General features: G+C 35.3%; 2 pseudogenes; one reads left to right on the forward strand and one right to left on the reverse strand.

Annotated features, from left to right (window-relative positions):
• Positions 1-233,343: 233,343 nt before the first annotated feature.
• Positions 233,344-235,793, reverse strand: LOC117979989 (non-histone chromosomal protein HMG-14-like; annotated as a pseudogene).
• An 18,970-nt stretch (positions 235,794-254,763) lies between these two features.
• LOC100988195 (dynein regulatory complex subunit 2-like) lies at positions 254,764-255,521 on the forward strand (annotated as a pseudogene).
• Positions 255,522-288,358: the final 32,837 nt, after the last annotated feature.

Consider the following 288,358-nt stretch of genomic DNA (forward strand, 5'->3'; position numbering starts at 1 on the left):
TTTTCTGTTCCTTCATCCTGGAATGTTCTTCCCTCAGTCACCCAGAAGATGTTTTCCTGAACATCATTCAGGGCATTACTCAAATTTCACTTTATGGACAGTCTGTGTAAATGGCACCCCTCTCTCTGCAACCCCATACTGCATCATTCTCTATTTATGTACTCACTTTCTTTCTCGACAAAACACTTCTTGTCACCAGCCATAATCTAAATTATTTTATTTTCTTTGTTCACCTACTATAATGTAATTTCCATGAGAGAAGGAAACTTGGTTGACTTGCTGCTGAATCTCCAGAACCTGCAATGGTGTATGACATATAAAAGACACTCAATAACTATTATTGAGTGAATGAATGACAATAATAATAATAATAATGACAATCACTGTTAGCATTTATTAAGCATATACCATGTGTCACATATTGTCTTAATTATGCCTTTAATATATGTGATCTCAATCAATCATCGTAACCTGATGATCATATTATAACAATTGTTTATATATGCAACAGGGACTGGAAAAAAGCTTAATAAAGTTTTTTTATATTATTATACTTTAAGTTCTGGAGTACATGTGCAGAACGTGCAGGTTTGTTACATAGGTATACACATGCCATGGTGGTTTGCTGAACCATCAACCCGTCACCTACATTAGGTATTTCTCCTAATGCTATCCCTACCCTAGCCCCTTACCCCCGTGACAGGCTCCAGTGTGTGATGTTCCTCTACCTGTGTCCATGTGTTCTCATTGTTCAAACTCCCACTTATGAGTGAGAATATGCAGTGTTTGGTTTTCTGTTCTTGTGTTAGTTTGCTGAGAATGATGGTTTCCAGCTTCATCCATGTCCCTGTAAAGGACATAAACTCATCCTTTTTTATGGCTGCATAGTATTCCATGGTGTATATGTGCCACATTTTCTTTATCCAGTCTATCATTGATGGGCATTTGGGTTAGTTCCAAGTCTTTGCTATTGTGAACAGTGCTACAATAAACATTCATGTGCATGTGTCTTTATAGTAGAATGATTTATAATCCTTTGAGTGTATACCCACTAATGGGATTGCTGGGTCAAATGGTATTTCTAGTTCTAGATCCTTGAGGAATTGCCATATTGTCTTCCACAATAGTTTATCTAATTTACACTCCCACCAACAGCATAAAAGTGTTCCTATTTTTCCACAACCTTTCTAGCATCTGTTGTTTCCTGACTTTTTAATGATCGTCATTCTAACTGGCATGAGATGGTATCTCATTGTGGTTTTGATTTGCATTTCTCTAATGACCAGTGATGATGAGCTTTTTTTCATATTTGTTGGCTACATAAATGTCTTCTTTTGAGAAGTGTCTGTTCATATCCTTCAACTTTTTGAAGGAATTGTTGTTTACTTGTAAATTTGTTTAAGTTCTCTGTAGATTCTGGATATTAGCCCTTTGTCAGATGGATAGATTGCAAAATTTTTCCTCCATTCTGTAGGTTGCCTGTTCCCTCTGATGATAGTTTCTTTTGCTGTGCAGAAGCTCTTTAGTTTAATTAGATCCCATTTGTCAATTTTGGCTTTGGTTGCATTGCTTTTGGTGTTTTAGTCATGAAGTATTTGCCCATGCCTATGTCCTGAATGGTATTGCCTAGGTTTTCTTCTAGGGTTTTTATGGTTTTAGGTCTTATGTTTAAGTCTTTACTCCATCTTAAGTTAATTTTTGTATAAGGTGTAAGGAAGGGGTCCAGTTTCAGTTTTCTGCATAGGGCTAGCCAGTTTTCCCAACACCGTTTATTAAATAAGGAATCCTTTCCCCATTGCTTGCTTTTGTCAGGTTTGTCAAAGATCTGATGGTTGTAGATGAGTGGTTTTACATCTGAGGCCTCTATTCTGGTCCATTGGTCTATATATCTGTTTTGGTTCCAGTACCATGCTGTTTTGGTTACTGTATACTTGTAGCATAGTTTGAAGTCAGGTAATGTGATGCCTCCAGCTTTGTTCTTTTTGCTTAGAATTGTCTTGGCTATGCAGACTCTTTTTTGGTTCCGTATGAAATTTAAAGTAATGTTTTCTAAGTCTGTGAAGACAGTCAATGATAGCTTGATGGGGATAGGATTGAATCTATACATTACTTTGGTCAGTATGGCCATTTTCACGATATTTATTCTTCCTATGTATGAGCATGGAACATTTTTCCATTTATTTGTGTCCTCTTATATTTCCTCGAGGAGTGTTTTGCAGTTCTCCTTGAAGAGGTCCTTCACATCCCTTGTAAGTTGTATTCCTAGGTATTTTCTTCTCTGTGTAGCAATTGGGAATGGGCATTCACTCATGATTTCGTTTTCTGTTTGTCTGTTATTAGTGTATAGGAATGCTTGGATTTTTGCACATTGATTTTGTATCCTGAGACTTTGCTGAAGTTGCTTATCAGCTTAAGGAGATTTTGGGATGAGATGATAGAATCTTCTACATATACAATCATGTCATCTGCAAACAGAGACAATTTGACTTCCTCTCTTCTTGTCTGAATATGCTTTCTTTCTTTCTCTTGCCTGATTGCCCTAGCCAGAACTTCCAATACCGTGTTGAGGAGGAGTTTTGGGAGAGGGCCATCCTTATTTGTGTCGGTTTTCAAAGGGAATCCTTCCAGTTTTTGCCCATTCAGTATGATATTGGCTGGGGTTTGTCATAAATAGCTGTTACTATGTTGAGATATATTTCATCAATATCTAGTTTACTGAGAGTTTTCAGCATAAAGCGGGGTTGAATTTTGTTGGAGGCCTTTCCTGCATCTATTGAGATAATCGTGTGGTTTTTGTCATTGGTTCTGATTATGTGATGGATTACGTTTCTTGATTTGTGTATGTTGAAACAGTCTTGAATCTCAGGTGTGAACTTGACTTCATTGCGGCGGATAAGCTTTTTGATGTGCTGCTGGGTTCAGTTTGCCAGTATTTTATTGAAGATTTTCGCACTGGTGTTCATCAGGGATATTGGCCTGAAATTTTCTTTTTTTGTTGTGTCTCTGTCAGCTTTTAGTATCTGAATGATGCTGGCCTCATAAAATGAGTTATGGAGAATTCCCTCTTTTTCTATTGTTTGGAATTTTTTTTAATGTTTGTTGAATATTCATTTCTTTTTTTTTATTACACTTTAAGTTTTAGGGTACATGTGCACAATGTGCAGGTTTGTTACATATGCATACATGTGCCATGTTGGTGTGCTGCACCCATTAACTCGTCATTTAACATTAGGTATATCTCCTAATGCTATCTCTACCCCATCCCCCCACCCCACAACAGGCCCTGGTGTGTGATGTTCCCCTTCCTATGTCCATGTGCTCTCATTGTTCAATTCCCACCTATGAGTGAGAACATGTGGTGTTTGGTTTGAGAAGGAATGTTACCAGCTTCTCTTTGTACCTCTGGTAGAATTTGGCTGTGAATTTGTCCAGTCCTGGGCTTTTTGTGGTTTGTAGGCTATTAATTGCTGCCTCAATTTCAGAACTAGTTATTGGTCTGTTCAGGGATTTGACTTCTTCCTGGTTTAGTCTTGGGATGGTGTATGTGTCCAGGAATTTATCCATTTCTTCTAGATTTTATAGTTTATTTGTGTAGAGGTGTTTATATGTATTTCTGTATTTCTGATGTTAGTATGTATTTCTGTAGGATCAGTGGTGATATCCTGTTTTTTTTTTTTAATTGCATCTATTTGATGCTTCTGTCTTTTTTTCTTTATTAGTTTGGCTAGCACTCTATCTATTTTGTTGATCTTTTCAAAATCCAGCTCCTGGTTTCATTGATTCTTTTGAAGTGTTTTTCGTGTCTCTATCTCCTTCAGTTCTGCTCTGATGTTAGTTATTTCTTGTCTTCTGCTAGCTTTTGAATTTGTTTGCTCTCGCTTCTGTACTTTTCTTAATTGTGATGTTAGGAGGTCAATTTTAGATCTTTCCTACTTTCTCTTGTGGGCATTTAGTGCTATAAGTTTCCCTCTAAAAACTGCTTTAAATGTGTCCCAGAGATTCTGGTATGTTGTGTCTTTGTTCTCATTGGTTTCAAATAACGTCTTTATTTCTGCTTTCATTTCGTTATGTACCCAGTAGTCATTCAGGAGCAGGTTGTTCAGTTTCCATGTAGTTGGGCAGTTTTGAGTGAGTTTCTTAATCCTGAGCCCTAATTTGTTTGCACTGTGGTCTGAGAGACTGTTTGTTATGATTTTTGTTCTTTTGCATTTGCTGAGGAGAGTTTTACTTCCAATTATGTGGTCAATTTCAGAATAAGTGCAGTGTGGTGCTGAGAAGAATGTGTATTCTGTTGATTTGGGGTGGAGAATTCTGTAGATGTCTATTATGTCTTCTTGGTCCAGAGCTGAGTTCAAGTCCTGGATATTCTTGTTAATTTATTTTCTGTCTCATTGATCTGTCTAATATTGACAGTGGGTTATTAAACTCTTCCACTATTATTGTGTGGGAGTCTAATTCTCTTTGTAGGTCTCTAAGAACTTGCTTTATGAATCTGGGTGCCCCTGTATTGGGTGCATATATATTTAGCATAGTTAACTCTTCTTGTTGCATTGATCCCTTTACCATTATGTAATGCCCTTCTTTGTCTCTTTTGATCTTTGTTGGTTTAAAGTCTGTTTTATCAGAGACTAGAAATGCAACCCTATTGCTTTACGTTTGCTTGGTAAATATTCCTCCATCCCTCTATTTTGAGCCTATGTGTGTCTTTACACTTGAGATGGGTCTCCTGAATACAGCACACCGGTGGGTCTTGACTCTCTATCCAATTTGCCAGTCTGTGTCTTTTAACTGGGGCATTTAGCCCATTTACATTTAAGGTTAATATTGTTATGTTTGAATTTGATCCTGTTATTTTGATGCTAGCTGGCTATTTTGCCTCTTAGTTGATGCAGTTTTTTCATAGTGTCAATGGTCTTTAAAATTTGCTATGTTTATTGCAGTGGCTGGTGCCGATTATTTCTTTCCATGTTTAGTGCTTCCTTCATCAGGAGCTCTTGTAAGGCAGGCCTGGTGGTGACAAAATCTTTACAGACAAGCAAATGATGAGAGATTTTGTCACCAATAAAGTGTTTTTAAGTAAAGCCTAGAGAGAGTTAATTTTAAAATATGTGGATATAAACTTTGCAAGATTTAGTAAGTGAGAGAAATAAAAGTTAATGCTCAGGTTTTCCATTTAAGTAACATTTTTTGAAAATTCTTGCCATCAACTTCAAAAATACAAAAGCAGAAAATAAAGGGCAAAATGTATTCAACCTTTGCATATGTACGGCAAGCAGCATAAAAATTACATCACCAACCCTAACCACATATTTGCTCTCATTCTACAATGTTGAGCTTTATTTTATTTTAATTGTGCAAATAATAACTGAAGCAAAAAATAGTTAGAACCAGTTAAGTCAAGGAATTTTTATTATTAGGAATTGTTTATGCTTTAGAGACAAGGAAAATTGTTATTGTCTCAATTGGGTCATAAAAGGAAAAAAATTCAAGTCAAAATTAAGTCAAATTTTTTCAAGTATGTGTGCTTCTAACTTTGGGGACACATTTACTATTTTTTTTTTATTGTGAAGTCTCAGCAATCCCTTGTATCTAGTGAGGTAAATTAACGGTTTGTCTTCTATAGTTGATTATTTTTTCTTAAGACTAATGGGCATTTTTGTAATCTATGATTTTCTCTTTTTATTATTTACTTAAATTTAAGAGAAAATAAAATAATATAGGTTGGCACATTTCAAAACAGTATTGTTCTATAAAGAAGAGCCTTTGTGTGTTCTAAATTAGTTCAATATAAATCACTACATTCCTAACATGGGAAGCTTGGCATAGAGTATGTCAGTATATATGAGTTAAGATTATAACATTTTTAGTTAGAAAAGTTTAACATGGGTCATCTGATAACTAAAGAATATTGCCATTTTTTATTTGCTTTATAGCAACTTGTTCCTATTTCCAAATTCTCTGTCATTATTCTTAGACCCATGTACACGACCCAAGATGTCACACCAAATGCATATGTTGGCTTGACAAGAACATTTGCTGATAGCTGTATTTAGTAATGTGCTAGAGTTCTCCTCAGCTCCACGTTTAGTGACATCACATTGGTAGCTGGAAATCAGTGATGGTAGGAATATTTACACCAAAGAAATTAGCAAACAATATAAGCAGGTGTGTGTGTGTGTGTGTGTGTGTGTGTGTGTGTTTATTTTATCCTGAAGAACAGGTTGCTAAATATTACCATCACATGACTGGCTATATCCTACTATTGATCATTTAAAGACTATACCATTATATCAATACATCTTCAAAAGTAAAAATAAGATAGAGTGATATTAGCAAAAATAAAATCTTTCCAATGCCTCATAAAGTTGTGCCCCAAATTAATTGATGTGTTGAAATTAGTAGAAAGTTTGTGACACTTAGCTAAACTAAAATACACATAAATTAGTTTAAGGGGCCTGAATATATAATCTGTAAACCAGTGACTTTGTTTCTAGAAATTACTGATTTCAACAAAGACAGAAGTGATTTTCAATCACACTTTTCTATCTAAAGACCTCTAGTTACCATAGTGCTGTCATTTATGACTCAGTAGTGGAAGTAAGTTTCTGTTTATTTTCCAGAGTCTCTCTTTGTAACCACTTCCAGAAATTTCTGCATTAAAAAGTATCATCGATGAACAGAATCTGTCAATGATTCAAAAGGCAAATACAAAATTATATTTTAATTAAAAATTGAAATGTTAAATCGAATGTTACATAATAATTTTGTTCAGTATGCTAGTGTTTGAATTACCATGTTATATATTACATTAATATTTCACATATTATCACATTGATTCCTCATGCAAGATCAGTTTACATGTAAAAACTAGGGTTAGAGTGCTTGTGCTGTGCTGAGGGATTGATAGTAAAAAAGTGGTTGAATAATAATTGGAACCCACTCTGAAACCCCAGATCTCTTTCTCTTGTCTGGTTGTACAGTTTGCTCTAACATTCTCTACATTAAGTATCTTGTGGCAAAAATGGAAGAAAAAAATCATTTGAAAATCCCACAAAGTGCAAAATAGAGTCCAGATGCAGAAAAAAAATTTAGAAGATAAAACTTGAGAGGCTTTGTTTAGTGATGGAGTCAGACAGATCTTAATAAATATCCTATTCCATCAATCAGGTGAACAGTGTGAATATGGGGAAATTATTTGGTCTCTCTGAGCCTCAATGTTATCATCTGTAACACAGTTATGAGAATTAGATATGAAATTGCATATAAAACCTCTAGTGTAGACTCAGGTAATAGTGAGGGCTCAATAAAAGGTTAATATAACTGCTATTGCTGAAAGGTAAGTTAAAATAATAAGTGAAGAGAATATAAATATCAATATTGATTTATTTTCCAAAAGCAATTTTCAATTAAGCCAACAATAACAATTTTAGAAATGGGTTTGACTTCAAAAATATTCCACTAAGAGACATTTTGTTATATGTGTGTGTGTTTGTGTATATACATATATCTATAACTATATATATAACTATAACTATATATAACTATAACTATATATAACTATAACTATATATATAACTATAACTATATATAGTTTTTTGCTTAAATTAAAAACTAAGGCCCAAGAAGGGAAAAACCGAAAGATGAGAAAGAATGAGAGAATTGAGCAGTTTTGCATCACTTTTAAAAATTGTAATTTCCCTGGGAAATTGTGACTAAAATGAAAATGCCACGAAATCAAATCACTATCATTATTGTAAAATCTGCTAGTATATATGAACATTAAGTACACTGTTTAAAATCTGTGTAGTATATATGAATATTAAGGATATTGTTTAAAATATTAAAATATGTAAGGAAAGAGAGATTGAGTAGGCTTGGCCTTTGCAAAGTGTAGATCAAGAGTAAGTATTATTGCTTTATATTATCAAATGCAAAATAAATTTACAGGAGTGAACAGTAAAGTGTAAAACTGGCAAATTATAAAATTCAATGTTGGGTAAGATAGGAAGTGATTATTATAACTCAGTGTCTTCATCACCTGCCCTCAAAATTCATCTCAAAATTTAACATTCTGATAAGTACTTTTGCTGCTATCTCATAGCAGTTAATCATGCCTGTTGCATGTGGTAGTACCATCACTTTTCCACAGTCAACACTTCTTGGGTCATGTCAGGGTCTGCAAGCAACACAAGTATCATCTGTTGGTTCTTTTTTCACACTAAAGCAATGAATCAAGGGCAAAAGCAAAGCTACTGTTGATAATTGGCAGGATACATTCTGGACTCGTAAACCTGCTTTCTGAATTAAAACATCCATCAATGTCTCAACCACCTCGTCCATCTGTCTCCTTCCTTTAAAATAAAAATGAAAAAAAATGAGTACGTGAGAGGCAAGAACTTTTTCAATCTTTGATATTTAGAAATGTACTGATGAAATTCAAAGAAAGATTTTTTTCATTTCTTTTCTCGTATTTTCATTATCATTGAAATAGTTGTAAATGAATCAGTATTGTGATCCTGAAATTTTCACTCCATATAACTTTACTATTTAATAGTATGCATTTTATATAGAAGACATAATAAGGGAATCATAAAAATGCTCTTTTTCTATGTATGCAAATCACACAGCAAATGAACATAGTTTAATGTAATCCCTGAAAAAATACTGGATAAATTCATAACTGTGCTCTATCATAGTAAGTAATAACCACATACACAGACAGCCCCATGCACACACAAACACACACCAACATTCTCCATGAGAACAAAGAAAAAAATTCAAAAGTGTCTTAAGGCAGAAAATTTCTTTCCATAGAATGAATAGATTTGAGTAAAACTGTTGTTCAAATAAATTTATTATCATTTATATTACTGTGTTTACTGAGAAGGTAAAACAAATTTCAGTACTTTCACCTAATTTTAATACATCTTCCTTTTATTGAACTCTACCAAGCACAAAGTATCATCATAAATTTCGTAACCTGTGATCCTCACAACAACCCGGCAATAGGCCGGGTATGGATATTCTTCCTCCTCCACAGTTAATGAATTTGGGCTTTAGACAGTCACGTGGCCAGTAAGTAGCAGTGCTGAAATGATAATCCAACACTTCTGATTCCCACATCGCTGTTCATTTTGCTTTATCAAATTCAGCTAAGCTACAATGACCTTTAAAAATGTTTGTTTACTCAAAATATAATATTTAAAAGAATAAGAAAAATTAACATGCCAAGGCAACCCTGTAAGGCACTGAATGGTAGACCTGTATCCAAAAACGGACAGAATAAAAGTACGTCCCCAATTAAACTCAAAGACTAATAGTAAATAAACTATATTTTAAAAAATAATTACAACACAACATATTTAAGAAACTAGACCTACATGGGTCATATCTGATAGAGGCAGGAGAGAAGGAGTGATACAATCAGGACTTAGATCATGAAAAGCCTCAATACCAATTCAAAGATTTAATATTTTTTCTTATATATGATATAATACAAATGTGTGTATGCTGAATAGTAACATAAGACTTGCTTACATAATGTATAATCAATTAAAAATTATAAATACATAATGACTTCTAGAACATTTTTGGAGAAAATGATGGATGATGTTACCATTCCCTAAACAGGTATTATGATAAACTGAAAGTCTCATGGGAAGAGGTGGAGGAAAGGTGTTTCATGAAATCTAGTCACTCTGAGGACATAGAGACAATGAATCACAAATCTCTAATAAAAGATAAATCAGGAAGAGAAGTAATCACTGACAGACTGGTTTTAATAGAAGGAACTGAAAATTTAAAAATCAAGTAACCAGTTTCTAGATGTTTTTAGAAAAAATAAATAGAAAACAAAGGAAAGAAACTTAAATAATTTCAGCCAGAGACCTCAAGTGCTAAAGCTATTTTTAGTTTTAAGTTAACCATATTTTCATTTGGGTATGTAATTTTTTTGTTATGTTTTTTGTTATACTTTAAGTTCTGGAATACATGTGCGGAACCTGCAGGTTTGTTGTATAGGTATACATGTGCCATGGTGGTTTGCTGCACCCATCAACCCAACATCTACATTATGTATTTCTCCTAATGCTGTCCTTCCCCTACCCTCCCCACCCCTCGACAGGCCCCGGTGGGTAATGTTCTCATTGTTCAACTACCACTTATGAGTGAGAACATGTGGTGTTTGGTTTTCTGTTCCTGTGTTAGTTTTCTGAGAATGATAGTTTCAGCTTCATCCATGTCCCTGCAAAGGACATGAACTCATCCTTTTTTATGGCTGCATAGCATTCCATGGTATATATGTACCACATTTTCTTTATCCAGCCTATCATTGATGGGCATTTGGGTTGGTTCCAAGACTTTGCTATTGTGAACAGTGCCGCAATAAACATATGTGTGCATGTGTCTTTATAGTAGAATGATTTCTAATCCTTTAGGTATATACTCAGTAATGGGCTTGCTAAGTCAAATGGTATTTCTGGTTCTAGAGCCTTGAGGAATTGCCACACTGTCTTTCATAACGGTTGAAATAAATTTATACTCCCACCAACAGTGTAAAAGCCTTCCTATTTCTCCACATCTTCTCCAGCATCTGTTGTTTCCTGAATTTTTAATGATCACCACTCTAACTGGCATGAGATGGTATCCCATTGTGGTTTTGATTTGCATTTCTCTAATGACCAGTGATGATGAGCTTTTTTTCATATGTTTCTTGGCCACATAAATGTCTTCTTTTGAGAAATGTCTGTTCATATCCTTCACCTACTTTTTGATGTTTTTTTTTCTTGTAAATTTTTTTTAAGTTCCTTGTCGCTTCTGGATATTTGCCCTTTGTCAGATGGATAGATTGCAAAATTTTTCCTCCATTCTGTAGGTTGCCTGTTCACTCTGATGGTAGTTTCTTTTGCTGTGCACAAGCTCTTTAGTTTAATTAGATCCCATTTGTCAATTTTGGCTTTTGTTGCCATTGCTTTTGGCATTTTAGTGATGAAGTCTTTGCCCATGCCTATGTCCTGAATGGTATTGTCTAGGTTTTCTTCTAGGGTTTTTATAGTTTTAGGTCTTAGTTTAACTCTTTAATCCATCTTAAGTTAATTTTTGTATAAGGTGTAGGGAAGGGGTGCAATTTCAGTTTTCTACATATGGCTAGCCAGTTTTTCCAACACCATTTATTAAGTAGAAATTTTTCCCCATTTCTTGTTTTTGTCAGGTTTGTCAAAGATCAGATGGTTGTAGATGTGTGGTGTTATTTTTGAGGCCTCTATTCTGTTCCAAGAGTCTATATCTCTGTTTTGGTAGCAGTACTATACTGTTTTGGTTACTGTAGCCTTGCAGTATAGTTTGAAGTCAGGTAGCATGATGCCTCCAGCTTTGTTCTTTTTGCTTAGAATTGTCTTGGCTATGTGGACTTTTTTTTCGTTCCATATGAAATTTAAAGTAGTTTTTTCTAAGTCTATGAAGAAAGTCAATGTTAGCTTGATGGGAATAGGATTGAATCTATAAATTACTTTGGGTGGTACGGCCATTTTCATGATATTTATTCTTCCTATCGATGAGCATGGAATGTTTTTCCATTTGTTTGTGTCCTGTCTTATTTCTTTTAGCAGTGGTTTGTAGTTCTTCTTGAAGAGGTCCTTCATATCCCCTGTAAATTGTATTCTTAGGTATTTTATTCTCTTTGTAGCAACTGTGAATGGGAGTTAACTCATGATTTGGCTCTCTGCTTGTATATTATTGGTGTATAGGAATGCTTGTGATTTTTGCACATTGATTTTGTATCCTGAGACTTTAAAGAATTTGCGTATCAGCTTAAGGAGATTTTGGGCTGAGACGATGGGGTTTTCTACATAATACAATCATGTCATCTGCAAGCAGAGACAATTTAACTTCCTCTCTTCCTGTTTGAATACCATTTATTCTTTCTCTTGCCTGATTGCCCTGGCCAGAACTTCCAATACTATGTTGAATAGGAGTGGTGAGAGAGGGCATCTTGTCTTGTGCCAGTTTTCAAAGGGAATGCTTCCAGCTTTTGCCCATTCAGTATGATATTAGCTGTGGTTTGTCACAAATAGTTCTTACTATTTGGAGACACGTTCTATCGATACCTTGTTTCTTGAGAGTTTTTAGCCTGAAGGGGTGTTGAATTTTATTGAAAGTCTTTTCTGCATCTATTGAGATAATCATGTGGTTTTTGTCATTGGTTCTGTTTATGTGATGGATTACATTTATTGATTTTCTTATATTGGACCAGCCTTGTATCCCAGGTATGAAGCCAACCTGATCATGGTGGATAAGCTTTTTGATGTCCTGCTGGATTCAGTTTGCCAGTATTTTATTAAGGATTTTCTCAATGATGTTCATCAGGGATATTAGCCTGAATGTAACTTAAAATGTATTATTTAAAACATCAAATACAGTATAATGAAGAGAAATCAGTACTTCAGGGTCCTTTTTATGATGATATATTTGTCAAAAGTGATGTAACTTGACACTTAGAAAATATGAATTGATAGTCTACTGCTTCCTTTAATAAAATTATAATTAGTAAGGATTAATGGGTGACAAATGAGGGAAAATTGAACATTTTTTTCTTTACCATACAAAAGGATTTAAATTTGCAGCATTTGTTACTTAGAGAACAGTATGGCAAAGTAGTCATCTATCATTGTCACTGTCTAAGAAACCCTGTAAAAAATTGAAAACGTTTCAGCCATTGAATCCATCATGAAACCATTTAAGACAGATCAAATTTCCTTTTCGTTCCTACTACTCCAGAACCCTCAGTGATCCAATTTATGTTAAATGAATGTGTTTAACTATATGTATAAAAAATCCTTAAAACTGAAATTTTTCATTGCCTAGACAAATAATACACAAAATATTAGTCAGCATTTCATAGTTCAAAATGGAATTGTCTCAAAGATAGAAATATGATTTCATTCTTAGAGTTTCACTGGTTAAAATCAATTTTAATTCAAGTATATCACTACTTATCCATTGTTGTACAAAATAGCTATTTCCCAGGTTAAGTTAAAATACAAAGACAAAATAGAATCAAAGCATAATCATTTAAAACACAATATTACATAGTGCATAAAGAACAAGTTAAGAGAAGGAAAGTGGCTTTCTAGGTACATGCATTAAAAGGATCTACAGTCTTGTGTGTTATATAGATGACTGATTAATTGTACAAATTGGAAATACCTTGTTATTTCTATAAATATAGCCAATTGGAAAGGGGACATGATAATTGACTTCAAATCTATTGCCAAAATGACTAATGTGATCAACGGCATTAATAATGTTCCCTATCCAAGTTAAAAGAGACCTAAATATAGGGTTTTGTTTTGAAGTTATGTTATGTTTTAATTCATACAGATAAAGATAAAATAAAGAACAAGGCCTTTGTGTCTATACAGGATGACTTGAAAAAAAAATCCCACTAAATAGTTTCTCACTAAGGAATTTTAAAACTACTGAAAACAAACTACAAATTGTCCTGGCAAAATCTTAGCACCAAGAGTCAGAACAAGCTATATTAATTGGATTTGCATAACAAAAAGTTTGCATAATAAAAGGATTGCAAAAATTTTAAAAACACTCAACACACACTTGGATTTGTTGGAATGTTAACCATACCACTTACTAGTTTTGACTCATTGAACTATCTTTCATTTGTATAAAACTAATTTTCTCACCTGTTAAACAGGAATAATAATACCCACCTTCAAGTGTAGTTATTAGATTGGAAATACAAAAGTATTGTATCAAGCCACTTTCTTAATAAACTCTCAAAAGTGGACTGCAAATACAAAATATTTACATGAGAATCTTGCTCTATATAGTCAATATATTTTCTTCAAATAGTTTACATATATCAAGTTGTGTAATGCCATGTTATCCCTTTTGATTTATATGACCAACTCCATCACATCCTATAAGCTTTTGCTCAAACTTACCTTAGCAATGCCTACCTGAATTCTAAAATTTATTGACCCACACCTATCCTTAGTATTCATCATCCCGCTTAACTTGGTCTATTTTTTTTTTCATGGCACCTATCTCCTCTTAACATGCAATATATTTTACCTACTTATTATATTTCTTATTTCTATCTGTAATTTATTTCTAGACTCTAGGTCCCAAGTAATCAAATTTATTTTGTTGTTTTGTTTTATTCGCTGATATATTCCAAACAGTTTAAAAAGTGCTTGATATATCTATGCATTCAAAAATGTTTGCTCTCGAATGAATGTAATCTTTGCTTTTAAACTTAAGGATTTAAATAAGTGATCTGCTGCGAATATTACCCAGAATAGGTGTTAAAAAAGGATGAAAATTGACACTATTTAAACATTTACAAACAAGCAAACACCAGAACAATAAAATGTCCCACACACAAAAAAAGTACTAGTCTAATCTGGAATTGTTACTTATCCCCCAGTAGCATTAACAATAGCCACTTACACAACATCACTAAGTATTTCTAGGTGTTTCCCTTAACTCACGAATTGCTTTGTGAAACTTATTTGTCTCTCCATGTGTATATTTGTGGATACTGTTTAACATGTCAATCTCTTATCCATAAGGTTGTTCAGAATACTTTTTTGTTAAATAAAATATTAGAAATATTTTCATGACAAGAACTGCCTATTTGAGAGCAAAAGATATAAAGTCGGGGGGGGGGTTTAGATATTCAAACTCAGAAATTCATATTCATCAAATTTTCTAACTTATCTAAGAGATGTAAGGCTGGTATTCTCCTTGGATTCCATAGAATTTATTTTATTTCTTTTCAACATAGTGCTGTATTTCAGATATGTATGCCCTTAATTTTAAAAGATGTCTCACTAGGATGTGTCTTGCATTTACATAATGTATGGAAAGAGAAACATTTACCATTGTTGAAGACATGTATATTCAGGATTTTTTATGAAATATTGCTTTTAGTGCGACTACACCCCTCTTTATCCCTGACCCTTCCAAACTGGCTTAATATTTTTTTTGGCCTGGAGGTAATATTAGCCTCAGCTAAGCCATGGGCATACTTCTTAGAAAAACAAATGTTTCATAGAAATCTCAGAACAGGCAGATTCTGTCTCTTTGTTCTCGGAAATCTGACAGAATTCAAGTTCAAAGAAATGAGAATAAAAGGCACAGTTTGTTTTATTGAGAATAACTTAGGAGTTGATCTGTGTCTAGCTTATACATAACTATGAACAATGAAATCTGAAATAACCATACAGACATCTCACTTTCTTAAGTTCAGTTAAACATACCAAACAAGTTTATTTTACAAAAAAATAAAGTAAATGACTAGTATACACAAATCACCGCCACTGTTCCCAGAGAATAAAAAGTTGAATAAGGAAAAAACCTCATTCTTAAGAGTCTGTTATTTTTTATAAACCAAAGAAAAAATAGGTTTATAGGGGATAAAAAAGAGGGACTGTTTAATTCTGACTGTAGAGATAAGTAGAGGCATTATAGAGAAGGTTGCACTTCCTAAAGCACTGATTAGTCTTTGTGATTTTGGTGGATGAGGTAAAGGATTTTAGCTAAAATAAATCACATGGAAAAGGCATATTGGTGATATAAATGTTGGCATCCCCCTAAAATTTATATGTTGGAACCTAATACCTAATGTGATAATATTACAAAGTGCGACCTTTGGGAAGTGATTAAGTCCCACCTTCATGAATGAGATTAGTCCTCTTATAAAAGAGGCCGAGGATGCTCCCTTTCCTCTTCTGTCATATAAAGACACAACTAGAATGTGCCCTTTTAAATGCAGAGAGGAAGCCATCACCAGACATAGAATCTGTTGGTGACTTGATCTTACACTTCTCTCCTCCAGAATTATGAGCAAGAAATTTATGTTGTTTATAAATTATCCAGTCTAAGATATTTTGTTACAGCATTCTGAGCAGAATAAAATAGGATATAAACATGAACTTGCTCAGATTATTAGAGAATTGCATAGATACCCATTGTGAGTGTCATGAAGAGATCTATGGACAAGAAAAAGTTGGTGAAAGAAAATTGAGTGAATTGGTTGAAGCCATATATTTTTAGAAACTTAAATTAAAAATTTAAGAAATTAGATTTTATAGTATGTTTACTGTGAATATTTTGAAAGTATTTGGATAGTGTTCTTAATTACAAAAACAAGTTGGCCGGGTGTGGTGGCTCATGCCTGTAATCCCAGCACTTTGGGAGGCCGAGATAGGTGGATCACAAGGTCAGGAGATTGACACCATCCTGGCTAACACGGTGAAACCCCGTCTCTACTAAAACTACCAAAAATAAATAAATAAATAAATAAATAAATAGCCAAGCATGATGGCATGCACCTGTAGTCGCAGCTACTGGGAAGGCTGAGGCAGGAGAACGATGTGAACCCACGAGGCGGAACTTGCAGTGAGCCGAGATCGCGCCACTTCACTCCAGCCTGGGTGACAGAGCGAGACTCCATCTCAAAAAAAAAGTGTAATGATTAAGGACTTGAATATCAATAAAATTTTAAGTGAATGACATCATTACATTTGGGGTAATAATGGTAGCACTAATGTCACGTTTTTTCATCACTTATATTCTTACTTACAATTTAGTTATTAAATAATAGCCCTTGAATGAGATTCTTTTGGTATATAAACTTGTTACTGATGATGTCACTCTAAAGATACTGCATCACTCATTTCAGGAAACTACAGATATAATTTGGTCAAAAATTCATACAAGGCAATGATATCAACTCATTAACCCAGCGCTAAAATGCAGTAAAGTGCCAAAGTTAGGCTAGGTAAAGCATTATGAGATTAGATTGTAAAGGCGAGGTTTTTCAACTGGAAGCAGAGTGAGTCTCAGTAACAGATTATAAATCTCCAGTATTAAGTCAGAGAGTCTAACTACAATTTGTAAAAGCAAACAAAGGCTGGGTACAGTGGCTTATGCCTGTAATCCTAACACTTTGGGAGGCTGAGGTGGGCAGATCACCTGAGGTCAGGAGTTCGAGACCAGACTGGCCAACATGGTGAAACCCCGTCTCTACCAAAAACACAAAAATTAGCTGGGCATGGTGGCACATGCCTATAGTTCCAGCTACATGGGAGGCTGAGGCAGGAGAATTGCTTGAACCCAGGAGGCGGAGGTAGCAGTGAGCCAAGATCATGCCACTGCACTCCATCCTGGGCAACAGAGCAAGACTCCATCTCAAAAACCAACAACAGCAACAACAAAAAGCCATGTTTTGTGCATAGAATAAAAAATATGAAATCCTTAGGAATAAACCTAAGAAAACGTGATCTCTGTAAGTCAGGGTTCCCCAGCTCCCTGCCACAGTCCAGTACTGGTCTGTGGCCTATTAGGAACCCAGGCCACAGATGGGTAGGTCCGTGGCCTGTTAGGAACCAGGCCACACAGCAGGAGGTGAGCAGTGGGTGAAGGAGCAAAGTGTCATTTGTATTTACAGCTGCTCCCCACAGCTTGCGTTATTGCCTGAACTCTGCCTCCTGTCAGATCAGTGGCGGCATGAGATTCTCGTAGGAGCATGAACCCTATTGTGAACTGCACATGCAAAGAATCTAGGTTACTTGCCCTATATGAGGATCTAATGCCTGATGATCTGTCACTGTCCCTCATCTTCCCCAGATGGGATCATATAGTTGCAAGAAAATAAGCTCAAGTCTCCCACTGAGTCTACATTATGATGAATTGTATAATTATTTCATTATATATTGCAATGAAATAATAATAGAAATGAAGTGCAGAATAAATATAGTGTGCTTGAATTATCTCAAAAACCACCCCCTACTTCACCTGGTCTGTGGAAAAATTGTCTTCCATGAAACCAATCCCTGGTGCCAAAAAGGTAGGGCTTCCATTTTAAGGGAAACTGGAAAACTTTGTTCGGATAAATTAAAGAAACATTCTTCAGAACCTGAAAAAGATATAAATAATTGTGAAGAGAAAACAAAATTTATAATTAGGTCTCAATAGTGTAAAAGTACCAATTATCCTGAAATTTCTCTACAGATTCAATGTAATCCCAATTAAAATAACCACTTTTGTGGAATTAGGCAAGCTTATTCTAAAATTTAAGAGTAGGTAAACTTCTAAGAAGAAAACAAGTGGATGAACTAACTCTACTAGGTTCTAGACATACTACAAAGTTACACAGTAATGTAGACGATGTGATAGCTGAAATAATGGCCTCACTAATCATATCTCTATATTCTATGAAGATGTTGTTTTATATGGTAAAATAGATTGTCAAGATTTGATTAAGGTTAAAAACCTTAAAATAGGGAGATTATTCAGATTAGGTGGGACCAATTTAGTGGAAGAGGAAGGAAGAAAAGTTGCTGAGAGATGTTGGAAAAAGAAGCAGGAGAGATTCAAAGCCTAAGAAAGTCTCGACTTAACATTGCTGACGAAGATGGAGCAGAGCAATGCAGGGAGCCTCTGGAACTGAGAACAGCCCTCAGTGCTATAACAACAAGAAACAAATATACCAACAATGTAAACAAGGCAACTGATTCTCTTCTAGAGAACCCAGAAGGGAAGGCAGCCTGCCAACACGTTTATTTTAGCCCAGTGAGACTGGCATCAGACTTCTGATCTACAGAAATGTACGATAATAAATTTGTGGTGTTTTCAACCACTGAGTGTGTGGTTGTCTGTAATGTCAACAGTTAGAAACTGATACAAACACTGGGTGTTGGAGAAAACTAGATAGAATAGGAAACAAAACAGAAAGTTCAGAAATAGGTCTATATATAAGCATATATGAATGCTTCATATATGTAAGAGATAGTTTTGAAAATTGATGATATAATCATCTTTTCAGTATATGATACTAGGATAAATCAGTGGCCTTCAAAAATATTATTATTTAGATTTCTAAATATAAAAAGCAAAGTATAGTAAAGATCCTAGAAGATAAGATAGGAGAGTATCTTTATGATATATTTATAAAAAAACCACATTCGAATATGAAAAGTCCATCTTGGCTGAATTTAAAGAAAGCAAAAAATGTGAAAGGCAAGGTTCAGACTGAGCGAATATACTTGCAACATATATACATATATATAGTTATATGGATATATATACTTGCAATATATTTATGTAAATAAAGAGCTCCTATTAGTGTCCAAGAAGTCAGACTACTCAATAGAAAATTTGCTAAGAAATATTAATTTTAATAAAGAACAAATTAATTAACAAGTAGAAAGTAGTAGTCGGCCTCATTAGTAACCAGGAAAATGTCAATTAAACTAAAATCTCCTCTCCAAAATGACACACACATTAAAAAAAAGCAAATTAAACTAAAAGCTCCTCTCCAAACTGACACACATATAAAAAAGAGAAAGAAAGAAACAAAGGAAGAAGAAAAGAGAGAACGAAAGGAAGCCTGATAATACCAAGTGTTTTAGAAGATTTGGACCAAATATATCTGTTATTTAATGCTAATGAGAAAGTGATTAAAAATCACTTTGAGAAACAGTTTATCAAATCTAATAAATGTGCAACTACACAAGTACTATGAGTCTTTAATTCTACCCCCGGGTGTTAACCAGCAGAAACATGATGTTTAAACCAGAATTCATATACAAAAATGTGGACAGCAGCCTAGTTCATATGAGCCTCAAGCTAGAAACATTGAAAATATTCATAATATTAGAAAAGATAAATATAAGATGCATTTTACAGAGCAATGAAAATGAACAAATTACACCTACGTATAACTGCATCATAGCAGGCATAGGAAGCATCTTAAAAATCAAAATTTGAGTTAAAGAAATTTGCATCAAACAACATAGAGGTTAATTTCCACTGATAAACATTTTAAAACAAGAACAAATAATTAATATTGCTTAGATATACATATTTATTTGATATAACTATAAAGCAATGAGGTGATTACATTAAGAGTCAAGATGATGGTTACTCTAGGGGTAGAAAGGAGATTTTGATTTCGAAGGCAATCGATAACTGGGGAGAGCTTGCAAAATTCTCCTGTGTTTACATAGGTATTTGTTCTACAATGTAGCACTTATATCTCATGTATTTTTTTCTGTGTGTGTGTGTGTGTGTGTGTTAGACGTGTGTGTGTATATATATAATTTTGAAACAAATAAAGTTAAATTATGTTCATTCTCTACAGAAAGCCTGCAGTGCCTCCAACTTTCACTTGAGTTAAGCTAGAAATACCCACAGGCATGTGCAAGGATTTACCTTATGTGGCCAGAATTACCTTGCTGACTTTATTTTCCACATTCTACTCTTCATATAATGACCTTCTTGCTGTTTGTTGAACACATAATTCCATTTTTGGGCTTTCCACTTCATTTCTCTTCCCCAAACATTATTTCCAAAGTTATTCCTTTTCTCCTTAACTTTCTCCAAGTCTTTGAGGCAGCTTCACATTATCAATGAATACCCTATTTACAACTGTAAAGGGCCATTGCCCTGATCTCTATTGCTAAAGCTTCATACTTCACCTCCCTTGCCTTATATTTCTCCACATTTTACAACCATTTGTCCCACTACACATTTTAGTTACATATGTAGTAATTTGTTTGTTTGTTTTCATCATTTATGTAAAAATGGAAGCTATATGAGAAGAAGGAATTCCTATTAAATCAGCAACTGAATAATTGAGTTAATATTTATGATACATATCTTTCTCATGACTTCAGGAACATAAATTTGATGATCAGCAGGCATATATATTCGAGTGCTTACAACATGTGTGTGGTGATATTTTTTATAGAAATTTTTTACAAGAAATTATAATAGTTTCTGTTATTTATTAGAAAAGTCAATTTAATCATTAGGATCCTTAATGCAGACTTGCACTAAAAAACCAAACTTTTATTGTGAATAAGATGCTGATCTTTTTAGAAACATATTTACTATGGCATGATTGTGTTACTCTACCACAGCAATGCAGCATCTCAGGATCTACCAGAGTAAGGATGTCAATAGACTGCATTTCGTTCACAGAAGCCTACTCTTGAACACAGAGTGAATGCTATACTTGCAAAGAATAATTGTTAGTAATTTTGTAAAGAAGGAAACTTGGCATATTTCGCTAGCAGAAGGAAACTAACTTTGACAGCTTGACATATTTTAATTGACTGACTATTTCAGGTACCAAAGTGAGCAAAAGAAAATACATGAATAAGAGGAAATAGGTTGGGTGCAGTGGCTCACGCCTGTAATCCTAGCACTCTGGGAGGCTGAGGCAGGCGGATCACGAGGTCAGGAGATCGAGACCATCCTGGCTAACAATGAGAAACCCCGTCACTACTAAAAAATACAAAAAATTAGCTGGGCGTGGTGGCAGGTGCCTGTAGTCCCAGCTACTTGGGAGGCTGAGGCAGGAGAATGGCGTGAACCGGGAGGCGGAGCTTGCAGTGAGCCGAGATCGCGCCAGTGCACTCCAGCCTGGGCGACAGAGCGAGACTCCATGTCAAGGAAAAAAAAAAAAAAAGAAAGGAAATTGCGGATAAGGGGCAAAAATAATCAAACAAATATTGGAAAAAAATGAAATGATGCATAGGGATCTACAGAAGTATAAATTAAATTATGTAAGAGCACTGAGAGATATAAGAATGTTATAAAGTAGAATAATTAAAGAGGAATGGAATAATTAAGAGGAATGGAATAACTGTGAACCAAAAAATGTGAATATCAAAAATACTAATACATTTGTTCAAAAGTATATGAGTCTTAAGAAATAACTAGTTGAATCAGAAAATAAAGATTGGCCTAGCAGGAAAATAATCAGTTTCTCTCATTTTCCTCCTTTAGAGGTAATATTTAAAAACAACAACTATAGAAACAATTTAAAATCCCTTAATAGTAACATTATAGAGAAAAATCTAAAATCTAGGATTTTGGAAAAAGTGATCTAAAAGTCAAATGGGCAAAATTTATCAGCAGAGAGAAACAGTGAAAAAGTGCCCATTTTAAAGTGCTATCTAGGTTAATATCAGTGAGTTGGGTGAGGTCTAGTAGAAGATAAGGTAGCAAACTTGCTACTTAGAATGTGAATATAGAGATAGTTGTTAGTGGAAGTGTTGATATAAATGTAGAAAGGTCAAAATAAATTATACACACACACACATACACACAAATACACACACACACATATGCAGAGTTACCATATTTTTTACCTAATGAATTTTGGAATTTAAATGATGGCAAAATCCAAGAGGTAATGATCAAAAGAGTAGAATATTATAACAGTCTAAAATAGCAGAAAGCATTGCTCTCACTAAAGGTAAAAGGTCAATAAAAAGTAAATAAATGTTAAAAATGTTGTACAAAACCTACTATTAAGCCATGTTTACAAAATCACTTCTTGGGAGCCATTATACTCTTTATATATATGTACTATTAGTAATGCAATGGAACAGGGTACCTTAAGGGAAGTAATTTTTTTAAAAGCCCAAGTTAATTTTTTTTAACAATTGAAAATCATTAACTTTTAGTGCCGCTACAGGTTATAAAGGAGCAATGATAAATCAGTGTAAGCCAGAGATGAAAGAAAACATTTATTGATTTATCCTATGATTTACTTCCAAAGTTCCATTATACCTTTTAGCCCATTATTTTGAAAAACAGCTAATAATATAGTTTTTCCATGTTCACCTTACTACAAAATGTATTTTATAATAAATATTAATAAAATATCCTATTTTAAAATATGGTACATTGCTGTGCATTACTATTAAATGCAAACAAATCAATCATTTTTGTGTCTTACTTATGATTATATAAGGCAATGTAACAGGTGCTATGGAATATAAAACTTCTGCCTCTAGAAATTTGACCCAGTAGTATGGAAGAAACACAAACATGCATGTGTTTTTTAAAGTTATAATCATTGAGTGCTTATAAGTTTTATTAAACTTCTTGTGTACATTCTCTCATGCAAATACAAACATCCATAAAATGGTAAAGTTATAAGTGCATAAAAGTCATATCACAAAAAAGAACACTGAAAGTTCAGAAGAGGAAGATATTTTTATTGGCAGGAGTGTATTCCAAAAAGGTGTCTCAAGATAACTTGTTTTAAAGCTTAAAAAGAGGTAGGACTTGGACATACAGAGCAAAATATTCTACTTACATGCAATACTGCCAAGAAGTTCAGTTGGAATGTAGCAAACGTGGAGGATGGAAAATAGTAGAAGAAAAAATAAAGTCAGACTGTTTCAAGTTTAGCATACTAAATAAAAATAGGTAAGGTCAAGGAATTAAATTTTTCAGCTTTTGTCATCATTGTTTTTGTTGCTGTGATTTTGCAACCCATTACTTGATGTAGAAAGTCTTATCATTGATATTCTTATTACTGAAAATCAGGTGAAAATGTAGTCAATTTTTTGCATTCATTCTACATATATTTGATAAATGCATAATTATAAGCAAAGATAAACATGTTGATTATAACTGTTATTTACTGATATGGTTTGGCTCTGTGTCCCCACCCAAATCTCATTGTGTATTCCCATAATTCGCATGTGTTGTGGGAGGGACCTGGTGGAAGATAATTGAATCATGAGGTGTTATCTGATTCTACAGTTGCAAATAAAAGCCGATTGATTCTTTAAATTAAATTTGTGTTAATTTTGTCTTTTCACACAATGAAAACAAAAAATTTTACATCAAAATACAGACCCTCTACCTCTCGTAATAATTAAAAATAGGCATGTGAAGACCAAACAGTGCTCTCTCAGGCACATACGTATAGAACTCTGGCTTTCTTACATTTTTTGATGAAACATTGGGGTTAGTACTGTTTCCCCACCCCACCCCCCATTTGCTTTTAGGGTCTATGCTACATATATGTAAATAAAGAGTGAAGAAATACTAACAAAGCAAACAAGTAACAATCAAGAATATTTGCTTTACTGAAGAAATTTTAAGAATGTGAATAAATGTACCTATCTAAATTTGAGAATTGACCATAAAAGATTTCAGCAGATGAATTCTCATGTCGTTTCAAGGTACATAGGAATTGTCCTATGTAGCCTATTGTTTAGACACATTTTGATAAAAGAATTTAAATTGATAAAAGTTCCAGGTTTTAATCTTGTTTTTCCTGACATATGCACATTGTCTGATTTGGCTTTACCTGAAATGAACCTTTGAGTATTAATATTTTATATGAATGTATGTTAACTCCAAGTGGCAAGGGACCCCAGGAGAGTACTGAATAATAAATAACAACACTTCTTCTTTGTTAGTCTCTCATATCTATGCTTACTGAATATCATGCTGAGTATCCAAAGAAAGTGTGCATTTGTGTGAAAAAGAAGCAAGATACCATAGAGCCAACTTCAGAAGATCTCATGCTGTGTCATACAGACAATTAAATCACCACATTCCCTTGGTGAATTACCTGGAACACAGCAGTGCCTAAAAAAGGAATTTAAATTTATCTCGTTTTCACTGTTTTTTAGCACCATTTCGAGTAAGATTTTAAAGATTTGATTTTTAATGTTTGTTTGCTTACTCTGCTATTGTATTTCAGGTAAGTGAATTTTTCCAATAATGGCATATAACATATTTTACTAACCTGAATAAATCTTAAATGGAACCATTATGGAATAACTGCATTGATAAAACCCTGAACATAAAAGAGTTTTACTGGGCACATAAGAAATTAAGTAGCCCTGCAATATTAATCAACTGCTGCAACTCTACAGTATGATGATATATTATGACCAAGATCAATGACAAAGTGAAACACAACAATAATGCTGCAATAATATTCATGTATTACAGAACTGAAAAAAAGGAGGTTAAATATAGAAAACTTAACTCTAAATGCAGGAAAATAAATCCTATATCTACTATTATGACTACATCTTGAAGAATAATAAACATTTAGCATAAAAAGAGCATTTTTCAACCATAAAAGCAGTCAACTATTCTTTTAAATTAGGTAAATCTAATTAATTGTTATTTAAATAACACTATAAAATGTCATTCACAGAATTATTTCAATAATGATGTGATATATGTTGTGGATTCTGCTTTTTTTTTTTTTTTAGACGGAGTCTTGCTGTGTCACCCAGGCTGGACTGCAGTGGCACGATCTCAGCTCACTGCAAGCTCCGCCTCCTGGGTTCACGCCATTTTCCTGCCTCAGCCTTCCAAGTAGCTGGGACTACAGGCACCCACCACCACGCCCAGCTAATTTTTTGTATTTTTTAATAGAGATGGGGTTTCACCATGTTAGCCAGTATGGTCTCGATCTCCTGACCTCATGTTCCACCTGCCTTGGCCTCCCAAAGTGCTGGGATTACAGGTGTGAGCCACCGTGCCCAGCCTGGATTCTGCTTTTTAACTATTCACATTAACTCATCAATTCTTTTTAAAAATTCTATGAAATCATACAATTGAAAAAATAATTATTTAATTACTGGGAAAAACCAGAAATATTAGTATCATTTAATACTTTTTTGTTTTTAAGAGATTATTTTTATAACTAATACATCTATTTTTGTATATTTTAACATTTACTATGTATAGATTCTTCTATTCTATATTATAGGTAGTTTAATATATATTCTAATATTTGACTTTATACTAATATCCCAGCTGACATTACACTTAGAAAAAATACATTGAATATCAGCCAATTTTCACAAAGTTTGCTTAAAAAGTTCTAACTTTCTGAGAATAATTATATTAGTAAATTAAGTTGTTTATTATAATTCTTTACCTGAATTATTTGAGTTATATTAAAGTATAATAATTGTGAAAAATTGCATTTTCAAAAGAAGGTCACAATTTTGTCTCTTATGAAACAAGTTTTCTGTAGTGTGACCTTATCACTCACTCATTAAGAGACAGAATCTATTTCTCCAACACTTTTAACCTGGTAGGTCCTGTGACTGCACTGACCAATAAAATACAACAGAATTGATGCTGTGTCAGTTTCAGGGGTCGACATTAAGTAGCCTGGAAGCTTTTGCTACCTGATACATCAAAGCTGTTCAATTTTATGAAGTGCAATTACCCTAACACCACTATGCTGTAAAAAGTTCAAAGTTCAGGTTCATGGAAAGGATCGTAAAGGGTGAGCTGTCATGTGGAGAGACAAAAAGAGAGGAAGACAAAGACAAAAAGGCAGAGAGTGGCAGATGGAGACAGAGAAAGATAGAAAGCAAAATCATCAAGATGCCAGACATTTAAATTAAAAAATCATCTTATTTTGTTGCTCTTTTGTATTTTGTTAGTAAATTAAAAAATCATCTTATTTTGTTGCTCTTTTGTATTTTGTTAGTCCCTATTTTGTTTATTCATGGTCTGGTCTTTCTGGTCTTTATAATCCCTCTTTTCTAATTATTTGGGGTCTGGGTTGTTCTTGTTTTTCTAGTTTCTTGAAGTCTAACATTAAAATGTTTATTTGATCTTTTTAACTTTTTTATATAGGTGTTTATTGCTATAAACTTCATCCTTAGAACTGCTGTTGCTGTATCCCATAGGTTTGGGTATGTTGTGTTTTCATTTCCATTTTTCCAAAGAAACAAAATTAATAAAAAATTACTTCATTGACCCATTGGTTGCTCATGAACGTTTTGTTTAATTCCCATGTATTTGTGCAGTTTCCAAAGTTCCTCCTGCTATTGATTTATAGTTTTATTCTATTATAAATGGAAAATATACTTGATAAGATTTCAATTTAAAAAAGATTTGTTTTGTGGCTTAATATATGGTTTACCTTAGAGAATGTTCTATGTGCTGTTGAGAAGAATTTGTATTCTGCAGGCATTGGGTGGAATATTCTGTAAATGTCCATTAGGTCCATTGGGTCTAGAGTAGTTTGACTCCTGTGTTTCTTTATTGATTTTCTGTGTGAATGATCTGTCCATCGCTAAAAGCAGTGTTTTGAAGTCTCCTACCATCATTGTACTGCAGAGTATCTCTCCCTTTAGATCTGTTAATATTTAGTTATATATTGATGTGCTCTGGTATTGGTGCATATATATTCACAATTGTTATGCCTGTGTATTCACACCTTTATCATTATGTGATCACCTTCTTTCTCTATTTTTATTATTTTTGAATTACAGTCTATCTTATCTAAGTCGAGCTACTCCTGATCTTCTTTGTTTTATGTTGCATGGAATATCTTTTTCCATCTTTCCTTCCATCTTCTCATTTTTAGTTTATGTGTGTCTTTATTGGCAAAGTTAAGTTTCTTGTAGGCAGCACATAGTAGAGTCTTGTCTTTGTATCCATTCAGCAACTCTGTCTTTTAAGTGGAAAAGTTCATTTATGTCCAAGGTTATTTTTGATAGTTAAAGAATTACTATTGCCATTCTGTTACATGTTTTCTGTTTGTTGTATTAACTCTTCTCTTCCTTTCTTCCTCAAAATCAACAAACCTTTAGCTACGACAACTATGAAAAAAGAAAACTCAAATAAAGTCAGAAATTGAAAATGAGATATTGTGACTGATACCACAAAAATATAAAGTACCATAACAGATTACTACAATTACACACAATAAATTGGGAAACAGAAGAAATTGATAAATGTTTGACACATACAACTTACCAAGATGGAATCATGAAGAAACATAAAATTCAAACAGATCAATAATGGATAATGATATCAAAGTAGTAATAAAATGTCTCCTAACAAAGAAAATCTCAGGACATGATGGCTTCACTGCTGAATTTTACCAAAGATTTAAAGAACAAATAGAGACACTGCTGGAACTATTTCAAAAAATTGAAGAGGATGGAACACTTCCAACCTAATTCAATGAGATCAATGTTTCCCCCAATACTAGTCAAGGATATAACAAAAAAAGAAAACTGTAGGCTAATGTCCTGATGAACAGAGATGCAAATATCCTCAAGAAAATGTTAGCAAACCAACTTAAACAACACATTAAAGAAATCATCACCATGATCAAGTGGATTTCATCTCAGGAATGCTAGCATGGCTCAATAGACATAAATCTATAAGTGTGATAACTCACATTAATAAAATCAAGGACAAAACCATATGATTATTTTAACAAATGCTGAGAAAGGATTTGATAAAATTTAGCATCCCTTTATGATAAAAACTTTCAGCAAACTTGGTATAGAAAGGACATACCTAAACACAATAAAACCAACATATGAAAAACTCACATCTAACATCACACTAAATGTGGAAATTTTGAAAAAGCTTATCCTCTAAGATCTGGAACAAGACAAGGATGTCCACTTTCATGATTTTCATTCAACATAGTACTGGAAGTCCTAGCCAGCGTAATTAGGAAAGAGAAAGAAAAAAATGATATCCAAATTGAAAATGAGGAAACAAAATTGTCCCTGTTTGCATATGACTTTATCATATGTGCAGAAATCCCTAAAGATTCCACCAAAAACCTGTCAGAAATAATAAGTAAACTTAGTAAAGTTTCAGGTTATAAAATCAACATACAAAAATCAGTAATGAGTTCCTATGTTCCAACAGTAAACTACCTAAAAAGGAAATCAAGAAAATAATCCAATTTACAATAGCTACAAAAAAGCAAAATACCTTGAAATAAACTTAATCAAGGAGATTATAAATATCAGCTATGAAAACTGTTAAAAGAACATTGATACCAAAAATTAGAGAGGGCACAAATAAGATGGAAAGATATTCTTGTGTTCATGGATTAGGTCAATATTGTTACAATGTCCATGTTACCCAAACCTCACTTTCCAGTCCTCTCAAGCCAGTTTCACAAATTCAGACATAAATAAGTCAGATGAACTCTTTCTGAATCTCTAACTCATAATTATTTAGGAAAAATAAGATAATTTTAAATCCCTACGTTTCAGAGTGTTTTGTTATTAATTATCCATATGGTACATTTTAACTGGAAGAAAGATGTTCCATAATAAGCCAGTGAGAGGAACCTGGAAGGGACATAGGAAACTATTGGGGAGACTAGAAAGAAAGTCAGGAAATTGTATTCAGACTAGAGAAAGATGGCCATCTTCAGCATTATTGCAAAGTTTAGTGAAGCTGGTACCTGTGGTAACATGGAAAATAGAAAATTGTTTTTAGCAAATCGATAGACCTAGAGAAGGAGATATTCAGATAGGAAGTTGAAAATGTCAAGTGTTTTGTGAAGCTATTAAGAAATAAAAGAATTTACAGAGGTCCTGGAGGATGAAACTTTGTAGAGAAAGAAAAAGTCTAAGGAGCCCCAAGGCACTTGACACATTAGTAAAAGACTATATTGAAAGTAGATCTTCCAGCTTCAGTAGCCCCAAATGACAACACGTTCAGATACACATCACTCAATTACCACCCTGCAAATTCATCCTCTTTAAATTGTAAGCAAAAATAAATTATTTTAAGCCACTTAGTTCAAGTGTTTTTATGCAGCAACAAATAACCGGAACCAAATTACTGTTTTATCTATGTAACTATAATTTAAATAGATCATTAATTTTTTAATTGCAGAAAGTAAGTTAGAAAACTTGTTCTAAATGTACAATTTAAGGTTATGGAAATCTCTAAACCATAAATAGCATGTAGATTCAGTAACTGAATAACTGGATTTCAGGACAGTTTTATATTTTCCAAATATATATGTTACTTATATATAAGAATTCATATTTTGTAATGTTATCGTCTTTATTTGTGTTTTCTTATATTTAAAGCAAGCTGAGTAAAATATTAGTAAGACTAACAGGTGACACAACCATTGTAAGATTTAAAATCATGTGCACCTGTATGTATGTTTCTGTATGTTTTTTCTCAGTCCTTTGCATATAGTATTCTATTTCTGTGTGGCATCCATTTTTGTTGATAAGTTTGTTTTCAAACTATCTGTCATTCTTTTATAATCAATTTGTCTTTTCTTCCTCTAACAGCTCTAAATAATTTTTTTTTTTTTTTTTTGAGACTGAGTCTCACTCTGTCACCCAGGCTGGAGTGCAGTGGCGCTATCTCGGCTCACTGCAAACTCCACCTCCCGGGTTCATGCCATTCTCCTGCCTCAGCCTCCCGAGTAGCTGGGACTACAGGCGCCCATCACCACACCCAGCCAATTTTTTGTATTTTTAGTAGAGACGGGGTTTCACCGTGCCAGGATGGTCTCGATCTCCTGACCTCGTGATCCACCCACCTTAGCCTCCCAAAGTGCTGGGATTACAGGAGTGACCCACCGAGCCCTGCCAAGACTATCTATTTTTATGCTCAAGTTCAATGAAGAATGGGCAGTCATGTAGAAATGTGATTGGACAGAGGGTATGATCTAATTATAAGAGACTGATTGGAGAACCCAGCAAGCCCTATCTGTTCGGGTTCTTTTTGACCTCTCTATGAAGCATTTCTACCTCCCAGGTATAGGGCAAGACCCCTTTGCAGTGAAGGTCTTCAAGGGAGAAGAATAGTTTTTCTAGGATCCATGGTTTTCTTTGGCAGAGAGGAGTTCTAGTTTCTGTGACCTGTCTTGTAGAAGCGGAATTCTGGTTATTATTATTCACTTCAGGGAAGGAAGACAGGCAGGGAACAGGAGGATGAGAGAAAAGGCTTCTGAGCCTTTTAATTATTTTTAATTTCAAAATGCTCAACACACTAAGGCATCATATTTGGGGTTTTGTTTTCTGAATCCCAACATGATGTCTAGTTATTATGGTGCCTTAGAGAGTTTTATTTTTATACCATATTTTAATATCCAAGATCTGTAATTTGATTTTGATATCTATCAGTTCTATATGACTTTGTCTTTGTTTTATAATTCTGTTTCTAAGAATTCTTTCCCATTTCTCTTTTAGAATCTTAAACCTCTTGTAAAATCAGTTCAAACTTACTGTAGCATGTGCATTTCATTGACTTGCTCCTGTGTTTCAACTGTTGATTTTGCTGATCTCAGGTGAGAAATCTCTCTCTCTCTCTCCCCCTTTTTCCCCCGCTACTCCCCTTCCTTCTTTGTCCAGTAGTTTTGCTTTTTCCTCCAACTGGCTTCCAAGATCCCATCTGGAATCAGGAATTATATTGGCTCTCATACTGTAATGTTCCAGGGTATTCTAGATCTAGTCATTGAGGTAACATACAGTTCATCCCAGACAGGGTCTTAACTGTGCTCCTAAAAAAAAAAAAAAAGACAATAACTCCTAGAAATGGTTTAAGCTTTTATAGTCTCCTTTCTTCCAGAGATAGGGAGTCTTAATTCAGCCTTCATTTTTATGCAGAGTGGCTAGTTCTTGTCCTCTGTTCCAGTGATTTGCCATTCAATATGTCTACCCCACAGGAGATGAAATGTCATGATGTCTCTGGCTTATTTAGAATCCTTCAGATCAGCATACTCATGGTATCATGGTATAAGAAGTAACAACACAAATGAATAATTTTTAAAAAATTTAGTTTTGTCATGTTTGGAAAAAAAAGGGAAGTAAAGTATGAATTTATCATTTTGACCAGAAATTCCCTAAGAACTCACTAATGCCTACCTTCCCCCACCTTCCCATTTAAACCTCAAAGCCTTGACTTCAAATATCAGGCAACAATCATTGTTTCCAGATATCCATATGCCCTAAAGGATCCTTAGTCAGGGAATGTATACGGACAATAAAAAGGTTCATTGAAAAGGAAACAGTTTACACACACTTACTGAAAGACGTAAAGTTCCTGGTATAAAAAGCTATAAAATGAATAATAACAATAAAATGTGTTCTAAGAGCAACCTCCATTTCCTGTTTCATTACCAAAAAGAGGGAATAGTTTTTAACTAGTTGAACTGAGAGTCTGCTTTGGAATCTGACTAGTCTCAATTTTGTACATTTCTGATCCTCTTGTGCATCCCTGGTTGTCTTGTCATATGTCTTACATTGAGTCGTTCGTCATTCATCACAGATAGTCATTATTTTTCTTCTTAAGCTTTGAAATGGCTGTACGATACTGCTCCCTCTTCCTTTCTAGCCAGATTCCTGGAAGTCTATTTATATCTGTTGGAGACTGCGTTTCTGCTCTGCTCTGGATAGGTGAACTTTATAAAACAACTGTAGTGGAAAATGTCACTACAAACATGCACTTGAATCTAAAGAGTGATCTCCAATGGCAAAAAAAAAAAATCTATGTACCATGAATCTGCCTACCTAATGCTATCACATTTTCTCATGTTCACCTAGTAGTTTTCCCTGCGTTACTGTTAGCTACTCGATGATCAACATCACATAGGTCATCTAAGTAGGCACAGTGTCAAATGCTGACTTAGGGGTATACATTGAAAGGCATAATTCTTTTAAGGAGTTCGCAGGCTGTTTGGAAAGGAAAATGAGAAAAGCTTTCAATATTTTGTTGTTGCAGATTGGATCAAAAGAAGGAGATGTGAGCAACAGACAGATTGGATAGGAGAAAATTGTAATGGCAATATGAAATAACTAGGGCCTAAATGATAGTGATGGCTTGGGAATGGAAGGAGCAAACCAAGAAACAAAACAAAAAGGAGTTATCATACCATGGGACAGAACCTGTGAAAGAAAAGAACAAGGAGTTAAACACAACAATAATAAAAAGAGCAAGAACAATAACAACAGGTGAAATTTGCTAACTGCTGACTAAAATACTTCAAACACAAGAAACCAATACAATGTTAGTAACAGTGACAGAACCTGGAAAGAGATCCATTTTAATGAGAAAAATTATTATTGGGTCACAGAAATTCCAAGTTTCATGTGATTGTGGGCCATGATAAAGGAAAACATTGATCTGTTGAAGAGGTATACATTTCAGGCATCAAGGAAGTCAAAACTTAAAAAGTAGTACAGTAAGGAGTGAGCAAAGAGTCTTAATAAAATGAGAAATAAACTGAGTAGCTTATTACCTTAGAAGATTTAGTGATTTTTTAAATCAAATCTATATAAGTTCTGAAGACTTAGAGAGGAAAAGAAGATTTTACATTCTCTTTATCACTTGAGCAAAGAGGTAATGGAAGAATATTTTTTTTATTTTTTATTTTCTAGATTTTCCTTAATATAAATATTTATGCTTTAATTGAATTGCTTCATTGCTATATAGCATCTCCCTAAAGCACCACAACCCTATGGTAACAGTCACTATAGAAAACCAAAAATTCCTTTGCTTCTCTCTATAAACCATTTCTCATTTTCGTCTGTAATTTAATTCAAAAGAAAACTTATCATTTTAGAGATGCAGAAACATAAATTACATCTAAATCTACAATGGCCTCTGAAATTATCTCTTTAAAATGTCTTAAAGTATCATGCAATACATGGTGAATTAGTAAAATTGTAACAATTTTTCCAGATTTTTTTCCCAAGCAACTAAGATACAAAAAGAGAAGAATTACCAGTAAATGAAGATTGGAGTGATCATTTCCTGTTTGTTTTTATTGTGGTTTGATTTCAACGTAATGTTTTCTAATAAGCTAACATGTGCAGTATCTCTAAAAAAACGTCAAATGAACATATTAATATGGAGCTCACAGAGTCCCTTTTTGTGTCCCTTTTTACCTTGGTACAATAGGCTACTGTGCAGAGTGCTCCATGGAGAATTCTTTAACACTGGGTGGCGCTATATACTAACAAAAAAATCTTTATTTAGCATGAATATCTATATTTTTAGTTTCAGTTCATTTTTGCAGTCTTGATATCAACTATCATTGCATATTATTTTGTGAGTCCTTCTGATATTCCACTCACACAAATGTCTGGTGCAAACTGGCCTATTAGCAAAGAAATGTCAACCATGTTGCTCCAAGTAGGTAGCATGTTCGTGATAAAGCATTATGAAAAATAAACTGGAAGAAAATAAAATCATGTGATAGAGAAGCATTTGTCCCTCATGTCGATGACTGAGGATATTTGTTGGAGGGAAACATTAAGCGAATTACAAATTTGCATAGCCAGTGAATTCCAAAGTAGCATCACATTTTCTATTACCTAGTTATAAACAGTAATGCAATAAATCATTAAATGTGATATGGAAGTTATTTAATTTACTGACCTAGATCACTCATAAAGTCACTCACATAAATTGAGCTATTTTTTTTTTCAGGAAATTGGATACCAAGGCATTTATATCCTAAAGGAATACATATAAAGGTTTTTGGAAATTTTAACACAATATCGGTTATACAATTGAAGACAAAAAAAGTACATTGGAAGAATTTACTGATAAAATATTAGAATCTTTTATTAAAATAATAAAAGAAATATAAAATCTATTTTGGGGAAGAAGCTTTTTATTTTTCTCTTATAAGTGATATATATTAGTATACATTTTTAAAAAAATTATTGAATAAAGAACATATTAGCATATGAATTCTTCTTCCACCAGCACCCTCCCTTGCCACCAATTACACTCCAAACTCAGAGATAAAAGTTTATGTATACATTCAATCCTTTTTACCTCCATAAAATCCACTTTTGTATACATGCACAAATTCTATTGTATATTAACAAGATCATACTATGCATATTGATCAACACATTGCTCTTTCAATTAAAAACAGAACTTAAGTATTTTTCTATGTCCTCATAAAGGTTTGATTCTTTTCAACAGTAGCATGATATTCTATAGCATGAGTAAGCCATACATTTTTAACTGTTTTTCTCATTGAATTTTTAGAGTTTTGATTTTTAGGTTTTTTTCTCCTTTATTATAAACAATGGCACAGTAAACATCCTTGTACACACTTCTCTTTGTATGTGTATATTTCTGTTGGATGAATTTTAGAAGTAGAATTGCTGAGGCAAAAGGAATGTACAACTTCCTAAAAAGCTAGTCGAATTTCACATTTGCTCCAACAATGTAGTAGAGTGTCCTGTTGGAATTCTTCCCCAGTTCTTGGCAGCAATGAACAGTATCAATCTTTTTTTCTCTCATATTTGAAGGTTGGGGTGCTATGTCTTGGCTGTTTTCATTGTTGATTATATAGAGATTGTGGATTGTTTTATATTTTTATTGAAATTTATGGGCTTTCTTTTTAGAATTGCACATTCACATCATGTTTAAACATCTTGATACTGGGTTAATTCTATTTTTGCATATATAGCATTATAACAGACATTTGTATCATGTATACTTACTTTTTGTTAATAATAGAAAATGCAAATATTGTCCCCAGCCTGTCGTTTGTCTATTAGCATTGTTTACATCATTTTTGATGATCATAATGATTGTCATCTCTACCATTTTTTTCTTTATGAATTCTGACTTTGTGTCTTGCTTAAGAAAGCTTTTTTCACCCCAAATTGTTTAAGATATTTGCATTTTTTTTACTAGTACTTTTATAGTTCAGGTTATTATATTTTTCCCTTTAATTCTTCTAAAATTTAATTTTGTATATGGCTTGTGGGAGGGAATTAAACTTTTTCTCAAATAAATAGCTAGTTTTCCAGATATTTATTTAAAAGTTCATCCTTTTCCTGTGGAATTGAAATACTGCTTTAATCATAAACTCAAGAAATCTTTCTTGAGCTTTTGGACAAGTATGGTTGGCATTCTCTGGTTTTATTGTATACATTTTGTTTTATTTCCCTAAAACTTCTTGTAGTAATAATCAAATGATCATATCAATAGCATTCATAGGCTAATTATTTTTTAGAATTGCTTACATAGGGGTCTTATTTCTCAAATTACAATACAAATGAGTTAAGCTATGAAACATCAGTGTTCTTCTAATGCATACTATTCAGCCTTTAAGAAGAGGGAAATCATGTAACGAAAACATGGATGAACTCGGAGGACATTATACCAAGAGAAATAAGCCAGGCACAAAACAACAAATGCTGCATGGTCTCAGTTATATGTGAAATCCAAAATAATCACTCAGAAGCAGTGAACAGAATGATTAGCAGAGGCTGAGGAGTTGGGGGGAATGAGATGTTGGTCAAAGAGTACAGTGTTTCAGTTATACCAGAAAAATAAATGGTAAACATTTGTGTTAATGGATTTGTTAATTACCTTTATTCAATTATTCCATATTGAGTGTGTGTGTATATATATGTGTATATATATATATATCACAGCATCACTTTGTATCCCATAAACATATACAATTATAATTTGCCAATATCTAATAAATAATAGAGAAAAATGTGAAAATGACATTTTTCCTATTTGTAATCTTTTTGAAATAATTAACACAGTAACTCTCTTCAATATTCAAAAAAAAAAAAGATTACCTTTCTCAAGGGCTTTAAGAATGGTTAGTCTAAACCTCAAAATGTACAGTTGTATATTGACCTCAGTATGAAACCATTTATCTTGGCAAGGAAAAGATATAATGATTTTTGTAATTTCGCATTTATTGTATCTATACTCAGTAAGCACACTAAAAGTGCTTGTATACCTTGACATTTTTTAAAGGGTGAGACTAGACAAATGAAACATTTCTCCTAACAATGTAGAAGAAACTTTTTTTTTACTAAATAGTTTGCCGTCTGAGACATATTCAAAATGTATGATTTTTTGATGATTTCTCGACCCAGGGTCTCCTGTTCCATTTGGACTATCTTAAATTGCAGGAATAGTTCTCCACATTTACTTCTTCATGTACAATATTTCCATAAATAGAGTGTGAGATGTTACAAAGTGTTTTTACTAACAACACATCGGTTATCAAACATGGGATTTTTTCTCACAGCAACCAGTTCTCTAACTATTTGGACACCAACTGGGTGTACTACAATTCAATTCAATTCTGTCACTAACCACCTGGAGTTAGTACAATCCCCACAGGTTAGGGGCTAAGTCCCACAAGACTGCCCCCTACTTCAGACTCCAATCCCAAGTCTTGGGCCTCAAGACTGCCCCCTACTTCAGACTCCAATCCCAAGTCTTGGGCCTCCTGTAGTTCTGACTGGCTATGCATTAGGGGCTTCAACAACTCCTTCCTCAAGTTTTGGTCATTTGCTGGAACAATCCTCACAACTTAGGGAAGTTTTTTAGTTAGTATTACCAGTAAATTGTAAAGGATATAACTCAGGAACAGCCAAATGGAAGAAAGGCACAGGGCAAAATATTGGGGAGAGAATGTTTCACGCTCTCTCCAAGTGTTTCACCCTGACAGCGTCTTGCTCTGTTCACCAACCAGAAGCCCTCTGAATGTCATTGTTTAGGAGTTTTCATGAAGCCTTAATTATATACACATTATTGATTTAATCATTGTCCATTGGCAATTGATTTAATTTCCAGCTCCTTTCCCCTCCCCAGAGGTGGAGGAGTGGGGTTGAAAGTTCCAGCTCTCTAATCATGCCTTGATATTTCTGGCAACCAGTCCCCATCCTGAAGCTATCCAGGGGCCCTCAAGCATAACTTTATTAGAATAAACTCAGACATGGTTCTTAGGGACTTCTAAATAATAAAGATGATACTATCACTCAGGAAATTCCAAGAATCTTTAGAAGCTCTGTCTCAGGAACAAGGGACAAAGACCAAATATGTATTTCTTACTGTATCACACATGCTTACACAATAAATATTCATAGTGAAATTTTCTAATACTAGATTCAAGTTTCTAATATTAAAGTTTATGTGAGAAAAAATTAAATAACATAAAACTGATTTTTGCGATTTTTAGAAAGTATTATATATTTAAAAACATTAAATCTGATTCCTTACAAGCATGATCTCACTGTAGATCACAATAAAACAATGTAATAATCTTTATGGTAAAATGTATTGATTAAGCAATTAAATCTACCTAAGTGCTGTTTGAGTATTTTTCAAGTATGAAACACATTCATAAACAGAGTGGACTATAATCCTGTCACAATACATATTTTACTGATTCATAATTGAAAGTTTCCTTCAACTAAAATTCATTTTTTAAATAAGAGATGCCATGAAGCTCTATGTTTTAAACAATATAGATGGCAGTCGATAAGTCCTAAGAAATAAAAAAAAATCCAATGTGAAAGATTACTTTCATTGAACTAAATGTATTGTCTGAGATATACCTAATTGAAAATAGTAATTAATTACATCACGCTTATGCTTTTTATTCCTATAGCAGTTTTTATTGAATTAGGTATTGTGGGATCTATACACATAGCATTCAACTATAACAATACAAAATACTCAATATATTTGTTATATATTTATTATAATTATTTTCTACACTAGCATGTATTCAGTATTACTATTTAAACTCCAGAATATCTTTATTCCACATAGGTCTTTACAGAATCTGGACTTTCTTATATTTAATATTTAAGTCAATGTAAGTCCACTCACATTTGTATCAGTATCTCTTTTACTCACTGAGTCAGACTGTGTAGATTCTAAACAGGAACAACGTAAAATTTGATTATTTTAAATCCTGCACTAACACTTAACTTTACTAGTAATTATTCTTCCACGAGGAAGAAAAAAAGAAAGAATTGCTTACTAAAAATATTTGCATTAATTTTATAAATTGCTGTCAACATATGATAAAGAGACTTGAACGATTTTTTTGTGTGGACATATGATTAGATTTTAACAGGCCTTAATATTCATATATTTAAGGAAAACATATGACTTCAATGTGAACATGTCTATACTTGATTTTAATGAATAATTTCCACAACAGTTAATCGTTTTTGCTAACATGAAATTTGAGGATCCTTAAAGGAGAACCTTGAGGTTATCAAAGTAGGTTTAATATTTTTAAAGTATAACTTCATTTTTAAATATGCATCTTTTTACTCCAGTATATTTCAAAAAATGTGTTTTAATACACACACTTAAATGAATGATATGGATAGTATAGCCATATACAAATTTATACTGTTTCCAACAAAGACTTCTCTAGTAAGATTTAATATGTTACTGATACTTCATATGCCTTTATTGATGTTTAAACTAGTCCTGTTATTCTATCTAGCCTGATCCTTCACATTTCCCATCTCTAACCATCTTCTAAAGGCCAGAGATTGTCCTACCTGCCATATACTGTTGCCTTGGATACATGAGACTTCATATATTGAAGTAATTAAAGCCAATTTTTGTATCTAAGCAATCTCTGGGAGTTACAATACAAGAAACTTGCAAAAAGTGTCCTTAGAAAATTAAGGTAAATAGAGAAGTTCATACCAGAAACTAGAAAGGACCCTGTCTGCCAACCTCAAGTTTCTTCTCCTGTTGCTGAGTAGGATTTATCACCTGTTGCTGTAAGGAACTTCATGTCTGGCACTGCTCCAATTTATGGAAATTCTCACCTAGGCATACCATGCCAAGCAAACATCTTTCTTTATATCTGTACCATAGGATCTAATATTTTACTATAAATTAAGATGGTGAGAGCACGAATACATAAGTATGTCTGCCTTTACAATGTTTCCAGCTAAAATTTTTAACTCTTTAAAATAATGAGCTACTTATTGTATTTTGGTTTTATCCCATACGACAACAATCCAAAACTAAAGAAAAAAAAAGTAGATGAATTTTTACATTTGTTTTTAAAAATTATAAAAAGAATTATTCCATAACATTACAAAGATTAATAATTAATATATGTAAAGAGGTGAGAATACAACAGTGAATGGCACACAGTAAGTACTTTCCATGTGATTGCTATTTTTTTATTTTTATTTTTTATTTTATTTTAAGTTCCAGGTTACAAGTACAGAACACGTAGGTTGGTTACATAGGTATACATGTGCCATGGTGGTTTGCTGCACCTATCAACTTGCCATCTAGGTTTTAAGCCTGCATGCATTAGCTATAATTAAGACAAAATAAGTTGATTTCAGAGGTTAGCTGTCAATAGCGTGAAGGATATTAAAGCAGGTATCAATCAAGACAGGTATTTACTTGCCTAAAGAACACCGCACTTTGCGGGGACTGAGGGGGGCAAATCACTTGAAGCCAGGAATTCAAGACCAGCATAACATGGCAAAACCCTGTCTCTACTGAAAATACAAAAATTAGCCAGGCGTAGTGGCACATGCCTGTAATCCCAGCTACTCTGGACGCTGAGGCATGAGAATCACTTGAATCTGGGAGGCGCAGGTTGCAATGAGCCAAGATTGTGCCACTGCACTCCAGCCTGGGCGACAGAGTGAAACTCTGTCTCAAAAAAAAAAGAAAGAAAGAAAAAACAAACAAACAAAAAGCACCAATCTCATCTCTCTCTCTCTCTCTGGTATTTGTTTAAAGAACAAAATAGAGATTTAATTACCTTTGATTAATTTCGGTTGTGTTGTGTTCTCCTTTGAATACTAGGTTGAGTTTAATTTGGACAATGTTGTTTCCAGGTTTCATTTCAACTTATTTGCAACAACCAAAAATTCTTGATAAAGAGAAACAAATATCTAATATATTTAATCGGGGAATACAAGAAAATTTCGTAGAGGAGAAAGCAAAAGAAAAAAGGAGGTGGGGTAATGAAAAATATTTAATAGGAGTAAGTTAGAAAAGTCAGCCACAACTGACTGTTTTGTAAATTTCTCCAGTTTTGTTCTCTACAGTCTGAGTACCCGGGAAATTTTCTGTTGGTCTTAATCAGTCTCTTCAATGGAACTGCATACAAGGATATTCAACTGGACTTGTATTAAGGAAACTGCACATGGTTTAATAAGGCTAGAGTTTTGGATGAGTGGTAGGTGCGAGACCAATCATGAGAGACAGAATAACACAAATTAAAGAATATTTCTACCAGTAATGGGGAACCACTGTAAGATTTTAAGCAGATAGTAACATCCGATTGCATTTTAAAGAAGGTACTTTAAGCCCGGCGCAGTGGCTTATGCCTGTAATTCCAACACTTTGGGAGGCTGAGGCAGATGGATCACCTGAGGTCAGGAGTTCAAGACCGGCCTGGCCAACATGGTGAAACCCCGTCTCTACTAAAAATACAAAAAATTAGCTGGGTGTGGTGGTGTGCGCCTGTAATCCCAGCTACTCAGGAGGCTGAGGTAGGAGAATCGCTTGAACCTGGGAGGCGGAGGTTGCGGGAGCTGAGGTCATGCCATTGCACTCTAGACTGGGCAACAAGAGTGAAACTTCATCTCAAAAATAAATAAATAAAAAAGGTACTTTAAATCCATTCAATTGAGCATATTCATTTATTTAACAAATGTTCATTGTGTTGTTATATATGCTACATACTGCTCAAGATGCTTGAGACAGCAAGGTTAACAGGACAAAAACCAATCTTTTTCATGGAGCTGACAATCTATCAGGAAAATTTGACAAGAAACAAGTATATATATAAGTAATAACATTCCACATGGTCATAATATCATAAAATGTGTAGCCAAATTAAGTGGTACAGCCTGCTTAGTGGGAATAATCAGCACTAAATAGTGTGGTAAGATCTTTTGAAGAGAACTATCAGATTTGAGACTGGAATACAGAGAAGGAAGTCAACACTTGAAGGCCTGAAGCAAATGCAAAGAACTGGAGGCAAGAAAACAAGCTAGGCATGTTAGAAGAATAAAAAGTGAGCCAATGTGGTTACAGCAAATTGCATGAGAATTAGATTTGCACAAGAGGAAGTTAAAAGCTATTTACAATACAGCTTATGTACTGTGTGATAGCATAAGACATAGGGAAGTCTCCAGTTTTATTTTAAGAATGTGAATCTACTGATGTTTTAAAATGGAGCAATATGATTTTAATTTTGTGTTTAAAACATACTTTCAGCAACTGAATGGATTGTGAATGAGCCCATATAGAAACTGGGAAATTAATTAGGTAGATACTAGAAGCCTCCAGGTGAGAGATAGTGGTGGTTTTTCCTAAGTGGTAAAGGAGGGGATGATTTTCATCTCTACGTGTGGTTAAGCATATAGATAGAGGTGCAGGTACTCACTAATAGGATTGATGGTGTAGATGATGGAAAGAGAGAACTCAAAGATGATTCCAGAGCTTTGAAATAGGAAAGAGTATGAATGAAGGGTGTCATTAACTGAGGAACATAAGTAAATTTAGGTATCTATAATTAAGGCCACATCAGATATGTAATGTGTGTTTATGAAACATTCAAGAGTCACTTCAGGGCTAGGATGATGGAAGATGAGTCCAGGTTGTACTCAAGACTAAAATGAAAAAGGTGATAGCAATATCTTTCTCCATTTCCCAAGTTTCATTTCCCAAGATTAACTGTTCTCCAGTCTACTCTTTCATTGATCAATGCTCTTATGGTTTATAGTTTTCCTTTAATAGTAATACATTCCTCACTGTGAGAAATCAGATAAAAAAGGGACTTTATATAGTTATAACCATCAAAATAGCCATTCTTGTAAAAATATTGGCAACTTTATATGTTTCAACATAGTAATATGTAAAATTATTATTAAATATTAATAATAAATGTTATTGCTATCAGAAATATTTGTTTATTGAACAAATTTTTAATTTTCATGTACAATATGCTAAGGACTGCTCTAGGTGTGTTTAAAATAGAAGTGAAAAAGACAGTAATTATCCTGCACTTAAGGAGTATTCTGTAAATAATTCTATTAAGTTTAGATAAAAAAGCAGAACAAGTAAATAATATGCAAAAAATAATTCATTTAACAAAAATGTATTGATTTTCAACATTCTGAGCATTGTTTAGGTGCTCAGTTGTAAAAAATACATACTGTAACATAACAGACAAAAAATCTTCACCTTTATGAAAATTATATTTAGGCAAACAAGCAATACATCTGATGAAATCAGAGGTGAAGATTTATAATGCGGTGATGTAATAGACTCAAGGGTGCCAACACTGATTGCTTCGATGGCAAGTCACAGATTCCATTTGTAATCAAGAAGGGATTATACAAGGATGTGAATCCTCTGAGGTCATCTTAGTGTATTTCACAGTCCCTAAACATTCCCCCTAACTGGAGATGTTCTAAGACATACAAGGATGCTCAAAAATATTAATGTATTTTCAATACAGTCTTAATTTGTATACAATTTTTACAAATAGCATAGCGTGACATTAATAATATTTAATAAAACTGAATCTTATCTCTTTAAATGAAAGGTAACATTCACAGTGATAATAATATTTGGCTTTCAAGTAAAATATCTTAAATTTAAAATGATCAGATGTTATTTTAGAGAAAAATTTAATTTTTTTGTTTACCTAAAGGGAAATTACAGTATTAAAGGCATGAAATAACCTGAAAAATCAGTAGTGTCTCATTGTCATTCATTTCCTTTCAAAAGTAAAAGGAAACATTGCAATTAATATTTCCTTTACCAACTCTCTTTCCACTGATAAGCTTCAAATAGTCCTGAATGGTGACACATTAAGTCACTCCACTGAGGACAACTGGGATAAAACCATCAGTCAATTACATGATGCAAATTAACATAACCTAAGTCCCTTTCTCAAGAGGAACAGCATAGGGTGATGAAAAGTGAGCGGACTTTAAATTCAGATGGATGTGACAAGAATTACACTTGTTAGCTGAGAGAGCTTGGTGAAATTTTTGAGGCTTAAATTCCTCATCTGTAAAATGGAAACAACAATATCTCCTTAATAGAGTTATGGCCAGTCTGGAATGAGATAATATATGTAATTCATTGAACACAGTGTCTCACACATATAAATTCACCTCAATAATTTTCAGATTTTCTCAGGAATTAATAAAACTATCCTTGTACCCACTTAGTCTCCATCTTTCTATGTCCTCAACATCAGAAAATTGTCATGGTTAGTTAGTTAACCATTTAATCTTAGCTAATAAATCACAGACATATTATGCCTCATCACTTTTCAATTACTATAATGGCAACATTTTAAATGAATAGTCATTTGAAATAACATTAGAAAAATAATTTTGTTTGGGTACACTTATTTCTAGATTCCAAAATAAATGATTTTCCATAGTGGCTTTTAAAAACAGAAAATGCAAAATCTTAACTTGGCAGATATCTCATTTTATATGATCTTGCCCAGTTTCATTAGCAATATTTTTCATCATTCTTTCACACTCATAACAAATGTAATTTGATTTTTCTCATTGTACTATTGCTCTCTCTCTCTGTAGATGCTATTTTCTCTTTCTACTCCTCCCACTCCACTTCTCTTCAGCTGTTTGAAGCACACTCTTTTCTCTAAGTATAGTGCATATGTGAATTTATTTTCCCAGAAAAGCAATTACGTTGCTATCTTGCAGAACAGTGTCTACCAGGAGTTTCTTGAGATGGGAGTTATTTCTCTATCTCTATCCTCTCATATTTAGGATAAAGCCTGGACAATCAGCCCTAAATAAATAATTGATGAAATAAAATTAGAAGTGTTCAGAGTGAAATACATAGAACTCTTCTGACATGCTTTACTAGTGTGTAGGATTACAAAGAATTTTTTGAAATCTAAAATGGACTGAATGTTTGTGTCCTTCTTAAATCCAGTTGTTGAAGCCCCAACCCCCAGTGTGATTCTTTTTGGAGATAGGATCTGTGAGGAAGTTATAAACGTTAAGTGAGATCTTAAGAATGGGGCCCTAATTTCATAGGACTGATGTCCTTAAGAAGAAGAGACACTAGAGTTCTCTCCCTTTCTGTCATATGAATAGGCACCTTGATTTTAGATTTTCCACCCTCCAGAACTGTTAGAAAATAAATTTCTGTTGTGTAGGCCACTAAGTCTATGGTGTTTTATGATGGCACCCAGAGCTAAGGCAAACCCAATTAAACTTTATATAATATAGTGGATTTACACTCTATTTAATATTCTTCAAGAATTAACCCCACACTAAAATAACTCTGCTAGTTGAATGTGTATAATTAGTTAACCAAATCAAAATTAATATTAATAAATTGTGGAGGAAAACTGCATTTGGCATTTAAGACTTAGCTAAATGATGTGCAGATGCAAATGCAGAGTCTATTAAAAATCCCACTGGTTGCCAACGATTCTACTTAGAATTGAGCCACCTCCAGTTTTATACTTCCATTACAAAATTTGTTCTACTTAACGTATTTTAACCAAACAGAGTGTGTTTTTGAGAGCCAGATTATATCACTTAAGAAAGCTTTGAACCACAAAAACATAGCTATAGCTCCGCTAAGGAACCTACAGTGAGAACAGCATGTAAGAAGATATTTCTTTCGTGAAGCTACTCTGAGATTGAATCTTCCTAATATTTTATTGACATGTGAATTTGGACTTCAAAGTTTAAAATAAAAACCAAAAAGACGTTCAAGCATTTAGTAGGAATTCTTCCTGAAAAGGAGACCTCTACCTCTATAGTAAATTAACTATATTGTCCAATACTTCTTCCCAGGTAATTAATTTGCTATTATTTTAATCTCTTGTAGTTTATCTCCATACTGATCAAAATAAATGAGCCAAAAAAAGTTTTTGTCATCTAGCTGATTTATTAAAGGGAATGTCTTTTTTCATAATTTCTCAATTATGATCTGAGTCTTAAAGACACTTATAAAATATGCATATTGAAAGGAACCCTCATATTAATTTATGGTACACAGAAGGGAATTATACAGGCTAAATGTTCTTAAGTCACCCTCACATCCATCCTAAAAAGTTGGTGTTACCCCTGTTTTATAAAACAAATGAGTGGAACAAAGAACTGGTAAGTAACTTGTTTAAAGTGGTATTAGTAGAGAGTGGTAGAACCAAGATTTAAATTGCATTTCCTTTAGAAAGTCTGATATTTTTACAAAACTAAGGAGTAAATAATAATAGCAATAATGAAATGGTTTCCTCTCTTTCTCAAAAGTTTTTATAACAATGATAGAAAAATAAGTCTTTCACCTGATCAAAAATGTATATAAAAGATATTAAGTTATGTGTTCATAAATAAAATGCAAAGTCAAACAGAAAGAAAATACACTACTAAAGCCATGGAAAGGTTCACACATAAACCCATTGTGCCAACATTGTTTATTTTTCATCTTAAACAGCATGATATGTTATGTGCATTATATCAATATTTTCCCTTGAATTATACAGTGCCAGGATGTGTTATGTGTTTCTGTTTTGAGTATTACCTTAATCTCAATTTTAAAATGAAGAAACTGACTTTAAAATGGTTAAGTGACATGTTCAAGGTCACTTAGCCAAAAGATGTCAGTGCTAGGTCAAGAAACTTTTCTACTGCTGCCCCAGAAACCTTTTCCTAAAATCTTCAAGGCCAGAACAAATGCCACTTCTTCCTCCACAAAGCTGGGCTTAAAATTGCCCTCAAGCTATAAGTAATCCATACCTCTTACAATAAGAAATGCTAAAATTCATTAATCAAAGCACTTGTTTATTGGATTTGATACCAAGGCAAAAGACGTACATTAAATAAATATTTAATTTCCTCCTCAGGGCACAAAACCAATAATACCATCTATCTTCTATCCCTTGTATATACAGGCAGAGAAAGGTTGCTGAGAAATAAAGAGCTTGCAGGGCTCAATATTAGACTGTGTAGACTTACAAATTATTGGTGGTAACAATGTTAGTAAACATAGGCCACTTGTCACCTTTAATTTTAATCGCAGAATGAAAAAAATAACCTCTTACTTCCCACAGTACATGCTGAGTTATGAAACCAACAAAACTGAGATCAAATATTAAGTAAAAGGACTGACATAAGCAGAACAATGGATCTAAAGTGATATAAATTTACTAAAATTTAAACTTGGAATAAAATGCAAAGAGAAAGAATCACTGAAACTGTTTAATACTTTCAGGGTACAATCTCATTTTCAGTTACATCCCCTACTAGCATAGAGATGCTACATGAGTGTGTTTGTAATAGGTTAAAAAGGCATTTAAAGGAGGCATTAAAGTCTTACATGGTAAACACAGCTTTAAACACTTTAAAAGGCTGCCAGCTTGTTTTTCGTATAACATTTTCAAACGTAGAAATGGTATAAAACATCATACAATCTAATGATTACTTATATTACTTGTAAATTGGAAGTTTTTTACTCATTAGGCAGATGCTAAAATAATTAGTAATTAGGATACCAATAAAGTTGTGCTGCTTCCAATTCTTTTAGTAAATTCATATTTTGATTAATTGCCTTTTCCTTCTTTTTGATGCTGTTATTGCCCAGAAGAATGTCTCTTTTATCACTAGGTGTTACTAAGTAGCAGCAAGCTAAGGAGAATTTATTAATGTCCTCCTTTTACAGGTTAATATTTGTACATTTAAATAACTTACTTACTGCTGACAGTTCAACACATTGGATTAATCATACAAGATAAGAGCAAGGTTTTATTTTATCTTAGCCATTTCTAGTCATTATTCTTTGAGTTAAAAATATATGTAATTGGTAATGATACTTGTTGCTACCAAGACAACAATCCCAGAGTTCATTAAAATCTGCAATGTAAATTTTTATTTTAAAACTTCTATGAAATTCTAATTACGTTATTTTTCTCTGTATTTATCTACTTAATTATATTTTTTGTAATTATAATCATTATATCTTCCATTGTTCCCAAGGGAAGTTAACCATTAAAACACGAAAGATGAAAAAAATCCAGGGATCTCATTTTATTCTTCTATTTCTATAAAGTAGAATACTGTTATTTTAAATGGATTTTACACATTTGACATATAAAAGTAAGTGTATTTTAAGATACTGACTTACAGGCCGGGTGCTGTGGCTTATGCTTGTAATCCCAGCACTTTGGGATGTTGAACTGGCAGATCACGAGGTCAGGAGTTCGAGACCAGCCTGGCCAATATGGTGAAACCCCGTTTCTACTAAAAATACAAAACATTAGCCGAGCGTGGTGGTGGGCGCCTGTAGTCCCAGCTACTCGGGAGGCTGAGGCAGGAGAATGGCGTGAACTGGGGAGGCGGAGCTAGCAGTGAGCCGAGATGGCACTACTGCACTCCAGCCTGGGCCACAGAGTTAGTGAGACTCCGTCTCAAAACAAAACAAAACAAAAAAACAAACAAACAAATGAAAATACCGAGTTACTAATAGGCAGTCAGTTTCTACTAACATTTTTTCATCTCTGGAATTCATATTAAATAAGACCTCAGGTCCTGTATATGTAAAATGGTAAAATATAAAACGTTATACATTATATATATGCATTATACATTATACATAAAACATTATACATTATACATACAGAATGATGTAAAGTCAATGAAATTCTATCAAGAAAAAATACTTCATAGATAAACATTTCTAATATTTTCTATTCTCATTCTTAGTGAGTTAAAATCATTTTAACCAGAGATCAAATATTCTGTGTGAATTTTATGATGGAGATTTAATTAATCACTCCATATCTATTTCAAAATTTTAACATTTTATACTTCTGTTATTTTTAGGTCATTATTTCTTTGAAGTAAAATTTTATCTGAATACATTGGGCAGATAAAAATAATACGTAATAATTTTCTTTCATTTACAGTGATCAATAACTATTTTTGCTCTTTTAATGGTTGTCTATTTTATTTTGTATTGATGTACCAATGTATTTTACCAGATAATTGTTTGTACTTTTTAACATTACAAATTAGATGAGATTTTTCTGTCAGTTTTAATTCTATTAAGAATTTTCCCAATGCAGTTTTAACTTCTATCAGGATTATTTTGAATAGCTTATATTCTGCATGCAACGATTAATACCTTTTGTGCATTCTTGGGGAGGATCAAAGAGTATGCCTAGAGCAAAGGCTTAGAATCCAAACATAGTCAAATGAGACAGTCCAAAATACTGAGACATTGCTTTCTATAAAGTAAACTAGGAGTAGCTAAAGAGTTAGTTACCTTTATATTCAGATTTAACCCAACCCATTTGTCCAAATAGAAGATATAACTTGTCATATTTTATTTACCCTTATTACTCATATGCTTTGTAACCTTAAAGAACATCCCATTTATTTAAGGTAATCTGTTTGTGCATATAATCCATAGGTAATTCCAGGCAGACCCTTGACAAAACTATCAAAATGAGAAAATGAGAAGCTTAATTTTCAAATACTCGGCTTCTCTTTTCCATGTAAGTATTTCATAATTTATAATCCATCACAGTTTCAAAACTCTCATGTTATTTTCTTCCTCTGTCTCATTGATGACTTTGTGTGAAATTAAGTCTGCATGAATATAAGGATTATTAATTTAGTATGAATAGCATGCCAAACTCTGACAGGTTCAAATTATTTTTATTATTCTCACAAGAAAAACAGATGGCCAAGGAGACACATCTGATAATAGGCAAAACAGACATTTGAACTCAGGTCTCTTTGATTAATTTAACTTTATCTTTGAACAACTGAATGCTTCTGTTTTTTAAAGGAATTTCCGACATTGTCAGATGCTCAGTGTGAAGCCTAACAAGTCAAGATCTCTCCTCCTCCGTATCCACAAACATTTACACCTAACCAGTCTACACACACACACACACACACAGAGAGAGAGAAAGGAAGCATTCTTATTTTCAAAATATACAATATTGGATGATAATAGCTATTGATCTTCTTTTTATCTTAAAAAAGTCAGTTTCTGACTCCTTCATAAACAATAGCTGGAAGTCTGAAAGTCTGAAAAAAATCGGTGGATGAATGGTTAAGCAGCTAAACAATGCTTTCTCAGTTTCAGGCCAGAAAGGAAAATAATTCAAATTCAGAGACAAACATGGTGGAAGATCAGTCTTTAAATTGTGACTAACAGCAAAAGCATACCTACCGCCTAGGTCTTGGTGTTTTAATACTATTATTTACTAAAAGGGACTAGAACTCCTTGGAGAAATGCCTAAGTCTAAGACTGGGGCAGGGAAAGACCAAGATAATCCTGGAACATTTTTTTTCCCCCAAATTAAGGAAGTGCTTAAGAATGATGGAAAACATTCAAAATGATTCTGAAACTAGCTTAAAGGTGATTTTACTTGTCAAATCTGGAGGAAAGTTAGCTTCAGAATAGTTAAAAACAGTAAGTTTGTAGTGCTATGAATGAAATATGAAAATATGAATCAATACTAATAAAAATTAATTAATAGAAAAAAAGAAAATTTGAAAAAGAATTGGATGCTCTTAAAGATTCATGTACCTCACCATGAGGTGAAAAGTAACTTTACACACACCTATGCTATACAGGCACTTCTATCATTAGGTGTTGATGTGCCAAGCAAATAGATCTGCTGAGTGAAGTTCTGGATGTCCTCCTGACATTATGAAGTGGAAGCCAATTAGATAAGGCATTGTATCACATTCCTGTGAGTATTTTCTTGCCTTGCTTCCCCTTTTTAAATCACCCTCAATGTTCTGGCCTTATGTCTCCTTAGTAAAGCCTAAGCATTTTAATCATAGTCTAAGCACTGCTGTTTCAGGACACTATAAGACATTTGGTTTTACACTTAAAAATAAAACATACAGCCAAGCATGGTGGCTCACGCCTGTAATCCTAGCACTTTGGGAGGCCGAGGCGGGTGGATCACTTGAGGTCAGGGGTTCGAGACCAACCTGGGCAACATGGTGAAACACCATCTCTACTGAAAACACAAAAATTAGCTGGGCATGGTGGTGCATGCCTGTGGTCCCAGCTACTTGGGAGGCTGAGGCAGGAGAATCGCTTGAACCTGGGAGGCAGAGGTTGCAGTGAGTTGAGATCATGCCACTGCACTCCTGCTTGGATGACAGAGTGAGATGCTGTCTCAAAAAAATAAATAAATAAAAATAAATAAAACATAACAACTGCCATATCAACAAAGTCAAATAGAACAATCTATATAATTATCATGATAGATTAAGGAAAAACATTTAATAAAATTCAAAATTTAATTTATAATAAAGCTGTTAACAACCTAGTAACAGAGATAACTTCATTAGATTAATATGGAATATCTAGAAATGGGTATCCACATATAACAGCATAGTTGATGTTAAAAAAGAAAATTTCAAGTTGAAAGTATAATAAGGCCTATCAGCACCTGTAATCAATATTATATTCAATGTTCCATGAAAAGTAAGACAAAAATAAGAATTTCAAAGAAATAAATTAAACTGTCATCATTTGTAGCTGGGATGATTATTTATACTAAAAATTTATTATCTAAATTACATCAATAGGCAATTAAAAGGCAATAGAGTAAGGTCATTTTACTTAAGTTCAATATACAAAAAGCAACTGTGTTTCCACATACCAGCAAAAATATTTTAAAAATTAAAGTAAAATAATATTTGTAATTCATTCAATGTCACAAGAGTCTTGTGAACAAATCTAGTTGTTAGGAATTTCACACACATGCAATACAGAAAACTGTGAATATTTTCAAAAAGATTAAACTTCTTTAAAAATTTAAGAATATAATATGTCCATGGATGAAAAGATTCAGTTTTATTAAAAAAGTGATCTATAGATTCAATGCAAACACAATGTCTTTTTTTAAATGTGTGTGTACATGTGTGTTGAAATTTGTTTAGTTTTTTTTCCTAAATTTATATGTAAATGAAATGGATAAAAAATGCCAAGGCAATAATGATAAATCAAACTCGATAAAAGACTTAAAATGGTGTATATCAAGATATATTTTATTACTTTATTAATTGGGACTGAAGCTCTTGATGCAAGGAGAGTCAAAATGAACTAATGAAACACAACATTTAGTTTATGTCAAATATGGCATACCAGAGCAATGGGAGAAGTCTTTACAATAAATCATATCAATGGACTATATATCCATTAACTCCTAACTCCCACCATATACAAACAAAAAATTAGTTATATGTGAATTGTACATAAAAATGTGAGAGGTAAGGCATCATGCTTCTAGAAAAATAGCAATAGCAAAAGAAAATAATAGTAAATGGGTGTATATAAGATTAAATTTTTATTTTAAAATCTTTTGCTCATCAAAATATACAATTAAGGGAGTAAAAAAGCAAGTCACAGAATGATAGAAGATATTTACAATATATATAACCAACAAGGTATATAGAAAACTACAAAGCTTCAATGGAAAAGAGGGCAAAAGTTTTTTGGGGGTAGAGGAATATGAATTTTATTAGATATAATTAATATACAGTAAATCCACCTTGTATACTTTTATGTTGACAAATATAAAGTTTATTTTTAAACACCACAAAAAATGCTATTTATAAGAAAAAATACTATAATATACTGTACTATGTAAAAATTTGTAAAACTCTGATTATCAAAAGACATTATTAAAAAGTAAAAGGTCAAGTCACAGAATGGAAAAATAATTTGCAATGCTTATATCCAACAAAGTATTTGAATACTAAAAATATGAAGAAAATTTCCTAAGTCAAAAATATAAGCAAAAATAAAAGAAACGATATGAGCAGACACTTCAAAGCAAAAGATATTAAAGTGACAAACAAACTAAAGTATGCTCCAACTCATCAGAGAAATGCAGTTTAATATCAAACACTTGATCCTATCTTACATTCACCAATGCGAAAATAGACAAGTCTAGTTTTAGGAAGATTGTAAAGTGACTACAACTTTTATACGTTGCTGGTGGGAGAATAAGGTGGTACTAACACTTTGGGAAGCTGATGGTATACTAAAGCTAAAAATATATAAACTCTATATCCCAGTAACTCCACTGTGAGTATATATCTAAGAGAAGTACATACCAAAATATATACGTAAGAATGTGCATAACATCAATAATAACTACCAAAAGTCTTAAGACGACTCAAATATCCATTCACAGAAAAATGTATAAATAAACAAGGAAAGGTAGTATGTTCACACTATGCCCCATTATACAATATAATAACTGAACTATTCAATGACTTGTATGCAACTGAAAAATATGCTGTGAAAGAGGCCAATAACAAAAGAATATATATTTTTTTCATTTCACTGAAATAAAACACAAAACAGGGAAAATTAATCTACGGCAGTGTTTATCTTTGCAGACGAGACTACAGGGAGAATGAAGGATGGTTAAGGAATTGCTTCATGCAAGTTAAAGAGTGGTTCACTTCATGATAATTCATCAAGCTTTATACTTGTGATTTGTTTACATTTCTTTAAGTATGGGATGCAGAGATAAAATATTTATTAAATTGATTGGTATTCTAGTCTCCTACATCTTTTTAATATAAATAAAACCATGTTAACCTAAGTGCCATAAAGAAAATTTGGCATTCACAGAAGATGTACCAGGTTTATCCTACGGTTTTGAATACTCCCTGAAATACCATTTCTGTATTCCTGAAATTGCATGTACAAAAGTTTGAGAAAATGGTAATCAAGCTATCTTCAGCTAATCTGAACTTGTTAGATGATAATGTAGCAGCAAATAGTAAGAAAGTGCAATGGTCACCAAAGTGAGCGTCAGTCCAGCCTCTCTCCTGGGAACGGCCTGTCCTAACCGTAAGGTTGGTTCCTTGTGTCAATGTTTCTTCTGTATGATTCTATTCCCCTGAATGCATGCGACTGACTATAGGAAGAAATAACATCCAAATTGGGACATTTTTATTCTATCTCTTGGAAATTTAAGTTGGAAAACAGCAAGCCCACCATGAGCTAGTCTTTTAAGTGAAGATAATCTAAACCTGGAAGCCATTACTGGGCTAGTTTTCCCCCCACTTTGGACAAAGAAGCAAAAAATGCTGTTTGCAGAGAAAGAAAATTGAGAAAATATGCAGAAAGTAGAAAAATTGAAGTCCAGGGAGAAAGATTGGCTAACTTTCCAGTATAGAATTTCAGTTCCTTGTTAAGTATCAACCCAATTTCTCCCTTGCATTACACAATTAATTCCACTATTGTTGTATTTATTTTTGCTCCTTTTAATTTTTATGACAAGCTTACATGTATTATAATTTTATATAGGATAATGTATATTTTGTATTTGCATGTGTGTACACGACAGGTAGTGGAAAAGAGGGGTAACACAAGATTTTTTTTCTATATTTCCTTTTGTTTATTTCCTTTTTCCTTTATCATGTGACGTAAGATTTATTAGCTTCATATCAGCGTTTAAGTATAATTAACTTTATGTAATAGTATTTAGGATGGGGAAGGTGTGTTTCCAGTTTTATGAAGGATAGTTGTATTACATTAGGCATAATTATGACCTTACTATTGTCTTTATTTGAAGATTATGTATAATCTCAGGAGACGTGTTATGTGTTCAAGTTGACAAGGGGTGAACTTGAGATGGTTAATACTCAGTGTCAACTCGATTAGATTGAAGGATACGAAGTATTGATCCTTGATGTGTCTGTGAGGGTGTTGCCAAAAGAGATTAACATTTGAGTCAGTGGGCTAGGAAAGGCAGACCCTCCCATAGTCTGGGTGGGCACTGTCTAATCAGCTGCCATTGTGGCTAGAATATAAAGCAGGCAGAAAAATGTAAAGAGGCAAGACTGGCCTAGCCTTCCAGCCTACATCTCTCTCCCCTGCTGGATGCTTCCTACCCTCAAACATCGGAATCCAAGTTCTTCAGTTTGGGGACAAGGACTGGCTTTCCTTGCTCCTCAGGTTGCACATGGCCTATTGTGGGACCTTGTGATCATGTGTGAATACTTAATAAACTCATATATATATATATCTCGAGAGAGATATATATATATGGATATATATATATATATATATCGAGAGAGAGATATATATATGGATATATATATGTATATCCTATTACTTCAGTCCTTCTAGAGAACCCTGACTAATACATCTGGTTTTCAAAGGGAATGCTTCCTGCTTTTGCTCATTCAGTATGATATTGGCTGTGGGTTTGTCATAAATAGCTCTTATTATTTTGATATGTTCCATCAATACCTACTTTATTGAGGTTTTTTAACATGAAGAGATGTTGAATTTTATTGAAGGTGTTTTCTGCACCTATTGAGATAATCATGTGGTTTTTGTCATTGCTTCTGTTTATGTGATGAATTATGTTTATTGATTTGCATATGTTGGACCAGCCTTACATCTCGGTCAGGAAGTTGACTTGATCATGATGGGTAAGCTTTCTGACGTGCTGCTGGTTATTATTGGCAGTATTTTATTGAGGATTTTCACATAGATGTGCATCAGGGATACTGGCCTGAAGTTTTCTATTTTTGTTGTGTCTCTACTAGGTTTTGGTATCAGGATGATGCTGGCCTCATAATATGAGCTACAGAGAAGTCCCTTGTTTTCTTTTGTTTAGAATAGTTTCAGAAGGAATAGTACCAACTCCTCTTTGTACATCTCGTAGAATTGGGCTGTGAATCCATCTGGTTCCGGGCTTTTTTTTTTTTTTTTTTTTTTTTTTGGTTGGTAGATTACTTACTACTGTCCCAACTTTACAACTTGTTATTGGTCTTTTCAAGGATTTGGCTTCTCTCTGGTTTAATCTTGGGGGAATCTGTGTGTCAAATAATGTATCCATTTCTTCTAGATTTTCTAGTTTATTTGCGTAGAGGTGTTTATAGTATTCTCCGGTGGTAGTTTCTATGTCTGTGGGGTCAGTGAGGATATCCCCTTTATCATTTTTGATTGTGTCTATTTGATTCTTCTCTCTTTTCTTCTTTATTAGTCTAGCTAGCATTCTATCTATTTCAGTATTTTTTTCAAAAAATTAGCATGTGGATTCATTTATTTTCTGAAGGATATTTTTGCGTCTCTATCTCCTTCAGTTCTGCTCTGATCTTAGTTATTTCTTGTCTTCTGCTAGCTTTTGGATTTGTTTGCTCTTTCTTCTATAGTTCTTTTAGTTGCAATGTTAGGGTGTCAATTTGAGATCTTTGTAGCTTTCCGACGTGAGCATTTAGTGCTGTAAATTTCCTTGTAACACTGCTTTAGCTGCATCCCAGAGAGTCTGATACATTGTCTCTTTGTTCTCATTGGTTGCAAAAAACTTTTGATTTCTGCCTTAATTTCATTATTTACTTAGGAGTCATTCAGGAGCAGGTTGTTCAATTTCCACGTAGTGTGGCTTTGAGTGAGTTTCTTAATCTTGAGTTCTACTTTGATTACACTGTGGTCTGAGAGACTGTTATGATTTCAGTTCTTTTGCATGTGCTGAGGATTATTTTACTTCTAATTATGTGATTGTTCTTAGAGTAAGTGCCATGTGGCACTGAGAATACATATTCTGTTGTTTTGGGGTAGAGAGTTGTGTATATATCTATCAGGTCCACCTGATCCAGGGCTGAGTTCAAGTCTTGAATATCCTTGTTAATTTTCTGTCTTGATGATCTAATATTGATAGTGGGGTGTTAAAATCTCCCACTATTATTGTGTGGGTGTCAGTCTCTTTGCAGATCTCTAAGAACTTGTTTTATGAACCTGAGTGTTCCTGTATTGGGTGCATACGTATTTAGGATAGTTAGCTTTTCTTGTTGAATTGATCCCTTTGCCATTATGTAATGCCCTTCCTTATTGTTTTTGATCTTTGTTGGTTTAAAGTCTGTTTTGTCAGAAACTAGGATTGCATCCCCTGCTTTTTTTCTGCTTTTGATTTGCTTGATAAATTTTCTCCCATCCCTATATTTTGAGCCTCTGTGTGTCTTTGCATGTTAGATGTGTTTCTTGAACACAGCATACTGATGAGTCTTCACTCTTTATTCAATTTGCCAGTCTGTGTCTTTTAATTGGGACATTTAGCCAATTTACATTTAAGGTTAATATTATTATGTGTATTGATCCTGTCATCATGATTCTAGCTGGTTATTTTGTACATTAGTTGATGCAGTTTCTTCATAGTGTCATTAGTCTTCGTATTTCAGTACGTTTTTGCAGTGGCTGGTTCCGGATTTTTTTTTTTTTTTCCATATTTAGTGCTTCCTTCAGGAGCTCTTGCAAGGCAGGCCTGGCAGTGATGAAATCCTTCATCATTTGCTTGTCTGTAAAGGATTTTATTTCTCCTTTGCTTATCAAGCTTAGATTGGCCAGATATGAAATTCTGGGTTGAAAATTATTTTAAGAACGTTGAATATTGGCACCCCCTCTATCCTGGTTTGCAAGGTTTCTGCGGACAGGTCCACTGTTAGTCTGATGGGCTTCCCTTTATAGGTGAGCTGGCCTTTCTCTCTGGCTGCCCTCAACACTTTTTCCTTCATTTTGAGCTTGGAGAATCTGAAAATTATGTGTCTTTGGGTTGATCTTCTCCTGGAGTATCTTACTGGTGCTCTCTATATTTCCTGAATTTGAATGTTGGCCTGTGTTGCTAGGTTGGGGAAGTTCTCTTGGATGATATCCTGAAGTGTGTTTGCCAACTTGGTTCCATTCTCCCCATCTCCTTCAGGTACCCCAATCAGTTGCAGGTTCAGTCTTTTTACATAGTTCCATAGTTCTTGGAGGTTATGTTTGTTCCTTTTCATTCTTTTTTTCTCTAAACTTGTCTGCCTGCTTTATTTCAGAGAGATAGTCTTCAAGCTCTGATTCTCTTTCTTCCTCTTGATTGATTCAGCTGTTGATACTTTTTTTTTTTTTTTTTTTTTTTTTTTTTTTTTTTTTTTTTTTGAGATGGAGTCTCGCTCTGTCGCCCAGGCTGGAATGCAGTGGCGCGATCTCGGCTCACTGCAAGCTCCGCCTCCCGGGTTCACGCCATTCTCCTGCCTCAGCCTCCCGAGTAGCTGGGACTACAGGCGCCCGCTACCACGCCCGGCTAATTTTTTGTATTTTTAGTAGAGACGGGGTTTCACCGTGTTAGCCAGGATGGTCTCGATCTCCTGACCTCGTGATCCGCCCGCCTCGGCCTCCCAAAGTGCTGGGATTACAGGCGTGAGCCACCGCGCCCGGCCGATACTTGCATATGTATCAAGAAGTTCTTGTGCTGTGTTTTTCAGCTCCATCAGGTTATTTATGTTTCTCTCTAAACTGGTTATTCTAGTTAGCAGCTCCTATAACCTTTTATCATGGTTATTAGCTTTTTTGCATTGGGTTAGAACATACTCCTTTACCTCAGCGAAGTTTGTTATTACCCATCATCTGAAGCTGCTTCCTGTCAATTCGTCCATTTCATCATCTATTCAGTTATGTGCCCTTGCTGGAATGGTGTGATTATTTGAAGAAGAGGCACTCTGGCCCTTTGAGTTTTCAGTGTTTTTCCATTGATTCTTTCTCATCTTCATAAGTTTATCTAGTTTCAATCTTTGAGGGTGCTGACCGTTGGAGGAGGTTTTCGTGGGTACTTTATGGTTGGTCCTGTTGTTGTTGCTTTCTGTTTGTTTCTCTTTCAATAATCAGTCCCCTCTTCTATACGACTGCTGAAGTTTGCTGGGGGTTCACTTCAGGTCCTATTCATCTGGGGCACACCTGCACCTGGAGATGTCACCCAAGGAGGCTGGAGAACAACAAAGTTGGGTGCCTGCTCCTTCCTCTGGGGTCTCTGACCTCGAGGGCACCAACTCGATGCCAGTAGGAATGCTGCCGTATAGGGTGTCTGGCAATCCCTGTTGAGGGGGTCTCACCCAGTTGGGGTACATGGGAACCAGGACCCATTTAAGAAAGAGCTTTGGTTGTCTCTTGGTAGAGGGGGTGTGCTGCGCTGGGGGGAACTCCACGCGCCTGGGCTGCCTGGATTCCTCAGAGCTAACAGGGGGAAAGACTAAGCCTGCTGGTCTGTGGAGACTACGGCCAACCCTCCCTTAGAGGCTCAGGCCCCTGGAGATCAGAGCTCTGTCCCTAAGCCCCTGGCTGGAGTTCCTGTAGGGAGGCCCCACCCAGTGAGGAGGGATGGCTCAGGGTCTGGACTAAAGAGGCAGTCTGGCCACCATCTGCCACAGCCAATATGCTATGCTGTGGGGAATAGCTCTTCAGACCAAGCCATCCAGTCTCCCCAGCTACAGCAGGGGAAAATCTTGTCCCGGAGCAATAGTGATGGCTGCCACCCTTCCCCCTCCCGTAGTTCAGTGACTTAGGCAGTTAGCAGCCACAGTGATGCCGGCTGCCCCTCTCTTGGGATCTCAGAGCCCCTGCCCCACTGAGCTCAGAAGGCTTAGGCAGCAGGCACTCGCAGTGATGATGGCCGCCCCTCCCTCCAAGAACTTGGTGATCTTAAGGAGATTCCAGCTGAGTGGCTGTTGAGAATCTGCACGGCTCTGTGGTTGGGGACCAAGCCTCTGGTGGCATGGGCTCGTAAGTGGGATCTTCTGATCTGTGGGCTGCACAATTCTGCGGAAACAACACGGTTTCCCAGGTTGGGTAGCATGCTCACTCACTGCCTCCTTTGGCTGGGAGTAGGGACTCCCCTGCTCCATGTGGCTCTCAGGTGGGCCCAAGTACCACCCTGCTTTTCCTTGATCTCCAAGGGTCGCGCCAACTGCCTAGTCAATCCTGATGATAGAACCTGGATATCTCGGTTGCCGGTGCAGGATTCGCACTTTCTTCTCGTTCTTCTCCAAAGAAAAAGTGGGAGCCTCCGACCACCACTTCTTCTAGTCGTCAATTTTGGCCCCACCCCCCACAAATTTTTTTCTAGTGAAGATATTTATGATGGGTTAAGATGTACTTTTATATTAAGAATTTAGATTTTAAAAATTAGAATGTTTTGGTTAACTGATGATTTTTATAATTAACTAGAGAAACGCATTGAAATCAAAGAAAAAAAATGACAGAAATTTAGGCATAAAAATAGAATAAACCAGAGTTAAACCAATAACTATTTGTTCCTCATTAACCAATAACATTATCTGAATTGTAAATTTGCACTCCGACAGACCACTACATTGTGATAAAAGTTTGTACGAATATTGTGTTTATACAGAATGAACATCCCTGAACTGTCTTCACAAGCCATTCATTACTGTTGTATAAAAAGCACTCCTTAAGTGACTTATAATTTAGCTGCAATTTTCAGTTTACAAGTAATCTTAATGATTGTGTATAATGCTAACTATGGACATAACACAAAGTTTGGAGAATAATGTGCATGTCACAAGATCAAAATTATAATACAAAAAAATTATTCATTATATATTTGTGCATTTGACAATTCTTCAGAAATTAAAACAAAACAAAACATGCTTCAAAGGAAGGAATTAGGGAAGGGGTGTGTTTGTATGTGTGTATTTGTGTGCGTTTGCATAAGCAAACTTGCTTCAGATAATATATGAATTAAACATTATAAAAATAAACAAAAAAATGAAAAGCATTCTACGTTAAACAAAATTATTGGTTGAAGTACACTATCTGTTTACCCTAGTTTTTTGTAGAAAAAAGTGATCAACCAAATACAAGCTTTACATCAGAATGCCATTTTAACTCTTATGTTATAAGCATCTGGATTAATAACAAAAACAAAATTTTTCTGTTTTGCATCCCTTGTAGAATTTTTCCTAATACCCAGTGGTCATTAGTGGCTTAAATAGAAATCTTTCCTCTTTCTGCTTTCACATCCAGTAATAAAGTCAATGTTATTTTCATAGGAAATAATTGGGTGCACAGCGTTCAAGTCAGTATCATTCCAAAGTTCTGAATTTGAGGTTAAAAGACTTGGGGTTATATCCTTGTTCTTTGACTAGCTAGCTGTGTGACAAATGGGAACTTGCCATTTCTCTGAATGTCATTTTTCTAATTTAAAAACAACAATGGTACTTTTTTATTTGCAAATCTCTTATAAGAATTAACTAAAATATTAAAGATAATGTTCCTGCCAAAAAAAGTATGTTTTTAGATCATATTTTCTTCTTATTTGCATAGATGCTACTTGAGATTCTAGTCATATCGTCATCATTAATTCAATAGTTACCAAATATTTAATTGAATGTCTCCGATGATTTAGGTTTTGGAAATACAGTGCTGAACAAAATCTTATTTTCTTGAAATTTACATTATAGTGAAGAAGGTAATTAAACAAAAACAAAGATATAATTATTTGTAATAAATTTAGTAAAATAGTCATACAGGACAAGGTTATAGACAATGAGTAAGATAAGTTGGTCAGGTATGGAGTTACTGAGTAGATGATATTTTAAGGGAAAAATACAAAGGAGTTAGGCATGCAGAGACTTTAAATAAAAAGAAATAGAAGGAAAATGTTGCTCTATTGTAGTGAAAGGAAAGATTGTGGATATATTAAAAAGATAGGTACAAGCTGAGAGCCTTGTCATCCTTATTAAAGAGTATGATCATTTCATATGAAAATAGAAAGTTATGTGAAGATTTTTAAGTAGGGCAGTAGTATAATCTCATCTACAGTCAGATTACAAATCCTTGTACAATCCATATTTGGTGTGTTCATGTATTAGAAGAAGGTGAGTAGGAAATCCAGACCAGTTACGGTATTATTTACACAAACCACAAATGAAGCATGTCATCCAGTATTAGAAGCAGAGAATATTAGAATATGCCCCAAAGAAGAAATTTAAAAATAAACTAAAAAAATTCAACACTTATTTTCTTCTTGTCTGTACCAAGGAGCCTAATTTATTTATTTATTTATTTATTTAGAAAAAGCTACACCCTAAGAACTGAGATTATACAGTTTGTTACCAATCTCACATGCAGTATCTGTGTTACACATGTTACTGTAGCAATCCAAAGTTTTATCAGTTCTAAAACAATGCTCCAAATTTACAGATAATATAAATGCAATCAAATTGGTATACTTTGATTTTCCTGATACAAAGTGCTACATCATTCTCTTGTGTGAAGACAGATAATTGGTTTACTTTCTCTAAAGCTTATCCTGCTCCTCAATTCCAGAATTTCACCAACTTTGGGAACATTTTACTATGTACTAATCTTCTCATGTTGGGTTATACTAATATTACCTCAACTATATATCTCAATAAATTGAATACCTAGTCAAATTTCTCCTGTTAGTGGCTTTGATATAATTCAGGCAAGAGATAAAAGGAATTTGGGAAAAGGTAATAGCAAGAGAATGGAGGACAGTGTGTGTACATGTATGTGTATATAGAAACATGCATATAAACATGCTTATAAATATGTTTTATGCATATATAATATATTCAATAGATATATGGAAAGTACAAAGAATCAAACTTGATAAATCAAGAAACAGAAAGAGAAAAAACAGTGGTGATACGATTCAATGTCACAGAAGATTTTAGAAGAAGTTCTAAGAAAATAGCAGCTGCAGAAATGGAGTATGATAATACAAAGTACAGGAAGGGGGAATGAACATAATTTACTCTTGCAAAGAAGTTTGGCTATAAAGATGAAGTAAAAGGAAGATAAAATCAGGAAAAAAATTCAGTTGGAGTGGGATTTTGAAAAGAATGATGTTCTATTTTGCTGTTGTCATTGTTGGACATCAAAATATTTATGTACTTATGGGAAGAATTTGGTAGAACAAGAGGTATTGAAGATCTGGCAAGGGGTTTAAGGAGCTGAATTTGAATCACATCCATAATAATGCACACAGACTTACATAGAAAAGTGGTTGGTAATATTCAGTAAGATAAACATTTCTTTGAATATTGAAAGAAAAACATAGGAAAATGTGTGCAAAAGCAGTCACTTATTATAGATAATAGCAGACATTTGAAGGAATTTCAAAAGGATGATGTTGCAGCCATTGACATGCATAACTCATATCTTTCTTCGAGAGGGAAACTGCTGTGAGAAGTGTAGTTAGCTGATCATCTCCAGTCACTGCCAATTCAGAATTCACTGATGTTTACTCTGAAGTCACCTACTGCCTGGATTGCTTCCAGCCAAAGTCTGAGCACTGAAACAGTATCACAGCCTGTCATTTAGGCCCAATGCAGGCCTCTTCTAGTGAGCAATTTTTGTTCTGAAGGTCCCCATCCCCACAAGCTTGGCCAAGACTTTCTCAGAGCTGCATCGCAACCTGAGGTTCTTTCTACCCAATTTTCCCTCCAACCTGTCTTATATCACAAGCGTCAGATCTGCATTGCAGTCTGAAGATTTTCTCTATCTACTTCTGTTCACTCTGTCTTTATCATTTACAGGCATGTCCCCAACTAAACCTTTTGTGTTCTTAATTCCATCTTGGTATCTATTTCTCAGAGAGTTTGAACTCACAGTGATAGATTATCAACCTTTGATGTAGGATTGCATTTAATAATGGCCTAGAAAAATTTAAAAGGTAAACTGCAAAGAGGATTTTATGCTTAGTTATTAGCATATTAGTTATTAAACATATCAATAAACTATAAGCTACGATAAGCAAAATACACAGGAGTAAGGCAAATGAATTATTATAAGCTTTCAGTAAAAGATTCTAATATTATTAAACTTTATTCTTATAATAAAGAGAATATTACAGATTACATTGAATCTGCTTCTATTTGAACAAAATTGATTTGATCTTCAACTCAAATTATTAGCTATACAACATCACAAATGAAATAATGGAATGAAAGATATTTAAAAAAAGACAAAATGTGGTGGTTATATAAAATAATCATTGGAATGAGGAGTTGTATTTAATCTTAAAGAAATGAAACAGTGTACAGAAATTATTGATATATGCAATTATAATAAAAATTAAGTGTCTGTATATTGCAAAAATTCTAAACAAAACTTAAAGACAAAGAACAGTATTAATGGGTACAAAAATACAGCTCGATAGAAGGAACAAGATCTAGTATTCAACAGTGCAATAGGAAAATTACAGTTAATAATTTATTGTATATTTCAAAATAGCTAAAAGAGAAAACTTGTAATGTTTCTAACACAAAGAAAAGATAAATGTTTGAGGTGATAGATATTCCAATTACTCTAAGGTGATCATTACACATTGTATACATGTATCAAAATATCACATGTACCCCAAAATATATACCACTGTGATATATCAATCAACCAATCATCAATAAACAATATGTAAAAATTCAATAAGCTTTCATACAAGTGTTAATATTTTCAGTATAACCATTTTACTGAAATTTGTATTAAAGAGATGACATCAGCAAGATGGAGAATAAGGAAAATTCAGGCCTTTTTTCTTCACAAGCAAATGCAGTTAACAACGATATGCCAACAAGAATACCTCCGTGAAAACTCTAGAGACCAACTGAGAAGCTACTGCACCAAGGCCATTGTAAAACCAAGAAAGCATTCCAGCAAGAAAGTATAAAAATTAGATGCTTTTTTCACACAGTCTGTGCTCCTCTTTCTACATGACATAGCCTGCACACAAAACACATTATGATCAAACTAACTCAAAAACAAAAAGACAATCTTGAAAGCAGCAAGGGCACAGTGATTCATCACATACAATAAAGATTTCATAAGATTATCAGCAGATTTCTCAGCAGAAAACTTGCAGTCCAGGATACATTGGGATGATATATTCAAAGTGCTTAAAGGGACAAAAATGTAAACCAAGAATACTGTATCTGACAAAACTGGTTTTCAAAATTGAGGGAAAAATTAGAACTTTCTCAGATAAACAAATTTGAGGGAGTCCATTAACACTAGATCTGCTCTGAAATACATGATAAAGGTATTCTTTTAAGTTGAAAAAAGGATGCTAGATAGCAACATGAAACCTAATGAAAACTTATAGCTCTCAAGTAAAGATAAATTACAGACAAATATAATAATCTGAATTCTTATAATTTTGATTAATATAATTTAAACAACAAAATATTTTAAACTATAAATCCAAGTTGATAAATGTAATATACAAAAACATCATTTGGGACATTAGTAACATCATGTGGTGGGAATGGCTATGTAAAAGTGTAGAGATTTTGTATGCAATTAAAGTTAAGTTGTTATAAGTTTAAAATAGAATGCTATAAAGTTAAGCTATTTTATGCAATTGCAATGATAACCACAAAGAATATATCTACAGAAAGCTTATCACTACAAAACATCAACAACACATAAAGAAAGGCAATGCATTAGTCTGTCCTCATGCTGCTAATAAAGACATACCAGAGACTGGGTAATTTCTAAAGGAAAGAAATTTAATTGATCACAGTTCCATGAAGGGGGAGGCCTCACAATCATGGCAGAAGGTAAATGAGGAGCAAAGTCACATCTTACATGGTGGGAGGAAAGATAATGTGTGCAGGGGAATGCCCCTTTATAAAACCATCAGATCTCATGAGACTTATTTATTATCATAACATCATGGGAAAGACCCACCCCCATGATTTAGTTACCTCCCACTGGATCCCTCCCATTACACATGGGAATTATGGGAGGTACAATTCAAGATGAGGTTTGGATGGGGACACAGCCAAACCATATTAGGCAGTAAAAAGGAAAAGAAGAACAAACTATTACAAGACTAAGAGAAAACAATGAACAAAATGAAAATGGTAAGTTCACTATCAGTAATTAAACAATACAATCAAAAGGCATGGGTGGCTGAATAAATTTTTTTAAAAAGAAAACAGGATTTGAATTTATGTTAAGAGACATATATAAAGAGACTCACTTTAGATCTGAGGACATACCTAGGCTAAAAGTGAAAGGATAGGGTAAACCTGAGATTTCAGCACAAAATCTTTAGTATGAAGTGAGAGAAACAAGAGGGAGGCTGGTTCTCTTGCTCGTATCAATAGGCTATCCGTGTCCTTCATCTTGGTGTTGCAGTGTTATTTCTGTCAGTATTATAAATATGTGGTTGACCCATCCTGTCAAATGTACCAACATTTTCGAAAGAATTCATTCAGATCTCTTATGCTATCAGAAAAGTTCCTTCTTGTGTAATATCTCTTTACCTCAGTCCTACATTTTGATTCTCTGGAGTAGATTTTAGCTTGTCTTAAAAAGTCAAATTTGGAGTCATCAAGCCTGCTGAACCTGATGGGGCAGCTTTTGAACAGCTTTCCTGAAGCAAGAGATTCAGTTGAAAAGCCCTTTGATTGCTTCAGTCCGGGACATGGCCTTCAGATGGCTTATTCTCAGTAAAGCTTTATGTAGACTGTGACACTGTATATGTGTGACTCATACAACTTTGACGTGTTTCTGAAGTAGTTTAATCATATTTGTTATTAGCTTCTTTGTGGAAATGCAATTTTTATACTAAAAACATTGCTTACTTGCAATGCAGTACGTTATATATTTGTTGTTTATATTATTTGTATTAGTCTTAGCCTAATGAACCTAATTATTTTTCTTTCTGTATCCTTTGCTTCCTCAAACAGCATCTGCAGCAATTGGAATGAGAAATCCAGATATGTGTTTCAGGTAGTACGTTGCCTGAATCACAAATCACTTGATCACAGTATTGTATATAATCCCTGATCTTATTTGTTTCATTTTATTGTAAATTCCCATTTGCATCAAAACCTAATGATAGTGATTAATAAGTAAAAACAAATGGTGTATTGCTTTTCATCCAAGTGTTTTCACAGAAGCCATTTGCCTAGGAGGCAAAAAAAACTAATTTGTTGAAAAAAGTTTTCCTTTGTGTCCAAAAAAAAAAAAAAAAACAAAGAAAGAAAGTGAAAGGATAGAAAAAGATGTTCTAAAAAATGTTAACCAAAAGAGAGCAGGGACACCTATACTAGTAGCAGATAAAATTGGATCTAAGTTAAATTAAAATAAATAAAGACATTATATAATAATAAACCAGTCAATTTGCCAAGAAGATATAACAAATATAAATATGTATGCCCCAAACCTCAAAACTCCTAAATAAATAAAACAAACAGAATTAAAGGGAGAAATGGACAGCAGCACAATAATAGAAGGATACTTTAATACTCCACTTTAAATAATGGATAGAACAATCAGACAGAAGATCAATTAGTAAATAGAAGACTTGAACAATACTATAGATTAATTCGACCTAGCATCCATATCCAGAACCTTCCACCCACCAACAGCAGGTTACACATTTTTCTAAAGTATGCAGGGAACATTTTCTAGGATAGACCACATTTAGGCCACAAAAAAAAAAATCTTTACAAATGCAATAAGGTTGAAATCATACAGAATATCTAGTGTTATCAAAATAAAACGAAACTAGAAATTCATAGCAGAAGGACAACTGGAAAATCCATAAATATGTAGAAATAAAACAACACAGTCTTACATAGTCAATGGGTCAAAGAAGTCACAAGAGAAATTAGAAAATACCTTGATGCAAACAGAAAAATGAAAACACAACATATCAAAACTTGGAATGCAGTGAAAGCAGTGGTAAGATGAGGGTTTATAGCTATAAATATGCATATTAAAAATAGAAATATCTGGGCAGTCCCAGACTTAATATCAAAACATAACTTTATACTCAATAAATCAGAAAAAGAACAAACTAGACCCAAAGCCTACAGAAGGAAGGTAATAATAAAGATTTCTGCAGTGACAAATGAAGTAGAAAATAGGAAAGCAATAGAAAAGATCAAAGACATTAAGAGTTCTTTTTCGGAAAAGATTGACAAAATTGTCAAGCCCTTAGCTAGATTAACTAAAGCAGAAACAAAAGGGATATTACAATTAATGCCACAGATATAAAATGGATTGTAAGAGAATACTATGAACAATTATATGCCAATAAACTGGATAACCCATAAGAAATAAAAGCCTAGAAATATAAATCTTATTAAGACTGAATTCTGAGGAGAGAGAAAATCTGCACTAGTAAGGCATTTGAAGGAGTGCTCTAATTGTCCTCACACCTCCTCAAAAAAGTTCAGGAGAAGGTAGACTCACTGGAGGATTTTATCAAACATTTAAGAAAGAAGTAACACCAATCCTCCTGTAAGTCTTCAAAAACTTAAGGAGGATAGAATATTTGCAAGCTCTTTCTACGAGATGAGCCTTAGCCTGAAAGAAAGAATGAAAGAAAGGGAATTGTCAAATACCTAATGCTAATTAAAGGTCAATAACTCACAGTCTTGCATTTTTACCATCATTTAATCATGACCACAAACACTGTTGTTCTACAACATATCTATCTATATACTAAAACTTCATACTTCATAACATTTTCTTAAGCTCTTAACTTTGGCCTTGGAAATTTAGCTGAATTGCTGTTGAAACTTGTAGAATTTTAACTATAAACAACACTGAATTTCTTAATTTTTTTGTTGTTTTTTGAAGACTATTTACAGTGTTAATTTAATAAATGTACCATATCAAATTTAAAACAAATTTATATTTCTAACATTAAAACATTCTAAAACACTACTAGAACATGACAACCCCAACAGTTAAATAGGCAAATATGTATAAAAATTTTAATTCATAAATGGCAAATTACTACTCACTAGTTCAATCTCCTTAGCAATCAAAGAAATTTGAATTAACATAACAAATGATACATTTCAAATTAGAAATTAGCAGAACATTAAAAATTGGCATCATTCAAATCCAGTAAGATTGTGGTACAACAAAGTCTAATGAGAATGTAATTCAGTCATATTTTTGTGGTGGAAGTGTAATTTGGTAATAATTTCAGGGTAGGTTTCTACTCTTCTGCCCTATTGAAGAAGCAGAGGCTGGCCATCACAGACTTAATAGTGCTGAGGAAACAAGAAAATAATTGTACTCAGCTGGTTATATAAAGCATGAAAATGAAGGACAAAACTATATCCAGAAGCATAACATTTGGGCCAAAGGTGTTCATTATAACCCAGGTACAGAAAAGCAGGTAGAATATAAATCAAGAGTAAAACATAACAGTATTTGGAGCAATACAGCAGTTGGGTTATTTTGAGCAAGATAATTGCATGAAATATGAGGAAATCTATTTGAAAATATCAATCAAGGACATAGAAAAAGAAAGCGAATGTTCAGCTGATAAAGAAAAGTTGATGTGACACAGAAAATAAGCATTGGTAGCCAGATAGCTGTCAAGAGGATAGGCTACAGAATCAGACAGTCGAGCTATGAATCAAGTTCCAACATGTTATGGCCAATAATGCCATTTTATTCCTGTTAGGGGATATTGGTTGGCTTTCAAACTCACAGTTCTTACTTTTTTATATTCTAGAAATTTTATCCATTGACCTTATTCATCCAGGAAATGTTTTATTTTCTAAAGGATCCACATTTCACCATCTTTATTTATCTTGTCTCATTTCCTTTTAGCTATAATTTAAATTCCCACTTTAAAAATTGTGTCTTCTTGATAGGATTCAGATGACAATGGGGGGAAAATGTTTATGTTGGACAAAAGAAACAGTAGAGTTTTATATCCCTGGGAAAGGGTGCAGTGGGAATAGAAAGTTAAGGAAACTCATGAATAATATAAAAACTTTAGATTTGCTTGCATTATTTTTATTTTCCAAAAATAATTTTTTACATGTTAGTGGGAAGGTTTGGAGCATTATTTGTGGAAAAAATGCAATTCTCAACCATTTCATGTAGAAGGCATAAATTTTAAATCATCTATATTTTGCGTATGAATAATACTTTTTAACAAGATCAGAAGCTAGTCCTCACATTACTTGGGGCATGTATATGGGAACTTTTATGAAAAAGTATTGAATAAAACCTAGATGCGTTGCTTGGAATTGATTCTGATATTGAAAAGATTGTAATTACATGCCACGCTTCTATGCACAATTGTTTAATTTTTCAAACTTTAGTTAAGAATCCATATTAATGTTGAATTATTAGAGGAAGGGATACATCGCTTAAGGTAAGCGTCATCTCAAGCAGACTGGAAGATTTCCATGTCCTCTCTCTAACTTCTGTCTCTACAATCCCCAATCTACATCAGTTATTTGAAGAATACCAATTAGATAGCCAGAAATTATAGTTTCTGACAATGAAGTATCACTGAGTTGAGTTTAAGAAACATGTGGACAGAATTTTTTCCAAAATCTCACAGTTGCCTCTAGTCACCCTCAAGCAATTGCCACTCTGATAGAGTAGTATTAGATAATGATTGCTCCCTGAAACCGCATTTTGAAACATAACTACCAGATGTGTAAAATTTTCTTCTATTCAAACTTTTGTCTATGTTCAAACACAGGGTAAAATATAGGGGCTAAGAAAATAACATTTGGATTTCTCCCAACCTGGACTTAAACACCAGCTCTGTTACTTCCTCATTCAATGAGATTTGTCACGTTACTCAAACTTTTAAATCTGTGTTTTCATCTAAAAAATTTGGACAAAAGTTTCTACCTCATAGATAAATAAAAGGATTACCTTAACTAGAATACTGTGGGTAAGTTTCAGAGCAAATATTTAATGCGTAATAACTATTATTACAGTAGTAGTAGTAATATCTATTATTTTGAAAATTTACCTCCATTATATCTGAATGATGATTTATTGAAGTAGCAATAGCACATTCTAGACCCCACTTAATACCACCATTATTATGAAAGTGAAATGTAATAATTTGATTAGTGGAAGCAGAGAATTAAAGTTTTACTAAACCACTGAAACAGGTTCACTAGGAACCCATTATTTACTAGGCAAAAGTAAAGCTAACCTTAGTGAACACTGTCTAATTAACCAAGTACAACTACTTGCAGTGGTGACAATAGCTAAAATTTATGTTCAAGCCATTGAAAGAAATTTTATTTTCTCTACCCTATGGTTATGAGTTTCTAATTGAATACCAGTGAGAATAAAGGAAGAAAAATTGTTCACCAAGAATTGAATTGAGTCCAAAACTGTGTAAACACATCTAATATCAACTTTAGGTGACATCCAAGTCCAAGAAATGGCTTCCAGAATCCGTGGAGGCAGCCAAATCATAAAGATTGAGATCGAAACAGTTTTTTATACAAAAATTAGCCAGGCTTGCTAGCAGTTACCTGTAATCCCAGCACTCGGGAGACTGAGGCAGGAGAGTCGCTTGAACCTGGGAGGCAGAGGTGGCAGTAAGCAAAGACTGTGCCACTGCACTCCAGCCTGGGCAACAGAGCAAGACTCCATCTCAAAAAACAAACGGTTTTTTTATTGTACTTATTCCAATTTGCATAAAACCACAAGGTATGCTAGAGAATTGAAAAGTGGTCACTGTTGCTAAATGTTCTGTAAATAGTAACTAGATAAGTATATTAGCTTAATCAAAGGTATTCATTAAATCCACATGGAGATTAGCTGGTGGGGATGCTGTGTTGGGCATTGTGAATAAGGCAGCCTAAAATATAGAGTCTTACACTCCTTGAAACAAATAAACAAACTAAATTTGGCACTAAAGACAAATGAAATAGCATTAATCAAACATGGTAATAAGAAATGTATATGTATTTTGATGTAAGACAGAAAAAAATAAGAAAAAATCTTCATATTTCAAAATAATTTTATATCAAAGGCATCCCTTTCATTGTTCCTTTAAAGAAATAATTATCAATGCACTTACATCAAAAGAAGTTTGATTCAATCCCAATTTGAAATGTTTCATTAATTACATACACTGTGACATATTTAACAGATGTTATTTGAACTCATTTGCAAAAGCTGGAGGAAGTAGTTAGTGTAGGGTACACTCAGCAACCCGTGAATTTCAAAATTGTCATCTTCAGAATTATCAGAATAGAAAGACCTCTGTATGTTCTTACATAATGGATTTTCATATGAGTGGTTGCCTTTATTACACCATATTTTAACTAATATTTCACACTAACAGGATATTCTAGCACGTGTGTGCATGTGTATGTGTGTGTGTTATAGCAGGTGTGTGTGTCTGTGTTTGTAAAGAGGGATGAATCAATGTATCTGAGAACAGGAGATAATTGTTCAGAACATTTGGAAGTCCGTGTCCTGCTCTTAAACATGTCTTTGAGTCAAAACGCCAAACACTACGTATTATTTAAAAAGCAATGCCTAGAAGAACTAATCAAAAATCTTCATAAAATCATACATTCTTTAAGAATATTCTGATTATATACGGAGTATACCTACCTCACTTATTTTTGCACATATCAGTTCTCATGTTATGAGATGTCATTGAAAACATACAGAAAATGTGCAGCTGTTTTATAAATGAATACACTTCTTTTAAAATGTTTCTTTTATCCTCAGGTAAAGGAAAGATAGCATCAACCAATCAAAAGAAGAAGCAAGAGCAATTCAAGGAGAGACTTTCTTATTGCTAATTTCCAGAGGGAATTAACCAATTTTCTGTAATATGATAGAATCAGCATATTGAGGATTGGACCTATAGATAATGTCAAAGCAGAAGAGGTACTTTCAGCTTTGTGTGCCTGCTGAATCTTAAATATGAGCAACTGCTGAGCTTCTGTTTGCTCCATGATTTCCGGTCAGGTTTCATCAGATCGGAGCCTGCTGTTTAAGCTATATTTAGGACATGACCCTAGCAGCTGGCTCTACTGAATGAGCCACTTCAAGGTGGTTATTACTATGCATGTAATAACTGAAGAATTTGGAAGAGCTAAGAAAAGCACTTAGCCCTGTGTATTTTATTGAATATTTTGGTAGATTTGAAATCCAACTATGAAAGACACATATGAAAAATAAAAGTATGGTAATTTACACTAAATATAACTTTAATATTATCATCTGGATAAGAAAAATGCCATATGACCATGTCAGAGTAAAAAGAATCTATTTTGTAAATGCCCACAACTTAAAAGAAGTTTGAAAGGTTTTACTAAGTTTTATAAATTTAAAAGCATATTTCTGCAAATAATTGATTTTTGAATATCTGACAAAATAAAACAAAGTCAAAATACATTTACCCTTGTATTTACTGTCTATAAGAATGAAGATTACAGCTTATTCACCATGTAATAATAATAATTCGAATGTAATGACATTCCTGCAAAACATGCCATAATTTAGGATGTTTTATCCCTGTAAGACATACCAAGTCATAGTCACCAATAAATGTTTCTTGAATTTAATGTTGTCTTTTGACATTTGAGAATAGAAAATGAGAGCTTTGGAGAATGTCTAATGAGTTTTTAAAGCACTAAAAAATGCACATTATAATCTGAAAAATCCTGAATACTCAAGTAAACTCAGTCTTGTATTTTCTGTGAGAAAGACTAAAAATGAAAATACAGCCTAATGATAAATATTATATTTCCAATATTACAGATGAAGATCACGAACCAAAAATAGTGACTATATACTTGCTAGGTCTTGTAATATCTATGTGACTCCAGAAACAACAAGATGTGAGAAGGACAATATCATTTTTTCACACTAGTAAACAACTTGAATGTGATCAGTACAGTCCTGTGATGTGTGCATGCATGCACGCGCATGTGTGTATATATATACACCAAATACTTCTGTACTATATATATTAGTCACCCAATACTTCTGTAGCTAAATACCATTATCAAGTTTATCAAGCAATGTAAAAGTTCATAATAACATATACTGAAAATAATTTCTAAGTATTTCCACGTAAGGTGGGGAATAAGATGGTTTTAGGGTAACATTCAAGGGTTGCTTAAACACTAAAATATTCATAGAAGACCCCAGGAGACACTGTGTCATTAGAAACAAATGTGAAACTAATATGTTGGGCTGATGGAATGTGGAGGATTTAATAAGGAAATTTTATCAGCACTGAAACTGGGATAAGATACCACCATATTTTACAACATGACAGTTTTAAAAAGTAATATTTTTTTCACCATTTTAAATATGAAAAACAATAGAATTTAAAATATTTCTCCCTCACTCTTTCACTAAGATGTAAGTGGATATTCTTCTGGCCTCTTTCAGTCACCCTACCCTATCTGAATGATACACCAGAACTAAGTTATATCTGATCAAGAGTTGTTTGGAGTTGGTCTCTGAGAGTAGGCTCAATTTCTAGATTCACAGGTATCTCCATGACTTTATCCTTAATCTATCTTATTATACCAACAGTGTCACTTGGGTGGGGATATTATAATCTCCCTGTAAGGAATTACTATAGAACAAACATTTATCTTCCCAGGAAATCTGGGGATAATATTTAAGTATAAAGCTACTCTCTCATTTAGTTTTACTAAGAAAATTCAGAAATAAACATTCTGTATGGGAATATAAATATAAATAAGTGCTTTGAGTTAAGAATTCTCTCTTTTGACCTGTCTCTATTCAATACAGACAATGGATTCATGTTGTTTCCACTCAGTTCTTTCCCATTCATTCCAATTGCTTAATGCAATTGCAGGTCATTACATTGCAATTATTCAGTAAGAAAATACTTTGAAATAAATAAGAGTCTATAAAAACATTTTGGATTATTTCATTTATAGCCAAAAATAACTGCATATACAATTATTATTTTAAAAAACACAACAACACAATAAATAGAAAAACTATGCTTAGGTTTTTTTTCATGTACATTGCTAAAACCGAAATATGGAAAGTTAATATCATTTGTTCTTTCTTTATATCAGGTTAAATGTGAAGAATGTAGTTGTCAGACAGCAATGAATTTGAACTTATTTATTCTACTGCAGCTTTCAGCAATTATATGTTAACATGTCCACATTTATTAATATATTTTTATTTATGTTTATTTTACTAGAACTGCATCAGGACAGATAATGCTTTCGAAAGTCATAATTTTAAACAATTATTATAAAAGGAAGTATGACATTTATATTTAATAAATTAGTAAGTATATTTAAATAGTTCATACTCAAGATTCTGAAGATATTTAATATATCTAGCTTTTAACCTTTAAACATATTAGAATGACTGTAATTTACAATTGTACATAGCATGCAACTACATAGCATTTTCAAGCTCATGCTGATAATTAAAAAAGGAATATTCATGTAAATAAAAAGGCATTATAGACTGTTAAAGTGGTCAGTATTGTGATGAAAACAAGTATCAATTTCTGTTTCTTTTTCTTTACATATAAATTTTCTGCATGATCCCTGATATTTTGTAATTAAATATAAGATATGTTAAATCACTGCTGTTGAATATTTAATTTTCACATTATTTCAGTATCCGCAAAGAAATAACAGATTTTCAAAAAGTTGTTCACTTATGATAAAGTCAATCATGAGACTGTCCCACTTAGAATCAGTGCCTCATTTTCTTTCTCCTATCCCCCAAATTTATAGGATGGCCCTATTCGTTCTTCCTCTTCTAATCAAAGTAAAACTTATACTGAGGATGATGGCTTCCAGCTTTATCCATGTCCCTGAAAAGGACATGATCTCATTCCTTTTTATGGCTGCATAGTATTCTATTGCGTATATGTACCACATTTTCTTTATCCAGTCTATTACTGATGGGCGTTTGGGTTGGCTCCATGTCTTTGCTATTGTGAATAGTGCTGCAATAAACATAGGTGTGCATGTATCTTTATAATAGAATGATTTATATTCATTTGGTTATATAGTCACTTATGGGATTGCTGGGTCAAGTGACATTTCTGGTTCTAGATTCTTGAGGAATCACCACACTGTCTTCCACAATGGTTGAACTAATTTACATTCCCACCAGCAGTGTAAAAGCATTCCTATTTCTCCACATCCTTGTCAACATCTGTTGTTTCTTGACATTTTAATAATTGCCATTCTGACTGACATGAGATGGCATCTCATTATGGTTTTGATTTGCATTTCTCTAATGATGAGTTATGTTGAGCTTCTTTTCGTGTGTTTCTTGGCCATATAAATGTCTTCTTTTGAGAAATGTCTGTTCATGTCCTTTGCCCACCTTTTGCTGGGGTTGTTTGTTTCTTGTAAATTTTGTTAAGTTCCTTGTAAATTCTGGATATTAGACCTTTGTCGGATGGGTAAATGGCAAAAATTTTCTCCCATTCTGTAGGTTGCCTATTCACTCTGATGATAGTTTCTTTTGCTGTGCAGAAGCTCTTTAGTTTAACTAGATCCCATTTGTCAACTTTAGCTTTTGTCGTCATTGCTTTTGGTGATTTCATCATAAAATCTTTGCCCATGCCTATGTCCTGATGGTATCGCCTAGGTTTTCATCTAGGGATTTTATGGTTTGGTGTTTTACATTTACGTCTTTAACCCATATTCAGTTAATTTTTGTATATAGTGTAAGGAAGAGTTCCAGTTTCAGTTTTCTGCATATGGCTAGCCAGTTTTCCCAGCACCACTCGTTAAATAGGGGACCCTTTCCCCATTGCTTGTTTTTGTCAGGTTTGTGGAAGATCAGATGGTTGTAGATGTGTGGCCTTATTTCTGAGGTCTGTATTCTGTTCCATTGGTCTATATGTCTGTTTTGGTACCAGTACCATGTTGTACTGATTTCTGTAGCTTTGTATTATAGTTTGAAGTCAGGTAGCATGATGTTTCCAGCTTTGTTCTTTTTTGCTTAGGATTGGCTTGGCTATGTGGGCTGTTTTTTGGTTCCATATGAATTTTAAAGTATTTTTGTGTTCCAATTCTGTGCAGAATGTCAATGGTAGTTTGATGGGAATAGCATTGAATCTAGGAACAGAAAACCAAACACTTATAGTGGGAGTTGAACAATGAGAACACATGGGCACGGGGAGGGGAATAGCACACACCACGGCCTGTCGGGGGTTGGGAAGTGAGGGGAGGGAGAGCATCAGGACAAATAGCTAGTGTATGTGGGGCTTAAAACCTAGGTGATGGGTTGACAGGTGCAGCAAACCACCATTGCGCATGTATACCTATGTAACAAGCTTGCATGTTCTGTGCATGTATCCTAGAACTTACAGTAAAAAAATAAAATAAAAATGAAAACAAAATTCAGTAAGTTATTTCATTTCAAAGCCTTTAACACAATTACGGTGCACAGGAAACTAAATGTTAACTATTGTAGTTTTGATGCCAATTCTGATGGTAAATATAAGAATGCTATCAATCTATTGGTAGGATGGTAGTCATTGGCTTGGTAGTATCCCTTTATTAATATTGAGTTTGAGGTAGTTACTGTCCTGTTTTGTAGAGGTGATATCCTGTCACTTTGTCACCGTCTTAACAATTTGAATAGCAACTATTTCAAGTAATTGAATTTATCTGCTTAAGAAAATTGCTAAAACAATTCAAATCATATCTCTAAGAGGCAACAATAAACAGACATAAAAGAGAAAAAAAGAAAAGAAAAATTTTTCTAGGCTTTATTCCTTGCCCATCTATCATAATAAAATAATGAGCAAGTAAAATAAAACAAAGCACTAAATGAAAAAGGGCTATAGTGCCAAAAAGAGTAATCTGAGATCAAACCCCTCACTTTTTGGAATGGCATATATAAAACTCTATTGAAGTACCTTGGGCTGGTACTTAATATATGTTGAAACTACATTAGGTTAACTTATCTTTAACAAAGTATTTAAAATTCAGTCAGTAACCATGGTCAAGTGGGATTTATCCCTAGGATACAGAGATGTTTCAACATACACAAATTAATAAATATGATACACCACAAAAAAGAATGAAGAATAAAAATCGCATGATTATCTCACTGATGCAAAAAAAAGCAGCTGACAAATTCAACATCTTTTTATGATAAAATCTTCCACAAATTGGTTATAGAAGGAGTAAACTCTAAAATAATAATGTCCACAGCTTTATTATATGACAGGTCCACAACTAACATCATATTGAACAGTGAAAAACTGAAAACTTTTCCTGAGGTGAGGAGCACGAAAAGAATGCCCACTCTTGACACTTCTATTCAACATAGTATTAGAAGTCCTAGCCAGAGTAGTTAGAAAAAAAAAAAATGGCACCCAAGTTAAAAAGAAAGAAGTAAAATTGTCTCTTTTTGCAGATAATGTAATCTTACGTAGAAAATCTTAAAAACTCCACCAAAAAACTGTCAGAACTAAGAAATGAATTTAGTAAAATGTCAGGATACAAAATCAACCTATAAAAATTAGATGCATTTTTATACACTAACAAGAAACCATTTGAAAAAGAATTCAAGAAAACAATTCCTTTACAAAAGCATGAAAAAAATAAATTTAACCATGGAGGTGAAACATTTATATACTGAAAACTATAAAATATGGATGAAAGGGAACTGGGTGCGGTGGCTCACACCTGTAATCCCAGCACTTTGGGAGGCTGAGGTGGGCAGATCACCTGAGGTCAGGGGATCGAGACCAGCCTGGCCAACATGGTAAAATCCTGTCTCTACTAAAAATACAAAAATTAGCCAGGCGTGGTGGCACGTGCCTATAATCCCAGCTACTTGGGAGGCTGAGGCAAGAGAATCACTTGAAGCCGGGAGGCAGAGGTTGCAGTAAACCGAAATCATGCACTCCAGCCTGCGTGACAGATTGAGACTCTGTCTCAATAATAATAATAATAATAATAATAATAATGAATTTGTTGAATACACACATGAATGGAAAGATATCTCATGTTCATAGATTCAAGAAATTAGAATCATTAATATGTCTATACTATCCAAAGAGATCTAAAGATTCAATGCAATCTCTAGTAAAATTCCAATGGCCTCTTTTTACAGAAGCATAAAAATAAACCTAAAATTTGTATGGAACTAGAAAAGACCCTAAATAGCCAAAGCACTCTCAAGCATAAAGAATGGAGTTAGCAGTATCATACTATTTGGTTTCAAAATATACATCAAAATTACAGTAATAGAAACAGTATGATACTCCCATTAAAAACAGACATGTAGACCAAGGGAACAGAACAGAGATCCCAGAAATATAGCCACATATTTATGGACAACTGATCTTTGACAAGAATGCCAAAAGCAAACAATGAGGAAAGGGTTGCCTCTTCAATAAATGGTTTTGGGAAAATTGACTATCCATATGCAAAAAAATAAATATTGACCCTATTTACACCATATGTAAGAATCAACTAAAAATGATTAAAGACTTCAGTGTAAGACCTGAAAGTATAAAAGTAGTAGAAGAAAACATAGGGGCAAAGCTTTCTTACATTGGTGTGGAATATGATTTTTTTGGATATGACACCAAAGCAGAGACAACAATAACAATAAGAGACAGGTTTAATCCCATCAATTAAAAAGCTCTGCACAGCAAAAGAAATAACTGATAGATTGAAGAGACAACCTATGGAACAGAAGAAAATATTTGCAAGCCACGAATCTGATAAGTTGTTAATGTCCAATACAGGAACACAAGCAATTCAATAGCAAGAAACCATCCAATTTAAAAAGGGCAAAGGTCCTGAATAGATATTTTTCCAAAGAAGACATACAAATAGCTAACAGGTATATGAAAAAATGTTCAACAACACTAATCATCAAAGAAATGCAAGTCAAAACCACAATGAGATATTAACCTAACACCATTAACAATAGCTATTATCAAAAAAGATAAAAGATAACTGTTGGCAAAAATCAGAAAAAAGGGAACACTAATATACTATTGGTGAGAATGTAAATTGGTACAGCCATTATAAAAAAAAAGTATGTAATTTCCTCAAAAAATTAAAAATCGAACTATAATATGAGTCATCAATTCCATTTCTGAGTATATTCAGAGGAAATGAAATCAATATGTCAAATGATATGTATATTGCAGCATTATTCATAATAGCTAAGATATGAAAACAACCTAAGTATCTTTTGTCGGATGAAAGAATAAAGAAAATGTGACAAATAAAAATTTTAAAATTTTATATATATATATATATAAAGTAATGTTTTTAGCCTCTTTAAAAAAAGGAAATCTTGCCATTTGCAAGAACATGGATGAACCTGGAGGATGTTACGTTAAATGAAATAAGCCAGACTCAAAAAAAGAATGATCTCATCTAGAGGTGGAATGTAAAACAGTCAAACTCATACAGGCAGAGAGTAGAAGGGTTGTTGTCAGGGTCTGGAGAGTGAGGAAAATGGGTACACGTTGGTCCAAGGTTACAAAGTTTCAGTTAGGATAAATATGTTCTGGAGATCTAATTACAGCATGGTGGCCATAGTTAGTTATAAGGCATTGTACACTTGAAATTTGTACATTAAAACTTCAAATTTGAAATTTCAAGCAAATTTCATTTTTAAACATTCTCCCTACACATACACAAAGGTAATTATGTGAGTGATGGATATGCTAATTAGCTTGATGTGGTGATAATTTCACAATGTGTATGTATGGCAAAACATAACACTGTACACCTTAATTATATGCCATTTTTATTTGTTAGTTTATACCACAAAGCTGGAAAGAAAAGCCAATCAGCAAAATTTGGAGCAGAGCTTTTCTGTACATTTAATACAATTGAAGTTAAAAGGTATGGATATGATTGCTTAGTTCTTTTTAGTTCAGATTTTATGTACACTAGTTCCATAAATGAGTTAGTTATACTGTAACATAGATTTTGTAATACAAATTTTAAAAATTGAACATGTAAGTATAAAGCAGCATTTTAAATTTGAACTTTACTTCTTTAAAAAATCAGTATTCACAAATGAAACATTAGGTAAAAACTAGCTTGGAACTTTCACAGTAGTCAGAGATTCCAAAGAACTATATATTGTTTATCTCTTTAGTAAAAATCCTTTTATTTAGTTACTATATCAATTAAATATGATTAATTAAAACAGGGTATTGGAGTAACAAGGAGATGCCTAGTAAGAAATAAAGATAATTCTGAATAATAAAAGAATTGCAGGAATAATTAAAAATATAATAGTAGATACAATACATAATAGTTACAACTCCAATGCCTGAGACAGAGCATCCCAGGTAGACTCTCCTCCCTGCCTGCCCTCTACCTCCACCAAGGGCTGAAATTCAGACTTCCTTGGAGAGGGCATGGCCAAGACTAGCTGAATGGCAGAGAAGTTACTGTAGTGATGTGCCAGTGAAACTTGCTAGAAATCTTCCCTTGGGAACTTGCCTGAAATCTGCCCTCAGGTGAGCCAGAAAAAGCCACATCCAGGGATATGCCACTTTTCAGAATTTGCTGTGAATCAAATCATAAGTGTGCTAGGGAAAGCTACTGACTGCTGAGTGCTGCTGGTTGCCTTAAACTGCAGAGCCAGGTGCTACCAAAGCCCCAAGTTGAGAAGAACACAGCAGGACCAGTAAGAGAGAGCCTCCTGCTCCAGCATCTCTTCAGGGCACCCTACTGGCAAAGCTTAACATCATCTCAGCTGGCAAAGGAGGCTTGCGCGACTGGGAGGTAAATTGATCACCGTCGCAGTTATTTATCTTATCAATACGTATATCTCTTTTTACCCACTCACTTTTTCTAACTAGGTTTGTAAAACCAATTCTCCTAACAGTTTTGTTTTCCTTTCTTAAGAGAATGTAAAAAAGTATCAACTATAAGCTCTTATGCCTTTTTATAAATCTTTGTTCAGTTTCCCCATTATGGGTAATGGAAGAAAGTAGTTTTATCTTTATAATACTTTTCAATCATAAGCAAAGTTTAGTTTAACTATTATTGACAACTGCAAGACAGATGTAGGTCTCAAGGCTTTCTAAATTCTTCATTTTAGTAATAATCAATAATATATATTTTATAGCACTATAGGGATTGAAAAGTTTTCCTTTTCTTAACTTTTAAAACTAACAGTAAGATGGTAAAAGCTATAAACCCCATTATACAGGAGACAAATCTGAAGCAGCCAATCCAATCCATTACTGCACTCTTCTCACAGTAAGCTCTTGCCTTCCACCACCACCCTCACCCTGTTAGGAAACTGCTTAAAATGTACGTCACTTTTATTGTTCTCAGGTAATGAAATCTAAACTCCTTAATTTGGGAAATAAATCTTCACATTCTGAACACAACTGACATTTCTTTTTCATCCTTTATTTTCTTTGAATGTATCACACTCAGCATTCACTCTTACAACAGAAAGTTGTTCCTCAAAAAGCCACGTCTTTTTGACCAATATGTGACTTCATACAGCTTATTTAGTCTTGTGGTTAAAAAAGCCAAGGCTAATAAATGGATATATTATTTCCACCTGGTAGGAGTATGAAAACCAAATTACTTTATTGTTTTGAAATACAGTAAATTAATATGTGTAATATGTTCAGAACAGTGCTTGGCATATTATAAGTACCCAATAAATGTTAGCTCTTATTATTTGCTTAACTTCTGATTTCTCACCTCCAACATTTGTGAAGTAAGCTTTTAGATAGCTACTACAATTTCCAATTATCCTAACTCTAGAGTGAATAGAAATTTAAAAATAAATACTGGGCGGTAGAGGGAGGAAAATTGCCAAGTTACTTGCATAAGTCCCACTTCCAGTTCTTACAACCAGAAGTGTCTCCTAATCTTTGAGATCTCTGCCTTCTTTCCAGTCCTTCATCATTATATATAAATGTAAAAAGCAATGAATCTTATTAATTTTGATGTTACCTGAATCAATAATTGGGGTCAGATAACATAATATTAAAATTAGCCAAAATTAAGCTATAACATATCCCTGTACCTATTGAAATTAAAGGAACTGAGTGTAGGATGGTAGCCTACAGAGGAGAAACCAAAATATCAAAAGAAGGCTGGATGAATGCTGGAGGGCAAAACAAAGGGACATATATCCATAGAAAATTGTTTATTTTAAAGAATTCTGTAGTAAGAGAATACCTGATATACCTTGACAATTTAGGTACCTTGATCACCACTTTCAATTGTATTTATATTTTATTTTATTTTCTAATTGTATTATTTTACAGGAAATACAATAATGGCCCAAAGATTATCTATTTAGTACAAGATCAAATGCTGGAAAATATCAGAGCCAGGAGTAGAACCTAGTTATTTTAATTAGGTTTATTGCTCTCAAAAAGAGTTATTCTCTAGAAAGGTACTTCAGCTAACAAGCCAAGAAATGTAACCAAATTAGTAGCATCAGTAAAGAAAACTAATAATTTTAAAACCGCTGCATACTAACTGCAAAGAAGGAGTATCCAGCAAAGAAGGAGTATCCTCCTGAATGCTGCATCAACCCTTCAAATCTAACCAAAATTCAAAAAGCATCGTAGGAATGCATTTTTCTAACTTGTCTCTAAACTCATTTATTCGATATTGTATCTTGGCTTCATGTTTCTCATTAGCTAAGTTATTATTTTCATGTTGTGCAGATTTAGCATAGTTATTTGTGCTATGCTCTTCAGCACTTCCCAGGAATGCTGATGCTCTTTGCTTCCTGATAGCATTCTTTCTATTTTGACATTGATGATAATATTATATAAACAGTATGAAAACAAACAAGTAATCAAAAATGCAGTAGATGTTACAGATTTGCAAGTTCTCATACGGTTTTCCTACCAATAAAGCATTCTAAAATTCAGTAGACTTTATTAATTCACAAGTTCTCATATAGAATTTCTTCACCAAAAAGGTGTTCTAGAGTAGGTCTTAACACAGAGGCTAAGATGTTTGTCTCAGGATTCAGATTTGAGTTCAAATCCCAGCTGGAATTTAGAAGTGGTGTGACCTATGGCAAGTTAATAAACACCTTGTAACTCATATTACACATCTTTCAAACAGATATAATATTAATATCAAACCTATAGTGTTAATTTTAATGTTAAAAAATAAAAATATATAAAGTACTTACTACATTACCTTGCCCACAGGATTTACACAATTAATGTTGAGATTGTTGGTATGGTAGCTATTCATGGCCTGTAGGGTAAGTCAAGGAGCGCAGTGAGGCTAGTAGTGTCGCCAGTCAGAAAATTAAGTGACAGAATAAAACACAGGGACACCAGCCCTTATTAGTGAGAATGAAAAGGTCAGCATCAAATGAGCCAGATATCAAGGCCTGTAAGGTCAGAGGGAGCATTTATAATAAGGAATGTCTCAAATATGAATTAATTACAATAGCTAGCAAAATCTCCTTTCAGCAACTCATCTCCCCTAAACCTCAGCCTCTTCTAATATCTAAAATGACATTCACAGTTGACATTCACCGAGGGAAATTCTTTGGAAGGTACTATTAATATATTCAAAACAACCTTATGAGTTAAGTTTAATTATTATCTTTTCACAGATGAGGAAACAGAGGCCAGAGAGGTGACATAAATTGCCCAAGATCAACCAAAAAAAAAAAAAAAATAGATGTTGGAGCAGGGCCATGTAGTTTGGATCCAGAGATCACACTCTTAGCCATTTGCCAATTCTTTCAACTATGCCAGCATGAAAGGTACTTTGTAAGGTTTGTCTACAGATAAAGTATAATGCTGCACATAAAATAATAATCACTAAGCCTGTCACACAGATAAACTTGTAATAAATTTTAGCTATTGCCACAAATAAAACATTGGAGTAAAAAGTCCACTGGAATTGGATGGCTTTGTTATGCAAAGAGAACTTAAATGTATTTGTTTTACATAAATAAGAAAGTTGAGATAAATTCATTATTGAAAGAAAAAAATGTATACTTAGGTGAGTTAATACTTTAAAAAGCAACAATTTCAATGTTTTCATATTTATTATATTATATCATAATTAGTAGTATTATATTTATGTTTAGTATTATATCTTATATATAGCTATAAAATTATCTATCACATATAGCTTCCATTTTATTTTTATGTCGTTTGTTACAAGAATAAAGAAGTAATATATCCTTTAAATATTACATTGCTCAGACTTTTTGGAACTTTTTTTTTTATCAGACCTACATCATAGTTTATTAGCATGAACTTGTGCACTTATAAAAATTGTTTAGCCTTCTTGAGACTGGTTTCTAAATTCTGTAACATAGAAATCATAACTAGCCACTTTAGAATGGTCCTAGGCAACAAATTTGATGGCAGATTTGAAAAAAAAAAAATCTTACATGGCCGAGTGCTGTGGCTCCCTCCTATAATCCCAGTACTTTGGGAGGCCAAGGCAGCAGGGTTGCCTGAAGCCAGGAGTTCAAGACCAGGCTGGGCAACATAGCAAAACTCCGTCTCTACAACAAATACAAAAATTAGCCAGGCGTGGTGGCGCATGCCCGAGTACTTCCAGCTACTCAGCGGGGAGGCTGAAGTGGGAGGGTCACTTGCGCTCAGGAGTTTGGGGCTGCAGTGAGCTATAATTACTGCCAATATATTCCAGCCTGGACAACAGAGGAAGACTCTTTCTTAAAAACAAAAAACTTACAAACTATAACATTCTTTTTAAAAGTAGAGAAATTTATCTGTTTATATTTCTAGTACGATGGCTCCAAAAGATCCATTTCAGAAGCAGAATTCTAGTCCATATTTGAAGACCACTGGACCCATGAGCAAAAAAGATATCTTCAGTTTTTAAAGTGTATAATTCTAAGTTCCATCTTTAATACACAGAAAATTTACATGAAAAGCCCCGGTTAACAGAATCACCTCTTTCAAACATACTTTTCTTTAAAATGTAGCAAAAATAGAAAAAAAAACTACGTTTTTAAAAATGTGTTAGTAAACCTATGCTTGCATAAATTACATTTGGCCCTTCCTACCTGTGAGTTCTGCATTTATGGATTCACCAAACTGCAGATTAAAATGGTGGCTCACGCCTGTAATCCCAGCACTTTGGGAGGCCGAGGAGGGTGGATCACCTGAGGTCAGGAGTTCAAGACCAACCTCAACATGGTGAAACCCCGTCTCTACTAAAAATACAAAAATTAGCCAGGTGTTGTGGCATGTGCCTGTAGTCGCAGAAACTTGGGAGGCTGAGGCAGGAGAATCACTTAAACCCTGGAGGCGAAGGTTGCAGTGAGCCTCGCACCATTGCACTCCAGCCTGGGCGACACAGCAAGACTCTGTCTCAAAAAAATATGTATATATATATATATAAATTGTGTTTGTACTGAACATGTGCAGATTTTTTTCCTTGTCATTATTCACTAAACAATACAGTATAGCAACTATTGATATGGCATATTCTTTTTTTTTTTTTTTTTGAGACGAAGCTCTGTCGCCCAGGCTGGAGTGCAGTGGCATCATCTCGGCTCACTGCAACCTCAGCCTCCCAGGTTCAAGTGATTCTCCTGCCTCAGCCTCCCAAGTAGCTGGGATTACAGGCACACGCCACCACGCCCAGCTAATTTTTATATTTTTAGTAGAGACTGGGTTTCACCATGTTGGCCATGATGGTCTCGATTTCCTGACCTTGTGATCTGCCCACCTCGGACTCCCAAAGTGCTGGGATTACAGGTGTGAGCCACCACACCCAGCCTTACATATCATTTTCAATAAAGTAATCGAGAAATAATTTAAAGTATACAGGAGGATATGTATAGGTTATATGCAAATGCTATGCCATTTTATATTAGGGACTGTGCATCTGTGAATTTTGGTATCCTGTGGAGTACCTGGACCCAGGGATACCAAGAGACAACTCTACAATTAAAAGTTATTTATTATAAGGAGAGTTTTATATAAAAAAACTAAAATTTTACCTAAATGTCTATTATTTTGAAGTGTAAAATGTTTCATTAAAACACATTCCTATAAGAAGCTGTTTAACACATTTTCATTTTTTCAGAGTTTTCATTTGTCAAGTTCTCTGAATGTGAATCACTGTAGTCTTTCTCTGTTATATTTCTACATATTTCCAAGTCTTCATAACAAAATTTAAGATTCAATATGCATATTTATATATTTGTAGATATATGTATTAAAAGATGTTCTGTGAAGTATTGCTTTGCTACCATACATCATATAACTATATATATATATCAATTTAATGTTTTATAATGACAACTCTAGCTGTTTTCCATTTTTCTGTGCCTCTGTTTTTCCTGTTCCTTTAAAATACACACCATTGAAAAGAAGTGAAGCTATTAGAATACCCACTTTATATTAGCACTCATAGTACACAGTAAAGTTGAATAAAGAAATTGGCAAAGGATAAGAGTTTGACAGGGTTTTTTCTGTTCTTTGCTATTTTTCCTGGGCACATGCAGATGGCTGTTTAAGAATGGGCACAGTGTTCACCCTGAGGTTTGATGACAATGTAGACTTAGAAGGTAGAATAAAGAGAGTCATCAATGAGCATAGTAATGGCAGGAAATGGTTCCAAAGGGAGCTCTGCGTTGCATACAGAAATATCCTAAAAACCTAAAAGGAACTTGGGTAATCATTAATTACAAAATGTAGGTTTTCAATTTTGGCAAAGTGTGCATAGCTGAAAATAAAAATTAGAGCTGAATAATTTAGGTATCTAAAAACTTTTGGAAGCTAATATTTATAACTAGGATATCATTAATCCATTTATTTTCATTTATAACATCAACTAATATTTATAGCATGTTAGTGATGTGCCAGACACTATACCAGGAACTAGCGACAAAACATTGGGCAAGGTATCTTGGTTATGGTCTCACAGAACTTTCATCCAAGCAAAATAAACATACAGTTAAACACACAAATCTATTAATAATTAAGAATAATGTGTTCCATAAAGTATTTTCTCTAGGGAGCTGTGTGTGTACTGGAGAGACCATGAGCTTTGGAGTCACAGATAATTGCTTTTAGGATTCTCATTCAAACGCATGCTAGTTTAGGTATCTTTAAAAAGTTATTTAACCCCTAAAAACTGTTCCACTAACGGAACAATAACTATATCTATCTACTTTGTTGTGTTAGCTCAAGTTTTAAATCAGACAGTGAATATAAAGACATCATATCTGGCTCAATATGAGTAATTGGTATTTTATATCTGTTGTTCTACATTTTCAATAATAAAAGCAGAGATTAATGAGGTCCTGACATTTTACCTAAATTATTCTCAGAGAAATTCTGTGGGCCATTCCAAAGTCATTACTGTAGTTAAGGTGAATACTTTGAATCTGGGTAATGTTATTCCAAGGGTATATTGGAATTATATTCTCTTTATTCTCTTATAAGAAGGAATACTAGAAAACAGAATTGATCTTTAATATTAGGAGAGCCTATGTTTTGCCAGTTTGCTTAGTGGTTAAAATTTGTAATCCCCAAAGCAATGCTTTCAGCATTTTGGGGTTATTTGCTGATGTAGGGGAGAAAAAAGAGCATAATTTTTTCATTTATTACAAGGCTCGTGGATGACACTCCTATAATAAAAGATGAATTTACAAAATAAAAGCATACAAATGAATTTAACTAAAATTTTACATGTCATGAGGGCCTTTGGAAATGCAGATCCAAAGACAAGGACAACTGTGTATTTGTATGCTTAGGTATGATAAAGAATGGACAGTCGTGTAGAAGTATGACTGGACCAAAAGGGTGTATGACCTAATGGAAATAAAGAGGGTAAGGGAATTTAGCAAGATCTGTTTATTTTAAATTCTTCTTGACCTCTGGGTATAGGGCAAGGCCCCTCTTGAGTACGAGTCTTCTGACCTACTTCCAGGTGAGGTCATTCAGATAATTCTATCATGACCATGCTTCGGGAAAAAAATCAGGAAAATGTCAGATTGACCTTCTAACTTCTGTAGCATTCTCAATTACTAAGGTGCCATATTTTGCAGTAGCATGTTCTGAGGCCCAAACTCTGACATATGTAGAATGGAAAAAAAAATTGAACTGTCCAACTTGCACATTCCTGTCTGATGTCAAATTAGACAATCCTTTGCCTTCTTGTTTTGTTTTCATATAGAGATGACCAGAAGCCAGGGGTTGCAAATGGCAGTGTAATGCAAGGGTCTCCTGATCTGGGGCCGATGAGAGGGTTTGAACCCCAACTCTGGCACCTGTGAGTGTAGCAGACTCAGGCAAGTCACTTAACACATCTCAACTTTGCTTTTTCTTTCATATAATAAAGAAAATGTAATCTACCTGCTGAAGTGTTTTAAATATAATCTCTAAAGATATATGTGTATAGATATGAGAGATAGATTATTGATAGATAAATGATGATAAATGAGAGATGATTAATGATAGATAGATAGATATAGATAGATAGATGATGGATAAAAAGATACGTAAAAATATCTCCTAGGAACAACACCTTTAGTACTTGCTACCTCAGTGTTTGTTGAGATTTTACAAAATATAACTACCATGAATAATAGAATAGAGTGTAATTTTTGTTTTCCATACTTTATCTTAAATTTTGTGTTATTAAGACAACTATAAAATAATAAACTACTTCAGAACATAACTTAAATATTTTCATTAATTTCATTCTGAAACAGAAAAAGGTTTAAATGTTAGTGTTAGATGACAATGAGCTCCACCCAGGAGACAGAGAAGTTTATTTTTTATTATAAAGTGATTAAAAGACTTCCTATTTATGACATGGTAAAGGAATTCAGAACTGCATTTGTTACTTCTGTGGATAAATTTTTAAAATTATGACATCTTGGGAAAATTTAATTTTCCAATTTGTGAAACCAAAAATTATCAGGGTCTGTCACATTCCAATTACTTAAGTAAACAAAACCATAAATGAAATTACAATGTACATAAGACATCCTCAGTAGTCTGCTATATTTATTTTGTGGAAATAGAGACAATTCCTATAATCTCTCTGCTTAGACTGATTACAAATAACTGTAATTCTATAAATAGATATACCTATTGTAAATTTTAATCCCATTATTTGAAATTTAAATATTAAAATACATCCTATGCAGTTTCCATGAGCTAAATAAATATGCATTTTGTATCTGAAATACACTTGGACACAATACTCTTCCTTTATCCTCCATGAGACAAACACCTCAGAGGCAATATTTTCAACTTAAGCTATAAATTGCTCAAAATTGTGGTCTCAAACAATAAATTCTGAAAAATATGGCATGAAAACTTAAAAGTCTTCCTGTGTTAAGCATGAAGCTCTTTTATAAAGCTCCCAATGAGATCTGTCAGGCAATGCAAACTGCAGTTGAAATTATAATCTTCAAACATACCAGAAATATGCTAAGCAAAATCAGATGCTCAGAACTAATGTTCATATACATCACCATGTATTTTAATCCAAGCGCTTAGCTAAGAAACTGATAGAAGAAAATAAATTTCAGTGCTCAGAGTGACCTGCCAACCTGACCCAATCTTTCTTCCTCTTTCCCTTCTTTCTTGAACAACTAATTTTCAATGTTTATTAAAACATATGTTGTATATATAAATGTTCATTTTAAAGTAAAAGAAAATGTACCAATGTGAAAATGTATCCTATTATTTTTTAGATGCTTACCTAAAATAAATTGCCATTTTCTATAAAGAATAATTTGTGATAGTGTTGTGACCCTGATTTCATCAACTCACAATATTTTCAGATGTTCTGCCGGTAGGTGAGAAGAGCTAAAATAATCACACTGAAAGGGATAGGAATCACAGATACAATACAATTCTTATTCTGCAATAATATGATTCTTACAAAAAAGACATAAAGCTGAAGAGGCAGATATCTGAATAAAATTATATAATTCCTTTAGTGGTCATGTAACCTGAATACAACTTCTGGGGTTTCTGTTTTCTCATATGGATGCAAATTGTTCCGGGATCACAGATACTTTCTTTTTTGAATCCTACAACACAAATAGAACTCTACGGATATCAGTGCAGGAAATAGAACTTGACATTGTTTAAAATAACATGAGCTAGGTCTCTGGCTCTGTGGATTTGCCACAGAATTGAACAAAATGAAAGTGAGAAGAAAGCATCTTGATATTAAATAAGGCTGAGACATATTAAGGGGAAGTTCAGCATTAGCAATTCTAGCATCATTAATAATAGTAACTAAAAATCAGCTTATTTGATTACTGCTGCCAGGCTTTTTCTACCATGCGACTGTCCTTCCTTGAAATGGATTTGAAGCACAGTTCCAAATTTCATAAATATATTAGCATTTCATTATAGCAGAGTTCATTATTAAATGTATTGAAATACATGTTGGGTCAAATCATGTACCTTAAAACTCAACTTCCACCAAAAAATGTCCTATAAATAAGATGATAAGCCCATAGTTAACATTCAATTTATAGCCTCAGAAAAGCAGAATTGCAGTATTTTTATTTTTCAGAATTATAAACCACGAAAATATCAAAGAAGAAAAAAGTACTACATTTCCAGAAAAGCAGAGTATGTAAAGTGTGCTGTGGTAAGCAGAGTAATGCTTTCCTCCCATCCCACAAGGAAGTTCATGTCCAAATCTCCAGTCTCACAAGCTCACAATAGGCAAACATATGTTGCAACCACTATGCAACATGATAGAAGGAATTTCTCAGGTGTGATTAAATTGAATATCTTAAAACAGAAGGACATTCTGAATTATCCAGGCAGGCCCAGTGTAATCAACAGACTCCTTAAAAGATGGAAGTTAGAACTCTCCCAACCAGAAGATAGTCATATGAAAAGAGCTCAGCCCAAATTTGCTAGCTTGGAAATGGTGGAATGAGACCATGTGACAAAAATGCAGATGAACTCTAAAACCTGAAAAAGGAAAGATAGAAGATTCTCCCCTAGGGCATCCAGAAAGAACTACCCTGACAACATCTTGATTTTAGCCTAGTGAGATCTACTTTGGATTTTGACTCTCTAAAACTATAAAAGGTATCTGTGCATGCATGTGTGTTAAAGCAAGTTAGTTTTGGGGTACTGGAACTGTCCTGTATCTTGATTTTGTTTGTAATTATACGTTAGCATGTGTTTGTTAAATCCCATAAAACTAGAAACCAAAAGTACTAAATTTTATTATAGGTAAATTTAAAAGTTTTTCTAAACTCTATTTGCTTTAATGCTGAGGCAATGCTTCACATTTCTATGTAAAGTTTTCCTGATTTCTCTTTCTTGTTTCCTATGTATATTATTTTACTTTACCATAAACTTCAGAAAGTAAATTAGTGTATTATTTTCTCAGTAAAATACCTTTGAAATATTTGTACTGATTAGGTCTACCTCTTACATTAAACCCTTAATACTGTTTTGGAAGAATAAAATGAATTATACTTAACTATTTATTTCCTGTGTAAAACTTTGAGCGCATACTCTACTTCATACGTTTGAGCTTTGACAAGCATGAATGGAAAGATGATGCCTGATATGGTTTGGCAGTGCCCCCACCCAAATCTCATCTTGAATTGTAGCTCCCATTTCCCCTGTGAAAGCAGCTATACCCTCCAAAGCCACAGGGTGAAGCTGCCCAAGGCCCTGGGAGCCAACATCTTGCAACAGTGAAACCTGGATGTGAGATACAAAGTCAAAGGAGATCATTTTGGAGGTTTATGGTTTAATGACTGCCCTACAGTATTTCGGACTTGCATGGAGCCTGTAGTCTCTTTGTTGTGGCCATTTTCTCCCATTTGGAAAGGGTATATTTACCCAATGCCTATACCCCAATTGTATCTAGGAAGTAACTAACTTGCTTTTGATTTTGCAGGCTCATAGGAGGAAGGAACTTGCCTTGTCTCAGATGAAACTTTGGACTGTGGACTTTTGAATTAATGGTGAAATGAGTTAGGACTTTGGGGACTGTTGGAAAGACATGACTGGTTTTGAAATGTGAGAACATGCAATTTGTGAGGGGCCAATGGTTAAATGCTATGGATTGACTGTGTCCCCACCCAAATCTCATATTGAATTGTAGCTCCCATAATCCCCACGTGTCATGGGAGGTACCCAATGGGAGGTAATTGAATCATGGCGCGGGTTGGGGGGGATCCCATGCTGTTCTTATGATGATGAATAAATTTCAGTAGAACTGCCGATTTTGTAAAAGGGCAGTTCCCCTGCACATGCTATCTTACCTGCCACCACATGAGATGCAGCTTTGCTCCTCCCTTGCCTTCTGCCATGATTGTGAGGCCTCCCCAGCTATGTGGAACTGTGAGTCCATTAAACCTCTTTTTCTTTATAAATTACCCGGTCTCATGTATTTCTTCATAACAGTATGAAAATGGACTAATCACAATGTCAAATTCTAAAAAATCTCTAGTAGATATCTCGGATAGTTGCAACTCAGGAATAATGATAAACTATTCAATAATTCAACATTTGTGGAATTTATGCACATTAGAACCCAATCAAGAATAACTATATAGGCAAAGAAGCAGAAAAATAAGAGTCAGAAGATAAAGAAAAATAGTCAATTAAAACACCCAGAAGTGACAGAGATGATGAAATTAACAGGCAGGAAATCAACAAAGAAATTTTGGAATTAAATTGGACTTTAGACCAAATTAACCTAACAGACACTTATAGAACACACTACCCAACAGCCACAGAACATATACTCTTCTTATTTATGTGTGAAACATTCTCTAAAATTGCCCATATGCTTGGCAAAAAAGCAAGTCTCTGTAACTTAAAAAAATCAAAATTTTATGAAGCATATTTTTGGACAACAGTGAAATAAAAGTGGGACCAATACCATGAGGAACTCTCAAAATTATACAAATACATGGAAACTAAACAACCTACTCCTGAATATTTGTATCAATGATAAAATTAAGGCATAAATTAAAAATATTTTGAAATGAACAAAAATAGAGACACAGCATACCAAATTCTCTGGGACACGGCAAAAGCAATACAAAGAGGGAAGTTTATAGTGTTAAATGCCTCCATGAAAAAGAATAATCTTAAATGAACAACCTAATGTTGTACCTCAAGGAACTAGAAAAAAGCAAGAATGAACCAAACCCAAGTTCAGCAGAGGAAATTGCAGAGATTACAGCAGAACTAAATGTTACTGAATCAAAAAAAAATTATTTTAATCAATGAGTTCTTTGAAAAGATAAACAAAATTGATAGACTGCTAGCACGTGAACATGGAGGCAAAAATCCTCAGCTAATACTAGCAAACCAAATCCAACAGCACATCAAATAAACTAAACACAGGATCAGATGAGTTTTATACTCCAGAGAAGCAAGGAAGACTCAACATGCACAAAGCAATAAATGTGATTCACCACATAAACAGAAGTAAAAGCAAAAAAGATGTTATTATCTTAATAGATGCAGAAAAAGCATTCAATACAATTGAGCATTCTTTTTTAATAAAAACCCTCAAAAAACTAGACATCAAAGAAACATACCTTAAAATATAGTAACGAGTATGACAAACCCACAGCCAATGTCATACTGAACAGGGAAAAGTTGAAAACATTCTCCTAAGAATGGGGAAAAGACAAGGATCCCCACGTTTACCACTCCAATTCAACATAGTACTGGTAGTCCCAGTTAGAGCAATTAGACAACAGAAAGAAATAAAAGGCATTCAAATTTGAAAAAACAAAGTCAAATTATCTCTGGTCACTGATGACATAATCTTATACCTAGAAAACCCCTACAGATTTCTCCAAAAGACTCTCAGATTTGATACATGAATTTAGTAAAGTTCCAGGGTACAAAAACATTGTACCAATATCAATAACATTTCTATACAATAATTATAATCAAGCTGAGAACCAAATCAAGAAGGCAATTACACTTATAATAGTTACAAAAAAGATCTGGGAATACATTTAAACAAGGAGGCCAAAGATCTTTACAAGGAGAAATACAAAACACTGAGATAAATCGTAGATGACAAAAATAAATAGAAAAACATCCCAAGCTCATGGTTTGGAAGAATCAATATTATTAAAATGGCCATACTACTCAAAGTAGTCAGATGCAACATTATTTCTATCAAATCACCAATGTCATTTTTCGAGAATTGGTAAAAGAAAAAAAATTCTACAATTTATATGGACCCAAAAAAGAACCTGAATAGTCAAAACAACCCTAAACAAAATAACAAAGTCAAAGGCATCACATTATCCAACTACAAACTATACTCCCAGGCTATAGTAACCAAAATAGCATGGTACTGGTATGAAAATATACACATAGATAAATGGAACAAAATTGAGAACCCAGAAAGAAAGTCACATGCCTGCAACCAACTAATTTTGACAAATTCGATAAAAATACACACTGGGTAAATGACACCCTATTCAATAAATTGTGCTAGGAAAATTGGATATCCATATACAAAAATGAAACTGGATGCATATCTCTTACCATATAGAAAAATTAATTCAAGATCAAGTAAACACTTAAATGTAAGACCTGTAGCTATAAAAATCCTAGAAGAAAACCTAGGGAAAACTCTTCTTGACATTGGCCTAGGCAAAAAATTTACTAAATCCTTAAAAGCAAATGCAACGACAAAAAAAAAAATAGACAAATGAGACCTAACTAAACTAAAAGCTTTTTCACAACAAAAGAAATAATTACCAAAGTAAACAGACTACATATGTAGTCTGGAGAAAATATTTGAAAACTATGCTTTCAACCAAGAGCTAACATCCAGAATCTAGGAGGATCTCAAAATGACTCAACAAGAAAAAAAGAACAAATAACCTTATTAGAAAGTAGGCAAAGTACATGAACAGACATTTTTCAGAAGAAGACATAGAGGCAGCCAAAAAACAGAAAAAAAGCTCAATATCACTAATCATCAGAGATATGCAAATTAAACCACAATGAGATACTATCTTTCACCAGTCAGAATGGTTATTATTAAAAAGTCAAAGAAATAAAAACAGATGTTTGCAAGGATGTAGAGAAAAGGGAATACTTATAAACTGTTCGTGGGAATGTAAATGAGTACAACCTCCATGGAAAAGAGTATGAAAATTTCTCAAATAACTAAAAATATAATCATCATTCAACCCAGCAATCCCACCACTGGGCATCTACCTAAAGGAAAATAAATCATTGTATTGGCCAAGTGTGATGGCTGACACCTGTAATCTCAGCACTTTGGGAGGCCAAGGCAGGCAGGCAGGCAGACTCCTCACCTGAGGTCAGGAGTTTGAGACCAGCCTGGCCAACTTGGTGAAACCCCGTCTCTGTTAAAAATACAAAACTTAGCTGGGTGTCGTGGTGCATGCTTGTAATCCCAGCTATTCAGGAGGCTGGGGCAGGAGAATGGCTTGAACCCAGGAGGCAGAGGAAGCTGCAGTGAGCCAAGATTGCACCACTGCACTCCAGCCTGGGTGACAGAGTGACAATCCATCTCAAAAAAAAAGGAAATAATTATATCCAAAAGACACCTGTACTTATATGTTTAGTGTAGTACTATTCACAATAGTTGAGTCATGGAATCAACCTAAGTGTCCATCAACTGATGATTGGATTAAAAAAATGTGAGATATATATATATATGTATATATACACACATACCATGGAGTACTACTCAGCCATAGAAAAGAATGAAATCATGTCTTTTGCAACAGCATAGATGGAATTAAAGGCCATTATCCTAAGTTTAAAAACTCAGAAACAAAGAGTCAAATATTGCTTGTTTTCACATATAAATGGGAGCTAAACAATGCATACCCATGGTCATACAGAATGAAATAATAGACACTGGATATTCCATAATGTGGCAGAGTGAGAGGGGGTAAAGTTTGACAAATTACTTATTGGGTACAATGTTCACTAGTTGGGCAGTCAAAGGCAACAACAGTAATAATAGACGAATGAGACAGCATCAAACTTAAAAGCTTCTACACAGCAAAGAAAACAATCAACAGAACGAAGAGACAAATTACAAATTGTAGAAAATATTTGCAAGCCATATATCTAAATATGTCTAAATATAGAAGGAACTCAATAGCAAGAAAACAAGCCAATTGAAAAATGGGCAAATAACCTAAATAGACATTTCCTCAAAGAGGACATACAGATGGCCAACTGGAGTATGAAAAATGCTCACATCATTAATCATTAGATAAACACAAGTCAAAAGCAGAATGAGATATTACCTAACACTGTTAAGAATGGCCATTACAAAAAAAGATAAGAGGTACATTTTGGCAAGGACGTAGAGAAAAGGGAACGCTGCAGCACTGCTGATGTAAAGTAAATTGGTATAGCCACTATGAAAACAATATGAAGATTTCCCCAAAAATTAAAAACAGAACTATCAGATGATCAGTCAATCCTACTGCTATGCATATATACAAAGGAAATAAAATTAGTACGTCAAGGAGATACGTTTATTGCAGCATTTTATATATATCTATATATATATATATGCACACAAACACATACACACCCACCGCCCCGACACACAAATGCAATAGAATATTATTCAGCCTTATAAAAAGAGAATCCTGAAAAGAGAGAAAAAGAAAAAGAAAAAATAAGTAAATAAATAATAGAGAACTGAAAAAAAAGGAAATCCTGCCACATGGTGAATGTGGAGGACATCATGGTAAGTTAAAAGAACCAGACACAGAAAGACAAATGCCTCATGATCTCCTTTATATGTGGAATCTAAAAAAGTCAAACTCAGAGAAGTAGAAAGTAGAATGGTGGCTGCTGGGGCCTGAGGGGAAGGGAAAATGAGGAAATGTTGATCAAACAGTACAAAGTTTCAGTTAGACAGGATGAATATATTCTGGAGATCTACTGTGCGGCATGGTGATTATATTTGATAATGTATACTTGAAAATTGCTAAGAGGAAAGATCTTAAATGTTCTTACCACAAAAATAGTGATAAATGTGTGAAGAGATGAATACATTAATTAGCTTTATTTACTCATTTGATAATGTGTATACATCAAATAATTACATTGTAAATTAAAAATGTATAAAATTTTTGTTTGTTAAAAAAATCATCAATTGTATGCCTATAATTTAAGAAGAGAAGTATAAAATCAACAATCTAAGTTACTACCTTAGAAATTTAGAAAAAGAGCAAATTAAATCAAATGCAAGAAGAAAAAAGAAATATTAAGAATGAAAGTAGAAATCAATGAAATCAAAAATAGAGAATTAATAGAGAAAATCAATGAAATGAAAATATGTTTCTCTAAATTATCAGTTAAATCAATAAGCCTCTAGTCAGGCTAATTAAAGACAAAAGAGAGAAGACAGAAATTACTAATGTCAGTAATGAAAAAGGAAACGTTGCTACAGATTCTATGACCATTAAAAAGGTAACTAAGGAGTACTATGAACAACTCTATTCTAATAAATTTGACAACCTAGGTGAAATAAACCAATTGCTTAAGGCACAATTTGTCAAAACTTACACAAGAAGAAATAGACTACATTTGTAGACATAATTATATTCAAAATTTAACGAATAATTAATATATTTCCAAATTAGAGAGCAACAAGGCTTAAATGGGTTCAGTTGTAATTCTACCGAACAATTAAGGAAGAGATTACACCAATTCTTAGTAACTTTTTTTAGAAAATCAAACAGATAGCACATTTGCTAACTCATTTTACAGGGCCAGCATTACTTTAATATGAAAGACAGGCAATTGCATTAAATAAACCGCAGGTCAATTTAGATCATGAATATAGATGCAAAAATTTCAACAAAATATTACCAAATACAATCCAACAATATACAAGACAAATTATACACAGCAACTAAGGGGAATTTATCCCTGATATGCAAGGTTGGTTCGACATTCAAAAATATCAATATAATTTATTATAAGAACAGGCTAGAAAAAAATCACACAATTATATATATGCAGAAAAAGCATTTGACAAAATCCATCACCCATTTATAACATGTAACAATAGGGTCTATAAAAGGTAATTAAGGTTAAATGAGAGGCCACAAGGTGGGGCCCTAATCCAATAAGACCAGTGGCCTCTTAAGAAAGTGAAGAGATGAGATACGTCTCTCCTGTCCCTTTCTGCCTCTGTCTCTCTCTCTTCCTCTCTCTCTCTCTCTCTCCGTGTACATACAAAGGCCATGTGAGAGCACAGCAAGAAGGCATCCATCTACAAGCTAAGACGAGAGCCTTCACCAGGAACCAAATCAGCCAGCACCTTGTTCTTGGACTTCAAGTCCCCAGAACTATGAGAAAATAAATTTCTATTGTTTAAGCCACCCAGCCTATGGTATTTTGCAATGGGAAGCTGAGCAGGCTAAGGCAGTATTTATTTCCTAAGTCTTAATTTGCTGACTTATAGGCATGTATGTCTCACTCAGTTTCACGCTAGAAGATCAAGCAAGATCATAATTCTTAACAGTCTATGGAAAAGAGAATCATATTTTTTAACTCAAACTGAAATTCACAGTATGCTACAAGTTATTATCATAGCTACATTCAGTTTTCTGTTACCTTGAATGGGTTTTCTTCCTATTCTCTGGGTATAAGTTTCTTGTCCTTACTAAGCTAACGTTAAATCACCAAAAGGTGAGTTAGATTGATTGCCTTAAAATAAGGCTTATATATTAGCTCTTCATGTCTAGAATGATATGCTCATTTGTATTCTTCATATATAAAATAAATTTTAGAAGAATAGCAATGGTTTAAACATACAAAATAATTTCTATTCTTACATAAATTATTAATGATAAAAATAGAGTTCTTCATTTGGTATTGCTCAAGGACCCCAAATATTGATCAAGCAAAGTGCCTGAGGGAAATGTATGTATCAATAATATGAATACAGGGGCTTAATACAAAGTGGGAATGTATTCTAAATACACATCATCAATTTTCTAAACCATGTATTTTTTTAATATTTATGATATATCCAGTTCTAGGTCTGCATTAATACCCAACAAATCATCTCACTTCATATGTCATTTATTTTATATTTATTGATACATATTATTTTACATATTTATTGGGTACATATGAGTATTTATTGCATTCACAGAATGTATAATGATCAAGTCAGAGCATTTGGAATATCCATCACCTTGAGCATTTAGCATGTTTATGTATTGGGAATATTTCCTCTTTTAGCTTCTGTGAAATATTCAACACATTGTTCCTAACTATAGTCACCCTAGTTTTTCTTTTTATGAAATTGGTGATCTTCATTTTTGCTAATGTAGTAAAATTCATAAAGTTTGTATGAATCATTTAATCAATAAAGATATTACAGAGGAAAGATTTATACATACATATGAGAATGAAATAAAATGTATTTATATATGTGATTATATATGACACATATATATGTAACTTTTAACTAAAATCATCAGCATAAAATTATTTTTTATGGTGCAGTTCTCTAAGTCATTTTCTTTCCATTCAGAATATTCTATTGTGAGCATTCCAAGTGATGACACATACAAAATAACGGTAAGAAATTAACTTTCCAGAGTAAAACTTCTTTAGTCCTAATGATCATGCTTTCTATAGAAAATGAAAATGATATGTTAAGAAGAAAAGAAAATTGAGCAAGATGCTAGACAATTTAGCCTCTTAAGAGCAAATTACATATATAGATATATATACACACATATTTAAATTTTATATATATAATTCATATATATAAATCTATAATATGTATATTACATACTATTCTATATTAGTATACTTATATGTATATTAATATATAACTTAAATATATGTATACCTACATTTAATATGCATACACACACAGAGCACACAAACATTTTGTTCTTTTCTAATATTTAACATATTCAGGATCACTGTAAATATTATGTAGGATAGTGCACAGATTTTATCTATCTAGATCTCCTCTTCCAAATTTATGTAGCATTTTCACATAAGTCTTTATTAACAAAAATCATCTTTCATTAAAAAAATTGTTCATAATTAAAAATTAGTGAAATTATGGGGATAGAGATTCCATATTAGCAACATGGTTTCTAAAATTTAGATTTAGCTATAAAATATGCATATTCTATGATACTAAAAATATTCTGTGATAATTATTTTCATTATTCCAATATTTATTTCATAAAAAATATTAGTAGTTAAGTAATCATTATAATTATTTTATTTAAAAATAAGGACTGAACTGATTTAGCCAGGACAGGACTGTCTGATAGAAATACAGTGTGAGCCATATATTTAACTTTATATTTTCTAGACACATTTAAAAAAGCAAAATGAAAAAGGTAAAAACTTTTAATAAGATTGTTATTTAATCCACTGCATCAAAAGTATTCTCAAATATATACTCAATAAAAATGTTATTAATGAGATGTTTCACATTCTTTTTTCACACTAAGTTTTTAAAATCCAGTGTGTATTTTACACTTTGAACACATCTCAGGCCATATACAAATTGTATTGGAATTATTTCAACTGTATTTATATTTTACTTTTTCATTTCATTTTGTTTTTTTCAGTTTAACCTTTCTATATACATTCTTGTTATTGGTTACCCTACTAGGCAATGCGGAGCTAGAGGCTACCGAACTTAAGGCAGAATTTGTGTTATTTCTCAAATCTACTTCGTAGTTTGATACTAACGCATCTCTTGTTTAAAATGTGGTTGAGGTGCATGAGTTATTTTTTTAGGCCTGAGAAACCATTTCTAAGTCTGAAGGTGAAATATTTGCAGAAATAGTGTTGCTTAGCATCAGCAAATGAAATCTAACAACAATAGAAGTAAACTGGAATCATATTCTGAATCTCAGTGTGATAAAAGCTGTGAATCTGGAGGAAGATATCAGGAGGATCGAAAGCAAAGGTGCATCTTGAGGAATATGTCTGATACAGTATCAAGAAGGAAGGGAGATTAGTTGAACAAGATATTAAGAGATAGAAGGTTGAAATAAATCTGAACTATTGTGAGTAAAAAATAATTTCTGATACACAAACCAGGAAAATTGGAAAGGGAAAAGATAAGAATTTGTTAACTTCTCAGCACAAATCCCCAAACTAACAAAAACAACATAAATAAATGGAAGATAATTAAAAGAAATATGGTTGTAACTTTAATATATTTTTATTAACTTGAAAGTTTACTGCTATAATACTTAATACTTAGTTAACATTGTAACAATTGTAATGCAATAATATTGTGTTAATATCATAAAGAGACTAGCTTAAATATATTTTAATTGAACATTGAAATGTCTCATGAATCACTCATGATGTCCTATGCACTGGATATCAAGATAGCAAATTTTTAAAGAAAAATATTTTATTTCTAATAAAACCAACAGAAGTCAAATGTTTAAATTTTTAATATGCATTTTAAGACCTATCAAACAGTAAATCTCTTTTCCCTTTTTCATTGTTGTAAAATATACATAACATAAAATTTACCATCTTAACCATTTTTAAGTGTCCAGTTCAGTGGTATTAAATGCATTTACAATATTGTGCAGCCATCACCATCATCCATCTCCATAACTCTTTTTATGTTGAGAAAATAAATCTCTTGCATTTTAAACAATACCTCCCCGTTTTCACCTGCTCCCAGCCCCTTGTAACCATCACTCTACTTTCTGTCTCCAGGATTTTGATTACTCTACATGTATCATATAAGTGGAATAAAATAATATTTTTCTTTCTGTGACTGGCTTATTTCACTTAGCATAATGTCTTCAAGATTCATCAATATTGTGTTATCTAGCAGAACTTTCTTTATAAGGCTGAATAACATTCCATTGTAAGTATATACCCCAGTTTGTAAATCTATTCATCTGTTAGTGAACATTTGGGTTGGATCCACATTTTAGCTATTGTGAATAATGCTGCTATGAGCATGGGTACACAAATACTGCTTCAAGACCTTGTTTTCAGCTGGAGTACCTGGGAGTCAGTGATTGGGGAATGATTTCAGGGGGAAAAAAAGGGAGAGGCTGAAGCATGTTGAAAAATTATTTATTGTCTGTTGTTCCTCTGTATGAACTGGTTGCTGGTTTATGCAACGCCCAGTAATTAAAATGGCTAGAATGCTTTTCATATTTAACTAAACATGAAGGTGACTCAGAGGCCTAGAACTGGAGCCAACTTGAGGGGGATTCACTGATCCTACCCTGGCTGCCCCTTGGCTTGGCAGAGGTGAATCATATCTGGCTCAGGGAGAGGGGGTGCAACAGGGAGGTGGGAGGAATTCAAAAGTGTCAGGAGTTGTTCCCACTCCTCCCTCAGGTGCATCCAGGTGCATGCCTCTAGAATGAAGGTAAGCATAAGCCACACACCTTCTGGAAGTCTGCAATAATTAGTGGTCATGCCTAGGAATGATAAACAATGTTAAAGATATCCTCTATTAAATATCTGCCATGTGCCAGCTGCTAATTGTGTAGAATATATTTTTTAGTCCTTTCAGATTTAATCTACTTATGCATTTGTATTTATATATTATTATGTATTTGGATCTAAAGTGAGTCTTGTGTAAACAATATATAATTCGATAATTTCTTTGTATCTATTCTGCCACTCTCCTTTGATTAGAGAGTTTATTTACATTCAAAGTAATTACTGATAAGCAGTGATTTACTTTTGTCTTTTTGTTATTTGTTTTCCATGACTTATAGCTTGTTTGTCACATTTCTGTATTATTGCTTTCTTTTGTGTGTTTTTTTGTAAAGAAATATTTAAATTTGTTTCAAATTTCCTTCTGTATATTCTATAGCTATTTTCATTGTGGTTACCACAGAGATTACAATTAGCATTTTATAATTACGACAACCTAATTTGAATTTATACCAGTTGAATTTCAATACCATACAAAAGTTCTTCTCATTACAGCTTCATCCCTATCCCTTTGGGTTGTTTATATCATTAATGACATCTTCATGCATTGTGCACCCAAGAATATAAGCCAGTAATTCTTTTTAATGTATTAGTTTCTTAACGTTACAATAACACTAGCTTTTAGAATAATTTTTTCTAACATATCGGTGCCATAAATTATGTAGAAAGCAAAAAATTGGAACTATAATCTGTTCTTATAACAATACTAGCTTTTATAATTGTATAATTGCCCATGTATTTACATTTATTGAGATCTTTATTTCATTTGTATGATTTTAAGTTACTGCCTAGTGTCCTTTCATTTCAATCTGCTGAACTTTCTTAAGCATTTTTTTTTCAGCACAGATCTAGTGGTAATAGACTCCCTAGGCTTTTATCTGGAAATGTCTTAATTTCTCCCACACTTTTGAAGAATACTTTGCCAGATATAGAATCTTGTTTTACAGCCTTTTGTTTTTTTGTTTTAACATTTGAATATATTGGTCCACTCTCTTCAAAGTTTCTGATAAAAAAATCTGCTTATTATGTTATTCAAGATCCCTGTGTCAAGTTGCTTCTCTCTTGCTGCTTTGAAGATACTGCTTTTTGTATCTTTCTTACAAATGTTTGGTTATAATATTTCTCTGTGTGGGTTTCTGTTAATTCATCTTACCTACAGTTTATTGAGATTTTAGATGTTTATATTAATATCTTTCATCAAATTTTGGAAGTTTTCTACCATTATTTCTTCAAAGATGCTCTGTGCTCGTTTTCTCATTCTTCTCCTTCTGGAACTCCACAATGCATATTTTGTTCTACTTGATGGGATCCCACAGGTCTCTTAGGCTCTGCTTACTTTGCTTCAATATTTTTCTTTCTGTTCCTCAGACGTGATAATTTGCATTGTCATATCTTTTAGTTTGCCGATCCTTTATTCGGTCTGCTCAAATCAGCCTGTGAATCCTTCTTGTATATTTTTATATCAGTTATTTTTCTTTACATCTCCAGGATTTCTTTCTGGTTTCTTTTTAGATTTTCTCTCTCCTGAAATATTGATATTTCCATTTTGTTCATACAATGTTGTCCTGATTATTTTTCACATTTTTCTTTTGTAATTTGAGTTTCTGTAGGACAGTTGTTTTAAAGTCTTTGTCTAGTATCTCTATAATCACACCATTTGTGGGACAGTTTCTCTTTATTTTTTTTCCTTTGAATAGGTCATACTTTCCCTTTTTCTTTGTATGCCTTATGACTTTTTATTGGAAATTTGACATTTGAATTTAAAGATGTGATAATTCTGGAAATGAAATTCTCTCTGTTTCCTAGAGCTTGCTGTGGTTTTTGTCATTTTTATATTATTATTATTATTTTATTTATTTATTTATTTATTTTGCTATAAACTGTCTGTACCAAGAATGAACCTGAGATGTAAACTTCAGAAAAGACTTCCCAAGTCTTTTCTGAGCCTGCATCTTCCCCTAGGATTGTTGAGGAGTGGGGGATGGGTAACAGCTACTTTGCTAAAAGTTGAAATTGACTAAAATTTACAGCAACTTACCTTACAAGCCTTTCTCTGGAAGTTACAAGTCTTCATCAGTCTCTAGAGTTATGAAATAGTTATATTAGTCAGATTCTTCCAGTGCAATTGTTGACTAGATGGGGAAACAAATTTCCTGGAACTTTCTATTCCACCATATTCCCATCAACATAATTTGTCTTTTAAAATTTCTTATTAATCAACTATTTTCTTTATATTTCAAATTATTCAATTTCCTGAAAATACAAAAAAGTTAAAGATACATTTTGTGTAGAGACAATTAACACAGAGACTCATTAGAAGTAGACATACACTTGATTGAGCCAATTGTTTAGGAAAGAATGTTTCATTTCCTTTCAAAGATATTAAGGTAAAGAAAATGAAAGAAAAGATAGAATTAAAATGCAAAGCTTAGGTTACTCTTTATTGAAGCAAGTAACAGACTGTGTAGACACTAGAATAAGAATATTTTAGCCCACAGAGTAAGTAGATTTATCATTAGCCATCCATAGGAAAACACACTCTCCAACCTAATGAAACCATACTTGCAAAGGACAAAGCCTGTGATTTGGAATACTTTCAAAAGAAACAAAACAGATGCAGGGAAATTAGCTCTATATCTTTATAGCTCCAAGGATGCTCTTTAGGAGTTTACTGACTGCATCATTGATCTGTCAATATCAGTTAATATTATTATACATCAAACTATATGGGAAACCATGCAAATACATCAAACTACAGAATATAATTTTTCTTCTTTTGTGTTTTATAGACATTTGAATCTTTTTCATATTCTCTAATTTTTTCTTTATTTGATTACGCTTTTTTAAGTTTTTTATTTCATCCTGTCAGAGCTATTATGTAATAACTTTAAAACATGATTGTAAAAATATCTCATTGCTTAGATTTGCTTTTGTTCCCAAATTCAGTTTTTGTTTTTAAGAGACAAAGGCATCAGTTTGAAAGTCTCTCAGCTATGTCCTTGTGACATTATCTTTTGTCATTAGCACAGAAAAAGCAGAATGTATTCCTGTAAATTTTTTCTATGTGACTATGGACAAGCAAATTTTTTTTCCTAAGATAGTCCATTATAAGTGTCTCAGTGTTTGTTTCCCTCTTTTTTTGTGATAGATGTTGTGTGTATGCAAAGTGTGAAATAATGGTTATCAGTTTCTGTTACATTTATTGGAGGTTTCTCTTCTTCAGAAACTATTTATTGTAGGTTTATTAGTCAGATCCCTCAGATGTATTATAAATAATTATGCTACATGGTGGCATACCTAATAAAATAATACACATTGCTATGCATTACAGCACCTTTGTCCTTGTTTGTTTGTTTGTTTGTTTATTTTAATGTGCCATGCTCATGGAAGTTTGTAAAACACAGCAAAGGTAACAATGTTTTCTCATACAAAAACCTTTTTAAATCACATGGATACCAATAAACTCAGTAATATTCCATGTTAGTGAACTTCTACTGCTTAACAACAATGTACTGATGAAAGGCCCATCTCATAACTTTCTTTATGTATCTTAGCTCTGCTGCTTTACAATGGTTAGCATTCGTAGATCTCACTTTGATCTGTTGTGTTACAGATCACTGGAATCACCGATTGAGTGAGAGTAGAGAGAGAGGTCTTTTCTCTTGCTCAGGAAAAAAAAAAAACATGAAAAAATAATAATAAAATGTAAGCTAAACTAAACCCAAAGTGAATAGATTCATCATTGTAAGCAAATAAGTAATTTTTCCTTACCGTATTTAGTATCAATTTGTATTTAGTATTTTTTGCTAGAAAAACAAAATTTGATGTGACAGCTAACAAAATATCTCGTTTTGCAAAATCTCTGGATTTTTTTTCTTTTCTAATTTTATTTTAGGTTCAAGGGGTACATGTGCAAGTTTGTTGCAGAGGTAAATTGCATGTAGCTAAGGTTTGAGTGTATTAATAATCTTGTCATTCAGGTAGTGAGCATACTACCTGATAGGTAGTTTTTCTCTCCTCTGCCCCTTCCCAATCTTCTCCTTCAAATAGTCCTCAGTGTCTATTGCTCCCACCTTTATATCTCTGTGTACTCAATGTTTACCTCCTACTTATAAGTGAGAACATGCAGCATTTGATTTTCTGTTCCTGCATTAATTTGTTTAGGATAATGGCCTCCAGGCCTATACATGTTTTTGCAAAGGACACTATTTTGTTCCTTCTTGTGGCTGTTGGTATTCCATGGTGTATGCGTAGCATATTTCCTTTATCCAGTCCACCACTGATAAGCATCTAGGTTGAGTTACTGTCTTTGCTATTGTGAATAATGCTAATATAAACATAAGAGTATATGTGTCTTTTTGGTAGAATAATTTATTTTCCATTGGTTATATACCCAGTAATGGGATTGCTAGGTCAAGTGGTAGTTCCATTTTAAGTCCTTTCAGAAATTTCCAAATTACTTTCCACAGTGGCTGGACTAATTTACATTTCCACCAGTAGTGCATAAGCAATCCCTTTCCCTTTTCTCTGCAACCTCATCAGCATCTGTTATTTTTTATCTTTTCAATAATAATTATTCTGATTGCTATGAGATGATATCTCATTGTGGTTTTGATTTTCATTTTTCTAATGGTAAGTGACTATGGGTACTTTTCCATATTTTTTTGCTGCGTGTATATCTTCTTTTAAGAAGTGTCTGGTTATGTCCTTTGCCCATTTTTTGATGGGGTTGTTTTGGGTTTGCATATTGATTTGTTTAAGCTCCTTATAAATTCTGGATATTAGAAGTTGTCAGATGTATCGTTTACAAATATTTTCTCCCATTCTATGGAGTGTCTGTTTACTCGATAGTTTTTTTTTTTTTTCCTGTGCATGAGCTCTTTAGTTTATGTCCCATTTGTCAATTTTTGGTTTTCTTTCAATTGCTTCTGAGAACTTAGTCTTAAATTATTTGCAAGGCTCATATCCAGAATAGTAGTTCCTAGGTTTTCTCCTAGGATTTTTATAGATTTTGGTCTTACATTTGAGTCTTTAATTTATCTTGAGTTAATGTTTGCATATGCTAAAAGTAAGGGGTCCAGTTTCAATCTTCCACAAATGGCTATTTATCCAAGCATCATTTATCAAATAGGGAGTCCTTTTCCTATTGCTTACTATTGTCATTTTTTTTTTTTTTTTTTTTGAGATGTAGTCTGGCTCCATCGCCCAGGCTGGAGTGCAGTGGCGTGATATCGGCTCACTGCAAGCTCCGCCTCCCGGGTTCACGCCATTCTCCTGCCTCAGCCTCCCGAGTAGCTGGGGTTACAGGTCCCCGCCACCACGCCCGGCTAATTTTTTGTATTTTTAGTAGAGACGGGGTTTCACCATGTTAGCCAGGATGGTCTCAGCTTCCTGACCTCGTGATCCACCCGCCTCGGCCTCCCAAAGTGCTGGGATTACAGGTGTGAGCCACTGCGCCCGGCCTATTGTCATTTTTTTTAAAGATCAGATGGCTGTAGGTATGTGCCTTGATTTATGGGTTCTCTATCCTGTTTGTTTGGTCTACATGTCTATTTTTGTACCATTGCTATGCTGTTTTGATTACAGTAGCTAGTTTAATGTAGTATAGTTTAATGTCGGGTAATGTGATGCCTCTTTGTTCTTTTTGCTTAGGATTGCTTTGGCTATTAGCACTGTTTTTGTTTTCATACAAATTTTAAAACAGTTTTTTCGAATTCTGTGAAAAATGGCATTGGCAGTTTGATAGGAATAGCATCGAATCTGTAAATTGTTTTGGGCAGTATGATCGTTTTAACAATATTGATTCTTTCTATCCATAATTATGAATGTTTTATTTGTTTGTGTTTTCTTTGATTTCTTTGAGCAGTGATTTGTAGTTCTCATTGTAGAGATCTTTCTTCTCCCTGGTTAGCTGCATTGTTAGATAATTTATTCCTTTATGGCTTTTGTAAATGGGATTACATTTTTGATTTGGCTTTCAGTTTGGACAATACTGGTGTGTAGAAATGGTACTAATTTTTCTACATTGACCTTGTATCCTGAAACTTTACTGCAATTGTTTGTCAGTTCGAGGAGCCTTTTGGCAGAGTCTTTAGGGTTTTGTAGGTATAGAATTGTAGTATATGCAAGGAAAGATAATTTAATTTCCTCTTTTCCTGTATGAATGCATTTTATTTCTCTCTCCTGCCTGATTGCTCTGGCTAGGACTTCCATTACTATGTTTAAAAGGAATGCTGGGATTAGGCATCCTTCTCTTGTTCTAGTTCTCAAGGGGAATGCTTCCAGTTTTTGCTTGTTCGTATGATGTTTGCTGTGGGTTTGTCATAAATGGCTCTTATTATTTTGAGACATGATGCTTTGATGCCCAATTTGTTGAGGGTTTTTAACATGAAGGGATGTTGAATTATATTGAAAGGCTTTTCTGGGCCTATTGAGATGAACATATTGGTTTTGTTTTAAATTATGTTTATGTGGTAAATCACATTTATTGATTTGCATAGGATGAATCAACCTTGCATCCCAGGAAGAAAAGCCTTTTTGATTATGGTGAATTAAATTTTGATGTGCTTCTGGATTTGGTTTGCTAGATTTTTATTAAGGATGTAGGCATCTATTTCATCAGGGACATTGCTCGGAAGTTTTCTTTTTTTTCTTTTTTTAATCCATTGCATCTCTGCCAGGTTTTGGTGTCCAAATGATGCTGGCTTTGTAGAGTGAGTTAGGGAGAAAGTCTTCCTTCTCATTTTTTTTGGCAATAATTTTAGTAGGATTGGTACTAGCTCTTTTTTCTATGTCCAATAGAATTCAGCTCTGAATCTGTCTGATCCAGGGCTATTGTTGTTGGTGTTATTGGTAGGGTTTTTATTACTGATTCAAGAACTCATTCAATACTGTTATTAAAACAAATTTACTATTATTATGGCAAGAGAAAATAAATTAATATATTTGTTGAAAAACGTCTCAGAGCTTGAAGATTGCTCTTCAAATCAATGCAGGCAGAAAAAAATGAAGGAAAACAAATTTTAAAAAGTGAACAAAACCTCTGAGAAATATGGTATTGTGTAAAGAGACCAAACCTACAACTCATTGGCATTCCAGAAAGAGAAGGAGGGTGAGACAGGAACTTGGAAACATAGTTGAAGATATGATCCATGAAAACTTTCTCAATCTTGCTAGAGAGGTCTATCAGAAAAATTAAAGAAATTCTGAGAACCCCTGTTCAGGTTTTCAGTTTCTTCCTGGTTCAATCTTGAGAGGTTGTGTGCTTCCAGAAATTTCTTCATTTCTTCTAGGTTTTCTAGTTTGTGCATGCAGAGATGTTCATCATAGCTCTGAGGATTTTGTGTTTTGCTCTGGGGTCAGTTGAAATGTTACTTTTGTCATTTCTGATTGTGTCTATCTGAATCTTTCTTTATCTGCTAGTGGTCAATCAATCTTATTTATTCTGTCAAAAAAAACAATTTTGGGGTTTGTTGATCTTTTGTATAGATTTTCACATCTCACTTTCATTCATTCCTGCTGTGATGTGGTTAATTTTTTCTCCTGCTAGCCTTGGGGTTGGTTTGCTCCTTTTATTCAGTTCCTCTAGGTGTGATGTTAGGCTGTTAATGTGAGATTTTTCTAACTTCTTGCTGTAGACATTTAGTAGTATAAACTTTACCCTTAACACTGCTTTAACTGTGTCTCAAGATTCTGGTTTGTTGTGTTTTCTGTTTTATTTCTGCTTTAATTTTGTTTTTTATCAAAAAGTCATTTAGAAGGTTGTTTAATTTCTATGTGATTGTGTAGAACTGAGAAATCTTGGTATCAATTTATATTTTTATTGCACTGTGGTCCAAGTGTGTGGTTAGTATAATTTTGATGTTTTGGAATTTGTTGAACTTGCTTTATGGCTAAGCATGTGGTTAATATTAGAGCATATGCTGTGTGCAGATGAGAAGAATGCATGTTTTGCTGTTGTTGGGAGATGTATTCTATAGATGTCTGTTAGCTTCAATTGTTCAAGCATGGAGTTTAATTCCAGAATATATTTGTTAGTTTTCTGCCTCAATGATCTGTTTAACAGTGGCAGTGTCGTGTTGATGTCTCCCACTATTATGGAGACTCTTGTGTGGTAATCTCCCACTCTTCTGTGGTTATCTAATTCTCTTTGGAAGTCTCCAAGAATCTGTTTTATGAATCTGGGTGCTCCAATGTTTGCTTTGTATATATTTATGATAGTTAAATCTTCTCATTGAATTGAACCCTTTAACATTTTTAAATGCCTTTGTCTTTTTTTATCATTGTTGGTTTAAGTCTGTTTTATCTGATGTAAGAATAGCAAAGAAGTTCTGTTTTGCTTTCTGTTTGCATAATATATCATTCTCCATCTCTTTATTTTGAACCTATGGGTGTTGTTACATGTGAGATGGGTCACTTGATGACAGTGGACAGTTAGGTTTTGCTTCTTTATCCACCATGACACTTTATGCCTTTTAAGTGGAGTGTTTGGTCCATTATTATTCAAAGCTAATACTGATACGTGAAGATTTGATCCTGTCATCATGTTTTTAGTTGTTTCTTGTGCGGGTTGGTCCCACAGACCCTGACCCAATTACGGATGAATAAAGTTCACTGACACACAGATATTCTGCTTTGCCAGTTCAGCTGAGCATTCGGGCCACTTACAGACTGCCAGGAGAGTGCCATAAACAGTTGTGACCATGGCCCATCCAGCTAGTGAGACTCACATTTATTTAGTAAAGATTAATTGACAAAGGCTTGAGTCAACACCACTAGAGGGTAATTGATATTGTGGACTTCACGAGTAGAAAGTGATTAAACACCCACAGTAAATCAAAGGTTAGCCTTAGGACTCCATGAGTAAACAAGCTAGTTAGATAACTTCCCACATTCCTTTGTTTCTACTCTAATTTATTTAACTAAAGGGACAAGGCCGCCTTCAGCCAAGTTTATTACTGGAGCTTAGGCAAACCCCCCAGGCCTTCCAAGAGAGTTTGTGGCTATTATAACTAAAATTTTTCCATCAGCCTGACTGAACCCCCACAGTTTCTTATGTAGGCTTGATTGGGTAGTTGCTTTATAGTGTCAGTGGGCTATGTGCCTAAGTATGCTTTTGTGGTGGCAAGTATTGTTCTTTCCATGTCAGGATTCCCTTAGGACAGCTTGTAAGGCAGGTCTAGCAGTAACAAGTTCCCTTAGAATTTGTCTGTCTGAAAAGGATTTTATTTTTTCTTCCCTCATGAAACTCATTTTGGCAGGATATTATATTCTTTGTTGGATTTTTTTTAAGAATACATAAAATAGGACCCTAGCCCCTTTTTGATGGGAAGGTTTCTGCCAAAAGGTCTCCTCTTGCCTAAGGGAGTTCCCTTTGTCAGTGACCTGCCTCTTCTCTCTGTTGCATTGATCTTGAGAGTCTGCTGACTGTATTTCTTGGGGATGGTCATCTTGTACAGTATCTCACAGGGGTTCTCTGAATTTCCTTAACTTTTCCTATAGACCTCTCTAGCAAGATTAAGAAAGTTTTCATGGATCATATCTTCAAATATGTTTCCAAGTTCCTGTCTCACTCTCTTTCAGGAATGCCAATTAGTGTAGGTTTGGTCTCTTTACACAATACCATATTTCTCGGAGGTTTTGTTCACTTTTTAAAATTTGTTTTCCTTTATTTTTGTCTGCCTGCGTTGATTTGAGGAGCAATCTTCAAGCTCCGAGAGATTTTTCAATAAATATGTTATTTTATTTTCTCTTGCTCTAATAATAGTAAATTTATTTTATAACAGTATTTCATATACATATTTATTGCACAAAATAGTACATAACAAGCACTAAACTAGGTGCTGTAGATACATTATTTCTAATCTTTACTATAGACTTGTAAGGTTTCACCCCCACTTCAGATTTAAAAAAAAATTAAGCTAAAAGAGGTTGAGTGACTGGCTGGAAGGTTATGAATTGCCCAAAATGGCTGATGGGAAGATCACTAAAGACACTTTGGTTTAGAGTAATTAATCATCGAACAATGTGATAAAAGCACATAAAACAGTTAAAGAGTTATTTCCCCTAAAATAGAAATTGAACATAAAAAATTTCTTAAAATTTAAATTTCCTTAAAATATGTTTTATGAAATAGGAATATCTATAATTATGCCAAAATAAATTAATAATGAAAATTTATTTTTACAGTTCCCATTTAATAAAGAGAATAATTTCAAGGACTTAAGATTGCTTCAATTATTTTAGCTATAATTTTAAATATAAAGTAGAAATTTTCTTAGTGCTATATTGAAATTAGTTTCCTATTCCTTATTTGTATCCTCAACTTTTTATTTCAAACAGCCATTACCAGTAGATTCATAATTTTCTTATTAAAGGATATTTTTAAAAATCTACAAGTAAACATAAGAACTAGAAGTATTAACCAAAAATTCTACACATGAGAACTCACAAATGCAATTAACATGTCAGCATGATGCTTCAAAAATCAACTTTGCAGTGCTTTGTGAACTTGTTTCTGACTTGAGGTCCAACCATTCTCAACTTTCTATAACATAATTTGATTATGAGCCACAGTTAGAGTAACTTGGACATATGAACATTGTGGATACTAACTGGAGAGGAACAAATATGATTGTTGAATTAGAACATAAGTCATTACTACTTTTCTATATAAGACAATTTATTTTTCCTAAATATGAGTACAAAATTACTCAAATAATAACAAGATGTTTGATGACAGACTGAAGAAATACATGGAGATGAACACACTTTGATTATCTTACGGTTTCTATTATTCATCCTCCCTTTAATATATGCCTGTTTCTTCTACCCTTTGTATACAGCTTGGCTTGACATTGTCACTAGGTCTTGACCTCCTGATCAATGGATCGCTTATCTTGTGGTGAGTCATCTAGACATACTCTAGACCAAGCAGCCACCGTAGTGTGTATGGGAGTGGGGATGGGGGATTGTTAATGTCCAAGCTGGAGTGAGTAATTGTGCTGCCCAAAATTTTAAATGACTGTTTTATTTTACTTTCTAATTTCTACATTTTATTCCCTCATCTCAGTGAATGTTATTTTGTTTTTCAGAACAATGCTATGTTTTATTTATCACATTAAGCAGGTATTTTGAACTTGTATATTAGAAACAGAGGACAACAAACCAAGAAAAAAAGGCAAGAATCTTAAACTATTGAGAGAGATAAAGATGTTTTTATTTTACTCTCAGAAAATCTCCCTCACACTGGAAATTAATCTAATTATTCAGTTAGGTTCAAAATAAAAAAAATTACAATAAATTTTGTTATTTTTCCTTGATGACAGTTTAAGATATTTGATAAAACAAAACAAAATATTTGACATCCACAGAGTGTGTGGATGTAGTATGTAAACTACGAATTAATACTACTTTCTTTCTCTTAATAAAAGAAACCTTAAAAATCCAAAAGACTTTAAATTAATTAACATAAGTCATTCATTTTAGTTTTAAGACAACTTGGCCTAAATAATCATACCCATTCAATGTAAAGACTGTATGTCAAGGGAAAAAAAAAAACTTGGTTAGTCTACACAAATAATGTTCACCCATTTTTCAACAAACACTTATAAGGCTTGCTTTTTTAGTTATGAATGGTAGGTGATGATAGTCAAATACCTGGTAAAATATGTATTTCATTCCAGTCCGTGAAATTCCAGGTTTCTCCTTGTTTGATGACTAGACTTGACTGTTTCTCCCATCTTAGCCTCATCTACCATAATCAAAAGTGAGAAAGTCCAAGGGTAAAAAGGGTAGAATTTTTCTTCCTGTTTCCTTCACAAGTCTCTCTCAGGTTTTATTTATTTTTAGCTAAAAATCCGAGACATAAAATTCTAACCCCTTAATAAGAAGCATTTTATCTGCAGTTCCGAAAATTATTAAAAACACTGTAATGAAAAAAGAACAAGAGACCACCTTGGAGAATATTGTGAGAAGAAAGGGAAATAATAGTAATAAACATCTGGCCATGAAAGCTAAATGTCTAAAGAAAATCACATGTTTATTAATCAGATTTTTCATTATAAAGAGCTATTTTATCATTAATTTAGGGATGAATTAATATTGTTTACAATTATTTTTATCTTAAGTAGGTAATTATGTAGCCAGATTATTTGATAAAATTTATATAAGTGGTTCTTAGTTTCTTATTTTCATTTCCTCACTGACAAAATGAAATTGACATAACAGCCAAATATACTATCAGAGTCAAAAGTAAAATGAGAACAAAAGAGATTTTTATACAAAACATCTCTTCCACATTTAAATATTATTACTTTTATTCCCTTTATTTTTTCTTAAAATTGTTTTAGTCAAGAAAAATCTGACAATGAACATTTACTTTAGTAAGTTTATACATTCAGGCATATCATAATAAGTAGCATACTTAAAGACAAATGAGCTTCATCTAATATTAATACTACAATTAGTATATCATGCTTATATGAACTGAGACTAATAATGGTTAAGAGAATAGCTTGGGTTCACTTTGGATCCTCTGCTAGAAGTCTTATGCGGCCTGAACGCTGGTAAGATGCCACCTTTTGTTTTTAAATGCCTATTAATAAATCTCAATGTCTTCACATGCTTTGCTCAAAGTATCATTTGGTTAATCCCAGAGTTGACTGCATAGGGAGGTAATATGCACCCCTTCTAATCCAAGTATTCTATTAATATATTTGGGTATTCTTTTTTTTATCTTTTGTCTGCTTTACTAGCATTTTCTATTGGCTTTGATGAAGGAAGGGTTTCTTAAGCCCTTTTAGAGGAAAAGTCATTTTCAGGTTGAAGTGAAAGTTGAAATTGAATTACGCATTTTTGAAGCATAGATGACTGAGTCATGCAAGATGACACTAACAGTTGCAAGAAGGAGAGAGTCATAATATTCATGCTGAGGCATCTTAGAGTCAAAGGGTCAAAAGAGAAGTAAAACCAAAAATGAAGCCAAATTATGTATATATTTATCTCCAAAAATGTGACTTAACGTATTGAATGTGAGTATTCATATAATTGTCTTCTAAAATTCAGACTAATAGGCAAGAACTTCATGAAGATTCAACTGTAATGATTCTAAGAATCGATTTTGAAAACAGGAAAATATAAAAATATGGCAATTATTAAATAATTTAAAAATATCCTTATTTTTAAAATGTTACATACCTCTGTATTGTGTATATCTGATTTGGAACCAACACACAAGTGACTTACAAAGTTATGTCATTGTATTTTAGAAATTATCAATAATTCTCAAACTTCCTTGCTCTTTTTATTTGTGCACAAATAAACCAAGTTTCTTAGAAATAGATACTTCCTCTTATTCTATTCTCTCTCACATAATGTTGGTGAAGGTTATGAAGTAACTGGATGAAGTAACTGGATGACTTTGGACACAAGGCTCAATGCCTCACCCCGTTTCTTGTAATTCAGTGCTTTTTCAATGTGTTCACTCAAGTAATTACATACTTTCATCATTGTTATTATGCAATGATGAAAATATTTACTGGCCCATCTCTCCCATTAAGTGTGGAACTATAAGAAAACATAGGCTGCACATTTTAATTCTGTATGACCAATGCTCAATACAGTGCCTTTGACAAAATCTCCACTTAGTGCTACTGAGTAGATAAAATGTTACAACGTAACCTGACAGAATACTCTTGATAGTAGGAAAAGTATCTCAATCATATTGTAAGACTGATCTTATTCAGTTGCATTAAGTGTTACAGACAACAGAACTAAGCAATTTATTCCAAGTCCTGCATGTAGAGATAACGTTAAAGAGCCACACAGAAGAAAAATTTTCCGTGAATTTCTGGCTCGGTCTTTGGACATAAGTGAAGATTACAATTAAGACTGAATATCTAGTTTAATTTTTTTCACCTTATTAAAAAGACTTTCCAAACCTGTTTAGTTTTTTACTGAGCCTGCCTATTTTTCTTACATTAATAAAAAGCCAAGTTTTCCTTGTTTTGTTTTGTTGTTTTTCTCTATAGTTGTTGCTGTTATTTTATTTGTTGCTGCTGAGTCCATACTTGGAAGTTTCTTTGGTAAAGATACTATCTTCTCAGCAGGAAAATGGGGATACATAATTAAACTATTAGGAAACCATCTGGTATTTTTTATCGTATGCTTTAGAGAAGTTTCAGCTTCTCCACAATACAAGTTGATTTGTTATTTTCTATGATGGTGTTTATTTAAGGACAGTAACATAATAAGCTGCAGTGTGAAACAGCACATTAACAATTAGCACTGGGTTGGTTTTTCACACAGCCAATGATGCGATTTTAAGAGTTCCCCAAAGCATTTTAAAGCCTGAGAAAAAATTTGTGTCATTACAAAGCCACAGCTTAAAGCTTATGAGCATTTTTCCCTACTAAGAAAAGCTTTAAAGAACATACAGAGGAAAGAGTAGCACAAAAATAGGTGGATCTGTAATTACTAGGAGTATTCTAATGCTTCAGCCTACAAAATAAGATCATTTACCTATGAATATTTAACGATAAAATATGTTTTCTTTAATAGGTAGCCACTAATTGTCAGTTTTTCTAAGTTCATCACACCTGAGAATTTTTGACTCTAAAAACTTTATGAGGCATGCAAATTTAACTATTTCGTCAATTTGAACTTATTTTTACCTTTCAAGCAAAATCTGGTTTAAAACAGTATTTCTGTTTCAAATAAATGGTTTTTGCCTTACTAAAAGATTGGGTCCAAATTCAACTATTCTAGTAGAATATTTTTACTAGTATTGCCATATCTTCTCATTTGGACTATTGTAATACCCACCTGATCTCCTTCCTTAAATTCACTCTAAATATTCTAAATGAAGCATTTTTTATAAAATACAACTCTGATCATCTTAAAATATATTGTAGTATAGATTTTAAGATTGGGAGTTCAGACCTTGGTGTTTCCTCGTATTACCAAAGTGTTTAAAACATCTATGATTAAATTTCCCCCTTTGTGAATTGCAAATAATAATAATATAGACTACCCCATAGGACTGTTAAGGGGATTAAGAGTTAATTCATATAAGACACTTATATCAGGGGCTGGCAATTTTTAAGGATCCCCCAAAAATGTTAGTTATCAGTGTTAATACCCTGTTTTTAAAATATGCAATTGTTCCCCACTGTATACAGAAGTAAATCAGGAATCCCTGGGTGGAAGTGGCACAAATTGGCCTTAACCTACTTTTAAAATATATCTCAAGGTATAGACTATACCCTTTCTACTACAATACCTGACCATATTGAGATATATTTTAGTATATTGAGATATAATTCCATATACCTATATTGAGATATATTTTGAATAACATAAAATCAATTCTTTTAAAGTACACAATTTTGCTGTTTGTAGTCACAATTTTGTGTAACAATCACCATCATCTAAAAAGGTTCTTTTAGAACATGTTTTATCATTCTGTAAAGAATCTTCACATCTGTTAGCACTCACTCGATTCCAAATTCTCTACTTCCCCAGCCCCAGCTGCCACACACATACACACACACATACACACACACACACACAAGCACACACACACACAGGCACAAGTGAGTGCCTGTGGCACTCACTAATATACCTTCCAGATTTGCCTGTTCTGGACATTTCATGTAAATGACATCATGTAAGATGTTGCCTTCTTTGCCTGACATCTTTCCCTTGGCATAATGTTTTTAAGGTTCATTCATGTTGTAGCATGTTTGGGTAGTACATGATTTTTTATGGTCAACTAATATTTTATACATTCACCTAGTGAACATTTGCATTGTTTCCATGTTTAACTACTATGAATAATATTGCTATAAATTCTCATGCACGAGTTTTTGCATAGGTATTTGTATGCACATATTGTTTTGAGTATATGCCTAGGACTAGAATTTCTGGGTCATATGGTAATTTCATGTTTGAGATTTTGAAAAAATTCCCACTGTTTTCAAAAGTAGCTACATCATTTTACAATCCTGCTAGCAAAGTATGAAGCTTCAAGTTCCTCCACACCCTCACCAGCACTTGTTATTATCTGTCTTTTTTGTTTTAACCATCCCAGTGGGTACAAAGTGGCATTTTATTATATTTTTTAACTCACTCTGTACTGTAAAACCTCTGGCCATTAACTCCTACTCTTCTCTGTTGTAAAGTTCCCATCCCCTTTCTCCTACCTGATTTGTGGCAAAACTTCCATTCTTCCTTGAAGGTGTACAGTTGGCCCCTGAAAAACATGGGTTTGAACTACATTGGTCCAATTTTATGTGAATTTTCTTACACCTCTGCCACCCCTGAGATGACAAGAGCAACCCTTGCTCTTCGATCTCCTCCTCATCCAACTTGACATGGAGATAAAGATGAAAACCTTTATAATAATCCACTTCCACTTAAAGAATAGCAAATATATTTTCCCTTCTTTATGTTTTTTGAATAACATTTTCTTTTCTCTAGCTTACTGTATTGTAAATATATAGCATATAATGCATATAACATACAACATGTGTTAATTGACAGTCGAAGTTATAGGTAAGCCTTCCCGTGAACAGTAAGCTATTAGTAGTTAAGTTTTTAAGGAGTCAAGAGTTGGATGCAGATTTTTTACTGTGTTGGGGGTTTGGTGCCCCTAATCCCTGCATTGTTCAAGGGTCTACTGTAGTTAATAATTTTACTATTCTTTTTTTTTTTTTTTTTTTGAGATGGAGTCTTGCTCTGTCGCCCAGGCTGGAGTGCATTGGCACAATCTCGGCTCACTGCAAGCTCTGCCTCCCGGGTTCATGCCATTCTCCTTCCTCAGCCTCCGTAGTAGCTGGGACAATAGGTGCCAACCACCAGGCCTGGCTAATTTTTTTTTTGTATTTTTAGTAGAGACGGGGTTTCACCATGTTAGCCAGGATGGTCTCGATCTCCTGACCTCGTGATCCACCTGCCTCGGCCTCCCAAAGTGCTGGGATTACAGGTGTAAGCCACCACGCCCAGCCAATAATTTTAATATTCTAAGACACAATCTATCACTAAGAAAAGAAATCTCCATCTTCTACCTACTCCTATAGAACATTGATTAATTTTTATCACTGCACATGAAATGTGCTTTATGACAAAAGCAAGTATTTTATTTTTATCTATTCTTTAACAGACTCTGAAATTCCTAATAAAAATGATGATTGTATAACGTAGTGTTTTCAACATAGAAGATACTCACTCTTTGCCAAATTTACATTTGACCAGGCATTCATTTTGATAGATAAACTAACAACCCGGCCACGCATGGTGGCCCATGCCAGTAATCCTAGCCCTTTGGGAGGCCAAGGCCGGTGGATCACTTGAGGTCAGGAGTTTGAGACCAGTCCAGCTAACATGGTGAAACCCCATCTCTACTATTAGTAGATACAAAGATTAGCCTGGTGTGGTGGCACCTGCCTGTAGTCTCAACTACTCAGAGGGCTGAGGCAGGAGAATCGCTTGAACCCAGTAGGCAGAGACTACAGTGAGCCAAGATTTTATCACTATACTCCAGCCTGGGCAACAGACCAAGAGTCCCTCTTAAAAAAAAAAAAAAAAGAAGAAGAAGAAGAAAGAATAGAAAAGAAAAAGAAAATAACATCCTTTTCTCCAAGGCACCCCACGTGTTTTTCAATAAAATACTAAGAGTTTTACAATAAACCTGCTTCTTAGATTGCCTAAAGATAAGATGAATTCACATTTCATGATGTTTGTTAATAATTTGTTTATCTGTCAAATTCCGTCATTTTATTCCAATTTCCTTGAGGAAGGATATTGTCCAAATGTCTAGAAAAATTCCAGAGCTTTAGAAAGGGTGGAAACTTTTGTTTATCTATAAAATTACAATGAAATAATGATTATTATAGTTAACAATTTCTTTGTAGGCAAAGGACAATAATACAAAAGCTAAAATATTATTGATTTCCCTGGCTGTAATACTCTCCCAAATTCTGCTATGAGCCAAAATAATGTGTCTTTTAGAATCGTATTAGGCTACTTGTGAATACTCTGGAACCATTAATGGAGCTAGCATCCAAACATACTCATATAAAATACAGAGATGCAGGCTTTGATTCAAGTTTCTTGAGTAGAAAGAGAAATAATCAATGATTCATTTTTTGACATTGGTTACGGCTTTTACTTTGCACTATATATTATTGGGCTTGCAGATATATAACCATTAGAGCCCTGGTATTCATATAGGACATCCTTGTTGTTCTGCATCAAATATTCTTTAAGAAATGTACTTCAGAAAATTTTCTAATTGTTATTTTCTTCCCTTTCAACAATAATGGCTATTATTATATATTAATTCATTTTATACTCTGGACCAGATATTGTATCAACTCCATTATATAAATTGCCTGATTTAATATTCATAAAACCTTAAAGAGGCAGCACAATTTCTCTCATTTTATACATGTGCAACTGGGGCACAGATTAGAGAAGTTACTTGCCCAAGATTTCAGTTAGTTAGTGGGGTGGAGCAAGAGTTTGAACACACACTCTGTGGTTCTCTTGAAAGCCCTATGTCTCCCATGAATTAATTCCCAATGTCATGGATACAGCAAAGTGTCCAGAATAGAAAATGAAAGCAGTGACTTTTAGCATTTGGGATAGTTCAGGACTTCATCATTAAAGCAAAATTATTTCATTTTCTTCTACCCAGCTGTCCACTCATCTCCATAAACTCACATCTCTCATTTTATTTTGAATATATGATAATTAAATTAAGTTTTAGCTCTTTACAGCATTAACTGTAGCAATTGGTTACTCATGGATTATCTAAAAATCATAGCTAAGAATTACTTGAAATTTTACAAAGCTAATTATGATACATGACAGACAATAAATACAGAAACTTTGAAGAATATAAAGGACATCTACATCTGTATCAGACAGAGAAACAGAACTATGTACTAGGTGCTATAGTTCAATAAAGCAGATCACACTTTCACTAAATATAATGAGTACCACATTATTGTCATTTATCTTCAGTCCTCACTGTGATAAGCTCCCTTGACTTGTTATGACTCCATAAACTGCTAAATATATAACCATTCTTATAAACATCTATTACTAGAAAAGCTAGCGAGCTTGGCAAGGTTTAAAAAAAGGTGTTGGCATTTATGTATAAAAGTTTTCTTCAAAGAATGCTGCTTTAAAATGTATTATGGAGAGGAGGGTTGAATTCTTACTTTTATTCCCAGTATTTGTTTCTTGCTTCTTTGGAACAGTAATGGTGTCACCACCAACAAGAACCACAGAATCAATGGGGATGTGAGGAATGAGCAATATATTTTTTTTCTACACACTACTCCCTGTATCCATATTTTTTAGCAGAATCTTGAAAGAAATCACTGGCATTTAATATCTCATAAATTTGGTTTGAACCTACAGATGCCTACTATAAAAATGATAGCATAGTTTTTAGACTTTTTAAGGAAAACATGTACTGTAAATTGTCTAGAGTCTTAGCAAATGGATAAGTTTGGGTAAACCACACTACTTTGAAAAATAGAGCAATATAAACTTTGGCAAGAGTCAGTTAGCAATTTGTCTCTACATGTTTTCACAGTAATCATTCACCTACTGCGACTATATTTATTACTTCATCCCCTTCCATACTCCAACTACCACTTCCGTTTCCTTACCAAAAGAGTTTCTCCTGGTTTATTTAGATTGATTTTCTTGATTTAGGTTATTATCTAATATTAATGCCGCTTCTCTGAATATCAAACGAAAGAAATGCCTGACAAATATCAAAAAGTGGAGCAAACACTAACAGTTCAGAGTTCCAGATATTTTTGGAATGTAGAATTGATGCATCAACTCATGCATTCATTCACTCAACCAATCAATATTTATTGAGAGTCTACTATATGTCAGACATGTATTAGATACTGAAATTTCTCTCAGAAAAAGACATAATTCTGTGTAATTTACAAAATGTTGAAAATTGTGTGTTTCCACCCCCAGAGCCCACTTTGTTAGTTTGTTAGCTAGTTAGCCCCCTTTGTTGTCCAACAGTCGTTCTCAGTTTTTAGTGCAAGTCTTTCCTAAGACTCATGTTTTTATGATTTAGTGCAAACAGGTTATACAATCATAGAGAAGAACGATGTAGCAATAAATTTAACTTCTTAATTGTCTTAGCAATCAAATCACCAAGTTATTTTTTAAGTCATGATTACAGATAATTTTAGCACTTGCAATTATTTTTTAAACTAATTACTTAAAAATAATACAAAAACTTTATCGCATAAGACCTAGTTATTTTCAACTCTTGAAGATCATATTGGCTGCATTTGTGGCATCATGACAGATGGTATTTTCCTTTAAGGAGTTTTCTTTTGATATAAAAATGTGTGCTAAATGTGGATAACCTGCTTATTCTCCTTGAAATAACAGTTTTATAAGCTTTCTGTCGAAAGTTTAATTAGCTGTTCCGCACTTTGTCCCTTTTTCAAAATTGCAGTTATTTCCATTTTTATTTGGGTTAAGAAAAAGGTTGAGATGTATGTTTAAAACATTAGCTAGACACCAAAGAGTAGAACTGCCTTCTATGTTCTGCCAAGGAGAGTAAATTACTTGGAAGTATGTCAACACTGGAAAACTGTCAATAACTTTTTTGGCTGCTGTTGTTCAAAACATTTTATTTGTGTTTGATCGGTGTTTTAAAACAGACCAAAATATACTCAGAATTCATAGACTTGGGAAATTCTATGGTAAGCCAAAATCGTTTCATTTCTCATTGTGTTGTTTCTGTTCAAAACTATGAATCCATTTTTGAGCCCTGGCATTTGATATGAGGCATGTTCTATCTGAATCCCAGTCAGAGACCTTTAATAATTAAAGTGCCTGTGAAGCATCAATAATACTGAAAAAAAAAAAAAACATGCAGCAAAGATTTAGGAGGCTTTGATCCAACCATCACAGTATTCAGATTCCCTAGGTATCAGTTCTGAAAAGTAAAGAGTATAACAATTCCTGAAGTATATATTTCTAGGGGTAGTTGTTGACATAAAATAAAATCAAAGGCTAAATAAACTTTTACAAATTAGAAACATTCCATAAACATGGGTTCTTTTGTGTTATAGACACCTGGTACCAATAAAAATGTATCAAAGATTATACGATTTTATTAAAACCCATAAAAATGTATTAAGTGCTAGGAACAGGATAGAAATGTATACATATAGTGCACATTCAACTGTATAAAAATATGCTTAAAAATTACAGAAGGAAAAAGTAAAATGTTAACTATAATTCTCTCTGGGTGTGGTTACTATGGATAAATATTTTCTTTATAAATTTTATTCATTTTTTTCAAATTTTCAGTTTAGAACATATGTTAGTTTTATAAGAGAAATATAAATGTAAAACCTGAGAATTATCTTTTTTCAGTTATATTTCACTTATTTGAATAACAGTGAATATCAAATTTAAACTTTATCTTACATTACTGGTAGCTAACTGAAAAATCAAGATTGAATCATTCATACTAAAGCTTTCACGGTTCTTGCCCTGGATCTCTCTTTTAAGTATCTTATCTGCATCTTCCATCCACTAAGAAATGAAGAGGGTAATATTTTATATCTTGCATTGTTTTTAAAAAATAGCTTTTAAGATTGTTTCTTTTCCTTCCCTTTCCTATAATACACAAACATTTCCATTATATCTTCTATTTGATTTTCCATGTGATTAGCCTTTCTTGATCTGAATTTTTCTCGCAGAGGGTGTCATGTTTCTTTAGCTTTTTCTGTACCATTTTTTCTGAGTGCTAGCCAGGAAGACTAGTGATGTCTTACATGCTCCTGCAATCCAGAGATAAGACAGACTCACAGTGTTTTACTCCTTGCAGCTCAGGGACAATGATAAATTGGAAAGGAAAATATACATTGAAAACACAGGTTTGAATATGAGGCCCTCTTGAAAAGTAGGCATAACAAGTGTGAAGTTGTTTTAAATAGTTCTGTGATACTAGTAAGGTGAAAATTGAATCAGTCTTCCTTCCCATATTAGTTCCACCTTATAATGTCAAACACTAAATATGTTGTTGAAATTAAACTTGATACTGCATAATTTAGGTCTCCTCTTTTTAACCTTATGTGAAGAGTTCAAGAATTCAGAAGCAAAAATTGGGAAAGGGAATTTTTGATGGTAATAAAGATAATTTTTACCCTAATATATATCAGAAAAAATATTTTGAAACAATTTAATAAATCAAAATGTAGATCATGTATGCCTTTTATTAGTACTCTTTCTACCTCCCATGTAAGTTCCAAAAAGCAGTAGATTAATTATTTCAGTGGTACCTGTGTCATTCACACTAAGGTAAGTTGAACTCAAAAGATAAGTCCTTCGATAATCTCATTCAAAGGTTATAAAGTACAGTAAGAAATGAATAAATAAAGCACTTTGAAAACCATCTAAAGTATAATATATAATTATCTACCATTAGTTTAACATGTAAGAGTTTTACTTCCATTTTTTAAACAGCTGACTTCAAGCCAATTTCTCATTTTGTTTCACTTTTCTTTTCTTCCTCTGGCTTGCATTCAGAACTCCCATTGACTTCCAGAAGGATATTTACATCTGGCTCAGCCTTAATAGTAGAAAACAAGATATTGAGCAGGCCTTTACTGATACTGAGTACTAAGAGAACAATCCTGCACCTACATATTGGCTACTGAACAATTTATTTCTTATCATGAACGTTAAACAGTTCAAACAACACTATGTGTAACATTTTTATAAGGTGAATTCATAGAATATAAATAAGTTCACTTACTTTTTCATGGAACTTTTTCATTTTCTAAGATATTTCATAGGTATTACTTTGTGTAATCTTTACATTAGTCTGTGAAATTCATAGGATAGATCCAAGCTTCTCCACTGTACAGAGGAGAAAACATGGCACAGAATTATTCATTGTTTGATAATAACTCCTAGCTGTAGCCATTTTTCCATCAGCAATCTCTGTATTTCAGATTCCTGGAAGGTTGTGGCATTATTGAAGGGAGTTTTACAGATTAGTATAGTGTACCATTGCCTGTAGAATAGAAGTATTTCTTACACATATATGAAGTATAATTTTAAACGATGTTTACGTGCTGTGGAGTCCAAAGCAACTCAATCTTGGATGTTAATACACTATGTTGACTTCTGATGAACACCAGTCTGGAAAGGCCTCTAAGATTTCCAGTCTATCTGTTGTTTCTAATGTAAGAGCAAGTTACTTACGGTAAATCCTGCCTTTATATCAAACGACCTTGATATTATATTACTTTTGTTATCCTTCATATCCTTTCTGCATCACACTTCCCTGTGGTATAAAAGTCCTTGGTCTGGGGGGTAATGGTATAGGGATCCACCATCTCTTCTTGCCATTGTGTGAGACACAGACATGGCTTCTCCTTATAAGTTTCTACTAAATGTTTCTTTCTAAGAAACTGGATTTGTCAGCCTCTTTCTTCATCCTGTCAGCTTCCTTGGACTTTTGGGGATGGGTTTAGACTTGTTCACCTTAGGACAGAGGGCCATATAGAAATACTATATATGCCAGCAATATAGTATTTCTATAGCCATAACATTTTGTCGTTTTATAATGTCTCATTTCATGGATATGAAAGAACAATTGCTCTTACATATTAAGTCATCAAAGTTACTTTCTGATATTAAAGAGGAGTCTTAGGTGTAAAGAATTTGAAAAGCTTTGAACCAGCTCATTCTGATAGTAAAGTTACACTATGGGTTAGGACATTATCAAGCCAAAAAAAAATTTGCCTCTAAGAAACTGTATTAGCTCATTTTCATGCTGCAGATAAAGATGTGCCTGAGACTGGGAAGAAAAAGAGGTTTAATTTAGACTTACAGTTCCACGTGGCTGGGGAGGCCTCAGAATCATGGTGGGAGGCAAAAGTCACTTCTTACCTCATGGCTGCAAGAGAAAATGAGAAAGAAGCAAGACCAGAAAGTCCTGATGAACCCATCAGATCTCCTGAGACTTACTATCACGAGAATAACATGGGAAAGACCAGCCCCCGTGGTTCAATTACCTCCCCCTGGGACCCTCCCAGAACAGGTGGGAATTCTGGGAGATACAGTCCATGTCGAGATTTGAGTGGGGACACAGCCAAACCATATCATTCTTAAGGTTAAGAGTATGGGGCTCTTTATCCCTGGAGTATGTCTCAAATGAAAGTGATATGTTGTGTAGTGTATCTCTTATTGAAAAAATGGAAATCAATAAAAACGTATTTTAAGGTAGAGTTTCTCTTGACTTCTCTTGACTGCCTCAATAGTTAGAATATATCTGGCTATATATATATATGATTCTGATATGGTCTGACTGTGTCCTCATTCAAATCTCAACTTGAATTGTGTCTCCCAGAATTCCCACATGTTGTGGGAGGGACCCAGAGGGAGGTAATTGAATCATGGGGGCTGGTCTTTTCCATGCTATTCTTGTGTTAGTGAATAAGTCTCACAAGATCTGATGGGTTTATCGGGGGTTTCCGCTTTTGTTTCTTCTCATTTTCTCTTGTTGCTGTGATGTAAGGAGTGCCTTTCACCTCCCACCATGATTCTGAGGCCTCCCCAGCCATGTGGAACTGTAAGTCAAGCTAAAACTCTTTTTCTACCCAGTCTCCACTATGTATCAGTATCATGAAAATAAACTAATACAGTAAATTGGTACCAATAGAATGGGGTATTGCTGAAAAGATACCCGAAAATATGGAAGCAACTTTGGAACTGGGTAACAGGAAGAGATTGGAACAGTTTGGAGGGCTCAGACGAAGACAGAAAAATGTGGGAACATTTGGAACCTCCTAGAGACTTGTTGAATGGCTTTGCCCAAAATGCCAATAGCTATATGGACAAGAAAATCCAAGCTGAGGTAGTCTTAAATGGAGATGAAGCACTTGTTGGGAACTGGAGCAAGGGTGACTCTCATTATGTTTTAGCAAAGAGACTGGCAACATTTTGCACCTGCCCTAAAGAACTGTGAAACTTTGAACTTGAGAGATATGACTTAGGGTATCTGGTGGAAGAAAATTCTCAGTAGCAAGGCATTCAAAAGGTGACTTGGGTGCTGTTAAAACCATTCCATTTTAAAAGAGACACAGAGCATAAAAGTCCTGAAAATTTGCAGCCTGAGGATGCAGTAGAAAAGAAAAACTCTTTTTTTGTTGTTGGTTTTTTTTTGGTTTTTCAGAGGGAGTCTTGTTCTGTTGCCTAGACTGGAGTGCAGTGGTGCAATCTCGGCTCACTGCAACCTCCACCTCCTGGGTTCAAGTGCTTCTTCTGCCTCAGCCTCCCGAGTAGCTGGGAATACAGGTGCGCGCCACCATGTCCAGCTAATTTTTGTATTTTTAGTAGAGACAGGGTTTCACCATGTTGGCCAGGATGATCTCGATCTCTTGACTTCATGATCTATCTGCCTCGGCCTCCCAAAGTGATGGGATTACAGGCATGAGCCACTGTGCCCAACTGAAAAACCCATTTTTTTTGAGGATAGATTCAAGCTGGCTGCAGAAATTTTCATAAGTAGCAAGAAGCCTAATGTTAATCCCCAAGACCATGGGGAAAATGTCTCCAGACCATGGCAGAGAAATCCACATTAGCCCCTCCCATCACAGGCCTGGAGGCCCAAGAGGAAAAAGTGGTTTCATGGGCAAGGCCCAGGGTTTCCATGCTGTGTGCAGCCTAGGGGCTTGGTGCCCTGTGTCCCAGCCACTCTAGCTCTGGCTGAAAGGGGCCAACATAGAGCTTGGGCCATGGTTTCCAAGGGTGGAAGCCCCAAGCCTTGGCAACTTCCACGTGGTGTTGAGCCTGTGGGTGCACAGAAGTCAAGAATTGAGGTTTGGGAACCTCCATCTAGATTTCAGAAGATGTATAGAAACACCTGGATGCTCAGGCAAATGTTTGCTTTAGGGGCCGGGCCTTCATGGGGAACCTCTGCTAGGGCAGTTAGGAAGGGAAATGTGGGGTCACAGCCCCCACCCAGAGTCCCTACTGGGGCACTGCCTAGTGGAGCTGTGAGAAGAGGGTCACCAACCTCCAGACCCCAGAATAGTAGATCCACCAACAGCTTGCACCATGCACCTGGAAAAGCAGCAGACACTCAACACCAGCCCATGAAAGCACCCAGGAGGGAGGCTGTACCCTCCAAAGCCACAGGGGCAGAGCCGCTGAAACCATGGGATCCCACCTCTGGCATCAGCGTGACCTGGATGTGAGACACATAGTCAAAGGAGATCATTTTGGAGCTTTAAAATTTGTCTGCCCAGCTGGATTTCGGACTTGCATGGGCCCTGTAACCTCTTTGTTTTGTCCAACTTCTCCCATTTGGAACAGCTCTATTTATCCAATACCTGTACCCCCATTGTATCTACCAAGTAACTAGCTTGCTTTTGATTTTGCAGGCTCCCAGGAGGAAGGGGCTTGCTTTGTCTCAGATGAAATTTTGGACTGTAGACATTTGGGTTAATGGTGAAATGAGTTAAGGCTTTGGGGGACTGTTGGGAAGGCATGATTGGTTTTGAAATGTGAGGACACAGATTTGGAGGGGCCAGGGGTGGAATGATATGGTTTGGCTGTGTCCCCATTCAAATCTTAACATGAACTGTATCTCCCAGAATTCCCACCTGTTCTGGGAGGGTCCCAGGGGGAGGTAATTGAATCACCGGGGCTGGTCTTTCCCATGTTATTCTCGTGATAGTAAGTCTCAGGAGATCTGATGGGTTCATCAGGGATTTCTGCTCTTGCTTCTTTCTCATTTTCTCTTGCAGCCATGATGTAAGAAGTGACTTTTGCCTCCTGCCATGATTCTGAGGCCTCCCCAGCCACGTGGAACTGTAAGTCTAAATTAAACCTCTTTTTCTTCCCAGTCTCAGGCACGTCTTTACCCACAGCATGAAAACGAGCTAATACAGTTGCTTAGAGGCAAATTTTTTTGCCTCTTAACAAACTTAACCTTAGGAAATTAACCCAAACAGAAGTAACAGGCCTTACATTTCAGGGTAATATTGTAGAGATTGATCAATAAAGTTTTGAAAGGTGCCATTCTAGGAGACATTGTGCACTGTTTCAAAGTCAGACCATGAAAAGGAGACTTTCTCATTATAATAGCAGCATCTTCAATAGCTATGTCACTGTGATAATAACACAAATAAGAAGCCATTGCTATGTGTGAGGAAAGGAATCACACATGAAATAATACACATTTCAATTCTCTAATTTATTAACAAAACATTGGGTCCCATAAAGCTACTCTAATTTTCACATCTATTGCTAATAGTAAACACTATTGTCTTAGAATTATGGGGTGGAAAGATGACATATTAAATGGTGGCAGAGGACAGAATATGAATAAAAAAATTTTTTAAGAGTAAATAACAAATGTGGTATGAAAAGAAGGTTGCAATCAGAGTGCACAAATCACAAAAGAGAGACACTTATGAATGAAAGACAACAATAAAAAGGAAAGAAGATATTGATTATATTATTTACAGCTATATTGTCTTATATATACATATAGTTATATAATATATAGATATATATAACACATAGTCACATATAATATATACTTACATATAATATATTGTTATATATTCCATAGTTATATTTGTAGTTAATAGATGTGTATACATGTGTTTATATATAATATATAGTTATATATACATGTGTATACATATATGTATATAGGTAATATATAATTATACAAACACAGATATATACACATATTAATAGCTATATAATATGTAATATATACATATATGTTATATATACATATGTTATATATACATATGTTATATATACATATGTTATATATACATATGTTATTTATACATGTTATTTATACATGTATGTTATATATACATACATGTTATTTATACATATATGTATATAATGCATACATATGTATATGTATATTATATACATATGTTATGTACATGTATGTATATTACATATACGTGTATGTATATTACATATATGTGTATGTATATTACATGTACGTGTATGTATATTGCATGTGCACGTATGTATGTTACATGTACATGTATGTATATTACATGTGCGTGTATGTATATTGCATGTACGTGTATGTATATTACATATACATATATATAATTTAAAGACAGAGGAGACTAGGTAGAAAAAGAGGTATATGTATATGTGTATGTATATCAAAGGATATATTATATCCTTCAGAGGGAAATAACACCACTATGCTTTCAATTTCGATACAAGTGTGTCCTCTGGTCCTAGTAGCTTCTCAGCATTATCATGGTTCTGACTGTATCAATCCCAGGAAAAAGACAATGTAATACTTCAGTTCATATTCCATGCTGCTGACAAATATTTCTCAACAAGTATTGTTACAATATTACCAATTATTTTTCTCTTTTTCTTCAAGACTTGATAGAAATAATACAATAAGCTATCAGTGTTTTGATAAGAATCTTTATCAGATGCATGAGATTTAGATAAACTATGTTTTCACATTTAAAGTATGCCAAAAAAGCCCATCTTCTTCTGTCTGGATGACATTTAATGTCTTTTTTCCTAAGGTAAAAACTTAATTTCATAGAAATGTAATAGATCTTTTAACTCTGAAAGCTGCTGCCTAACTTTCAATCAGTGCTAAAAAGATAAAGGTGACTTTTACAGTGCTATATTAAAAACAGTATAATTATCATTACAACACATCTATAACAAGATATATTTAGGCACTACAGCTGTATAATGAGGTCATATGACTAATAATAATCATCACTATAGTTAATATATAATTTCAAACTACACTCATACATCAGATCACACTGTGGCATTTTTATTAAAAAGGAAGTACCAAAATAATTTAGAAATTATAAGGTGGATTTGAAGAAATAAAAGGGCATGAATTACTTTATTGTATAAATACATACAAAGAAATATATTGAATTTTGTGTGTATGTACATAGATATATGTATATGTGTCGTTATATACACACACACACACACACACACACCCACATACCCCTTACTGCTTCTATTCCTCTACAGAAGCCTGCTGAATATACTGGGTAAAAGGTATTCAAGAATTCCCTTTAGTATCTTTTAACTTTTCTTTAAATCTAAAATTTTTCTGAAAAAAAAATTAAAAAATAAACTTAAAAATGGGGTAATCATATACTCTTAAGTTTCACTTGACTTAACAATTCTGATCATTCCCAATTGACAGGGATTGGAAAAACAAGAACACTTATTTGCTGTAAGTGAATCTTTAAAATGACATTAATCACTTTAGAGTAATATAGCCATTATGAGTATATTTGGCTTCAAGTAACAAGATTCTACTAAAGAGGAATTTATAATTTATGGGTTTATTTAAGACCTATATGGTAAACAGTAAAATATGTCACATGGATCTCCAGCTACAGAGAACGTAATTTCCTCAACTGCTGTATTCGCCAAGTTTGTACTATAGATATGCTGCCCAGGAAAATAAATGAAAGACAGATTATTCCTGGATTATATGAGATGAGACTCCTCTGATGAATTAATTTGCTCAAAAATTTTACATCAGCCCTTCACAAAACACTTTTAGAACTGCATTGGACTCTACAACTCCCTTTCACCCTACTTTTTAATTTTTTTTCTCCATCCTAAAATACTAGACCTGCATTGCGATCTGCTATCTCTCCCTGCTCTCTCCCCATTTTCCCTCACAGATGCTTACTCTAAAATTTATCTTTTATGTTTTGGCAAATCCCATCCTGGGGCATCCTTCTCATTGGACTCAATAATGCAGCCTTATCGCAATAATCATTCAGTGGCAACAGGCATATCTAGCATCCAGACTGTGGTTTCTAAATGCCATATTTCATTAAAAGAACCAAAAGTTCAATGGAAAAAAAAAATGGCTGATTTCAGGTAAGCAGCATTGAAAATACAAAAAAAAAAAAAAAAAAACAAAACAAAACAAAATGAAGCATCTTGCCAGAAAGCAAGAACATATATCAAACACTAAAGAGAACATTTCAAAAAGAAGGAGTTATGAACTTGGAGAGGCTTTCATTTACCAATCTATGATCTGAGACAAGTTGATTACAAAAAAAAATGGCAATAATAGATTGTAATACATTGACTAATAAAATAGTAGCTTATGAGCCCATAGTGATAATCAAACACACAAACAAACATAAAACTGAGGTTAAAAGTTCTGTTTTTACTAAAGAATGTCCATTAGTAAATGAAGCAAAATCGATCGCATTAGAAAATGACTATTTTTAGCCATAAATAGAATAAAAGAATAATACAGGCTAGTCTTCTTAACGGATGCTAAAAATATTTGGTGAAAAATAATTGAGCAGGAAATCAATTTCTTGATTAACAGCACAAAGAGCTCTACAGGCCACACCCCAGTAAAACCAGTAGAAATTCATTTTTAAAAACCCAATGATTTAAAGCCTATGGGAATGGTCATAAAGGCACACAGCAAACAAACATCTAGTCAAGAAAATACACAAAAATATGTAGTAATAAAAGTGAGAGTGTGTGGTATTTGAAGGAAGACTGTTCCCTTCTTTCCCCATCCCATGTCACTGACATGGAAACTCCATTCTAGACAGGTACAAGCAAGAACACAGGGTTTCCTCTTCCTCAAGATTCCAGTGAGAGGATTATCTCCCAGAAGGAGCATGACCTCAACATTTCTCATTCTTCTCCCAACTACCTACTGATGAAGCTAAGTTCTCGGCAAATGCAGTTGAATGGTGAGGATTCCCTTCTCTGCCCAACCCCCACTCATAAATTAGGGGCTCTATTTTGGGTACAAAGCTGTTGAGAATATGAGAATCCCCATTTTCTTTGCCCAGACTCATAAAGCAGTGTTTCCATCCCAATGGAAATAAATCAAGAAGACCCCAGACTACTATCTCCCACTCTATACTGAGCGATCAGCTTCTAAAGCATGAATACCACTGAGAGAAATGCACCATTGTCCCCACCCCCGGGTCCAGAGCTCTGGCTCAGAGATTTTGCCTGAAAGAAAAATCGAACTGTAAAACATGTAGCTCCTAATATTTTCCCAAAGGAATTGATATTATTTGCACCAGAAGTTTAAGCTTTGTGCTGTTAAAAATATTATAGGCTGTCAAAGTGGGGAATTGTAAGGAAATTCATGGATTCTATGAAGATACAGAACAAACTGTATACTAAATAGTTTTGGGGAGAGTCAAGGAAGGAGACAACTGGGAGGAGCACTTCTGGGGTCAGAACAAATAATAAACTTTGACCTTAGGAACTATTCTCTCAAGAAGCCTAAATTTGACTAAAGAAATGTGTCAAGCAATTTATGCCCCAGGATATGACTGAAAGCAGAAAAGTATCCAGCAATTACTGGAGGCTAACAGGGAAATATATAAAGAGAACGTGGCCAAAACCCCCTATTATTCCACGGTGACTGGGTATACTCAAAGATGTGCCTGACTAAGGGGTAACATAAGAGGGTTAACACTTCAGAGAGTGGGGGAAAAATAAATAGACTTTTATTTAATGAATAAACATGAAAATAACAATAACAGGTTCTGGAGATTGAGAGCAATACTCATAGTTCTATAATATACAAAAAAAAAAAAGTGTGAAAGGTAAAGACACAGGAATGAATGTCCCAAGCTCTAGAATTTCTTTTTTAAAAAAGTAACAAAAATGTCTGTAGTGGGGACTAGATATTGGATTTATCACAAACTTCCAGTTAGTCATTATAAATATGTTCAAAGAAGTAAAGGGAATCATGATTAAAGAGGCAAAAGAATGATGACAGTGTCATATCAAACAGATAATAAAGAGAAAACAATTAAAAAGAGAATCAAATGAAAATTCTATACTTGAAAAGTATAATAACTGAAATAAAAATTTCACTTGAGGGGCTCAACAGTAGATTTGAACTGGTAGAAGAAGAAATTGGCCAAGTTGAAGATAGATTAATTAAGATTATGCAATCTGAGAACAAAGAGAAAAAAGAATAAAGAAAAATAAACAGAGACTCACTCAGAGAAATGTGAAATATCATTAAGTGCAAAATATATATGTAATAGAATACAAGAAGGAAAAGAGACAGCAAAAGTAACAAAAAATATATTAAAGAAATAGTCACTGAAAATTTGCTAAATTTATTGAAACAAACTAACCTAGACATCTGGGACTCTCAACAAATTCCAAGTATGGTAAATAAAAAGAAAACACAAACAGAAACATAATAGTAAAAATACTAAAAGTCAAAGGTAAGGAGAAAATCTCGAAAATAGCTATTAAAAAAATTCATCATTTGCAATGCAATTTCAGTAAGATTAACACCTTATTTCTTTTTTTTCTTTTTTTTAGTGCATTTTTTTAAAATTATACTTTAAGTTTTAGGGTACATGTGCACATTGTGCAGGTTAGTTACATATGTATACATGTGCCATGCTGGTGTGCTGCACCCACTAACTCGTCATCTAGCATTAGGTATATCTCCCGATGCTATCCCTCCCCCCTCCCCCCACCCCACAACAGTCCCCAGAGTGTGATGTTCCCCTTCCTGTGTCCATGTGATCTCATTGTTCAATTCCCACCTATGAGTGAGAATATGCGGTGTTTGGTTTTTTGTTCTTGTGATAGTTTACTGAGAATGATGATTTCCAATTTCATCCATGTCCCTACAAAGGACATGAACTCATCATTATTTATGGCTGCATAGTATTCCATGGTGTATATGTGCCACATTTGCTTAATCCAGTCTATCATTGTTGGACATTTGGGTTGGTTCCAACTCTTTGCTATTGTGAATAGTGCCGCAATAAACATACGTGTGCATGTGTCTTTATAGCAGCATGATTTATAGTCCTTTGGGTATATACCCAGTAATGGGATGGCTGGCTCAAATGGTATTTCCAGTTCTAGATCCCTGAGGAATCGCCACACTGACTTCCACAATGGTTGAACTAGTTTACAGTTCCACCAACAGTGTAAAAGTGTTCCTATTTCTCCACATCCTCTCCAGCACCTGTTGTTTCCTGACTTTTTAATGATCGCCATTCTAACTGGTGTGAGATGGTATCTCATTGTGGTTTTGATTTGCATTTCTCTGATGGCCAGTGATGATGAGCATTTTTTCATGTGTTTTTTGGCTGCATAAATGTCTTCTTTTGAGAAGTGTCTGTTCATGTCCTTTGCCCACTTTCTGATGGGGTTGTTTGTTTTTTTCTTGTAAATTTGTTTGAGTTCATTGAAGATTCTGGATATTAGCCCTTTGTCAGATGAGTAGGTTGCAAAAATTTTCTCCCATTTTGTAGGTTGCCTGTTCACTCTGATGGTAGTTTCTTTTGCTGCGCAGAAGCTCTTTAGTTTAATTAGATCCCATTTGTCAATTTTGGCTTTTGTTGCCATTGCTTTTGGTGTTTTAGACATGAATTCCTTGCCCATGCCTATGTCCTTAATGGTAATGCCTAGGTTTTCTTCTAGGGTTTTTATGGTTTTAGGTCTAACGTTTAAGTCTTTAATCCATCTTGAATTGATTTTTGTATAAGGTGTAGGGAAGGGATCCAGTTTCAGCTTTCTACATATGGCTAGCCAGTTTTCCCAGTACCATTTATTAAATAGGGAATCCTTTCCCCATTGCTTGTTTTTCTCAGGTTTGTCAAAGATCAGATAGTTGTAGATACGCGGCATTATTTCTGAGGGCTCTGTTCTGTTCCATTGATCTATATCTCTGTTTTGGTACCACTACCATGCTGTTTTGGTTACTGTAGCCTTGTAGTATAGTTTGAAGTCAGGTAGTGTGATGCCTCCAGCTTTGTTCTTTTGGCTTAGGATTGACTTGGTGAGGCGGGCTCTTTTTTGGTTCCATATGAACTTTAGTTTTTTCCAATTCTGTGAAGAAAGTCATTGGTAGCTTGATGGGGATGGCATTGAATCTGTAAATTACCTTGGGCAGTATTGCCATTTTCACGATATTGATTCTTCCTACCCATGAGCATGGAATGTTCTTCCATTTGTTTGTATCCTCTTTTATTTCCTTGAGCAGTGGTTTGTAGTTCTCCTTGAAAAGATCCTTCACATCCCTTGTAAGTTGGATTCCTACGTATTTTATTCTCTTTGAAGCAATTGTGAATGGGAGTTCACTCATGATTTGGCTCTCTGTTTGTCTGTTGTTGGTGTATAAGAATGCTTGTGATTTTTGTACATTGATTTTGTATCCTGAGACTTTGCTGAAGTTGCTTATCAGCTTAAGGAGATTTTGGGCTGAGACAATGGGCTTTTCTAGATATACAATCATGTCATCTGCAAACAGGGACAATTTGACTTCTTCTTTTCCTAATTGAAAACCCTTTATTTCCTTCTCCTGCCTAATTGCCCTGGCCAGAACTTCCAACACTATGTTGAATAGGAGTGGTGAGAGAGGGCATCCCTGTCTTGTGCCAGTTTTCAAAGGGAATGCTTCCAGTTTTTGCCCATTCAGTATGATATTGGCTGTGGGTTTGTCATAGATAGCTCTTATTATTTTGAAATACGTCCCATCAATACCTAATTTATTGAGAGTTTTTAGCATGAAGGGTTGTTGAATTTTGTCAAAGGCTTTTTCTGCATGTATTGAGATAATCATGTGGTTTTTGTCTTTGGCTCTGTTTATATGCTGGATTACATTTATTGATTTGAGTATATTGAACCAGACTTGCATCCCAGGGATGAAGCCCACTTGATCATGGTGGATAAGCTTTTTGATGTGCTGCTGGATTCGGTTTGCCAGTATTTTATTGAGGATTTTTGCATCAATGCTCATCAAGGATATTGGTCTAAAATTCTCTTTTTTTGTTGTGTCTCTGCCTGGCTTTGGTATCAGAATGATGCTGGCCTCATAAAATGAGTTAGGGAGGATTCCCTCTTTTTCTATTGATTGGAATAGTTTCAGAAGGAATGGTACCAGTTCCTCCTTGTACCTCTGGTAGAATTCGGCTGTGGATCCATCTGGTCCTGGACTCTTTTTGGTTGGTAAGCTATTGATTATTGCCACAATTTCAGCTCCTGTTATTGGTCTATTCAGAGATTCAACTTCTTCCTTGTTTAGTCTTGGGAGAGTGTATGTGTCCAGGAATTTATCAATTTCTTCTAGATTTTCTAGTTTATTTGCGTAGAGATGTTTGTAGTATTCTCTGATGGTAGTTTGTATTTCTGTGGGATTGGTGGTGATATCCCCTTCATCATTTTTTATTGCGTCTATTTTATTCTTCTCTCTTTTTTTCTTTATTAGTCTTGCTAGCAGTCTATCAATTTTGTTGATCCTTTCAAAAAACCAGCTCCTGGATTCATTAATTTTTTGAAGGGTTTTTTGTGTCTCTATTTCCTTCAGTTCTGCTCTGATTTTAGTTATTTCTTGCCTTCTGCTAGCTTTTGAATGTGTTTGCTCTTGCTTTTCTAGTTCTTTTAATTGTAATGTTAGGGTGTCAATTTTGGATCTTTCCTGCTTTCTCTTGTGGGCATTTAGTGCTATAAATTTCCCTCTACACACTGCTTTGAATGCGTCCCAGAGATTCTGGTATGTTGTGTCTTTGTTCTCATTGGTTTCAAAGAACATCTTTATTTCTGCTTCATTTCATTATGTACCCAGTAGTCATTCAGGAGCAGGTTGTTCAGTTTTCATGTAGTTGAGCGGCTTTGAGTGAGATTCTTAATCCTGAGTTCTAGTTTGATTGCACTGTGGTCTGAGAGATAGTTTGTTATAATTTCTGTTCTTTTACATTTGCTGAGGAGAGCTTTACTTCCCAGTTTGTGGTCAATTTTGGAACAGGTGTGGTGTGGTGCTGAAAAAAATGTATATTCTGTTGATTTGGGGTGGAGAGTTCTGTAGATGTCTATTAGGTCCGCTTGGTGCAGAGCTGAGTTCAATTCCTGGGTATCCTTGTTGACTTTCTGTCTCGTTGATCTGTCTAATGTTGACAGTGGGGTGTTAAAGTCTCCCATTATTAATGTGTGGGAGTCTAAGTCTCTTTGTAGGTCACCCAGGACTTGCTTTATGAATCTTGGTGCTCCTGTATTGGGTGCATATATATTTAGGATAGTTAGCTCTTCCTGCTGAATTGATCCCTTTACCATTATGTAATGGCCTTCTTTGTCTCTTTTGATCTTTGTTGGTTTAAAGTGTGTTTTATCAGAGACTAGGATTGCAACCCCTGCCTTTTTTTGTTTTCCATTGGCTTGGTAGATCTTCCTCCATCCTTTTATTTTGAGCTTATGTGTGTCTCTGCACGTGAGATGGGTTTCCTGAATACAGCACGCTGATGGGTCTTGACTCTTTATCCAATTTGCCAGTCTGTGTCTTTTAATTGGAGCATTTAGTCCATTTACATTTAAAGTTAATAGTGTTATGTGTGAATTTGATCCTGTCATTATGATGTTAGCTGGTTATTTTGCTCGTTAGTTGATGCAGTTTCTTCCTAGTCTCAATGGTCTTTACATTTTGGCATGATTTTGCAGTGGCTGGTACCGGTTGTTCCTTTCCATGTTTAGTGCTTCCTTCAGGAGCTCTTGTAAGGCAGGCCTGGTGGTGACAAAGTCTCTCAGCATTTGCTTGTCTGTAAAGTATTTTATTTCTCCTTCACTTATGAAGCTTAGTTTGGCTGGAGATGAAATTCTGGGTTGAAAATTCTTTTCTTTAAGAATGTTGAATATTGGCCCCCACTCTCTTCTGGCTTGTAGGGTTTCTGCTGAGAGATCCGCTGTTAGTCTGATGGGCTTCCCTTTGAGGGTAACCCGACCTTTCTCTCTGGCTGCCCTTAACATTTTTTCCTTCATTTCAACTTTGGTGAATCTGACAATTATGTGTCTTGGAGTTGCTCTTCTCGAGGAGTATCTTTGTGGCATTCTCTGTATTTCCTGAATCTGAACGTTGGCCTGCCTTGCTAGATCGGGGAAGTTCTCCTGGATAATATCCTGCAGAGTGTTTTCCAACTTGGTTCCATTCTCCCCATCACTTTCAGGTACACCAATCAGACGTAGATTTGGTCTTTTCACATAGTCCCATATTTCTTGGAGGCTTTGCTCATTTCTTTTTATTCTTTTTTCTCTAAACTTCCCTTCTCGCTTCATTTCATTCATTTCTTCTTCCATTGCTGATACCCTTTCTTCCAGTTGATCGCATTGGCTCCTGAGACTTCTGCATTCTTCACGTAGTTCTCGAGCCTTGGTTTTCAGCTCCATCAGCTCCTTTAAGCAATTCTCTGTATTGGTTTTTCTAGTTATACATTCTTCTAAATTTTTTTCAAAGTTTTCAACTTCTTTGCCTTTGGTTTGAATGTCCTCCCATAGCTCAGAGTAATTTGATCGTCTGAAGCCTTCTTCTCTCAGCTCCTCAAAGTCATTCTCCATCCAGCTTTGTTCCGTTGCTGGTGAGGAACTGCGTTCCTTTGGAGGAGGAGAGGCGCTCTGCTTTTTAGAGTTTCCAGTTTTTCTGTTCTGTTTTTTCCCCATCTTTGTGGTTTTATCTACTTTTGGTCTTTGATGATGGTGGTGTACAGATGGGTTTTTGGTGTGGATGTCCTTTCTGTTTGTTCGTTTTCCTTCTAACAGAGAGGACCCTCAGCTGCAGGTCTGTTGGAGTACCCTGCTGTGTGAGTTGTCAGTGTGCTCCTGCTGGGGGGTGCCTCCCAGTTAGGCTGCTCGGGGGTCAGGGGTCAGGGACCCATTTGAGGAGGCAGTCTGCCCATTCTCAGATCTCTAGCTGGGTGCTGGGAGAACCACTGCTCTCTTCAAAGCTGTCAGACAGGGACATTTAAGTCTGCAGAGGTTACTGCTGTCTTTTTGTTTGTCTGTGCCCTGCCCCCAGAGGTGGAGCCTACAGAGGCAGGCAGGCCTCCTTGAGCTGTGGTGGGCTCCACCCAGTTCGAGCTTCCAGGCTGCTTTGTTTACCTAATCAAGCCTGGGCAATGGCAGGCGCCCCTCCCCCAGGCTCGCTGCTGCCTTGCAGTTTGATCTCAGACTGCTGTGCTAGCAATCAGTGAGACTCCGTGAGCGTAGGACCCTCCTAGCCAGGCGCGGGATATAATCTCGTGGTGCGCCGTTTTTTAAGCCCGTCGGAAAAGCGCAGTATTGGCGTGGGAGTGACCCGATTTTCCAGGTGCCGTCCACCACCCCTTTCTTTGACTCAGAAAGGGAACTCCCTGACCCCTTGTGCTTCCCAAGTGAGGCAATGCCTCGCCTTGCTTCGGCTCGTGCACGGTGCGTGCACCCACTGACCTGCGCCCACTGTCTGGCACTCCCTAGTGAGATGAACCCGGTACCTCAGATGGAAATGCAGAAATCACCCGTCTTCTGCGTCGCTCACGCTGGGAGCTGTAGACCGGAGCTGTTCCTATTCGGCCATCTTGGCTCCTCCCCCCAACATCTTATTTCTTAACAGAAACAATGAAGGCGAGAAAGCCTTGGAGTGACACATTCAAAGGGAAGAAAAAAAGAAAGAAAGAAAGAGAGAAAAAAAGAGAGAGAGAAAAGAGAGAGAGAAGAAGAAAGAAAGAAAGAAAGAAAGAAAGAAAGAAAGAAAGAAAGAAAGAGAAAGAAAGAGAAAGGAAGAAAGAAGGAAGGAAAGAAAGAGAGAGAAAGGAAGGAAGGATGGAAGGAAGGAAGGAAAAGAAAGTCTCATATCCAACAAATTTGATTTTGAAAAGTGAAGGAAAAAGATACATGAGACTGCTTGTATTATTGTTTCAACTTCTCAGTTGAGGCTGCAGTGAGTCATGATTTCACCACTGCACTCCAGCCTGAACAACAGAGTGAGACCTGGTCTGAAGAAACAAAGATTCACTTAATGCAAAAGAAAACAGTAAAGAGAATTAGAAGAACAAAAAAAGACATTAAACACACAAAAACAAAAGTAAAATGTAAGACATAAATCGAACTATATCAATTATAGCATTAAATGTAGATGCTTAGACAATCCAAACAGAAGGCAGAGATTATCAGACTGGATTAAAACAAATAATTTAGCCACATTTTCTACAAAAGACACACTTTAAATTCAAAAATCCAAATAAGCTGAAAAGATGTGGAAAAGGCATGCCATTCAAACAGCAGCCACAAGAAAATATTGCCTATACTAATAGCAGACAAATGCACTTTAAAATTTAAAATTATATTAGAGGTATGTGTTAGACATCTTATAATGATAAAAGGTGCATTAGCCAGGAAGATAAAAACAATCATATACATGCCTAATAAGAGAGAAACAAAATATATGAAGCAAAACTTATACGTATTAAGATGATGGTTAATGCCTCACATTTGATAATGAACACAACAACTAGGCAAAAGAAAGACGACCAGCAAGAAAACGGAAGGCTAAAACAGCAATATAAGCCAACTAGCCCTAATAGATAACTATAACATGCTGCACCCAGTCACTACAAAATATAAAAAGATATATTTTCTCAAGTGCACATGGAGCATCCTTCCATATGAACCACATGCTAGGCTATGAAACAAATTTTATTAAATTTAAAAGGATGAAAATAATATGAAGTGTAGTCTTTAAAAACATTGAAGTAAAATTAGAAATCAATAACAGATAAGAAATATTTGGGAAACTCACAAATGTGTTTTTCATTAAATAACACTGCTAAATAACCAATGGGTGAAAAGAATGCAAAAGGGAAATCAGAAAACACTTTGAAGATGAATGAAAATGAGGATACAACCTGCAAAACCTTAACATTCAAAAATCAATTCGTGACCAGGTGCGGTGGCTTAACGCCTGTAATCCCAGCACTTTGGGAGGCCGAGGCAGGCAGATCACAAGGTCAGGAGATCAAGACCATCCTGGCTAACACAGTGAAACCCTGTCTCTACTAAAAATACAAAATAAATAAATAAATAAATAAATTAGCCAGGCGTGGTGGCAGGCACCTGTAGTCCCAGCTACTTGGGAGACTGAGGCAGGAGAATGGCGTGAATCCAGAAGGCGGAGTTTGCAGTGAGCCGAGATCGCGCCACTGCACTCCAGCCTGGGTGACAGTGCGAGACTCCATCTCAAAAAAAAAAAAAAAAAAAATCAATTAGTGTAACACATTATGTAAATAGAGCAGAAACAAAAATTACACGTTCATCTCAATGGAGGTGGAAAAGAAATTGAAATACATCTATTATTCTTTTGTGATAAAAACACTCAACAAACTAGAAATTGAAAGGAAATTTCTTAACCTGATAAAGTACATTTATAAAAAAAAAAGCCACAGTTAAGGCCATACTTCTTAATTGCGAAAGAGTGGCTGATTGCAACTAGGCAAGAAAAATTTTTTAAAGGCATCCAGATCGGTATAAAAAAATACAACTCTATTGGCAGATGGCACTGTCTTGTATATAGATATAGCCTAAGGAATTCACAAAACAATTATTAGAATAAATGAGATAAGCAAGGTTACAGGATATGAGAATCAATTATATTTCTTTACAGTTGCGAGGAATATCCCAAAAGTGGAATTAAGAAAACAATTCCATTTACAACAACATCAAAACCAATAAAATACTTAAAAATATTTGTTAAAATACAAAACTTATGCTCTGAAAATTACAAAACACCATTGTGAAAGGCCAAAGACGTCTAATGAACATGACAGCCTCATTCACAAATTAAATGACTTAATAGTCTTAAGATGGCAATACTCACAAAATTGATCTAAAATTCTTATAACAATTTCAAATGACTCATTTGTAGAAATTAATAAGTTGACTCTAAATTCATATGGAATTGTAAGAAACCCAGAATAGCCAAAGCCATTTTGAAAAAGAAGTAATTAGTTGGAGGATTCAGGCTTACCAATTTGAGAACACTACAAAACAACAGTGTTCAAGATGGTATAGTACTGGCATAAGGACAGATTTAAAAATCAGTAGAATAAGATTGACAGTCCAGATGCAGCTGCTATGGAAAACATACACTGGCAGTTTCTCAAAAAAGATAAACAAAGAATTAATTTATGACCCAGCAAATCTAATCCTATGTATATACCCAAGAGAAATGAAAACATATGTCCACACAGAAACTTGTATGTCAGTTTATAGCACCATTACTCATAAAAATAAAAAGTTAGAAACAACCCAAGTGTCCATCAACTGACAAGTGGATGAACAAAATGTGGCATATCCATATAATGAAATGGTGTTCAGCAATAAAAATAAATGAATTACTGTAATATGCTGCAACATAGGTGGATCTTGAAAATATCCTGCAAATGAAGGAAGCCATTCACAAAAGACCATAGGTTATATAATTTCATTCATATGAAATGTCCAGAATAGACAAATATCTAGGGAAAGTAGATTAGTGGTTGCTTCAAGTGGGAAAGGGAAGAGGGGTTGATAGCTAAAGGGTATGGGATTTCTTTTTGATGTGATGAAGATATTGTCTAATTGACTACATATCTGTGAATATACTAAAAATCATTTAATTGTACACTAAAGGATAAATTGTATAATATGTTAATTATATCTCAATAAATTTTTAAACTATTAAAAAAGAAGATATCTACATGGTAATAAAATAAAACATTGCAGATAATTTATTACAAAGTAAAAAATTGTTTCTGATATTTTACCCAATTGAACAAATACAGCATTTCTTTCAGTGAGGCAAACACATGTTTCTGATGTAATACAATGGGAAATACAAAGAGTGTATTTGTAAACAAATAGTGCACAAAATAGAAATCCAAATAGTGTACATATAGTGTTCTTGCCAAATATATTTAATATGAATCTAGCGAAAATAAGTAATGAGATAAATGCAGCTTTGTGACATTTTTAAAGATAACTTGACTATCTTCTAAATGATCAATGTCATAAAAAATATTTTTTAAAAGTATTAGGACTGTTCTAGATTTAGAGACTAAAGAAACATGACCTCTGATAAAATACTAGGAAAAAGACATTTGGAGACAAATTAGGGAAATGTAAACATGGTCAATGTATTAGATAATGCTACTCACCATCAATAAATTGCTTGGTATAGCAACAGTGTTGTGGTTTTATTTAAAAAAGTCCATATTCTTCAAATGTAAATGCTGACATGCTAGGTGTAATGTGTCATGATACCTGAAGTTTGCTTTTAAATAATTTATAATAAGGACAATTACATGCATGTATGTGTGTACATGCAAAAGCAAATTTTCAGAGTAAGCATGTATGAGCTAGATAGCAAACAAATTTTGCAAAATTGAAAAAATACGCATATCGGTTTTAGCTATAATATATTCAATTTATACATGTTTACATTTATAATACTTTTAACTTTGCTATAGATTTAAATTTTTTAATTAATAACTTCTGGGGGAAAGATTTATTCTTTCTTATACTGTAAGAAGTCCATCAGGTAGCTACTAATGAGATTAGTTCAACTGTTCAATGGTACCTCCAAGAGCTAGTCCTTTCCCCTCTTCCTATTATATCACATGTAGCATGTTGGCATTTTGTTCTTATGTTTGGTATCTAATAACACAAAGATGGCTCTGCAGAGTCAGGACTCACCAGTAACTTCTATTCTTCTCATTACCAATCCAAAAAATATATTGAAGAAGCTCCTATGGACTTCCTCTCACATCTTACTGGTTATAGCCATTTTGCATTATCTTGCTTAGCCATACTGCTAGAAAAAATAAACTTTTTTTCTCAGCCTCTATTATGAAAGCAAGTGAAAAAATACCACATTGACTATGGGTGTTTTCTTAACATATTGTGTCTGAGCTGAGGGTACTTGAATCTTTTTGTAAGAAGCAGTAAGCATGCTGCCTTATGCTTTGGAAAGAGACAATATCTCTGTCTTCCAAGAAATTTTTGATATAAAAATAACCTTAAAAAGATAGTCTAGCACAAAGGCAGTCAGTGCCTGTGCTCACAAGATGTGCAGAAGATTGAGAGACCCATAGAGGATTGGTTCCCAACAGTTCAAATTTGCATACATTATGTAATGGTTATACAAGTAGTCATAATAGTATAATATCATTCTCGGAATATTTATGAAAGTCTAAAATATTTCGAATTAAATTAATGTTTAAAGCATACCATTTTTTAAAGCAATACAGTTTCTGTATTTTCCTAATAGGTCAGTAGTGCCAAAACCTTGAGGAACTCCTCTATACAGTGCTAGAATTCCTATGGTGAATTAAACCTGAAGTCCATATAAATACACAGCCTTGAGCCACTGGTGCTTACCCGTTAGCTGGATCAGTTAAGGTGTTCTTGGTTGCAATAAAAAATATCTTGTAAAACTTGAGCACAATTTTTGGAAGAATTTTGGTATCTCCCACACTTGACAGGAGATTTTGAAGCAAACTCTTAGAAACCAGTGCCATATATATATAATCCTTTTATTGCCGCTAATATTTGCTAAAATAGAGGCATATCCATTGCTTCCAGTTATATAAAAGATGCAAAAATGTACATGAAGAATGCTTTATATATTGTTTGTGATCAGAACCCGCCAAGAATATATGCATATATGTGTGTAACACAAACATATGTTTTTGTATGTATGAGCATAATATATAAATTAACAGAAATGTTGTAGTTTTAAATTGTCACTTGACATTCATTCAAATTATATATTTGTTTCTATATATACTTATATATTTTTTCTATATAAGTATTCATATATATATTTTCTCTCTATATATGTATATATTTATAACTTTAAGACCTCTATATTTAAAGGCTGTACATGTAAATTTTACATATATTAAGGGCTACATATGTAAATTTTAAAATAATATGAAATCAACCTAAATGCCCATCAGTGGGGGATTGGATGAAGAAAATGTGGTATATATGTATATACCATACAATATTACACAGCCTTAAAAACTAACAAGATCATATCCTTTGTAGCAACATGGATGGAACTGAGGCCATTATCCTTAGCAAATTAATGCAGATACGAAAAACCTAATACAAACTGTTCTCATTTATAAGTGGGAGCTAAATATTTAGAACACATGGACACAAAAAAGGAAACAATAGAGACTGGGGCGTACTTAAGGGTGGAGGGTGGGAGGAAGGTGAAAACTGAAAAACTACCTGTAGGGTACCATGCTTATTATCTGCATGATGAAATAGTCTGTTCACCAAACCCCTGCAACACACAATTTTCCCATGTAATAAACCTGCACATGTACTCCCTGAACCTGAAATAAAAGTTGGAAAGAAAAAAAGTCTGATTTTGAAATTAGAAAAATTAGCACAACATCTCACTATTTTTGTATGAATACATTCATCACTCCTTTATTTAATAAACTTAGAGTAGGGCTCTGTTAAGGATGTGGTCATAAAGATACATAAGACATATTTTCTAGTCAATACTCTTTTATCTAGTTATAATAGAGTGAGATAAATGCTTAATAATAAAAGACAGTTAAAAATAAGGTGCTACTGAATAAATATGTGTGACTATTCCTATATAATAAATTTTGAGGACTCTCACATAAGTATTAAGTGATAAAACTTTAAAGTTTACAAGGTGCAGAGAGTGGATTGTAGGGTCCAGTCCCACAGGGTCGGTGTGTCTCTCCCCATGTGCGGAGACGAGAGAGTGTAGAAATAAAGACACAAGACAAAGAGATAAAAGAAAAGACAGCTGGGCCTGGGGGACCACTACCACCAAGTCGTGGAGACCAGTAGTGGTCCCAAATGCCAGGCTGCACTGATATTTATTGGATGCAAGACAAAGGGGCAGGTTAAGGAGAGTGAGCCACCTCCAATCATAGGTAAGGCCACGTGGGTCACGTGTCCACTGGACAGGGGGCCCTTCCCTGCCTGGCAGCCGAGGCAGAGAGAGAGGAGACAGAGAGAGAGACAACTTACACCATTATTTCTGCTTATTAGAGACTTTTAGTACTTTCACTAATTTGCTACTACTATCTAGAATCAGAGCCAGGTGTACAGGATGGAACATGAAAGCGGACTAGGAGCGTGACCACTGAAGCACAGCATCACAGGGAGACCGTTAGGCCTCCAGATAGCTGCGGGCAAGCCTGACTAATGTCAGGCCCTCCGCAAGAGGTGGAGGAGCAGAGTCTTCTCTAAACTCCCCCCGGGGAAAGGGAGACGCCCTTTCCCGGTCTGCTAAGTAGCGGGTGTTTTCCCTTGACACTTACGCTACCGCTAGACCACGGTCCGCCTGGCAACAGGTGTCTTCCCAGATGCTGGCTTTACCGCTAGACCAAGGAGCCCTCTGGTGGCCCTATCTGGGCATAACAGAAGGCTCGCACTCTTGTCTTCTGGTCACTCCTCACTATGTCCCCTCAGCTCCTATCTCTGTATGGCCTGGTTTTTCCTAGGTTATGATTATAGAGCGAAGATTATTATAATATTGAAATAAAGAGTAATTGCTACCAACTAATGATTAATGATATTCATATATAATCATATCTAAGATCTATATCTGGTATAACTATTCTTATTTTATATTCTATTATACTGGAACAGATCGTGTCCTCAGTCTCTTGCCTCGGCACCTGGGTGGCTTGCCGCCCACAGTGGATGTTATTTTTGAGATGGGGAAAATGTGCTCAATTAACAGTAAATATAAATTGTCCACTGATGCAGAATGCATTTTCATCATCTCTATCCTAAGCCCTAAAAATACACTCAATCTGTCACCAAATTGCATTGTTTTTATAACCTAAAGCTACGATGTAATATTTTCCAAAAGTGGGTATTTCAAAAGAATATTAATATCCCCGTAAAACTGTTATTTATTATCAGTTGCACTCATAAATCCTTGTATATAGGGTTTTAATGAATCATTGATAAAGAAAGATTGAAAACACTAAGAAAAACTTTTTCTATAGTAAGGCAGGATAGGAAATTTGTAACAACTCTCCTGCTGAGAACAACTAAAAACATGAACAAAAGGAAACCTATCTTTTTGAAAGTTTTAGGAAGCTTAAAATTGAAGTGAAAAATTACAGGGTCACAATCCAGAAGAATAAAATGCAGAGAGGAAAACCCAGCGTTTCTCATCATTCCAATATTACAAGTTCACTGCTCTATAATTACTTCAGCTCTGCTCTTGTGAATGGATTAATGCCATTGTCACTCAAGTGGGTTGGTTTTTGCAGGAGTTTCACCCCTTTTTCCTGTCTGTTTCATGCACTCACTTTTACCCTTCCACCGTGGAATGACCCTCACCAGATGCCAGCACTATGCTCTTTGGACTTCTAAGTCTCCAGAACCATGAGCCAAATAAACATTTTTTCTTTATAAGTTACTCCATCTGTGGTATTCATTTATTGCAGCACAAAATGAACTAAGACATCCCCAGAGTAGGGTGAGCTTTTATATCCTTAGAGGAAACCCTCTCTTAAGTAGCTGTCATATACTATTTTATTAGCAGAGAAAGTTGGTTGAAGTTTAAGCCCATTTGGATTATGCTATAACTACAAATACCTACCTATATCCCTCTCATGCCACCAATGTTCTCTACCTGAAAATTAAAATTTGAAAAATTTGAAAGTTCCCCCACCTCCTTCCTTTGTTTAACTCATACTCATATTATATTTAGCACAAAGATATTCAGTAAACAGACTCATTGGAGGCCCTATTTTATTTTATGCTTTCCTCTGAGCCACCAGGGCTATAGTTCTCTATATTAATTTATGAATTATTTAAAATACACCACAAAGAACATTTTTATGATGTTTATTATGTCAAAATCTATTAACTTTGTGACGTTTTACTTTTTTTCTCTTCTATTTTTCATTCATTTTGTTTGTATCTATGTTGCACCCTAATTAAGGTTCTTAGTAATTTCTTATGAAATGTTCATTATTAACTCAAACTACTTAGGCATCAAAAATTAAATACAGAGTCTAGGCTTACAAATTTGTTTTTTTCTTCTTTCCAAAACACACATCAACACAAATTGAGAGAGAGAGAGAGAGAGAGATGCACACACACACACACACACACACACACAGAGAGAGAGGGAGAGGAAGAGAGATTAGATAGAGAAATAAAGAACAAGACACTATATTTTTGTATGATTTTTGGCCTAGTTACTTTAGTAGCTCCAAGGCTAAGGAGCTGAAAAAAAGATACACTGCACAGAATTCAAGATAAAAAGTTCTGCAAATCTGTTCCATTCGGAAGAGGATTACCCATGATTTATATTCTTTTCGATTGCATAGTAATGAAGTGGTAATGACTATTCATTCTTACTTTAGAATTGCCTTTGTTTTTGTGAGTAGAACTTAAGAAAACATCACACCTATTTTCTTTGGGATATGGGCTATTCTGTTCTCCCTTTCTCTCTCTCTCCCTTTCATTGCTCTCTTATCCTCTCCCTAGCTTTCTACTGGATATTTTTAAATGAAAATCAACATCTTTCTATTTTTAAAGTTCCATGTATAAAAACCCACACTCCCAAGCAGAATATTCATCTTCATCTAAAGTCATTACGATGAGAGTAGAAAATAGCAGTCCTCCGCATTAAATATCTCAATTGAATAAATAAATGAAAAGTGAGTGAATAAAACATGAATTCTAATCCTCATCCTGCAATGATCCTAGCTACCTATGTGATCCTGGAAAAGTATCCTAGAATTTTCACACCTTAGTTAAACTTCCAAGAATAGAGATGATATCATTTTCCATTTCCTTTCCTTAAGATGTTTATAAAAATAAAATGAAATAGTGCAATGGAAATCTTTTGTCATTCATAGGTCATTTTCCCCCAAATTTAGAAGATATTTGCATTGAATTTAAGGGAAAAAAAGGTCTCTACAGAACCAAACTCTATTTGAGTTATTTCTTACTGACAACTGGTTTTGAGAAAAAAATATATATGCCATTTCTAAGCACCATGTATTTGACTCTCTTCTTTCCCTCAAAGTTTAACACTTCAATTATCAGTTCTAACAGACTATGTTGAGGGTAGGTATAGCAAGAAATGAAAAAAAATTAATGCAATTTAAGTTATTCTCGTTCAGTATTATATTAATTTAAATATGAACGTTATGAAATACCACTGGCTTTTGATTGGAGATCTAAACGAGCCTTCCAATGTGAAAGTAAAGTGGCAGCATAACATTATGTTATCCTTATGAATCCATTTTTCTAGAATATTATTTCTAAAATAGACCTACTTGGAAAATAATCCTCTAAATTACATTATCTGAGGAAGAAATTTAGTAAGTAGTACTATCATTGAACTTCCTTTACAAATTAGCTTCAGAAAATAGTATGAATGTTTACAATAAAACTAGAACTAAAAACTAAAGGTTAGATTCCTAATGGATCTTCATGAAAATCAGTAGGAATACTATAAATGTAAAAGTTATTTATGGCATCCATTATCAGGATAAATTCAAACAAGACAGTGTAGAAAACATAAAAATTATCCAAAAAAAACCCCAATGATCTACATGAAAAAATGCCAACTATCCACAGTCCCTTTGGCAACTTGGTAACTATTAAGAGGTGGAAGAGGAAGATAGGGCTTGGAAAGTTTTCATCCATGCATCCTGTAGCACTCTAATAATTATTGTCATCAACCGTCACTAAAACCCATTTAGTGGCTACATCACAAACATCAACTATATTCATCACTTTTGCTACTTTGCCACGAATTTCAGTCACTTCAGTTACCAATATCTAGCAGCATTGAGGGTCAAGAATACCCTTTTGATATATGGCATCCTTGTAATTTCAAAGAGCCTTTTCCCAAGCCAGCACCATTGCTGTCTACCTTGCACTCACTCTAAGTTCTTTGTAGTCCAGAATTGTTGGTTTATATTATCTGAGCAGCAACAGAGAGATACTATTGCCAAGCTGATGCAATATAGCCTCCTCATCAGGCTATGTCAAGGGAAGTGGTTATTAAAGGGTATATTAGTTTCCTAGGGTGGCTGTAACAAAGTACCACAAACTGAGTGGCTTAAAACGGCAGAAATTTATTGTCTTATAGTTCTGGAAGCTAAAAGTCCAAAATCAAAGTGTTATCAGTGCCATGGCTCTCTCTCCCTAGAGGAGAGAATCCTTTCTTGCCTCTTCTTAGCATCTGGTGGTTTTCAATAATCCTTTGGGCTCTTAGGCTTGCCCCTGCTCCATTTTAATCTCTCCCTCTGTCCTCACATGGCATTTTCCATTACTTACAGAGACACTAGACATATTGGATTAGACCCCACTCTAATGATGCCATCTTATTACAGCTGCAAATGTCCTATTTCTAAATAAAGTCATAGTCACAGGTACTTGGGATTAGGACTTGAACACATCTTGTTGGGGGGCACAATTCATCCCATAGCAAGGAGCTAAGAACGTTTTCCTCAGCCCTTGGTGCCATGTTTTGTTTTTCTTTTTTCTTTTTCTTCTTCTTTTTTTTTTGTTTTGTTTTTGGACCTTGAAAACCTCAGTTCTCATAAGACAGCCAAATAACTATACTCCTCAATTCTCTTTATTTATTTTGGGATAGAAGGGAGAAGTTCAGATTCTTTATCTCCATGCACTAAGAGTACATATCCACAGCCTTTGCTATGTAATTTTGCAGTATTATCCCTCTGTTGGTGACATATACTTTTCTGCACCAATGAGCTAAGGTTTGGCCATGTGATTTGCTTGGGACAATTAAGGTTAGTGGGTGCACTATAAGCATTAGACCAAACTGTACTTGCTTCATTTGGCTTGGCTCTTGGACTTCTTCCATAACCCATGAGGATAGCATGTCCTGGGTAACAATGGCAAAAAAAATAAATAAATAGAAATATGTCTTCATTCAGTCTTCAACTTGTAAACAAGCCCAGTGAATCTATAGATTGGAGCTGAATTAATCCTGCTGACCCAAAAAAATCTGAGCAAGAGAAATAAGTCCTTGTTTTTGTAAGCCATTGAATATTGAGACGGTTCATTCCATAGCACTATTATGGCAATAGGTGACCAACATGCTGTGCTGACTCAAGATCTATGCCCACTGCATCATTTCCTCTTCCCTGCAATTGCCCTGATTATTTTTGCATATTTTTTATATTGAAACTTATGTAAGGTTTAATTTATTAAGAAAACTAGTAATGTTAAAGAAATGTATCTGTTTTCTGTGTCATTTATTTCAGAAACCACACTTCTTAACTCATTTGATATTATTATGCCTGGCTTTTTATAAATTCTATTGAAATTAACTTCCCACATGATGCCAAATACAAGATTCTAAAGCCATGGACATGTGAGAAATAATTTTACAGATCTCTTATAAGTAAGTTGACCATATATAATCATGCACTCAGGGAAACCTTGAAGAAAGGGAATTTTGAAAGAGGATTTCTTGAAAAGGGATTCCTTGAAAGGGTTTCTTGAAGGATTTCTTGAAGGAGATTTCTTAATTATGCCAGGATCAGGCATAAATCACAAGTTCTGAAAACAATGGCTATGTGATCATTGTTCTTTCAGTAAAATAACATTAAAGCACATAAGTAAGGTTTGTTTTTCGGTCATTGTTCAATTTAGCTACTTAATGTCTCCCTTTATCCACGGGGGTACATTCCAACACTTCCTGTGGAAGCATGAAACTACAAATAGTACTGAATCTTATAGATACTATAGTTTTTCCTAATATTTACTGTGAAAGGAAAATTAGTCTCAGGACCCCAAAATTACTAAGCCAAAGAGAAGTCAAACTGGGAACTGCAGCAGCACACCTGCCTTCCATTTTATTCCTAAATAAGATAGCTACAAATCTCTCACAATTTGCCCACAAGGAAATTTCTTGTGAACAAAGGATAGACAGAACTCAAAGTCATCCCTCTGCTCATGTGAGACAAATACATATCTGACTGCTTCTTCTGCCCTATTGTCTCACTGAGCCAGACTAAGGCATAAGTGACTATTCCTCTACCCTCCTCTCACATGTAAATTGTGCATTCAGTGAAAGTCTAATCAGACACTGAAAAGAATGCAACATTTTATCTCTACTTACCTATGACCTGGAAGCCCCCTGTCCAGCTTCAAATTGTCCTGCCTTTCCAGATCGAACCAATATACATCTTACATATATTGATTAATGTGTCATGTCTCCCTAAAATGTATTAAACCAAGCTGTGCCCTGACCCCCTTGGGCACACGTCATCAGGAATTCCTGAGACTATGTCATAGGTGCATTCTTAACCTTAGCAAAATAATCTTTCTACATTGATTGAGATCTGTCTCAGATACTTTTGGGTTCACATTACATACCAATGATAAAGTTTAATATATAATAAGCACAGTAAGAGATTAACAACAACAACTAATAATAGTTTAAGTATAAAAATATGCCAGCATCACTACTGTTACACTTTGAGGCTATTACTAAATAAACTAATGGTTTTTGAACATAAGCACTCTAATACCACCATAGTTGATCTGATAGCGAGAGAAGTACTAAGTGCCTATCAGGCAGGGAGCATAGAAGATGTGAATACACTGTAAAAAGAAATGATTCATGACATGGTTGTTTGGTTCTGTATCACCATCCAAATCTCATCTCAAATTGTAATCCCTACATATCAGGCAAGGGAACTGGTTGGAGGTGATTGGATCACAGAGGCAAAAATTTTCATAAGTAACGAGGAGCAGAATGTTAATTGCCAAGACAATGGGAAAAATGTCTCCAGTGAACTTCAGAGATCTTCATGGCAGCCCCTCCTATCACAGGCCCAGAGGCCTAGGAGGGAAAAATGGTTTTGTGGGCCAGACCCAGGTCCCCACTGCTCTGTGCAGCCTCTGGGTGCCCTGCATCCCAGTCACTTCAGTTCCAGCTGTGGCTTAAAGGTGCCAAGATACAACTCAGGCCATGGCTGAGGGTGTAAGCATCAAGACTTGGTGACTTCCACATGGTGTTGGGCCTGCAGGTGCATAGAAGGCAAGAGTTGAGGTTTGGGAGACTCTGCCTAGATTTCAGAAGATGTATAAAAATGCCTGGATATCCAGGCAGAACTCTGCTGCAAGGGCAGAGCTCTTGTGAAAATGTCTACTAGAGTAGTGCAAAGGGAAAATGTAGCATTGGAGCCCCAGATTCCCCACTGGGGCATTCCTAGTGGAGCCATGAGAAGAGGGCCACCATCCTCCAGGCCCCAGAGTGGTAGTTCCACCAACAGATTGCACTGTGCATTTGGAAAAGCCACAGGTACTCAACGCTAGCCTGTGAAAGCAGCTACAGGTACTGTATCCTGAAAAGCCACAGGGGTGGAGCTGTGCAAGGCCTTGGGGGCCCACACCATGCATCAGCATCCCCTGGATGTGAGACCTGGAATCAAAGGAAATTATTTTGGAGTTTTAAGATTTGATGACTGTTCTGCCAGACTTCAGATTTGCATGGGGTTTGTGTCCCCTTTCTTTTGGCCAATTTCTCCCATTTGGAATAGGAGTATTTACATGTACCCCCATTGTATCTTGGAAGTAACTAACTTGCTTTTGATTTTACAGGCTCATAGAAGAAAGGACTTGCCTTGCCTCAGATGAGACTTTGAACTTAGACTTTTGAGTTAATGCTGGAATGAGTTAAGACTTTGAGGGACTGTTGGGAACGCATGGTTTATTTTGAACTGGGAGAAAGACATGAGATCTGGAAGGAGCTGGGGAAGAATGATATTGTTTGGCCCTGTGTCCCCACCCAAAGCTTATCATGAATTTTTATTTCACCATATCAGGGGAGGGACATTGTTAGAGGTGATTGGATCATGGGGGCCTTTTTCCCCATGATGTTCTCATGATAGTGAATTCTCATGGGATCTAATGGTTTTAAAGTGTGGCACTTCCCCACAGCTCTCTCTCTCTCCTGGAATAAACTCTCATATATATAAATATATATATATATATATGACATAGATATAGATATATAGGATATATATATATATTATTAGTTCTGTCCCTCTAAAAGAACCCTGACGAATACAACAGCTAAAATGCTTATATTACAGCAAAAACATTTCCATTTAACTGCACAGAAAATTCAAAATGTTTGTACTCAAGGATTAAGATTTATTAAAATCAATATATTTACTGCTTCATCAAAGACATCCTCAGTTGAAATTCTCATTTTTTTTTCCATTGCCAGGGCATGATTTTGAAGAAAGCAATGACTACTTACACAGTTTTGAGTCACTGCTTTGATTTTTGTTAAGTTCCCAGCAGTTTTACCGACCTGTGCTTTTCCATCCTCAATGTATTGTGAACACATTGAAAAAACAAATGATGTCTTAGCATTATTATTAAAGTAGTTTTATCTTTTCTTAATAGTTCTATTATTAAAATAGCTTTATCTTTATTTTTTTTTCTATGTCCAAAAAAATAATGCTAAAGAATCCCTAGGAATCCCAAACTACACAGTGAAAATTTGTGGACTAGAGCAGGAAAACAAAACAAAAAATCAATATCTCAAATCATCTTTTCATTCTGAAAATCCATATTGAAGGCTTTGAGAATAACTAGGATTATGTGTTTTAGATTTGCTATCCTCTAGTCACCAGAGAAACCAATTCTATCTAGTCCAGGACATTGAAAATATCAACAGGATACACACACACACACACACACACACACATATATAGGATAGTTTATTAAGTATTATCTTGCACTATCACAAGGTCCCACAAAAGGCTGTCTGCAAGTGGAGGAGCAAGGAAAGCCAGTCTGAGCAAGGAAAGCCAGCCTTCCCAAAACTGAAAAACCTGGAGTCTGATGATCAAGGGCAGGAAGTATCCAGCATGGGAGAAAGATGTAGGCTGGCAGGCTAGGCCTGTCTTGACTCTTCACGTTTTTTTGCCTGCTTTGTATTTGCTGGCAGCCGATTAGATTGTGCCCACCCGATTAAAGGTGGGTCTGCCTTCCCCAGTCCACTGACTCAAATGTTAATCTCCTTTGGCAACACACTCACAGACATACCCAGGATCAATACTGCATCCTTCAATCCAATCAAGTTGACACTCAGTATTAACCATCACAGCTATAAAGGAAACTATAAGGGTTGTCTCTCACAGAAATCTTGTATAAAAATTTGAGTACTTGTGTGATTGTTTAAGCCACAGCAAGAAATTTTTTTCATAAAAGACTGTTATTACTTGATAAAATGACAGACAAACTATGGTTATTCCGACTTGAGCTTCTAGTAGACATTTTCTCAAAAATGAACAGGGTGAGCTTGGCATGTGAAGGAAGTCAAGTGACAGGGTAGTTGCCATGATTTCAAGCAAAAAATTGAATCTAGGCAAGTGTGTATTTATTACCATGAGCTTAACAGTTTCTCAATAGATATAAAATATTCTGATGAGATCAGAGGTGATATAATGAAAGTGACATTTTGATATTTGATATATATTATGAAATGTACCAACATTTGTAAAACTTTCTTTACTCAGTGAACAAGTATTTTCCAAATGACTAATGCATGATATAACAAAATACTGCACTGGTAAATGATAAAATCAGAGTACAAAAAATAAAGAGAAGACTTTCAGGTAACAGTGTACAGGAAGTACATTGATATTATTTAATACTCCATATAGTAATTGACACAAAAATTACTACTTTTGCATTTTGATGTAGAATCAAAGAAGAATATTCTAAAATATCTGAAAAGGTTATTGAAATAATTTTCCCATTTCCAAATACATATCTGTGTAGGGCCAGATTTTCTTCATGTTTTTCAACCAAAATAACATGTTACAGCAGGTTGAATCCAAAAACAAATAAGAAAAGCTATGTGTCTTATTAGTTCATTTGAGTTGCTATAATAAAATACCATAAACTGAGTGTCTTATAAACAAACAAATAACAAAAAAAAAAACATTGATTTTTCACGGTTCTGGAGTCTTGGAAGTCCAAGATCAAAGCACTGGCAGATTTGTTGTTTGTTGAAAGCTTGTTCCTCATAGACAGCACCTTCTAGCTATGCCCTCATGTTGCAGAAGGGGCAAGGGATCTATCTAGGGCTTCTTTTATACAAGCATCAATTTCCTTCATAATAGCTATGGTTAAGGTGATTAGGTGATGACTTTATCACCCTCCAAAATGTCCCCTCTCATACTACTATTACATTGGGCATTAGTTTTCAATAAATGAATTTTGTGGGAAGCAGAAACATTCAGATCACAGCACCATAGGCTATTATGCCAGATATGAAAGAGATTTGTGATAATATCTTTTTTTTTTTTTTTGGAGACAGGGTCTTACTGTATCACCCAGGCTGCAGTGCAGTGGTACAATCACTGTTCATTGCAGCCTTGACCTCCCAGGCTCAAGTGATCCTCCCCACTCAGCTTCCCAAACAGCTGGACTACAGACACATATGTCCATGCCCAGCACGTTTTGTATTTTTTGTAGAGATGAGACTTAACCATGTTATCCAGCTGGTTTGGAACTCCTGGGATCAAAGCATCCACCTATCTCAGCCTCTCAAAGCACTGAGATTATAGGCATGAGCCACCACACCCAGCCTGCAAAAATATCTTAACATTATTTTTCACTAATTATGTTTCACTTACTTCAAAAATAGTAATTTTGGGCAAGGCGCGGTGGTTCACGCCTGTAATCCCAGCACTTTGGAGGCCGAGGTGGGTGGATCATGAGGTCAGGAGATCAAGACCATCCTGGCTAACATGGTGAAACCCTGTCTCTACTAAAAACTACAAAAAGTTAGCCGGGCGTGGTGGCAGGTGCCTGTAGTCCCAGCTACTCTGGAGGCTGAGGCAGGAGAATGGCGTGAACCCAGGAGGCAGAGCTTGCAGTGAGCCAAGATTGTGCCACTGCACTACAGCCTGAGCAACAGAGGGAGACTCCTTCTCAAAAAAAAAAATAGTAATTTTATTTAAAATATGTATTTATGTTATCATAATCAACATTATTAATTTTAAACAAATATATAGTTAAAATTTTGTTTTAATTTCCAACATGAAAGATATTAATGGACATAACTCATTTGAATAAAAGCTTTTGGGGTACTCAGTAATGTGTGAAGACTATAAAAGAGTACTAAAAGTAAAAGTTTTTAACATAATTGCTGTAGTCAAAAGCTTACTGCCTCTTCTGGATTCCTTTTTTTTTCTTCTTCTTCTTTTTAGTTGATGAAGATACAAAGATAAAAATCACCATTTATTTCCTAAAAACACTGCTGTGCGTAATCCCAATTTTATCCAGTTCCTATTTAATTCTTATTTTAAGATGAACATTTATGAAACCCACACCATAAAGCTATCTTTTGAGACCCTGATTGGCAGTAGAAAAATCAATTTGTTGAGGTTTATGTAAAGTACAGGACAAAGTAAAGGGGTAGTGATATGATTATGATTTTTCTGTTCTGTCTTTTCCTTGAAGTATTATGTTAAATTAGAAGAGTTACACTGTGAATTTCTTCTCTGGATGAGATTATCCACCCATTTCCATCTCCTTATCTATTGTGAGCTGCTTTCAAATTACTAAAGTAATGGGTTGCATAGCTAATATATTTGCTCTGAAAAAAAGGGAATTGTTTTTGACATACATGAAGAGAAATAGTTCTGAGGTTTCCTTAAAATTAAACTCATTTTTTTGTCTTCCCTATTTACTGATAATGACTTTTACCTATTTGAGTTTTGCTTTTTTGTTTTGGTCTCATTTTTATTTTGGAGTTTGGGGACTCAGTGATTTTTAAATTAATTTTTTTATTTATTTTTAATTGGCAAATAATCATTGTATATATTTATGTGAACAGTGAGTTTTAAAATAACTCTCAGTTTCTTTGTGTTCTGATTTAAAGTTTACAGATTTTATTGAGGAATTTACTGTGCCCTAATGACTTACTGCAAAGTCAGTTTTTGTAAGAAATTAAATAACTTTACTTCCCTAATTTTAGGCATATCCTATTCGCTGTACCCTTCACATTATGACTTACTGTATTCTAAATATAAAAGACAAAAATGCCTGTAGAAACATTAGAAAAACTAACAAAGACATTAATTAGTTTAAAAATATGATGGTCATATATGAAATCCAAGAACAAACTCTTTCATAGATCAACAAGCATATTCTTTGAGCATCTGAAAGTTTAAAAGTGGCTGGGAAGCACTCCTTACATTGGAATCTTTAGCTCTGATGGTCAAGGCAAGAGATCTTTGAGGAATAAAAGGACTGGGTAAGCCTCGTGAAAGTAATAATAGTAAAGGATTTTTTTTCTCACCTTATCCCTCAAGCCTATAAATTATATTGCAAATTAATATCTATAAAGATATTCAATGTAATGATCTTTCCTAATTTTTACTCAGTATCTACCAGACTTCTTTGCACATAGTAGACCTGAAATAAGTTTGTCGAATAATAATTTGGTTTTAGTTTCATGTTAATAACACTTACTATGCAAAAATAATTCTTCCAACAACCAGACTCCTTACTTTTTTTTTTCAAGAAAGCATTGCCAGTCCAATTCTACTAACTCTAACCCCAAAAACATCCCCAATATTTTTTTCTGTTCCAATTCCAGTTATTTGAGTAAAAAATTAAATGCTTGTGTGAACTGGAAATATAACAACAACAAATTTTGGCTGCTCTACCCAGACATGGGAGAAGTTAAGTAATAAAATGCTAACAGTGTACCAGAAGGACGAGGGCTCCTTTCTTCCTTTCTAGTATAGAATTACAGCATGTGGTAGGGTACAACTCAGAAGAAAATGTGTGCCAGAAGTTTACAGAATAAAATATCCAAAGCTCCAGATGTAAAATAAAAGCTGCCTAGAGGAAGAGAGTGGGGGATATATTTCCTCTGAACTCTTTGAAAGTCTGTCCTTTAAATCCTTTGTGGGATATTTGGCTGTCAAAATGGCAAAGGAGACACAATGTAAGGGGAAAAAATGATGAGAGAGTTGTATTTTATACCTGCAACTTGGGGTGCCGTAGAAGCTTTGGTAAAGAGTGAACTTCACAACAGTATAGGGTAAATATTGCTTGCTGTGAGGTTCTCACATTTCCAAGCTCAGCTGGAGGTGACTACGGGTATAACAGCGCAGTGTTATAGACACGATGTGCAAGATTAGAGCAACTCATTCAATATTCCCATTCACTTAACTGTGAAAGTGCAGTTCTATGCCTTGCAATTTCCTTTTACAAAATAAAGATAATATGATATAGTTGATCTTGCCAGTGTGGTTGGGAATTTATATCAATTAAATCAGATCACAATGAAAAAAGATCTACTTTAGATGACCTGCACAGATAATTTGAGATTAGACGAATACCCAGCAGAGGGGGATCTGGAAGGAGTTCTTCTTGGACCCTAGGAATAAAGATCAGGAAATACTGAAGTGCAAAATCGAGAATATTCTGAAGATCAAAATAACTTACTCTATCTAAAACTCAAGGCCTAATTTATTTAGATGAAAAATAAATTTTAAAATATAAAATTATTTTGAAAAAACTACTTAATTTTAATTACTCCCATTGATGACAATAGAGAGCACTACTTCATGCTAACAAGTCTAGTCCACTTTAAAATGTCACAATTCTAATCTTGAAATTCTCTTTTCTCAAAGGTTTCTGTAGCTTCTAAGACTTTGTTTTTGTTTATCAGTGAGTACTAGTGGGAACAGATTTTATTTCCCTCATCTGGCTTTATTTTGTTTAATCTATGTAATCAGAGACAACATTTATTTCAAATTTTATGAGTTCTCAGTCAAAGTTTATTTTGTGTTGTTACTAACAGTCTTATAAATAATTATAGTTGAAATTCATTTTATTTTTTACAAACAAATACTTAAAAGAGAAATTACCTAATGGTGTATTTTCCTGAGGAAAGTACATGTAGTAGTAGACTAAATTCTGCTTAACTAAAAATTTGATTAGTAGGTTAAATTTTATTTAAGTAAAATTTTATTTGTCTTGAATTGCCTACTATATTTAATATACTCTAAAATATCTCAGTGTATATCAGATAGCACCTCATTTTAAAAATATCTTTCTTATATAACACGCAGTAGTTTATAGATCCAATCTTTATACTTTAGTATGTGCTAGTAAATACTAGTGACAATATAGATATTACTAATCATTTCCACAAAAAGGAACGAAAGACTGGAAATGGGGTATAACTTTTATTGGACTGGCTTCTGTGTGGATAAGCATTACTTCTGAATAAAGTATAAAAAGCATCATAGACTTACCAAAATCAGACAGTAACTAAGGGGAATTTGACTTTTGAAAGAAAGAAACTGCATTGAATTAGATCTATGTTTATACATATTTTCCCCTGAGGGCATTCCCAAATCTGAATGGTATAGGGAAGCTAAAATTAAAGAAAAATAGTCACAGATTTATTAAGTTGAGGTATCACAAGACAAAGTTTGGGGCTGCCAGACTTCTGATAAAACTGAAAAAAGGAAAACACACAGTTGGCAACCCTAAAACCTGTATATAAAAGTTCAAGAAACTGTACATGCATGTTGGAGACTTCAAGGACTGCAACAAAAAGCAATATGCTGCCACTCAGCACTAGAGAGACAGAAATTGGTACACATTAGCTATTTGGTAAACATGTTGGATTTTCCACTGATATCCAAGAATGGCCATTCCTGTAGCGCAGGTCTAAGAAATTTACTGTGGGATTAAGGGCAAAATAAATACAGACCTGCTTTAAGAAACCATCAAACCAAAACTTTAGAATTAAGGTAGTCAGCCAGTTATTTAACTACTATTTTGAACACAAATTTTTCAGAGGAAGGTGACAGAAACCAGTGCCTAAAATAAATCATCTGGATAGCATAAAAAAGAATAAACTTGTGGAGAAAGAATGAACAAACATAAGAAGAAACTATTGGAAAATTTAACCTGTAGCAAAGAAAAGAAGTAGCACAAAGAAATAAACCCTTAGATAACATAGATGTTAGATTGAAAGCATGAACTTTAAAGCAGCTATTATAAAATGTTCAAGGAATTACAAGAAAATCTGGTCATAATAATAAAACAGATAAATAATTTCCACAGATAAATGGAAATTATAAAAAAAAAATGGAAATTCTAGGATAGGAAGTATAATATTTAAATTTAAAAATTCACAATCTTAAGAGAATATTAAAGTTGAAAGAGAAGGAAAAAGAGAGAGACAGAAGAAATATAAAGAAGTTGAAAAAAACATCTGCAATATAGAAAACAGACAGAAACAAAATTGAGAAAACAATCAAATGAAGATATGTGTAATATATATTCAGAAGAAGAGAGAGAATAGAAATGTAAAATAATAATCATAATATTTGAAGAGATAATAGAATATATAACTTACATATTTAAGAAGCTCAGATAACTCCAGTCTTTATAATACAAATAAACCCATATCTGGCGACATCATAGCCAAACTGCAGAAAGCCAAACATGATAAAAATTGTGAAATGTGCTAAAGAAAAAAAGACACTTTACAAAATGGAGAATATTCATAATAATGCTGGCTAAATTATCATTAAAAACAAAAAGGAAATAAGTCAGTGATATGATATATTTAATGTACTGACAGAAAACATATATATATATACACACACACACATTTTATTAACATATATATAATATATATATATATATATATTAAATACTTTCCAAAACAAAGAGTAAGATATGTTTAGGTAAACATGACCAGAGGGAATCTAACCTTATAAGGCCTAAAGTATCAAAAAAAAAAAAAAATCTAAATGAAGTTCTTGAAGCTGAAATAAAATGGCACAAAGTATAATCTCAGATTTACAAGAAAGAAGAAATAGAAAATGTATGAATAAATACAAAAAATATACAAATACCATCCTTATCCTCTTTATTATTAAAACAAGTAACAGTTTAACATTACAACATTGTAATGTGGAGTTATATATAAACCCATACTTTATTATATTATATTATATTATATTATATTATATTATATTAGATGTAAGTAACAGTATCACTAATATTGGATCTACTGCATGAGTCTTGCATTTTTACATTCCTGTTACAATATGAGCTCTGAGTAGACTGATAAATTATGAATATGTATTGTGATACCTAGACCACCACTAAAAATACAAAAACTAGAATTAAAAGAAAATAGATTAAAATGGACTCAAAATAATAGTTACCAGATAAAAGGCAGCAAACGAAGAAGAGAAAAGCAGAATCACGACAAATATAAAAAAACAGACTAGTAGAACTAAATGCAGCTACAAAAATAATTATAATAAATTTCAACATATCTAACAAAAGGCAGAGATTATCACACTGAATTGAACAAGGAAGAAACTGTTTCCATAAGATATTAGCTTTAAATAGGACAGAGTTGGTTAAATATAAGATAGAAAAATATATTCTATGCAACTATTAATAAAAAGAAACCCAGAATGCATACATTTCTATAAGGAAAACTTAAATTGAAAATGAGAAATATTACAAGGGGTGAGAGGGACATTTATGTGAATAAAAGAGCAATTCACCAAAGGGGCATAATCATCCTAAATAAGCATCAACTAATAACAGAATCTTGAGTTACATGAAAGATGCAGACAAATTCACAATTACAGTGGGATAGTTTAAGACCTTATTTTGACAATTGATAAACAATATGATGCAAAGTCAATAAATGTATATAATACTTAAATAATAATACCAAGTGGCATGACTTTTATAGAACAATGCTGAACTACAAATATCTTATTACATTTAAATGATTAAATTTTAAGAAGTATGTTACATGACCACAGTGAATTAAATTTGAAATCAATAACAAGGTATTTTAGAATTTCCCAAACATTTAAACTTAAATAACATACTTCTAAATAATCCTGGGTGAAATCAATCACAAGGGAAGATGGAAAATACTTTAAAATTAATTCTGTCTAAAATGCAACATATCAAAATGTGTGGATTTGATCTGGGAGACTACTAAAATAAATAATTATATGCTGAGGTTACAACACAAGAAGTGTTTTAGAAAACTAAATTTCTAACTCGAAACTCTATTGAAATAAGAGCAACTGAACACAAAATAAGAAGAAAGTAAAAGATAATGAAGATTTTCAAAATCAAACACAGAAATTAGACACATAAAGGAATATATTAACAAAGCCAAATTTCGGTCATTTGAACCCCTAAGCCCCTAAAAATATATTTTTTTAAAAAAGAGAGAAAACACAAATCTGTAGTATGTGGAATGAAGAGAGGGCTAATGAGAATACACTTCATCTTCATTATTTGTGGACGTATATTTGTGAATTCACTTCTGTGTTAAAATTTATTTGTAACCCCAAACCTACACTTACAGCTCCCTCATGATAATTCAGACATGGACAGAGCATGGAAAATTGGAGTCAACCAACCTGCACATCAGCTGAGGTTAAACAAGACAATATTCTGTCTTCTTATTTTAGCTCTCATACTGCAAACAAGTGTTCTTTTGGTGGGCCAAATTGGTGCCATATATTTTGCTTTTTTGTACTTTTTGTTAGCAATTTCACTTTTTAAATGGCTTTCATGCTTAGTTCTGGTTGTCTAGCATTCCTAAGAACAAAGATGTGATGTGCCTTATAGAGAAAATATTTATGTTAGATAAGCTTCATTCAGGTATGAGTTATAATGATATAGGTGATGAGTTCAACATTAATGAACCAACTATATATTAAATAATCTGTCTTTTGACAAAAACACTTAAAAATATATTTATGTATTCATTAGTTGATGAAAATGTGACTAGAGGGTTGTAAGAACCTAACCCTGCATGTACCCTAGAAACAATGGCTGAGTATTTGCTAACACAGGGTTTATGGCTAATGTATACAACATAACAACCCTGAATAACAATTAAATTGTGAAAACATTTATAGTAATAAATTTTACAACAAAACAAGTACAATAAGAAATTAAAAACTGGTATTGCCTTACATCTATTTAACAAATTTAATTTATTTTATAAAAGAAAACATCCCCCAAAGAGAATCACAGGCCCAGATTATTTTTTAGGGAAATTCTATTCAACATTTAAAAAGAAAATAAAGGAAGTACTAAACAATTTCTTCCACAAGTAGAGAAGCAGGAAATCCTTTAAGACTTATTTGTTTTACAAGTTCAGTATAATCACCACGCTCAGCTAATTTTTTGTATTTTTAGTAGAGAAGGGGGTTTCACTGTGTTAGCCAGGATGGTCTCAATCTCCTGACCTCGTGATCCATGCGCCTTGGCCTCCCAAAGTGCTGGGATTACGGGCGTGAGCCACTGCATCTGGCCAAAAATACAATTTTTTAACGCAGAATTGAAATAATCAATCCATCACTATATAAATGATAATTTATCATGACTAAGTGGAATTTATCTCAAGATAGTGAAGATATTATAGAAGGCTGGTTTAGCATTGAGACAGAAGGCTGGTTTAGCATTAGGACAGAAGGCTGGTTTAGCATTCAAAAAATCAATAAATATAACCATCACATGAACAGAATCAAGGAGAAAGATTACATTATTTTCTATTTTTAGCATAAAAATTATTTTGCAAAATTTAAGACATAAAAATTCTCAGCAATGCAGGCATAAAAGGGAATGTCCTCAATTTGATAAAGGGCACTGACACAAAAAAATAAGGGTAACATTATGTTCAGTGGTGAATGAGGGAACATGTTCCTTCTGATATTCAGAACAAGATAATAATGGCTGTCTACTCCTAGCTGTTCTACTCAAAATTGTTCTAGAGTTTCTAATTCCTGAAATAAATGAAGAAAAAATAAAAGTTCTACATATTGAGAAGAATAAAATTGTCTCTACTCACAGACAACATATCTGATTAGACAGAAAATCCTAAGGAATCTATAAAAGTAATGACAAAGATAAATAAGTTTATGAAGTTTGCAAAGACCAATATACAAAAACAATTGTCCGTCGCAAATGGAAATTTTAAAATAATATTTAAAAACATACTTAGAACTAACTTAGTTAAAAGCTTACAAAAACTCTACATTGGAACTGAAAATTATGGAACACTGCTGATAGAAATTAAAGACAAATAAAATATCTACCACTTAATAAATTGGAAATCTTAATACTACTACAATATCATTTCTCCTCAAACTGGTCTATAGATTCAATGCAATCCTGAGAGTTTTTGTAGAAAATAACACTATAAAAAGTACATTCTCAAAAGTATACTAACATGCAAAGGACCTGTAGTAGTTAAAATAATCTTTAAAAGCAGGGACAAAGTTTGAGTACCCACATTACCTAATTTCAAAATTTAGTAAAAAGACACATTTTTAAAGACAGCATGTCACATGCAATTACAGACAGACAAATCAGTTGAATATAATAGAGTCCACATATAGATCAACACATTAATTATTTTCAACAAGATACTAAGATAATTCAATTGTGGAAAGTATAGTGTTTACAAAAAGTCATTGTGGAACAATAAGATAAACATGTAAAAGAATTAACTCGAGTCCAGTCTCCATCCCATGAACAAAAATTAATTTGAGATAGATCATAGTCCTACATGTAAAACTGTAAAGACTCCAGGAGTAAATGTAGGAGAATTTTTTTGTGATCTTAGTATGAGCAAAGATTTCTCAAGACCAAAATTACAATTTAAAATTATTGCTACGCTTGCTCATAAAAAAATACAAGAAAGAAAAAAGAGGAAGAGAGAAAGAGGAAAGAGGAAAGAGGAAAGAACGAAAGGGAGGAGAAAAAGAGAGAGAAAGAAGGAATAAAGAAGGAAGGAGGAAGGAAGGAAGAAGGAAGGAAAAGAAGGAGGAATGAAAGGAAGAAAATATCATTAAGAATATGAAAAGGCAAGTCACAAACTAGAAATAACCAGTCATAATCCATGCCTCTGAAAAATAACTTTTATCCAGAATATATAAATAATTCCTATGAATCAATAATAAAAAGTAAAATTTAACAAATAACATCCAGATATTTCAATAGACACTTCACAAAAAATGATATACAAATTATCAATAAGTGTAGGAAACATTCTCAGCATCATTGGACATCAGGAAAAATAAAATTAAAACCATAATATAATAATATTTAACAACCACGAAAATGACTAAAATTTTAAAGATCGACAATAACAAATGTTGGACAAGGATATAGAAAACATATTAGCAATATCTTATAAAAGACAACATACATGTAGACTTTTCCTGAGCAATTCCATTACTAGGTATTTACCCAAGAAAATGGAAAACGCTAGCCACTGAATGAATCATAGCAACTGTGTTTATTATATCTCAAAAAAGAAAACTCAATTTCTCAAAAACAGGAGAATATATCAAAAATAAAAATATAATTATGAGTATGCTAATCAAAAATCAAAGGGGATGAGCTACTTGTATGTGCATTTATATATAATACATAAATATAAATGCACACACATATTTGGCTTCTCTTGATATATGTAAACATACACACATATGTGCATGTGTGTGTTTGTGTCAAAATAATTCAAACATAAAAGAGTACCTACTGTTTCATTCCACTTATTGTGTTACTGTGAAATGCCAGACTAGACCAATATAAACTGTAGGGACAGAAATTAAAACAATATTTTCATATAATGGTGAGTATTGACTGGAAAAGTGCGTGAGAAAAATTTCTGGAGTCATGAAAATATTCTATATTTAATGTAGGTGTTGGCTATAGTTTTTATGAATTTATTGAAGCTTCTTGATTTGTATACTTCAGATTTATCCATTTCACTGCATGTAAGTTTTGCCACAATGAAAAACAAAATCAAAGGTACCAAAGTGTATCAGAAACAGTTACACACATGACAAGATTTCACTTATTACCTGCATGTATATTTTGAGCTAGATATCATTACACTTTAATATGAAGATACATATTTTAAGAGAGGTAAAAAGATTCTTTCAAGGACACAGGATTAGTTAGTGACAGAATCAATATTCAAACTTAGTTTGGTATTTTTCTACTATACCATACAAAAATTAAAATATCCTATGGAATATAATACTATAATCTATCTTATAAAATCATATGCCATTAATTTTTTGTTTTGCTTTTTCTATTTTTGTCTCCTTCATTAGCCATCAGTGAGTAATGCAGTTGTTGTACGCTCAAAGGTTTAGGTCTTCAGCATGGCCATTTTCAAAAGATATTTGTTAGAAGTGGAAAAGCAAAGATAGCAGGAATAAGCTTTTCAGTGATCATTAATATGTGGAGCATTTCAAGAATTACAAGTCCTACCAAACACTGCACTTAATTGAGCAGAAATGAGGCATAGGAACAAGATAAGCCATACACAGAAAACACACTTCAACATTACTATTTTACCAACATGTTAATAAAAATTTCCTTTTGTGAGGTCTCAGGGTATTTTTTCTTCCTTCTTTGCTCTATTTCTTCTTCTTAACTAACAAAGATTTTTTTTCCAAAATACCATATATTTTTAAACGTGATTCATAATGATAATGTAAATTCAGTGACTTGCAGGTTCAAAACTGAAATCTTTGCCTTGTTTGAGACTCACTTCTTAGAGACATGGAAAGATTCACCTTAGTAACTGAGACTTATTTCCAAATACTCTCTCTCTCATGGGAACATTTTTATAGCCTTAAATAGCAGAGAATTGCTAGTCATGGACTTAACACAATTTTTAATAGAATAGAATATACAATAGTTTAATTGTACAGACTAAACTCATTGAGTCATAAAGCTCTTGAGAATCTTATGTATGTCAGGGTCAATCAGCATTGTAAACATTGGGATTATCATTGTCTATCATAGACTAATTATTTGAGCTTTCATTTTGTTGAAATTCTATATTTAAAAGGTTTATTATGTTTAGGAGAGACATATTTTAATTCAATTGATAATATTCTTTTTTTAATTTTTAATGATCAAATTGATAATATTCTTGCTTTGCATTTATCAGCACTTCATATATTGCTCATATTGTAATACTTTGTTTTCAAAATTTATTGCATTATTTAACACCCATCCTTGATTTAGTATTTGTTCATTCAGTTACTTAATCATTCACTTTATTCACTCTCAGATGAGGACATTATTTTTATTTCACTGCAAAAACAAAGCAATCAACCAGAGATCTTCCCATCTTCCCTCTTACGCCAAACACCAGAGCAGCCAATGAACCTGTATTAATGTTTATATATTCCACCTGCACTCTAGATGCAGTAGGCAATCACTCCAAAGTGTGATTTGGATCCTAAGAGCAAACTCAATGGCAATGCTCCTACAATTTTGAGCTTTCTACATCATTACAGTCTTTGCTTCCACATATGAATCATGGCTTAAGGATAAATCATGCATTAACATCTCCCATCTTAAACCATAAACTCTTCTCTGATCTTACACCCTTCTGCAGATAATAAGCTTTTTTCCCCATCTTCCCTCACAATAAATCTTCAAAAGAATTGTCAATACTTGTTTCTACTTCCTGTCCTTCTGTTCTCTCTTGAACTCTCTCCAGTCATCACTTGCCACCACCACTCCCCTAATAACATTGTCAAGGTCACTGATAATCACCACTGTATTAAATTCCACGGTTAATCCTCGGTGTTAATTTTACCAGATCTATTACCATCATTTTGTTAGTTTATCACTCTCTATTTCTTGAAATACATTCTGCTAAGATGCCAGTTTTTCTTGGTTCTCCTCCTTTGCTTCTCCATGTTGTTCTGAGCTACATCTATAATGCACAAAACAGTTACTGTAATAATGTATACATTCAATAAATATTTTTGGAATAAATGAATACTTGTGTTTTAAAAACCACTGTTGCTCTTCAACTATAGGCAATCAGAGCAGATTCAAATCTGAGCATTAAAAAATTAATGCCAATAATTTGTCCCTTCTAACAACAGTATAACATGAAGATAAAATGTTAGTGTAAATATAAAAAACGCAGCCTAATGATAGTTGTCACGCATTTTTGTATCATGTTTTTTTTTTTCTTTTTTTGAGACAGAGTCTCGCTCTGTGGCCCAGGCAGGAGTGCAGTGGCGCAATCTCGGCTCACTGCAAACTCCACCTCCCGGGTTCACGCCATTCTCCTGCCTCAGCCTCCCGAGTAGCTGGGACTACAGGCGCCCGCCATCACGCCCGGCTAATTTTTTTTGTATTTTTAGTAGAGACGGGGTTTCACCGTGTTGCCAGGATGGTCTCGATCTCCTGACCTCGTGATCTGCCCGCCTCGGCCTGCCAAAGTGCTGGGATTACAAGCGTGAGCCACCGCGCCCGGCCTTTTGTATCACGTTAAAACACAGACTTTTTTTTTATAGTTTAATTTTAGTGGAGATTGCTGGCAAGATGGCCAAATAGGAACAGCTCCGGGCTGCAGCTCCTAGCGAGATCAACACAGAAGGCGGGCGATTTCGGCATTTCCAACTGAGGTACCTGGTTCATCTCACTGGGACTGGTTGGACAGTGGGTGCAGCCCACAGAGGGTGAGCTGAAGCAGGGTGGGTCATCACCTCACCTGGGGAGCACAAGGGGTTGGGGAATTCTCTCCCCTACCCAAGGGAAGCCGTGAGGGACTGAACCTAAGGAACCCTGCACTCCAGCCCAGATACTGCACTTTTCCCATGGTCTTCGCAACCTGCAGACCAGGAGATTCCTTCTGGTGCCTATGCCACCAGGGCCCTGGGTTTCAAGCAAAAAAGTGGGCAGCCGTTTGGGCAGACACCGAACTAGCTGCAGGAGGTTTTTTTCCCCATACCCCAGTGGTGCCTGGAATGCCAGCGAGAGAGAACTGTTCACTCCCCTGGAAAGGGGGCTGAAGCCAGGGAGCCAAGTGGTCTGTCTCGTCAGGTGCCACCCCAACAGAGCCCAGCAAACTAAAATCCACTGGCTTGAAATTCTAGCTGCCAGCACAGCAGCATTCTGAGACCAACCTGGGATGCTCGAGCTTGGTGGGGGGAGGGGAGTGCACCATCGCTTAGGCTTGAGTAGGCAGTTTTACTCTCACAGTTGAAGTTTGACATTTGGGTTGGTTCCAAGTCTTTGCTATTGTGAATAATGCCGCAATAAACATACGTGTGCATGTGTCTTTATAGCAGCATGATTTATAGTCATTTGGGTATATACCCAGTAATGGGATGGCTGGGTCAAATGGTACTTCTAGTTCTAGATCCCTGAGGAATCGCCACACTGACTTCCACAATGGTTGAACTAGTTTACAGTCCCACCAACAGTGTAAAAGTGTTCCTATTTCTCCACATCCTCTCCAGCACCTGTTGTTTCCTGACTTTTTAATGATTGCCATTCTAACTGGTGTGAGATGATATCTCATAGTGGTTTTGATTTGCATTTCTCTGATGGCCAGTGATGATGAGCATTTTTTCATGTGTTTTTTGGCTGCATAAATGTCTTCTTTTGAGAAGTGCCTGTTCATGTCCTTCGCCCACTTTTTGATGGGGTTGTTTGTTTTTTTCTTGTAAATTTGTTTGAGTTCACTGTAGATTCTGGATATTAGCCCTTTGTCAGATGAGTAGGTTGCAAAAATTTTCTCCCATGTTGTAGGTTGCCTATTCACTCTGATGGTAGTTTCTTTTGCTGTGCAGAAGCTCTTCAGTTTAATTAGATCCCATTTGTCAATTTTGGCACATATACACCATGGAATACTATGCAGCCATAAAAAATGATGAGTTCATATCCTTTGTAGGGACATGGATGAAATTGGAAACCATCATTCTCAGTAAACTATCGCAAGAACAAAAAACCAAACACCGCATATTCTCACTCATAGGTGGGAATTGAACAATGAGATCACATGGACACAGGAAGGGGAATATCATACTCTGGGGACTGTGGTGGGGAGGGGGGAGGGGGGAGGGATAGCATTGGGAGATATACCTAATGCTAGATGACGAGTTAGTGGGTGCAGCGCACCAGCATGGCACATGTATACATATGTAACTAACCTGCACAATGTGCACATGTACCCTAAAACTTAAAGTATAATAAAAAAAAATAATAATAATAAAAAAAAAAAAAAGAAGTTTGAACTGGGCGGAGCCCACCACAGCTCAACAAGGCCACTGTGGCCAGATTGCCTCTCTACATTGCTCCTGTCTGGGAAGGGCATCTCTGAAAAAAAGGCAGCAGCCCCAGTCAGGGACTTATGAATAAAATCCCCATGTCCCTGGGACAGAGCACCTGGGGGAAGGGGCAGCTGTGGGCGCAGCTTTAGCAGACTTAAACGTCCCTGCTTGATGGCTCTGAAGAGAGCAGTGGCCTTCCCAGCAGAGCATTCAAGCTCTGCTAAGGGTCAGACTGCCTCCTCAAGTGGGCCCCTGACCCCCATGTATCCTTACTGGGAGACACCTCCCAGTAGGGGCCAACAGACAGATCATACAGGAGAGCTCTAGCTGGCATCTGGCAGGTGCCCCCTCTGGGACGAAGCTTCCAGAGGAAAGAACAGGCAGCAAAATTTGCTGTTCTGCAGCCTCCACTGGTGATACCCAGGCAAACAGGGTCTGGAATGGATCTCCAGCAAACTCTAGCAGACCTGCAGGAGAGGGACCTGATTGTTAGAAGGAAAATTAACAAACAGAAAGGAATAGCATGTACACTTGGAGACCCTGTCTGAAGGTCACCAACATCAAAGACCAAAGGTAAATAAATGCATGAAGATGGGGAGAAACAAGTACAAAAATGCTGAAAATTCCAAAAACCAGATCGCCCCTTCTCCTCCAAAGGATCACAACTCCTCGCCAGCAAGGGAACAAAACTGGACAGAGAAAAAGTTTGACAAACTGACAGAAGTAGACTTCAGAAGGTGGGTAATAACAAACTCCTCCAAGCTAAAGGAGCATGTTCTGACATAATGCAAGGAAGCTAAGGACCTTGAAAAAAGGTTAGAGGAATTACTAACAAGAATAACCAGTTTAGAGAAGAAAATAAATGACCTGATGGAGATGAAAAACACAGCATGAGAACTTCGTAAAGCATACACAAGTATCAATAGCCGAATCAATCAAGCAGAAGAAAGGATATCAGAGATAGAAGATCAACTTAATGAAATAAAGCAAGAAGACAAGATTAGAGAAAAAAGAATAAAAAGGAATGAACAAAGTCTGCAAGAAACATGGGACTATGTGAAAAGACCAAATCTGTGTTTGATTGGTGTACGTGAAAGTGACAGGGAGCATGGAAGCAAGTTGGAAAACACTCTTCAGGATATTATCCAGGAGAAATTCCCCTACCTAGCAAGACAGGTCAACATTCAAATTCAGGAAATACAAAGACCACCACAAAGATACTCCTCGAGAAGAGAAACCGCAAGACACATAATTGTCAGATTCACCAAGGTTGAAATGAAGGAAAAAATGTTAAGGGCAGCCAGAGAGAAAGGTTGGGTTACCCACAAAGGGAAGCCCATCAGACTAACAGTGATCTCTCTGCAGAAACCCTACAAGCCAGAAGAGAGTGGGGACCTATATTCAAAATTTCTTAAAGAAAAGAATTTTCAACCCAGAACTTCATATCCTGCCAAACTAAGTTTCATAAGCAAAGGAGACATAAAATTCTTCACAGACAAGCAAATACAGGGAGGTTTTGTCACCACCAGGCTTGCCTTAAAAGAGCTCTTGAAGGAAGCACTAAACATGGAAAGGAACAAGTGGTACTAGACACTGCAAAAACATACCGAATTGTAAAGGCCATCGACACTATGAAGAAACTGCATCAACTAAGAGGTAAAATAACCAGCTAGCATCATAATGACAGGATCAAATTCACACATAACAATATTAACCTTAAATGTAAATGGGCTAAATGCCCCAATTGAAAGACACAGACTGGCAAATTGGATAAAGAGTCAAGAACCGTCGGTGTGGTGTATTCAGGAGACCCATCTCACATCCAAAGACACACATAGGCTCAAAATAAAGGGATGAAGAAATATTTACCAAGCAAATGGAAAGCAAAAAAAAAGCAGGAGTTGCAATCCTAATCTCTGATAAAACAGACTTAAAGCCAACAAACATCAAAAGAGACAAAAAAGGGCATTATATAATGGTAAAGGGACCAATGCAACAAGAAGAGCTAACTATCCTAACTATATATGCACCCAAAACAGGAGCACCCAGATTCATTAAGCAAGTTCTCAGAAACCTACAAAGAGACTTAGACTCCCACACAATAATAGTGGGAGACTTTAACACCCCACTGTCAACATTAGACAGATCAACGAGACAGAAAATTAACAAGGGTATTCAGGATTTGAACTCAGCTCTGCACCAAGCAGACCTAATAGACATCTACAGAACTCTCCACCCCAAATCAAGAGAATATACATACTTCTCAGCACCTCATCACACTTATTCTAAAATTAACCACATAATTGGAAGTAAAACACTCTTCAGCAAATGCAAAAGAATGGAAATCATAACAAACAGTCTCTCAGGCCACAGTTCAGTCAAATTAGAACTCAGGATTAAGAAACTCACTCAAAACGGCACAGCTAAATGGAAACTGAACAACCTGCTCCTGAATGACTACTGGGTAAATAACGAAATGAGGGCAGAAATAAAGATGTTATTTGAAACCAAGGATAACAAAGACACAACGTATCAGAATCTCTGGGACACATTTAAAGCAGTGTGTAGAGATAAATTTATAGCACTAAATGCCCACAAGAGAAAGCAGGAAAGATCTAAAATTGACACCCTAACATCAAAATTAAAAGAACTAGAGAAGCAAGAGCAAATGAATTCAAAAGCTAGCAGAAGATAAAAAATAACTAAGATCAGAGCAGAACTGAAGAGACAGAGACACGAAAAACTCTTGAAAAAATCAAAGAATACAGGAGCTGTTTTTTTGAAAAGACCAACCAAATATATAGACCACTAGCCAAACTAATAAAGAAGAAAAGAGAGAAGAATCAAATAAATGCAAGAAAAAATGAAAAAGGGCATATCACCACTGATCCCACTGAAATACAAACTACCATCAGAGAATACTATAAACACCTCTATGCAAATAAACTATAAAATCTAGAAGAAATGAATTAATTCCTGGACACATACACCCGCCCAAGTCTAAACCAGGAAGAGGTCAAATCACTGAATAGACCAATAACAAGTCCTGAAATTGAGGCAGTAATTAATAGCTTACCAGCCAAAAAAAGTCCAGGACCAGACAGATTCACAGCCGAATTCCACCAGAGGTACATAGAGGAGCTGGTACCATTCCTTCTGAAACTATTCCAAACAATAGAAAAAGAGGGACTCCTCCCTAACTCATTTTATGAGGCCAGCATCATCCTGATACCAAAACCTGGCAGAGACACAACAAAAAAAGAAAATTTCAGGTCAATATCCCTGATGAACATTGATGCAAAAATCCTCAATAAAATACTGGCAAACTGAATCCAGCAGCATATCAAAAAACTTACCCACCACGAACAAGTTGGCTTCATCCCTGGGATGCAAGGCTGGTTAAATATATACAAATAAATAAACATAATCCATCACATGAACAGAACCAATGACAAAAACTACATAATTATTTGAATAGATGTAGAAAAGGCCTTCGACAAAACTCAACACCACTTCATGCTAAAAACTGTCAATAAACTACGTATCGATGAAACGTACCTCAAAATAATAACAGCTATTTATGACAAACCCACAGCCAATATCATACTGAATGGGCAAAAACTGGAAGCATTCCCTTTGAAAACTGGCACAAGACAAGGATGCCCTCTCTCACCACTCCTATGCCACATAGTATTGGAAGTTCTGGCCAAGGCAATCAGGCAACAGAAATAAATAAATGGTATTCAACTAGGGAAAGAGGAAGTCAAATTGTCTCTGCAGATGACCTGATTGTATATGTAGAAAAGCTCACCGTCTTAGCCCAAAATCTCCTTAAGCTGATAAGCAACTTTAGCAAAGTCACAGGATACAAAATCAATGTGCAAAAATCACAAGCATTCCTATACACCAGTAACAGACAAACAGAGAGCCAAATCATGAGTGAACTCCCATTCACAATTTCTACTAAGGGAATAAGATACCTAGGAATACAACTTACAAGGGATGTGAAGGACCTCTTCAAAGAGAGCTACAAACCACTGCTCAAGGAAATAAGAGAGGACACAAACAAATGGAAAAACACTCCATGCTCATGCATAGAAAGAATCAATATCGTGAAAATGGCCATACTGCCCAAAGTAATTGATAGTTTCAATACTATCCCCATCAAGCTATCATTGACTTTCTCCACAGAATTGTACAAAACTACTTTAAACTTCATATGAAACCAAAAAGAGCCCCAAAAGGAGCCCGCATAGCCAAGACAATCCTAACCAAAAAGAACAAAGCTGGAGGCATCACGCTACCTGACTTCAAGCTATACTACAAGGCTACAGTAACCAAAACAGCATGGTACTAGAACCAGAACAGATATATAAACCAAGAGAACAGAACAAGAGGCCTCAGAAATAACATCACACATCTACAACCATCTGATCTTTGACAACCGTGAGAAAAACAAGCAATGAGGAAAGGATTCCCTATTTAATAAATAGTGTTGGGAAAACTGACTACCCATATGCAGAAAACTGAAACTGGACCCCTTCCTTACACCTTATACAAAAATTAACTCAAGATGGATTAAAGACTTAAATGTAAGACCTAAAACCATAAAAATCCTAGAAGAAAACCTAGGCAATACCATTCTGGACATAGGCATGGGCAAAGACTTCATGTCTAAAACACCAAAAGCAATGGCAACAAAAGCCAAAATTGACAAATGGGATCTAATTAAAGTAAAAAGCTTCTGCACAGCAAAAGAAACTCTCATCAGAGTGACCAGGTAACCTACAGAATGAGAGAAAATTTTTGCAATCTACTCATCTGACAAACAGCTAATATCCAGAATCTACAAAGAACTTAAACAAATTTACCAGAAAAAAAAAAAAATCCCCATCAAAAAGTGGGCAAAGGATATGAACAGACACTTCTCAAAAGAAGACATTTATGTGGCCAACAAACATGAAAAAAAGCTCATCATCACTGGTCATGAGAGAAATGCCAATCACGACCACAATGAGATACCATCTCACACCAGTTAGAATGGTGATCATTAAAAAGTCAGGAAACAACAGATGCTGGAGAGGATATGGAGAAACAGGAATGCCTTTCCACTGCTGATGGGAGTGTAAATTAGTTCAACCATTGTGGAAGACAGTGTGGTGATTCCTCAAGGATCTAGAACTAGAAATACCATTTGACCCAGCAATCCCATTACTGGATAGAATATATACTTAATATATATTATATACCTAATATATATATGTAATATATAATATATAATATATAATATGTAATATATAATATATACCTAAAGTATATACCTAAAGGATTATAAATCATTCTACTATAAAGACACATGCACACGTATTTTTACTGCGGCACTATTCACAATAGCAAAGACTTGGAACCAACACAAATGTCCGTCAATGATAGGCTGGATAAAGAAAATGTGGCCTGGAATACTATGCTACATTTATACACCATGGAATATACACCATGGAATACTAGGCAGCCATAAAAAAGGATGAGTTCATATCCTTTGCAGGGACGTGGATGAAGCTGGAAACCATCATTCTCAGTAAACTCACGCAAGAACAGAAAACCAAATACCACATGTTCTCACTCATAAGTGGGAGTTGAAAAATGAGAACACAGACACAGGGAGGGAAATATCACACACCAGGGCCTGTCTGGGGGTGGAGGACTAGGAGAGGCATAGCATTAGGATAAATACCTAATGTAGGTGACAGGTTGATGGGTGCAGCAAACCACCATGGCACACGTATACCTATGTAACAGAATTGCACATTCTGCACAAGTACCCCAGAACTTAAAGTATAACAATTTAAAAAAATTAGTATTGACTTTTCAATCAGGGTATAATTTAGACTGCTTGTACATAGTGTTAATATTAACATATTCATCTATATTGTGGTTCATAAATTTCACAAATATTCTTCTCCCTCCACATGTAAGGATTTATGTACAAATCACATTTTTGTCTAAAAAGACTTCTCCAATTAAATAATGAGGACAAATAGCTACATAGAAAATTCCCATGGAAGGACCACTAAAAAAACCTTTAGATTTCTATTTGTAAAACAGCAAATAAAAATAAAACTGCTCATTGTCCAAGAATTATTAGCTTATTTAATATAATCCCTGGAGACACAGCAGAGTCTCTATCGAGTAATAAATAGAGTAGAAAAAAACAAAATAGTATATAATTTGGAATGCATATTTATATTTTTTCTTTGGTTAAATAATAGCTTTATTATAACAGAGGAGATTATTCTAACAAAAGTATTTTAGGGGCATCGCCATCTAAGAAGACATAATATTGAAAAGGAGAGATAATTATTTTATTTTTTAAAGACAGACATACTTGAAGTATGCTCAAGTAACATAATTATATCATTTAAGGCTGACACTGTTTTACCTAGCAAACTTAGTCTCTTTTAAAAAATCATCATATAATGATAATCAGACAGATATGATTTAATAAATATTTGAGAATAAAAGCACTGAACAATTTTAATGGATCTGTAATTGTAATTCCCAAGTATCTTTCCTCTCTCAACTAATTGGGTAATGACACTGCTAGAATTAATTCAAGGTCATCAGCGTGCACAAAGTACAGATGGTTTCACCATTTTACGGGTGTACAGGGGATTCAACATTACTGTTGCCTGCTGCTTTTCAAACTAATTTTTATTCTTAAAAATCCACATTTTTACTGCAGCTGAATAGTTAAGCCATATGTTGCATTGTGAATACTTTAAAATATCTGGTGCATGTAATTGTTACACTGAAACTACCATGCATTGGTAGTTTTCAATTTTGTTGTAAGGAAAGGACAGTTATACTACTGCTGTGTGTGGGTGTGTGTGTGCGCGCCTGTGTGTGTCTGTGTGCGTGTGTGTGTCTGTACTTTTCCTCTAAGTACCAAGCTTTAGTTTCAATTATGGTCCCAGTGAGAATTTCAACCTGAAATACATTTTATTGCTGATCTGCCTCCTGGTGTACAATCTACTGGAGTATGCTTCCATATTGCCTAATGCTATTTGAGATACTTTGCTAATCCATCTCAAAGCTAAAAGACCTGGCTTTAAAATACCTTTCCACTTTTCCCTTGTGGTAGTCATGACAAGTAGGAATGAGGTATTTCTGTGTTTTTGTCAGAATTCTGATATGGCATTGTCATGTTTGCCAATCTAGAGCTTTGAGTGTGACAGGTGAAATGTCCTTATTAAAAATAGTAATAGTAATGACAATTTTTATCTGTTAATATTTAGCACTCACCAAAATGTTTGCAAATGAAATATCTTCTTTACACAAAATCAATTTCAAAAACCAGAAGCCAGATTTTATCATCATTTTGCACATGAAAAAACTCAAACTCAGAAATCTTCATTGACTTACTTAAGATCACATGGCCAATAAGAGACCAAATGAGGTTAAGACTTGCTGTTGCTTTGGTTTCTCTGGAGCCTATCTTGCCCCAGCAGGTAGGTCCAGTGTCCTGTTTTTTTATGTTTCCCTTACTGCATTTGTAGTATAGTAACAAGTCATACATGGCTGAATGGAAAGATAAATCTGCATTAGAGTTCTGCAGAGAAACAGAACCAATAGGAGATCCACTACATATGAAAAAATGTGTTTCAAGGAATTGGCTCACACTGTTATGAAGAGTGACGGGTCCCAAGATCTTCAAGGTGGGTCGGCAAGCTGGAGACCTAGCAAGCCAATGGTTTAGTTTGTGTCCAAACGTAGGCGAGCTTGAAACCTATGAAAAGCCAGTGTTTCAGTTCAAGTTTGAAGGCAGTCAGTCAGGAGAAATTCCCTCTTACTTGAGAAAGGGCAGCCTTTTTGCTCTATTCAGGCCTTCAACTGATTGCATGAGGCTCACCTACATTAGGAAGGTCATCTGCTTTACTCATCCAATCTATTTAAATGTTAACCCCATCCGAATGCACCCTCATAGGAACGCCAAGAATAATGTTTCACAAAATATCTGGGCACTCTGTGGCCCAATGAAGTTGAGACATAAAATGAACCATCACAAAAACAAACTAGGTTTGTGCTATCATTATATTCTTTCCTATCCACTTCCTTAATACCTACATACTTTGTTAAAATAAAGTTCCATAAATCATTTTGTCAGTAGAATAAATCCCTACATCAACAGAAACTATCTATGAGTTAAAAAGTCACCAATATAATGAAGCAAAAAACATAAAAGTTTACAGCAGACGCTGTACAGTATCTGAAAAGTGCCAGACAAATAACTGATCCTCTGCGGTCTATGAAGGATTCATCATAGGACTTGAATGTGGAGATAAAGTGCGACCTGAGCTGAACTCTGAAAAATGGGTGGTGATCAGTTAAAATGGATTAAGAAGTCTATTGCAAGCCTAAAAATTATCTGAATTAACCGAAAAGACACAAATTTGGTAAGCAAATTTGACAAACTTGTTGAGGACAATCAAATAATCAAATAAAAGAGATGAATTAGTAGGATTTTAGATATTATCAAAGTCCTGAAATAGGCAGGATTTGATCCAGATAATAATGAAATCAACTGACGATTTGGAGCTAAAGGTAATGTAATGAAAGTAGTCGGGTTTCTGAAGAGGTAATGAGTGAAATGGATTAAAAATAAAAGCATAGAAGGAAAAAGTATGTCAAATGAGAATTCAGATTTCCTGGCACAAAGTTTTGAATGCATGTAACAGGGTAGTCGCAGAAGTATAAAAAGGAAAGCAAACAAAGGTATTACTAAAAAACACTAAGAATAAATGATTGTTTGAAAATGTAAAAAAGGAAAGTTGGAAGATTCAACAATACATCAAGCTTTTAAGACCAGATAGCTTAGAAAATGATGGAAGGAAAACAAAGAGCTTGGAATGAGTCAAGGAAGTAGTGACATGTATGTGTGTTAAACACTCAAATGGTAGTTGAACAAATTGGGAGCAAGAGCTAGAGATTTTAGCATCATCATTTAGTGAAAATGGATTAATTCTTCTAAGAGGTAGTTTATAGAAACCGAGAACCAGCGACTGAGTTTTTGGCCTCACTCTCAATTAAGAGTGTCTGTTGAAAAATGAAAACCAGATAAGACAGAAAAAAAAAGATTATAAGAAAAAGAGGATAAAACTGGAAAATTAACCTGGTGATCTAGAGAGGAGAATGTGTCTAAAAAAGAGATGTTTTAGAGAAAAACAAAGTACATAAAAGACAGAGTAGTCTGGAGTTCCAAAAAGAAAGTAATTAGTGGAACTGTTTATAGCCTGTCTACTAATCAATTGCAGAGGAAAACATTGCCACTGAATTCTAATTGCTAACTTTCACTACTTAATCTCTCTGTGGAGATTAGAATTAGTTATGGAGTGTTTATGTAGATGACAGTCATCTTGTTTGCCACAAACTCATTTGCACGGAAAACCACACATCAGTTAGACTCCTGTCAAAATAATTAGCTAAGCATGAGATAAGACCTTTTAGGTTTTAGAACTTTCTAAGCATTAAATCTTTTTTTTATATGAGGGCACTCAACATGTTTTACAGAAATAATAAGCATGTGTATAAGTCTACATTTTGCATCATGTTACCTTTTTCTTGTTGTTTTTTCTTATCTATTTAATAAAGTACCTAATTTAGTAAAATATAAAATTAGCAACTGGTAATCACTGAGATAATGGGAAATAGAATTTCTTCTCACTTTTCTCATTTCTCTCATTCTATGTTAGGCATTATGAAATTAAAATAAAATCCATTTCAATTAAAAGTGATCTGTTCTTTTAGTATAGAGCTTGATAAACAGCATTACTGAATTCAGGCCAGTCATAATTTAATCACCATGCATCAAAGACCTAACACAGATTCACAAGAATATATCCTTTTCATTCCTAGATGAAGTAAAGACCCAAAGCTGAAGTGTAGATGTTTGAAAGCTGCTTGTTACTAACAGCATTCTCTATCTTGCTCTTCCCTATGAGTGAGAAAAAGGGAACCAGAAATCAGTGCTTATATTTCTGGGAGATATTATGTGATATGTTGATTTCTGCAATAAGGTTATTTTACAAATAGTTAATCTGATTCTTTCAGTGAATTTACTGCCCTCAATCAAAGTTTGGAAAATATGAAGTTGACATTAGTTCCTTGCATTATTTGCCTTTTGGATTAATGCATTTCATGGAACTGTAGTCATTTTAGTAAATGAAATTCCCTACTTTCCATGTCTTCAGGCTATTTTAAAAGTCAAACTTTTCTAGAGCCTCCTATTCTAAACACTATGGATGTAAAGATGAATGAGAAGCAGTTCCTGTCCTCCAATGTGCTCCACAGTGGCTAAAGAATTTGTAGCCAATGCTCTACTATTTAAAAGAAAAAATGATTTGAATGTTACTTCACACATAAGTGCTTGCCTTTCTGACTTACTCTGTGTAAGTGAAACAGTCCTGAGCACACAGACATTATACTCCAATGCAAGGTGTCTCAACTTTGATATTATCAACATTTTGGACCAGAGAATCCTTTGTTGTGGGAGCCTGTTCTGTGCATTGCAGGATATTTAGCAGTGCCCCTGGTGTCTACCGACTAGATGCCAGTCATACACCCTGAGGCCTGACAATAAAAAATGTGTCCAGACATTGCCAAATTGCTCCTTTTTGAGAACCACCACTCTAACTGTAGAAGAGAACACCAGCATGAAAAAGGCAACTAGAGGAATGACAGCCTTCACAGGAGACTCAAAAAGAAATAGAAAGACCAACAGGAGAAAGTCTGAGAAACCAAGAGAGGGAAGAATTTTAAGAAGGGATCTGGTTAGTGATACCACATGCTATTCCCAGTAATAAAGTTTAGGTCTGAGAATGGAGTTCAAGTCAAGCATTTCAGAAGTGATTTTTAGATACTGACCTTTATCAAACAGCATCCTTCTCCAGCCTACTAATTCTTATGTGGCTGTGCCTAACTGTGTCACCTGGACTTATCTACTGCCAGAGATTCAAATTTAGTCACTCTGTAGTGTGTCAGCATATATAAAATTACCTGCATGATCCTGGCATACATTTCTGTTTAACACCTACTTCTCTAATCTCATTTTCAATTTCCTTTGTATTCCCTGTAATTTTCTCCCTGTCTTTAGCAGTGCAGGACAGTATAAGAAATATTGAACTGGATTGTTCTGGTCAGAGTTCTAGTTCCTAATTTGACACTAAATTAATGTGTTCACCAGACAAAGTCTCTTAAACTCTTAACCTCAATTTAATCACCCGTAAAATTGGATTGGACAGTCCCTCCAACACTAATTTTCTATAGGCTGATAAAAAAAAAAAACACACACACACAATAAACAGACCCCCAGTGTAAATATTAGCTGAACCAGTCTAATAGATAAAAATATATGTAAATAAAGAAGTAACAGATTATAAAGCACATTATACTCTAAAATGTGATGTAACTATCACATAATAAATATTTAATAATATTTCACATTATAATATATTCTGGACACAGTTGAAAAAACACATAAAATAGTGTACTATATGTCCAAATATAAACATTAATTCTCAAATCAGTGTTTGATTATATAATTCTATATTCTGAGGAATGGAGTCTTGCATATTTTCATATTTTATAGATTGTCCCTACACATGAGATAACTCTACATATTTATTTATTTATTTAATTTTATTATTATTATACTTTAAGTTTTAGGGTACATGTGCACAACGTGCAGGTTTGTTACATATGTATGCATGTGCCATGTTGGTGTGCTGCACCCATTAACTCGTCATTTAGCATTAGTTATATCTCCTAATGCTTACCTAATGCTAAATGACGAGTTAATGGGTGTAGCACACCAACTCTATGCATTTAATGTGTAATTTTGCTTTTCATGTACATTGTGGCTATTTTATCACTATGGAAGCTGTCACCTCTGAGGTGACCACCAGAAATATTCAAGAAGCAAGAAGCTTCGCTGCCCACGTTGCCACCACAACTGCTTCTCGAAAACATGAGGCTGAAGAATAGGCAACCGGAGCTGCAGTTTATTGATTCATCAGTCTGATTAACATCTGCTATAGCCATAGCTTCTTAGCAACATGAAGGTGGAAGAATGGATGTAGAAATGCTGGTACTAGATACCTGCACACTTTCAAACCTTGTTTCAAAGAACCAAGAATCTCAGGAAGAAGGATTCTGCCTTATTGTCACCCTCCAGAACTCACAACAGTGCATCTTGTTAGTGGAACCTAATTTGTGCCCAGACGAGAGGCATCTATCAGCCTTTAAACATCTCCCAAAGGAAGAAGAAAAGAATGAGAATTGAGATAATTTAAAGAATTCACCACAATATAATTCTGAATTTTCCTCTTCAAATGGGGTGAAAAGAGCAACAGTAATCTCTTTGAGTTAGTAAACTTTAACCTTGTCCATGATACTCTATCAGCAAAAACCTTAGGCTATTTTTTAAAACAGCTTTATTGAGGTAAAATTGGTATACAAAGAACTGCATATATTTAATGTGTACAATTTGATGAGTTTGGACTTATGCAAACACCCATGAAACTTGGGCTGTTTTAAGGTTTAGTAGATGTCAATGTGATTTATTTGACTTGAAGGATGGCAGAATATGCCCCCCCAAAAAAATATGCCACTTTGGCATCAAGATTATTTTGAGTTAAAGGCACTTAAAAAAAAAAACAGCGGCAAAAGGCACCCTGATCTTCCTTTTTCTTCCTAAAACAGGAGATGAAACTCCTAGGGGAAAGGTGCCCTTCCTGTACCAAGAGGAAAGAAATATTCCTATCATCAAAGATGAGGAATCAAGGCTGGGGGAAATCTGTACAAACAAACCTTGTTAAACTGACCCTAATCTACATAGCTGTTTCTCAATAATTAACTGCCCTAACCCAAGACCCTTTGTCTTGTCATGTTTTCAAAATTGTGTACTCTTTATCCAACTTAGGATACCAGCATTCAGCTCCTACTTCTTCTTTGGGTCTTTATTTTTCTAGGGGCGGTTCCCATGTACGTGTGAAAATCTGTATGTTTCTCTCCAATTGATATGACTGATGCCAATTTTGCTAAGAGGATAGAGGTAGTTTTGCTTCCTCTACACACTTCTCAATAACTAATCATAAAAAATGGTTTATGTAGTTTAGGTTTTTTTTCTTTTTCATTCCAAGATGGCAGATTACAGGCAGTGCTAGCATATCTCTCCTACTTGGAAGAACAAATAGTGTGTAGCAATTCACACTGGGAACTTTTTCTTAAAGAAGTGATACAGGAACTGAACAGAAAAACTGAAGGAATCCATAGACCTTTTGAAGGCAGCAGCAGGCTGCAGCCTACACTGTGAGTAAGGCAAGGGGCTGTGAGTCCTCAGAATGTGAGAAGAGGAGAGATTGCCTCCAGAATACACACACCCACTAGGGACCCTGAAAGCCTAGGCCAATGGGGGGAGGCCTTAATCCTATCCAGCACAGGAACTGACTTAGGGAGGGCCAAGGAATATAAAAGTGGGGGCACTGGTGGGAAGACCCTTATGTGCACTCACAACCTCCAGCATGGACTGAGGGAAGCAATTTCTTATTGCTCCTCACAGGGAATCCTGCAGAGGTCAAATAGTTAAGGCAGTGGTTTCAGGTTGAAAGAAGCCCCCAACTGGGTTTCATGATATAATTTCAGGGGAGACAAACTTTCTTCACCAGGGATGGTGGGAGGGTGAACGAAAAGGAGGCTGCAGCCACATCCATAGGCTTTGCCAGTCAATGGGGAGGGGTGTGGCCTGAAAGCCACAGTTGCTATCTCTGAGAGAAAAGCTTATGACCCAGGGCAATTGTAAGTTCTGAGTGCAGGCTGCCTGGAACTTAGCTCACTGCTGCCAGTGGAACACTGAGGGAGTGGATCTGCCTCACCAAGTGTGTGGGAGCTGTGTGGGTCTTACCACTGCCTGCTACTCCCCACTACCTGTGCAACCTCTCTTGTGCAGCAGAGGAAGAAACACTCTTCTCTGGAACATCCATCCAGTGGCCTGAGAACCACCCCTGGCACTCACAGAGGCTGCTGCTTGCCCTGCAGCAGAGAGTCAGAGGCACTAACCCACCTGACACAGCCCCCACCTGGCTTTGCCCCATCACCTGGCTTTGCCCCATCACCTGCCCTAGAAGTTTAACCTATTTATGCAGGAGGTTGCAAATATTTTTTGTGAAAAATCAGACGTTGGCGATGACCTTGAGCAGTAGGCTATAAATAATTCCCACAAGCTTAGTGTTCCAATAATGGAAATCTAGGCATAAATGGGTTAACACAAAGGACAGAAACTATGAGGAGATATATGGCCCCACCCATTGTCTAAGGAACCAGAGTACCTCCACCCAGGGCAAGGTAAAGCAAGTAAAAATCCCACTGCTACTACCATAGATGGTGTTCTTTTGCAAGCACCCACATCCGGCTGGAGGGCAATCAACACAATCCATTATAGCATCTCCTGGTAGAATAACACTGCACCTACAAAGGGAAAACCTCAGCTATCACCACTGCCTGCATCACTCTGGCTAACCAGGATGTCCTGAGTCTATCCAAGTGACCGGTTCATTAGTACCATAACTGGCATTCCCGAACACGCTAAGACTATCTACAACAAAGGAATTTCACAGAGTCTATGTCATCCCCCAGTCACCCCCATTAGAGCTTTTTCTATGGAGGGGGGTCTCCATATACTTGTAAAAATCTGTATGTTTAGCCACTTAGTGCTACTACTCATTGCTGGGAGATTTGAACACAGGTCACATCACTAGATTCCCTGCAGACATTTCCCAGTGCCAGCCTGGAGTATGGCAAATTCACTGAGTGGCTAGACCCAGAAGAGCAACAACACTCACAGTATTCTGGCTCCTAGGAGAAAGAACAGTGCACAACATCAAGGGAACACCCCATGGGACAAAATAATCCAGACAAAGGGCCTTGAACACCAGATGTTTCCACTGGTGGGAAGTTTCTTTCAGCAGAGGCACAGTTGCAGTGCTGGGCTCTAGGACAGTCTGCAGCTCTAACCCAAAAGTCTGATAGATCATGGAGACAAAGTCAACAAAAAACAATGGACTTAAATGACATGCTAGAGAAAAATGGACATAACTGATATTTACAGAATATTCTACCCAAGAACTACAGAATATACATTCTTCTTCAGCACATGGAACATTCTCCAAGATAGAACATATTATATGCCACAAAACATGTCTTAATAAATTTTATAAAATCAAAATCATATCAAATATCTTCTCAGACCACAGCAGAATAAAACAAGAAATCAACTCCAAAGGAACCCTCCAAACTATACAAATACATAGAAATTAATTATCTGCTCCTGAATGATTTCTGGCTTAACAATAAAATCAAAATGGAAATTTTAAAATTATTTGAATTGAATAATAATAATGATATGAGTTATCAAAACCTCTGGGACATACCAAAAGCAGTGCTAAGAGGAAAATTTATATTGCTAAATGCCTACATCAAACAGTCTGAAAGAGGAAAAATTGACAACCCAATGTCACACCTCAGGAACTAGAGAAACAAAAACAAACTAAACCCAAAGCTAGCAGAAGAAACTAAATAATAAAGATAAGAATATAACTAAATGAAATTCAACAAAAAAATACAAAAGATAAAGTTGGTTGTTTGAAAAGATAAAACAAAATTAATGGACCACTAGCTAGATTATCCAAGAAAAGAGAGAAGATCCAAATAAGCTCTGTTAGAAATAAAACTGGAGACAGTACCACAAACACCACAGAAATATAAACAATCATTTGAGGCGACTGTGAACATCTTTATACATACAAACTAGGAAACCTAGAGGAAATGGATAAATTCCTAGAAACATACAATCCTCCTAGATTAAATTGAGAAGAAATAGAAACCCTGAACAGACCAATAATGAGCAGCAAGATTGAATCACTAATTAAAAATTGCCAACAAAAACAACAAAATCCCAGGACCAGATGGATTCACAGCTGAATTCTACCAGACATTCAAAGAAGAATTGGTACCAATCCTATTGAAACTACTCCAAAAGATTGAGAAAGAGGGAATCCTCCCTAAGTCATTCTATAAAGCCAATATCACCCTGATTCCAAAACCAAGAAAGGACACAACAACAACAAAAAAAGAAAACCACAAACCAATATCCCTGATGAACACAGATACAAAAATCCTCAACAAAATACCAGAATGCCAATTTAAACAACACATCCAAAAGATAATATGTCATGATCAAGTGAGTTTCATCCCAGGGATTCAGGGATGGTTTAACATATGCAAGTCAATAAATCTGATACATCACATAAACAGAATCAAAAACAAAAACCACATGGTCATCTCTCAGAACTGACCCCTCAGGAACTACAATAATTAGAGTCTGAATAAACAAGGAGTAAATAAAGAGAAAGAAAGGGTCAGCCGGTGAGACAGTAGGTGTATCAAGGAAGTATGAAATCATGTAAACAAATTAGAAAAGTTAGCAGTTAAATAAAAAGTGAATATCTAACTCCATCAAGAATGATTAAGAGATTGAGTAAGATGAGGACTGAAAGACGTCCGTGGGCTTAGACAAAATGAAGTAGCTAAATCAGTAAAATAGACACGTAAATTTAAGCAGAACAAAAAAGCTACTGCCAAGTTAAGAAGCTACATTAAAGAATGTTCACTTTCTTCACTCCTATTTAATGTAGCTCTGGATGTTCTAGCCACAGTAATTAGGCAAGAGAAAGAAATAAAGGGCATCCAAAATGGAAAAGAGGAAGTCAAACTATCGTTGTTTGCAGATGACATATGATTTATACCTAGAAAATGCTAGATTCCTCCAAAAGACTCCTAGATTTGACAGATGAAATCAGTAACGTCTCAGATTATAAAATAAATGTATACAAATTAGTAGCAGTGTTATACATTACCAACAACCAAACTGAGAATCAAATCAAGAACTCAATCCCTTTTATAAACTGCACAAAAAATAAAATACCTAGGAATATATACTTAACCAAGGAGGTAAAAGATCTCTACAAAGAGAACTACAAAACACTGCTGAGAAACACTGATGACACAAAGAAATGGAAACCCATCCCATGCTCATGTACTGAAAGAATCAATATCGTGAAAATGGCCATACTGCCCAAAGCAATCTACAGATTAGATGCAATTCCCATCAAAATACCAACATCATTTTTTACAGACTTAGAAAAAACAATCCTAAAATTCATATAGAACCAAAAATGAGCCAGAATAGCCAAAGCATTCCTAAGCAAAAAGAACAAATCTGAAGGCACCACATTACTAGAATTTATACTACATGGCTATAGTTACCAAAACAGCATGGTACTAGCATGAAAGTATGCACATAGACCAATAAAACAGAATAGATAACCCATAAATAAGGCCAAATATGTACAGCCAACTGATCTTTGACAAAGCATACAAAAATATAAATTGGGGAATGGGCAACTTATTTACAAATGGTTCTGGGAAAACTGGCAAGCCACCTTATACAAAAATCAACTCAAGGTAGATCAAAGACTTAAATCTAAGACCTGAACCCATAAAAATCCTAGAAGATCATGTTGGAAAATAAATAAATAGGACCTAATTAAACTAAAATCTTTTGCACAGCAAAAGAAATAATAATCAGAGTAAACAGACAACCCACAGAATAGGAGAAAATAATTGCAAGCTATGCATATGACAAAGGACTTGTATCCAGAATCTACAGGAAGCTGAAACAAATCAGCAAGAAAAAATATAATCCAATCAAAAATAGGCAAAAGACTTAAATAGATGTTTCTCAAAAGAAGATTTACAAATGGCCAAAAAACATGAAAAAATGCTTAACATCACTAATCAGGGAAATGGAAATTAAAATCACAAGGAGATACTACCCTACTCCTGCAAGAATGGTCATTATTAAAAAGTCAAAAAACAGTAGATGTTAGCATGCGTGTGGGGAAAAGGGAACACTTGTATACTGCTGCTGGTAGTGGAAATTAGTACAACCTCTATGGAAAACAGTATGTAAATTCCTTAAAGAACTAAAAGTACATCTACCATTTGATCCAGCAATTCCACTGCTGGGTAGCTACCAAAAGGAAAAGAAGCCATTATATGAAAAAGACACTGGCACATGTATGTTTATAGCAACACAATTCATAAGTGTAAAGACGTGGTACCAACCTAAGCGCCCATCAATTAATGAGTGGATAAATAAAATGTGGTATATATACACCATGGACTAGTACTAAGCCATGAAAGGAACAAAATAATGTCTTTTGCAGCAACTTGGATGGAGCTGGAGGCCGTTATTCTAAGTGAAGTACCACAGGAGTGGAAAACCAAAAACCGTATGTTCTCACTTATCAGTGGAAGCTAAGCTATGAGTACGCCGACGCATACAGAGAGATATAATGGACTTTAGAGACTCAGAAAGGAGAGGGTGGGAGACTGGCTAGGGATAAAATACTACATATTATACTACATATTAGGTACAATGTACACTACTCAGGTGACTGGTGCACTAAAATCTCAGAATTCACCGCAATATAATTCATCCATGTAACCAAAAAACCACTTGTATTCCAAAAGCTATAGAAATAAAACTTTTAAAAAATAATTGATGTAAACAGAAGCAGAATAAATTTATTAGTTAAATGTTCAAACTCTGGGGTAAAAATGCTGAATGGAAATATTATCTCTATCATTTTACTAAGTATGTGACTGTGGGCAAATTACTTAAACTTCCTGCTTCTTTGTTATTTTCCTATTCATAAAGTGAGAGTAACAGCATTACCTGCCTCATGTTATTGTGAAGATAAAATGAGAAAATCTGTGGACAGCATTTAACCCAAAGATTGGCATTTGGTATAAACATTGCTAATGATACTATTAATTAAGTCAAACATTGTATTTTCAGCCATATCCAGACCACCATGAAGAACTTCTGAAATTACTGTAGTATCCACCCATCTATATACATCCAATTTGTCAATAAGTAATATTTCAAATGCTATATATTCATATATGCATGTGCATATGTTTTATTCTCAGGATAATCTGTTGTATATTGGTGGCCATATTTTATAGCCTAAAATTAACTATATTTTGTTATGCAGTGGTATCTTTGGCAAGAAAAGTCCATCATCCAAAAAGATAACATAAAAGTAATTTTTTTATTGATGTTACAGATCTATATCTCTACTGATATTTACAACTTCTTTCCATAGTGTTCCCAGACCAAACTGCTATTTCTCACAGCCCAATAATGAGATGCAGATGAACGGGGGAAGAGGAGAGTTTGTATTTCTGCAACCAGTTACAGGGAGAAGGCCTGGAAATTGTTGCCAGACCAACTCAAAATTCCAATGTTTTCCAGAGCTTATATACTTTTTCAGCTACATGTTTATGTGTAAGTGTGCATTCATCTAAAGACATAAATGATTAACTTCTTTTAATCTATAACTAAGATCTGAGTCCTGAAGACCTTCCCCTAGAGCCTCAGTAAATTTACTTGAGAATCTAAATGGGTCCAGGTGCTGGGGTGATTACCCTTATATTGTCTCCCGCTAAATCATGCAGGTTTGGGGAGTTACTTCAGATCCCCAATAAATTTGTTTGTGGAGGCCTGGGGAGTTTCCTCAGACCCCCAGTAAAACTTGTTTAATCCTCAATGGGTCCTGTTAAGAATTCCTTCATTATTTTGTCATGCAGCCCACGAAAGGCCTAGGCAAAATGCTTGGTGGGCTTTTGTTACATTCCAGCCTTTGTATAAGGGCACTGGCTCTATCAGCTTTTAATATCTAAATTAACCACTCAGTCAGTGCTGAAACAATTGTTATGGAGGCCTGCGTTCGTTCGTGAGACCTGTCCTGCCACAACAGTACTTGATTTGAATTTTTAGAATATAATTTAACCTGATTAATGAATTGCAGACTGCATGAAGACAGCATTATTCCCCAGATTACTAGCTCTCTAATATGATTATCAAGTAATGGGAACTCCTAGGATGGTGCTTAGTATGGAGAAGGTCCTAAATAAATATTGGTTTACTTTTGTTTCCACAGTTGCATAAAGGCTTGGACCATGTTTGTCTCTATCTTGGAATTAATAAGAATACTCAGTGAAAATGTGCTATGGTAAAAACAAGCAATATGATATAATTTTAAAAAAAAAAGCATGAGTTAGGTTCTCGAGGTAGATTACAAAACACTCACAAACCTCTCCCTTCCTGTATATATGTTCCTTTGTGCTGTCGTTTGGCCTCTCCTCCTGTTAAAAAGAGTATTTATCTTTCCTTTAAATCTGGTCTTGGCTATATGACTTGCTTTACCCTCTGGGACATTAATAAATGTGGTGTAGAGTCACAAAAACTGTTTGCAGACTAAGTTGTTACTATTTCTTGCTGTTAGAAACCCTCCACCAGGTGAACAAGTTGGAGATGACTTCTCAAATGATGAAAAACCATTCAGAGAGAGCTCCCAAACCTTCCCAGCTACCCTCTCCCATCTCAGATATGTGAGTGAGGTTGCCTAGATTACTCAGTCTCTTTCCAAACAAACTGGCTCAGACCAGAAGAACTTGCCTACGTAATCCACAGAACCATAAGAAAAAAACAAAGATGTATTGTTTTAAGCCACTTACTTTGGAGGCCACTTGTTGAACAGAAAAATGAAACAAAACAAAACAAATAAACCTAACTGAAAGGGTTCATATTATCATTCTACCATTTAACATAGCTGTGTAAAGTTGGGTACGTTATTCAGTGTATTAAAAATTCAATTGGCCAGGCGCGGTGGCTCACGCCTGTAATCCCAGCACTTTGGGAGGCTGAGACGGGTAGATCGCAAGGTCAGGAGTTTGAGGCCAGCCTGTCCAATATGGTGAAACCCCGTCTCTCCTAAAAATACAAAAATTAGCAGGGCGTGGTGGCGGGTGCTTGTAATCCCAGGTACTCAGGAGGCTGAGGTGGGAGAATTGCTTGAAACCGCTGAGATCATGCCACTGCATTCCAGCCTGGGCAAAAAAGAGAAACTCCGTCTCAAAAAAAAAAAAAAAAAAAAAAAATTAATTATCTTACTTGGAAAATTGAAACAATAACCTGCTCGTATATGGTTGTGATGAGAATTAAAAGAGATAACTTGTTTGAAATCCTTAACACAAGAGCTGGTACATGCCAGGGATTCAGTAGCTTTCACTGGCTTTGCTTTCCTCCCCGCTGACAGTTTCTTTCATAAACTGTATTTAAAGCCCCATTGTATGTTTGTGTAAGAGGTGCCAAGCACAAAGTACCAAGCCTAAAGAAGAACCAGGATCTATAATACAGTCCATTCTCTATTCCCTAAACTGTGCACTCTGTCTTGAGGATTTCTCTGCCCAGAGAAAGGGATGCCTTTACCTAATTCTTACAGAGAGGTTAGAAGGCCTAATTGTACCTGGGTCTTATACTTAACAAATTTCTGTTGAATTAAATTTAATTGTGTGAAATTATTCCATAGCAAAAAGGTTGAGTTTTAGGAAATAAAATAGCAAAAGTTATCTCTACTGATTTCAAAGTCTAAAAGAGTCACCCAAACACGTCTTCACCTTTGATCTCAAATGAATTTTAAATCTATTCCATTTCAGTACTTAGAAATATGGCTACAGAAATGTTTCAGCTTCAGGAAAGTTAAAATGTAATAAATACACTGTACTTTGATAGTGTCTCCTATCATCTACCATTCTAACTTCTTTTATTGTACTACATTTGGACTTCACCTCTTGATTCCTTCATTTTCTCCAGTCTATCAACAGCCTCTTGTAACATTCACTTTTTTATGAGCTGTATTGTAAATGACCTAAACTGCTTGCTCATAAATACCTTCAATTTCCTTAATTCCCTTGCACTTTTTTCTTTCACCTCATTTGTATATCAAAAAAGCCCTGATGCTGTATGAAGACCATGCCTCCTTTTTTCTTCTTATGCCTTTCTCTAGCTGTACTAAAGGGGAAAAAAAGCACAAGAATATACAAGTCTTACTTGGAACTTAAACATTGCTTGAAAATCCTTGCCCATTTTTCTCTGCCTTTCCTCTAACAGTTTCAAATCTTCATCACATTTCTCAATTGCCTAACCCAACCCCATTCATCTATTTATTAACTCATTCATTCAAAAATGTGCATGGAGTTTCTACCATGCAATGTATATTTTGATGAGACCTGGAGATAAAACTGGGACCAAAATATGAATGATCTCTGCTATTATGCCGTTTATATTCTAGTGACAGAAAGAGAAAATAAACCAATAAATAAAATATTATAGTTTTTGGTGTTATAGGAAAAATAAAAAGGATCCTCTGAGAAAATTACAAATTTGAACAGAACAAGAAGGATGGTTAGTATTCTTAAATGTTAGAGAAGGACACCTTAAAGAAAAAAATTTTTGAAGTGAGAGACTGTCTGAAGAAGAGCTGTGAAAAAATGCCCAGGCAGATAGCACACCATCAGCAAATGCAAAAAGCTAAGCAAAAGAAAGAAAGAAAGAAAGAAAATTAGAATACAGTGCAGCAAATTAAAGCAGTGAAAGGTCTTATTGCAGCTTATTAGATAGCTCATTGACTTTTTGGAAGGGCAGAGGAAACAGGCTTGGAGGCCACACAAACGATTCTACATCCAAAATACACTGCAGGATTGTGCCAGTGAAGAACTTCTGTCACTGCTTCTAGGATCAGAAACTTTACCTGGCATCAGTGACCATGGGCACTGGGTGCCTGATCTCACATCACTGCCCCTGAAAGTCTCCACTGCCATTCTCAACTAAACATAGATTTCATGTGGCACCTGATTTCTCACGTTTATTACTTCTTAATTGAAGTTCATTGTAGATGAGCCTCATTAGCTTAGCAGATACTAGTTTATGAGTCTGAGCCTTTGCTGTAAAGTAGCATAAAAAGTGAATCCTTGATTGATTTCTACATTGGACTGGAAGAATTCAATTAGTGAGAAATTCCCCAAATATAAGAAGTGTGTTTGGCAGCTAGACATCATGATATGTTTACACTGAGAAACATACTGAAAGTCTTTCTGGGGGCCTGGAAGCTGCTGGGGGATGAATAACTCCTCCTTTCTCAGGCCCAGTCCAAGGGACAAGGCCACTTGTGCCAGCAGCATGCATCAGCAAGATAGCAGAAGCAGGAAGAGAGCTGGCCAGAAGACACGTATCCCCTGAAGACCAAGAGAGAGGTCGTCCAGGTACCACATAGCAGTTACATCAGACTGAGACACTTCCTGTTTACAGGAGACCATAAAACCCCTCCCCTGTCCTCATTTGGGGCTGATGCCATTTTAGGCCTCAGGCCGTCTGCACCCAGGCGCTCATTAAAACAGCATATTGCTCCACACGGCCTTGTGCTGTTTGTTGGCGCACTCTCGGGGTTCGAACCAATACAAAAGTCTTGCACATACATCCCCCAAATTTCAGAAACTTACAACGAAAGTTTATTTCTTGCTCATGTTGCATATATATACTACGGATTCTCTGAGTCTCTGCTTTTTGCTGTTCTTTGAGTTTTCTCCTTCATACTGAAAGAACAACCTGTATATAAATCACATCTTTCTTGTGATAGAAGCACAATAAGGAGGCTAAGCTGTTTCATGCAACCACATTTAATGCTTCAGTTTGCTAAATATCATGGCCATCCATATTCTTTAGGCCAAAATTAAGTCTCATCGCAAGTTAAGAAAAAAAATGAAATAAAAAAAATACTTTTCCCATGGGGCAGGTGGTTGAAAGGATAAGAATGGGTGAATATTAATAAATGATAATCTATTAACACACTGTGCCCCTTAGTCACAAATGTTTATTTACTACTGCACAGAAAACACAACTTCAAAAAGATATTATGGCATCAGACTCTAAGTTCATCATTTTGTGATAATCTCTGTTTTAAGTCTAAATGCTGATACTCTTGCTTATACATCCGTCATAAAATGGTGGAATATTCACCAAAAAAGCATTGCTGTTTTAAAAAAGAATCATGGGAGACACAGAGCAATCAATCAGTGGTACATAAAAATCTGAAATTCAATCAGATAATGTAGGGGAGAAAAAATAATAGTGTTCTTCCTTAACTATTGCAAGGTTAACAGCTGACATCCCTGTAACAAAAAATAGACTAAAAAAAGAAAAGCATAAAACATTTACTTAACCAAAGTTTTATCTGACATCGGACAGTTCAGAAATGAAGACCCAAAGACCCAAGGAAAACTGCATATATATATGCTTAAATTCAGTGAAGAATAGACAGTTGTGTCAAAGTATGATGAGACAAAAAGGCATATGATCCAACAGGAAAACTTAGCAAGGCCTAAGTCAGAGTCTTGGCATCTCTATAATTTAATTCCTTTCTTCCAGGTATAGTGCTGGACACCTGTTTGATGAGGGTCTTATTTTCAGAATCTTGCTAAAAGCTACATGGTGACGTAACACACAATGCAACACACTTACCTTTCCTGAACTGCCCTCAGGCTTGGAAAGCATGTGGTTCATGTTCCAAATACTTTGTCATGACATAATAAAGGTTTTAGTAGGACAATAGTTGCAGGTGCCAATTTTTATATTAGTTAGCTCTTGAGAGTTTATGTTGTGTAACTAACAAGCCCAAAAGCTCAGTGGCTGACAGCAGCACAGGTTTATTTCTCATTCCCTTTTTGTGGATTCTGTGGGATGGTTGTGCCTCTGCTCTAGTCTGTGGGACATATTTGTGTCTTCTACAATTGTCCTTTTAATTCTAGACTGGGGAATATGGATACCTTCAATGTAGGATGTGACTTTTCTCACAGAAGCGGGGAAAAACAAGAGAAGCTAAGCCAAATTATGCTATTGTATTTGTAGCTCTTGCTCAGACATAGCATGTGGCAAACCTGCTTACATTAAGCTAGAAAAAGTGTCACTTCGCCAATGGGATAAAAAATTATATTTCGTTAGAAGGCTGAGAGTAAAAAAAAAAAAGAAAGGGAAAATAAATATTGGTGTACAATAATGCAACTTACCACAGAGAGTATGTAAGAACAAATCTCAGAGCCAAGCCCTCAGGAAGTCCAATAATTAGAGTCTGAATAAACAGAAAGTAAACAAAGAAAAAGAAAGGGTCAGCCACTGAGATAGTAGTTGTATCAGGGAAGTATGAAATCATGAAAACAAATTAGAAAAATTAGCAGTTAAATAAAAAGTGAACATCTAACTCCATCAAGAACCATCAAGCGATCGAGTAAGGTGAGGGCTGAAAGATGTCCATGGTTTTGGGCAAAATGAAGTAGCTAAATCAGTAAAGTAGGTATGTAAATTTAAGCACAGCAAAAAAAGCTACTGCCAGGTTAAGAAGCTACATTAAAGAATGAATAGATTTTGTAACTGCAAAATCTATTCATTCTTTAATGTAGCTTCTTAACCTGGCAGTAGCTAATTTATCAGTACAACTGATAAATTACACTCTTTTCTTCCCTACCAAATTCAGAATCAAATGATGAATAAGCACAGGAGTAAGATATACTGAGATCAAAATAACAAATCTATGCCTAGTAAAACTAAACTGCAGCTTTCCCCTTTTATTACATGGCTAGGATACATCCGCAGGGTAAATTGGTTCTACAGAATTTCATTTCTCCAGCCAGGTGCAAGAAAAGAAATGGTTGCCTCAGCCACTTAGAATGAGTATAGAAAGAAATTGGCTTCTAGGAGTCATTAAAGACAGGCCCTTGGCCTCACTCCAAGTATATTTTATACACAGAGAGTATGAACAGTAAAAAAGAATGCATCCATGCTCTGCTTAGATGTGACAGAGATGATTAATTGTCTCCCAATATCACAATTCCTTTCATAACATTAGAAGTGTGCCTCCTCCCCATGGAATTTCATCAGGGAAAATGGATGCCTAGCTAGAGGCCAAGGCTGTCTTGCTTCTTCTACCATCCAGATGTAATGATAAATAAAGTGAAATAAACAAATTCCAGGTCACGTCCTTAAAAAGAAAATATACTACCATCTATTTTGTCTTTCTTCCTGTCTGGATCTGAAGACATGACAGAAAATAGTACATTAGACACAGTCACTACTTTCTAAGGATAGCAGAGTGACTCCACCAGCCTGGATCTCTGGATTACCTTTTGGTTGAGTCACCAAGACATTCTAAAACCTTCATATTCCTCTAGAATTTACATGAAAAATAAATTCTTTTTTGCTTGACCGACTGTATTTGGGGGGCTAACAGATATGGTAATTTATGCTGCATCATAATTAATATATGATTTGGAACCTACTAATATAATGCTGCCATAATAAAAATTGCAAATTAAGCATCAGCTTCCCAGGTGGGCTGTGCACATCAGGACATAAAATTTTAGTTTTAAAAATCTGGTAATCATCTGGTAACCTTTATTATGTCATAACAAAGTGTTTGGAAAGTGATCCACGTGCTTTCCAAGCCTGAAAGCAGTTCTGAAAAGGTAAATGTGTTGCATTGTGTGTGACTTCACCTTGTGGCTTTTAGAAAGATTCTGAAAGATGCAAATGAAGATAGGAAAAAGTAGCCAGATTGCAAGCAGAGTTGGAATGGAACATATTGTTGTCAAAAGAAAAAGGTTTTTATTGCCTTAGTCTATTTATGCTGCTATAACAAAATACCATAAGGTAGGTAGCCTATAAATAATAGAAAATTATTTATCATAGTTCTGGAGCCCGGGAAGTCCAGGGTTAAGATGCAAACAGATTTGGTGTCTGGTGAGGGTCCACTTTCAGGTTTGTAGATTGCCTTTTTTCTGTGTTCTCACACGGTAGAAGAGATGAAGGGTCTCTCTCTGGCCCTCTTTTATAGGGCCGCTAATCTCATTTGTGGGATATATCCCCATGACCTAATCATTTCCCAAAGGAAGAGATTATTCCCCAACTCCTAATCACTCCACACCTCCTAATACCATAACCATGGAGATCAGAATTTAAACCACAGCACACACAAACCACAAGCCACCTACATTTAGACTGTAGCACTTTCCTGTGTTTTGCAATTTAAATTGACTGAGATTAGTGATGTATTGGAAACACCAGTGTTGCCGGTTTTTTCTGCATGCTGCTACCAAAAGGGACAAAATTGTATCCCAATAACTTTTCCCAATGTTTCTTCCTAAGATTTCTCAGTCAGATATAGGAGGAAGCCTAGTAATGGAGATTATATTATGGTTTCTTTCCTAGCCAAGACTGTTTTTTCTCTTATATAGCCTCATGTCACCTCAGCTAATTTAAGGGAAGAGTAGACCTAATAATGTAATAAATAAAAAGCCTGAATGATTAAAAAAACCATTATAACATAATGGACATGCAGGAACCTTTCAGAAAGCAAGCCAAAGTCAAGGATGACAATGGATAAATCAGACATGAACTAGTGTCTAACTAAGGAGTTTTTCCACTGACAATTCAAAAAGGCTTTATAATTCCTGCCCAGCAGGAGTTTGCCATTGCCGTGCATTAGTGACTGCTATGCATTCTTCAATTCCAAATGGCCAAAATTGGCCTTTGGTTTTCAATACTCTATTTCTGTTTCCCATTTTTCTGTGTATTAGGGGTGTGTGTGTGTTTTGTGAAAATTGTGGAGAAAGAGAAATGATTTATTAATTTATACATCACCAGACCTTGAGGAGTAACATCCAAACTCAACAGAGAGCATTGCATATTACCCAGTGACTCTAGACTTTGTGTAGAACGCAGTGACTACATGGAAGGTTGTATTACATTTTTGGATACAAGAGTGGGGAAAATATTATATATTGATACTTGAGTAGCCAGAGAGGAAGAGATTGTAAATCATCTCTTAGTATCCACTCATCCAGTTGTTAACAACCAACCCTCTCCCCTCAATTTTGAGTCACAATAGCCCAAATGTAAAGTACATTTCTGAGCATCTCTTGTGACTAAGTGGCCACAAGGGCTTGTTGCCCTCCATTTCCTTTCTCTCTGCTGGCTAGAAGATGGTGACAACTAGAATAGCTACCCAAAAACAAGAAAAGTAAGCTAGAAATTGAAGGTAACAGATGCTCTCTCAGCCAACAGGCCTAATACTCGTGAAACTACTACCAACCTCTGGGCCAAAAAGTAAGAGAGAAATAAACTTCTGTTACATACAATTAATCTTTATGTCTTAAAACAAACAAACAAACAAACAAAAACAAACAGAAACTCAACCCATACCATAACTAATTCAATAAGCCATTTGTGTATGTTCTGCTCCATCTCCCAAAACCGGGAATCAAATAGGTCACTCATCTTAAGTGAAACACTGAGTGAGGCGAACTGGAAGTATAAAAGTTATCCTCCCAACATAGTTTTCTTCTAGCTCGTGTAGCAGGAGTATTGATCTTACTTAATTTAGATGAAGTACACACTGGTTATGCAATAGCACTCTCAAGAATCAGTGACAGTAAGAGGAGTTAAGAATTTAGGCAGTTTCAAATAATGGTGAGTTATTTTTTAAAAGACTAGAATTTATTTGTAAGTAATGTTAGGATAGGGATTCTGATAGATAGCTCTATAGAACTGGAGACGAAAGTATAAAAATTCAAATATTTGGTGGTTTCTTCCTAGATACAATAAGTCAAATTTGTTCAGGAGAACTAAGCAAGTGATGAAAAAGTTTTTTGTTTGCTTTGTTTGGTTTAAAATAAACTTTATTTTTCAGAGCAGTTTTAAAGGTTCAAAGCAAAATTGAATAGAATGTACAGAGATTTCCCATACACCCTCTGCCCCCATATACATATAGCCTCCTCCAATATCAACATCCCCCACCAGAGTATTAAATTTTGTTGTAACTGATAAACATATATTGACATATTATTACCTGAAGTCTGCAGTTTACATTAGGGTTCACTCTTGGTGATGTGCATTCTGTGGTTTTGAACAAATGCGTAAAGACAAGTATGCCCCATTGTAGTGTCATTTCAGGGTAGTTTCACTTCCGTGAAATTCCTCTGTGATTTACCTATTCATCTCTTCCTCCTCCCTATATTCTGGCACCCAATTATCTTTTTAGATAATTTTTATCTTCATAGCTCTGCCATTTTCAGAATCCTATAGATGGAATTATACTCTATGTAGCCTTTTCAAACTGGCTTCTTTCACTTAATATGCATTGTTTCCTCCATGTCTTTTCACATCTTGATTACTCATATCTTTTCAGTACTGAATAACATTCCACTATCTGCATGTACTACAGTTGTTTTGTACATTAACCTACTGAAGGACATATTGCTTGCTTCCAAGTTTGAGCAATTACAATTACAGTGCTATACGCATCTGTGTATAAGTTTTTGTGGGGACGTAAGTTTTCAAATCCTTTGGGTAAATACCAAGAAATGTGATTGTTGGGTTAAATGGTTAAGAGTATGTTTAGATTTGTAAGAAACTGCCAAACTGACTTCTAAATTGACTACCATTTTGCATTCCCACCAGCAATGGATGAGAACTCCTGTTGTTCTTCATCTTCACTAGCATTTGGTGTTTGGTTAATGTTCTGAATTTTAGCCATTCTGATAGGTGTGTAGTGACATCTCATTTTACTTTGCATTTCCTTAATGACATATGATATGGAGCATCTTTACAAATGTTTATTTGCAACCTGTATACCTTATTTGGTAAGGTTTCTGATAAGGTATTTGGCCCATTTTTTTTAATGTTGTTCATTTTCCTATTGTGAGTTTTAAGAGTTCTTTGTTTATTTTGGAAAATAGTCCTTTGTAAGACATGTCTTTTGCAAATGTTTCCCCTAGTCTGTCATTTGTCTGATTATATTTCTGATAGCACCTTTAATAGAGCAAAAATTTGTTAATTTTAATAAAGTCTAACTTATAAGTTCTTTTTAAGATGAATCTTGTCTTTGGTATTGTATTTAAAAATGCACTGCCAAACCCTAGGTATCTAAATTCTCTCCTTTATTATCTTCCAGGAGTTTTATATTTTGCCTTTTACAACTAGGTCTATAATTCATTTTAAGTTACTTTTTGTGAAGAGTGTAAAGTCTGCGTTTAGATTCATTTTTTTGTACATAAGTGTCCAGTTGTTTCAGCATCATTTGTTGTGAAAACTACCTTTGTTTCATTGCATTGCCTTTGCTCCTTTGTCAAAGATTAGTTGCCTATACTTACATGGGCCTATTTTGGAGCTCTTTATTCTGCTCCACTAAATGATTTATCTGTGTTTTTTGGTGTTGTTGTTGCCAGTTCCACACTGTCATGATTGCTGTAGCTTTGTATTAAGTCTTAAGTCAGGTAGTGTCAGTCTTTGTTCTTCTTCAATATTGTGTTGCCTATTCTGGGCCATTTGCCTCTCTATATAAACTTAAGAATCAGTTTGTTAATATCAACAAAATAATTTGCTGAGATCTTTATTGGGATAACATTGAATCTATCCATTAAGTGGGAAGAACTGACATTTTCATAATATTGAGACTTCTCATTCATGAACATAAAATATCTCTTATTTAGTTCTTTAATGCCTTTCAACAGTTTTATAGTTTTCCTCATATAGATCTTCATATCTTTCTTCAGAGTTTTGCAGTTTTCCTCATTTACATTGTTCACATATTTTGTTAGATTTATACCTGCCAAATGTTTGAGGTGCTAATGTAAACAATAATGTGTGTTTAATTTCAAATTACACTTATAAATTGCTGATGTATAGGAAGGTGTTCGACTATTGTATGTTAACCTTATATCTTGCCACTTTGCTTTAATGCTTATTAGTTTCAGGAGATTTTTTTTTACCAGTTCTTTCAGATTTTACACATAGAATATAATATCATTATGATCAAAGATACTTTTATTTTTTTCTTCCCAATCTAAAACCATTTATTTTATTTTCTTCTCTTGCTGAATTATATAGTAATTCCTCCACAATGCTAAAAAGGAGTGGTAAGAGAGAACATACTTATCTTGCTCCTGATCTTAGGGGAAAAGCTTGTAGTTTCTTGTCATTAATTATGATCTTAGCTGTAGGTTGTTTATACATTATTTAGTTGAGGACTTCCCATCTATTCCTAGTTTACTGAGAGTTTTTATCATGAATGGGTGTTGGATTTTGTCAAATGCTTTTCCTGTACCTATTGATATGAGCATGTGATTTTTCTTCTTTGTTGATGTGATGAAATATATTAATTGACTTTTGAATATTGAACCAACCTTGCATACATGGGATAAATCTCACTTAGCCATGATATATTTTTATTTTTATATATTGTTGGATTTTATTTGCTAATATATTGTTGAGAATATTTGCATGAGAGAAATTGATTTGTAGTTTTATTATAATGTCTTCATCGGGTGTTGGTATTACTGTAATGCTAACCTCATACAATGAACTAGAAAGTATTTCCTCTGCTTTTGACTTTCTATAAGAAACTGTTGATAATTGATATAAATTCATCTTTAAATATTTAGTAGAATTACTGGTACATTTAGGCCCAGTGCTTTCCATTTTAGAAAGTTCTTAATTACTAACTAAACTTATTTAATAGAATTAGGCCTCTTCATATTGTCTATTTCTTCTTTTGTGAGTTTTATTGTGTCTTTCAAAGAGTTGGTTTATTTTGTGAAGGTTATTAAATTTGTTGGCATACATTTATTCATAGTATTCCTTGGTTGTTCTTTTAATAGTCATGAGATCTGTTGTGATATCATTCTTTCATTATTGACATTAGTAATTGTGTCTTTTCTTTCTTAGCCTGGCTACAGGTTTATTAGTTTTATTAATTTTTTGAAAGAAACAGCTTTTGATATTTTTTATTTTCTCTATTGATTTCCTGCTTTTAATGTTATTTATTCCTACTCTAATTTTTATTTATTTTGTTCTGCTTACTTTTTATGTAATTCACTCTTCTCTGTCTCGTTTCCTAAGTGGAAGCTTGGATTATGGATTATACATTTTTTTTTTTACTTTTCAAGTATTTGGATTCTATGGTATACATTTTTCTCTAAGCACTGTTTTTCCTGCATCCCTGTGTTTTTAGTTTCATCCAGTCTAAAATGTCTTTTAATTACTCTTTAATATTTTGAGATTTTCCAGCTACATAGATAATATTGATTTCTAGTTTAATTTCGCTGTGGTCTGAGACCAGACATATGATTTCTATTATTTTTAATTTGTTAAGGTGTATTTTATAGTCCAGGATGTGGTCTATCTTACTGAATAGTTCATGTGAATTTGAGAAGAATGTGTAATCTGCTATTGTTGCTATTATTTGGAACAAACTGTTATCTGTCAGATCAATTAAGAGTAAGTAAATTAAAAAGTAAAAGTTTTCTATTTTTTTATTTTTTATTTTTTCAGATGGAGTTTTGGCTCCATCGCCCAGGCTAGAGTATAGAGGTGGGATCTCAGCTCACTGCCACTTCCACCTCTCAGATTCCAGCAATTCTCCTCCTCAGCCTCCCGAGTAGCTGGGATTATAGGCACCCACCACCATGCCCAGCTAATTTTGTATTTTTAGTAAAGATGGGGTTTCACAATGTTGGCCAGGCTGGTTTTGAACTCCTGACCTCAAGTGATCCACCAGCCTTGGCCCCCCAAAGTGCTGGGATTACAGGCATGAGTCACTGGGCCCAACTAAATGTTTTATTTTACCTTCACTTATTTATTCTCTGATGCTCTTCCTTTCTTTATGTAGATCTGCTACAGCATGAAAGTTTGTGTCTCCTCCAAGCTCCTCTGTTGAAATTCTAACTCCAAAAGTAAGAGCACTGGAGGTGGGGACATTTGGAAAATGACCAGGTCATGAGGACAGAACCTTCATAAACAGGATTAGTTCCCTTATAAAACATGCCTAAAGAAGTTCATTTGCCCCTTTCACTATGTGAGGACACAGCAAGAGGGTGCCAGCTATAAGGATTGGACACTCACTATACACCAAAACTTCTGGTGACTTGATCTTGATCTTTTCACACTCCAGAACTGTGAGAGAGAAATGCTTGTTGTTGGTAAGCCACCCAATTTGTGGTATTTTTTGTTATAGCAGCTCAAGTAGACTAAGACAAGATGAAACTGTCTGACCTACATAATTTTCCTTCTCTCTGAAGAAAATGAACTCTCTTTTGATATTTCATACAAGGCAAGTCTAGTGGCAACAAATCCCTCAACTTCTGTTTGTGTGAGGAAGTCTATTTCTGCTTTACTTTTGAAGAATCATTTTGCAGGATAGAAAATCCTAGTTAGGTGGCTTTTTTCTCTCAACACTTCAAATATTTCACTTCACTCTCTTCTTGTGTGCATAATCGGAAGATACTGGATGTAATTCTTACCTTTTCTCCTCTATAGTAAAGTGTTTTACTCACCCTCTGGTTTCTTTCAAGATTTTTTTCTTTATCTTTGATTGTCTGAGGGTCAAATATGATATACCTATGTGTAGTTTTTTGGGCATTTATCCAGCTTACTGTTTTATGAACTTCTTGGATCTGTGGTTTGGTGTCTGAAATTAATTTGAAAAGATTCTGTCATTATTTCTTTAAATATTGATTTTATTTATTCCTTTCTTCTCTTTCTGGTATTCTTATTGCACATATACTTGTTGCAGTTGTCCAACAATTCTTAGATATTTTATTCTATTTTTTCTTTTTTCTATTTGCTTTTAAGTTGGATTTCCATTGTCTTATTCTCAAGCTCAGAGATTGTTTCCTCAGCAATGCCCAGTCTACCAATGAGCCCATCAAATGCATTTATTATTTCTGTTGCAGTGTTTTTTATCTCTAGGATTTCTTTTAGATTCTTTCTTAGAATGTCCATCTCTCTGCTTATATTGCCCATCTGTTCCTTTACACTGTCTATCCATCACAGCTCTTAACATATTACTTATTGGTGTTTTAAATTCCCTGTCTGATTATTCCAATATTCTTGCCACATCCAAAGCTGGTGCTGATGCTTGTTTTGTCTCTTCAAACTGTGTTTTTTCACCTTTTGCTATGTCTCTGTTTTTTAATAAGCCTGTGCCCCTGGATTGTTAATGTTACACATTCTTCTTGTCATTTTCCTCCTCTTAGGTGGAACAGGGTGGCTAGAATGGATTGGCATTGTGTATTTCCCTTCCTCCATGTAGAAGGCTAGAGTGGGTGGAATTGGGTATTTCCCTTCCTCCATGTAGAAGGCTAAAGTGGGTGGAATTGGGTATTTCCCTTCCCCCACGTCAATTAGGCTATAGTTAAATAGTTTTTCCTGAGGCCATCCCTTGTTAAGTAGAATAGAATTTTTTGTTGTATTTCAAAATAGCTACCTTTCCCCTTCCCCTGCCGGGAGCAAGAGGGCATTTTTCTTCAATACTTACTCTGAGAAACTTGTCAAGCTTCCAGAGGTAAAACTCAGTAGTGTGAGGAACCCCCTAATCCCCAAAACTGGGTCCACCTGGAGCTTCTAAGGCTCCAGCAATTTATCAATTACAGTTTAGATTTCCTACCTTGGCACTGGTTCCTGGAGAAGTTTCTACTTATGAGTCTCTATTCCACTAAGTTGTAGATCTCTGTATTCATCTATCTGTCTCTCCAATTTGGGGGCAGGGTTTTGCCTTGTGATCTCGCTTCTCTTACAGATCTAAGATGTGTTGATTTTCCAGTTTGTTCAGCTTTTTTACTTGTCATTAGGATGAAGTGGTGACTTCCTACCTCTTTACATACTGGAACCAGAAAAGTGATTTGTTGTTGTTGTTTTTAATGAATACAATGGATGATGACTTATTTTAAAAAAAAAAAGGAAGAAAGAAAATGGTCGATTCAGAGATCCTGGGTGTCAGAAATTAAATTTGGATTTCACTGGCAAAGATATTAGGAAGCTGTTACCAATAGGTAGGATCTGGAAAGCATCACTGATGTGGCTGGTAAAACTTAAGGAGAGACATAACTCAACTAATGCCAGTTTGAATTTCAATCAGATTGAAGACGCAACCAGTTATTATGTCGGGGGCAAGAATCAACTGTCCATAATAAGAAAGCAATCTTGTTTTCCTTGGCTGGGTAAGTGAAGCACTATTTAATTAGTAAGTGTAGTTGTAATACCGCCATGAAAGTAAGAGATAATTAAATAAACTGCATGGAATTGATAATTTATGTCAAAATCATGTGTAGACATAATGATAAGCTTGAAGTCATTGAAACACATTGTGGGTATCCATTTGTTTTTTTAATATATATTTTTGATATTTTTGAGAGAATCAAGCATATAAAATCTGTAATTTAATAAATCGAGTGAAAACTTAAATACAAGAAACATTCAGTTTCTTTTTAAAAAAATACAGTATGGAAGTGAAAAGGTAGAAAGAGAAAGACATATGTTACAGCAGATAAGTGGAAAACAGAAGATATATATCTTACAAAGACAAGAAAGAAGAGGATTAATTGCACATATGGAGGAATTAGGCTTAGAGGAAGTGAGATGCTGTCACCATTTTAATAAAAATGGAGAAAGAGAATATGAGTGCAGCTGCAGGTGGATGTATAAATTTAGTAATGGGAAAATGAATGAGTCCCATTTGATGTCTTCAATTTTCTTAGTGAAGTGTATGGTGACATTATTATTTTGGAAAGAAGAGGAGAGTAAGTGGTATAAGTCAGTTAAAAAGGGCTGGACATGGTGCCTCATGCTTGTAATCCCAGCACTTTGGAGGATTGCTTGAGGTCAGGAGTTTGAGACCAGCCTGGCCAACACAGTGAGAACCCATATCTTAAAAAAAAATTAATAAATTAATGAGCTGAGCCTGGTGGCACACATCTGCAGCCCCAGCTACTCAGGAGGCCGAGGCAGGAGGACCACTTGAGCCCAGGAGGTCCAGGCTGCAATGAGTTATGATCATGCTACTGCACTCCAGGCTAGGTGACAAAGTGAGACCCTATCTCTAAAAAACAATAAATAAATAAAAGAAAATACAAAAGAGAAATTATAATTTTAGAAGATGAGCAAGAAAATTTTCTAGGTAAAAATAGTTGGGTTTCTGCTGAGTGTTAAGTTACAAATTGAATTTGTATTCATGAATTTAAAATGAAATCATGCAATCTTGCCCGATGTTATTGTCCCCTAGCATTCAGGAGCATTAATACATCATAAATAAAGAAGATAAGTATGTTGAACTAATGTTGTTTCCTACCAGGCACATGTAAAAGAAGCATAAAGGGCCAGGGAGTTGAGAGTATTTGGCAGTAAGTGATTACAAATATACTGCTATGGGGTAAGAAAGGAAGTGAAGTAAACAGGGGACTGATGACTGGTGAGAAAACAACAGAGTCAGTGGGTTAGAGATCTTGTTGAGGTTGAAAAAAATTGTACTATTGTATGAAATAGTAGATACCAATCTCTTTATTAGCATCCAATATGCATTTCACAATTCTCACTTTCTGATAATAATTTACTTCTGTTTTATTCATATTTCTCTGGAAGAAAAACAATTAATACAGTCAGAAGAAAAAGTTCACAAACTTCTCAATTATCACTACCACATCTACCAGCTGACCTGCTCAGTACATATATTTTATTAATTCACTCCTGTTACAAGAGATAAACTGTTCAAAATCCTATCCAAGGCCAATCCCTTCACTTTTACACAGGACGCCATGCCCGCTTTGGCTGCTTTTCTTCTCTCTCTTGCATTGTTAATTCCCTCTTCTAATCTGGAACATAACCACCAGCCAAAAACATGCACTATCGTTTTTATATCAAAAAAGAGGTTTGTTTTTTTTTTTAATTTGACCTTACATCCCCTTTTTCCACCTAGGAACACATTTCTCTGCCTTTTTTAAACAATAAAACACTTTGAAAGTAGCATCTATACCCATCATCCCCAATCTGGCTCCTTTCCTGTCTTGAACCCAATCCAATCATATTTTTATCCTCGCAACTCCACATTAACTGTTATCTTCAATGTCGCTATAGACCTTCAGATTGCCAGAACTAATATTTGCCTGGGTTTCTCAGTCACTTGGATATGGTTTAGAAATTGGCCTCTCCATATCTGATGCTGAAATGTAAGAGGTAGGGCCTGGTGGGAGGTGTTTGGCTCACGGACATGGATCCCTCAGGAATGGCTTGATGCCTTCCCCACAGTAATGAGTGAATTCTCACTCTTTGAATTCACACCAAATCAGGTTGTTTAAGAGAGTGTCACACCTCTTCCTCTCTCTCTTGCTATCCACTCACAATATGACACACCTGCTCCCCTTTCACCATCCGCCATGGGTAAAAGCTTTCTGAAGCTTCACCAGAAGACGATGCTAGTGCCATGCTTGTAGAGCCTGCAGAACCATCAGCCAAATAAACTTCTTTTAAGTTACTCAGTCTCAGGTATTCCTTTAAGGCAATGCAGAATGGACTAACACACACTCTGACCTGAAATTCTTTCTTTTCTTAGCTTCCAGGATACATGCCTATTTTGGCTGTTCTTGCTTCCTTGTAGTTAACTTTTGCCCAGGCTCCTTTGCTGGCTTCTCTTAATCTTGTGAGCTTTGGAAATTAGACCACCATGAAGCACCATCCACAAACTCCATCTCTCCTTTATCTACACTTACTTTCCTGGTTATCTCTTCTAATTCATGACCTTAAAAGACACCCACATGCTGAATAAACTTACATCTGTATCTCCAAACTGGATATCCCTTAAACTCAGGCTCACCCTTCCTATATGATATCTCCATTCAGATGTCTACTAGAGCAGCAGTCCCTAAACTTTTTTGCACCAGGGACCAGTTTCATGGAAGACAATTTTTCCATGAACTGGGTTGGGGCAGTTGGTGGAAGGGTATGGTTTTGGGATGAAACTGTTCCACCTCAGATCATCAGGCATTAGATTCTTACAAGGAGTGCGCAGCCTAGATCCTTCACATGCACCGTTCACAATAGGGTTCACACTCCTACGAGAATCTAATGCCACTGCTGATCTGACAGGAAGCAGAGCTCAGGAAGTAATGTTTACTTGCCTCTCACCTCCTGCTGTGCAGCTCAGTTCCTAACAGGCCATGGGGACCAGTAGTGGTTGGGGACCCCTGTACTAGAGACTTTAAGCTTACTGTGTGCCAAACTAAATTCCTAAGTTTCAACCCCAAACCCTGTTGTGAAGGATTTTTAGTAACTAAGATAAAAAATTTGGGAGATAACCTTGATGCCTCTATTTCTCCACATCAACATATCTTTTCTCTTACCTTTAAAATATGTATCTAATCCTATCACTTACATCTCTTGGACTTCTATAACTGTAGTCCAACCTAGCTTAATCTTTCCTGAATTATTGCAATAGACTTCTGTTTTCACTGCTGATATCCTTAATCTGTTTAGTCTTCTCTCTGCACCACATAAAGTGATTATTTTAAAATATATGTTGTGCAATTCCTATACACCCTTCAATGATTTTCTGTCACAATCAAAGTAAAGTTCAAAGTCCTTGCGGTGGATTACAAGGCACTGTAAGATTGAGCTTCCTGCCATCCCACTAACCTCACAGCTATCCAACAGTGTAGAAGTTTTCTTTTCATTTAAAGCCTTTAATATTTTGCCCAGGGTTCTCACTCTTAATACGGGGTACAGTAGGGATTTTGAGGCTTGACTCCTCTAAGTCACATAAAAGAAGCATTTTTTTCACTCCTAGCAAAAGATCAAATATACCTCACTGGGAAAAATAACATTATCAAGCATGATCTACAACAAGCATGATCTATAACCACAAGCATGATCCTATTGATCCATAAACATTTAACCTGGAACGTAAGCGTCAGCCCAAGATCCTGGTTGTTGTTATTATTATTGCTATATCAAATATATTTTTCGGCCAGGCACATTGACTCACACCTGTAATACCAGCACTTTGAGAGGCCAAGCAGGCAGATCACTTGAGCCCAGGAGTTTGGGACCAGCCTAGGCAACAGTGTGAAACCCATCTCTAAACAAAAATGCAAAAATTAGGTAGGCATGATGGCTGGTGTTATTAGTCCCAGCTACTCAGGAGGCTGAGGTGGGAAAAACGATTGAGCCTGGGAGGTCAAGGTTACAGTGAGCCATGATTGTGCCACTGCACTCCAGCCTGGGAAACAGAATAAGACCCTGTCTCTAAAAACATTTTAAAAATTTATATATATATAAATATACACACGCACCAACAGACACATATACATATGTATTTATATATCATATATAAATACATATAAATTTATATATTTTATATATACATATATAAAAATTTTATGTATATTTTACAAAATATTTTATATATTTATATAAAATATATCTACAAATACACATATCTGCTATTATTGCTTATATCAAAACAGATTTTTTTAACCTTGACCTCTCATCCTCTTTCAGCTACCAATATACTTATCTGTTTTACCTTATGTCCTCTCATTTTTTTTTTTTTTCAAAATACCTTTATCTCCTTACCTCCACTTTTGGAAGAAGATAACATGCCTTTTTGGATGCCCTATTTCTACTCAAGGATAATTCCTCCACCTTCCTTCTTATCTCTTTAAACTATATTTGCCTATCAATTAGCCCTTTTTTATATTTGTGTTGGGTCTCTCTCATTCTGCTTGCTCTTTTTTTGAACTCTTAAACATCAACAAAATTAGTCCATCGTGAAAAACAAAAACGAAGCACAATTCCTGTGACTGTATTTCCCCTACAGCTTTACTTTGCTTTTTCTTTTCACTACCAAGATCCTTGAACAAATATTGGGTCTTCTTTTCCTTATATTACATTCACTTATCTATCCATTGTTAATTGTCTTTGCTAACACACTCAACCTAAATTGCTTTAGAAAAAGGATTGCTTAATGCAACAAAAAATCTTTCTTTCCTCCCTTCCTTCCTTCCTTCCTTCCTTCCATCCTTCCTTCCATCCTTCCTTCCTTCCATTCTTCCTTCCAACCTTCCTTCCTTTGTTTTTTGGCAAGACCTATCACTAGTGCCTGGTAATAGAGTGTCATATCATTTGATTTTATGTTGCATCCAATGCAAACCCACAAACTCTGTGAAGTTGTTTCCAGAATTGACAGGTATTCTGTCTAGCCAAAGGGTCGGCATAATGTTTGGCAAGAATCAATGGCTCTAAAGTTGAAGATCCTAGTCAATTTTAGATCATTCATCAACACACTTTGTAGCAATTACATCCTAATGGCCACAGACCAAAGTGATTTGTTGTAGTTAGAAAATACATGCCAACACACAGTGGTGCTTCTGAGACCTCCAGGGGGCACTGAGAGGGTTCTTGGAGGGTAAAAAGTTGGTTGTCATGGAAACAAGATAGGTCCTCAGGAACAGAGAGAGCTTTTGAAGAAGGCTTCTGTTTTTCCTATGTCTGTGTTAAAAGGAGAGAAACCCATATTCCAGATAGCTCTGGAGGATTTTCACAGAAACAAAGTCCCAGGCAGAAACCAAAGTTTTTTTAAAAAAAGAAAAAGCACAGATACACTTCCTCTATAGAACTTAAATTCCACCAAATGAATTTACAAAGAAAACAATATTAAAAATTATAAATTTTCACCGAACTGTACCTGGTACCACCTGCTCCATCAGACAGGCATTGTAGGAGAGAGAGGCAGCATTAAGTGTTCTTTGAGCAGCCACCTGGAGTGTGGGCATACTTTGCCTTCTTGCTCCAGCCTGCCTGTCCCATCTTCTCACCAGCTGTTTGCCATCAGAAATCAGTTGCTGAAGCCAAACTCAGCTATTCAGCACACATTCCTAGTTCTTTGTTGTTCCTAGAATGCTGCCCCCATCCTGCAGTGCTCTCTCCACCTCCTCTCTGTTTGGGAATGTTTTCTGCATTCTTTGAGGATCCAAACAAGTCGTTTAATTTCCTAGAAGACTTCTCCAACTACAACTGCTTTTGCTAACATCTTTAAACCCTTAAAACTATGGTAGCCTCTAAGTACTATCTTGCACTTAGTGTTTTTTTGTTTTGTTTTGTTTTAACCTATACTACTATACTACCTCATTAGAGTTAATTTCCTTAAAGGACCAAACTGGCTCACAATCTCCACTTAAGTCCATACCACAGACAGTCCATGCTTATGAAAGACAGAAGAATAAAACAGTAATTATGAATTAATAATAATAAATATGATATAGTACAATCATTCTTTTTGGTGGAAATTTCTGTTTTTATTAGTAATTGTCAAACATGTGTCATGAGTGTTTAAGATTTACTTCTGACTCCTGTGGTCTATTCAAGATTCATATATGCTGTATCTTCACCTTCATGTGAACATTTTTTTACCTGTGGCCTCATTTTATTTTTTTATAATAATCTGAATGTGGTTAACCAAAAACAAAATTTCATAGGTGGAATAGTTGGAGTGGCATAGGTCCTGAAGAATTCAAAACTTTTAAATTACATGTGGAGAGTATTTGGCAACAGATATCTTTCTCTAATTCTATTTCTTTAAGGTGATTCCTTTGAGTAAAATATAATGCTTCTTTTTATTATTATACTTTAAGTTCTAGGGTACATGTGCACAATGTGCAGGTTTATTACATATGTATACCTGTGCCATGTTGGTGTGCTGCACCCATTAACTCGTCATTTACATTAGGCATACCTCCTAATGCTACCCCTCCCCACTCCCCCCACCCCATGACAGGCCCCAGTGTGTGATGTTCCCCACCCTGTGTCCAAGTGTTCTCATTGTTCAATTCCCACCTATGAATAAGAACATGCGGTGTTTGGTTTTCTGTCCTTCCAATAGTTTGCTGATAATGATGTTTTCCAGCTTCATCCATGTCCCTACAAAGGACATGAACTCATCCTTCTTTATGGCTGCATAGTATTGAATGGTGTATATATGCCACATTTTCTTAATCCAGTCTATCACTGATGGACTTTTGGGTTGGTTCCAAGTCTTTGCTATTGTGAATAGTGCCACAATAAACATACGTGTGCATGTGTCTTTATAGCAGCATGATTTATAATCCTTTGGGTATATCCCCAGTAATGGGATTGCTGGGTCAAATGTTATTTCAGTTTTCTAGATCCTTGAGGAATCTCCACACTGTCTTCCACAATGGTTGAACTAGTTTACTTAAAGCAATATATAATAGTATTGCTTTGATACATATATATTATGGAGGTGTTCATATTGAGAATATCACATTTTGTTAGCATGCTATATTTTCTGACCACAGTGGTTCTATTATAGAAACCAAAAATAAAATTTTAAGCCCCCAACTAACTGAATGGACCCCTCCTCTCAGCCAGGGGCATTCTAAAGTAAACTTGAAATGCTAGTTCAGGCCATGATGGGAATGGGTGGTCAAACATGCCTCATTATACCTTTCTCCCTTTGGAATTCAAGCACAACTGATCAGTATTAACATTAAAACAGAGAACTTAAGACTGAGAAAACAGACTCTTTTTAGCAATAAGACACCAGTGTGACAAGATAGCAAGCTCTGAAATAAATTAAAGTATTTTACAACAGAAATATATTTCTTCGACATGTTTTGAAATGTCCCTGCAAAGCTGTGTTTTGTGGAAAAAAATGTACATTCTATAGAGTATTCCTTTCCTTTTCCGGGTCTTTTTCCTCATCCAAGAGAGAATTAACTAAGGGTCTGGCACCTTTTTAAGTCTGATAAGAAACATTTATAATCTATTCTGTTTGAAATCTGCTACCTAGAGACTTCATCTGCATAATAAGAACCTTGGACTCCACAACCCCTTATCTTAATCCAAACACTCCCTTCTATTGATTTGAGGTCTTTAGATAAACTCTATCAACCAATTGCCAATCAGAAATCTTTGAATCCACATAGGCCCTGGAACCCCCTTCCTCCATGTTGAGTTGTCCCACCTCTCCTGACCAAACTAATGTACATCTTACATGTATTGCTTGATGTCTTCTATCTCCCTAAAATGTATAAAACCAAGCTGCAGCCTGAGCACTTTGGGCACATGTTCTCACGATCTCCTGGGGCTGTTTCATGGGCATGGCCACTCACATTTGGGTCAGAATAAATCCCTTCAAATATTTTACAGAGTTTGCATCTTTTCTTCTGCAGTTACAATTTAACTGTGGACCATTAGCACCTCAGCTAGCATGCATGGAGCACATATCAGTAGTTTACTTCCTGCTTGCTCATAAATGTGGCCACTAGGATGATATGAAATTTCCAGGGATCTTCCAAATCTCTGAAGCGTTTCTCAACCACACTGAACACGTCCCTTCCTGTCTTATTATGTTCAGCTAATGTTTGGAACTACCCCACTGGTATTCATTAAAAGAAAGACTTTAGACAAAATAAATTTAATGGAGTTTATCTGAGCAAAGAACAATTTATGAACCAGGCATCACTCAGAACCAGAAGAGGTTCAGAGAGCTCTGCTGCAGCAGCAGAGTTAGCAAATGTGTACAGGCTGAACAAGAAAGGAAGGCAAAGAAAATAAATGTTATTGGTTAGAGTGGAAAGTTTATAGAGGTAGGTTAGCAGTTTCTGATTAGAGAAGTCTCTAGTCTCATTTTACTGTTTATGTTAGGTGTTCATTTGCTTATGCAGAAACTTAAAGCACTGGAATTGACTAAAGGTGTCCCAATTTAAATTTTTCTTTACATATTCAAGTTCAATTTTTTTCTGCCAAAATAATGTTTTAATAATAATTCTGATAGAAACTTGCTGGATAGTTCTCATAGTGCAAAGAGAAAAAGGGATATTCCAAGTGTTTCTGTCTGGCTAAGAAAAGTTTCAAGGATCTTGAGGTGGAAGCTTACATGAAATAGGCAGGGAGAATGACTATGTATAATCAATACAGGGTGATTTTCATTTTTATGAAAACTATACTTATAGCTATGTGCAATAAAGCTATTTGGGTAGAGAAGATTCAAACTGAAAAAAAGCTAGCTTTGTACTTTTGTGTATTACTGAACTTTATTATTGCTGATATGAGGTTTTTAGAAACAGCAAAAAGTAGCCAATTTTCAAAGCAAATTCAGGTGATTCCAAAAATAGCTGCAATATTATAAGAACCCAACAATGGGCAGCATCTATTTTCCCCAAAATATCAGGATAAAAAATCCAAAACGTTATTCTGTTATTTAAAAGCCTCTGGCATTAACCAGAGATAAGGGAGGGGAAGCCATTTCTATTGATCTATGGATAAAAACAAAATAGTGTAGTATTGAGTTAGCAATATTGGTGAGATGATAACTTCTTACATTGGAGAAGAGAAAAATATCGAGTACCGTGGGTAGATAAAAAGTAGGTTACATTAGCAAATTTAGAAAAGAGTGTTAGCATCAATGTGACCTTTGTATAGGAACAAGGAATATAGTAAAGGAAACAGAATTCTATCACATTTTACTTTCTTTAGAATGCATAAGTGAGGGAAAAAGAACACAGCTCTGGTATAAAAAAGAAATAAGGTTTTCAAACTAAACAGCACAATCACAGTTCGTTGGTGAATCAGTAACAAATTTCTCCCCCATCTTATAGGAATTATATTATAATGAGAAATATTACATGTAAATAAGGTAATTATGACTCAAGTGAAAACTGTGCCTAGCTAGTTTCACCTTAAAAGAAAGGCTATCTGGGAAAAAAAGACCTTTGAGATTTCTTTATGTCATGGCATATACAGAAAATGCATGTGTGGTATACATAGAAAATATTTTTGTCATGGTGCTATGGTTTCAATGTGTCCCCCCTCCAAAATTCAGGTGTTAAAAACTTAATTATCATTGCAGCAGTATTGGGGAGAAGGGCCTTTCAGGAAGTGGTCATGTCATGAGTGCTGCATCCTCATGAATAAATTAATGCTATTGCCTGTGATCCCAACACTTTGGGATGCCAAGGTGGGTGGATCTCTTGAGCTCAGGAGTTTGAGACCAGCCCAGGCAACATGGCAAAACTCTGTCTCTACAGAAAATACAAAAATTAGCCAGGTATGGTGGTGAGAGACAGGACTAGCTGGATTTCCTAGGCCGACTAAGAATCCCTAAGCCTAGCTGGGAAGGTGACCACATCAACCTTTAAACACGGGGCTTGCAACTTAGCTCACACCCAACCAATCAGAGAGCTCACTAAAATGCTAATTAGGCAAAAACAGGAGGTAAAGAAATAGCCAATCATCTATCGCCTGAGAGCACAGCAGGAGGGACAATGATTGGGATATAAACCCAGGCATTCCAGCCAGCAATGGCTACCCTCTTTGAGTCCCCTCCCATTGTATGGGAGCTCTGTTTTCGTTCTATTAAATCTTGCAGCTGCACTCTCTTCTGGTCCATGTTTGTTACGGCTTGCGCTGAGCTTTCGCTTGCCATCCACCACTGCTGTTTGCTGCCGTGGCAGACCTGCCACTGACTTCCATCCCTCTGGATCTGGCAGGGTGTCCACTGTGCTCCTGATCCAGTGAGGCGCCCATTGCCACTCCCAATCAGGCTAAAGGCTTGCCATTGGTCCTGCATGGCTAAGTGCCTGGGTTCGTCCTAATCAGGCTGAACACCAGTCACTGGATTCCATGGTTCTCTTCTGTGACTCACGACTTCTAATAGAGCTATAACACTCACCGCATGTCTCAAGATTCCATTCCTTGGAATCCATGAGGACAAGAACCCCAGGTCAGAGAACACGAGACTTGCCGCAATTTTGGAAGTGGCCTGCCACCATCTTGGGAGCTCTGGGAGCAAGGACCCCATGGTAACAGTGGGATAGTCTTAGCTAGTTGGGAGGCTGAGGTGGGAGGATGGCTTGAGCCCAGGAGGCAGAGGGTGCAGTAAGCAAGATCATGCCACTGCACTCCAGACTGGGCAATAGAGCCCTGTCTCAAAATAATAATAATAATAATGACATTATAAAAAAGCTTACAGGAATGCGTTCAGTCTCTTCTGCTTTTCTGCCATGTGAGGACAGAACATTCATCACCTTTTTGTCCTCCTACTTTCTGCCATGAGAAAATGTAGCTAGAGGTCTTCATCAGATACCAGTGCCTAGATCTTGGACCTCCCAGCCTCCAGAGCTGTGTTAAAAAATTCCTAATTTTTATAAATTCCCCAATCTCAGGCATTCAGTTATAGCAGCACAAATAGGGTAAGAAACATGGCACACTGGCATAAATGGACAGGCTGGGCAATTGGCCCAGGCTCACTAGCTCCCCAGGCCTTGCACAACCTTTTTGTGGCTTAAGGGGATCAATATCTCCTTAGGTACTGTATTAGTTCATTTTCATGCTGCTGATAAAGACATACTCAAGACTGGGAAGAAAAAGAGGTTTAATTGGGCTTACAGTTCCACATGGCTGGGGAGGCTTCAGAATCATGGTGGGAGGCAAAAGGCACTTCTTACATGGCGGCAGCAAGAGAAAATCAGAAGATGAAAAAGTGGAAACCCCTGATAAAACCATCAGACCTCATGAGACATATTCACTACCATGAGGACAGTATGGGGAAACTGCCCCCATGATTTAAATTATCTCCCACCAGGTCCGTCCCACAACACATGGAAATTATGGTAGTACAACTCAAGATGAGATTTGGGTGGGGACACAGAGCCAAACTATATCATTCCACCCCGGTCCCTCCAAATCTTATGTCTTCACATTTCAAAACCAATCATGCCTTCCCAACAGTCTCCAAAAGTCTTAACTCATTTCAGCATTAACCCAAAAGGGCATAGTCCAAAGTCTCATCTGAGACAAGGCAAGTCCCTTCCACCTACGAGACTGTAAGATCAAAAGCAAGCTAGTCACTTCCTAGATACAGTAGAGGTACAGGTATTGGGTAAATATAGCAGCTCTGAATGGGAGAAATTGGCCAAAACAAAGGGGTTACAGGGCCCATGCAAGTCTGAACTCCAGCAAGGCAGTCAAATTTTAAAGCTCCTAAATGATCTCGTTTGAGTCTAGATCTCACATCTTGGTCACGATGATGCAAGAGGTGGGTTCTCTTGGTCTTGGGCAGCTCCCCCTGCTGTGGCTTTTCAGGATATAGCCTCCCTCCTGGCTGTTTTCATGGGCTGACATTGAGTGTTTGTGGCTTTTCCAGGCACATGGTGAAAGCTGTCTGTGGATCTACCATTCTAGGGTCTGGAGTGTGATGGTTCTCTTCTCACGGCTCCACTAGCCGGTGCCCCAGTAGGGACTCTGGAGGCTCCCACTCCACATTTCCTTTCTGCACTGCCCCAGCAGAGGTTCTCCATGAGAGCCCCGCCCCTGCAGCAAACTTCTACCTGGACATTCAGGCATTTCTATACATCCTCTGAAACCTAGGCAGAGGTCCTGAAACCTCAGTTCTTGACTTTTGTGCACCCACAGGCTCAACACCATGTGGAAGCTGCCAAGTCTTGGGGCTTCTACCCTCTGAAGCCACAGCCCAAGCTCTAGGTTGGCCCCTTTCAACCACAACTGGAGCAGCAAGGCATCAAGTCCTCAGGCTGCACACAGCTCAGGGACCCTGGGCCCAGCCCCCAAAACCACTTTTTCCTCCTAGACCTCCGGTCCTGTCGTGGGAAATGCTGCCATGAATGCCTCTGACATGCTCTGGAGACATTTTTCCCTTTGACTTCGAGGCTAACATTTGGCTCCTCATTACCTATGCAAATTTCTGCAGCCAGCTGTAATTTTGCCTCAGAAAATGGGATTTTATTTTCTATCACATTGTCAGGCTTCAAATTTTCTGAACTTTTATGCTCTGTTTCCATTTTAAAATGGAGTGCTTTTAACAGCACCCAAGTCACCTTTTAATGGTTTGCTGCTTAGAAATTTCTTCTGCCAGATACCTTAAAACATCTCTCTCAAGTTCAAAGTTCCACAAATCTCTAGGGCAGGGGCAAAATGCTGCCAGTCTCTTTGCTAAAATATAACAAGAACCATCTTTGCTCCAGTTCCCAACAAACTCCTCATCTCCATCTGAGACCACCTCAGCCTGGACATTATTGTTCTAATCACCATCAGCATTTTTGTCAAAGCGCTTCAACAAGTCTCTAGGAGGTTCCAAACTTTCCCACATCTTCCTGTCTTCTTCTGAGCCCTCCAATCTGTTCCAACCTCTGCCAGTTACCTAGTTCCAAAGTCACTTCCATATTTTTGGTGATCTTTTCAGCAGCACCCTACTCTACTGGCACCAATTTACTGTATTAGTCTGTTTTCATGCTACTGATAGAGACATACTTGAGACTGGGAATGAAAAGAGGTTTGCTTGGACTTACAGTTCCACATGGTTGGGGAGACCTTAGAATCATGGTGGGAGGTGAAAGACACTTCTTACATGGTGGTGGCGAGAGAAAATGAGAAGATGACAAAGGGGAGACCCCTGATACAACCATCAGATCTCATGAGACTTAATCACTACAATGAGAACAGTATGGGGGAAACCACCTCCACTATTAAAATTATCTCCCACCAGGTCCCCCCCACAACACATGGGAATTATGGGAATACAATTCAAGATGAGATTTGGGTGGGGACACAGAACCAAACCATATCAGGTACCCAGAATGCCTTCACTGAAAATCAGTACACTCCAGCTCATCTTCAGACAATGATTAAAACCAGTAAGGAAAGAACCTGTGTTTTTAGTAAAGGGGTCAGATTGGGCCTGTGTGCTCTTGAGTTTCTGGATAACACCTGTGGAATCTCTTACTGTTTTAGTTGCAAACAGCTTGAATAAATCAAATAATTGCACATTAATATTTCCTGACTAGTTCAAACTTGGCATTACCTTTGGAATGGGATTTTGGATTGAAGAACAGAAGTCATCTTTCTGTATTTTGGCTTGTTCTTGTAGACATTATAGCAACTTGTTTCTTGGATTGATTTCCCTACCCTATGCTGTCAGCCAAAAGATTAGAGGTGGCCTAGAGCTCCAGAGGAAAAATGTAGCAAAAATTCAAAATACAATAGCTAAATTCAAGTATTTACTTTCATAACTTCTAATATTTTTGTCCATATCATACTATTCATCCTTCTGAAAATGAGAAACTTATTAAAGCTTTGAGCTGAATTTTGAGTAAAAAGTTAATTATTACATTTATAAATTACCTTTGCAATATAATAAAGCATAGGTAAAATATGCCTTAATTCAAGAATAAAAGATGTTAACGCAGATCATAAAATGGTAATCTGCTGCCAAAGCTAACAATATACTACAGGAACCACAAACTCCTCTTTTGTTTCCTAAATGTCTTGAGATACTTTGCCCCAGCCTTAGCTCTCTGGCTGACAGTATCTCAGAATGCTTGCCACAGGATAGCTTTCTGTTTTCTTCTAAGCCTATACCAAAAGATCAGCCAATTGATAAGTAACAAAATCATTTCACCAGAGGTCTTAAATTATAATCAAATGAGGCAAAGGAGGTCCAATTTGTGAACAGCAACCAGTTTAGTCATTGTTTATTAGAGCCAAAATACACTGGTACTTACTAGATGGAGATGTTACTAGGGTTCCTTGTTCTTAGAACTCCCAAGATGGTGGCAGGCCGCTTCCAAGATGGTGGCAAGCCTCTTGTTCTCTGACCTGGGGTTCTTGGCCTCACGGATTCCAAGGAATGGAATCTTGGGCCATGCGGTGGGTGTTACAGCTCTATTAGAGGCCATGGGTCATGGAAGAGAACTGTGGAACCCACAACTAGTGTTCTGCTTGATTATGACAAACCTAGGCACTTAGCCGTGCAGGAACAATGGCAAGCCTTTAGCCCAATTGGGAGTGGCAATGTGCGCCTCACTGGATCAGGAGTGCAGCAGACACCCTGCTGGATCCAGAGGGGTAGAAGTCAGCTGCGGGTCTGCGACGGCAGCAAACAGCAGTGGTGGACAGCAAGCGAAAGCTCAGCTCTAGCCGTAACAAACACGGACCAGAAAAGTGTGCAGTTCCAAGATTTAATAGAGTGAAAACAGAGCTCCCATGCAATGGGAGGGGACCCAAAGGGGATTGCCATTGCCAGCTGGAATGCATGGGTTTATATCCCGACCATTGTCCCTCCCTCTGTGCTCTCAGGCGATAGATGATTGGCTATTTCTTTACCTCCTGTTTTTTGCCTAATTCGCATTTTAGTGAACTCTCTTTACTACCTGATTGGTCGGGTGTGAGCTAAGTTGCAAGCCCCGTGTTTAAAGGTGGATGCGGTCACTTTCCCAGCTAGGCTTAGGGATTCTTATTCAGCCTAGGAAATCCAGCTAGTCCTGTCTCTCAGAGATGTGACAGCTTTTCCCTTTGATATTAAAAACCTAATCTGTAACTCAGACTCAGGATCTAGGACATTTGTAGATTCACAGTATGAAACTATACAGTTTGAACATGGCAAGGATTGACATGCATGAATTGGGCTTTAGGCAGTTCATTTCCATCTTTGCATTGCTATCCAATAATATTTTTGTGCTGTAATTGTTTTTCTCATTTTTATCCATTTTTACATTTTTCACCTTTTTAAATTTATCTTTTCCCTCTTTTTATTTACGACAGGGATCAGATTCAGTATATGCTGTCCGAAAACACTGGCATCTGAGAAAACAGCAGAAGCATTTTACTCTCACCTCTCCCACTTTTCCCCTGAAGTAGGTCAAAAGATCCTCATTGCAAAGTCCCCTCCTTATACCCAGAGAAAGGAAACATCCTTACCTTTGAAGGAACAGGGACACAGGAAAGAATCCTAGTAAGTCTTATTTTATTTATTGTCATTAGAGCATACCTTTTTATCCAATCATACTTCTCCGCGACTATTCACTTTTTCATCAAACTTAGCATAAAAAAACACACAGATTTACCTGTTTATTTTGGTCTTCATTTCCTTGTGAAGGCTCCTATGTCACTTAAAACTAATATTAAACAAATGTTTACGTTTCTCTCTTGTTAAATTGCTTTATGTTATAAGGGCCACAGCGATGAATCTAGTGATGGGTAAAGAAAAGAAATCTTTTCTCCTCTACATAAGCAAATAAGCTAGTACTCACATATATGAAAGAAATCCCTTTTGTACTCTATAATTTATTTTCCTTGAGGAGTGGAAGCTATTATGAAATTACTGAGGCTTAGAAAGAACTGAATGAAAAATTAAGCATTTTCTGCATAAGCAATATGAGAAAGACATTTTCTTTATGATTTTGCCACTAATTCTTAAACACAAATCCAGCCTGGTAATGTTTTCTTCCTCGTTAATATTAATTTACTTTGGGGAACTACACTAGAAACACGGAGAAAATAAGTACACTCAGCCAACCCTATATGTGCTTGCTTCAACTGTAAGTTAACAAACCAAAACCAAAAAATGAGTATCTGCATTGCCTGATGTACCAACATAGACTTAAAATGGCACATAAGACAACTGAAAGATGTACTATATATTAACAGAATCTCTCCAACAAGAAAAACAAAATACTCATTTTGTTTTGTGCTTAAAAGTCAGTCACAAGATGTCTATCTAGTGCTGTCTGAAAAATCTTTACTACAAAGGCAATGCAACTTCTCATAAACTCTCTTTCTTTATGATTTTGCCACTAATTCTTAAACACAAATCCAGCCTGGTAATGTTTTCTTCCTCGTTAATATTAATTTACTTTGGGGAGCTACACTAGAAACACGGAGAAAATAAGTACACTCAGCCAACGCTATATGTGCTTGCTTCAACTGTAAGTTAACAAACCAAAACCAAAAAATGAGTATCTGCATTGCCTGATGTACCAACATAGACTTAAAATGGCACATAAGACAACTGAAAGATGTACTATATATTAACAGAATCTCTCCAACAAGAAAAACAAAATACTCGTTTTGTTTTATGCTTAAAAGTCACAATATGTCTATCTAGTGCTGTCTGAAAAATCTTTACTACAAAGGCAATGCAACTTCTCATAAACTCTCAGTGGTGCTGATAGAACCAGACATGCTGATGGATTATAACAACAGAACAAATCACGAAGTGAGCAGAACAATGGCTCTCTGTTGTTGAAAAAGAAAGGGAAGAAAAGCAAAGTAAGAGACAGAAAGGGAAAGGATGACAGGTAGTCTTGAATACAATGAATTGGTTACAAAAAGATACTTAAAACATAATACATTGGATTGTCCAAATTGTGATCAATATTTTTATACTGTTAAAACTGATAATAACTTGTTTCTCTTGTTACACATTGTAGATATCATTAATAATCAGAATTATATTAAGTTTTAATATATCAGAATCGTATTAAGTTTATGGTGTTTTTCAAAATAAAGTATGTACAAATATATGCAGGGGGACTGTATTGCAAGAAAAAAAGTCAATACAAAAGATTAAAATTTTTTTGGTCTGATGTAAAAAGTAGTCCTAACTTATGTAATCACTGACTGGTTCAGTATGATTTGCTTCACAAAAGTGATAATTTAAAAAAATTTTAAATATTTTATATATAATGTTTTTCAGTTATCTATCTGCATGAGAACTACTCAATATTAGCTCTTCTGCCACCCCTCTTACACTGCAAACTTTAATAAAAGCAGTGTTCTAATGTCCTAATACTAGATCTTTTGATATTTTTTAAATAGTTTTATGCTTGGGCAAAATTCATTGAAAACAAACAACATAAAATTTACTCTAAAATTTTTCTTGTCTTTTACAACAAGTACCACTGAGTGTCTGACATTTGAAAATTTTTCTGCTGCCCCTAAAATGTTGCTTAAATATGTCTCCTAAATGAGCAACATATTCTTTGCAGGTTTTTAAGAGAGCTCTCTATTCAGAAAGCACAAATATTAAAGTGTGAATTGAGAAAAGTAATGAAATCCAGTTACTTTGAGTCTAAGTACTCATATATGTTCAAGTTCACCAAAGTTTTGCAGTTTCAAAACACAAGAATAAAATTATTTGTCATGGGGAAATCTGTATTTGTTTTGGCTCTGCTCTACTATTTGGGATGTTGTTGATACCTCTGGGTTCTTTACTATTTATTCTTCCAAATGCATACTCCTAATACAATTTATTAATGCTAAAGAAATTTTGTAGCTTAATCATTTAATATTGTTACAAATAGTCAAGTACTAGCAGTGAGAATAAAAAATGCACCACAAATGTGAGAACCTTGTTGAAACATAATAACAGATATATCCACCAGCAATAAATGCATTAAATTGGGTAGTAGAGAAGTTTTTTATATCACAATCTGAAATATGTATGTCATAAATTCACAATTCTGTGTTTTGCATCATAGAAAACACACTTTTGAAAATTCAAAAGGGATATATCCAAAAGAAGCATTCTTTTGTTTTCTACTCTCTTGCCATGATATCCTGTAATGGCCAGCTTCATCCATGATTTCATGTGTCTGCAGCTATACCACAGTACAAGCCTGTATCATTTCCCTACAAGGAGTAATTATCTTTGATGTTAATCCCTGATGTGACAGCCTATTAAAAGTATTATTTTAATTATTAAATTAAATATTAATTATTAAATGTACTTTTAAAAATTACAACCTAATTTTTTCAGAAGATGTACCCAATTATGAGTCCATGGCTTGTATGCATTGTATTACTTAAGAATTGAACAGTGCCCTACTTATACCAAAACATCTTTTCCAGTATCCAACAGTGTCTGTACCACTCATGTTAAAATCAGCTTTATGTTATAAGACATAAGATCTCCAAAATGTCACTCAGTTGATAGAAGTTTCAATTTATTGACTGATTAATACCTAATTTATAATAAAGAGGACCTAGTGGAATTGGCTGCAGGTCAGGTAAGAATTTATTTGAAAGAAAATTAGGACAAAATTTTGGGAAAATTGAGCTGTCCCAGAAGTGCAGGGTGCAGTGTCTAAGGCAATAGAATGAAAATATTGAGAGAACGAGGTAAAAGAAGATGGAGAAAAGTGAATTAATGAGGCTGGAAAAGAGAAATGCATTAAGTTTACTGAATACATAAAATGTAAGTTAACTTAGTAAATCTAAAAAGGAATGTTCATGCTAACATGACTGTAACACAGAGGCACACTATATGGGAGAGAGACACACAGAAGAGTAGACTGTTTTATATTCTTTTGAATACTGACATGAGAGCAGTGGTGGTTTCTACTTCGTCCCCAGTCCCCTCCTGTTCTGCAACCAGTTTATCCAGCTTCTGATTTCACCAACCAAAATCAGCCCCCAAACTACCACCACATACTTGGCAGCAGCTTCCACAGGCGGTGGTGATTTTCACAGATGCCTCCATGACCACCTTCTTCATGATCTCACTTTCATGAGCAGATGATCTTACCTTCTCAGACATTCCCACAAGCTGTTACTGATCACTTACCCACCCATATGAGTAATTTGGGCTAAGATGTTTGCTATTTCTCTGTTCCTTCAGCTTCTCACTTCTCCAGTTCCTCCCACATTTGTATCGCTTTAATTCCTATATTAAGCCTCTCATTTCCAATGCAGCTCGCAATAATTCTGTATTCTTAATTGAATACTGACAAAGACATTGATACCTGAGATGGAACAGTTTTTTAATTATTCATGTCTCACTGTATCCACTTATTTCACAGTACACTCCCACACTTAAACTTGACTCATTATGACTTGCTTTGGCCAACGCACAGAAGCAATTTTGATGGAAGCAGAGGATTGAAAAGGTCTTGAATATATCTGCTTTTTCTCATGAAGCCTTGCCACTGCTACGTTAACATGCAGGTTCTCCTGCAGAAGAATGTGGAAGAGAATGAATTTATGCAAGCCAAGGTTATCCCAGGCAAGTCAGAGCCCAACAAAGCCACCAGCTGACCACAGATGTATAAAGGATGAGATCAGCCAAGCCTCATCTAGATCATCAGAACAGCCAGCCAAAAAGCAGAACCATGAAAAATAACAAATGCTTGTTGCTTTAAGCCACTCATTTGGGGAGAAAGTTGGTATGCAGAAATAAATAATTGATACAGTAAAATAAGTAAAGTTAAAGGGAACACAGCTTCAAGTATAGGCATCTGGAAATGAAGAATGCATATAGAATTAAGGGCATTGGCAAATGCCTCATCTCAGTGGGTTGATTGCCTCATATTGTTGATTGGGACTTGGGGGAAAGATCATGGGTAAGGAAGTTTAATTTAAAGGCATATGGATGAACTTACAAAAGTAAGCCTAAAGCATGACTATGAAAGTAAGCATAAAGTTGCATGTTGATGTCCATGAGTGAACAATCACCACATAAAAAGCCTAAAAAGAATAATTGATATAATGACATAGCCAAGTGATCTGAACCACCTTCTGACATCAGTTGATATCGCCAGCTTCTGATATTAACTACCCCATTGGTGACACACTGGGCTTATGAATAGACAATCTATGATGATGAAGATATAGCATATGCATGGGCCCTACAGCATGGACTCCTACTCGCCAAGGCTCTTCTAGCTACAGTTACTGCCCAATGTTCAACATGCCATCAATAGAGACTGAATCAGAGCCCCTAATAAAGTGCTGTCTAGGGTGACCAATAATCCCAGTATGTCTACACCTGAGGATTTTGCCAGGACAGAGGACATTCAGTGCTAAATCCAGTTCATTCTCAGGTAAATTATCCCTTACGAAAACCAAACAACCAATTGGTGGCAAGTTAACTACATTGTAACCCTACAATCCTGGAAAGAGCAGTGAGTGCTCTTAACTGGAATGTTCATAAGTATTTGGTTAGGTTTTTCTTTCCTATCCACAGAGCCTCAATTAACTTGCAGAATATTTAAACAAATGTCACATCATCATACATAACATCATCTCAAACTAAAAGAGCCATTCTGTAGCAAAGGAGGTGTGACGTTGGGCATGTGGACACAGGATACACTGGTCCAATCACATACTGTACCACTCAGAGGCTGCCAGCCTAAGGTAGCATTGAGACAGCATTTTGATTATACAGCTGAGGTGTTAAGTTGGAGATGTGACTCTACAAGGATGGGACACCAAACTCCAGATGTGGTTTTCACCCTAAATCAAGAGCCATTATATGGTGCCATGTCCACAATAGATAAAATACATACGTCTAGGACAAAGGATGGAGTTAGGAGTGACTTTGCTCATTGTCAATTCCATCAACCCACTGAAAGAATTCATGCTTCCTATTCTACAACATTAGATTCTAGAATTCTTCGGGTATTCTTCTAAGAGATAGCCAATCAATAGTGTCAATAAAATTTAAGCTACACATGTTTCTCAATGATTTTGAGCTCCTGATGCCAAGGAAAGTAGTCACCAGCCTGGCAGAGATTATTGATTCTGATCACCAAAAGGAAGTAATGAAGCTGAAAAAAAGTATGTTGGGCACCCAGATGATCCAATAGGGCATTTATTAATACATCTTTCCACAATTTTGACTATAACAAGTGCAACAAACCACCCCAAAATACCTACAGTGTGCTGCCCCTCTGCACAGAAATTTCCTTCCCTCGCTTAGAAACCTAGTGAACTCATATTCATTTTAAATGTTTTCCTTGACACTCTTAGTAAAGGATCTCTTTCTCCACTACCCTGACAACTTTAAGCATTTATACTAAACATTAACACTGTCATTTTTTATTTGTATGTGCATTGCTCTTCTATAACGGTAAGCAATTTAAATTGAAAAATATGCATTATTCCCCTTTCAGTTCAGGATTTAGAATTGTTCTTGATAAATACATGATGATCAGCAAATACGTGTTAAAGGAATAAAAAGGAGGAAGGATTGTCACTTTTTCTCTGAAATATTTGCTTTACCCCCACCCTATTCTTTATCAAGCATCCAGAGCTCTATTGTTTTCTTTGTAAGGAAAAGAATCTACTCTTCTGCTGAATTCTAAGCAATTGGCATGCAAGAGACTTTTTGCCTTTCATCTCCTATATTTCGGAGAGTGCCTCACTCAGATTAAATGCTTAATACATACTGAATGAAGGAATAAAAATATTAAATTTCCTACTGTTACTGCCTTAAAGCAAAACTAAAAGCATAACATAGTAATATCAAAAAGACTTGTTAGAAAACCCATTCACACTTGACTTTTTAAAAATATCTGTCAAGATGATTATTTTAAAAGAATCTGAAAATCTTAGAAATACTAAGGAAAGGATGCATGTTTTAAGTCATTGAGAGTTGTGTTTCAACTTCAGTTTTGATGCTAGTCCTGTGAATTCTGGATTTCATTATACACTCTAAGCTTCCATTTCCTCATTTTTAAAACAAAGATAAACATCTACTTCGCAAGAATTTTGTGAAATTTAAATGAGAAAATGAATTTAAAAACAGGCTAATACACAGTAGACACTTGGTAAACAATAGCCACTATTATTTTTTCATTGTTTTTAATATCATCATCATCATTAATATAAACCTGCTTGGAGCTCACACACTACCATAGTTAATATTGCTGTTTTTAAAAGGATTCTCCTTAAATTTGGACAAGTGGAAGGTCATATGGATTGTGGTAATTTGTGATTTTTAAACAGGCAATTGAGAATTCTTTTCCCTCTTACAACAAACACATTTCCATCTTTCCAGTACTGTCAATGAAAAATATTTTTTTTCCTTGAAATCTAAGTCCTTCACTCAATGTCCTATTAAGCTATGTCGTCAGCCCGGCGCAGTGGCTCACGCCTATAATCCCAGCACTTTGGGAGGCCAATCGCGCCACTGCACTCCAGCCTGGGTGACAGAGCGAGACTCCATCTCAAAAAAAAACAAAAGCTATATAGTCAAAAGACTGACCCAGACCCATTTTGGAAGTATTCTTTCCCTATTTGTTTATGAAGAAGTAAAGATTCTTCTTCTTCTTTTTTTTTTTTTTACCATTTTAGAAAACACTAACATGTTATTGTCTCATGTGTTCATGTAAAGAGACCACCAAACAGGTTTTGTGTGAGCAACAAGGCTGTTTATTTCACCTGGGTGCAGGCGGGCTGAGTACAAAAAGAGAGTCAGCGAGGGTGGTGGGATTATCATTAGTTCTTATAGGTTTTGGGATAGGCGGTGGAGTTAGGAGCAATGTTTTGTGGGCAGGGGGTGGATCTCAGGAAGTACATTCTCAAGGGTGGGGAGAATGCAAAGAACCTTCTTATGCGTGGGGGAGATTACAAAGAATCTTTTTAAGGGTCGGGGAGATTACAAAGTACATTGATCAGTTAGGGTGGAGCAGAGACAAATCACAATGGTGGAATGTCATCAGTTAAGGCTATTTTCACTTCTTTTGTGGATCTTCAGTTGCTTCAGGCCATCTGGATGTATACGTGCAGGTCACAGGGCATATGATGGCTTAGCTGGGGCTCAGAGGCCTGACAATTACCATATATAACATACTCCTGCATTTTATCTCATAGATTTTCAGGGACAGAGTAAGCACCCATTGTCCATTTACTTACTTGTATTTATTTTAATCTAAAGGAATTCAGAACATATCATCCCCAAATATGCCATTTTGGCACATTAGTTATTTTGAGCTTAAAAATTGAGAACCAGCCAACAAAGTAAAAGTTCTTTACCTCCCCCTCAACTGCCTAAAATATAAATTTCCCCTTTGTAAAGGAAATGTACATCTATTTTAAATTTTTCATTAGTAAACATATCAGTACCAGGAAAAAAATCTATTCTGAGATAATTTTATCACCTGAAAGACTTTTATCTTCATAACAATGCAATTTTTGTTCATCATCTTCCTCCCTTCACCTTCCTGTAACTTGCCTTCACCACGTTCCAGAAGCACCAAACCACAGTTATTTTCTGTAGCTCAGGATGCTATATAAGCCTCAATTAACTGGCCTTTTCTCGTATGAACTTCTGTGCATATACACATAAAATTGTTTTTCTCCTGTTAATCTGTCTTATGTCAATTTAATTCCTAGACCAACAAACCATTTTTCATCCCTTTCAAAAAACCAACAAAAATATATAACTCTCATGAAAATAAATTAAAACCATCCAAATGAGAATATGCAAAGACTGTTTATTTAGAGCTTGCCATAAAGCAAGGGAGTCAGCCACCATCAATTGCTTTTGGCAAAGATTCAAAGTCCAGCAGGGGAGTGAGAAATCTTCAAAGTGAAATTGTAGGTTGTTGGCCTTGGGTAGCTGGAGGCAGGCTAACTAGAAGTGAAGGTACCTATTTGGCTCTCTATGGTTAATTCCGAACGGGAACCAGAAGCAAAATTAGGGAAGCTGTTATTTACTGATCAAGTCATGACCATTTTGCACAGTTTGTGGTTTGGCTTTCTGAACCAGTTGTTACAGAGTTTGCATATTAGAATTTTATTTTTACATATGGTCTGGCCATTGCTGGTGTATATATTCAATTTCTCCCTCTTTTTCTCACATAGAAAGAGGACCCGCTCAGAATACTAGCATTTATTTGCATGCTGGTCCACACTTATAAAAATGAGTTTCAAAATATATTTATAAATTCAAATATATTTCTACACTAGAATTAAAGCATACTTTTTTCTTTATTTATTTCTTTCTTTTTTTGAGACAGTCTCACTCTGTCACCCAGGCTGGAGTGCAGTGGCGCCATCTCGGCTCACTGCAACCTCCACCTCCCAGGTTCAAGCTATTCTCCTGCCTCTGCCTCCCAAGTAGCTGGGATTACAGGCACACACCTCCACGCCCAGCTACTTTTTTTTGTATTTTTAGTAAAGACAAGGTTTCACCATGTTGGCCAAGCTGGTCTCAAACTCCTGACCTCAAGCCATCCACCCACCTCAGCCTCCCAAAGTGCTGGGATTACAGGCATGAGCCACTCTGCCCGGACTGAGTTAAAGCATACTTAAAAAAAAAATTGTGTATAGATTTCCATGTGAAATAGATATATTTGTATTGACTTAAGCTTTATGTTGTTGTTTGTTTTGGGAGGAGTCTCAATAATGCCCAAGAGGAGATCAGAGATCTTGAACTGGAGATCTTTTAAGGACAATCTTGAAAACCAAGATGAAAATACTTTAAAGGTTACCATTGACAGAGTAGGAGCATCACCATCTTGGACAAGCCCCTCATTCTAAAGTTCACCTTAATCAAAAACCCCCTAAATCCAAGAGGTATCAGCTAAGGTCAGCACAAAAATAAACCACAACTAATATCTCCAACCAGAAACATTCCAAACTCCTCCTCAGCCAGAGACATGCTAGCCCAGAAATAACCCCTCTCTGGCAGGGAAGGTTTCAGCCTCAAGATAACCCCCTCCAGCCGGAAAGATGTCAGCCCCAAGATAACCTCCCCTCTACCCAGACACATTCCAACTCTGCCATAAGCTTCCCTCACACAGAAACATTCCAAGCTTGTGATAAGCCCCCTCACCCTAAAACCAATATACACTCTTAGTCTGTAAGAGAAGGTGCTACTGACGGAAATCGACCAGAAGACCCTCTCAGGTTTATTTTCTCTAAAATAAATGTGTCCTTAACTGTCAAGCTGCATTTCATGTTTCTTCTCTCTTTCTTTAACTCTTACAACCATAACTAGCAGAAACCTGATAGTTTATTATCGGTGTTCCATACACATTGATTACAACCCCCAAGAGAAGAGCAATCTTACTGTGAAATTGTTTTTTTTTTAAACTGGAAATAATTAAATCTGATATATAAAATAATTCATGAGCCATACAAGGTCTTCAAAAGCAATTTTGTTACCTGAATAAATTATTTTTGTCTTTAGGAAGGGTTCACAACAAATTCTAAAGTAGGCATAAAAATAATTTCAAATAAAGACATGATTCTGCGTTCTTACACTTGCTTTACTCTGGGTAAAACAAAAGTTTTGAATATAGCATCATGTTACCTTTCAGAAGTTGAAAAATAATCAACTTCTGAATAAGAAATTATTAAAGAAAAGTTTATAGTACAATTTCTTGATTTAAAGAAGGATCTGCTTTAAGTACAAATGTTTAATATAAGTTAAATAAATTGTCTTCTTCAAACCATTTTTTCATTATTTCCAATAAATATTTATTGAATACACAAAAGAAGACAAGACTGAGGATGAGAGCTCAAACAAGACCATCATACATAATATATTTTGCCTGAACTACATTTTATTTTTTTTTTTCTTTCATCATTGAGATTTTATAGGTTGAGGACCAGTACAGACATTTCAATTTGTACACAGTTCTTAACATACGTACCAAAAATCTCAAAGGCCATGTATTGTAATTCTTTTTTTAACGTTATTCCAGTGACTTTCCCTCTTAAAATTTGGAAGCAAATTTTCCTTAAAAGCTATCAAGTACCAGTACCTTCACATGTTGATAAGCTGTTAAATACGTCCCACCAATTCACAACTGAATAGCATATACACGACATATTCAAATTTTTCATCTTTCACAGCACAGTAACAAAGTTATTAGGAAATCAGGACTACCACAACCAAAGTTGTTACAGAGTGCACACATTTCTCACAGGGAGAGCCATGATCAAGGAGTAGTTTTCTTTGGGAAATAATTCTACTACAAAACATAGGAATAGAAGTAATTTAAAATATTCAAGACATTAAATGCAGGACGTACTCTATATTGCCATTTAACCTGCTCTGTATTATAGGATATAAAAACTAACCTCCCCAGCTATGGAATGTTAAGCTGACACTCAAGACAGCCAAAGCCTCCCATAATTCAATATCCCACAGTATTTTCTGGTTGTACCAAAAAATAAACAACCAGCGAATAATTTCACCTCTTAAAAAAAAAAAAAAAACATTTACACTTAAATAATGGGATGAGGTGTGATTCCCTCCTTCTTAAAAATGTTCCTAGAGCTACTAAAAAACTTGCATTTACAGAATAGTTGATAAAAAATATTCCTCTGGATTGTACAAGAAGGGAGACAGGTACAGCTGATAAGACATGGTATACGATATTAATCAGACTTGGCTTCTTTCTCTCCTGCTTTATCAGAGGCTGGACTCTCCTCAGTTTTCGTTTCCCCGTTTTCTGCAGGTAAATCTTCAGTTTCTTGATTAGCCACTTAGGCCTGTTTTCCCTTTGCTCCCCTTTTCCCTTTTGTTTGCACCTTTTTGTCTGAAGATTTATCTTTCCCTGCTGCCCTTTTCAGCTTCTTTTCCACTTTTGCAGGAGCAGGTTTAGCTAACAACCGCTCCGATCTCCTCTTGGGCTCTTCCTTGGCGGCCCCTTTGTCAGAGCTGAGCTTCCTCTTGGGCATCCTGGCAGCGGGGAGGGCATGTGCCAGGTTCCTGCGAGCGGGGGCGCACCTAGAGCCTTCGCGAAGCTGGGCTGCAGCTCCTCCCGCCGCCCGAGCTGCTGAGACCCACTGCCTTAACTACATTTTGAAAACTTGAACCAACATTTCAAAATCAGGACATTTCATATACAAGCCTGGATTTCAGTCTTCCCTTGAACAACCAGGGCCTGCATTTGCGTAGATCAGCTCAACAAAGGAGGCAGAGAAGGGTATGTGATGTTCACCACAGCTCTGACAACTCCCCAGTGAGACTCTGCCTCTCTCAATTGTCCTGCCACCGTTTTTATCTCCAAATAAATATGTTTTATACCTTCATGTCTATAAAGAATTGAAAAGCAAAAGATAGACCAATAAAGTATCACATTTTAAGAAAAAGGGAAAAATATATTTTCCCTTTTAAATTTCAACTGCCTTCCTTAATTTAAATTAAATATCCAAAGACTTTCTGTAATAAAGAAGACAAAATCCAGCCCACTTCAACTGCTTATAAAGGTTGAGTATTAGGCGGTGGTTCACACATATAATCTCAATGCTTTGGGATGCTGAAGCTCCAGAGGATCACTTAAGCACAGGACTTCAAGACCAGCCTGGGCAACAAAGCAAGACCAAATAAATAAATAAATAAATAAATAAATAAATAAATAAATAAATAAATAAAGTTAGCAAAGCAAGACCCAATAAATAAATAAATAAATAAATAAATAAATAAATCAAGAAAGTTAGCCAGGCATGGTGGCATGCACCTGTGGTCCCAGCCACTCCAGGGGCTGAGGTGGGAGGATCGTTTGAGCCTGGGAGGTCAAGGCTGCAGTGAGCTGTGATCTAGCACTACACTCTAGCCTGGGTAACAGAGTGAGACCCCCTCTCAAAAAAAAAAAAAAAAAAAAAAAAAAAGAGCAAAAAAGCTTGAGTATTTCTTATCCAAAATGCTTTGTACCACGAGTATTTCAGGGTTTCTTGGATTTTGGAATATTTGTATATATGTAATGAGATATCTTGGGAATAGGAACCGAGTGTAAACACAAAATTCTTTAGATTAACATACACCTTATAAACACAGCCAGAAGGTAATTTTATACACTATATTTTGATAATTTTGTGCATGAAACAAAGTTTGTGTACACTGAACCATCAGAAAGCAAAAGTGTCACCATCTAAGCCACCCATGTGGACAATCTGCGGTTGTTTGGCATCACCATCACTCCTGACTCTGAACTTATATGCTATTAATAAGCAATCATTTTCTTATTCACATGTAAGTGTTTAAGTAAAAAATATGACATATCATTAATACAGTGAAAAAATAATGTGTTCGGGGTAACTAAACAGCACAGTAGCATCATCAGAATACCTCTATCAGCTGTTAAACAACAGCAACTATAAACAACAGCAGACTGAATAAACTGTGCATTGTGCACCTGTGTTTTCACTGCAACCTGTCACATGAGGCCAGGTGTGGAATTTTCTACTTTGTGGCATCATGTTGGCACTCAAAATGCTTCAGGTTTTGGAGCACATTGGATGTCGGATTTTCAGATTAGGGATACTCAACTGGTATTATTATTCTGGCCCCTGCAAATTTTTCAGTAGGTCCCCTAGTATGTCATGCCAGGGACCATGCGAGTTCCTGGGAATAGCACTGTAACACATTCTTAAGTGGGTCCTTGACTCCATTGAGTTTATAATCTAGTAGGAGGAAGGCTATGAAGAATTCTAATAAAGCAAAGCAAGCAATCACAACAAACCTTCCTCTTTAACTTATCAAAAATGGAAACTTTGAAGAGCTGCTCTTTAATAAATCATTGGAAAGCACCAGAACCCAGGTGTTTTGACTCAGCCTCATTTCAGACTGAGATCTGAGGCCATGATACCTCATGTGCCTATATATGCTGATAATCACCATTACCTATACCATTCTTTACATTCTCTCATCTACACAATCATCTTCAACTCTCTCTCATCCACTTCAGTCTTACAATTTGTGATCAGCAAACTCCCCTGTAACTTCCACCTCTTCTCTGAATGTTCTTATCAGTGGCCGAGTTCCATTAATCCTGGCTTCCTTTTGTGTAAATTCTTCTGCTGAACTGCTTTTAACAGAAAGTCCTTTTATTCTTTCTCAGCCTATAAACCTCAGGACAATGTGATGTGATAGGTGTCCTCCTTTCTTCTTACTGCCATATCCAATTAATTCATTCCCCCCATACTTTTGAGAAAATTAATGCTAAAGCCTTTTCCCTCCATCTATAAGAGTGACACCCTTTCTTATGTCTTAATGCCTTCTGCTAAGCTACCACTCTTTATCATTTGTTGAAGATTTCTCTCAGGGCAAAGAATTTCTCCCCACCTCACTATCATTATCAGCTATTTCAACATTAACATAGATGAAGTGGCCACACCCTCATATCTTTGTTTCTTGAACTCTCATCTCTACCTTACATACCCATTCCCACACTCAGCTTTGATTTCATTAGAAACTGAATCAAATATAAAATGTGGACTTCAGACATTACAATATTCAACCCTTCTTTAACTCTCTTGCTATAACTTTGTTTCATGCACAAAATTATCAAAATCTTCTTTAACTCTCTTGCTATAACTTTGTTTCATGCACAAACTTTGTTTCATGCACAAAATTATCAAAATATAGTGTATAAAATTACCTTCTGGCTATGTTTATAAGGTGTATGTTAAACTAAAGAATTTTGTGTTTACACTCGGGTGCTATTCCCAAGATATCTCATTACATATATACAAATATTCCAAAATATTGGCCCTTTCCTGGTTTTGTGTCTTTTACTGTCCAGTTTAATTAAAGTATGCCATTATAATCACTCATTTGCAAATACTCAACACTTTTGCCCTTTTTACCACCATTGTGTACTTTAAGAAAATTCTTATTGAATTCTAACTTATACCATTTTTCTCCCTGTAATTGAGAACCAGAATATTCTAGGAAAAAGAAAATCATACAACTGGGCATTTTCACATTAAAGTCAAAATCAAAGACTTCAGATGAGCACAAAACAAGTATATTTGAACTCCTATGATGTCTCCCTAGTGCATTTGTTTTCCAGCATTCTGAGATGATGTATCATGCCCTCTCCACTTTTTTTTGTTGTTGTTTGAGACAGAGTTTTGCTCTGTCACCCAGGCTGGAGTGCAGTGGTGAAATCTCAACTCACTGAAACCTCCGCCTCCCGGGTTCAAGCAATTCTCACACCTCACCCCCCAAGTAGCTGGGATTACAGGCATGTGCCACCACTGCTGGCTAATTCTTGTATTTTTAGTAGAGATGGAGTTTCGCATATTAGCCATGCTGGTCTCGAACTCCCGGTCTCAAGTGATCCACCTGCCCCGGCCTCCCAAATTGCTTGGATTACAGGTATGAGTGACTGCACCTGGGTCTCTCTCTATATTTTCAACTCCATTATGTTAAGTATTAATGATCTACTTAATATTTTATGGAGACAATTGAATGTATCAAACATAACCTCTTCAGTAGAGACTGCTAGTAACCATACAACATACATTTAATCCTTATTTTTAATGACAGAATTCCATTCTTTAGATAAGCACATTGCCACCTTGCAAAAAGATTATTTCTCATCCTTCCTTGAACCTAAGTGTAGCTATATGAATCAGTCCTGGCCAAAGGGACATAAATAGAAACTGTGTAGTGTCTTCATCATTAGAAGGCTCATTAGAAGGTATGCATGTGGCCTCCTTTTTCTACTTTCTCCAACTTTCTGCCTGGATTTTTTTTTTTTTTTTTTTTTTTTTTTTTTTAGTTTCTAGTGTGTTTTATGTTAACAGGCAGAAATTTGCCAAGAAAAAACAGAGAAGGGTCAGATAAGATGGAATGAAACATGAAATGAAAAGCCCTCACTGCGTGTCATGATGAACAACCATCTGGGGTCCTTGTCCAGTATTGTTCCAATGGAGTGGAAGAATTAGAAAATGTTTCCATGTATAATGTTAGTGAAAATACAAGAATTAAAGATGAGTAATTTATAAAAATCTTTCAAGAAGTTTGATTACGAATGATAGAAGAACATCAAGGAAAAATTAAGAATTAGGAATTTTTTTTAATGGGAGCTGCTTGATCGTTTTCACTTCATTTTTATTTACTGAAGGGGTATCTGTTGATTTTAACAAGTTAATCAATCTAAAAGAAGAATTAATGTTCTCTCCACACTTCTCCTTTTCCTTCGGCCCCCTAAACAACCTGTTCTTTATTTTTATTACCATTTTTTTTAAACATGACGTGGTTTTAGTTTTCTCTCCTCTAAAGTGGGAATAATAGTAGTATCTACATCAAAGGTTGGTAAAGATTACATATGTTTTTGTCCTTTGGCTATTGGACCTGTGATTAATTTATTTACTCTTGGGTTCATTCCCTGATGCCCATTGCTTTGCTTGAGACCACAAATGTCTGACTCCTGCATTTCCTAGGACCCTTGTCCATTGACTTCTAATTTGTTTCAGGATCCTGAATGCACTAGCAGAACACTAGGGAGAAAGAAAAGGAGAAATCAGGATATTTATGTTTCTTCCTCTCTCTTTCTGGCTGTTCCATGCTAGATCTCAACAGAACCTGTCCCTTCTCCATGGTTTGAGCTCTCCTTGAAGACTTTCAGTCTCTGAACTTGAGAAGCATCATCGTGTCCCATTTGTACTTCCAGCTATAGGGATGATAACACCTTTCACCTGTTGCTAAGCTCTGGGTTGTCTTACTATGATCCATTTGGTTTTTCATCTCATTTTTCACATTTACAAGTAGGTTCCCATGTTATATTCCTCTACTGAACTACCTGGCATGGGTTCTGTCTTCCTGACTTTGTCCTGACTGATACAACTATCATTGTCGTCATCGTCATCATCATCAACAGAATAAGTCAGTAAATAAAAAGTGGTTAAATGTGAAAAAAAAATGCCTCAGAAAATAGGAGATAGAATACAAAGCCCAGTTAAGAGGAAAAACCTGCAATTGGAAAATGGAAATAACTTCATATTAAAATAAATAAATAAATAAATAAATAAATAAATAAAAATGCATCTAAAAGCATGTAAATAGCCAGTCAAGATTATTCTGTATTTTTTGTTATTTTTATTCCATCCATTTATCTTGGACATGTTTGAGGCAACTAAGACCATAGTCCAATTGTACCCTGTCTCCCAGTAGCACCTTAACAAGGTAGTGAGTCTCCAGAAAAAGGTGGCAGAAGTATGTGTTATACAAGTAGAACCTGAGAAGCGTCACAGAGCTCCTTGTGTCCCAGAATGCACAGAGGCAGCACAATGAAATCCATGCAACACAAAACAGAGCAAAAATAAAGACAGTTACATAAAATTTCTGAGCAGATTGGAGATTAATAGAGCTCAGAAAGTCCATGAGCATAATTTGTTGTGGGAGCAACAGAAGAATTTCTCTTTGCCTGAGAGTGGTACTAAAGAAGAAAGAGATTTGCTGAATTTAATGCATCAGATGACAGCCCGGAATAATTTAGTAGCAATATGTACAGACTGATCATTAAGAAACAAGCAAGACAATATGTGACTCAATAGAAGTCAATGAGGACAGAGTACATTTAGGACTAGATGCCCAGCCCCGCCCTCCAACGTCTTTAGACTATGTAAGACACATGGATCCTTGACACAGTTCCTTGAAAAGGAAAGGGGAGACTGAGTAACAATAATTGAGATTATGGTTTTGACATTCTGACAGAATAGGGCTAAAAATAGAAAATAAATTCAATTTTAGAAAAATAATTTTTGTTTATTACACATCTGAATTAGAAAACTGAGATTTCTACCTATGACAAGCAAATAAAAATAGATGAAGGTTTTTATAAGATCAGTTTTAAAGTCATGTTGGAGGAATAAGCTCATAAAATATTTAGAAATTTTATGAAGCATAGTACTACATTAAAAATATGAATGGGCCGGGTGCGGTGGCTCACGCCTGTAATCCCAGCACTTTGGGAGACCAAGGCGGGTGGATCACCTGAGGTCGGGAGTTCGAGACCAGCCTGACCAACATGGAGAAACCCCGTCTCAAATACAAAATTAGCTGGGTGTAGTGGTGCATGCCTGTAATCCCAGCTACTTGGGAGGCTGAGGCAGGAGAATTGCTTGAACCTGGGAGGTGGAGATTGCGGTGAGCTGAGATCGTGCCATTGAACTCCAGCCTGGGCAGCAAGAGCAAAACTCCGACTCAAAAAATAAATAAATAAGTATATATATATATGAATAGATATACCTATATATCTATATATGAACATATATATCTGAATAGATTCATTCATATGTGTGTGTATATACTATATAGCTTGCTCAAAAAGAGAAAGCCAAGGTGGAAAAAAACCCTTTATTTCAAAATGCTTAAAAATGTTTTTGAATAATTAGTTGAAACACTGAAATCACCTAGAGAATAATCTTGAAATTTTAGAAATAGTTAGCATGTTGGTTGTCTTGAAGTTTTGTTTTGTTTCTCCATGTATAAAAAATTATTTGTGAAGACAGAATTGTGAAATTACTTAAAATGAAATTTTTAAATATTTATAGTTGTTTAATTTCAACTGGATAAAATAGAGATATATACTTATATGGCACTAAAACTATAACAGGTAAAAATATAAGAGTGGGGTTCACTACACCCATTTCATATCTGGAACCCAGACACAGCAAGCCATCTTTCAGCTTAAATACTTTTTATCCTAGTTTTTTCAGCATTTTCAAATGAGTGCTAACATGGTGAATTAAGAAATAATAATTTAAACACTTTTTGGCCATATTTATAAGGGAATTTGAATTGGCATAAACTTTTTCATACAAGAGATAAATCATTACTTGGCATGTGAAATGCACTGGTCAAAATTTATTTGCTACTTTTCTTCAAAGAGAAAAATAGTGATGTTCTGGCAAAGAGTAAATATGAGAATAAAGAGAAAGGATTCATTGTTTATCTAGCAAGTTGCTAACAAATTCGAATTACTTAGCAGTTATCTTTCAAGACTGAACAGTCACATCAACAACTGTAAGCAAAACTGTGATTATTTGACAATATCCTTATAATGGGAATTAAGTTTAAGAACGGGAAAAAGAGAACTGATCATTGGTAATATAAGTAGTTTTTCACCTTAAATTACATGTGACAAAAATTGTGGTGTTAATAGTTTAAGAAAAAAGGAAAAGAATGAGTTATCTTTCTTTACTGAGCATGCCCCTGCGTGACACAGCAAAAAAGACTAATGAGTTAGTCAGTGACTGTTTCATGACACAATGAACTAAATTTTCCAGTAATAATATTTATTTATTGAAAATTTCAACTTTGTATTGTACCACTTCTTTGGAAAATCACTTTTCTACAGAGATTTTCATAAACTTTTAAGAATGGAGCAGCAGTGGGCACCAAGCAGTCTACTAGACGTCCCTGGTTTATTGTTCTATGGCATTAGAAATATTTGGCAAAAACTTTGAGAAACGTAGCCTACTCTATAATTTTTTGGTCACTGATTTCACATCTGTTAATTTAAAAATTTTGCCCAACTTTGGCCATTAGATAACAATACCTTCTAGAAAAGCCATGAGCCATAACCCTTCATGAAGTTCCTCTTGCTCTGAAAACAGAGACCCATGTCCTGGACCCAGATCCAGACAAAAGGGCCAGGCACTATGTTAGCTGTATCAATTGCTAATTCATAAAGGTCATCGGGGTGTCTTTGCAAAAACCAGCAGAGAGTACCTCTGTCTCGTTTTCTTTCTTTCTTTTTTATTTTTTTGTTTTCTCAGCAACCTGGCTCTCAGGGAAAGAAAAAGGCTCTTCCAAAGTGTCTGCCTGTAGCATACCAATAATCGTGTAGAGTCAGTAGCAGTGCAACAAATCACTGATAAGTGATGAAAATATAAACATGGTCATTATAAAGGGCTTAGATAAAAGGACAACATGCTATTTGAGGATGGCTTATGACTTTCCAATGAAGAGAGAAGACTATTACTTCCTCTCCAAGAGTTTTGGGTACAGAAATAAGTTGGAATGTGACTTTAACTTGCTTCTTTGAGCTGTGCTTCCATAAAAGGATAATATTCTGATTATCAAGCTGGCTTTTGTAAACTCTAAAACTAAGTACTTTTAGAGATTAATTATTCTCTCGTTATGGAGGAAGAAGCAAGCCTTGTCGAGAGCAGCAGTAACTATCTCCTTTATATCACTACAGTGGGGGTTGGTATTTTAGGCTTCTTTTGCATTCATCCCCATAGCATTTTGTGAAGCTTGTCATGTAAGAGAGCAGTACAGGATTTCCTGCATATTTCTCTCATTGATTTATTAACTGATCTATACAATGGTTGTGTTATCACACTGATCACTAGTGATGACATAGAGAATAATTGCCATCCTATGACCGATCAGAAAAGTTATTTTAAATATGAAAGTAATATTTTATTATTAATAGTCTACATAAGCCAGTTCTGTCCTTTCTAGGATCCGTACTAGCAGAAGTTGTAAAGCAATGTCTTAAATACTCATTCAGGGTGTTTAATATATTTTAAATCAGTGGGAGATTCAAACATTATCAACCTTGCATTTTCTAGGGTTTTTTCTTAAATTTTCTTTTTCCACAGAATTAGCTGAAAGAACATCACCAGATCTTGCAACAATATTATCAAAATATTCACAACTTGATCTTAATAAGTTGCATATTTTTTAAGAAACACATTAAGTCTCAACAGGAATATATCAAACTATGATTTTACCTAAAAGGTCTTAATTGGTCCTATGTAAATATAACAGTATATTACTAAAGGAAATATTACCTAAAATCAATTTTGAATCACTTTATGGTTAGATGAACTGAAATTAATATTGATACTGTGTGCTTCACTCTTAACTAGAAGAAAAATAACATTTCTAGAAATATTAATATGATGATGGTACTTCAGTTAAGCAACTCACAGTGACTTTTTGCCATTTAAGCAAATAACAGCAGCTTTTTTTTTTCCTGAATGTTAAAATTATATTTTGGTGTGGAAAAATGTATTATTTAAGAACTATTTTCATTACACAGAATTTTCCAGTAGTTTACATTTGAAACTTATTCGTGCTGACTTTTCTTTTTTTCTGGATCAATAGTATCTCTGGAAATTATATATCTCCACGGAAACTTTTCTCTTTCCCTTGATTTACCTTCGTCATTTTATAAATATTTTTTCCTCCTGTTTTAGAGATAAGGGAATGAGATAAAATACATACGTTATAGGGAATATATTTAATATATATTTGTATTTTCCAATTCAGCATTCTAAAACAGTTATCTGCCAAGCATGTAAAGTTAAGAACGCTCACAATTTCCGTATCACCACAAACTGTTACAATCCACACTTCTCTGTCCTTTCTTTTGAATATGGCCATTGTGATACCATGGACCTTTTAATGGCAACACCGTAGCTTACAACATGATAGTACACCTTGACCAAATAGGGCATTTTTTTTTAATAACACGACATTTAATAGTTTTCATTTTTGTAATTCATTTTATTTTGAATTCTTGGTTTGGATGTTTTAGGAATTTGGACACTTGAAAAAAAGGTTTCCCTCTGTAAGAACACAAGAGCTCTACTTTTGCCAAATGGAGTTAGGATTTATGTTTTTCTGTCTCCTCCTTCTTCACTCCTTCCTTTTGTCCTTCCTTCCTACTTTCCTTCCTTTCTTTCTTCCTTTTGACCTTTTTTCTACGACAAAATCCTCAGGGAATCCTATTTATATATTCTCAATGAATTTTATTACCTTTCTTTAAGTGAATAGCATTTCAAGTTATGTGTAAGTAAAATGTGCATGAACTATAAAGACATAATAGTAATAATTCAATTTTACCTACATAGTTCTATTTTATTTGATTCTTTCTTCCTTTGTTAGTATTGGTAAATATATTACCTCATAAAATGTTATTAAAATCTACATTTCGCAATACCTTTTTCCTCAAACTATGACGTGTATTTTATTTGTTTCCATTATACTTTTTACAATTTTATATTGGAATGCAATAATCTGGTATATTATAGGGATTCAAAAGTGATGCAAAGCATATTAGTAAAATAATAAGTTATATAATTAATAGATCAAATAAGTGTATTTTACATCATAAATGTTAGCTATGACTTTCCATAATGGATGAATTACATTCATTTATTATTTTAATTATCAATGTTTCAAAATGTTCAAATTGCAATATGATGACACTTGTACTGCTAATATTAAACATGTATTTTCTAATAAAATTGAGATTACAAAGATTAAGCATTAAAAACTTGCAATTTGTTCTCACATCAATTAACATTGAAATTCCATCTCCTCTTAAGGTAATTTTTGCAAAAGTGTTACATAATATATTAATTATTCATTGACTTTCATCACAATTCATACTGTACTTGATCTACTAAAAGAAAAGTGTAATTACATAAAAGGAGACTGTGATCTATTTTTCTATTTTAAATATTGCTGTTTAGAAGAAACTACCACACTGAATATTTTTTGGTATGGAGTATAAAAACGTTACTATGATAAAACCATAATAATCAATTAGAATTAACTAACTTCTAATAATCATTATTTATTTAGCAATATTTAATGTGAGTGATATTTGCAACCATCAGACTTTGTTTTTAAGATAGTTTTATTTGATTGGTGTATACTCTCTAAATGTTGAATTCTCTATAATAAAGTTTAATCAGGTATATATCATATATACACATATGTTTCTTATAATTAGCTGTCATTTCTATAGAAAATCTAAGTAAATAAAAATGTTAAGCTAGAACTAAGATTGTATGACCTTGCTACCAATTAACCTAAGGAATTGTTAAAGGCTTTGTTATTTTTCTGTAGCACAGATTTTTACAAATTAAAGGAAAACTTAGACAAGATATGTATCTGTTGTCTTCATTATACTGGGTAAGTACTGACAGAACAATTAAAGCAGGGCTCTGCTTCTAGTAGGAAGATATAAACAAAGTATAATAATTCAGCCTGAAATCCAAGTAGTGAGCTACCGCTATTTATATTCCAGATTTTAGGTATTTTGCCAAGGGCAGACTGTTACTTTGGACAGAAAGAAGAGCCAAACATAAAGGAAAAAGGGAGAACTCAGGATGTAGAAAGAAAAAACTAAAGTATTTGACAGTATTGATACTACCTAAGATGAACATATTTGACACCATTTACATTCCCAAGGATGACGCAAGCACTGAGCTTTGCAAAGGATATTGAAGACAGTAGATACAAGAGGCCCTACTAGAAGGAACTATGCAGGAGTGCATCAAGAGTGAGAATAAGAGTCTAGTGCAAGCAATTGGCCATATCAATGGAGGACAGCAGGGAATGCTTGAAAGATACATAGCAAAAATATATATAATCTTCACTAAATCAGAATAAAAATTTGTCTTTCATTTATTAAGAACTGTTGGCTGGGTACAGTAGATCGTGCCTATAATCCCAACACTGTGGGAGGCCAAGGCAGGAGACTTGCTTGAGGCCGGGAGTTCAAGACCAGCTGGGGTAACACAGAGAGACCCCTGTCTGTACAAAAAAATAATTTTAAAAACTTTAGCTGGGAATGGTGGCATGCCTGTAGTACTACTAGTTACTTAGGAAGGGATGGCTTGAACCCAGGAGTCCAAGGTTGCATGGACTATGATAGCACCATTGCACCCCAGCCTAGACAACAGAAACAGACCCTGTCTCTAAAAACTGAATAAATAAAAATAAAATAAAATTAGAATTGTACATTGACTATCAGAGTAGAATGAATTGTGACTCTACTTACACTTTGTGGTTTTATTTTTATAATAATATATACTAATTTTTTGGTATTTCCCATAACAGAGTATGATCTATTCTCCCTAAATCTGTTTGTTATCTACAAGACAATATAATTTTTTAAACCCTACAAGTATATTATATATAAGCAATTGGGGAAAATTTATTACAAGTTTCAAAGTCAAGTGAGCCAAAAGAAATAAGTAGCACCACTTACAAAATCCTGTCAATGAAAGATTCTTTTCTGTTTGGATCCCTTACAGTGCCTATTTAAAGACTATGATTGATTTTGGTAAAAGAAACACCGTGCAAATAATAAATGAAAGTAGAAATGTGTATAGACACTGATAACAAAAATGTATAATTATACTCAATTCTAATCATTTCATTGGCTGCCCTTCAAAGTAATTGCATTTTTTTTCTTCTTCCTATGGAGTCTCTACAAATGGATCTTACCAGTGACACCACATTACTCACACACACACAAAATGTCTGTGAAAAAAAGTTTGAGGAATCTGCCTTCTTTGGTTATGAATTAGCTCTTTTCAAATAACTATTGACACCACCACCAATACAAACTGGCCAAATGAATTGTGTTATGTGATATAAAGCAAATAATTTACTTACAGCCTTACTTCACTGTCTTTTCTCTCATAAAACCTGATTTCTTGGTAATCAGCATTTCTGACACCTTCCTGAGAAGAAATAACATTGTATCAAGAAAAACACAAAATGCACACCTATATTTTAGTGGTCTCATTCAATGTTCTGTCCCCAAGTCACCCAAAAATGTATTTTCTGGTTGTAGAGAAGAAAATCAAGCCTAATACTCTACTCTGGTAATCAACTTCCTATATAAATTCTCACTTCAGTGAAGTTTCCAGTCAGGCAAAGGTAAGTTAAAATCTTTGAAACACTATTCTTCTCCTTTCCTGACAAAAAGACACATTAAAGCTGAGTTCAGCTCTCCTGCGGTTTTTGGAAAGAGATACATTCTATTTATATATAATTAAAAGGTTTTCTAAAATAGCAAACAATCATAGAAGTTTTCGCAGTTACTATTGTACTATTATGGTTATTATTCATTCTTTTAATTGAAATTGTTCAAAATTAAAAATAATTAGTAGATAAATTAAGAAAACATGGAAACGCAAGTTTGTAAATAGTTTAGGAAGAAATGATAGAAGATATCATGAATTGAATACATGTTTGAATTTGTTACCTATAAGGGTAGGGAAAATGGAGATAAAAAATTATAATGAAACTTGCAATGATATTTCAGAGGCACTGAAAGTTCCACAACAAAGGGGACACCAAACTGATTTGAAGTACTTTGAAGAAGAATTGATAAGTGCATCCTCCTGAAATAAGATGAACTTTATGAAGAGAAAAGGTAAAAGGGATGATCCATCAGGGAACAATGACTTATGCATGTAAACATGCCCAATATTGTGTTGGATTTGTAGAGAAAAATGAAATTTGAGGGGGACATTACAACAAAATTATCATTCATCATCCACTATTTAACACAGAAATAAACTCATGCTTAGAAACTAATGCTGTCTATGAAAGAAAGGAAACCAGTGCTCTGAGCAAAAAGCAACTTATTTCAATTAGAGGACTGAGAAACTGACTTTTAAGCCAAAATCTCATTGATGAGTATGAATTATCTGGGCAAAAGAACATTGAAAATTAGCCAGGCATGGTGGCAGGCACCTGCAATACCAGCTACTCAGGAGGCTGAGGCAGGAGAATTGCTTGAACATGGGAGGCAGAGGTTGCAGTGAGCCAAGATCACGCCACTGCACTCCAGGCTGGGCAACAGAGTAAGACTCCGTATCAAAGAAAAGAAAAAAGAATATTGAGCATGCAGTAGGCAGAGCTGAGTAATGGAGAGGTGTACTTCAATGAAAGAGACATAAAAGTATAAAGGACTGAAGGAATTTTCCAGGCACTGGATAGCAAACAGTGAGGGTAAGAAGGACTGGAGAGTAAGAATGACTAGAAAGGCATCATGAGGGCATGGTCAAATTTTAAAATTTAGTCCTGAGTGCAATGCAAAGCCTTGGAAAACATTTAATCAGAGAAATAACATCACTTGATTTATATTTTAGGATTATTTTGGTTGTTATGAGAACAGTGGATTAGTTGGGAGCAAGAGTGAAAGCAATTATTACAGAAGATAAGAAATTAGGATGATTAAGACAGAGCGTTGGGGTGGAAATTGAGATAACTTGTAAAATTAAAGATATTATTTTAAAGACAAAATTGGCAGAATTTGGTGTACAATCATATGTAAGGGTTACTCTGCTTCATTACTTGAGTAACTAACTAGAGGATGGTAGTGTCATTTATTGAAACAGTGAAGGCTAAAAGAGGAGTAGATTTGTTTGCAGAGATAAGGCAGAATAATTTTGATCATGGTAGAACTAAGATGCTTACGATATATTCAAGCAAAGAGAGATGAAAGGATAAAAGTCTGAAGGAAATTTTAGATGGGTAGTAGATTGTTGCTTATAGAGCCTGAAATGCAAAGATAGTATCAGGACTGGTGATACTGGTGATATACTTCTGGGAGATGTAAACATATAAAATTTCTAAAGGCATGGGACTGCCTGAGTTAGACAAAGTAAGTATATATGACATGAGGGAAAAAACAAACAAACAACAACAACAACAACGAACAAGCACTATACAAAGTTCTTAGGTTGTATAAAACAGAAATAGCCAGAAAAGAAGAAAACATATTAAAAAAAGGAAACTCAAAACCAAAGAATAAGATATCATGAATTGAATTAAAGAATTTTTTTTTTAACTCAAAGAGGCTGGTCAAATTTATCAAATAAATAAAATACTGATGAGAAATGTCAGACAAAGAAGGAAAAATGTGTATGGATTTGACAACATGGAGGTCACCAGTGACCCTAAGCAGAGCAGAGAACAAATGGAGTTGGGGCCAATAAAACTTGCTGTACTTTTCTGTGAGGAGAGAAAGCTGTCTGAATAAATCAATGTAGTATGCTTAAATTATAAAAATAAATGAATTATGTATTTTTATGTATGTAAAGTCAATATATTTAATTTCTTATTTAATATAACAATTAAAACTAGAATCCACATGGTTTACTTTTTTAAACTTTGATGCTTAGTATCATATTTTAAAAATACAATCTACTTTTTATTTTACATTTCTGTATTAGTCTGTTCTCACAGTTCCACATGGCTGGGGAGGCCTCACAATCATGGTGGAAGACAAAGGAAGAGCAAGAGGATGTCTTACACGCAGCAGGCAAGAGGGCATGTGCAGGGGAACTCCCCTTTATAAAACCTTCAGATCTCATGAAACTTACTCATTATCACAAGAACAGCACAGGAAAGACCTGCCCCCATGATTCAATTACCTCCCTCTGGCCCTGCCCTTGACAAGTAGGGATTATTACAATTCAAGGGAAATTTGGTTGAGGACACAGCCAAACTATATCATTGCTCCCCTGGCCCCTCCCAAATCTCATGTCCTCACATTTCAAAACACAGTCATGCCTTCCCAACAGTCCCCCAAATTCTTAACTCATTCCAGCATTCACTCAAAAGTCCAAGTCCAAAGTCTCATCTGAGACACAGCAAGTCCCTTCGCCTATGGGCCTGTAAAATCAAAAGCAAATTAGTTACCTTTTAGATACAATGGGGGTACAGCATCGGGTAAAAATTCCCATTCCACATGGGATAAGTTGGCCAAAACAAAGAAACTACAGGCCCCATGCCAAGTCCAAAATCCAGTGGGACAGTCAAGTCTTAAAGCTCCAAAATGATCTCCTTTGACTCCATGTCTCACATCCAGGTCATGCTGATTATTGATCATGACATAAGCAGTGGGTTCCCATGGTCTTGGGCAGCTCTGCCCCTGTGGCTTTACAGGGTACAGCCCCACTCCTGTCTGCTTTCATGAGCTGTCATTGAGCCTCTGCATCTTTTCCAGGCAAACAGTGCAAGCTGTCAGTGGATCTACCATTCTGGGGTCTGAAGGATGGTGGATCTCTTCTCACAGTTTCATTAGGCAATGCCCCAGTGGGGGCTCTGTGTGTGGAGGGGTCCTACCCCACATTTACCTTCTGCACTGCCATAACAGAGGCTTTCCATCAGGGCCCTGCCCCGAAGCAAACTTCTGCCTGATATTTAGGCTTTTTCATAAATCCTCTGAAATCTAGGCAGAGGTTTCCAAACCTCAGTTCTTGACTTCTGTGCACCTGCAGGCTCAACACCATGTGGAAGCTGCTAAGGCTTGAGGCTTGCACCCTCTGAAGCCACAGCCTGAGCTATACCTTAGCCCCTTTTAGCCATGCTGGAGCAGCTGGGACCCAAGGCACCAAGTCCTTAGGCTGCCCACAGCACAGGGGCCTTGGACCTGGTCCACAAAACCATTTTTCCTCCTAGGCCTCTGGGCCTGCGATGGGAGGGCTGCTGCAAAGGTCTCTGAGCTGCCCTGGAGACATTCTCCCCATTGTCTTGGTGACTAACATTAGGCTCTTTGTTACTTATGAAAATGTCTGCGACAGGCTTGAATTTCTCCCCAGGAAATGGGTTTTTCTTTTCTATTGCATTGTCAGGCTGCAAATTTTTCAAACTTTTATGCTCTGCTTCCTCTTGGACACTTTACCACTTAGAAATTTCTCCACCAGACACCCTAAATCATCTCTCTGTAGTTCAAAGTTCCACAGATCTCTGGTTTAAGGGCAAAATGCTGCCAGTCTCTTTGCATAGCAAGAGTGAGCTTTACTCCATTTCCCATCAAGCTCTTCATCTCCATCTGAGACCATCTCAGCCTGGACTTTATTGTCTATATCACTATCAGCATTTTGGTCAAAGCCATTCAACAAGTTTCTAGGAAATTCCAAACTTTCTCACATCTTCCTGTCTTCTGAGCCCTCCAAGCCTCCAGGAAGTTCCAAACTTTCCCACATTTTCCTGTCTTCTTCTGAGCCCTCCAAACTGTTCCAACCTCTGCCTGTTACCAGTTCCAAAGTCACTTCCACATTTTCAGGTGTCTTTACAGCAGCACCCCACTCTACTGGTACCAATTTACTACATTAGTTTGTTCTCACAGTTCTACATGGCTGGGGAGGCCTCAAAATCATGATGGAAGATAAGGAAAGAGCAAAATGATGTCTTACATGGTGGCAGGCAAGAGGGTGTGTGCAGGGGGACTCTCCCTTATAAAACCATCAGATCTCATGAGACTTATTCATTATCATGACAACAGCATGGGAAAGACCTGCCCTCATAATTCAATTACCTCCCTCTGGCCTTGCCCCTGACACGTGGGGATTACTACAACTCAAGGTGAGATTTGGGTGGGGACCCTATCAATTGCCATATAATTGTTCTTGAAAAATAAAATTATTTGTATTTCAGTAATATTAGAGGAAAAGAAAGAATGAAAGTCAATAAGTATTTGAGCTACAAGGATTTTATACATTTTGAATTCTTCTTATTTTACAGATAAGGAACTTCACCTACCAGAATAACAGCCTCTTATTAGGCCAGATTTTGCAAAAATAAAATAAAATTCTCTGTGGTATTCTAGTAAAAAATAAATTCTGTTAGTTTAATAAATATTAGTAATAATGCTACCAAGAAGTTAGACTTTTCATTTACAAACATAAAAAATGCCAACCATAACTGTTGTTGTTTTTAATGATAGTTAAAATAATGGTTAATAACTATTAAAATAACAGTTAATAACGGAGTTATCTGTCTCAGTCTAGTTGGGCAGCTATAACACACTACAATAGACAGGGGAATTTATACACAATAGAATTTTATTACTCACAGTTCTAGAGGCTGAGATGTCCAAGATAAAGGAACCACCAGATTCAGCGTCTGATGAGGGTTCACTCTCTGCTGCCAAGATGGGACCTCCTGGCTCTGTCCTCCCATGGCAGAATGGCAAGACAGGTTTCTGGGGCCTCTTTCACCTGGACATTATTCCCGTTTGTGAGGACTCCTCCCTCAGGACCTAATCACCTCCCAACGGATCCTTCTTTTAATACCATCACCTGGGGGTTAGGTTTTAACATGAATTGTGGGCAGACATGTACATTCAGCTCATAGGGAGAGGTGACAGCGTGCTGGCAGTCCTCACAGCCCTTGCTCGCTCTCAGCGCCTCCTCTGCCTGGGCTCCCACTTTGGCGGCACTTGAGGAGCCCTTCAGCCCACCGCTGCATCCTGGGAGCCCCTTTCTGGGCTGGCAAAGGCCGGAGCCGGCTCCCTCAGCTTGCAGGGAGGTGTGGAGGGAGAGGCGCGAGCGGGAACCGGCGCTGCGCGTGGCGCTTGCGAGCCAGCTGGAGTTCCGGGTGGGCGTGGGCTTGGCGGGCCCTGCACTCCGAGCAGCCGGCGGGCCCTGCCGGCCCCGGGCAATGAGGGACTTAGCACCCGGGCCAGCGGCTGCGGAGGGTGTACTGGGTCCCCCAGCAGCACCAGCCCACCGGCGCTGCGCTCGATTTCTTACCGGGCCTTAGCTGCCTTCCCGCGGGGCAGGGCTCAGGACCTGCAGCCCTCCATGCCTGAGCCTCCCACCCCCTCCATGGGCTCCTGTGCGCCCGAGCCTCCCCGAGGAGCACCACCCCCTGCTCCACGGCGCCCAGTCCCATCACCACCCAAGGGCTGAGGAGTTCGGGCGCACGGCGCGGGACTGGCAGGCAGCTCCACCCGCAGCCCTGGTGCGGGATCCACTGGGTGAAGCCAGCTGGGCTCCTGAGTCTGGTGGGGAGGTGGAGAACCTTTATGTCTAGCTCAGGGATTGTAAATACACCAATCAACACACTGTGTCTAGCTCAGGGTTTGTGAATGCACCAATCAACACTCTGTATCTAGCTACTCTGGTGGGGCCTTGGAGAAACTTTATGTCTAGCTCAGGGATTGTAAACACACCAATCGGCACTCTGTATCTAGCTCAAGGTTTGTAAAGACAACAATCAGCACCCTGTGTCTAGCTCAGGGATTGTAAAGGTACCAGTCAGCACCCTGTCAAAACAGACCACTGGGCTCTACCAATCAGCAGGACGTGGGTGGGGCTGATAAGAGAATAAAAGCAGGCTGCCCGAGCCAGCAGTGGCAACCCGCTTGGGTCCCCTTCCACGCTGTGGAATCTTTGTTCTTTCGCTCTTTGCAATAAATCTTTCTACTGCTCACTCTTTGGGTCCACACTGCTTTTATGAGCTGTAACACTCACCGCGAAGGTCTGCAGCTTCACTCCTGAAGCCAGCGAGACCACGAGCCCACCGGGAGGAACGAACAACTCCAGACGCACTGCCTTAAGAGCTGTAACACTCACCGGGAAAGTCTGCAGCTTCACTCCTGAGCCAGCGAGACCACTAACCCACCAGAAGGAAGAAACTCCGAACACATCCGAACATCAGAAGTAACAAACTCCAGACGCGCCAACTTAAGAGCTGTAACACTAACCGCGAGGGTCCGCGGCTTCATTCTTGAAGTCAGTGAGACCAAGAACCCACCAGTTCCGGACACAATAGCGCCATCTAAAGAATCCTTAGAATTCTGATTTCAAAGTTGGTCACCATGAAAAGCAATTATTTGTTTGCCTATTTGACTATAAAATTTAAAAAGTATATTTTTTTACATGTAAGATAAAGTTCACAATGAGCTCTAGTGACCTGGAATGTGCCAGTTTACTAGGAAGGAATACTCTCCTCATCTCTGGTTTTCATTCATTTACCACAGGAATGCTGGGGATGAAACCTGATGTCACTGTGTGTACTGAAGCTTTTCAGTAAATTGTCTTTCAGTTTTAATAAGATCTGGCTCTTTGTTTTATTTGTCTGTTCTCACTATTGTTAACCAGAATTTTGTCTGCATTTGAGTAATCTTTAGGTGGACTTTCAACTACTAAATGTGGTAATTTATAGAAAAGTACATGTCTGGTCTGCTGAAGCATGTATCATTGCTATGCATTACTTATCACTTAATTTAATGTAAAAGTACTCGTCAATAAAATTCTTATTTTCTAGCTTACACTTGGTAGTTATAAGAAAAAGAACAAGGAAATAAACCTATCAATATTAACAACAGAAGTAACACCGTTTCCATAAGAAGTTAATTCTTCATATATTTAGGAAGATTGTATTATTGAAACAGGAAAGGAGAAAGGAAGAGAGAAGGGATAAAAGAAATACCAGTGTGAAAAATATATATTTATCAGAAAATTCTTTTCAGTCTCCCTTCCTTGTTAACTCTTTTCATGTTAAAAAAAAATACTAAAATAATAATGAAATATATGTGAAGTACTCCTGATACTATGATTGGGAAACATGGGTTAAACATGGTTCCACACATGATCGAAAGATTGCCTTTGAGACCCTGAAGGTGAAGGATGAGAAGAGCTTTAAAGAAACTAAAGTCCAGATGAAAAAAATACAGAAACTACAGGATGGCATAACCATTTCAAAAGGTAAGATCATGATACACAGTCGTGAGAGTGAAGATGAAAACTGGTATGTCCGCAATGACAAGGAATTTGTCCTTGTACAACTGTGAAAACTTAAGCCCAGGCAGCATCCCATGACTTAGTCAAACTCACCCTGGAAAGTAACACTACTCTCAAGGCCCTGATAAAGATTGTTGAAAAGGGTGAAAAGATCCTTAAGATTTCTAAAATATGTAGGAAATTTGAATCCAAAAAAGAAAAAGGGCCTCATTGTTGTCAGTATTGACTCCTAAGGAGCAGGAGGAGATTGAGGAGAATAACCTAGAAGACCTGATGAGCTCGCTAAGCTGATGGTGGACTACATAGGGATGGAGAATTTCCAGAAATAGTATGACAAAGTGAAAATGGAGCAACTGAGCCTTCAACACAGACAAGCCCACTGTTAGAAAACAGTGGGAAGCTGTGGGAGATGCTGAAGGAGTACTTCAATGGCATCTCAGTGAGTGACGAAGTGCTGGGCCAAATCAACCCACTGTTCATAGTCATGCATGGACGCAGCTTACCCTAGCCCTTGACCACACCTATAGCACATCCAGGTAACAAACAACATCCAACCACTTACCATGTTGCTGAAGCAGCCCACGTGATCTCTCACACCCTGTGATCTAAGGAAAAAAAAATCTCTTTTCAAACCCCAGGGATTTTTTTGAGAGACCTAAGGACTTCACTATTAAAAACTTCCAATGGGGCAGGGGCAAAACTTGCTTGGTAGTTGGGTAACTTTGAGGAAGTGAACAATTTTTCTTAATTTGAATTTAATTTCCTCACATTGTGTGAGAAGAATAAACACCTCATAAACATAAAATATTATATTCATGTAAGGTATAGATTACCATTATTTTTTAAAATTCTCTACTGATTGGAAAGATAAGAACAAAACCTTTTAAAGGAAATTAATTAAAACTAAATTTGACTGACTTGAATACAGAATATTGTCATATTGATTCATGACTAGTCTAATGTTTGCTTACCAATCTAAATTTTTCAGGCAGATTGAGCAAAAATATTTTTGTTTCAGGCAATATTGATATGAAACTAGATTTAAAAAAACATTGTTATATATAAAAGTTGATACAATTATTTTTATCTATATTTATTTTCAAAATTATTTATGTCTCCAATTGTGGCTGTGCTGGGGCTGAGTAGATTCTAAAATGGCTCCAATGATTTCCACTTACTAGCATTATCTAGAATTCATGGCTTTGTGTAATCCTCTCCTCTTGATTATGACTTATTTCTAACTAATAGAATATGACAAAAGTGATAATTTATCATTTCCATGATTATGTTAATGTGTAAAAATCAAACTTTCCTAGATTTCTCAACGTTCAGGTAAATAGCTCTAGCTGCTATGACGTTCACATTTCATGAGAATTAGATCTATAGCCATTTGTCTAGTTAATTTTTCTAATTTACAAAAGTGATAGAACTTCTCTTATCTTCTTAGGGGGCTAAATGACTATAGCTAGGAGTAGATTTCTTGCCTGAGTTCCTGAGGTGCCGGGAAAGACTGCAAATCTATAATCCAAGGAATTTACATTTCAATTTGGAATGAGACCCAGGACCTTGGAGACTCCTCTAGGTTGTAGACTAGATACAAAGTTTATATGTGTCATAGAGAGATTTTATTTACAGAACAAAAGGCTAAAGAAAGGAGGACACCCCTTCCAGGAGTTGAAAGGAGACAGGAAGGGAAAGTACCTTCTTGCCCTTTATAACAGAAAACCATCATTTGTTCTTTTCCACTCATTATGGGGGTGGATTCGGAGTCAGGTTTTTCTTCCCTTAGAACAATTTGACTGGCTCTCAGCTTGTAACTCTAGGAATAAGAATTAGGACATAGGGTGCCAGCACTACCATTTACTGTGCAATACTTAATAAGAATTTTGTCACTGATTTAGAATGTTTAGAATGAAATCAGGAAAGATGATTATTAAAAACCCAACAGTTACATAAGATTGTAACTTGGCATTCATTATGGTTTTCCCTACTTGCACACTTTTGTCAGAGATGTTTGAACCAGAGCAACTCCATCTTCAATGGGGCCCGTGTAATATAAAGCTGAGACCTGCTGAGCTGCATTTCTAGTATGTTAGGCATTCTTAGTCACAGGATGAGATAGGTGATTGTTTCAAGATATAGACCCTACTGATAAAACAGATTGTGGTAAAAAAGCCGGCCAAAACCAAGATGGTGATGAAAGTGACCTCTGGTTGTCCCCATTGCTTATTATACACTAATTATAATATATTAGCATGCTAAAAGACACTTTTACCAGCACCATGACAGTTTACAAATGCCATGGCACCATCCCAAAGTTACCCTATATTGTCTAAAACAGAGAGGAACCCTCAGTTCCAGAAATTGCCCACCCCTTTCCCAGAAAACTCATGAATAATCCATCCCTTGTTTAGCATATAATCAAGAAATAACTATAAGTACACTCAGTAGAGCAGCCTATGCTGCTGCTCTGCCTATGGAGTAGCCATTCTTTCTTCATTTACTTTCCTAATAAATGTGATTTCACTTTACTCTAGAGATTTGCCCCAAATTCTTTCTTGCAGGAGGTCCAAGAACCCTCTCTTGGGGTCTGTATCTGGACCCCTTTCTGGTAACACTTTGATGAAGAATGCAGCCATATTGGAGAGTCCAGAAAGTAAAAGAAGGAAGTCCCCAGGCCAATGCCAGCTAGGAACTGAGAACAACAATTCAGCAGACTGCAAGAAATTGAATTTTGTCAAAACTACAGAGCTTGGAAGCAGACCTTAGACTCCAGTCTTGGACAACACCTTGACTGCAGCCTTGGGAAAGATCCTGGCAAGCCACTATAAGATCCATGACTCACAGACATGGTGAGGTAACAAACAGATGTTGTTTTAAACAGCCAAGTCTGTGATAATTTGTTACTAAGCAGTAGAAACCTAACACAATGACTTCAAAATCTGAAGTACAGATATGGAATAATTTCATTAGTGAAAGAATTCTTATATAGAGTATTATACAATGTGAATTTTGTACTTTATCAATTTTTTTAAATAAGGAAGCTATTGTTTCAGAGAATAATTTCCCACTAAAAAAAAGCTTCTATGAAATATAAGGTCTTCTAAGATCATATGTAAGTGCAAACTAATTTGAAAAGTAATGTTTCAGAGCCAAGATAATTTTAAAAATAATTTTAAAAACACTGACTGAAACACCTCATTTAAAAAAAAAAATCATTAATTTTCAACATGGTCCTAAATTTATTAAGGTCAGAAAATCTCTTCAAAAGTCATTTATTTTATGAATAACTTAAATACAAAATGCCTTCAATTAAACTAAAATAATCACAAATTTATGAAATAGCTAAAAAATTATTAGAAGGGTATCAATTGAAAAGAGATAAAATCTCAAGAGTAAATTTAGCATATCTGTCCAGTTTTTGATCATCAAGCAAGAACAGTCCACATATTGCTTAAAGGCATACGTGTATGCCCCAGGCATACACAATACATGCTATTTCACAGTTTGGAAGAAAAATAAAAACTGTCATTAGTAAGGCTGCCACTAGCAAAAGAAAAAGAAAAGAAAAATAAGCCTTTATAAAATATAAATTGCACTGTTTTTAAACTCCTTGTGTGAATTTCATCACATAGAATATGAAATCGCTGGAGAAAAGAAAATGTAGCAACCTAAAATTCTTGCCAAAGAAGTATGTGTGTCAATAAATACAAATTTACAAATATTTTATGCATTTTCTATCACAGATTACAGGTTATAGATTATATTTGAAGGGATTTTTTAATAGTGTAAATGTACTAATACTATTGAGCAAAAGGAAAATCAAGCATGAAAAGCAGATAAAAATATAGAGGATATTGAGAAATACGGTTTTAACTTTCTAAAATCTTATTACTTTTTATCCTCAGTTGATTATGAATAAATATTAATGTATTATATATGAACATGGAGCAGCACAATAGAAAATAGCAAATTATATAAAAATAGTTTGTGGCTTTTCAAATTGGCTACTTGTTTTATGCAATTATACACTGGATATAAACTACATAAAAGATTAAATATGCATATAATATATTAAAAATAAACCTATAGGATCCATTTCAAAATGGTGGTTAGAGAAGGAAAAATCTTATAATCTGTATATTTATTTACAGGAGAAAATAATAAAACAATTTTTGAGAAATACTAACCAAAGAAAACATGGTTTTCTGGGTGTTTAAAAAACGCATCTAATCTTTTTTTGTTTTTCATTTGTATTATTTCAAGACAGAAAGCAACTGAAAGTACATTCTTTTTCTTTTTTTTTTTTTTCCTTTTTTTTTTTTTTGAGACAGAGTCTCGCCCTGTAGCCCAGGCTGGAATGCCTTGGCGCAATCTCGGCTCACTGCAAGCTCCTCCTCCCGGGTTCACGCCATTCTCCTGCCTCAGCCTCCAGAGTAGGTGGGACTACAGGCGCCCGCCACAACGCCTGGCTAATTTTTTGTATTTTTAGTAGAGACGGGGTTTCACCGTGTTAGCCAGGATGGTCTCGATCTCCTGACCTCGTGATCCGCCTGTCTCGGACTCCCAGAGTGCTGGGATTACAGGCGTGAGCCACCGCGCCCGGCTGAAAGTATATTCTGCTGATCTTAATCAAACTTGCTTGAGATGGTACTCTTTTCCACTTTACACAAGCAATATCTTCTATATACTCATATCACACCTCCATGTAGAAAAACTAAGAAATACTTCCTGCTTACGTGCGGCCGTTTTAAGCAAGAAAGTGACATTAGCTAATTTTTGTTACTAACGGTAAGTTGCATATATGTGGAGAATGGATTTAACAGGTACAAAAAAGTAGTAGCAGGTCCTGTGTCAGGAGTTTACTAGTGAGGTTTAGGAGGAAAAATATATTGGTATTTATAAAAGACGAAGGAAAAGGAGAGAAAGAAAAGGATTCTAGATACATAATACAGCGGGGCATGGTAGGCACACCTGTAGTCCCAGCTACTCCTGAAGCTGAGGTGAAAATATCGCTTGAACCAAGGAGGTCCAGATTTCAGTGAGCCGTGATTGAGCCACTGCACTACAGTTTGGGGAACAGAGTGAGACCTTGTTTCAAAAAGAATAAAGTTATATTATATGGGTGATAAAACCAGCTGGACTTCTCATGTGGGAAGCAAAAGAAAAAGGAAAGATAAATTCAGGTTGACTCCTTGGCTTTTGAACTGAGCAAATAGGAAGACGATAGTGACATTTACTGAGATTGGAATAACTGATAAAGAAACTGGGCTTTGTTTCTTGGTTGGTGTGGAAGATTGTATTTTCCAGAATAACTATAGCAACACTTCTGATCCCACAACCATTTCCAGAATCTTGCAGCTCCACATCTAGAGGAACAGTCTATTTCTCCTCCTTTGAACCCAGCTGGATCACGGTGACTGCATTACGGTGACTGCATTAACAAATAGAATGCAATGTGCAATGGTCATAAAAGGCAGTCTTACTCAGGAGACTTACCCTTGGAAGCCAGCCATCAGGTTATATGGAAGTCAAAGCTACATGGAAGGCTGTGTAGGTGTTCAAACTGACAGCCCCAGTTAAAATTGCAGCTGAAAGCTAACAACCAAATGACAAGACCGTGAATGCCTTCAGGTGATTCCAGATTCTAGCCTTTGGAATGATCCTAGCTGACAGCAAATGCAGCAGAGACCATCTATCACTACCAAGCCATGCCTAAAGTGCATACATATGAGCAAAATATGCATCATCATTCTTTAAGACACCAAGTTTTGGTGTGATTTGAGTTGTGTGTTATTAAGCCATAGTAACTGGAACAGTGGATTAGTGTTTTTGTTACTATTGTATGTGTGTGTGTGCATGTGTTTTTGGAGAGAAGAGAGTTTATGCATCTAATCAAAAGTTCAGTTTTCAACATAGGCATGAGAGATACACAAGTTGGTATGTCAAATACGCAGTAGAATATATGAGTTCAAAGTTTAAAGGAAAACTTTAGAACAGAAACATAGGGATATTTGTACAGATTATAAATAAAATATGTAAAATGAGGTTTAGGAGGAAAAATAGTGTAGATAAGTTAGTTTCTAAAAAGCTAACAAAATATATAAAGTAACTGTGAAATCATCAAAATCAATGCTTTGGTCTTCAAATGACCAGGTCTCAGGGGTTAGGTATCAGCACTCAATATACTTCTGCATTGAGAATAAATAACAATAAGAACAATAGCATTCATTTATTTAGTTTACTATATGCCAAGTATAGTACGATAGAACTAAATTAAACATATATATGATCTATTTTTGTCATCAGATTAAACCCACGAAAGTTTTTTTTAAAAATTTCCCTCAGTTAAGAGATGTGTGATAATAAACAACCCATAGTCACATAATCAGTGACTGGTAAAATCTTAGTTTTGGCTGAATTCTGTGTGACTCCAGCTAAACTGTGTTTTTTTTCCCCCCCTTATAAATGTTTTAATCTATTCATATCTAGAATGAATTTCCTAAGGCCTGTTTAAGTATATGTTTCATTCCAGAATTTTCATACAATAAAACATAAAATGTCAAAAACAAAAAGGAAGTAGTTTTAGAGTATTTTATAGCATATTGCTTGCTCAGACTATCCAGAATTTTCATTTTCTCTCAATTGCTTCATCATTTTGAAACTTGAATCTTCTAATGGCTATTTTTTTTAAATTTTGAAATAATACCTTTAGCGAAGTTCAGAATGCATAGGTAGTTTTTTCATAATAAATAAAAACAATACTATCACTTCTATCTTGAAATTATATTGCATTTTTTCTCTACGGATTACAGTAAAAAATGTAACCTTACATGCTTTATACTTAAGAGTTTACCAGTGATAGAAATTATTTTAAAAATTTAGGGAAATGCAGTGCTCTGAAATTGGACAATTTATGGTTCAAAACAGAGATTACAAATTTGATATTCAAATACATCAAGTGCAGTCATCTCTAAAATGTTAATTTATAATAATGAGATTTTAAATGAAAAACACAAAAATTCACATTTTTTACATCATTTCAAATACTTCAATCTCCAACCACATTAAAAGTGAGACAGACGGGGAAAGTGGGACCAGGACCCCTCCCCATTTTTCTTACATGCTCCTGGTTGTGCCAGTCTCACAGACTTGTAGCCACAAACACTTCCTCTCATCGAATCAACCAATCAGACATGAAAGAAACAGAGCACTCTAAAGACAAACATCCTGGCCATCAACCATAGGGATTTTCCAAGAGACCCTTCGCAAGTACACAAGCAATGTAATATCATAGCTTGTCCTAACCTAACCTTTGCTTCATTTTAATAGTCAAAATCACATCCCTGGGTGGAAATTTAAGATGCTAATGAAACATGCAGTGCATGAAGAAGCATGACACAAGACTGTGAAGGTGCAACTAACAGATCACCCCAAACATGCAATGATGTCACCTGGAAAACATTCAAGAAAGCATAAAAACCAGACTAACTTGCTTTTGGGGAGCCGGCAGCATGTCCCTTCCTGCTGTCTCCCTTTCTGCTAGAGCTGAAAGCTTCAGCCTTGTCCAAGCCCATTTCACACTCTTTGAGGGTTGAGATTCCACCACCAGTAACAGTACACAACTCTGAAAATTCCGAGTACATCTGTCTCTCTTTCCGCTACTGATCCACTGGAATTGCCAAGGAATCAAGAAAAACCGTAACTGCTTTTAAAATGCAGAATATCTTTTTATCTCTTTCTCTTTAAACTCAACTTCATATTGTGATCAGTGGTGAGTTAAAGAATTTTTAGGCTTTACCCATGTGTAAACATAACACTTACTGTCATTTTGAGGACAATGAATTTATGCTCTTTTGGTTCAATTCTTTTTAGTATTTCACCCCTCCTTATAAGGAAATATCAAGGGTTAAGCTATAAAATCAGCTTCGCTGGAAAAGGATTCAAACTTCCTGAGTTTGACTTTAGAATTTAAGTCCAAGCCACACAACAATTTATATTGTTATAAGTTAAGGTCTCTGTGCCTGAAAAAATATTTGAATTTCCGGTTACAGTTTCATTTAGTTCTGCATTTTACTCTTCCAAATTTTGATTTGAGGACAGCAATGCAAATGGTGGTGAATATATTTAATTGTATTTTTCAAGAAAAGTATTTTTTGTAATTACTCTTTTATTCTAATATATTTTTTTCCTTCTACTGATCGTTTACTTATGCTTGTCATATATGTAGTCTTCCTTTATGTGAGATACTAAAGATAAGTAAAAAGAGTCATAGATGTAGTATTCTGGAAAAATGCTATAGTATTTCTCTTTTTCTATTTTATTATATTTTAGTTATTGGGAAGCAGAGCAATGGATGTTAAATGGTCTCAAAGAGAGGAGAAAAACACACAGAAACGTTTTTACTGTAGTGCTAGACTGTAGCAATACAACATCAAAATGAATATTGACAAACACATTTAAGAAACCTATCAATTTCTCCACTTGATGTCATACGATGTTACTGGTGGGTTTTTTTTTTCATTAAATTATCCAAATTCTGCTTCTTAGCCATAATAGCTTCTATGTTATAAAGAATTAGTGTAAATTTGCTTAACTAGCTATTAATATCATGTGTAAATATAAACAAAATATAGTCAATCCATTTGATTTTGTTGAAAATTTTGTTAATTAATTGATAAAGTCTAAAGATCTATTTAACATTTTTTAAAATTTCCACTGCTTATTTTTTATATTTGTCATAGTATATTCTGAGCCATTTAAATAATAATAATTATCCTTATGTTTGCAATAATCCTTTCAATGTTTTCATACTACATATTATTATCTTTCTCAATTTTTTTCTTATTTACACGCATACATAATTAGCTTGGAGACAAAAAAACTGATACATCGAAAGATCACAATATAAAGAAGCTGTAAAAAGAATAGCCCACAAAACCAATAAATAAGTTAAATTGTCTAATTCAAAAAATTAATTCCATAGAATTGGGTTCAAACAGACAAAGCTAAAATTATCTTAGGGAAGCTTTATAATCTCCAGCTGTTTTGAAATGTCTAAAACCAGCTATTTCTGAAAGAGAATGTGTGAATTTGATTCTTAAAACTTTAGCTTGACATTTTCGGATCCCAATAGGTACTAGGAGGAAGTCAACCAACAGATCCAATTAAGAGCAATAATGACATGTCTAATTCCCCACACACGTGACCCACATTGTGCTTTATTTCTGGCAATAATGTGACTTGTAGCAATACAACATGGTGTTAGAAATTATGGGTTTTGGAGATAGTTAAACTTGACCTTCAGAGTCATTTGTTCAACTTTCTAATTTCATGTCTTTAAGACAAATTATTTATCCTCAGCCATCTGCTCAGTCACTTACTCTTGGAACTTTGTATTGATTTGAAGTCATTTTCTCACATTCCTGACACCAGGTCAGGCAGCAAATCCTCTTCCTTCTTTGCTAGGAATACCTCTTGAATTCTTCCCTTCCTATCGATATTAATTTCTTCTGTCACTACACTAGTCAAGGCTCTCATCACCACAAATCTAGATTGCTGCAGTAGGTCCCCAAACAGTCTCTTTCTATGTGGTAGATTTAATCCTTGTTCCCAATTCTTCAGTCCCTCTCTGGATCACAATTATGCTGCCACACCCTTTGCCATGTGACATTGTAGTACCACCAGAATGAGCAAAGAATATTTTCACACTCCATTGATGCTTAGCTTGACCAATGAAAGGTGAAAGGAAGTGACAATAACTACTTCTCCACTGAGGCTTTAAGAGTCAGCAGGTGTTTTTTCTTGTGCTTGTGTCATTGCCATGAGAGAAAAAAAAAATGTCCCTTGTAAACCCTGGTCCCAGGTTGAGACACTGTAGGGCAGATCTGAACCCAACCTGCAGTCAATAGCAAGCCCAGAAGATTTGCAATCTGAAAACAAGCTGCCTCAGCTGACCTACAAAACTATGAAAGAGAAGCTATAAATGTGTATTGTTTTGAGCCACTGATATTTTGAGGCTCTTTGTTATATAACAAAAACTGACTAATAGTCCTCCTTTAGGCTTTCTTTCCTCTGATAGAATGCACCCCTGCCAGTTTTAACCTCTTGTAATACTACTTGAACTCTCCCTTTAACTGCTCAAATGTTTTATTGTTCCCAATCACCTAATGAAAAATCCAAACGTTTTAACCTGATCGTTCACAACCGAGCTACAGACTTATGTTCAAATACACCTAAAATTGAACCTATTCATTTTAGCATAAAGATGAATTTATTGTTCCAAAAGCATTTGTCATCAATTTTGTAGTCTACCCTACAGTTCATTACTAACCTCCTGTCTTAAAGCTCCTTCCCCATCCTTTCCTTTGAGTAATAAATATTTTAAAGTTTAAAAAATATTTATAAACATTGCTTCAGAACATCAAAGATATTTTGTAACTTTGTAGTAGAATTAGGCTGTTGATGTCTGTATAAGAACTAAGATGTTAGTCACTGCCTCTAACTCCTGAAATCTTGTAAGCTGCAAATGCCGAGTGACCTTTTAAGACAGTTTAAGTAACTTCCACACACATTCCATGTTTAGACTGCTCCAGGTAGATGCCATTCCTTTAACTGAGTTCACCAAGTTACCTAAAATGTTTAAAATGCTACAACATGGCTGTATATCTGAAGTGAAAACAGAAATAACACAGAATATAAAGACTGTATATTTAATCTTAGTCCAGAAAATAATTTAGCATGACATTTTCTGTTTCAACTTATAAATCTAAATATTTTTGTTTTTGTTGTTTCTTAGTGTTTGGATCCATTCTTGAGACTCTCAGATCACCCAGCACTTACTGCAAATCTTAAACGTTTTCTTCCAAATCTCAAAGACCTACCCAACTGCCCCAGTCATGAATATGCTCTGCTATAAGATTTCTCCCCCTTAGTAGAATGATTCCTTTCATAGTCCACCTTTTATACAAATTTGCTGTTTATATATCCAAGTCTTCCAGCTAGACATTAACCTTTGAGAAGTCAACCTAGACCTTTGTAACTTGAAAACGTAATTGAAATCCTAAGCATTGTTGGCAGAAGAATAGAAGAGAAAGAGCACAGTACTTGCACTCATGAAGACCTGAGGGCAAAATGTGACTCTACCAATCACCAGCTACGATAGTGCTATTTATTTAATTCTTCACATTCTAGATTAATCTCATTTAAAAGAGTGGGAAATGGGGACAGTGTCTGTGCAGGTATTAATAACCTACGAATTTTGGGAGCGAGTATTTGCTTTAGCAACTAACACTACTTCACTTACCTCGAACTTTAAAATGTATGAAGGTTTTCACATGCTAGGTCTGGTTTATTCTGAAAGCCCCCATGTCTACCAGGTTGCTCCAATTTATGATTCAGATCTATTATGTTTATTAATTTTCGAACTGTTTTTCACTGCTTTTCAATGGGGGATTTTAGTTCCCCTTGACTATCTCTAGCAAGCCCAATGAAAAATCAAAGAACTCAGATCCAACTGGACTGTCCCTAGAAATGTAGAACAGATAACCTAGCATCACAGCACAGAGCTATGTTATGTATCTTCCAGACTTAGAGAGTGAAATATATTCTAAATTGGAAGAAAGATTGAAAGGGAAATGAGCACACCATTTTTGTTTGATTTTAATTTAGATGTTCTTTCCTAGTGCAGATTAGAATTGACAAAAGTTATATTTTATCTAACTAGGTAACAGCCTGTAAGTCCAATTTAAAGAGGGTTCCTTTAAGAATGCTCTGTCAAATTCAAAACTCTGAAATTCGTAGCGTGATGCCACAGTGGAGGTTCGATAGCTCAGACTGCCTGCTAGGCACTCAGTAAATATATGACAACAGTTGATTAAACTACAGATGCAGTTAAATGATTAAGCACCATATACCTCCTATGCCATATCTGTAATAAACAGCTGTTTGGTTACTTTCTCAAAAATCACCAATTTTAGCATCAATATGATGGCCATAGAATATATGTCATTTTTTGGAAACTTGATGTTAGGTTTTTAGGTTAAAAATGAAGTCTGACTAGCAGTCTCTGATCCAACTTTTTAACTTTCCCCTAGATGCCTGTAAGTGGAAAGGAGAAAATAATTTTACTTAATGATGTCAAAACCAAATCACTAAGCTTACTGCCAAAATTAAAGAGGAACTTAAAGTAATCGAAGCCATGGAGCTTCACTGGCAAATTCAATTAATTAAACCACATTTGTGGCTCTATCAAGTGAAACAAAACAAACTTGCTGTTTCTCAGAAGTAGGTAGGCAGGAAGTGGCTCCAGTCCACAGTTAATTTCTTGATCAGAAGGCAGCAGAACTGTAATCATCCGTGTAGATGTATTTTGGTGTTGGCCGGAACAACTCACAACCATTTCCTAACTATTAGCAGAATCTTTCTTTCTATACTTATTTGGAAGCTTTCATTCTCAGTCAACACTCTAAATTATAGAACACAGTGCCTCCTGGGCAGCATAGTTCCCCAAAAGTAAAGAACTAGAGAAGAAGATAAAAGGAAAAAAAAGAAAAGAAACAAAAGGAAACAAAAGGCTATTTATTTGGGAGATTTTCATTTTCCATGTAGTCAGTTGATTTAAATAAACTAATCTGAAAACATCAGGAAAGACATAGCCTCTGTCAATTAACGCCAAATGAAATTTTTGCATGTTATATAAGCTAGAAATTGTCCTAGTATTTGTGTAATACAGCTTGCCTTCTAGTGGTAGCAATACAATGACGAATTTACCAAAATCGTAAAGAACAGTAAGAAAACTATGGGTCACATGCATGTTTCCTGAGTGCAAATGTGAATTCTAAATAAAAATAGTTTCAAAATAAACAAATTTGGGGATATCGAAAAAAAAAGTCTACAGCATAAAGTAAAAAGAACATCATCTAGAAACTCAAAAGAAAAGTTTTTGTATCAGGAAGAAATGTTATAGTGTAACCTTAACAAATGTTAGAAAACTTTTAAAAGTGTCCTCAATATGTTATAAGGAGATATGACTGCTATGAAATAGAAGTAAGAAGCAGGAAGAATTATACACAAAGGCAAGCCAACATATGAGATTCAAAGACAATACTCTGGACTTAGAAGATAGCAGTTTGTCTTGAGGAAGGATGAAAGCCAAATCTTGAAATGCCCATGAAGCAGTAAGAAAATTATTGACAAGAAATCATCATCAAAGATCTGAAGTAGAAAACACAGAAGAAATGAAGAAGAAGAAAGATTTTGAAAGAAAATATGAGAAATCTGAAAGACAGAGAATGGAAATCTGATATAAAAACTAAGTGTTTATAAGGAATGAGCCAAAAATACTGAATGGAAGAAAAATTCAAGAGGATATAATTAGAAAGGGTTCTACCAACACTTAAGATATTAAATGTGAAACAGAACGTCACTCCAAACCTAACTATGAGAAAAGTCTGGATAACCTGTAATCCTTTTTTTTAGCTCATCAGGGAACTGAGATTGCAAGATAATAAGGAAAACCTAATTCCAAAGGGTGACAAACCCTTCCACGGGCTAAAGTGACCATAAAGAATACATGAGAGCCCCACATACAAAGAGTTTGTTTCCATTCTGCAGCCCTTTTCTAGAGGCCTCTATCATGAGAGGGCAAGAAAACCGAGTGAGCTCCCTTCGTGGCACTGGCTTACAGGGCCTGCCAAGGTTTGAGAATGGAATGGTCATACCTAGAGAAGGACATCAATGGCTCAGGCTGCCCATAAATGCAAGGTGGTGATAAGCTGCTCCCCAGGAACAGGGTAGAAACCTGCCGGACCCCTTTCTGAAACAAAACAAAAGCAAGCTGCTTTTAGAGGTGGGGGGGAAATTATCCACTCTTTTCAGGAACCTAATCATACTTTGACAGGAAAAGTTGACTATAGCAGTGGTAGGGGGAAGGAAATCCTCCCTTTCCCAGGTCCAAGGCAAAGACTGGCTTCCACTGATGTGAGTGGTAGAAGCTAACGCTATCTGCTGATTGAAGTAAGAGTGAATATCCTTTCACCCTAGGATCCAGACAAAGGTTGAATGCCTCTGAGAGAGATAGAAAAACCTGTCACTTCTCCCCAGTTCCACCCTGAAATAACAGGTCAAAGCCATCTCCTACTGGACATGCAGAAAATCTGCTTGTGCCCCAGAACCCTACATGGATAAAACAAAAAAGCTGTTGCGACTGGAGCAAAGGCAGGAAATTCACTCACAGCCAAGATTTTTCTGTGACACAAGGGAGAGTTTGGATACCATGGGTGGAAGAGTGAGAAACACAGCTGCTATATAAACCCTGCATTATATATAAGAGAGAGTTTGTCTGCCATGAGGGAAGGAGCAATAATTCAGAGATGCCTCACTCCTGAGTGTCAGTCACACAAGACCTGCCTAAGACTGTGGCAGGAGCAGCAGAAAAGAGAAACACACCTGCCCCTTAAACAAGCCTTGCATCAAATAATAAGCAACAGCAATCTACCTCTTCTGAAGAGCCAGGAGCACACAGAGAGAACTCTGTGTACACAGGTGTGTAGGACTTGCTGAAAGCCAAGGTTGGAGCACAGAGTAAAACCGCCTCTCACTCCCATATCCACTGTCTCTCACTCCCATATCCACTGTTATGGTTTAAATTATATCCCACCAAAACTCAAACGTTGAATCCCTACCCTACCTATCTCAGAAAGTGACGTAATTGGAAAATAGGGTTGTTACAGACATATTTAGTTAAGATAAGGTGACATCATACTTTAGCAAGAGTTCCTAATCTTGCTAATAACCTTATGAAATAGAAATAAATATAAATAACTAATAACCTTATGAAAAGGGGAAATTTGAAGATAGACACCTACAAGGACAGACCACCATGTAAAGTCTGGAATTATGTTACCATAAGCCAAGGAACTATCAGAAGCTAAGAAAGAGAAGTGGAACAAGTCCTTTCCAGTGCTTTCAGAGGGAACATGGCAGGCTTCTAGCCTCCAGAACTATAGACAGTAAAATTCTGTTATATGAGTCATTCAGTTTGTGGTATTATTTTACATCAGTCCTAGAAAATTAATACACCCACACTAAGCACAAGGTAGCAGTGGCCCACTACTAGAGGAATTTGAATTTCTTAATACGCTAAGGGTAGGTATACCAAGAACAAAACCCCAACCCAGCTCCAGCTCAACTGCTGACTAGTTTAACACAACTAACAACAGTAATATCCTGAGAAGAAGAGGCGTACCCCCTGCCAGTCATAAATATTTTTACCTCACATTCTACTTTTATTTTACACATATCATCCAGTTTTCAATTAACTATTATGAGACATATAAAATGGAACAAATAGTATCAATTTTTAAGAAATAAAACCATCTACAAAACCAGATGAGAGATACCCCAGGTGTTCAAACTATGAAACAAGGACTTTAAGATAACTGTGATTAACATTCAAATAATCTAATGAAAAAAAGTGGAAAAATCCCTTAACAGGTGGGGAATTTCAGCAAAGAAATAGCAAGTATTAAAAAATAAGTCAGATCAGGCATGGTGAGTAATCTGCCTCATGCCTGTAACCGCAGCACTTCGGGAGGCTGAAGTGAGAGGGTCACTTGAACCCAGGAGTTCAAGACCAGCTTGGGCAATATAGCAAAATCTTTCCTCTACAAATCATAAAAAATAAAATAATTCAAATGGAAATGTTAGAAAAAAATCAGAGATGATAAATATATTAACAGGTTTATTATAAAGCTTGGCATAGCAGTGGAAAGAATTAGTGAAATTGAGTTAGATTAATAGAAATTATTCAAACTGAAATACGGTCTTTTATTGGTTAGAGACAGAGATATGTTCTGAGAAATGCATCGTTAGGCAATTTTGTCATTGTGAGATCACAGAGTGCACTTACCTAAACCTAGATGTAATAGCCTACTACACACCTGGGATGTATGTTATAACTTATTGCTCCTAGGCTTCAAACCTATATAGCAGGTGACAATAATGAACAATGTAAGGAAGTGTGACACAATGGAATTTATATATCCAAACATATCTAAATATAGAAAAGGTACAGTAAAAATACAGTATTATAATCTTATGGGACCGCTGTCATACCCATGGTTTGTTCTTGACCAAAATGTCATTCTGCAGTGTATGACTATACAAACAACAACAAAAAAATCAGCAACAGCAGAAAATGAAAAAATAAAAAGTAAAAAGGAACAGAGCATCTAAGACCTGTAAGAATATCAAAGAGTCTAAAATACATGTCACTGGAATGATGGAAAGATAGAAAAGTGGAGTAGGAGAAACTTATGAAGACATAATGGCTGTCTATTCCCTCAATTAGAAAGTGATCACTTGCAGTCCCAGCTAACTGAGAGGCTGAGGCAGGAGGATAGCTTGAGGCCAGGGGTTGGAGTCTACAATGAGCTACGATGGCACCCCTCCACTCCAGCCTGGGTAACAATGTGAGAACCTTTCTCTGAAAACAAACAAAAAAATAAAAAATAAAAACAAACCAGAGATTCAAGAAAGAAGCTCAGAGAATCCCAGGCACAATAAATACAAAGAAAAACACACCTGGATACATCAAATTGCTGAAAGCCAAAATGAAGAGTAAATCTTGATGGCAGGAAGGAAGGCAGGAAGGAGAGAGGGAGGGAGGGAGGAAAGGTGGGAGGGAGGAACAAAGAAAGACGTACCCAATAACATGAGTATATACATTCTTTTCAAGTGTACATAAAACATTCACCAATACAGACAATAGCCTGGACCATAAAACAAATCTCAATACATGTCAAAGGACTGAAATCTTACAAAGTATGTTTTGTGAACTCACTGGGATTAAACTAGAACTCAATACCATAAAGATAACTGAATTACTAAATAATTAGAAATTAATATACTTTCAAATAATTTATGAGGCAAAGAACAAATTAAAATATAATTTAGAAAATATTTTGAACTACATTTAACTCAAAGAAAACCCTACATACCAAAATTTGTGAGACATAGTAAAATCGTCAAAGGAAATTTATCCATTAAATATCTATGTTGGAAAATTAGGTCTCAAATCGACAATCTAAGATTCCACTTTACCAAAAAAAAGGATATAAAGCTGAAAATAGGCAGAAGGGAGGATATAAAGATAAGGGAAAATATAATGAAATTGAGTATATATATATACACGCTCAAGAAAATTAATACAACCAAAGGTGGTTCCTTTAATAGAGCAATAAAATTGATAAATCCTTAGCCAAATTGATAAGAAATATTACTGATCAAATAATTCAAAATATTGGGAATGAAAAAGGAGATATCCCAATTGCTTACACAGGCAATCAAGGGAAAATATGGGAATGTTTTGAACAACTGTATGTTAAAAAATTCAACAGCTTAGATAATTTGGTCAAATACTTTGATTAACATAAACAAATAATGCCCACTGAGTAAGAAATAAAAAATCTTATTATAACTGTATCTATTAATTACATTTTTAGTTCCAAACAGAACCTTCTCATAAAGATATAATTTGAAAAACAATATTCTAAACTTCCCTAAACTTTTCAAGTACACTGATTTAAAACACTCTTCATGCTTCATCTTTAACTACATAAAAGAGCTACAGCTACGTAAGACAAAAAAAAAAAAAAGCTGTACATTGCAAGTTAAAAAAAAAAGAGAGAAAGGTACATAAAAATTGTTACCTAAAAGCCAAATCTAGATAACCCCAATGCTTGTCATCTGCGATACTAAATGTTAGGCATACATGAAACAATTTATATAGAATTTTAGAAACAAAATTAGCTTGTGGCTTAAGAATTTCATACAGAGCTACAGCAGAGATTGCTGGTTATACTCCGATATCATTTTTCCTTCTTCTATAGTGTGGTAGATAGTAAAAATATCCCCACATATTTATCCTCCTTATAGCCTTGCCTTTCACCATATAACTTACTAGTGTCCTCCCTTTCTTATTCTGGGGTTGGCCACATAACTTATGATTTTATCCACTCTGTCATTGATGGGCATTTGGGTTGATTCCTTGTATTTGCTGTTGTGAGTAGTGCTGCAATGAACACATGCATGCATGTGTCTTTGTAACAGAATGATTTATATTCCTTTGGGTATATACCCAATAATGGGATTGCTGGGTCACATTGTGTTTCTGGTTCTACATCTTTGAGAAATTGCCACTATGCAGCCATGAAAAAAGAACAAGATCATGTTCTTTTCAGGGACATGGATGGAGCTGGAAGCCATTATCCTTAGCAAACTAGCGCAGGAACAGAAAACCAAACACCTCATGTTCTCACTTGTAAGTGGCAGCTCAACAATCAGAATACATGGACACAGGGAGGGGAAAAACACACACCGTGGCCTGTTGTGGGTGGAGTGAGGGGAGGGAGAGCATTAGGAAAAATAGTTAAGGTATGCTGGGCCTAATACCTAGATGATAGAGTGATAGGGGCAGCAAACCACCATGGCACCTGTTTACCTATGTAACAAACCTGCACATCCTGCACATGCATTCCAGAACTTAAAATAATAACAATAATAATATTTTAGTGCATTGTCCAAATAACCAGAAACTATGTCTTTATAGAGCTGTATCCCAAAGAAGAGTGGACATTGCTTTTTGTCTTATGGAATGGACTGAAACCAGATAAAGAGAATCCCACAATATTTTTGAAGAAGCTATAAAGGCAAAAGCATCGGCAGCCTGAACTAAAAAAGACTGAGACTATTAAAAATATAAAAACTCTCTGGGACTCCCAACTTGCTAAGAGCAGATGGCAGGCTCAGAAAGCTGCTCAAATGCCAAGAGAGCAATGTCTTTAAAAGTAGCCAAGGAGGGTGATGAAAAAAGGAATGTATGAAAGGGGATAACCAAGAATAATAGAGCAAGATGAACTGAGAGGCCAACCCCAGGAATCAGAACCAGAGACTAATTTGTTAGGGTTGAAACAAGAGATGTCATGTGCTCATTACATGATGTGGTAAAGCATTTTGGCAATAAATAACAAGAGTTTTAAAAATGGTTATACGCTTTTATCCAACAATTTTATTTTTTGGTATGTTTCCTAAGGTAATAGCCAAAAAAAGTGAATTATATGCAAGATTTTGAAAGAAAGAGTCATATAATACTAAAATGTTTAAACTTATACATCAGCTATAGGATGAAATATTATTCACTTAAAACTATTATTAATGTTAAATGGTAAATATGCTTACAATGCAATATTAAACGATAAAAGCAAGAAGGAAGCAAAATTGCTTATGTGGTATGACTCTATTTATTCCTTTAAGAATATTATAATATGCAAATTTAGAAGACCAGAAAGAAACATGCATGTAGTAACATTGAATGGTGGCCGGGCACGGTGGCTCACGCCTGTAATCTGAGCACTTTGGGAGGCCGAGGCAGGCGGATCCCGAGGTCAGGAGATGGAGACCATCTTGGTCAACATGGTGAAACTCCGTCTCTACTAAAAATACAGATATTAGCCGAGTGTGATGGCGGGTGCCTGTAGAGTTCCAGCTACTCAGGAGGCTGAGGCAGGAGAATCACTTGAACCCGAGAGGCGGAGGTTGCAGTGAGCCGAGATTGCACCACTGCACTCCAGCTTGACAACAGAGCGAGGCTCTGTCTGAAAAAAGAGAAGGGAAGGGGAGGGGAGGGGAGGGGAGGGAAGGGGAGGGGGAGGGGGAGGGGGGGGAAAGGAAACATTGAGAGGTTATTTTTACCGTGCCCATGTGTATAAGTACTAGAAAGATCACTACACCTACTTGCTATTCCTAACTGACTCATAATGTGCTGTGGCATTTTGCTTTAAATTCAGTTCTTTAATGTGTCGAAACAATGACTAAAAAAAAACTTTATTTTCACCTATACATGTTGTGAATATCTAGAAAAAATAATTTCAGTATGTCAAATATTTAATCGTCCAAGAAAGAATTTTAGCTCAGCTAGTAATTAACCCATTATTTTTAATATCATGGATAAGATTGGTTGTTTTGTTGTGATGGTGATTATTTTGTTTTGTTTTTAAAAGTCATCATTAAAAAGATGGGGAGATCCTTACCCACTAGAAAAAATAGAAGGTGTGGTTTGCTTTAGTGTTAGACAATGGGAAGAAAGCCAACGGTCTCTTGTACATGGAAAAGGAGCTGTATATATTGACTTGTGATCGCATATCATAAAAATCATTAAAAGTTCATAAGTTTTACATTAAAAAAACTGAAATGGAGAAGTGGATTTTTAAAAGTAATTATAAGGGGATCAGTTTTTGTTTAAGATTAACATCAGAAGAACAACAAGAATAAATCATGATATATTGAAAAAATGAATAGAATAAACATGCGAAGAAAATTAAAATCCCAACAAGGGTAAACACAAGATCAATCAAATTTTGTAAAAGCTGAGACAAAATTAAAATGAGAAGCACACGGTAACTTCATAAAAGTTTCATTCATAAAACTCTTAGCAACTTTTGTCACAGTTGAAAAAAAATCTCATTTTTTTTTCTTCTTTTTCAACTTTTAGTTTCTAAGGGCACATGTGCAGATTTGTTATAAAAGTATATTGTGTAATGCTGGGATTTGGAGTATGATTGAACCTGTGACCTAGGAAGTGAGCATTGTACCCAATAGGTAGTTTTTCAACCCTTGCTTCCCTCTCGTCTCTTGTATTCCCCAGTGTCTACTGTTCCCATGTTTATGACCATATATAGCCAATATTTAGCTCCCACTTGTGAGAACATGCAGTATTTGATTTTCTGTTTCTGCATTAGTTCGCTTAGGATGATGGCCTCCAAATACATCCATGTTGCTAGAAAAGACATGATTTTGGGGTTTTTTTAATGGATGCATGGTTTCCACAGTGTATATGTACCACATTTTCTTTATCCAGTACACCCTTGATAGGAAACGGGGTTAGTTCCATGTCTTTGCTAAGGCAAATAGTATTGCAATGAACATATAAGTTCCTATGTCATTTTGGTACATTGATTCCTTTGGGTATATACCCAGTGATGGGATTGCTGGATCAAGTGGCAGTTTTATTGTTGTTGTTGTTGTTGTTTTTGTGACGGAGTCCTGCTCTGTCGCCCTGGCTGGAGTGCAGTGGTGCAATCTCAGCTCACTTCAACCTCCACCTTCTGAGTTCAAGTGATTATCCTGCCTCAGCCTCCTGAGTAGCTGGGATTACAGGTATGCGCCATCAAGCCTGGCTAATTTTTGTATTTTTAGTAGAGACAGGGTTTCACCATGTTGGTCAGGCTGGTCTTGAACTCCCAACCCCGTGATCTGCCCACCTTGGCCTCCCACAGTGCTGGGATTACATGCATGAGCCACCACGCCCGGCTGGTAGTTTTAAGTTATTTGAGAAATCTCCAAACTGGTCTCCACAGTGGCTGAACTAACTTGCATTCCTACCAGCAGTGTATGAGCATTCCCTTTACGCTGCAGCCCTGCCAACATCTGTAATTTTTTGACTTTTTAATAATAGCCATTCTGACTGGCATGAGATGGTATCTCACTATGGTTTTTATTTGCATTTCTCTGAGGATTAGTGTTGTTGAGAATTTTTTCATATGCCTGTTGGCCACTTGTATGTCTTCTTTTGAGAAGAAGATATATCATTTGCCCATTTTTTAATAGGGTTGTTTTTTACTGCTTGATTTGTTTAAGTTCTTTATAGACTCTAGATATTAGACCTTTGTCAGACGGATGCAAAGTTTGCAAATATTTTCTCCCATTCTGTAGATTGTCTGTTTATTCCATTGACAGTCTATCACAGAAGCGCTTTAGTTTAATTAAGTCCCACTTGTCAATTTTAGTCTTTGTTGCAATTGCTTTTAAGGACTTAGCCATAAATTCTTTGCCAAGGTCGATGTCCAAATGGTTATTTCCTAGATTGCCTTCTAGGGTTTTATAGTTTGAGGTCTTATATTTAAGTCTTTAACCCATCTTCAGTTAATTTTTATATATGGTGATAGGCATGGGTCTAGTCTCATTGTTTTGCATGTGGATAGCCAGTAATCCCAGCTAAAAGGGAGTCCTTTTTGCATTGCTTATTTTTGTCGACTTTGTTGAAGACCAGATGGTTGTAGGTGTGGGCCTGTATTTCTGGGTTCTCTATTCTGTTTCCTTGGTCTGCATGTCTGTTTTTATACCAGTGTTGCTGTTTTGCTTAGTGTAGCCTTGTAGTATAGTTTGAAGTCAAGCAATGTGATGCCTCCACCTTTTTTTTTTTTTTTCCTTGCTTAGGATTGCTTTGACCATTAGGGTTGCTTTTGGTTCCATATAAATTTTATAATAGTTTTTTTTTTCTTTTGAATTCTGTGAAGAACTACATTGGTAGTTTGATAGAAATAGCACTGAATCTGTAAATCACTTTGGGCAGTATGGCCATTTTAACAATATTGATTCTTCCAATCCATGAGTATGGAATGTTTTTCCACTTTTTTGTGTCACCTATTATTATTCAGCAATGTTTTATAGTTCTCCATGTAGAGATCTTTCACTTCCCTGGTTATGTGTATTCCTAGGTATTTTATTCTTTTTCTGACTATTGTAAATGAGATTGCATTCTTGATTTGTCTCTTAGCTTGAATATTATTGGTGTATAGAAATGCTACTGATTTTTGTACATTGATTTTGTATCTTTAAATTTCACTGAATTGATTTATCAGTTCAGGGAGTCTTTGGCGAAGTCTTTAAAGTTTTCTAGGAATACAAACATATTGTTGGCACAGAGAGATAGTTTGATTTTTTCCTATTTGGATGCCTTTTATTTCTTTCTCTTGCCTAATTGCTTCACTAGGACTTACAGTACTATGTTGAATAGGAGTTGTGAGAGTGGGCATCCTTCTCTTGTTCCAGTTCTCAAGGGAATGCTTCCATATTTTGCCCATTCAGTATGATGTTGGTTGTGGAGGAAATGGATAAATTCCTGGAAACACACAACCTCCCAAAATTGAACCAGGAAGAAATTGAAACCCTCAACAGACCAATAATGAGTTCTGAAATTGAATCAGTAATAAAATAACCTACCAACCAATAGAATCCTTGGACCAGATATATTTACCACCAAATTCTACCACACTTAACAAGAACTGGTAGTAAATCCTGCTGACATTAGTCCATAAAATAGAGTAAGAGGGACTTCTCCCTAACTCATTCTATGAAGCCAATGTCATCCTGCAGCCAAAATCTGGCAAAGACACAACAAGAACAAAAACTACAGGCCAATAACCCTCATGCACATAGATGCCTAAATGCTCAATAAAATACCAGCAGACCAAATCCAGCAGCACATCAAAAAGTTAATTCATCATAATCAAGTAGGCATCATTCCAGGGATGCATGGTTTGTTCAACACATGCAAACCAATAAATGTGATTCATCATGTAAATACAATTAAAAACCAAAACAATATGATCATCTCAATAGACACAGAAAAAAAGCTTTTGGTAAAATCCAACATCCTTTCATGATAAGTAACTCTCAATAAATAGGAATCAAATGAAAATATCTCAAAATAATAAGAAATCTTATTTTCAAAACACTCTCATCTCTTGGTTCTCATGACAATTCAACCTCCAAGCATTTTTCTAGCTCTAAGACAGTACTTTGTCACCTTTGGTCTGTTTTGTCTTACTTCATTAAATGTGGAAATTGCTCAGCCTTTTCTTTTCTCAATCAACATTGTTTTGCTGAGCAATACCTCCACTCCATTGGTTTGAATTATGATGTGTTTATGTCTGTGAATCACAAATATATCATCCTCTGTCCAGCCTTCATATCTGTATTCCTGAACTGTGGAAACAATAATCTTCAGTTGAATGTATCTATGGTAGCAAAACACAGTAGGTCTATAATTAAACCCAATATTTTTTGCCCCTTATCCAGTTTCTTCTCTCTTAGTATAGGCCTCCATATATGCATGTCAGGGTTTATAGAAACGATGATGCTCAAGCTTACTTGATGAGCTATCATTCCAATCATTGACCATTTCTTTCCAACTTTTCCTCTGGAAAGTTTCTTTAATTGGTCTACTTATTTTCATCTTTATTATACAACATTGTCCAACCATCTCTCCTAACCTCTGAATTTATCTATTTAATTATATCTCATCAGTTCCTCACATGGAAGTCAAAATTACCTTTCTGCTTTAAAAGAAAATCAATAAATCCCTAGGAAAGATTCCAGGTATTCCAGGGTAGAATAAAATAATTTCATTTGGGATAGCATTTGAAACTTTTAATATGGTGTATGAGGCCTTTCGTAGTCGCTTATCTTTTAAGGCTGTCTCTTGCTGCTAGTCTCATTCTCTCTTCTCTTGACATTGTAGCCATTTCCATTTCTGAAAATCACTGTGATAATTATAATATCACCACCACCACCACCCACATATCTACATCCTAATCCCAGAAACTTTGAATATGTTACCTTACATGGCAAAAGGGACTTTAAAGATGTGATTAAATTAAGAATCTTCAGATAGGGAGATAATCCTGGATTACCCCTGGAGGTTCAATATAATCACAAGGGTCCTTATGAGTGAAAAAGGAAGGCAGAAGATTCAGAAAAAGAGAGGTTGGGGTGATGTGATTGCTGGTTACAAAAAGACCACAAGCCAAGAAATATGGACAACCTTTAGAAGCTGCAAAGGTCAAACAAATGAATTTTTCTCTGGAGTCTTGAGAAAAAACACAGCTCTGTTAACACCTTGATTTTAGTCTAGTGATACTGACTTGAAACTTTTGAGCTCCAGCACTGTCACATAATAAATTTGCATTGTTTCAAGTCACTGAGTGTGTGGAATGTGTTACAGAAGCAATAGGAAACTAATACAGTCACCATGCTATTTCTTGCCCCAAATTCTTTATATATGCAATATTCTTCCTACCCAGAAATTTCTATTTCTCTTTACCTGACTAGTTTTTGCTTTTTCTTTGTGCTTCAGATTAAATATTATTTACTATGGAAAAATCTCTCACCAAAAAATATTAGGTCACTGTATTCATTTCCTATTTATCACACAGTAGCTTAAAACAGCACATATTTATTATCTCACAGTTCTGGAGGTTAGAAGTCCAAAATTAGTTCCAATGGACTAATACCGGTGTCTGCAGGATGCTTTACTGCTGGAAGACCTAGGGGACAATCTGCTTCCATGCCTTTTCCAGTTTCTAGACACCACCTGCAGTCCTTGGCTCATGGCTTCTTTCTCGCATCATTTCAACTTCTTGTTTCCATGGTCACATCTCCTACTGGTAACTCTGATCTCCTCTTATAAGGATCCATTTGATTATATAGAATCCAACAAGATAACGCATTATAATTGCCTTATCTCAAGATTCTTAATTGCAACAACAAAGTTCACTTTGTCATATAAGGCAATATTTCATAGGTTTTGGTGATTCGAATATGGACATCTTTGTGAGGGGGGGCACATTATTCAGCCTATTGTAGTTGGGTATTATATGCTTATAATACTTACAGTATTATAAAAACACAGTTCATTATAAAACATAATTCTTTGTATCATCAAAATTATTTATTTGTAATAGCTTTAACATTTACTTATCTTTCTTGACTGTATTCTTATTCTGTTTGAGTACACTGGAGATACATATATATATGTATATCTGGCATATAGAGAATGAATATTTTTGGGTAATTGTCATTTTTATATTTTAAAAGTTTAAAAATATGTTCAAAGCACAAAAATACACATAGTATACATTGTTAGGTACATTTTATGAAACTTGTATTCAGAGACAATCCTTGTCACTTTTAAACCTGCAGATACATACCTACCTTTTGATGTTAGTGTCTGAAAAAAAAAGAATCAGGCAAAACCATGTCGTATTTAAACATTACAAAGAGAATGTGCAAGCTGTCAGAGCTGAGTTTAAGTTGGAGATAAGTTTTAGTTCACTGAAGGAGGCTAGTGGCCCAGGTTGCAACAGTAGATATTGGCTTTGAATACAGAGAAGTTGACGGGAAATAGAGGTAAAAGGGGAGAGTCCAGAATTAGGACAGAATATCAATGTTCTAAATATTCATTGATACTACATTCATTCAAACTACATTTAACAAAATACCACTTTTAATGTATTTAAATTAACAATGTGTCATGGTTAGAGAGCTTTGCAAAATATAACAATAACTTAATAAACAATATAAGAGTAAAATAGGCATATGAAAAAAAGACCAGATTCCACTGACATAAGCAAGAAGAATTAACACATCTTCACATGTTCATTGACTGTTCAAAAGTGGTAATATAGAGAATCACTAATACACCCTACCTTTCTATTGTGTCAAAGTACACATGAATGACACTTTATAAATGAAATGGTGACTCTCCATGTTAAATTCCTTTACAGCCACTTTGATGAATACCATACATATCAATACTTAAAGTATTTAATGTGATAAATGAGCTTGCTTCATGCTTGTTAGCTTATCTGATCTATGTGAGATTGACGATAGCATTATTTGCCTGAGTTAATGTATGTCTAAATGATATTTATATTTTGTTTTAATAACATGGGTGGAGAAGCCAGTCTCATACAGGTTTGTTGAATTGAATGGAAGGTGAAATTTAAAGTGATTTCAGTCCATCTCAGAATATTTATTTTTAACTTTTATCCAGAAGAAAGCAAATTATTTTGATTTTCAAAATTCATCTTCAATCACTATCAGTAAGCAATTTCAATAACATATCCTATAAAATTATAATTAACTCTAAACTATCTTATAATCAAAGAGAACAATTCCTGATTCAAAGATTTTCCATATGTGTATCTTATTCTTTTGGAAAATTCAAATCGAATGTCTCTATAAAATTCTTAAGTTGTTCAATGATAAGTCTATTAGTTTGTTCTCACACCGTTTTACAGAAATACCTGAGACTGAGTAATTTATAAAGCAAAAATGCTTTAACTGGCTCATGGTTTCACAGGCTGTACAGGAAGCATGGCCAGGGAGGCTCAAGGAAACTTGCAATTGTGGCAGAAGGTGAAGGGCAAGCAGGCACTTCTTACATGGCCAGAGCAGAAGAAAGAGAGTGAAGGTGGAGATGCTACACACTTTTGAACAACTACCCTAGTTCTCGTGAGAACTCACTCACTATCACGGGAACAGCAAAGGGAAGATCCAGCCCCATGATCTAATCACCTCCCACTAGGCTCCTCCTCCAACAGTGGATTACAAATCCAAACCATATCAATAACTTTTCACACATATGTAATATCAACATTCTCTACTTAACTTATAATTATTGAATTATGAAACATGTTAAGGAATCGGTAGAGATGATCCTTCCAGACATTTAACTCTTGTATTCACTCTTCAGTTTATCTGCCATTGAAAGCTGTGTTGTATTCTTCTTCGCAAGGAAAAATTTAAAAAATTATAAATGCTGAATATATTTAATATGAAGACTAGTTGTCCAACTTACAGTTTGTAAAAGTTGGGACTAAATGATTTTTTTATTTTGTAGAAATACTAAATGTTTATTCAGTAATTGAAACATTTGGAACAGAATATTTGATTCCTAAACCAGCATTAATTGTTATTTATGATCAGCTTTCCATTTTACCACATAGTAATAGTCTCAACTTTAACATTTTAGCCTTTCTATAATTAACAAATGTTACCAAGTTACTAGGCACTTTTTTTTTTTCCACAGCAAATCTCTCTCCTTGAAGGAAGCAGTGTGTTGATTTACATTCTGGCACCTGGTCCCTCCTTAATCTACATAAGAACTTCAGAAGGTTTTCTGATATCACAGCCATGTCCTCAAAACATATTCAAAAAAATCTTAAGCTGTAAACCACATTTTAAAAACTATGTAATCCTTTATACTTTTATGTTTCAGGGTTGTGTTTTCCAGCAATGAAGCTGAAAAACATATTCTTCCTTTCCATAGCTACTATGTTCAAATCATATATATGTATTTTATAAATTGTCATGTTAGCCACATCTGGGCATTTGCAAGTTGCAATGAAAAACATACTATAATTCTGTGCTCTGAGATGATCCTTCTTATCATTAGTCTGTTCTGGAACATGTCATTATGGCATCAGTGGAAAGTGGTATTTTCACTACCTTCTCTGCTACAAACTCACCCAACATTTCCAAGCAAAAGTAATGTCATGGCAATTGTATATTTGTAGTCTTAGCTAAATGCTAGTTTGTTAGAATCCTGCAAAGCACTATTGTTCATAGGAAAAATATGAAGCACCTGCTTCTAGCAACATTTTATTCAATATGCTTTCCTTCAAACTTTTTTTATTTTAAAGTTTTTTGTGTTTTGTTCATAATTACTACTCAAGTTTTGATGGTTTGTTTCTTTATTTGCCACATTATGAGCCCACAAGTAACGCAGCAGTTTTAGGATCCCTCTATCAAGCATGGCTACAAAAATGAATTCAGTACAAAAGAGAATATATATATATATGTTCTCTTTAAACACACACACACACACATATATATATACTCTTTAAACATATATATATACCCTTTAAACATATATATATACATACATATATATATATATATATATGTATGTATATATATATTTAGACTGAGTCTTACTCTGTTGCCTAGGCTGGAGTGCAATGGTGCCATCTCGGCTCACTGCAACATCCACCTCCTGGGTTCAAGCGATTTTCCTGCCTCAGCCTCCCGAGTAACTGGGTTTACAGGTGCCCACCACCACACCAAGCTAATTTTTATATTTTTAGTAGAGATGGGGTTTCACCATGTTGGTCAGGCTGGTCTCGAACTCCTGAACTCAAGTGATCCACCCACCTCGGAAGAGATTATATTTCTAAGTAAAATTAGTAGTAACTCTTTGGGACTTCGCAGTTATTTCTACTGACATTGTTTAGTTCACTTCTGGCAATGTTAGTCTTGATCTCTGTTCTGAAAAACATCAAAGGTTAAAGAAATCCCTCACTCTTGTGTTCCAAAAAAATTGGCTTACTTCAAAGAAATACCCTTTCCCACATGACTTAGATAAGAATCACGATTGCTTTTCTTGTTCACCTGTGACAAACTAGACACAGATGTTCCACATTCCCATTCTTGTCTCATGTTTGATTAGCTGAATGATGTATACCCAATGGCCACTCTGGGCAAAATGCCTGCTAACTAGACTAGACACAACTTTAGTTAAGCTTCTGACCTCTCCTCAGAATCCTGAGCTTCAACCTACCCTATGCCTGAGCCACCATCAGAATGTGGAATGACTCTTCTAAGCCATATGTCCCAAGAATCAGTCCCAAATAAAGAAGTTCCCCGATGAACGGTCCAGTCATATCACCTGCTCACCACACTCCCTCATCCCTGATTCTCTCTAGCCTTATTTAGTCCTCTCGATAAAAGAAAATTCCTTTCTTCCCTACCCCTGTGACTCAGATTTTGTGGTCAGAGTCCTCCTATTGCAAGTCTCCTTTACCCTATCGCAATATTCCCCTCCCCCCATTGCCAATTGTCCTTTTAAATCAAGCTTCTCTTGACCTAAGTTCAGTTCAAAAACAACTGCCATTCTGAAGTATTTAGAGAAGTTTAAACTTTTATTGAAAAAGTAGTTCAGAGAAGAATGTTTAATTACCTGTAAATTAAAACTCAAAATACATAATACAAATGTCACTTCCTTATTTTACCTAATACTATTAAATTATTAATTTATAACCAGGCTTAACTAAAACATAAAATGATGTAGAAATAGCAAAGTATTGAAGATAAACAAATGACACTTTTTCTCTGATTTGTATATCCTTTTGAGTTATATTAATACTTTGCAAACTAAAATGCGTGTTGTATTGTGATTCTACTGCACGTAAGTTTCTTACCCCACAGGATGAACTATAGCTGTTCCTGAGTATCCATGTGCAATTAGTTCCAGCACCTCTTTTCAATAACAAAATCTGCAGATGCTCAGGTTTCTGATATAAAGTGACATAATATTTGCAGATAATCTATGTACATTCTCCTATTAAATTATGTCTAGATTTCTTATATTACCTAATACCATGCAAATGCTATGTAAATAGTTGTTATCCTGTATTGTGTAGGGAACAATCGCAAGAAAAAAAAGTCTGTACATGTACAGTACAGATGCAATTTCTTTCCTAAATATATTCTTTTCAATTTTGGTTGAATCCATAGATGCAGAAGCCACAGATATGGAGGGTAGACTGTTACACCAAAACTGGTCTAAATTGTTCAGTTAGATCAGTCCATTGATCACATGCTTGTATACGGTAGTTTGTTAATTTGCTGTAAAAATTCCAAACTCTTATCGATTTCTTTATTTATCTGCTATCACACTAGCAACAAATTGAACAGCACTCAGTATGAATTCAGAAGTCCTGGGGTTTGGTTCAAAGGCAGTTATTGATGCTACACATAACTATGTCACCTATTGCATTAATGGCTGGGAGTGAGGATTTCCTGTTGTTCAATTGCTCCTCCACCCTGCTATTTGGCTTTAAGAAGTACAGAATCAAATAAGACAGGAAGTTAATGGATAAGATGTTGGACATTAAAAGTACTCCCATATCCAATAATTGGCTAAATAAAATTAACCAAGAGACTTATCCATTTTAAAAATAATTCACTTTCTAAATTTCTTTTTTTTTTTTTTTTTTTTTTTTTGAGACAGGGTCTCACTCTGTTAACCAGGCTAGAGTACAGTGGTGCAACCTTGGCTCACTGCAACCTCTGCAGTCCTGGTTCAAGCGATTCTTCTACCTCAGCTTCTGGGTAGCTGGGATTCCAGGTGTGTGCTACCACACCTGGATAATTTTTGTCTTTTTTGGTAGAAGACGGACTTTTGCCATGTTGGCCTGGCTGGTCTCGAACTACTGACCTCAAATGATCCACCAGCCTCGGCCTCCCAAACTGCTGAGATTACAGGCATAAGCCACTGCACCTGGCTCATTTTCTAAATGAATTTTGAAGATAAGAGAGAAATAGGTATGAATCCAGTATCTTTGAAGAACAATAAGTGCAATTCTAATCCATGTTTTGTCAGACTCATTTCTAGAATTTTGCATATTTTCCTATGTGTTTTAATGTGATTTTTTTTTACTTGACATTATCTCATTGGCATATTCCTTCAGCAACTAAAAAGTATAACCAGTTGGTAGGAAACTAATCTGAGTATCAAAGGTAAAGAATTTGCTACACAATCTATTTAAGAAATTTTATTATCTAATCCTCAACGTTGAATATTTTATTTCATCCCTGAAAGATAGGCTTAAGTAATTTAACATACAGAATCTATACAGTTGATATCCTACTGAGGAAATTACTTGAAATATGTGAATGTTCTTGAGGGACAATATTGAATATAGTCTGTTAATATCAACAACAATTTCAAATAGTCATACAGGTACTTACCCAGGACAGAGAAGATCTACTAACTTGGCAAAGCAAATTTTTGAACTCACGGCCCACTTTTTAGTAAGTGACAGATTTAGTAGCCGCAATGGGACTGAATTAACATTTTTACCATTTCTTGATACATAAAGTCAGAAAGCATATGAATGTCCACAAAATATTCACTATGAATAAAGTAGAATGTAAATTTGTACTCAAGTGCTCTCAACTCCATTCACACAACAATCCCTTCCTTTCCTTCTAATCCTCCTTTCAAGACCACAGCACAAAACAAATGGTAACCAAATAAAAAATCTCTTAACTGCAGTACTGATTCCTCATTGATAAGCAGAACAAAAAGTCATCAACTGTGATGCCCTCATATGTGCACTGTGTATAAGCTGAGAGTTTATTCAGTTTGTACTTTGATTTCATTCAACTGTCAAGCAAAATAACTGCAGGCACCTACAACATAGTAAATATTCTTCTTCCTTGAATATGCAATTAATATTACACATCATCTTAGAATATCATTCAATAAAAAAGATTTTTGACAATAGCTTCTTCTGCTTTCTCTTTAAGCATAATGTTTATTATTAATTTTACCATTGGTTTTACATTTTCATCAGCAGTTTTTGCTATTGAATGAAACTTTCCATGCTTCTCCTACTTTGTTCTCTTCTATACCACTGGCAACAAAATTAATCAATTTACTGAAAGAAAATTATTTTATGCATGTTATTTTAAAAATCCTTTCTTAGTGTACCAGAATAAAAATACCAATGGCTTTAAAGCAGGGATCCTATGTTCACAGATGTCGCAGGTCAAATGAGTTTCCAACTTTTTCTTTCCAGTTCTCCCCACCTCCATCTCTGCAATGAGAGAGTATCACCACCACCACTATCACCACCACCCCACCAGAACGACATGGTATCTAAGTTCTCCTCTCTTCTAGGGGTGTAAAAGTGTCTCAGATTGTAAAATGATGAGTCACTGGGGTGTGGGCAAAACTACGGCAGAATGTCTAGGTTACAAAACAGTTTTACTGCAACCAGGTGTCCAAATCAAAGGGCTATAGTTAACATGTTCGTGGGCCTCACAATGGGAAACAAAAACGAAGCTCAGTAATTAATCCAGATTGATGGAGGCTTCTGGTGCCTAAAAGCAAAAGTATTTTCTTCTTACTCCTTACTCCTCAGACAAAATCAGGGGCTTTTGAGCCCTTCATTTTCTGCCTCATTTCTTTCCCTTTTCCTTCTCTGTCTTTTCCTTCCCTTCTTTCATCTTCCTCACCATTTCTTCCCTTCTTCTTTCTTTTCTTCCCTTCCAGAATGAGCTTAGATTTTTTGTTCATGATTCTGAAATGGATGATTACCCTTACTCATGTGGTCCAGGGGTGGGGAAAATGCTCAGAGTACAGGCCAGAGACTTCACAAGGAATCAGAAGAAACACACTAATCTATACTTCAAGTAGTAGTTCTGACAGATGTTTATTCCTCTGTTTGGCAAGGCTTTATAACTCAAAATGAACTGGGGAAGAGTGGTAAATGAATTTTCAGTCAAATATAATTCAAATTTTTTGGATATTCATAAACATACTACCTATTTGCACTTTTCTTTTCTTGCCACATCTGTGAAATCATGACACTTGCAGGTTTATTTTTCCCTGCATATACAGATTTGCATCTCATATTTACCACTGGAGACCAGTTCACTCTTTGTTTATGATGTTATTTTGGGTTGCACTATTTATGTTACTCTTAAATTCATCACTTTTTATGCTTCAATGAACCCCATTTTAGTCGTGAGTTCATTTTTGAGAATTGGGGATATAATGTAGCCCAAGCATGAAAACAAAATTATGAATTTAATAATGTTGACAGTAGCACAAAAATGGCATGAAAATATATTAGGGTGAAACAAACTGTATTCTATTAGTTAAATATTTGCAGACAACCAAGCCAATTTGCTCCTTAAAAAGACATGTAGAACTTTAGAGGACAAAATAATCAGTAATTATATGAGTAA

The sequence above is a fragment of the Pan paniscus genome, chromosome 3 (genome assembly GCF_029289425.2).
Source record: "Pan paniscus chromosome 3, NHGRI_mPanPan1-v2.0_pri, whole genome shotgun sequence".
NCBI classification, from domain to species: domain Eukaryota; kingdom Metazoa; phylum Chordata; class Mammalia; order Primates; family Hominidae; genus Pan; species Pan paniscus.